At 43.7% G+C, this 288,358-nt stretch overlaps 1 protein-coding gene and 1 non-coding gene across 2 annotated transcripts; one reads left to right on the top strand and one right to left on the bottom strand.

The window, feature by feature from the left end:
• Window positions 1–47,312: 47,312 nt before the first annotated feature.
• On the bottom strand, window positions 47,313–282,549 carry Prkch (protein kinase C eta). Its single transcript, XM_042682558.1, has 14 exons — window positions 281,678–282,549; window positions 209,525–209,588; window positions 161,969–162,119; window positions 160,844–160,878; window positions 157,712–157,800; window positions 156,311–156,440; window positions 154,259–154,386; window positions 146,859–147,002; window positions 146,394–146,567; window positions 121,050–121,204; window positions 76,216–76,354; window positions 75,079–75,267; window positions 50,340–50,483; window positions 47,313–48,627 (listed from the first exon to the last, which is right to left on the bottom strand). The coding sequence occupies exons 1-14, from the start codon at window positions 282,038–282,040 to the stop codon at window positions 48,481–48,483; spliced, it is 2,052 nt and encodes a 683-aa protein (XP_042538492.1). The 5' UTR covers window positions 282,041–282,549; the 3' UTR covers window positions 47,313–48,480.
• Window positions 101,692–101,772, top strand: Trnaa-ugc. The gene has a single exon. It is a non-coding gene; the product is annotated as a tRNA-Ala (tRNA).
• Window positions 282,550–288,358: the final 5,809 nt, after the last annotated feature.

Genomic DNA, 288,358 nt, shown 5'->3' with positions numbered 1-288,358 from the left:
CACCTTCCCAGCCCCCATCTGTGAGACTCTTATCTCCAACTAATGACCAAAGGCCAGAAATAGGGATGTATCTCAAGTGGTAGAATGCCAGTCTTGAGCAAAAAAGCAAAAGGACAGAACCCATACGCTGACTACAAGCCTCAGTCCAAATAAGAAGAAAGAGGGAAAAGGAGGAGAAGGAGAAGAAGATGAAGAAGATGAGGAAGAAGGAGAAGAGGAAGAGGAAGGAGAAGCAGAAGGAGGAGGAGGAGGAGGAGGAGGAGGAGGAGGAGGAGGAGGAGGAGGAGGAGGAGGAGGAGGAGGAGGAGGAGGAGGAGGAGGAGGAGGAGGAGGAGGAGGAGGAGGATGAAGAAGAAGAAGAAGAAGAAGAAGAAGAAGAAGAAGAAGAAGAAGAAGAAGAAGAAGAAGAGGTGGAGGAGGAGAGAGGAGAGAGGAGGAGGAGGAGGAGAAGAAAAAGAGGAAGAAGAAGGAGAAGGAGAAGAAGAAAGAGAAGAGGAGGAGGAAGAGGAAGAAGAGGAGGAAGAGGAAGAAGAGAAGAGAGGCAGAAATAACTGTCTAATTGAGAGAGGCAATGAAACCTTCCTTCTAAAATTCACACATTATCCTTCAAGATAAGAGAAAATAATTTAGATGAATGATGCAAGCACCACTATCACACTGTTTTCATTCCCCTAGCAGAGTGACTACAGAAGGAACATCCAAGGCTAACCACCGTGTCTTCAAATGTCTCTCTATGATGCGCTCCCTCCATTGCAGATAGAAAACTGAATTTCCCACTGGCTGTCGACATAGCTACTATCTCTCTAGTCACTCCACAATAACATTTTCATTTAAATCTGTCAGGGAAATTGACTTCGGTTTCCATTTTCTACAGAGAAAAAATGTCTATAGTAGAGGTGTTATCAGCTGTTCTGTCCATTTCACTCTCCCTGTTACCTAAGTTTCCTTTCCTCTTCCTTCCTTCCTTCCTTCCTTCTTTCTTTCCGTCCTTCCTTCCTTTCTTCCTTCCTTCCTTCTTTCTTTCCGTCCTTCCGTCCTTCCTTTCTTTCTTTCTTTCTTTCTTTCCTTTCTTTCTTTCTTTCTTTCTTTCTTTCTTTCTTTCTTTCTTTCTTTCTTTCTTTCTTTCTTTCTTTCTTTCTTTCTTTCTTTCTTTCTTTCTTTCTTTCTTTCTTTCTTTCTTTTTCTTTCCTGGTTCTGGAGCTTGAACTCAGGGCCTGGCACTGTCCCTGAGCTTCTGTTGCTCAATGCTAGCACTCTACCACTTGAGCCACAGGTCTGCTTCCAGCAATTTTTGGGTAGATAACTGGAGATAAGAGTTATACAGACACCTTCCTGCCCAGGCTGGCTTCAAATCCCAATCCTCTGATCTCGGCCTCCTGTGAGCCACTGACACCTGGCTTTCCTTGTCTTTTTGTTCTCTCTCCTCTTATTCCTCCTACCTTTTTAGTTATTTCCCTCAGCAGACATACCCTGAGAGCCGTTGAGATGCCAAGCTCTGTGCAGGCACTGGAAGCCATGCCTGAACCCCAGTGGAGGCCTGGGAACTGGGGGAGCCCCTGGCTCCCTGTAGATGATGTCAATTTCAAGGCCAGCAGGACTGAGTCTTCATTTAATACTGAAACACTGGATGATGATTGTTATTATACTTTTAAATGCTCAGATTTCACAAAATATCAAGAAATAGCATGTACAAATACTGCTCAAGAGCATATGTCCATACAGCATACTTCACAAACCTGTTACAAGTCATGAGGTACATGTGTGTCTTTATAAAGGTAGGAAAGTTAGTTGAGCACCAGCGGCTCACACCTGGAATTCTAGCTACTCAAGAGGCTAAGATCTGACAGATGATCGCAGTTCAAATAAGAGCCTGTGAGGCTCTTATCCCCAAAGTAAACAGCAAAAAGCCAGAAGTGGAACTGGGCTCATGCTTTTTCATTCAGCCTTGAGTGAAAAAACAAAAAGCTAAGGCATAGGACCCAGCCCTCAATTCAAGCCCCAGTATTGGCACAAAGAAAAGAAAAGAAATGAACATTAAGTATACAGTTATGCTATTACAAATTAGTCAGATTAACAACATTAAAAGCCAGCCCTCATGAAATAACATTTAGTGGAAGTTGAAAAAAAAAACTACTTTTGAGATATTATACTTGTATTTAATATTCTTAAAATTCAGTTTTTAGACCCAAAGTCCACCAAATCCTATCATTTTTTAGTTCCCAACATGTTTCATTCCAATTTTTCCAACTACTGAAGTTACTTTTTCAGTTTGGGTTAGTTGGTGAATAGTAAGATGTTATAGATCACAGATTACTTCTCTGTGTGTCATTCACCTTCAAATTGTATTTCTCAATATTTGGAAGATTCTCAGGAGTTTTGTCTTTGTGCATGTGTGTGAATGAGGGGGGGCATTCTATGAACACACATCTACCTGCGTTGAGGGTAGGAAGTGAGTGTATGTGTGTGGGTGAGTGTACATGCATGCATATGTGGGGTCTGTGAACATGTGTCTGCACGTGGAGAGTGTATGATGTGTGTACATGTGTGAGCATGTGTGTGTGTGTGGTATACGTTGGGAGAACTGTGTGAATATGTATGTGTGTGAATAATGTATGTGTGAATAACCCTGTGTGACCTATGTGTACAAAGGAGGCATGTAGCACATGTGAACAGATGTGCATGACTGTGGATGCCTTGGGTAGGGAGCTGGCAGATTTAACCTTGAGGTTAAATCTGACTCTGGATTCTTCAGCTAGTGATCTCAGCTAATGGTGAGCAGGCCGGACAAACTGCTGTAAGGACAATACTGGCTCTTGAAACCCAAGGCTGCTAGGCATGAGGGTTTGTCACTAAGTCACTTCTGCTGCTGAAGAAGAGGACTAGACATGAGGCTAGCAAGAAAGAGGCCCCTGAGAGCTCTGTCCCTTGCCAAGGGAAGTAAAAACCCATGGGAAGTCCCTCAGGGAGTCTCCGACAGTGCTTCTCAATCAGAACTCTTTCCATTTTCATGGATTATAAAGTTTTGCTACATTACAAGGAGTTTTTCTGTAAGAATAGAATGGGGGTAGAATAGGATTTGAAAGAACAGAATGGAGTAGAAGAATAGGAGAGTAGAAACTAGTGTGTGCTAGTACAGATTCTTGGAATTTGTTTCAATTCTGTGGGGGTGCGGGTGGATGTTGTCTTAGGATATAAGATGCATTTGTCATCATCAGTTGTGTTTTTATTTCACAGTGAGAAAATGGAGGGCACCCGAGGTAAAGTGATCTGTCATCCAAGGTCATGGGGAATTAGTGACAGGAACAGAATATTTCCTTCACGGCCCATGTGCTAAAAGCCATTGGTGAGTCACTAGAAAGGATCAGAATAATAACTTCTCTCATTCTTTAGTGGAAAATAGCATTTCTGGTCTTTAAAAATATATTACAGCTTCTCAAAACTTTCACACTCCCTGAAGTTTCCAAATGAGAGCACAGACAAGTTGACTAGGATTTAGGATCCCTTTCCACATTGGAAATGCTGGGGTTCTCAGAGTTAAGGAGGCCGGAGAGGGACTGCAGGAGCGAGTTGTCATCTATGTGTGAAAACGCTTTTGTCGACAAAGACTCCACATCTCACCTGCTTGCCTTTGCCATGTGCTTCCTTCAGCCTGAAAAGCGGCACCTGCCCATTTCCTACCAAATCCACTTGCTCAAGCTTCAGATCTTTGCTCAGTTGTCCTTTCTCAGAGGTCAAGTTTAGACCCCTGCAAAGCACCACCTCCCTTACCTTAAAGAGTTTTACTTACAATTACAGGTCTTTGAATTGTTGGCTTGTGTTCATCTCCTTAATTAAACAATAAGCTCAATGAAGGCAGGAAGGTATTTAACTCCCATTGTATGTCCAGCACCAAGGACAGTATCTCACACATAGCGGGGTGTTGAAGAATAGAATGCAGAATAACCAAATACATCTGTAGGGCTCTAGCACATATGTAGAAGACATCCATTTCCCATTCATCTCTAACCAAGCGCTATGTACACAGTGATAGGATAGGTACTAGATCAATAAGGCAGATCTTCCGTAACTAAGTTTAAGGGCAGAGAGGTAGCTCAGTAGTAGAATATGATCATATACAGGTCTTGAGTCTCTCCTTACCCCCGGTTGGGAGGGGGGCATCTGTTCTGGCTGCTGTCAGAAGGGGGTCAGATATAGCCAGTGTCTCATAACTATAATCCCAACTACTCAGGAGGCTGAGATACGAGGATCACAATTGGAGGCCAGCCCAAGCAGGACAGTCCGTGAGACTCTTACCTTCAATAAACTGTATACAGAAAAAGTTAGAAGTGGAGCTGTGGCTCAAGTGATGCTTGAACACAAAAGCTCAGGGACAGAGCCCAGGCCCAGAGGTCAAGCCCAAGGATTGGCCAAAAAAAAAAAAAAGGAAAGAAGGAAAGAAAGACAAGAAAAGAAATAGTCTCTCTATGCTAGGTAGCCCAAGATGTTTGCTCCTACTTGTGGATTTCTGTCCACAAAACACTGATTCTAGAATATTTTTCTTTTTAAAGCTAAGTATCTTTTCTGACTATATCAGGCCTATATCACTGCAATTAGACTTCAGAGTTAATCTCAGAAGTTCTTCTCCTCTGCCACCTCAGAAAACACATGATGATTCTTGGCAGAGCAAGGTCAAAGCTACACTTTAAAAAATGATGGGGGGCTGGGTATGTGGCTTGGTGGCAGAGTGCTTGCCTAGCATGCATGAAGCCCTGGTTTTGACTCCTCAGTACCACATAAACAGAAAAAGCCAGAAGTAGCACTGTGGCTCAAGTGGTAGAGTGCTAGCCTTGAGCAAAAGAAGCTTAGGGACAGTACCCAGGCTCTGAGTTCAAGCCCCAAAACTGGCCCAAAAAAAGGGGGGTAAGGGGAGGATATTGGGATATTAAGTGTTCTACCACGTTAAATAGAGTCAGATTAATCAAAACACACAGATTTGTGAAAATTCCCAAGATAGGAAGCAGGGAAAAAGCAAAGTCCACATGAGAGTTTATGCATCATGAATTCATGTAATATGGCTGTTATAAATATGAAAAATGTATAGAGATATTTTCCGAACTGTCTATAGCAGGAGATCCAAGGACGTCTATTTTTTTTTTTGTGGGGTGGGGGGGAAGTCCGGTGGTGGGGCCTGAACTCTGGGCCTGGGCGCTGTCCCTCAGCTCTTCAGCTCAAGGCTAGCGCTCTACCACTTGAGCCACAGCACCACTTCCGGCTTTTTTCTTTTTGCTTATGTGGTGCTGAGGAATCGAACCCAGGGCCTCATGCACGCAAGGCAAGTGCTCTACCACTGAGCCACCTTCCCAGCCTAGGACGTCTATTCTTAATCTTGCTAAATTATTTCAGGTGGGCATGGTGCGTCGTTGCTACTCAGGAAGCTGAGGAAGGAGGATTGCTTTGAGCCCAGGAGTTTGAGACCAGCCTGAGTTTGACAAGTCTCATCCCAATAAAAGAGTTATTTCAATTATGTGTAAGGCTGTTGTTATAATTTTTACCATCAGTAAGAAGTATTTTCAGAGATTTGAGATAGCAACTTCTGCTTTCAGCCTATTTAAATATTTAGTGTCTCCTACAAAAATAATACAGCTTTAAGACAGGTACCAGTAGCTTGTTCCTGCAATCCTAGCCACTTAGGAGGCTGAGACCGAGAGAACTGAGGTTCAAAGCCAACCTGGACAAAAACGTTTATGAGATCACATCTACAATAACTAGGAAAATGTGGGACTAAAGGTAGGTTCAAGTGGTAGAATGCCAGCTATGAGCAAGAAAGTAGAACAAGCATGCAGGTTTTGAGTTCAAACCCCAGTACTAGGCATACACGCATGTGCATGCACGCGTGCGCGCGCGCACACACACACACACACACACACACAATTTACAACTTTGCTTGAGCATTGAAAACATACTACTTGAATAGGGCAAAGTGGTTTATGCCTGTAATCCCAGTTCTCAGGAGATTGAGGCAAGAGGATTATTAGTTGGAGGTCCACCAGGGCTACATAGCAAAACCCTTTCAAAAAGAAGATGTAAAACAAAACACACAACTCCATAACATAAATTTTTTTCTGCATCCTCTCTCTGTTTAAAGTTTTATCTGTCATTTCCAATTAATTCTATTTTGTTTCTTGTTTTTTCTTCTGGATTCCTCACCAGCTTCACACTGATGCCAGCCTGGGGAAATCTATAACACAAGAATCATTGTAACCCCTTTAGAAACAACAGTTCCTGGAGAATGGCAGAGAGGCAGCTATTCATTGTATTCAGTCAATAGCATTATGGGGTGCTCCTGACTACCAGGCTGTGTGCTTGATGCCAGAGCCAAGTAGTTCACAGTAGGGATTACCCTTCTCAGCAAACACCCTAGGGGTGTTTGCGGCCCCAGAGCCATAGGTTGGCCCAGAAGAGCAGCAGGTACGCAGATAGATTGGAGTCACATTGGCTGGTGCTTAGCTCCCCCCACCACTGCTCAGTCTCCTCAGAGGCTTATCCTGTTAGGGGTCAGGTCAGATGCTAATAACAATAGCCAGAAATAACACAGGCTTAAACAGGATCGCTTATTTTTGTTTCATTTAGACAAACAAGTCTGGAAGTCGACGGTAGAAAGCTGGAACTAAGAGTCAGTCTTCAGTGCTCCAGGCTCTTTCTGTCCTTCTGCTCTGCTGCCCTTAGCTGTAGAGCCTTAAATCTCCTGTCTATATTCCAGGCAAGAAGGAAAAAAACAACAACCACAACAAAACAGGCAAGGATAAGGAGAAAGAGCAAGACCCCCCCCCCCACCCCCACCCCATTGCAAGCAGCCCAAATCCTTTTTAAGACGATTGCAACATTCATCCATAAGATAGACAGATCTCTGTCTCTATCTTAGATGCTGAGGCTGCCTGCAAGATAGACAGGAAAGCAAACTTCTAGCTGGCCGTATCGTCTCACCAAGTCCAGTCAGGGTTCTTGTACTAAGTAGAAAGGGACATTAAGATACTAGGTAGATAACTAGCTGTCCCTGTTTCTAGGATGACAATAACAGCACCAAATACCAACAGATTAAAGTTTTTGACGTCTTCCTCAGGTTTTTTGACATCTTTTCCTCACTTAGGGATCCAGTAGCACATTACCATTCCTACATTAACAACCGGCTGGAGTTTGTTCTAGTTTTTCCATACCATCACGCTTACTAGTCCCTGGCAGCAAGACCTTAATACACTTCCAATACCAGCTCACCATTAAATTTGCAATAGCTCTCTCAAATAAATTTCCCACTCTTTTCTGTCTCTATCTTATGTCCTCAAAGAATCCCACTTCTAAATCTGGGTACCTTCTAGGGCGGTAAGGCTTTTGTCTTTGAAAAGTCACCTTCTAACCTACCTAGAGATGGAAGAGAAGACAGGGCTGGAGTTTCTCCTTTCCTCCTGTGTGACATCTAAAAGACTGCTTCCCCTCTGAGCTTCTGTTTCCTCCTCTGGGAAGTGAGGATGGCATCTGTGACCATGTATATGTGATGTAACGGTGAAGAGAACATGTTCTCTATGCACCTAGCATGATTGGCCTCAGAAGCATCAACATCCTTGCTGTTCTCTGGCCTGAGCACATGAACAATAGCTAAAACACTTTTGGATCCGAATCTCTGCCCCAGCTGTTCTGCATTTAGCCTTCACCCTGAAGGAGGAAGTGTTCTCATTATTCCCATCGTAGAGACTGTGAATACTGAGGCTCTGGGGATCATGCAGGTCCAGGTCAAAGGCATAGCCATAGTAATCTGGGCCACCAAGCCCAGGCTTCCTGTAACACCACTCTACACTTTGTGTTGCCCTTGGAAACCTTTGACCTCAGCATGTCTGCAACCATCTCTCCTACTGTTCAGTTATAGGCAATCCCTCTGCACCACGCTGGGGATAGGCCAGGAGGATTCTGGGTCACTCTACCCATGGAGATGGAACCCAGCAGCTACTCACACTCCCCAGGGAGCTCACGGAAAAGTTCCGTTTCAGAGCCTGAGAACATCTGTGACCTCAGACCGGTTGTTGTTATAAAGGGTGCCCCTACTTCATGAGAATCCAGCTAGTGAAAGATTCAGACTTATAAAAAGAACCCGTGTGGGGGATGGGGGTGGAGGGTGCAGAATGATGGGTATGACATCAAGATAATTCACTTTATAAAGTGACTCATCTCAGATTGCCTCAGTTCATCAGTCTTATGTACTTACTGTAATTTTTTTAATTCCACTCATATGAAAACTTTACACGAACTCATCTGTGAAGCCAAAGGAAACATACCCATACAGATCCATGCAAGGAACTGGCTCCAGGCTCTGCCTGAGATGACCCTTTCCTTTGTATTTTTCATTTCCAAATTTTCCTCGGGGGAGGAATTTTTTGAATCTCATGGTAGGAAGAACATCATTGAAAAAAAAAAAAGATCATTAAATTATCACAATAGAAGTTAATTTTAGCTTAGCCAGGAGCTCCCACCAACCATACCATCCCTTTTAAGCACTGGAAAAGTACAACATTTCTTTCCCTCATATTTTAAAACTCACAGAGATCTGGGAATGGGTAGTTAAGGAGCTGGCCACCTGCCAAGGGCAGAATGCTAAATGACATCCTGGAACTTAGAGGCAGTGAAGAAGGGGAGCAACTTGGAGTTGGTCTTCTAAGTCTGGCGTTGGCTGTTCCTAAGCAAGCTGTCCCAGCAAAAAGCGATTAATGATGTGCCTTCTGACCAGGCTGCCAGCAACTGGGCATAAAACTACTGGCAAGACAGGGGCAGAAAACAGAGAGGGAGGAGACAGAGTAAGAGCCTATAAAATATTGGAGAAAAAAAAAAGTGAAATACACATACTCATTCCATTTTGCAGAAATTTAAAACCATGCTTACATATGAAATAGAATCTACAGCAAGCCAGAGGCTAGAGCTACTCAAATATCACCATCTTGAATTGAAAAAGGAGAAATTCAAGCATTTTTACATATTTAGGAATAACCATCTAGTGGAAACTAGAGCCTGCCACACGTTTCAGAAAAACTGGCCTGGCAAAGCCTGCCCTGACTCATGCTCCTGGGCTAGAGTTCTTGGTCATTGCCGGGAATTGTTGACATTTCCTTCTAAAGCAATCCAATGCAGAGATGGGGCCTAGGATTGCTTAGAACTCCTTCACAAACTCTTCTATGTAACCCCTTAACTACTTTAACGGGAACTGAATGCAAGAAGAATGGACAAGTGTGCAGGATGCCAGATTTAAAGAGGGTCTGAGTACAGGGGTAGAACATGGGTGTCTGAGTTTGGCATTACAAGGTGGATGGATGTCTGAGAGTATCTTCGCCAGTCTTACATACTGTGCACTCACCTGGCCTCACCCTCCCCTCTGCCCTTCCTTCCCAATTCCACGTTCAGCCACGTTCAATAACCCCCATTTCAAGCCACCTGCTTGGGCATAGGTTGTGGGAATTTTTCAAAGCACCTCAGATGATTCATATATGTTAACAAAGGTTGGTGGCATTTAAAAGAACTTAACTGAAGGAAAAACAATAACAACAACCTTGCCTTTATCTTTTTTTAAAAGTGTGTTTGTTAAGTGAGGGAAAAACATATCCAATTCATTTTGGTTTAGGCTATAAGCGTTGTCAGATAAAATACAAAATGCTCGGTTGAATTTGAATTTCAGATAAAGAACAAATTACGTTTTAGATTTAGCGGCAGTGTAATGAGGGCACTCTGTATTTTTGCTTGCAGTCAGCCTAGTCCTGCTTGCCTTGCCAACGCATGCCTGGGTTGTACAGAGCAGTTCCCAAGTTTGTGTTATAGAACCCAAGTTGCAGTAGATATAAAAGGTATCGTACTAAAGAAAAAGATTTCACAGACAAAGAAGTTTGGCAAAGTCTGAGTGAAATCAAGTCAATGGGGTTTTTAGGATTTTTTTCTGTGGAACTTCTTTAAGTCTTCCGCCCACAAATGGGCAGTGGCACCTTGATTGGACACATGAGGACTTCTCAAACTTTTTTTGTCAGTTGTGGGGTTTGAACTCTGGCTCTTCAGCTCAAGGCTAGTGCTCTATCACTTTGAGCCACAGTGCCACTTCCAGTTTTCTGGTGGTTTATTGGAGATAAGAGTCTCATGGACTTTCCTGTCCAGGCTGGCTTTGAACTGCAATCCTCAGATCTCAGCCTCCTGGGTAGCTAGGATTATAGGCGTGAACCACCAGTGGCCAGCATTCTGAAACTTTTATAATCAGGGGGCATCATACCAAAAAAATGACATTTTAAACCATCTTACTGTGGGACCCACTAGTGGGAAGAGGGGAGCTACTGAAGGGCTTTCAACAGGCAAGGATGAAGTCAGATTCATGTCTAGGCAGATTTGAGACAGACAAGTTTGGAAACTTAGAGCCCAGAGAGGAGGTTGTAGTATTTCACTAGGAATGCTATAACCAACTACCACAGTTGAATAGCTTAAATGACCAAAAAAAAAATCCTTTCTTCTCTCTTTGTTTTCTTTTCTATTTCCTTTTCTTCTCATTTCTTTGCTTTTTCTTGATTGTCATGCTGGGGAGTGAGCCCAGAGCCTTGCGTATAAGATCCAAGCGCTCTGCCACTAAGCTATTCTCCCAGCCCATCGGCTCCACTCCATTTTCTTTTATAATTCTGGAGTCTAGAAATTTGAGATCAACATATATGCAGGGTTAGTTTCTCTCCTAGGTGTGTAGGTAGCTCTGTTCGCATGTGCTCACGATCTCCTCCGCCGCCGCCCCCCCCCCCCCCCCCCCCCCCCCCCCCCCCCCCCCCGCGCGCGTGTATCTGAATCTTAATCTCTTCTTATAAAACACCAATCATATTGGGTTAGGACTCTCCCATAAGGCCTCACTTTTTCTTAAAAGGCCCTATTTCTAAATTCTGTGTTGCATTCAGAGGCATAGGGTTGAGGGTTGAGGATTTCATCATATGTTAAGAGATACCACCCAGCCCATAACTGAGACTATTGTAATAATCCTACCAAAAATAAAAGTAGACTGTGTAGGACACAGGATGACCCATTGCAACAATGATACAAAAAACACTATGTTGGAAATGAACTTTACAACTTGGGTGGGGGGAGGTAGGGGAGGAAAGGGATAGTAGGAGAAAAACAAAGGAGGGGGTAACAATGCTCAACAAGAAATGTACTCATTACCTTACTCATGTAACTGTAACCTCTCTGTACAGCATCTTTACAATAAAATTTAAAAAATTCAAAATGTAGAATTGTGAATTAAGGTGATGGTCCATGGAAATGGATGGAAAAGAATCCTGGCAATATTAAAGAACTGGAAGATAGAGGAATTGTTTAGGCTAGAGAATGAGAAAGACAAAGCACAATTTCTATCTCAGAACCAGCTTTCTCACACACCTGTTTCTTTCTCATTATTTCCCGAGCCTAGAACATTCATGGAACACAGATTCATACTGTTAAATATTAAATATACTGTTAAATATTTCCCAAATACCCACTATTGGGTTGATTATCTAATTTCTGTATCACTTCACTCTTGGGGAGGAGGTTGAGGCATGGTGTTAATATTGTGTGGCTTGCATATACCAGATCCATTCTGCTCCAGTGGGTCGTGTTCTGTAGCTTCCAAGGAACACAAAGGCCTGGCAAGTTTTCTTTAATTTGAGAGCAATGGCTTACACAGATTTACCTTTTTTTTTGCACAGGGGGTTGAGTTATGATCTTGAGGTCCATTCAATACACATGGAAGACAAGCTCTGAACCCAACCTTTAACCTATGAGTTAATGAGAATAACCAGCAACTTACGGGAATGAAAATCAATTTTTCATAGACTCAAGCACAATGGCTGAGTGGTTTCAACATCTGAACACTTAGCTGAAGGACATTTTGAGTGTGACAGAATCTATGTGGCAGCCATCTGCACAAAAATGGACCCTGGTGATTGTCCGCAACGGGACCACAGCCACAAGGGGGACTATGGCCAAAAACCAGCAGCCTCTGGGCTTTCTTTCTGGTCTCCTTTGGTCTGGATACTAAAAACACCAAATGACTGGACAGATACACTATAAAGGGGTGTTTTGGTAGCATCTTAAAAACCTGCCAACACTACCACAAGCTAGGACCCATCTTTGCTGAAGTGTGCAGAATTCCTGTTGACACAAGAATTCTTTCAGTTTGAAACAATAAATTCCTTCTGGTTTAGTTCTTTTATTTTTTTAACAAATCAATTGGGAGAACATGAATTATTTTCCTTTCATCTCCTGGGGATTGATGTATTTCTCAGCTTTTTGAACCTCTCCATCAATTAAACAAGAATGCTGGCCGATGCGCAAGTACTGCCTGTAATTTTTGTCTCCTTTGAGTCTTTGCTCTTGTATACCTTTTTCTTATCCACATACATTTACAGTATACCTCTCTCTAAAGATTTCCCCTTGATTGTTCATCTTAATATTCTGACCCTTGGAGTAGAGCAAGTGGTTTGCCCTAAACCCTCTCTTCAAGTAGTAGTTCTTTGAAAGGCAGAAAAGAATTCCTGTGGGACTCTCTAATGGCTACCACCACATACCTGGATTATGAAAGACAGCTTCGAACTAGTCTTGATCAGATGCACAGTCTCTCTTCAACTGGACCTGGTCTTAAAAAAATAAAACAAAACAAACTACCTCTTCCTGTACATGTTAGGCTAAAAATTACTAATATGTTGTAGAACTGATATTTTTTTCTTTTTATATCTCATTAAAACTCATCTCACAAAGTCCATTTCATATTCCATTTATAGCACATTGTTTGCAAAATTTCCCAAATCATTCCTTTCTTGTATCCATGCCTCCGCAAGGTGGCTTTGCAGCTCCTTCCACAAAAAGACAATCTTTCTCCCCACTCCTGGAAGGTAAGCTGATCATGTGACCTGCTTTAATCAGTAAATGGAACAAAAGTGATACTGTGCCATTTCCAAATCTATGCCTTAGTCCTGTGAGTTTCTGCTCTGTCTTAGAACTCTGTCCAGGTACCACATGAACAAGCGTAAGCTTGACTGCTAGTTGGTGAAAGATCACATGGCCAAGTCAACCCTGTCACCCCTGCTGCCTCAGCCGGCAGCCAGAAGCAAAGCTTCTTAGCTGACCTGTAGCTGACCACGGATGCATGAAAGAACCCAAGACTAGAAGAATGTATAGTTGGTCCATTCTAAACTACCGGTTTGCAGAATTATGAGAGGTTGCCGGGGATAGATCACATCTTCATTTTCCCCAGCTCATTAAAGAAGGTTTTAAAAACAATTGCCCAGTACTTTCAATCCAACCAAGCTTCTCCTCTACTATGCTGCCCAGAAAAGATCAGCAGAAACGAAAACTCCACTCTCATTTTTATTAACCAAGATTTCATAGATGATTCTCTTATGTTTTCCTCTTTTCTGTATAATCAGTCCAAGAAAGAGGGCTGGAGACATGACTCAGAGGCAGACCACCTGCTTACAAAGGACAAGGCCCTGAGTTCAAACCCCAGTATAAAAAAAAGAGAAGGAAACAATGTCCTAAGAGGTAGCATCCAATCCAAGAATATGTGCAAATCTAACAACATAATTCTGAAAACTACAAACTGAGAGAATAAGGAGAAATGAGCACATCGACCATCACTGAGTCAATTTGGGCTCAAGTAAAATGAAAATTTATGAAGAACTGAAAAAATCAGAACAACAAATCTACTATACATAAAGAAAACAACCATTCTTATACCCAGCACTAAATTCATAACCTTACCTTCTGCTGAAACCACAGAGAAAATCCCACAAGGATGAAAGAGTATCATGGACCATGTTCTTGAACTACAGTACAATAAAAGTTGAATCAACAAGAAAAGATGTTAAAAATAATAACATCAACATTTTTTTAACCTAGCAGAACAACCTTCCCAATAACTCATGGGCTAAAGTGGAATTCACAGTGGAAATGATAAAATACTTATCATAAGAATGAAAGCACCTTAACTTATAGCCTAAAAGAACATGTCTCAAAAAAACAATTCATTTAAAGGTATTTTGGGGCTAACCAGACAATTTGAATGAGACCTATCCATTAAGTTACACTAAAATTCCTGTTATACTTAAATTCCTGACTTTGACAATTAGACTATGCAGTCAGTGAACGTCTTTGATCTTAAGAAACACACATGAAAATATTTAGAATTAAAGGAATATGATGCTTGAAATTTACTTCAAATGACAGTGATTGCAAAGATGACAAAGATATCTGGAGAGAAATAAAACAAAGATGGTGAAAATATTAGTTCAGAATCGTTGACTGGGCATGAAGGCTATAGATTTATTTTCTTCAACACTGTTCTTACATTTTTTTTGTAAATCTGAAATTTTTTCAAAATTAAAAGTTCTTTTTAAAAAAATCCCTGTGAGATCTTTTGAAAAAAGCCACCAAAGTTATTGTAAAGGTGATATACGGAGGAGTTACAGTTATATAAGAAAGGAAATCAGTACAATTCTTGTTGAACCTCGTCATCCCCTCCCTTGTTTTTCTCTCATTTTCCCTCCCTCCCAACTCCCCACTCCCCCGAGTGGTAAAGTTCATTTCCAGCATAGTGTCTTGTGAGTACTTGTAAGATCTTAAGACTTTAAAACCTAATGAGTTCTAATTTTTTTAAAAGAAGACAATGATTTGCCCAACTTCATTTTCCTTTGGACAGTTCTCTATTAGACTGGCAGGGAAAACCAACAATCTGCCATGAGGAAACAGGGTATTTTACAAAGTATGGGTGTTGACCAGGATACCTCTTGTGTAGCACATTAAACAGTATCTCACAGTTGCCAACACCATTTGTTAGGAATTGCCTTGGGGATAAACATAGGCCAGTGACCACACAATGATGTCACACAATTGTTTTTAAATAACCAAACCCCAAAAAAGCAACCTGTGATACATTCCAACTAGGTCATAAAAATCATATTCAAGAGAGCTTTGGTCATAGGATTTCTCTATGGCTGTTGATAATGCTTTGTTTTAGCTTTTCTTACCATGTGCCATAATTCAAAACAGCAAAAACCTAATCTCCTTTAAATGTTTCCTGAGAAGTCTACCACTTGACTTCAGAACTGTGCCAAAGTGTCAACACGTTACAGAGATTGCTTCCAGATGCCCAAGTGTTACGTCGCATGGTCTTATGATCATGATGGAGGATGAGAGCAAGATTACAGTGAACCAGGATCTGAGCTCCAGGGAGTGAAGGGACCAGAAAGAGGAGAGAGGAGAGAAGAGACAGGATTTGCAGGTGGTGTATATGTTCTGAAAAATCTACCAGTGCCTACCCGTCCTACCTGTCCACAGGCTTTATTGCCAGAGAAGACTTGGGGGTAGGAGGTTAGGGATAAGGATGAGGCATTAGACGGGGGTCCCAGAAGGGTTGTGTGACAGTGTGTAACTGTGGAGACAGCAGGGGAGAATGATGGGTTCTAGATGTGGGCTGTGACCACTTTTCCAATCCACAGAACACAGTGGATGGTTGGGAAGGGCAGGCGCATGTTGAGAACCTTCTCTGGCCTGTGCCCCTCCTACCTATTCTAGCCCATCAGACATACATATATTCTTGCTTTTCTGGGTTACTTGGCCAAGTCACAACCATCTTGGGTGAATGGCACTCACAGCACATTGACAGCCAGAAGGAGATGAGAAAATTATACCCCTTCTAGAAGATGGCACCATTGAGGTTTTTAATGAATTTTTCTATGACTTCAGTCTCTTAGGCCAGCCTGTCTGTTTTCATTAAAATAATTCAGGAAGACAAAACAGAACCAATCTGAAAAATTCACTGGCACATACAGAGGCTCAGGGGCTACCCATAAATTCAAGAGCTGTGCCTGTACTCATGGTGGATGGCTGAGTCATAGGGGTTCCAGCTTGGATACCTTTTCACCTAACCAAACCCTTAACATTGCCTCTTCCTCTAGAAGCACTTTCTAAAGAGAATTCTTCATCTACCAGAAACCAATGTCATTACCCTTTTTTAACTACTGTTGCCCCTCGATTATTAGCTTTGAAAGAAAATTAAAACACAAAACAAAACCCAAAAAAACAGGGGCTCAGTGCTTGCCTCTCATGCATGAGGTTCTGGGTTCAATTCCTCAGCACCACATAAGCAGAAAAAAGCCGGAAGTGGTGCTGTGGCTCAAGTGGTAGCTGAGGGACAGTGCCTATGCCTGAGTTCAGGCCCCACAACTGACAAAAAAGAAAGAAAGGAAGAAAGAAAGAAAGAAAGAAAGAAAGAAAGGAAGGAAGGAAGGAAGGAAGGAAGGAAGGAAGGAAGGAAGGAAGGAAGAAAGGAAGGAAGGAAGAAAGGAAGGAAGGAGAAAAAAATCAACAACAACAAAAAAAACCTAGAAATAGCTTGATGATGAGCACCATCAGTAAGGACTCCTGGGAATAGAAATTAGTGCTAAATGAAAGCAATGTTCAAACATTTTGTTAGATTATTTAGACTTTGCCAGAAAACCACAGAGACATCCAGGTACAGAGAACAAAGAAAGGTTTATTGCTGGCATAGGGGTGAGCAAGACCCCTTCTCACAAGGGAGAAGTGAGAAGAAGCATCGGCTATTGTCGGAGGTGACCTATATAGCCTAGGAGGTTTAGGAGGGGCTAGAAGGGGCTCGAAAGCAGAGACCCTGGTGTGGATGGGAGGGCCAGGCGCTTCATCATGGTGGACTAGGATTTATGGCTGCTGTCCAAGTAGTAGATAAGGGCCCTGCAGCTGCCCAGACCTGAAGGTCACTCTAAGGGGCTCTTGTTGCCTTATATGGTGGTAGCCGCCCCAGAGAAGTGCCATCCCAAGGTAAAGGGGGTTGGAGGCTGATTATTTACTGGTTGATTATTTACTGCCTTTACTACATGGGCCTAGTATTTGCCTAAGAAGGGAGCATGCTAAGCTGTGGAAAGGGGAAGGAGCATACTAAGCTATGGGAAGGGAGCTCTTTGGGCTAACACATTTTTGCTTAGCTCAAGGTTTATACAAGTGCCTCAAGTAATAATGTCAGCAACAGGACCCAATCTCTACTAGTCCCTTATCAAGGGATTTTACCAATACCCTTAAAAAACTTCCAATGTAGATGAGGGCAAGAAAAATGAGGAGTTACACTCCAGGTTTGCCCACCCATTGATGTCAGCCCTGGAGTAGGAAAGGACCTAGGCCCTTTCCCCTACAAAAGCATTTACTCATTAGCAGAATTCAATGCATTATGAAAAAGGACTTTCAGGGCCTGGTTCTGTCCCAAGTAATTTTCAGTGATGGAAAGACACAGAATCTGAGCACAATCATAAATGTGTTTTGTTTTTTTTTTCAGGCGAAAACTTAGCAAGACTGATGTTCATAGGCAAGAAACAATTCCTGCAGGAGTCAGTACTGACCCTTTCTGCTGCCATGTGAGGTCCAGCCTGGAGAGACTCAGCCTGAAGAAGCAAACACAGGCCACGAGGTAGAGCACATGTGGTCATCGGAACCCATGAATGGGTCCCACCACGTTGCCAGTTTCCTCCATGCTAGCTTAAATTAGCCTGTCTTCACAAATACTTAGTTTGGCATGAATTTTGTTTGTTTTTCTTTCCCCAGGGAGAATCGAGAGAAAGGTCGGAAAACATGATTCCATGTAATAACAGTTATTATAGTTTTCTGCCATTTTAAAACCTTGGACACTTCACCCAGGCACTGCGCAATAAATAAGTTTCACAATAGCCCCATTCTGTGAGAAGATGATGGGGGAATTATCCTTATTCTATAAACAAGGAAAGAGAGGACAAAGAAGTCACAAGGCCACTCCGTCAGCCGATGACAGACGGGATGGCCAACTAGAGACTGAGGGAAGAACACACCATTTTATTTCCTAGGATGCTTTAGATGAGACTGAGACTCTGCTTTGCAGTGAACACATTCTATGACCCAAACAGACACACTGTGCTAATCTGGAGGACCGTAACAGACATTTTAGTGTACCTGGATCAGAAAGGAAACTGCAGGACAAAGTATTTAACAATAGCTTACACTTCACAAAGAGTAGATTTTAAATATCCTCACCACAGAGAAATGATAAGTATGTGAAGTGATCGATATATTAATTAGCCTGATAGGCTCATTCCATGATGTAGGCATGTAAGGAAACATCATGTTGTACCCCATAAATATACATGCTTATTACCTGTCAATTCGAATGAAATTAAATTTAAAATCAGGACATCACATAATTGTTTGTGGCTCAGAGGTTCATTGAAATTATTTATACATAATAATAGATGTATCTACATATATATTTGCATTTGGTGGATATGATTTACATATTTGTTAGAGTCTATTCACTGGTGGAAACTCACCTTCCTTATGAGGGACTATTTTGTGTGTGTGTGTGCTGATCCTGGGGCTTGAACTCAGTGCCTGGGGTGAGGTCTGTTCTAAAGTTCTGCCACTTGAACCACAGCTCTACTTCCAGTTTTATTTTTTTTTGGGGGGGGGGTACTTAATTGGAAATAAGATTCTCTCCAATTCTCCTGCCCAGGCTGGCTTTGAACTGTGATCCTCAGATCTCAGCCTTCTGAGTAGCTAGGATTACAGACCTGAGCCACTAGCACCTGGCTCCTATGAGGAAGTCTAAGGCAGTTGACTTTCCCCCTCAAGCATTTCCACTGAACAGCAGGTTTGGAAATGGAAGATCTATGGAGATGCCAAAGTGAGCCCAGAAATGAGAGGGCTAATGTGGCAGCTGCCAGGACAATGAGTAGAAGGTGGGTTGAAGGGAAGGAGTTCTGTCTTCAAGGACAAAGCTGGACATGTAGGTCTCAATCACCAAGCAGCTCCTCTTCCAAGGTGTCACCCATAAACCTCCTGTGGGCCCATACATCATCCAATGAGAGGAGAGCTCTACCTCTGACACAAGACTCATTTCTAACTTCAAGTACCTTTCCAGGGCCTGACACAGCACATAGTTTCCAGTGGCTTGTCTGAGCACTCCTGGAATTCCTTTCCAATGCAGAAGGATGAGTAAGTCTGACCCTTATTGCTGCAGAGGGCTGAAGTAAGGCCCAGCCACAACCTGCCTATGCTGTATGATTTATAAAGCCAATCAAGTGAACAAACCATTGCTTTCAGAACCAAGGCTATGGAGGATTAAAGTGTCTTTCTTGTGGGTTGTGTGTGTGTGTGTGTGTGTGTGTGTGTGTGTGTGTGTGTGTGTGTGTGTGTGTGTGTGTGTGTGTGTGTAGGGTGGTAAGTCGGGTTGTTCACATACCTGTTTCTCGGTAATTTCAGGAAAAAGCAATGTCGGGAAACCCCCAAGGAAGCTACCATCATTCCCCCAGGATTCTAAATTTGGTTAGAAATGCTTTTGAAATAAGCAATCCTTTCAAATAAGCAATCCCTTTCAGAGAGTTGTTGTCTACCTCCAGAAGTTGGTCCTGGGAAATTCTGAAACTCAGAATGAACCCAAGAACCAATTCGAATGTTTGGGGGAAATATAAGAATCTTTCCTTCCTTCCTTTCCTGAGTGAGCTCTATTAGAAGAAGACCCTGACCACATTCCAGAAGAATGCATCTGATTGTGTTCCAAGAACTGGAAAGCTGTCCTTGGGGGCAGCTGACAAGCCCATTGACTTTGGGCTAATCATTTAATATGAGATGGGCAATCACCATCAAAGCTATAGTTACTGTGATCCAACTGAAACGAGGGAGCCTGCCTGGGCATGGGACACTGGAGTTGTAATTGGAAGGATTTATTCCCTGGGAGAGAAGTCAGAATGCTAATGGTAATGGAGGAGCCCAGATTTGAATGCCTGAGCTGTGAGTTTGACTAGGGCCTCCACATCTTTCACCAAGCCCTCTGGGCTTCTCAGTGGCCTGTGAGATGCACAACCTACTTTGGCTCTGTGGCACAGAAGCTGAGTTGGAAAAGACCTGAGTAATGATGTCTTTGCTCATTATTGTCTTAAGCAGGGCAATCTTCCAGAAACACATCTCATCCCCCACTTAAAATGGCTTTGCACTGTACCTAAATAAAAGCCAACGTCCTCAGCCCTGGGAATGACAATTCCTTCCCATGATATTCAGCTCCTGACATTCTCCCTAGATCTTTGCTTTCCTTGTGGTCTTCATTTAGCACAAAGACTTTCAGTTCCTCCAATGACAAAGTTCTTTGTATTTCAAGTACTCAGCCCTCTTTTTTTTTTTAAGGCTGTACTTGGAAGTTTGAACTCAGTGCCTTGTTTTTCCTTCACAAGTACTCTACTATTTGAGTCATGCCTCTAAGCCTTTTTTTTTTTTGGTTATTTTTTGATAGGGTCTCATTTTGTTTGCCTAGGCTGGCTTTGGACTGGCATCCTCCTATCTTTGTTTCCTGTGTAGCTGAGATTATAGTTATGTACCACAACTGAATGGCTTATTTGTTGAGATGAGGGTCTCAGTAAATCTTTGCCTAGGCTGGCTTCAAATCACAATTCTCCCAATCTCTGCCTCCCAAGTAACTGGGATTATAAGTGTGAGCTACCACACCAGGCTTATGTCTTAATTTTTAAATTTGAATTTCTCTTTTAATTTTTCCCTTGTGAAGCCCAGAATTCCTCTACCAACACCCATTTAGATCAGACAAAGGCTCTTGAAGTATTCTTGGAGAGTATTATTCTTTTCCTTTAGGATCTTTTAACACTTTTGAGAATTAGGTATTTACTGTTACTTATTGGATTAATTCCAGTTTTTCCCATTCGGTTATGAGTGGTGTTCTATTTCACTGGTCACTGTACATCTAACGCCTGCAATAATGCGGAGAGCAGGTACACTGGTTTCAGTTATCTCATAGGATGAAGATAATATGAAGTAGTAGAAGCCTGCATTCTAGACATCAATAACACTGCTGGCTCATTCATGACTGCGAGTATGCTTTTAGAAAAGCATTTGTGGGTTTTCACTCATTGCGGTTGAGAACACTGGGGAATGTGGGAAGAGAAGGGACTCAAGCTTCTTTTGTTGATACTATGGGTGTTGGGGGAGGCGTGTCTTTAACTCCATTTTCTGTATGGAAAGCAGGAGATGTTGCTCGGTCTTCTCTATTTCTCTCTACTGCTATACTAAAATAAGTTGTACTAAAATAAGACTTTACTAAAACTTTCAGAAAGGGAAAGAAGAAGGAAGGAAGAAAAGAAGGAAGGTAGGAAGGAAGGAAGGAAGGAAGGAAGGAAGGAAGGAAGGAAGGAAGGAAGGAAGGAAGGAAGGAAGGAAGGAAGGAAAGTGGACCACAATTTGAATACATTCTAGTGTCTGCCTCATCTCTGAGGAAACCCTGGAGAAAGGAAACAAGTCTTTGTGAGACACTGGTTTGACAATGGCATTCAACACTAGCAGATACTCAACAAATATGCTGACAGTGGAGCTGTGTCTCTTCAATGCACTGATAAAAAGAGGGAGAGACAGAGAGACAGAGAGAGGACCCATGCTTTTAAAACACAGCATTCATCCAAAATGCCCTGGAGTCAACAGTCCTAATCCTTTCTCAGTCAGCCTCAAGGTCCTGAGTCTTCTATAGATGAGCCAAGAAGCTGCCACTTAGAGACCACTGTCCAGGTCAGCCCAGCTGGCCTAGGCCAAGGGAGAACTTGAGAGATATCTGGAGATGCAGAACACAGAAGGACACTGATCTATCTGTGCAGACGGACAAGGGTAAAAGCATTAGTAAATTAGTGTCCAGGGTTATACAAAGATGTAACTGTCATGGCAGGGTGGGCTGTTCCTGAGCAACGATTTTCCTCTGAACTAAGAATGGATCCCTTTGAGCTGGGATCTTTCGGGAAATCTTCCTGATGTGGCAAATATTAGAGGGAGGTATGACCTGGGATGCCTCTACTTAAATCACTTTGGGGAAATAGGAGTCTCCAAAATCTCCTAATGTGGACTGTTCACTTTTGCTTGCGGTTATCTTTCCTGTGACTTGAATCGATCTCTATGGAAACATAAGGCCTCCTGAATTTAAGCAAGTCTGTCCATTAGCTGCTGTTCACCTAGAGATTTGAGAGCAGAAGGTACAAGGCATATACACCGCAGTAGCAATCCCTTCCCACAAGGAGCCAGGGACTAGAAGAGAAGCTAAAATTTCACCGGCTATAATAGCGTCTCTTTTAAGGCAAGCCATCTCCCCAGGGAAAATCTGCTGCGCTGAGCTGAGGCAGAATAATAAAAGATCAAGGATGTCTATCTCAGGCTGCAAGAAGAGCAGTGAATACCTTGAAGTTGGTCTGCTGTTGACCCCTTTTAAAAGCCAAGACAACAACAAAGTACCCATATTGTGTCTTCTATCAGCTAGTTAAGCATCTCCTCTTAGCCACAGAAGCTCCAGTATTTACAGAGAACAGGCAGGGAGGGACAGTCTAGGAGAACAAGTCCTTGTCTCAGCAGGTATCCCCCCCACTCTTTCCCTGAGCAGTTTTCTGCCTGTCTCTTCTTCCACCTTTCTCCTGTTCCATTCTGAAAGTCATTCCTAGCCTATGCTCTCCTCATTTCTTGTCATTTCTGCACTTCATTTCCAAAGGCAAATGAAAATAGTGCTGTGCTGTGCATGCTGACAGCTCCAACAAGTCCTTTCTGCAGGAGCAGAAGTCAAAGCCACTGACAGAGAGAAAACCAAACTGCGTTCTGATCCGAAGATGGACCTATGTCTTCCCATAAAATAAACTAATAAAGAAAACCGGGTGCTGGTGACTCACAAGTATAATCCTAGATACTCAGGAGGCTGAGATCTGAGGATTGCAGCTCAAAGCCAGCTGGGCGTGAAAGTCTGTGCAACTCTTTATCTTCAGTTAATCACCCAAAAAGCTGAAAGTGGAGTTGTTGCTTAAATGGTAAAGCAGCATCCTTGTACGTCCCCCCCCCCCCAAAAAAACCAAAATAAAAACAAACAGACCAAAACCCCCAGGAATAGTGCTCAGGCCTTGAGTTCAAACCCCAGTGCTGGTACAAAAATAAATCAATAAATGATAGGAAAGAAGTAGCTCTTTTGTTGACTGTACAGATGACTGAGACCTCTGGTTTAGTGAGGGGCTGTCAGTGGGGTGTGGGTGCCCCTTGTGGGCACAGACATGCGCTAAGCACACAGAGTCACTTGGAGATATGTGTTCCACTTGCTGTGCTCTTCCCCCAAGGGAGAAAGGAACACCTAACACTCTAGTACTGACCATTCCCAGCAGACTTTGGCTTAAGTCTCTCAGTAGGCTCAGTCATATGAGCAGACCTTCTACCAATCACGTTGAAATGTAGATTGCCTTTCTTATCTATCATGTTAACATGAGCATTGTGCTTCTTATTTGTTTATTGACAGAGATTTACTAGATGGCTCAGGCTGCCCCCCACCCCCTGCCCCGCCTCCCCCACCCCCAACTTGCTATCCTCTGAGGTCAGAGACCCAGATTTCTGTCAAGATCCTGGTGACAAGCCTTGGATTCCAGTTACCCTTTGAAAAGCAGGAGGATAGGGTTTTGCTTACTGCCTTCTCACCCCCAGCTGGATTATGTTATTTTCTCAAAACAATGTGGTAGGAATGAGGGCCAATGACAGGCTTTTGAGTCACCTATTGTGAGCCAGGTTTCTTGCAAGTCTATTTACAAACCCCTCCCTGAAAGTTTCCCATTGTATAAGAAACCCATGGGCAACAAGAGATCCCTGGCCAGCAAACCACTTCCCTGCATTAATTTTGAAGTGCCAGGAAGACCTTGCCTTCCACTTTTGCTCCCTGGGCTACAGGGCACCCCACCCCTTTTATAACTACTTATAGGATAGTTTCTCTCTTGATAATGTCCAAATGAGGGGATAGTGGGAAGGCTAGTTGAAGGAGTAAAGGTGATACTGAGTACAAGACCTGAAGGTGAGGGACCCTGCTGGCCAGCCTCTCACCAGCGGGAGGAGCTGGCTGGGGCTTAACCTCATCGCCTGTGGTTTAAAGCAATAACTGCCGGCAGGTGTAAGCAGTCTGGCAGGTGTGCTACGTTTTGTAGGGTGAGAGCTCATACATTTCAACAGATTCTCATAGATAGGGTCTGGAATAGTGTGATCAATCCAGATCATCTTCAAGTATTTCCCATCGTGGGCCTCTGGAGTTCTAGGCTTCTGGGAGCATCAAGTGCAGGCCAGGAATTAGAAGGGACAGAGAGAGCTGAGCCTCTGAGAATCAGGGGGGACCAGGAAGCACAAGGAGCTAAGCTACCAACCTCATTCTACAACAGGAAAGCTGAGCTGGAATCAAGTCAAGTGATCTTCTCCTAAACCTTCACTTAGAAACTAAGCTCAAACTAGAACCCAGGCCTCCTCCTCAACAAAGGGCAGGTCTGCACCTGAGGAAAAGCCCTCTTCAGTATAGCAATTGCCTGAGAATGGCAAGACATTTTGCAGCCACAGCGCCAGGAGCCCAGCTGGTTATTTCTGGCTTGCTGAATGTCAGAACTCCAGGCTGCTTCTCACCGCAGCCTCCACTTGTCAGAACAAATCAAGGCATTGGTGCATCTCGCAGCCGAATACATTGCCTGAAGCGCCCTCCTGCTGGGCCAGTACAGCACTCAGGGTGCACCTGACCCTGTCCACACTGTGGCTTGGAGCACTGTGCCCATGTGCCTGGGGCATGGCTCCCACCTGCCCTTTGCTGTATCATGCCTGAGCGCAATGGCAGCCTTCCCTTGCCTGTACAGCAGCCTGCGTTTACTCTGTCTGAGCCTCTGACCCCTGCAATGGATTGGATAGGACACTAAGCCTTTTCTCTGGTCTTTTCTAAATTCTTCCTCCTCCTCCTCCTCCTCTTCCTCCTCTTCCTTCTCCTCCTCCTCTCCCTCCCCTCCTCCTCTTCCTCCCCTCTTCCTCTACCCCTCCTCCCCCTCTCCTCCTCCTCCTTCTCCTCCCCTCCTCCTCCTCTACCCCTCCTCCCCCTCCCTCCTCCTCCTTCTCCTCCTCTACCCCTCCTCCTCCTCTCCTCCTCCTCCTTCTCCTCCCCTCCTCCTCTTCCTCCTCCTCCTCCCCTCTTCCTCCTCCTCCTCCTCCTCTTCTTTCTCCTCTCTCCTCCCTCCCTCCTCCTGCTTCTTCTTTGTGCTAGTTCTGGGGCTTGAACTCAGGGCCTGGGCACTATCTATCCCTGAGCTTTTTTGCTCAAAGATAGCATTATGTTTGTGTCACGGTCCCACTTATGGCTGGCAGGTGTTTGAGTGTGTGTGTGTGTGTGTGTGTGTGTGTGTGTGTGTGGTTAATTGGAGGTATGAGTCACATATTTTCCTGCCTGGGCTGGCTTTGAACCCTGATCCTCATCTCAGCCTCCCGAGTAGCTAGGATTACAGGCGTGAGCCACTCTTGCCAGGGCTACCTTCTCTTCTTAACACAGCTCTCCCCTGCTCCTACTTCAATTCTCTCTAGATACAATTCATCCAGGTTGCTTGTGCATCTCTAGAATGAATCTGGGTTTGCAGGAACCAAAACAAACACTGGTCCCAAGTGCTGCTGTAATATTGCAGGACTTGCTGGCTAGGCTTGGGACGCCCTCCTCTGACCCCCACCCTCAGAAAGCTGACAGTCAGCAGCTGGGGAAAGCAGCTGACACTCTCAGGCTGTAAGCTGGTGGGTGCGTGGGAGTTTGTAGGTGACAAGGGAAGAGCCCCTCTCCCCCAGGATAGGAATGAACCTAGCAGGCTGGGGAAACAGGTCTCCAGGGAGAACCTGGAAACTTGTTTTCCTTCCTGAGAGAAGGTAGGTGGCCATTTCAATGCAAAAATGGGGGGAAAATAGGTTGGATGAATAGTGGTGGGGTAAAAAGGAACTTGAAGGCCACAGATCAGAATGTAGACTTGATCTTGAGGCAATTCTGGGCTTTGGAAGAATTAGAGAAGTGACCTCTCAGGTCATGTAGGCCAGGCTGAAGGCAGAACTCTCTTAGGTCCCAAGAGGCTATAACTTTAGAAAGGTATCAGCAAGCTGGGGGCCAGTGGCTCACGCCTGTAATCCTAGCTACTCAGGAGGCTGAGCTCTGAGGATCTCAGTTCAAAGCCAGCCTGGGCAGGAAAGTCCATGAGACTCATATCTCCAATTAACCACCAGAAAACTGGAAGTGGAGCTGTGGCTCAAGTGGTAGAGTGTTTGCCTTGAGCTGAAGAGCTGAGGGACAGTGCCCAGACCCAGGGATCAAGCCCCATGACCAACAACAAACAAACAAACAAAAAAAAAGGTAGCAGAAGTTTTACAGGCAGGAGCCAAGTTCTCCTACTGAGGTTTCAAATTATCCAGCTCTCTTCTGCATTGATACCTTATTTCATTCCCACTGTGATTAATTTGATCTTCTGTATCCCATTGGCACTAGCCTTTAGCTAAGACACTAAGTTGACTGTACTACCAAACCATCACTCTGCTTTCAATCACTCATTTTGCTTATTGAAAATACACACACACACACACACACACACACACACACACAGTACTGGGATCTGAATTCAGGACTGGACACTTGCTAGACAGATACTCTACCACTGGAGCCACTCTATCAGTCCCTTTCTGTGTTGGTTATTTTCCAGATAGGGTCTTGCTTTATGCCTTGACCAGCCTGGACTGCGATCCTCTTATTCATGCTTCTTTTTGCTAACTGGGATGATAGGCATGTACCACTGTGCCCAGCCACTATGCTTCTCCCATAGTTTGGATGACAGGTATTGTACCACCAGGCTCAGTCATTGGTTGAGATGGAAGGTCCTCCTCCTCTCCAAGCTGGCCTTGAATTATGATCCTACCATCTCTGCCTCACAAGTAGCTAGGATTTATAGGCTTGACCCACCTCATCAGGCTCAATAGATATTTATTATGTGATTGCTCAAGTACTAGCTATTGTGCTAGACATTGCAGGGTATACAAAGAAGTGTTATGATCCCAAAGAGCTCAGCATTTGTTCAGTGTTCCCAGACTTGCTATTGTATCAGAATTACGTGTAAAGTGTTTTGTGTGTGTGTTTGTGTTGATTTCTTTTTTTGTTTTTTAGACAACTGGGTGTCACTGCAGGCTAGCTGAATCAGAATATTTGAAGGTAAACTCCAGGAAGCTCCATTATTAAAACTCTACTTCAGGTAATTTTGCCAAACAGTCAAAAACAATGATCCTTAGAGGAATGTTGAACTGGAATTTTTCTGGTGGCATTTGGTTCCTGGGCACAAGATGGTCAGAGAAATCTCCAGAGAGGAAGACAGGGATCTGTTCGCTTGCATTTGAAGAAGGCTGGGAGCGGAGGGAGAAGATAGCTGAGATGGAAGGGTGCATGGCAGAAGATGAAAAGGTAATGGATGGAAAGGTAATGGATGGAAAGGTAATGGGCTATAGTGGGTGGCTGTACCTGACTAGAGTAGAAGGGACTGTTTTCTCTACCTAAATTGTATGAATTATCCAGTTAGCAGAAGACCATATTTCTGTTCAACTGAAACTAACAGTCCCTGTGTTTCAGCAGCAGCAACTTCATTGCTCTGGTTAAATAAAGATGGAAGCCATGGGGAGTAAAAAGCAATCATCAAAGCCAGGCGATGGTGGCTCACACCTGCAGCTCTAGCTACACAGAAAGCTGAGATCAAAGCCAGCCCAGGCAAACAAACTTGAGAAACTATTATTGCCAATTAACTTCCAAAAAGTAGAGTGACACCCTTGAGTGGAGAAGCTAAGGGACAGTGCCCAGGCTCTTAGTTCAAGCCCTAGTATTCACACACACACACACACACACACACACACACACACACACACACACACACACACACACACACACACACACACACACACACACACAGTCATAAAACATGTTGTACACAAATTTGTAAATTGTCACCAACTTAGTCTGAGCACCAGGATAAGCTGAAGTTAAAAAAAGCACCTATGGAAACAACCTCCCCAACCCCCATAAATGCTGGACACCCCCTGAGGGACTCAGAAATGGCAGTCCTGTTGAATCATGCTTGTAATTTCACATACTGAGCAACAGGTCATCCTGGGGTTGGAGAGGATTACATTTCAGTTGTAGTTAACGTTCTGATAGTTGGTGAAGACTGTTCCCGGATATTGAATTGTTAAGTATTTACTATCTGCTTGGGAAGAAAGAACTCAATTGCATGTTAAATAAACACAAGACAGATATTTTAGACAACACTAGAAGACAGGAATTTAGGGTTATCCAAGGTGCTATGTCTTGAACACATATTAGAGAGCAAAGTACTCTAAGTAACATAAATCTGTTACTCTTTCCTTTAAGAAAGACAGGACATATAAGTATTAAATATAATAAAAGTATAGTTTAGGACAAGTGAATGATTCAGAGACTTTTATTATCATCAGTAAGATTTATACTGAGCGTGGCTACCAGTTGCTTAAGCCTGTAATCCTAGCTATTCAGAAAGCTGAGATCTGAGGATTGTGGTTCAAAGCTAGCCTGGGTAGGAAAGGTTGTAAAAATTGTATCTCCAGTTAACCACCATACAACCAGATGTAGAGCTGTGGCTCAAGGTGGTAGAGCACTAGCTTTGAGCAAACTGCTCAGGTACAGCACGCAGGCCTCTAAATTCAAGCCCTATGAACATGGGTGTGTGTGTTGGGGGTGGGCGGGGTGGTAAGAAGGTTAAGATCTGAGGATTGCCATTTGAAGCCAGCAGGAATGTCTGTGGCACTCTTCTCCCCAGTTAACCATTTAAAAAGATGGAAGGGGAACTGTGGTTCAAGTGGTAGAGTGCCAGCCTTAAGTGAAAAAGCTAAGGGTATGTATGTATTACATACACATACACACACACACACACACACACACACACACATGATTTACAAAGAACTATCCAATTTTTCTGGACCATCTTCAGGAAGACAACGCTGATGGCAGTTAATACGTGCAGTTAATACATGCTCATCTTAGCCGGGCGCTGGTGGCTCACGCCTGTAATCCTAGCTACTCAGGAGGCTGAGATCTGAGGATCGCGGTTCAAAGCCAGCCCCGGCAGGAGAGACCATGAGACTCCTATCTCCAATAAACCACCAGAAAACCGGAAGTGGCGCTGTAGCTCAAGTGGTAGAGCGCTCGCCTTGAGCTGAAGAGCTGAGGGACACACCCAGGCCCAGAGTTCAAGTCCCACGACCGACCAAAAAAAAAAAAAAATACATGCTCATCTTCAGACGGAGTGAAGAGAGTGCTATATAAGATTTGATAGTCTTATCTACAAATTCAACGCAATACCTATCAAAATTCCACCCTCATTCTTCAAGGAAATAGAAGAGGCAATCCAAAAATTCATATGGAACAATAAAAGACCCCGAATAGTAAAAACGCTCCTCAACGGAAAGAACACTGCTGGAGGAATATCAATACCAAATTTCAAACTCTACTATAAAGCCATAGTAATCAAAACAGCTTGGTATTGGCATAAGAACAGACCTCAGGACCAATGGAATAGAATTGAAAACCCAGAAATGAACCTACAGACCTATCGCCATCTAATCTTCGATAAGGGAGCTAAAACAATAGAATGGAAGACAGACAGCCTCTTCAGTAAATGGTGCTGGCAAAACTGGTTAACTACATGTAGAAAACTAAAGCTAGATCCTTATATATCACCCTGCACCAGAATCAACTCCAAATGGATCAAAGACCTTGAACTCAAAGCAGACACTCTGAAAACATTACAGGATGGAATAGGAGAAACCCTAGGTCTCCTTGGCTCAGGCCAAAATTTTCTGAATAGAGACCCGGAAACACAACAAATCAAAGAAAGGTTGGACAAATGGGATTGCATAAGGTTGCAGAGCTTCTGCAGGGCAAATGACATAGCTAGCAAGATCAATAGAAAGCCCACGGATTGGGAGAAGATCTTTACTAGCCATACAACGGAAAAGGGTCTCATATCTAAAATATACTTGGAACTCAAAAAATTAAACCACCCAACAACAAATCCTCAAAGAAACAACTGCCCAATAAGTAAGTGGGCGAAAGACTTAAAGAGAAGCTTCTCTGAAGAAGAAAGAAGGATGGCTAATAGACACATGAAGAAATGTTCAACATCCCTAGCCATAAAAGAAATGCAAATCAAAACAACATTGAGATATCACCTCACTCCAGTTAGAACAGCAAAAATCAAGAACTCTAACAACAACAGATGCTGGAGGGGATGTGGACAGAAAGGAACCTTACTTCATTGTTGGTGGGAATGTAAACTTGTTCAACCACTTTGGAAAGCAGTATGGAGGTTCCTCAAAAGACTTCACATAGAACTCCCCTATGACCCAGCAATCCACTTTTGGGCATTTACCCAAATGTTTACAAACAAGACCACACTAAAGCTACCAGCACAACTATGTTTATTGCAGCATTATTTACCATAGCTAAGATATGGAACCAACCCAGATGCCCCTCAATAGATGAATGGATCAAGAAAATGTGGTATATATACACAATGGAATTCTATGCCTCCATCAGAAAGAATGACATTGCCCCATTTGTTAGGAAATGGAAAGGCTTGGAAAAAATTATATTAAGTGAAGTAAGCCAGGCCCAAAGAAACATAGGTCCCATGGTTTCCCTTATTTGCAATATCTAGTATAGGTATGAGTCAAGCGGAAAAAGTCAGAGAAGGTGATGTTAGGAAAACGAACCCTCAAATATGTATTTTAATGTTTTTGTTTCTTTCATGCATGTGTTTCTAACGCATTTATAATATTATTTCTTTGTTGCTTTGTATGTCCCTCCCCCACAGTGTAACCCCCGCTTTCACTATATTTGATGTCAGTATAACATGTGGAAGAGATGGGGACAAACAAGTCGTTTAAGGATTCAGGTGGACCTGTTGCAACAATGAGAAGTACAAAATGTCATGTCAAAACCAGCTTTACAATGTCGGTGGGGGGGGGGTATGACTGGGTGGGGGGGAGGGGGGAGGCTGGGAAGGGAGGTGAAGGGTAAACAAAGGAGGAGGCTGCAATACTTGGTAAGAAATGTATGCATTATCCTGCCCATGTAATTGTAACCCCTCTGTACAGTATGTTCTCAAATAAAATAAAATAAACTTAAAAAAAAAAAAAAGATTTGATAGTCTTCTAGGTAAGGCGGACATACACTGCTCAATGAGTGTTTCTACGTAGTCCTCTCAATTATTTCCTAGAGATTCTTTGACTGAAAATGTCAGGAACTGAGAGATTCACAAGCCTGGGCATCTGAGTGAAAAGTGATCTTCCCTTTGGGAGGGAAAAAAAAAATCCCTGTGCCTGTGTGCCTAGGCCGGGGCCCTCACACTTGCCTGGTGGCTGGAGGCTCAGCAGAGGCAGGTGTGTGGAGGCCGCAGCCTCCCTGGGAAGGATGAGAAGGCCAGTTTTTGGTTAGAAACCTGTGTGTGAATTTTTCTGAAGCTTGCCCCGAGACAATCATCCCATGGGCTTTGCAGACGCATTCCTTCCCTACCTGAGATTCCATCAGCCTTGTAGTCTCTGGAAGGAGCTGAGATCAAGGTCTCAGGCCCCTCTTCACAGATTCATAAACCTTGTGTATTCATGTGAGATGCAGAGGTCTTCCTCAGGGTCCTCTGCCTGGGCCTTCTGGGGAGAGTGGGGAGAGGGAAGGGTGTGAGCCTTGCTTCTCCAACTTAGGCTCCGTGCCAGATGCTTTTCCACTCCTGACTCTCTCCCCACCCCCACTCTCATTCCCAGGGTCAGCAGTACTGCCCTCCCACAGAGCAACACCCCCACGTGTGAGTACTGGCCACCTGGCCCTAGAGCCTTGGGCTGTAGGAGGCGGCAGAGACGGAACAGGGGAGTCAGCATGCTTCCTGGCTTTGGACTCTTGTCTACACCAAGGCAGCAAATGATTAGGTTATCTCTTTCAGATTTGACTTCTTGCTACAATTGGTTACTCCTGACACCTGGCAGTTGGGCTTTCCCTATCTCCCAGCTCAGCTGACTCCTGATATAAGAGGCTCTGTTTTCCACCAGCAGCTGCAAGCAGGCACTCAGAGGCCAGACCTATTTCTGGTTGGAGTCGATAGCTTTTTCCTGCCCATGTTTCTATTTGATTTCTAAAATCACAGTTCTCTCTCTCTCTCTCTCTGTCTCTCTCTGTACATGTGTGTGTGTGAGAGAGAGACAGAGAGAGAGAGAGGGAGAGAGAGAGAGAGAGAAACAGAAAAACAGAGAAATAGAAAAACAAAAACAGTAACCAACAGAAGCTGAGAAAAGAAGAAAGCCACAGGCCTGACCAGACCCAGATGCATGCCCAGAGGACCGCCCAACCTCAGAGACCCAGTTCCTCCTGTTTCCTTTGCAGTGGAGAAACCACAGAGTCTTGAGAAGCAAGTGACTTGGCCATGGTCACTCAACCGAAAGCAGGCCCACCCTGGAGCCCAGCCTGCCTCCTTGAATCCCAGCTTTCCTAGCACAGTTCCTGACCAGGGCCATGGTACCCATTTGGTACCCAGGACTGCACTGAGGCCTGGCAAGTCTGGACTTTGTAGAGCCTGCAAGCCCAAGGGGAGGAATGACAGCAGGGTCATCAGACTCCAGTTGGCAGGAGAACCAACCTGGAGGGCTGGTTAAAGCTGACAGGCTGGCCCCCCCACAGAGTTTCAGATTCACTAGCCCTGGGGTGGGGCTTCCATGTTCATGTCTAATGGGTGTCTGCTGATGAGAGGCACTAGACTGGACTACAATCACAAAGTGCAGAGAGAGGAGGACTAGAAATTGAGGGAAGGCAGGTTGGAGGAAGGACAGGGTTGGAGTGACATTATTTATGCAGGAGCTGGTACTTGAAACCTCCTCTCTACTTTTTTCCACACTGAGCTCATACTTATCTAACCATTTCCTACTTGCATTTAACTCTTCCCCTCTACTGGGAGGCTGTGGCACTGGTCCACAGGAAAGGCACAGATGTCACTTTATAGGGGCTTCCTTGGAGCTGGCATTAGTACAGTCCAGAGAAAGGTCTTCTCTCCATACTCCACATCTCTATGTCCCTGCTCAGATCCTTACAGGGCACACAGCTACCTGCTGTATAGTCTAGGGGCTCCTGAGCTAGAGGCCTTGAGGATAGAGTGTAGAAGGATTATGTCTGTCTTACCTACCTGTCCCTTGCCTTCTCAGAGTATCCACATTACAACCAGAGATTATAAAGCCTACAGCTTATATCCATTGACTCAGCACATTGTTCAAGGCTCAGGTTTCCTGAGTCATCAGTGAATGTGAACATGCAGTCATCGGGGCTGAATGTGGGTCACCAAAGTCTAAACTGATGTTACATGCAAGAGCGTAGAGTTGAGCCAGCCTAGAGATGGGGTAAGGTGGGAGGATTTCACTTCCAGGAGCTACTCAGAAAGAACCCACTCTCTCCGCTGTTTCACAAGCTTCACTGGCCTGTGGGAAAATGGAGACACACAGGCTATGTTCTGTGCCCAAAGCGACTCCACAGGCAACAATAACCTCAGGAGGAGCCAAGAGATTGATCCATGAGAAGGCAGAAAGTAGGAACGCTGTCCCAGAGGGCCCAGGCAGAGAGGAGACAGTTGGAGCTGTGACCCTACCGCCTTTCCTCAAGACTGTTTCCCATATTGTCCAGTAAGACCTCTCTCCCTGCACCCCACCGCTTCCAGGCAGCACTGAACCTACAGTACAGATGGGCCTTGTACTCAAATAGCTGCCTGGCTATAGGACAATCCAACAGCCTTCAGTGAGCTCTTCAGGCTCTGCTGCTCTTCAGAGACCAACGTCACATCAAAACAAATTCACACCATGCTATCCAGTGTGTAGATTTTTATCTAGCTTTGTTATTATAAGAGAGAAGTTGTGAAGATTTCTATCTATCTACATATCTATTTTTTTTTTTGTTCATCACAGGGCTTGAACTTGGGGCCTGGGCACTGTCTTTGAGCTTTTTTTCACTCAAGGCTAGCACTCTACTACTTTGAGCCACAGTAATACTTCCAGTTTTCTGGTGGTTAATTGGAGATAAGAGTTGCATGGACTTTCCTGCCCAGGATGGCTCTGAACCAAGATCCTCAAATCTCAGATCTCCTGAGTAGCTAGGATTACAGGTGCAAGCACCTAGCTGCTGTGTGGTTTTCTATATCAAAAGCCTGAAAACATCCCCCACAGACCCAACTAGAACCTACAGCCTAAAGTCCTCTTATCTCAAACCTTTTTCTCTGCCCTGGGAGAGCAAATCTGAGGGATCCCCTCTCTCAGTACTTCTAGCAGAGCCTGTGCGTGTCTGGCTTGACCTGCTCTCTCCAGAGAGGAGATGGGTGAGGCCCTGGATGCACTTCCTGAAGCCACAAGGAAAGAGAACACTGCTGATTCATAACCAGCTGCTTCCTGGAATTGCAATGCCAGGCTGGCAATGAACGGTATTTTTCCAAGGTGATCCAGAACTGTTACAACATTCCTGTATTACCCCCATCAGACCTTCCAGAAAATTACCCAAACCACGCATTCCTGAGCAGTCAAGCACAAGATTCCTGATACAATCTTTCCAATATGCCTTAATAGCTCTCTTGGGACCTGGGGTCCAGTCACTCCAGAGCCTCTGTACTTCTTCATCCAGGGCCATGCGTCTGTCTGGCAGGATCTAGAGTCACGTGGACACTGATGTGTGGCTCTACGTCAGCTGGGGAGCATAGGCCTGAGCAGATTCCCCTAATGGGTTAGTCAGCTGAGAAGAAGCAGGGCTATACTGTGATGCCCCATATTTCACAATGATTCTTTCTCTGGTCCTGTCTCACTCTCCTTGGTCTGCAACAGAAAGATACCATGTCTCGTCTTGGCATTTGTGTATGTATGTGTTTATGTGTATGGAAATAAGGCACTGGTTTGGAAGTATCCCTGCTTAACCCTGGAAAATTCTTTTCTCCTTTGTATTTAGGGGACCAGGACTCTCTGCTATCTTTGAATTATACTGGCTGTCATTCAGAATGGAAATCCTATTAGCCGAGCAGAGGGGTGGGAGGGCGGGGGGGGGGGGGGGGGTGGGAGGGGGAGGGAGCAGAGAATATTATCATTACTACTGCTTGAACATCTCTAATCCCAAATAACCAAATTTGAAATATGCCAGAATTCTTGACAGTTTCCATGTCAACATGAACATAGTGGAAAATTTCACACTGACCTCATGTGACGGATAATCAAAATACAGGTGCACTAAAACCATATAATGTTACCTGTGGGCTGTGTATAAGGTTTACTTGAAAGATAAATGAATTTTGTCTTTAGACTTAAGTCCTATCTCCAAGATCTCTCATTATGTATATACAAATAGTCCCAAATCAGAACAGAACAAAACAAAACCCAAATCTGAAGCACTGCTGGCCTCTAGTAGTTTGGATATGGTAGGTAATTCATCCAATATTGCCATTCACAAAGATTAAGAGGGTATAACAACTAGCCCAGAGTGAGCGCATGATCATGTTTCATATCCACATCTCTGGGCTCTAAAGCCCATATTCTTCAGAGTCGATGGTATGTAACTGACAGTTGCCAAGTTGCACAGGCTCTGAGTCTCAAGAATAAGTTCTTGCTGGGCGACAATGGCTTATGCCTGTAATCCTAGCTACTCAGGAGGCTAAGATCTGAGGACCTGCAGTTCAGAGCCAGCCCAGGCAGGAAAGTCTGTGAGACTCTTATCAACAATTAAACACCAGAAAACCAGAAGTGGAGCTGTGGCTCAAAATTGTAGGGCACTAGCTTTGAGAGAAAATGCTCAGGGACAGAACCCAAACTCTGAGTTCAAGCCCCACAGCCAAACAAACAAACAAAAAAGAGGAAGTCCTTAGCATCCCACTCCCCACTCCCACCCCGGGGCCCTGGTACGTGCAGAAGACACAGACCCAGCAGAGGAGTTTGCTGAGCCTGTGGCTCTATCCTGGGACTGTCCAGAGTCAGCACATGGTGGTCCCCACAGGGCCTAGCCCAGTGTTATAGCAGAGCATGCAGAATGAACACAGCAGCCCTCTCCAGCAAACATCATTAGTCACTGTTTGGTCTCTCAGATAAGTGGCAAAAGCTTTCTTGATCCTCTCCCTGCTACTTTTATTATAGACTCATTTCCTCAAAACTGAATTAAAGCTTCATTTCTGTTTCCCAACAGTTATATGTATTACCTCTAAGGAAAACCCTTTCTTGACGACTGGTTTTCCAATGAGCTCTTTGAGCCTGTCCAGCCAATGCTACCAGTTGCCTAAAAACTAGCTTTCTTCCCTCCTGCACCCTCTCCTATAGTCTTGTCCTGGGGGGGCTAAATCATAACTTGACTAAGACTTACACCCACTGGTTCTATGTTCTGACTATGCATTGGAACTATGGACACTGGGGTGTTTTAAAACAAACCTAATTTCAACCAGGGCTCCAGAGCTCCTTTAACTGTGACTTGGCTCCCATTTCTCACTGAGAGATTGATCTTAGTTATGATTGTGGGATGTCAAACTGGCTGTGGGATATGAGGCTGAAAGGTGAAGACATTAGAATGGTTTTCTACATTAAAAAAAAAATTCACTGACGGGCACTGGTGGCTCATGCCAGTAATCCTAGCTCCTCAGGAGGATGAAAACTAAGGATCGTGGTTCAAAACCATTTCAAGCAGGACAGTCTGTGACACTCTTGTCTTCAATTAAGCATGTGCACACATCACACACACATGTGCACACACACACACACACACACATACACACACACACACACCTAGAAGTAGAGCTGTGGCTCAAATGTGAGAGTACCAACCTTGAGAAGAAAACCTCAGGGTTCATGCATTTCTGTCATTGAAGGTTGTTGTTGTAAGTATACCAAAGAAATAAGTTTAGCTTAATAAGTGAGCTGTGGACATTGATTTCATGTGCTCCTCTCAGGGACCACTAAAGTGCTAATATTTTGATTTGCATTATCATCCTCCTTTTATAAACACAAACACCAAAGCTTTCAGAGGTTTTAACATCCACTCTTCCTCAACCCCAGATGACCACAACTGGTAGAACAGATCTGGACTGAATGTAGTTCCATAATTTTCTTCCTACTTCACCATTCCTTGGTTTTATTAGAAACTTTTCTAAAAACGATACTACTAATAATGGAAGTTCTAGTTTGTAGCAATTGCCTGTTTGCAAGGTGTAAATATTCTTACCACAACCAATTTTAAGCCACCATTGTGAGTTCCTTGGATACTAGCTTGGGAGGAGATAGGTACAATGGGCTTCCATGAGCCAACACAGCAAACCACCCGAAAATGGGGCTAGTGCTCATCCTTAGATGAGGTCCCTCCCCCTGCCCCCTCCCCCAACAGAGCCCCAATGTATGTGTGCCTGAACGGATCTTTATATTTTACTTTGGAGTGCTGTCCTGGTAGGAAGGGAGCTTAGCTCTTGTTGCTAAAAGGCAGAATATACATGATGAGGAACAGGCCAATGGGAGTAAACCTCAAAGGCCTCAGGATGCTAATGCTGTAAACAGAAGTCCCAGAGGACTTGATCATTCCCCATGTGGTAAGCAAAGAGAGCCTTTTACCATTTGTACCATCTCCTCGCCATTGGAGCTGTGGTGACTGTGTGGTGCAGTGAAAGTGTGTGTGTGTGGGGGGGGCGGTCCTGGGCATGTGGCCAGGGCAAACATTAGGGTGAGCCAACTCCACACAGTGCAATAGCAGCAAGCCTACTAAGCCAGTTCCAGATTGTGCTAGGCCTATGCTAGGCCGTTAAGAAGAGGCCTAGTGTCCATCATTCCCACACATAGTTAGAAATGGAATATATTAGCTAATAGCGAACTCCTTTAGGAAGTCTATTACACATTTGTGTCCTTTGGAAAAACTCATTTTTATGCTAAAATAATTTTCATAAGCTCTTTTGTAGCCTGATATGGCCAGGCCTAATGCTGGAGATCACAGACTAGGCCTTCCCTGTTCCTGTGGCAGGAATAGCAGTCAGAACAGACCAGTGTACGTGGGTTTTTGTTTTTGTTTTTCCAGTCGTGGGGCTTGAACTCTGGGTCTGGGCGCTGTCCCTCAGCTCTTCAGCTCAAGGCTAGCACTCTACCACTTGAGCCACAGCATCACTTCTGGCCTTTTCTGTTTATGTGGTGCTGAGGAATCAAACCCAGGGCCTCATGCATGCAAGGCATGAGCCACCTTCCCAGCCCTAGACCAGTGTGTTTTTCAATTGCTATGCAAATACTGAGAAAAATCTAATCATAAGGAAGAAAAGTTTGCTTGGGCTCATGGTTTTGGAGGTTTTGGTCCATGGCCACTTAGCCTGTTGATTTGGACCTGTGGCCGCACAGCACCTCATGGTGGGAGCACAGGTTAGAAGTCTATTCACCTCATAGCAGCTGCAAAGCAAAGAGACAGGGAATGGCTGGGGTCTCCAGCCCCACCAGGGGCTACTTACCACTAGTGACTAACATCTTCGTAGTAGGCTCTATCCCCTAAATGTCTCACCACTTACGCTAGCACCCTGAGGACCAAGCCATTAACACACGTGGCTTGGGGGAGCTTTGAAGATCCAAACCATAAATCTGAGGTTTCTAGTCTATGCATGCAATTCAAGAACTCAGGAGGTTGAAGCAGGAGGACCAGGAGTTCAACACCAGCCCAATACTCTACTATTTTGAGCCACAGCTCCTTTTCCAGTTTTCTGGTGGTTAATTGTAAAGTGCAAAGTAAAACCTTGTCTCGGAAAAAGAAAAAAGAAAAATCCAAACCATAAAATCAAGTTTTTGTTATAGGGACACTAAATGTCCATAGTCTCTGAAGCATCAAATGAAAAGTCTGTGGAGAGAGAGAGAAAGAGAGAGAGAGAGAGCCCAGTGGCATCCAGCCTTCTCTTTCAGCAATTATTTCTTGTTCATTCAAAATGTTCATCAAGGTTGACTGGGAGCTGCGTGGTAATCACTCAGGACCCAGCCTATCAGCATTGATACCTTCTTACAAGAAGGAGGGAGCCTAACACCAGCATTGAAATATTCCAGTCTGATAACTATTGTATACCATTCTGCCCTCAGTTCTTGAGCTACAGCTAGAAATACTAGAAGTATAGCATAACAACCACTTCAACAACTTTTCACACCCAGATGGGCCTCACTTCACAATGGTTTAACTTGCTATTGTTTGACTTTAAGAAGATCAGAAAGCAATAGGCACTCAGGAGAAACTGTACTAGCAATCTATTCTCTTGAGATGCGGAAGAGTTGTAATAAACCTTGGCTGTCCATCAGCCACGTGCTCACAACAGGAAACAACCCATTTGCTTGATGGAGTGCTGTGTTGATAAGCTATGATGTTCCACAGGGGAGAGAAATTAAATACACTTTGAATTTATGATATCTTCAACTTACAGTGGGGCTATGGGAAAGTCTTATCCTTAAGTGGAGGAAGATTGTATTTGAAGATGGTTATGATATCAGCCTGCTTTTCCCTTAGTTAACTTCCTATTCACCATACGGCCTTCATCCCTCACTCTCATCTGAGCATGACCATGTATCTCTCCATAGTGTCTGGAGGAGTCCACTCTATTTTTCCAGACAGTCCACACAAGGCAAAGTCCAGTGAGGCTCACCTTTCCCCTGAGCATCATAGTTATAACTCTGGAGCCTAAGATTACATTCTAATTATTATTTTTTTGACAGTCTTGTATCCTGCTGTTGTATTTTCTTTCATTTTTCTTACATGTGAGACTAATCCTCTTATATTTTCACAAGACCTTAAGCTCCAGTTTGTTGGGGACAATCCTCACTCTTGTGTCTCTATCACTTGGAAATACATTTGATCAAACTTATTTAAATATACATATATATACAAATATATACATGTATATATTTAATTTGGGGCCAGTCCTGGGCTTAAACTCAGGGTCTGGGTGCTGTCCCTGAGCCTCTTTGTACTCAAGGCTAGTACTCTACCACTTGAGCCACAATACCACTTCCAGCTTTTTCTCAGTAGTTTATTGAAAATAAGAGTTTCATGGATTTTCCTGCCCAGGCTGGCTTCAAATCATGATCCTCAGATCTTAGCCTCTTGAGTAGCTAGGATTACAGGCATGAGCCACTGGCTAAAAATATATGTATTTTTTTGTGGGTCGTGGGGTCTGAACTCTGGGCCTGGGCGCTGTCCCTCAGCTCTTCAGCTCAAGGCAAGTTCTCTACCGCTTGAGCCACAGCACCACTTCTGGTTTTCTAGTGGTTTATTGGAGATAAGAGTCTCACGGACTTTCCTGCCGGGACTGGCTTTGAACCATGATCCTCAGATCTCAGCCTCCTGAGTAGCTAGGATTACAGGCATGAGCCACTGGTGCCCGGCTAAAAATAATTTAGAATAAATATATTGAGTGTTCTCCTTGCCTCTGGCTTTCTCTCTTTCCTTTCCTCCTCTTTCTTCCTTTCCCTCCCTCCTACCCTCCTTCCCCTCTCTCTTTCTTTCCTACTAGGGTTTGAATGTAGGACCTCCTGCTTGCTAGGCAGGGGCTCTACCCTTATGCACTTTAAGCCTCAGCATTGGCTCTTCATGAACCCCTGTGTAGTCATATTGATCCCCATCGTTTTCAGTGCTTATAAATGGTTGCTACAATAATCCTGTTCTGCAATTTTGCCCATGTAAACTCAATGCTTTGTATAACACCTGTATCTACCTTGAGCTGTAAGTCATTCTATCAGTGGGAATTGTAATTATTTTCATCTTGGAAATCATTCTGAAGAAAAGAGAGAGCTCAGTGGCATCTAGCCTTCTCTTTCAGCATGGGCTCTATTTCTGATGACTGGTAGGGTGCTTGTGTTTCTTGTGCTGATCTTCACCTTTTTCTGCTGGGCACCAGTGGTTGAAGCCTGTTATCCTAGCTGCTTAGAAGGCTGAGTTCTGAGGATTACAGTATGAAGCTAGCCTGGGCAGGAAAGTCCACGAGACTTTATCTCCCATTAACTACCAAAAACAAACAAACAAACAAACAAACCAGGAGGTAGAGCTGTGGTTTAAGTGGTAGAGCACTAGCTTTGAGCAAACAAGCTCGGGGTCAGTGCCCAGGCTCTGAGTTCAAGCCCTTAGACCAACAAAATCAATCAAACAAACAATTACACCCCACCTCCAAGCAAATTCCCACCTTTTCCTTTTCCTTGTATGAGTAAGCATGAGAAATAGGAAAGGCAATCAGATAGGACGTATTGGTGAACATGTGATGATCATATCGCTGGGCCTTGAGAAGATACACAGGGGAACTAGGGAAGGAAGGTCATCCAGACAATGACAGGGAGGAGACTGGAGGAATGGAGGGTAAAGGTTGGGCAGGAGTACCAATCTAGTGGAGGCTCATTAGACTGTCTCCCTTTGCTCACTCTTAGTCATCAGCCACAAGACTAGAAGAATTTACGAGGTCATCCAGGTTATTTCTGGCACTGTCAGGTCAAATGACTACTAGAACTTTCCCCAGGTTCTGAATTGACTCTCTGCAATGTACTCGAATATTTGACCATACTTGGTGCCTACAACAATGTATACTGTTCAGTCTACATTCTTTTTAACTATGGTCCAAGTCCTTGAAAGAATGAATCCTCTAGCCAGGTGCTCGTGGCTCATGCCTGTAATCCTAGCTACTCAGGAGGCTGAGATCTAAGGATCGCTGTTCAAAGCCAGCCAGGGCAGAAAAGTCTGTGAGACTCTTATCTCCAATTAACCACCAAAAAATCAGAAGTGGCTCTGTGGCTCAAAGGAGTAAAGCACTAGCCTTGAGCAAAAGAGCTCCATGCCTCTGAGTTCAAGCCCCATGACTGACAAAAGAAACCAGAATGAAGCTTCTGTGGGCTAATAACTGCCTTGGTGACTGCAGGGTGATCAGGCAGGCCTATTGTGTGGGGGACAGCAGTGTTAGCTGTGCGACTATCTCTAGAAGAATACAGCAGGCTGTGGGGGCTCTTATACTAGAGTCTTCTTCATGGATATCTTAATCTAGGAAGGAAAGGACCTTAGGTCTATCCCTGACTTCAAATCCTTAGTTATGCAGGACTTATTGAATACCTTGAACATGTGTCCTTTCTTCTCTGCACTGCTCCACCAGCAGGTTGAACATCCATTGTAGAGAGTGCACAGCAGAGACTGAGGAGGGGGATAGCTGGTCAGAAGGGAATTAAGGGTACCTTCCTATTACATCGAACAGGACCAAAGAATCCTTGAAAGGCTGCAGACAAAAGCCATTTAGGAAAATCATGGGTATTTCTTGGTTTCTCTTTTTGGGTGACAGTAGTTTCCACCTCACAAATGATCCTGCATGCTAATCAGGGCCAAACACAAAACACCTAGGTGTTCTATAAGCCTTCTGAGGAGGCTCTGTGGTCAGTTAGTTAGGAAGTTTAAACACCCTCAAGTTAGAGTTGGCCCAGAATCTGTATGGGCTGAGATGGGTGGTGTGAAGAATAAAGGTGTACCACTCCAGCCATTTTCTGGTGGGCAACCCAAACAATTTTCCACTATGGAAAAGCTGATAGTAGCAGCCTTGTCCTTAATTACTGTAGCAAATCCCTGCAGTGTCAGCACAAGGCAGGGTACTGCAACTCATCCTCATTTCCCAGATGAGAACACTGACTGGGAAAGGGTTGGCTTTGGTCAAGGACAGAGTAAATGTGGGGTCAGGACAAAGGTTTATACCAACCTCAGCCTGTACTCTTAGCCCACTGGCCTCTTGTCTCCCAGAGTAAGGAAGAGTGTTCTGATAGGTAGACTGTGCCAGAACCAAGCCAACACAGGCTGATGATAAAGATTTAGAAACACGGGGCTGGAAAGGTGGCTCAGTGGTAGAGCGCTTGCCTTGCATGCCTGAGGCCCTGGGTTCGATTCCTCAGCACCACATAAGCAAAAAGGAAAAAGCCGGAAGTGGCGCTGTGGCTCAAGTGGTAGAGCGCTAGCCTTGAGCTGAAGAGCTGAGGGACAGTGCCCAGGCCCAGAGTTCAGGCCCCATGACCGGACCCCCCACCTTGCCCCCCCCCAAAAAAGATTTAGAAACACTAGAGGAAGGTGGCTGCCATTTCTGAGCTCGAAAGGAGTTTATAAAATAAACATGCAAGTCAAGATGTTATGCCATGAGAGAACAGAACAGAACTGACTTTTTACTTGGGGATAGAGTGAGGAGGGAGGAGGAGGAAGGAAAGAACTGCTGAGCAGGGAGTGGAGGCAGGGTGCCGGAAGACTAGGTGAAGGCTAGAGGGAACTACCTTCAGCTTGGTTCTAATTCAACATAGGAAGAGAGGGAACCTACAAAGCTGCTTTCTGCTGCACTCTGTCCAACCTGCAACTCAGCTCAGAGGAATGTAAGACCACAGGGCTCATTTCTACCATAAAGGTCTAAGGTAGAAGCTGAGCCTTATCTTCAAATGATGTAAAATGAGAAGTTCAGTGACCCAGGGGCTTCTTTGTCAGGGGCAATCACACTGGGCTGCTTTGCTGTCACGTGAAGCAACCAGGATGACCACGTTTGCCAGTTACCTGAAAGCTTTATGGTGATTAGATGTGAAATGGCCATGGCCAAATATGTGGCTGGACTCATGTCCAATTAAGAACAATATATAGGCCAGGTGCTGGTAGCTCACACCTGTAATCCTACTCAGGAGGCTGAGATCTGAGGATCTGGGTTCAAAGCCAGCCTGGGCAGGAAACTCCGTGAGACTCTTATCTCCAATAAAAACCACCAGAAAACCAGAAGTGGCGCTGTGGCTCAAGTGGCTCTTCACCTTGAGCTGAAGAACTGAGGGATAATGCCCAGGCCCAGAGTTCAAGCCCCACGACTGACCAAAAAACAGAAAACAAAGAAAAAAGAGAACAAGATATGGATGGGGTGCTGGTGGCTCACACCTAGAATCCCAGCTACTCAGAAGGCTGAGATCTGTGAACTGAAGTTCAAAGCCAGCCTGGACAAGAAAAGGCCATGAGACTCTTTTCCCCAATTAACTAGCAAAAACCCAGAAGTGGAGGAGTGGCTCAAGTGGTAGAGCACCAGCCTTGGGTGAAAAAAGACAAGACCTTGATTTCAAGGCCCAGTACAGGCACACACACACACACACACACACACATACACACACACACACAACCCAACAACAAAAAAGAACAATACATGACCAATGCAGTGTTTTTATTTTTACTTTTCTCCACAACCAAGTCACATCAGCTCTGTAGCTGGAACCACGCAGCTGCCAAGCAGCCTCTGGGATGCACCCCTCCTTCCTATCTTTGTTGCTGCCCTAGCTAAACCAGCCAGTGGGTGGCAAGCAGTTACTGAGGCGGAAAGAGGGAAAGAGGGGTAAAGAAAGTACTAGAAGTCACCAAAGCTCAGAGGTTATTCCTGAAGTTCAGATGAGGTTTGTGGGCAACAGCATGACCCAGACTAGTTCCTCTTCCTGGGGAGGTCTTAGTCCTTTTTGCCTCAGTCTAGCCCAGTTCCAAGAAGGGGATGGTTAATCCAGACCCTTGATATGCAAACCCTGCCTTTTCATTGCTGATCTCTGGGTCTGCAGAGGGAATGACTAATGCTGTTCTGCCAACTGGCAATTCATCTTGGGTGCCCTACTCACTCCCAGAATTGCACCCTACAAATCAGAAAGAACGACACCACCCATTTCTTAGGAAATGGAAAGAATTGGAAAAAAAGTCATATTAAGTGAAGTAAGCCATTCCCAGAGAAATTTAGGTCCCATGGTTTCTCTTATTTCCAATAATTAGTATACATATAGGATAATCTTAGATGAGCTGAAAAGTTCAAATGCTATGTACATATGTCCATATAAGACGATGCGAAGTGAAATGAACTCCCAAGATATGGACACAAGAGGTCTGTCTTTCTTGTTATTGTTTTAAATGTACGATGTGATTTTTTTTTTGTTTCCTTTGCATGTTCTTCCCCCTATGGCATATCTCCTCTTGTCACTGTACTCGATTTTGATACCCTGCGTCTTGTATATACAGTTGTCTAATCTGGGGAGGGGAAGGGGAATGACAAAATGCTGAAACAAGGACACAGGATGACCCATTGCAACAAGGAATCCCACAGGACAGTATATTGGAAACCAACTTTAAAACTTCAGGCGGGGTGGTGTGGGGAGGAGTGTGGGAGGGGAGGGAGGGAAGGGATAGTGGGACTACAACAGGGGAAGGGGTAACAATGATCGGCAAGTAATGTACTCTTCGTCTTACTCATGTCAGTGTAATCCCTCTGTACAGCATCTTCACAGTAAAATAAAAATTAAAAAAAAACCTACAAAGATGGGAAAAATAGAGCTGGTACTAATCGAAAGATTTCATCAATTTGGGCTAGAAGAATTTACCAATCTGATCCCAATCCAGTCCTTCTTGTTTTACTGGTGTGATACTGGACAAGTTACTTAGTCTCTCTGAACCTCAGTTTCCCCATCTATAAAATAAAAACTAAGTACCTACTTCATGTAGGTACCAAATAAGTAAATATGCTTAAAATATTTAGAACAGGGAGCTGGGCCCAGTAGCATGGGTCTTTAATCTCAGCATTTAGGAGGCTGAAACAGGAGGAATCTGAGTCTCAGGCCATCCCGGGTTACATAGCTAGACCCTGTCTCAACAATGTGTGCCATCATTAACAGCTCTTGAAGAAAAAGTTTTACATACAACACAAGCTCAATGCAAATACTTTGCAGCGATTCACTCATTAGATGTCAAAGACCACAGGCTTAGTTTGGTTAGTGTGAGACAGCTTCCAGGACTGCAGGTGAAGACAGAGTAAGGAAGAGACGGGGATTTCTTATCCAAGATGAAAATGGTCCTGAGGGAATTCAGGTCACAGCATGACCTTGTCTAAGCTCAGGCAACTGGGTAGTCCCAGACGACTCAGCACCTGCTGACTGAATGGCTTGGTGCCAGCTCATGCCACAGAGCTCCAGGAAGTGCAGGCAAGCAGCCCTGCCATCATAAAGAAGGGGTGCAAGCTTTAGCAAAACTGGGATGAGGTGTGTGCAACAGAGCTCAGATGAGGGCTTGGTGGTGCTTTGATACTTCAGTAAATATCCGGTATGTCCTATCTGTTCATATATAATAGAAGGAAGAGGAAGAAGTAGCAGAAGCCAGGTGCTGGTGCCTCATATTTGCAATCCTAGTTACTTAGGAGGCTGAGATCTGAGGATCACAATTCAAAGCCAGTCTGGGCAGGAAAGTCCAGGAGACTTTCATCTCCAATCAATCAGCAAAAAGCTGGAAGTGGAGGTACATCTCAAGTGGTAGAGCACCAGCCTTTAACGAACAAGCCAAGTAAGAGCACAAGGCCCTGAGTTAAAGTCCCAGTACGGGTAAAACAAAAAAATTTTAAAAAAGTATTAGAAATCCTGTTATAGCAAAATAATTTGCTGTTGGGAATTGGATTACTGCTTTCAGAAGAATGGTTTTGAGAATTGATTGTGATTGGTCACACAGGTTCATCAATGACAATGTTTTAGGTCCTGTCCATGACTATAATCATGGGTTTGTAGAGAACAATGAGGCATACTTTATTTTATGATGGACTGTAGTGTTCACACTGCCAATAGTGGAAAAGAGCAGGAGCATAAACTACCTAGACAAGTCATGAGGAGTCAATGAAGCTCCATGGACCAGGCTGTCTGCGAACAGCTAAGTGCCAAACAAATCTGCAGGCTGTTTCTTAAGCTGACCTAGTCATTCAAAACGAACTTTTCACTTTTGATTACCAAAAACAAATCAAATAAATAACAACAAACCCACAACAGCACAGGCTGTCATAGCTGCTCTATAATCCCTCCATCCTATTTGCACCTGAAAGATGTAGTCTGGCCAACTAAGGTTGGTGATGTGCATCCTTCTAAGGAACATTTATTAGGCAGTAGGTATCTCCTCCATCTCTTTCTTCCCTTGCTTTGGTGACCTTCAGAGATACACTTTCTAAAAAGCCTGGTTAGAAGAAGCCAGAGGAGGGCCATGAACATGAACTCTATGTGAATGAGAAATAAACATGCAGGCCACAGACCTGCAACATAACCCAGAGGGTCACTGCCCTTATCCAGAACAGAAGCACTGGTTTGTAAGACAGGCTCTGTCTATTTCTACGTTCAAAAGAAGCTAAAGTCAAATCCTCCTCTCAGGAGTTTGCCTTTAGTCAAGAGTTTCATCCACTCTACATAAAACTATCAATGAATAAATGAATGAAGGTGGTGTTGGTGGACTGAAATTATCCTTGCTACCATTCATTCTCCCACTTGAGGCATGTCCGAATCTTCAAAGCTTTAGCATTTATTGGAAATCTACTCTCTTAGCGGAGAAGAGAACAAATCCTTCTGAATAGAAAAGGCCTTTTGTTACAAAATGCATTTATTTCCAGCCAGATAAAATTCTCCAATTGCATATATGGTTACACGTGGTAAGGTCTGTCTTTTCTCTAGCCCTGTTTACAAGAGATCTATTCCTAACTATTGAAGTGTATATCAAACAAACTTCTTTGTCTCTGAAAACATAAATAAACTATGAATGGCTAAGCTACACAACTGGTCCTGGACAGGTATGGCGTGCGCTTCTTCACCAATGAGCTGGGAACAATATAGACAGGATCAGACTCCACAGGTCAGCAGGTGGGCATGCACCATAATCTCTCCTGCTGGCTGTGCTGCTGAGGTGCTGATTCTTCTGTGAAAAGGAGAGGATGTGCAGACAAAGAAGGATGTCAAATGCAATGCGGAGAGGCATTTCACAGAATGCAAACACCATTCAGGTAAATAAATGAGTGAAACCCAGAGTAACTGAAAGCATCAGGAAGGCACCTCTAACTGCAGATGTTACTGGGTGTAATGACACATTATGGATGCTCCATGGATGCTCAATAAATACCTAGTTAATGAAAGTAAAGAAGAATATGCTGTGAGATAACGGTCTTGATGCCCCACCCTGGGCTTTAAGTTGGGAGATTGTTTTTCAGTGTCAAGGTTTTGTTGTTGTTGTTTCTTCAGTATAAACGGTTTGATTTGGAATGCCATTCATTTTCTTAGAAAGACCTTTAAATTCTTCATTAGTATCAAGAATCTTGTTGCAGACTGTGGCATGGTTCATTGGCTTAAAGAAGAGCATGGAATGGTCCACAGAAAGTCCTGATTGTCTCTTGAAGTAAAAAGCCTATTTGGCTCAGAATGTCTAGGACCAACAGCTTTGTTCTTCATATGTTCTATTCTTTTGGCTCATGTTAATAGCTCACGTCTAACACAGCCATGGAAACTCATAGGTTGTGTGGTACATGTCTTCATAAATTCTTACATCAGGATCAACTACTTCCAGTACCATGGGTTCCTTGAAACTTGAAATCGTTGATCTCTTGATATCCTATCTTTCGCAGAGTTGTGAACATTTGCTCCTGGAAGGTAAAGTTGGTATTGTTCTAAGGCGGATACTTGAGGAGTCCCCACAATGGAAATTCCTAGAATGTCTCAATTCCCTTCTGATTCTTATTCCATCTCTCCTTCCTCATAAGGCTATGGTTGCAATTCCGGAGACACATAGGAAAAGTTTCTAAACTCATCCTGGTTAATCATAGGAAGATGTCCCTCAGCAATTGGAGTTAACACTGGCTCTTCTTTTATAAAGTCAGGGTCAAAATTACTGACATCTTCCCGAGATTTCTGTGAAGAAAAGGAAACAGAGGTCAGATTCTAAGCACTTAAGGCTTACTCATCTTGACTGGGTCTCCGGCCATTCCAGCGACTTTCAGAGAACTGCTCTGTCATTTGTCTGATAGCCTTATTTACAGTGATGATCCTTATAATTAAACAGTGCTTTATGGCAATTCCATTGTATTGTGTATTATTATGACATTTGGTAACCACTGATTCACTCATCCTATAAAAATCTTGCCAAGCAGGCCCGCTTTAGACTGGGAAGCTAAAGAATTAATTTGGTCACCCAAACTGGCCGGATTGCTCGCCCTTTATTCTCCATTTCACCAAGAGGCCACTTGGCAATCACCAAGTGAGGGACATGTGAGCTTAGATTTGTCAACAGGTTAAGTTCACACTTGCTTCACCTGTGCTCTGACACAGATCTATATATGTGAAGAGCTCTTCTTGAAAGACTCCTGAACTTAGAGGAAAATTACATGTTAATCCATTCACCAGCCTGTTGCAACCAGACTGGACTGGCCTCTAATCAGGCCCATGAGTTGTAACCTCTGAAAGCCAAGTTATCTCCCATCCCAGAGGAGCCGGCAGGGGTTTGCCCATTGAAGGAAATGGCTTTATCTCTGGCTGCTTGGTGTTCAAAGTCTAGCAAAGCCTAGCAGGTTGGTACAGATTAAGGCGGCTGTTTGGAAAAGTTGTTCATTGTACATCTGAAGAGATTGTTTCCACTGGTGTTAGACTTCTCGAGTTCTCTTACCTGGTTCACCCATGCTTTTCTTCCACCTTTGGACCACTCTTCTTCCCTGAAACCCTTAGTTTATTGCTAGCCTTACTTCCTTGCCTTCCTGCTATGCTTCTCTTGACCTACAGATGAACAAGAGCTCAGCTCTCAGACCCTGAGCCAGACTGCTCTGAGCAATGCCACCTCTCTCGCCTGTATTGGCTTGGAGAGGTACCCGTTGGTGTTTTGCCAAAAAGTCTTGGCATGTTTGCGTTGGAGCTCTGCATTGTAGCATTATGAAAGACTGAGATTCTTCAAGAAGAGCAGCCAGGCTCAGTGCAGGAACATTTCCCATACTCTACTTTCATGGGACTTGTGAAAAGCACAAATGGTGTCCTCAGAATCATGAGGAAATTGGCTGGGAATAATGACATCGATTAGCCGGCTATTTGGGGGAAATTTGGAACATTCCAGGCATTCTCAGGAGATTTAAATTCAAGTAAAGGGAAGATAGAGCCAGCCAAGGGAAGAGAGGAAAACTTTGTGTAAAGTAACCTGGGAGCTAGCTGGGCACTGGTGGTTCACACTTGTAATCCTAGCTACTAAGGAGGCTAGGATCTGAGGATCACAGTTCTAAGCTGGCCTGGGCAGAATAGTCCCCATGAGACTCTTACCTCCAATTAACCACTCAAAAACCAGAAGCAGAGCTGTGGGTCAAAGTGGTAGAGTGTTAGCCTTCAGCAAAAGAGCTCAGGGACAGAGACTAGGCCCTGAGTTCAAGCTCCACAATCAACCAAAAAAAAAAAAAAAAACCAAAAAAGTAAGCTGGGCACACGGAGAGATGTTATCTCAAGGAGCAAAGAGCCCAGCCTCTTCCTGGGTAAGGCTATCCTGTATCAGATGACCTTCCAGTCACTCTACAAGGGCCATCAGCTTTCCAGTGGCCTTTGGTCATCTGATGAAAGAGAAAGTCTACTTGAATGGTCTTGACACTCACGATTCTGGGTCGGAAAGGTGGTTCTACTTGGCGATGGTTCAGTTGGGTCCAGTCGATTTCCTTAAAGAAAGGATGTCTCAAGATAGCCTGTTCACCTCCCTGAGTGAGGCTGCCCAGACGCATGGTGGGGTTCTTGGTCATGAACTGAGAGAAAGCAAGAGAGAGTGTCAATCATTCATTCATATACAATGGCAGTGGGACAAGATGGAGGGCATCAGCCCTGGCAGAAGAGCCTGCAGGAGGTGTTCTGGCGGATCTTGCTTAACTAGTTGGATTTTCCATCCAGGGTAGCTCAGCCCCTATGAATCATGCCTTACAGGTGCAATTGCTTGCGTGGATGTATTGCCTTCCCTACTTCCATTTCAGGTCACTAAAATGAAAGCTGAAGGGTCCAATTTTTTTTTTCCTGTAAACATTGTGGAGTTTTCTTTCCTCTTTAAAGAAAAGAAGCTCTTTATGAAATAGTGTGCCTTTCTCCAACACGGCAGTCGTGGACAGAGAGCTTCTTATGAATGGGGCTACTTTTAGGAACAGCTGTGCCTTTTTTTTTTTGAGAGAGAGAGACTTGTCCAGCTGGCTAGGATTCCCTCTCTCTCACAAGACCACAGAGAGAAGAGTGAGCCATTGTTTTTGAGTACCTATGTGAAGCCACAGAACGGAGGAAAAGCTGAAAAGTTCTGTGTTCTGGCTCTAGGAAAAGCAAAGCTGGTCACTTCTTTCTGCAGCAAAGATCGCACAGTTGTGCATGAAAACTTTTATTTTCTCCAAGATGCCCCTCTTCTATTTTGAAGTAGATTTACTAAATGAGAATTTGTTGCTGCCTAAAACTAAAGTAATAAGTAATACTACACATTCAAGCAATGTTGGCATATAAATGCTGTCTTCCTCTCCTTCAGGGAATTTCTTGGTGTTCAGCTCCTATGAAGATATTTTGGGCATACTCTATTTTTTCAAAATGCCCTTTTTTTTCCCCCAACCACTTTCCTACCAGAGATACAAATAGAAAAATTCACTTTTCATGGCCAGAATATAGGTTTTATTCAAAGATGCTATAATGAATTTAATTTCTCACTTCAAAAAAAATGCTGTGGATAAAAAGGTTGTTTTTTTCTTCTTTTTTTTAATTTAAATCATTATCTTTAAGCAGACTTATTGACAACTAATGATAGGCATCCTTTCCCAAATTTAATTTACAAGCACAAAATTAATGCTGTTGTTATAGAAATTTCTCTGGAGAGGAATGTACAGAGTGGATAAAATGAAAATCTTGACGGTGCAGACATAACAAGGAAGTATCTGGACCTGTTGCCAACCAGGTCCCAAGCTGTGCAGCCTCTAGAGTTGGTTAAAATGAAATTAATATATTGAGGGAGGAGGCTGAAACACTTCCTAAGCAATCATCAATCTCACAAGATAAATTTGTGAACTGCTAAAGAAGTGTCAATAAAAAAATGAAAGCTGGATAGATGCTGGTAGCTCATGTTAGTTAGGAATCCTTGGCTACACAGGAGGCTGAGTAAAGTTTGAAGCCAGTTTAGAAAGAAAAGTCCATGAGACTCTTATCTACAGTTAACCATCAAAAAGTCAAAAGCAGATGTATGGCTCCCGTGTTAAGTGACAGCGTTGAGCTTAAAAGCTACAGGATAGTATTCAGGCCCTGAGTTCAAGACCCAGTACTGATCCATCCACATGAAAGATAGATAGATAGATAGAGATAGAGACAGGAAGGAAGGAAGGAAGGAAGGAAGGAAAGAAGGAAGGAAGGAAGGAAGGAAATACTGTGAAAGAAAGAAAGAAAGACAAGAAAAAATACTGCTGGTCTTTAATGCTTGCTTCTTCTCTAAATGATAAGACTTAAAGGCTTCAGGCATTGCTGAACTAGAGATGGAACCCAAAATAAAATAAGCCTCCACATCTACACAGCAGTTTCCTTTGCACACATACTATGCTCTGAGTTGAGTGACATCTCTTATAAATCACACTGTTACTTACATTTCTACTGCTTGGGATCTCCCTGGATAAACTTTTATACAAGACAAAAGGAGAAAATGCTTACAAAACAGAAATGAGTAGATTTTTTTTCCATGGGAGAGTCAGCAGAATATAATTCTCTGATGCATGAGCAGTTGTGATTCTAATACAGATGAGAATAGTGGAAGGAAAAAAACCCCCAAACATTGCTGTATTTGTTTGCTCCCCATTACCCTCCTCCAAACAGATAAAGTTACAAATGAGACAAAAAGGTACAGAAATCCCAAAACAGCAACAAAGGAGAAAAAACCCAACCCCAAACCAAACCAAAGCAAAATAAGAAAAAAACCTGTTGTGTCAATTTGTTGGAGTTCATTTTAATACACGTCGTTTTATATGATCATATGCACATAGCTATTAAGCCTCTGTGATTCTCTCCTAAGAATATCCTCTCTGTGTGAGACCAAAGTGTCATTTTTTTTGTCATTTACCATCCATTACTCACTAGACACTATGTTGAAACTAAACTATCCAACTTATGGGAGAGGGGGGTCAGGAGGAAAAACCTGGGAGAAAACAAGGGAAAGGGTGATACTGTTCAAGAAGGAACATACTCATTCCCTGACTTATATAATTGTAACCACTCTGTACATCCCCTTTATAATATAAATAAATAAATTTATTTTTAAAAAATACAATGAATATCCTACAAAACTAAGAAGACTGAGGGAAGGGGTGAACCAAGGAGGTATGCAGGAGAATGTTGAGAGGGCTGACACTGATCAGGATATAGTGAATTCATAAACTGCTTTGTTAAACGAAAACTCCTATGTACAACTACCTAAAGATAATAATACAAAGTATAAAAAACAAACAAAAACAAAGTCTGAAGACAGGGATGAAAGAACAGTCACAGATGGCTTGTGGGAAATTCTCTGTCCTGCCAATGGTACGAGTAGAAGACATCTTGTGAATGGTTGGGTACAGCTTGTTCTTCTGGGCAAGAGGAACAGCGCAGGACTCTATATGCCAGTGTGGCAAAAGCCCTGTTGTCAGAGAGATTTTGCTTATTCTTTCCTGTCCTGGCAGTGAATCTAAGCATCCACGGGGCATGTGGCAGAGGCATTGAACAAGGACAAGCTACAATATTCTAGTGGTTCCTCCTCTGAACACCATATCCTTGGAATTGTGGGCAGAGACTAACCCTTTTACTAATCTGATATTATCTCCTGGGGGTTTTGGTCACCCTTTGGTTAACAAGGTAGTTTTGTTTTGATTTTTTAATATACTGGCATAGGCTCTTTAGATATAGTCATCATCCACATTTAAAAAAAATCCATTTGCTCCATTTATAAAGGTTTACATGGCAACTAGTGAATGCAAGACAATACGCTAGTCTTCAGGGGGAATGTACAGATGACAAATGACAATGTCCCTCCATCAAGGTGCAAATCAAGAGAAAAGGGAAAAGGCAAGTGAACATTACCCAGCTGGGTTAAATGGAGACACTTAGTGCTTTGGAAGCTTTGATGAGGTGTGAGCAAACAGTACTGGGCTGGCAGAGAGAAGGTAAGAGACAGCCTGATGGAAGAGGTGGCATTTGGCATCTGATGAAGACGCATAGAATCTGTGTGTCCGTGAAGGAAGAAGACAATTAAGCCTGAGTATACAGCCAGTGTGCACAGATGCGTCCAAGCACCCTAGGTGTTGGCACAGGTAGTCGGGCACAGGTGCACACCGGGAAGGCTGAGGACCATGGCAGGTATTTAGATCCATCAAAAGCATATGAGGAATAAATCCTGCATGGAGATGCAGGCATTGATGGTGGGTCATACAAGGACAGCAATGTGCAAGTTCAGAGACTCAAGACAACCTCTAGTTAACAGGAAGGAAGAATTGGAAGTAAGTTCTAGAAGGCTTGTACAAGTCCACCCCCCTGGGGCTGGAGTGGAGGGGGAGACTGAAGATCCCAGTGTCCTCCAGGCTGTCTGATGGAGCAGTAGTATTTGGTAACCAAAACAAGGAACAAAAGAGTAGCAACAGGTTATTATCTGCAGTGCTAGTATTAATGGCAATATCAGTAAGTCAGTATTAGTAGGATTTTTGTCAGGGAAACTGAGACCCAAACAACTAACCCTTATAACCCCTTTTTGTTTTGGGGTTCAAACTGTTACGGTCTTGTGCTCTTGTTCAGCTGGGTTGCTAGACTGGCACTGTACCATATGAGCCATAGTCTACGGCCTAGCTTTTTGTTAGTTATCTTGACAATGGAGACTTTCAGACTTTTCTGCCTGGGTTGGCCTTGAACAGCATCTCTCTGGCTCTCGGTCCTTTGAATAGCTAGGATTATGGTCATGAGCCACTAGCACTCAACTTTTATGATTTTTGAGATCGTAAAAGTTGTCATAATAAAAGTGGAGTCATTTGTGTTAAACCCTATCAACCACAAAGTCAGGAGGTTGCAAAAGAAGGTAGCTTATGCACATGTGCTTGATGATAAATACAAACAATCACGAATACTCTGCCAAAACCACATCCTTAAACAAAGACCACCTACAATTCGGCACAGAAAATACTTGTGCAAGGCTTCTGCCTAGCAATGGCCCAACTGGCCCAACTTTGGACTAAGGCCCCCTTGTTACTGATCTCACAGCTAAATGTGTGTGTGTCTGTCCGTCCACGTGTGTGCACACGTGCATGCACCAGTCCTGGTGCTTAAACTCAGGGCCTGGGTAGTATCCTTGAACTTCTGTGCTCAAAGCTAATGCTCTATCACTTTGAGCCACAGCTCCACTTCTAGCTTTTTGGTGGTTAATCTGGAGATAAGAATCTCATGGACTTTCTTGCTTGGACTGGCTCGAACCATGATCCTCACATCTTTGCCTCCTGAATAACTGTGATTGCAGACATAAGCCACCAGTTCCCAGCCCCAATGATTATTTTAACCAAATTTATACAATCCTCTTGTCTGGCCTTTAAAAACTCCCTCTTGCCTTAACCTCCTCGAATATGTCCATAGTTTACTTTGGTTCCACATTACCAGTGAAGTGTCAATTCCTAAGAGAGCTCACTAATATTTGGAGGCTCTCTGTTACTTAAAGTTGCTCAGCTCTGCCCTTGGGGTATTCAGGCACCCACAGGGAGATGGTTCACCACTTAAATGTGGGGTGCAGGTCAGGGCTGGAGAGCTGACTTTCAGAGATAATGATATTTGCAGGGAGAGGGCTGAAAGGAAGGCAAGCAAGGTCATAAGGAGGTGGTGGAGGGGATAAACAGAACTTAAACCAGTTCCAAGCCTCAGATAAATTTTATTTAGTCCACATGGAGTGTCTAAAAAATAATTTTAATTACTTATCAAATATTTAAAAGGTAGGAAATGCAAGTCAGGCTTTCCAACTTCTCTGGGAAAACAGTGTATTCTAGAACACTGGGTTGTGTTCCTCCTTCATAGGAGTAGCCTGGGTGGCTCAGGGGTGTCCATGAGCCCTGCTGTCAGTCACATCTCCTGCCACTCCATGTTGTCTCACAGCTGGCTGGCACACCTTTCTCACTTTTATGCTTCTAACCATTGGCATAGAGAGAAGAAAACCAAAGTGGCAGCAGTTGGGGCTCATAAAGAAGATAAAGGATGAATACCAAGGAGCAGGAATCATGGAGGGGTGCTAAGAGAATAGACTTTTGGGGAACGTGACTAGTTGCCACCATGAACCTCTGAGTTAAGGGAGTGGCCTGAAATGGGTCGCAGCACACCTGGGGCAGGTATGGAGAGCTGCAGGCTGAGTCAGTCACAGGACTCCCGGGTCTCCCCCACCCCGCTGCTGGAGGGGGCAGGGTAACAGCATCATGCTTTTGCAGAAAATGTTCTCAACTGCTTATGTCCATAACGGGACCCAGATGCCAGCCAAGTTCATGAGGCTGTGTAGAACAATCCTGTTCATCCTTGTCTAAGGCTGCTCACCTTCAACTGGCTTCTTCACCTCAACTGGCCTTTTCCCTGACAGTGGTCCAAACCAGAAAGTCAGCCCCAAGGAAAACATGACTACAGGAAGGATTCTGTACACGTTTACTGAAGGAAGCAGAACGTTTCCTAGGTCCACAAAAGCACTTAGGAGAGAGTGGGTAAAAGGCCCAGAGTGAAAAGTCAGACTCCACCTCAAATGGAAGTCTAATCCTGCAGGGATACACAAAGGAAACAAAAAAGTGAACCCTTGAGAACAAGTTCTCCTGTGGGGACACACATGGACCTACATGTGATTTTCAAGATACGATTAGCAGTACCATTTCTTGAGGGCTTTCTTTGTGCTGGGCATGTGACGTTAATTTTCTCATGGACTCACTATGGCCTATTAAGTACAAGAAAATCTTTATTTCATAGCTGAGGTTCTGAGGCTCAGAGAAGTTAAGAAGGTGCCCCAATGCCACATAACCCCTCAGTGTTGGAGCTGGTATACAAGCACAAGGAGTAGAATAGGGGACCCTGACCAGTTAGCCTCTGCTTTCCATATGAGGGTAGACCACCATACACTTTGGGCATTTATTCATGGTTTAGAGGAATTGTTTGAGGACAGGCTGAAACAAGCCCAGCCTACATCTGTAGTGTGTCCCCACAGGAGAACTTGTTCTCAAGGGTTCACTTTTTTGTTTCCTTTGTGCAGGTATGGGCTAGAATTCAGGGACTGGGTGCTTTTTCACTTAAGTCAGGCTTGAGCCATAGTTCTACTTCTGCTTCTTTGGTGGTTAATTGGAGATAAGAGTCTCACGGACTTTCCAGCCCAGGCTGACTTTGAACCCGATCCTCAGATCTCTGCCTCCTGAGTAGCTAGGGTTACAGGTGTGAGCTACTGGCACCCACTCTCACAGGCTCATTTTGCATTCTCCTTCCTCTACAGCCCTCATGAAAATGGAATTGAAGGTGAGGCTCCTAAAGGAAACAGAGACCCACCTGGCCCAATGAAGGGGTTGCTCAGCATCCTGGACCACAAAGAAGCTATGACCTCAGGAAAGGGCATGGAGCCAAGCTCCCTCCAGAAGGCAATTTTAAAGTGAAGAGTACAGATGTAGGCTGGGCTTGTTTCAGCCTGTCCTCAAACAATTCCTCTAAACCATGAATAAATGCCCAAAGTGTATGGTGGTCTACCCTCATATGGAAAGCAGAGGCTAACTGGTCAGGGTCCCCTATTCTACTCCTTGTGCTTGTATACCAGCTCCAACACTGAGGGGTTATGTGGCATTGGGGCACCTTCTTAACTTCTCTGAGCCTCAGAACCTCAGCTATGAAATAAAGATTTTCTTGTACTTAATAGGCCATAGTGAGTCCATGAGAAAATTAACGTCACATGCCCAGCACAAAGAAAGCCCTCAAGAAATGGTACTGCTAATCGTATCTTGAAAATCACATGTAGGTCCATCTTGTTCTACCTCAGAGCTTTGAGAGAAGAGACTAAAATCTGAGGTTAGCCTTTACCCCTGAGGCTCATCTGGCCATCCCTGTTGCTCTATCTTGTAGCCAAGAAAAGACAAAACAAGATCTCTCAGATGCTCAGACAAAACAAGATGCTCTCAGTCTCAGACTCAACTAGAGAACAGCTGGAATGACCTTTAGAAAATGATGTCCTGGGGCTGGGAATGTGGCCTAGTGTTAGAGTGCTTGCCTAGCATTCATGAAGCCCTGGGTTCAATTCCTCAGAACCACATAAACAGAAAACACCAGAAGTGGTGCTTTGGCTCAAGTGGTAGAGTACTAGCCTTGAGCAAAAAGCTCAAGGACAGTGCCCAGGCTCTGAGTTTAAGCCCCAAGACAAAACAAAACACGACTTCCAGACAGTAATCATTCCTAAAACAATCTTAAAATAAAACAAAGAACACACAGGCTCTGTCCACCTGTGCTACCAAGAGAAGGGAGACAGATCTAGGTGCTGTGGCTCACACCTGTAATCCTGGCTACTCAGGAGGCTGAGATGGGAGGATCAAGGTTCCAAGTCAGCTGGGGTAGGAAAGTCCCTGAGACTCTTATCTCTAATTAACTACCATAAAACTAGAAGTAGAGATGTGGCTCAAGTGGTAGAACACCAGCCTTGAGCAAAAATGCTAAGGATAGCACCTAGGCCTTGAGTTCAATCCCTAGGATTGGCACGGGCACAAGCACGCACACTCACACATACAAAGGGGAGACAGACACAACAGAGCTCTTCCTTGTCAATCCTGTCAGATACAGGGCTCTGCTACAACACAGGACACTTGGGTTTTGAGTTGTTAGATGTTCCAGATGATAGAATTTAAACTCACCGGGAGTAATTGTGGGTCTGGAGATAACAGGATCCAAATGTACTTTGAAACTCATTAAAATGTAAGCAGTGGTGAAAATATTTTTTTTTTCCTTTTCAGGGACTAGTTATATAAATAGAACAATTAGTCTTATAACATTTTCTTCCAGGAGTCAGAAAACACTGAAGTTTCTACCTCATAGTGAGATTTAGCTGTTGGCTACACAGAATGACCTTCTTCTTTCCTTCCTTTTCAGATGTTAGACAAAAGGCAGACAGAGTTAGCAGCTCACACTGCCAAGCCAGAAGGAAAGGAAATTAAGCCACAGGACATTCTGTCAGTATTCCAGGGAGGCCTCGCAAATGGGAAGGGGGCATTTTTACGGCTGTAAAGAGGACCCTAGGGAGGAAGGCAGAGAAATAGGTCAACTCATAGAATGGAGCCTGCGTCCCTGGAATGATGGTCAAACATCCCATGGTGCATGGCCAAGCCTGCCAAGGCTCTCAGGGGCTAACAAAATGGACCTATGTGCATGCTACAGTAGGGGTAGGTGTGTGTGTGTGTGTGTGCGTGCACATGCATACACACACACACACACACACACACACACACACACACACACACACACACGTGTAGACCTGGGGAGGGCCTGTACCAGCAGCAAGCATCCTCCAGCTGAGAGAGGTGGTCACAGACAGGAAGAGGCTGGGCTGGTAAGGTACTGGATAGGGCAGCACAGGGAAGGACAGACAGTGGGGCCTAGGCCTGGGCCTGGTGTTGATAAGCTGCTTCTCCATGGGAGAAGGTAGAACAGACTTCTATACCTGAGATGAGGCTTAAGGCAGTCTACTGGGTGGGATGGGGCTTGACAGACTGGAAGGGATGCATGAAGTACTTTGGGAACAGCTCTGGAGAAACAATCTACATTTTTCCTAAGTTCAAACTTTTTTTTCTTTCTTTTTTAAATGTGGAGAATGGTGGTTAGAACTCAGTGCTTTGAGCTTGCTAGGCTGACAGGATACCACCACGCTACATCTCCAGCACTGGTTTTTGGTTCATTTTTAAGATAAGAGTCTCACTTCCTGCCTGGGTGTATACCTGAGCTGTGATTATTAGGCTTTCTGGCATTGCTGGGATTACAGGCACATGGTATTGCATCCAGTTTCCCTTTTATGGAGACAACCTTGTGACTTTTCTGCCCAGGTTTGCCTGGTACTACAATTCTTCCAAACTCAGCCTCTCATGTAGCTTGGGATGACAGGTGTGCTCAGCTATGGGTTGAGAAGGGTCTCAAGCTTCTCTGCCCAAGCTGGTCTTGGAACAGGATCCACCTGTTTTCAACCTCCCCAACAGCTGGGATTATAGGTCCTTATCCAGAATGGTGTTGCTATGGAATGCTGGACAGTCAAGCCAAATTAGACCTGAATGGCATGTACTACAAATTTCCTATCGGTGGCACTGGATCAGTCACTCTGGCCAGGTATCTAGACTGGCTTGGGAAGGGGCAGCTGTAGGAGTGGAGAAAAGAAGGGTACAGGTTGCATTAATATTGTTGCATAAATAGTACCACTTACATTTTTATTATATATGTATTCCATCTGGCATTGACTTAAGTTAGTTTCAGATTAGGTCTATGTAATTCTCAGAGCAATTCTGATTATTCTTCTCATTTTGAAGATTAGGAAATCAAGGAAGAACCCCATCTGCCCAAGGCCATGCAGTGGTGAACCTGGGATTTGAACCCTGGTCTAGGTGACACAAGAGCCTTTACTCTCAGTCATTATGTTGTGTCGTCTCTGGAGGCCATCAAATTTCTCAATGCATTCTGGATCAAAAAAGAGATTGGAATCCTGGGTTTGGAAGAACCCTGGCCAACCATCACGCTTCACCTGGATAAGAACTTACAGCACTCAGTGGTCTGCTTAGCTTGGACTTCCTCTCCCGGCCCATGTGACCTCCCTCCCTCCTTCCCTCCATTTCTTCCTTCTTTCCCCCTTCCCTCCTGGGGGTTGAACTCAGGGACTCATGATCTTGCCCATTAGCTTTTTCATTCACGGCTGGCACTCTACCACCTCAGCCACACCTCCACTTCTGACTTTTTGCTGTTCGTTGGAGATAAGAGTTTCTAAGATTTGTCTGCTTGGGCTTTGAACCTTGATCCCCAGATCTCAGTTCCTGAGTAGCTAGGATTAGGCATGATTCGCTTGTGTCTGGGCCCATGTGACATTCTTTTCTTCCATTTCTAAGGAGGGAAATACAGCTGAAAAATGCACCCAGAACAGGTGCTAAGAGGAGTGGGAAAAAGGTGATGGCTTGGGAAGAGCCTGGAAGTCTTTCCATCTGATCATTTGATTTTATTTCCAATGACAGAGGGTCTTTCCATTGGAGATGATGGAAGGATACTGCTAATATTTACAAACGCCTGAAGAACTGTCAGATAGAAGAAGCACAAGGCAGCTATAGATGGGAGAAATAAATTTAGAAGGAAAATGAAAAAGGAGGCATATATAAGTAAGTGATCATATGGAAAAAAAAAAAGACTTTCTTTTTTGTGCTGATCCTTGGCTTGAAATCAGGGCCTGGGCACTGAGTTGAGCTTTTTTTTTTGCCCAGGGCTAGTGCTCTGCCGCTTGAGCCACAGCTCCAATTCCAGGTTTTTGGTGATTAACTAGGGATAAGAGCCTTACAAACTTTTCTGCCCCAGGGGCTGGGAAGGTGGCTCAGTGGTAGAGCGCTTGCCTTGCATGCATGAGGCCCTGGGTTCGATTCCTCAGCACCACATAAGCAAAAAGAAAAAAAGCCGGAAGTGGCGCTGTGGCTCAAGTGGTAGAGTGCTAGCCTTGAACTGAAGAGCTGAGGGACAGCGCCCAGGCCCAGAGTTCAGGCCCCACGACCAGACCCCCCCCCAAAACAAACAAACAACAAAAAAACAAACTTTTCTGCCCCAGCTAGCTTCAAACTGCAATCCTCAGATCTTAGTCTCCTAAACAGCTAGGATTATAGGCATGAGTCACTGATGCTTGATAGAAAAAAAAATCATTTAAAAATGTTTTTTAAAAAAATTACTCAATGCCTTTCCTGAATAGAACATGACTTTTTCTGGAAATGTTTGGAGCAGAAGCTAACTGGCCTGTCTGACAGCAGGTGTTTTCCACAGTCATCATGAGCCTCCTCTCAGGCTTCCTCTCTGCTCTTCTTGCTTTTGTCATTAAAACTCTGGGAGGAAACTGACACTCTGAAGATGGCAGCAGCTGCCTCAGCAACAGTTACCCCCAACATGTACTCTTGGGGGTGAGAAGCAGGCTTTTTCTGTATAAAAACAAAACGAAATACAACTTGCTCCAGCTGATCTTGCTGGACTAGGTACCAAAGAAGTAAGCAAGTGAGTATCTTTGAAAACACCCGTGGGCCAATGCCTTACCAGGCAGGTGATAATCAACCTACATATATCAAAAGAATTTAATCTCTAGAGATACACTCTGCATGGTGTCTTCAGTTTCTCCTAATAAAACCCAGCACAAAAAGTGCCCTGTGCTCTTGCTGTTCCCACAATGGGTCAGAAGAGTGGATGGTTGTTGGTATTTTCCAACCTGATGATGACTGGAACCCAGCCACTTCTGGATATAAACTCAGTTCCTTTTTGAATGCTGCCAATATGCTGTCTCTCCTGTGTTTTGTAAACGTTATTGCTTTTCCGGAATCCTGAGCCATTCCAGTACATTTGACAGTGCTGGTTAAAACAGGTAAAGGACAATGGCAGCTCAAAGATGGAAGCCCAGCCCATGTACCCAGGCCAACCTGGTCCCTTTGTTAGCCAATGTAGTGTTAGTCCTGGAACCTGGTCCAGGCAGCTTTGTTAAAGGAACAGGAAGTTCCTGCTGTTGTTATTCCTCTCCCCTTGTCCAAGCCATACAAATGACTTCTACCCACCAAGTACTGCTATTAAAAAGGATTGCAAGAGAAGGTATTTTCAGAGGTACTCTATTATTATTCCTCCTTCTTCTCCTCCTCCTCCTCCTCCTCCTCCTCCTCCTCCTCCTCCTCCTCCTCCTCCTCCTCCTCCTTCTCTTCTTCTTCTTGCCTGAGACTCAGTGCCTGACACTTTCACTTATTGGCTAGTGCTCTTCCAATTGAGGCACACCTCCAAACCCCTCTATTTCTTCTTGATGAAAAGAAAGTTAGCAGCCTTCTTTATTCTAGGTACACATCTCTGACATCCAAACGGAGCCTAATGATCAACAGCTAGGAAAAATTATGGGTCTTTGATAGTTGACAAGGAAAGAGCCAGGGCAGCGGTGGGTGGGGGAGAATGTATTATTTTGTCTACAAGAGTTTATTCTAATATATAAAAGTTCTTCTGTGGGATCAGTGCTGGTGATTCATCTCTCTAATCCTAGCTACTCAGGAGGCTGAGATCTGAGGATCAAGGTTTGAGGCCAGCCCAGGCAGGACAGTCCATGAGACTTTTATCTCCAATTAACCACCAGAAAACAGGAAGTGATGCTGTGGCTCAAGGTGGCAGAGCACTAGCCTTTAACAAAAGAGCTTAGGGACACTGACCAAGCCCTGAGTTCAAGCCCTATGACAAAACAAAACAAACAAAAAATCTTCTGGAGAGCAGAGGAAGGGATGACATTGTCCAAAAAGAAATGTACTTATTACCTGACTTATGAAACGGTAACCCCTCTGGTACATCACCTTTATAATAACCATTTAAAAATATTTAATAAAAAAGCTCTTCTAACCCATAGATATTGGTTACCAGGTGTCCACAAAAAGAAAGTTTCTGATTATTTTATAAAAACCTTTGACCTACCTATTGCTTCTACCTAGACAGCTGGAGATGACGATTAAAGAAACCTGTGGTGTGAGACTCATTAAAAAGTAAAAGAAAAAAAGAAAAGAAAAGAAACTTGTCATACTGCTGCCTGAAAGTAAAATGTCAGGACCTCTATTCTTAGGAAACTTATAATCTAGTAAAAAAGGAAGAAGAGAATGATAACTTTGATCATACAAATGTATGATTAAAATAAAACCCAAACAAGTCAAGATATCTGGAAAGGTCACTGTGCTTCTGTTCTGCCAATAGCAGTCTTGATATGAAAGTCAATGGTTCACTTGTGAAACGTGTTAAACCCACTAGAAGCTTCAACGAGATGCTGTGGATACCCCATTTCCTCCTGTGCCAATGCTAGTCCTGGCAAAGGACTGCCAGGCTGCATGTTAACCATCCCTCTTCTTATTAAAGGGTCTTCTGATAACTTTCTTTCGGACTTTCCTGTAACAGTATTTGGCAAAGCAGCTCTAATGATCTGGAGATCGGTGTTCTGCAGTACTTGGGTACCATTTTTGTCCTCCTGCTCCTCAGCCTCCTCCTGGCTATCTCCTTTCTGTCCACTCCCTTGAGCCTTCCAACCTCTATCAAGAGGGGAGTGGGAGAGAGAAAGGGGAGCACTCAGAGCTCCCCACCACCCAAGTGCATCTCACTCACAGCACAGGAGGATCCCAGAATTAACTGTGGTTTCTATCTTTGGGCACAGAGGTAAGCTGAGCTCTTGCAGACAATGCCCAGATGATGAAATCTGATGGTGTGATGACAGGTAAACCCACACGTGTACACACACACACTTTAATTTCTGTAAAGCTCAGGAACAAAAGCACTTTACAAGTCCCTGGGTCAGTGCCAAGTTTACAATTCGTCCGGAATGGAGGGAGGTGACTCAGGAGAGTGCAGCAAGCGCCTTTCAGCACTTAGCTCAGCGGCTGCCTTTGTGAGCTTCCGGACAAAGGTGTTGACTGTACCTGAGTCAGCTCACAGGCTCTGGACTCCTCACAGGTGCTGACTCAGCACAAGTGCTAGCCTCCGAGACTGCCATCACCTTCCTGAGCTCTGAGACTGGCAATGACCTCCCCAAACCTTCCTTTCTGAAGCTAAATAAATGGGCAAAACTCAGACAAACCTCAGGAGCTTGATGCAAACACATTTCATTTGTGTCACGGTTATCAACATTTTGGCATAGGTTAATGTCAGTCTAGGAAACCTGGTAACATGGGAACAATAGGAAACTTGTATTTACTTCAAGAGCAATCAAAGAAATAGTAAAACAAGACAAATCCCTTTGAGGTCAACAATCTGGAAAGCTTTTGTCTATTCTTTTTACACCAATCTGTGTACCTTTGAATATCTTTTATTGGGGTTCTCTTCTGAAGGTATTGACAGTTTTAATCATTTATTTTCTGAGAAGGGGTATTTGAAGCATGCCCCGTGAGTTTTTAGTTCATCAATTTATTGTGGTGTTAGTACTTACTGAGGCTTGAGCTTGGGGCCTGGGTGCTGCTCCTTAGCTTTTATACTCAAGGCTGGTATTCTACCACCTCCATTTCCTGCTTCTTTGATGGCTGCCTGAATATAAGAATCTCTTGAACTTTCCTGCCCAGCCTGACTCTGAACCTTGATCCTCAGATCTTATCCTCTTGAGTCATGAGACACCAGCACCCAGCTCTTTTTCTGTGAATTTTGAGATACATTCAAAGTACAGATGAGAAGAACAAATTGCAAGAAAAAAAATATAGTTTTCCCATTGGTTGTTTGTAGGGTTCATTGGTTAGTGATTTGGGGATTTATTTTCAAGTACGAAAAACTCTATGTCTTCCAACTATCTGGGCATCTGCTGGTTCGGTGTCCCATGGGACGTCCTCCCACAAGTCAGCCCTTCATCCTCTACTCATGTCTGTGTGCAACTTGTACAAAGAACTCAAATGGAGTGGCAGGGTAGAGAGGGCAGCAGGAAAACAATGCTGGATCAAGAAGTCAGAAGAGCCTCTCCTGCCTCACTGTCTCCAGGACGCTGTAAATGATACTCCCTTCCCTGCCCTCAATTCAAGAGATACATCCACCACTATCCTCAGGGCTGTGTTGAGATCTTTAATACTTATAACTCTACTGCATAGTGTATAAATGCAATATAAGGAGTTTCCATTGGTCTGAAGCATAGAATAATAACATCTTTAAGGGGAATTATAAAAGAGTTTTCCTTTCCAAGGGAAATATTAAGTCCTGCAAAAAAATCTAATAAAGAACAACTGCAAGAATGATTCTGACCATGTACTATGTGTGTGTATTAATAAAGTCGTAAGGGAATGTCTGAAAGGCAAGATGGCACAGAACTCTGAGGCGATGGGAGAGGGATTGGGAGCCCTGCTGGGCAGACAGGCATCCCACACAGTCACAAGCACAGCAGCGTGGGATGGAATGTACTCAGCAAGACTCCCTCTTCTGTTCTCTGTTCTACTTGTTAGCAATGCTCATCAGGGGAACTGAGCTACTGGCTTGGGAGCGACCAGACTTCTTGAGAATGCATGGATACTCCTGAGGGACGCTGAAGAAAAGAATGTACCAAACTCATTGGTTCATTTTATCTACAGCAGAAAAAAAAAAAAAAAGATTAGTGATATCAGCTCTTGAACCTCAGATGCTTACTTGCTGGGATCCACAGGAGAGCCTTTTGGTGCTCATTTCATTTGCTCTTGCTGCAGAAGGTAGTATAAACAATTTCTAGGTCATGAATCCAGTGCATGAAGGCTGAGCTCACTTCTTCCTCACAGGCTAGAGGTGTTTCTTTGCCCTTACACACTGAACTTGTACAAGATGCTCATTCATGTTGGTGCTTATGCTTTTCTGTTACATGAATTTGCAAGCGACCAAGTAGAAAGGACAGGAACAGGGACTCTGAACCCAGCACTTTGCCTTGATATAACTGCCATGTGGATAGACTTGGTTTGCCTGCTCTTTTCTCCAACCTGGATTGTTTAGAAAGAAATTTTAAAAAGCATTTCATCAACATGTGTTAGTCCACTCTTCCTGCCATCACAGAGTGATCTTTTAAATGTGGAAAATGATCTGATCACTCATGCTTGCTTGAAATGCTTCAAAGACTTGTCTTGGTACTTCGAGGTCCAAACTCCTTCCCACATCTGCCATGTCCTTCAGACCCTTGATGCTTCTTCATCCTTATATCTGGCATTCATCACTGGCCTACCCTTGGCTGTGACTCTTTAGCTACCCTACCACTGGGTGATTCAAAGGAGCTTCTCTCAGAACCGTTGTGTGCTTTAAGCTTGACCATATCTCATCAGCCTTATCTCACCTTAAAAGTCAACACAAAGGCCAAGCATTGGTGGCTCATGCTATCCTAGCTCCTCAGGAGGCTGAGATCTGAGACTGGTGTTTGAAGCCAACCCCAGGCAGAGAAATCTGAGAGTTTCCTATCTCCAATTAACCAGCAAAAGATGGAAGGGGAAGTGTAGCTCAAGTGGTAGGGCATCAGTTTTGAGAGAAAAAGCTAAGCAACAATATGAGATCCTGAGTTCCAGCCCCAGTACCAGTACACACACACACACACACACACACAGACACACAGACACACACAGACACACACAGACACACACACACACACAATGTCATCTCAGGATAACCTCCTCTGAGTGTAGCTCAGCTTAGCTTAGCTCTGTTATGCTTGGAAAGAACCTGAGTTTCTTCTATCTTTTTCTTCCTCTTTGTCCTCCTCCTCCTTCCTTCCTCCTTCACCTCCAACTCCTTATTCTTCCCTCTTACCTTCTCTCTCCTTTCTCCTCCCTCCCCCTTTCTCCATCTTTTCCTTCTGGCAACACTAAAGTTTGAACTCAGGGCCTTGTGCTTGCTAGTAAATACTCTGCCATTTGAGCCATACCTCTAGCAAAACTGACTCTTCTAAACTGCTTTCTCCTCTTGGCCCCAAAGAGTCTGTCAATTCCACAAGTCAGGGATCCTGTTCTGTTTTGCTCATCACCAGTGCCCAGCCCCTTGCACAGAAGCTGGATGGCTATTAAGTACATACACTGAATACACACATAGCTCAGTATTCATTAGATGAACATATAGGCCAATGCCTTTCTCTCTATTTACACCTAATATGTTGATGGTTTAGATTGAAAAAAAAACCCACCCACCCACCCCCCCAAAAAACCCCAACCAACTAACCAAATCTAAACCAAAACAAAACAATTCTCTCAGGAATAAAACTCTATCCCAGTCTTGTGTATAATTAAGCACTTAAGTATGATGGTGTTACTAGATTGTTCAGGGATAGGATGAGGATAATGATACTCCTCAGAATGTTGTGAAATTACTACTCATAATTTAACAATCCTCATAACATGCTCTTCTGCTGTACGTTCCCCTTTGACAATGCTTGCATGCATGCTGCCTAATCTGAAGTGGGACTGAAGCTGAACATCACCATTGCTTCATGGACTGGAAGCCAGCTGCTGAACACAAATGAAGCTCTCTTGAGTCAGCTAGAATGTGCATATAGCATTCTAACATGTGGAGTCCCTCTGCCTCAGTGGACCCAAATGACAGTGATTTGGACAAAGTATTTTTTTGGGGGGGGAGGGTCCGGTCATGGGGCCTGAACTCTGGGCCTGGGCACTGTCCCTCAGCTCTTCAGCTCAAGGCTAGCACTCTACCACTTGAGCCACAGTGCTACTTCCGGCTTTGTTCTTTTTGCTTATGTGGTGCTGAGGAATTGAACCCAGGGCTTCATGCATGCAAGGCAAGCGCTCTACCACTGAGCCACCTTCCCAGCCCTGGACAAAGTACTTTTTAAGGGTTCCTCACTCTGCAATCCTGTGTTTATGTCTCTAAGAGTCCTAGAGAATGAAGCACAAAAACACGTAACTACAGTCCAATCTTAACATGCAAGACTTTTCTATTGTGTGTAGGACTACGCACAATGCCATCGAAGTCACAAAATTCAAATCTATGCTGGTAAAGAAAGCAATGTCATTGTATCTGGCATGATACAACAAAATAAAAGCTGATTCAGAGTCCTCTGACCAAACCTCTCACACAAATTCATTCCCCAAGCCTTAGGGTTTTTTGGCCACGGACCATTTGTTCCCACCTTGTTGGCATGATGGTTGCTATAGGCAGCAGCTCCAGGCTGAACGGCACTGTATAACCACAGACTTCTTTTACTGGAAGCAAAACCAGCCAACATGTTTGGACGATCTGAAGTCATTCCTTCTGCTTCCCCACTCATTCTTCCTCATTACCCCAGGTGCCATCCTACCCCCTCCTCTTTTCTCTTTGCGTCCCCTCCCCAGGTCAGCATGACTCCCACGGTTTACAGTGCTCATCTCCAGCTCTCTATCCAAATTCCAGACCCATTCGATCAGCTGCCATGTTGACCCGACTTTCAAACATCTGGGTCTTTCCAAGTTCATGTGCTTTCAGTTCATGCTTCACTGGTTCCCCAACACTCCAATAGGATAGAACTAAGAGCTTCAGTTCTTGGAAATATGCATCCTGCCTCTGAAATCTTACAGTGATTTCCTCTACCTGGAATATTCTCCACACCCTTGCCCAGCCCCCTGAACCTCATCCATCCCTTAATGCCCAGCTGAAATGCCATGTCCTTTGTCTCATCCTTTTGCCACTTTCCCTGCTCTTGCCTCCAGAAAGAAAAAATAAATTCTCAAAAGATGGTTCCTCCTTGGTAGTATATAAGGTGTCCATTCACCAGTTCTCATTCTTACTTGACTCTGGGCAATAGAAACAAAGCCCTGTCTCTCCCTTTTGCATTCTTAGCACTTAGCACAAGCCTACCAAAGAGAGATGCCAGACAAGCCTTTACTGAACTGAACTAAATATGGGTTCTGACTGCCTAATAGACTGGCACAGACATTCTTTTCTCAGGTCAACAGAATGATAATTATTTCCAATATTATGACATTCTTCAAGTGTATGCTCTTATAATAATGCTGTCACTAATTATTATCATTAACATTAGGTCATACTTTACTGACCATTAAGTCGGGGAGACATTAGTGCTATATGAGTAGTAAGTACCCCTAGCTTCCTCCATGGCTAAGGTTCCTGGAACAGCAGGAAAGAATCACATTGGGGAGCATGTGGGTACTAGAAACGTGGGATTCTAGGGGGCTGAAGATACGACTTCTTCATGGGAAGAACAAAATATATGGGGGATGGACAGATGTCACCTAACTTAGAATCTCAGACTGTGAGGAAACTCTAAAATCTGATATCAGATTTTTGGGTCCCCCTTTTTACTATAGCAATGCACATATGGCAAACAGCATTTTAACTAATATCTAGTGTGCCACTCAGCAACGATGACTACAGCCACATTCACACTACGGTACAACCATCTCTCGTCCTTCCAAACTCATCTTTCCAAACGGAAACTCCCTACTCATTACACACGAGCTCTCAGAGCTAAATGTTGGTGGCTCACACCGGTAATGTTCACTTTTCAGGAGGCTGAGATCCGAGGACCATGGTTTGAAGCCAGCCCAAGAAGAGAAGTCCATGAGATTCTTATCTCCAATTAACTACTAGAAAGCCAAAATGAAAGTGAGGCTCGGGGCTGGGAAGGTGGCTCAGTGGTAGAGCGCTTGCCTTGCATGCATGAGGACCTGGGTTCGATTCCTCAGCACCACATAAGCAAAAGGAAAAAAGCCGGAAGTAGCACTGTGGCTCAGGTAGTAGAGTGCTAGCCTTGAGCTGAAGAACAGTGCCCAGGCCCCACAACTGGACCAAAAAAAAAAAGAAAGAAAGAAAGTGAGGCTCTAGTGGTTGAGTGCCAGCCTTGAGCAAAAAAAGGCTGAGTGAAACTGCCTAGGTCCTGAGTTCTAGCCCTAGGACTACCCCCTCCCCCTTCCCTCTCCCCCATACACAAAAACTCCCACAAGCTCCATCCTCATTTTCCTCCAACTCCTGACAGTCATTTCTCTTCTGTCCTGTCTGTGACTTTGACTACTTTATATGGAATCATACAGTGCTTTTCCTTTTGTCTTTGGCTTATTCTACTTTAAGTTTCATCCCTATTATATGATATATGAAAACTTACTTCATTTTGAAGGCTGACTAATATTTTACTGTTTGGATAACCTTGTCTTCGGGCATTGATCCATTGAGAGACATTTGGGTGGCTTCCGCTCTTTAATATTATGAATAATGTTGCAATGAACATGCGTGTGCAACTGTCTGTTTTAGTTTCTGCTCACAATGTTTTTGGGTATATATCCAGGAGACTTGCTGGATCATATGGTAATTTATGTTCAATTCTTTTTTTTTTTTTTTTGGGTCCGGTCATGGGGCCTGAACTCTGGGCCTGGGTGCTGTCTCTCAGCTCTTCAGCTCAAGGCTAGTGCTCTACCACTTGAGCCGCAGCGTCACTTCCGGTTTTTTTCTTATGTGGTGCTGGGGAATCGAACCCAGGGCCTCAGGCATGCAAGGCAAGTGCTTTACCTTCCCAGCCCCTTATGTTCAATTCTTTAAGGAACAACCTCTACCTTATTTTTCACAGTGGCTGTCCTATTTTACCTCCTCCTCAGCAGGGCACAGAGGTTCCACTTCACTTAAGCAATGTGCTTCCTGGCCTCTGGGGAGGCACAAGTTCTCTGTGCTTCTTACGTTCTCCATCTACAACATGAGAGAGTCAGAATAGACAATCTCTAAGGCTTCTTTCATCCATTAAAGAACAATTGTGGCTTACTTAAGGTGAGATTATAGCCAAGAATCAGTCTGGATGGTTCATGAAGCATGAGTTGGTACATGAACTCTTTTCTGATGATGGCAATGTAATCGGTTTTCCTCGAGAAAGGCAACAAGTTTAAAAAATCTTCTCATGCCCTCAGCTCTCCTAATGAATGGGAATCACTGTCTGAGCATGCGCCCTCTGATGAGAAATGTTCTCTCCTGTGAGCTTGCCTCACTCACACAATGACCCTATAGGATAAGTACCCAACAGCACAGGAGAGATGCCGAGGCATAGCAGAATTCTCCATTTATTCAGCGTCACAGAGCCAGCCAGTGGGAGCCTAGATCTGCCCTGAGGACTAGGGTTGTGTTCAGAGGCAGGTTCTTAACCACCCAGGAAGGTCCCCAGGTCTTCCATTGCTCCTTTTTTTCCATCCCATTTCCATTTCCATTTCCATGTCTTAGCCCTCTGCAAGGGCTAACTCAATGTCCTTCACCTATAGCATTTAAGCTCCTTACTTTCAGGTGTAACTGTTCCAGAATCCCCTCAGTGAACATTTTTTCATAGTAATTTTTTCAGGCAGCTTTCCAGAAAAATCATTTTGAAGGCACAGTCCTTGAAGGTGTAAGAAAGAAAGAATATATATATGTATATGTATATATGTATATGTATACACACACACACACACATACCTGAAAGGTTTACATACATTATTGCACTGAAGCTTTGACACTCTCCTTATACCCTGGATTTTAATGGCCTATGTCCTTTATAAGCAAGGTCACTGAAATTCAGAGGACAGAAATTCATTAACATTACTCAACCCAGAAGTAACAGGGCTGGGTAGCTGGCCTGGCGCACTGACTGCACCTGAACTGTGATCCTATGTGGATAGGCTTGGAGAGAATTCAAGTGCCATTTAGGAAAATCACTACCAGATCAATGATACATAATGATCTTGGGTGCTGACCTGGCATTAGAAAGGAGCTGAAATGCATGGAATTGAAGAGGTTGGGAGTTTCCCAGATGTGGCAAGCCAAGGGTCTCTCTAGATGAGGCACAGGAGGCTGTGTTGTCTCTGAACAAAGACGGTCCAGGATGCTACTTGATAACCCAATGCTAGTTACCAAACATACTCACTGTATATTTACACTGAAGATCCAGCTTCAACTAACTGAGTTTATCTGGTTAAGAAGAAACAGTCTTCTTAATTTGATGTAAATTTGATGTAAATCTTAACCTTGCACAGTACTTGCTGTTCTACAAAGCTTGGCTGAGGTATGTGTGTGCAGAGGGAGGAATATATAGTCTCAGATTTAGTTGGGGAGGACTCTCAAAATGACTCTGAAATACTAGAATGAGGTTAGGATTCTTCCAAAAATGTGTACAAAATTTAAGTAAGATGGATGTAATAGATCTTCAATCCAAATAGGGGTAAAATCTCTTCAGATTTTTACATGCAAAAGGTGTGTTATCAGATCAACACCAATCTAGCTTGCTAGTCCCTAAGGAACAGCCAGGTTTTGTGAGGTACAAGACACTTTCCTAACTTCCATGTTTCCAAAGACTGTGATTTCTATGCAGCAAGGTTAACAATGCACATTTCTTTACAGCATAGACTTAACAGTTTCACTTTACCATCAATTCTGTGGTCCCTCTTTTTTTTTCCCCCTTGGGTCCGGTGGTGGGGCCTGGGCGCTGTCCCTCAGCTCTTCAGCTCAAGGCTAGCACTCTATCACTTGAGCCACAGCACCACTTCCGGCTTTTTTCTTTTTGCTTATGTGGTGCTGAGGAATTGAACCCAGGGCCTCTGGCATGCAAGGCAATCGCTCTACCACTGAGCCACCTTCCCAGCCCCAAATCAGCTGCAGTCATAGGACAAAAACATGTACCATGTAGTATGAGGTTGTTTGATGTAGGCCAGAGGCTTACATGCCTTGGGAGTCTCACACACACACACACACACACACACACACACACACACACACAGATAGATTCTGGGTCACAGCACTGGGAAAGTAACAATGCAAATCACGCTTAATACCACTGCATGGTGAAGCTGTTACTACAGCTCATGTTATCAAGGTCAGCTTTGGCCAATCCAAGTGAGTAAGTTTCCTTTCAGGAAGTTAATAAACTGTATGCCTCAAGTCCACACAGGTAAGGCATTCTCTATAATAATGTTTTATTCATAAAACATCAACAGCCACACCTCTCAGTTTAAAGCCACCACTAAATAAACTGTTTTGGTTGTTGTTGTTTTAAAGAAAACTTGCTAGACAGGCGGCATGTGGCAGACTCTCAAAGTATTTTACTTTATTTATAGGAGATCAATGTTGTTTCTATTTCAGGAGAGTATCAGCACCCGAGAGCATGAGAATTCATGGAATAAAGTGTGATTCATCTTGGCAATATTTCCCTGAGAAGGATTTCTGTGTTACTTCTTTCTGAGTGATTCAGAGAATTCTCAGTGACCATCATGCCATTACACTGCGGCCTGCATACAAGATGTTCTCACAATGGCACTCGTCATAAGGCTGGAGCTTCCTATTAGACAAGTCTTTCCACAAGGTTGCAAATATTTTACCAGATTCAGCTTTTGTTTTTCATCACTGGAAAAGATATAACTTTAGGACAGTAATTAAAAGAAATATTAACTGAGAATGACATCTATGGGATAAAATCCCATAAAAATCACATTGAGAATAGCCAATAGAGAACAAGTTGTCCTAATGTACCCTAATAAATGGATTTTTTTAAGACTCTGACTATCATAATGACACTACATGATGTGTGTGTGTGTGTGTGTGTGTTTATATGTAATGATATTGGTGCTTGTACTCAGGGGCTGGATACTATCCTTTTAGCTTTTTCACTCAAGGCTAATGCTCCACTACTTTAAAAAGCTACTTCTTGGTTTCTTGGTGGTTAACTAGAGATACAAGTCTTTCAGACTTTCTTGCCTGGGCTGGCTTTGAAACATGATCCTCAGATCCCAGCTTCCTAAGTACCCAGGATTATAGGCATGAGCACCAGAGCCCAGTAGCTACATGGTTTTTGAACAGAAAAGTGTAAAATGGACCTAAATTAGATAGACATTTTAATTCTGAATGTAAGGGAATCAAATTCATGTTTCTTTCTCAGCAAAGAGTGATTTGAATGCATTAAAAAATGGGTCAGCTGCTGGTGGCCCACACCTGTAACCCTATCTTAGCTATTAAGGAGGCTGAGATTTGAGAATGCAATGCAAAGCTGGCCCAGGCAAGAAAGCTTATGAGATACTTATTTCCAACAAACTACCAAAAAACTGAAGTGAAGCTGTGGCTCAAGTGATAGAGCACTAGCCTTGAGCAAAAAAGATTCAAGACAGGACCCAGCCCTGAGTTCAAGCCCAAGGACAAGCAAAACAAACAAACAACACAAAACAAAGATTTCTCAGTATGACAGAGTGTACAGAATCTTGGTCACCTGTCTTCCATAAAAGAATATCATGGTGGCCAAAGAGACAGAGAGAGGTTCGGAAAAATCTCCTCTTCTGGGAGTAGTGAGGGAAAGTCCCTTTTGGTCTCATCCTTGGAAATGGTGAATAAAAGCACAAATGATATCATAACAAACTGGGAATGGCATTCACTAAATCTGTTGCCCACTGTCACCTCTGTGAAGGGGAAGCCACATAAACTCAAGCCCTAGTGCTAGAATATAGAAACAATTGAAAGCGAAGTGCTAGAAATACTTGATTGCTGGCAAACAAAACTATCAACTTATGTTGCACTTGGCCCAGAAATAAGTACTGTAGACGAGAAGGGGAAAGGCCTGAGAATTCTTTGATGCTTTAGCTTGAAAGACAAACTTTAGTTAGTGCTAGTAGCTTACAAGTAGGAGACATTCAGAAAAGACACAAGGAGCCCATGTAAAAAGTATGTTTGCAGTAGGGGGAAAGCTAGACAAGGCAAACTTACAGACTTGAGGATCCCTGTGGCTTCTTCATGCAGCCAGGTAGGGTAGACCACTTCATCATTCAGTATGGCCTCAAAGAGGTCGTCTTCATTCTCCGCCTCAAAGGGTGCATGGCCACACAGCATCTCGTAGAGCAATACGCCCATGGCCCACCAGTCAACAGCTGGCCCATACAGCATCTCCTGGAGTATCTGGGCAAATGAGGACACTGTGAGAGGGGTTGCACGCATCTGCTGAACAAAGGCATTCCTCATGACTAGAGGAGATGATGGACTACAGAAAAAAATGAAGTCTCCTGTGTTAGCATGCTTGCTTTATTCCATCTCTATAGACTGGTCTATAGCAGTTTCTTCTCTTCTGAGTGATGAAGCATTTACAATCTGCTCAGGCCATGGGAGTGGCACATGCAGACTCAAAACAGCAATGTGTTTGAAAATCTACCAATACAGCCAAGTGCTGGTGGCTCATACCTGCAATCCTAGCTACTCAGGAGGTTTAGATCCTAGCATCATGGTTCAAAGCTGGCCTGGAGCAGGAAGGTCCATGAAACTTTCATCTCCAATTAACCAACAAAATGCCAGACTTGAGGCATGGCTCAAATATTAAAGTACCTGCCCTCAGCAAAAATAACCACATCAACAACACACCCAAGATACAGCATGATGCCCTGAGTTCAAGCCCAATTACCAGCACAAAAAAAAAAAGAAAGGAAGGAGGAAGGAAGAAAAGAAGGAAGGAGAGAGAGAGAAAGAATGAAGAGAGAGAGAGAACTAACAAAACAGAGAGAAGAAGAGACTGGGTTCTTTCCTTCATATGAGACTCAAAAGCTTGTTTTTAGATCTGCTAAATGAGGCTGGCATTAAACCACTACACAGAGACAAGAAGGAAAATGAATTAGGTTGCCATGAGTGGAACATACTTCGTCCTCATTTAGGTGAAGTCTAAAGCAACTGCAAAATTTATAATTATTTTTCGCCCCAAATTTTATTTACATGAACCTCGGACATTTTCAGCCCATTCGCCCAGCGAACCATAACGTCTGGAGGCGTTCATGCCCAGCACTGCCTGCATGGCTGTGGCACACGAAAACAGCCTATGGCATTGGTTGTGGTCAGGGAGGGCTCCACAGGTACACTCACCTCTGGAGCAATGTAGTCAGGTGTGCCACAGAACGTGGCTGTGGTGACTCCATTACAAATCCCCTCCTTACACATTCCAAAGTCTGCTAGCTTACAGTGACCTTCATGATCCAACAGCACATTGTCCAGCTTCAGATCGCTGAAAGAAACCAAGATAGGCATGTGATTAGGGCAGCCAGGCTCCAAACCACCAATGAGAGGACCAGATGGTGTGATCAGACCAATTGTAGTCACCCGGCTTTCTATACACACTTCAGAAGGAAAAAAAAAAAAACACACATCTCTGGGTTATACAGTTTTTTTTCATTTTTTGAATGTTATTTATTGTAAAAAATACTGTACAGAGGGGTTACAGTTACATGAGTAAGGTAATGAGTCCAGTTCCTTTCGAGCATTGTTACTTCCTCCTTTGTTTTTCCCCTACCATCCCTTCCCTCCCTACCTCCCCAATACAGATTTTTTTTTTAAGTCTTAGAACTTACCTCAGCCCTATGAAGATAGGGCCCATACATGGGATAATTCCATATAAAAACACAGCTGTCTGTGAGTGTGTGTATATGTGTGGGTGTGTGTGTGTATGCATGCACATGTGTATGCACCATGCTGGGGCTTGAACTCATGGCCTTGGGCTATCCTTTGGCTTTTTTGCTTAAAACTGGCACTCTACCACCAGAGCCACACCTCCACTTCTCAACTTTTGGAAGTTAGATGGAGAAAAGAGTTTCATGGACTTTTCTGTCCCGGCTGGCTTTGAATTGCTATCCTCAGATCTGAGCCTTCTAAGTAGCTAAGATTACAAGCATGACCCATCAGTGCCCAGTTCCAAATGTAGCTCTCTTTTAGAAACTAAAGGGAGGAGAATATGACTGTCCAAAGCTTTCCGTGCGCATTGTATCCGTAAGAACTCCTGCCCCATATTAGAGTTCACTCAGCATTCATGGAGCAACTGGTATTGTGTGCTAGGGTCTGTGACAGACAAACAAAAACACAGATAACCTTTCTCCACAAGAACCTTAAAATAAATAAAATGAAGCCACAAATAGCAAAGCTCCATGAAGGCAGGGGTCAGGCTGATTTAGTTCACCATTATGTCTCAATTATGTATGCAAACAGAGTGAGAGAAAAAAAATCACCAACTGCTGTATACTATCAGTGGTATAACTGAATTACAAATCAAGCACTATGAGACCAATATAAAGGAGCAATTAATTGTTTCTAGTGGGAGGAGAGGGGCATAGCTTCACAGCAGAAATTGAGCTGGGTCTGAAAGCATATGTTGGAGTTTCCCACTCAGAGGAGAGAGTGAGAAGACATGGAGATGTTAGAGGCAGACACAGAGGGGCCGATGTGCAGCTGGGCTCTGAGGACCACTGCTGGAATGGGCTGGACAGTAGGGCTGACAAGAAAGCATGAAGCCATTAAAAAAAATCTCTGGGCTGGGGAGGAAGATGAAGTCATTCAAGTTGTAAAGGGCCCTAAGGGCCACGCTGAGGAACTGAACAACTCCCGGCTGGTCTCTGTCCAGCCTGGATCATGTTGCAGTCCAAGGAATGAAGAGGTTCCCAGCAGCACAGAAAAAGATTGGCTAGGGACAGCTGAAACTGTCAGGGAGATGTGGAGACATGAATTTGGCAGTGATGGATGGCCAGGAAAGTCAGGGTCAGGGTAAGGAGAGAAGAGAGCTTCTAAAAACATAAAATCAGTAATGGGCCTTCATATCCATGAGGGTAACCAGGGAGGAGGTGGCATCTCCTGGGTTCTGTCTTAAAGCAATACTTAGTAGGAATATTAATAACCAGGAGAAAGAGACGCAGGGTTTGTATGGGTACACCCAAGATCCACTGGAAGCCTGGTACATGATGAGGGTCCTGGGGGAAACAAAGGCAACTTTCTACCCCTCTCTGAACCCCTCTGAGCTAGAACACTGGAGGGAAGTGAATTTCCAGCATAACTGGTGAAAAGCCCTTTGTATAGACAAGAGCATGGCTCCACACCGACAAGACAGACTGTCTGCAGGTGAAAGGCAGCACTCTTAAAACCATCTTCCCTAGTACCAGCTTCCAGCCTCTGGCTCTGTGTGTGTGTGTGTGTGTGTGTGTGTGTGTGTGTGTGTGTGTGTGTGTGTGTGTGTGTGTGTACTCCAGGCCTCAGGCTTGAACTCAGGGCCTCTGGCTGTGTGTGTGTGTGTGTGTGTGTGTGTGTGTGTGTGTGTGTGTGTGTGTGTGTGTGTGTACTCCAGGCCTCAGGCTTGAACTCAGGGCCTCTGGCTGTGTGTGTGTGTGTGTGTGTGTGTGTGTGTGTGTGTGTGTGTGTGTGTGTGTGTGTGTGTGTGTGTGTGTGTACTCCAGGCCTCAGGCTTGAACTCAGGGCCTGGGCACTGTCTCTGAGCTTTCTTGTTCAAGGCTAGTGCTCTACCATTTAAGTCATAGCTCTACTTCTGGCTTTGGGGTGGTCTATACCTTGTTTTTTCAACAAATGTGTTTGGAGGGAAACCACATGAGTTGTCAGCAAAAAGGAGGCTACACATCAAGCAGGGGACATCAGGTGACCTGGATATTCCCCTTGCTGCCTTGGCTGTAGGCCACCTGGTGGGCAGCAATGGTGGTCCTCTCACCGTGGCTTTTCCAGCATCTGCAGCCAAGTCTCCCTGGAGTCTCCTGCACAAGTGGGCTGTGTCAGGGCTCCCGTGGGTCTAGTTCTTTGTCTTGGATCTGAGAAGAAAAGGTCATTGGCCTTCCAGGCCCCAGGGAAAGGGCTGGTTTCTGCCTAGCCCAATGAGGTAAGGACAGAACTGGTACAACCTGGCTCTTTTTTTTTTTTTTTTTTTTTTTTTTTAGATTTTTTTAAATTTAATTTAATATTTTTGTGAACATACTGTACAGAGGGGTTACAATTACATGGGCAGGATAATGCGTACATTTCTTACCAAGCATTGCAGCCTCCTCCTTTGTTTATCCTTCACATCCCTTCCCAGCCTCCCCCCTCCCCCCCTAATCCCAATCCTTCTCCTTCCTCCCTCCCCCCAGCCCCCCCCCCCACCAACATTGTAAAGTTCGTTTTGGACATGACAACTTGTACTACTCATTGTTGCAACAGGTCCACCTGTATCCTTAAACAACTGGTTTTTCCCCATCTCCTCCACAAGTTATACTGACATCAAATATAGTGAAAGCAGGGGTTATACTGTGGGGGAGGGACATACAAAGCAACAAAGAGATAATCTTATAAATGTGTTAGAAACACATGCATGAAAGAAAAAAACATTAAAATACACATCTAAGGGTTCATTTTCCTGACATCACATTATCTGACCTTTTCCGCTTGACTCATACATATACTAGATATTACAAATAAGGGAAACCATGGGACCTACGTTTCTTTGGGCCTGGCTTACTTCACTTAATATAATTTTTTCCAAGTTTTTCCATTTCCTAACAAATGGGGCAACGTCATTCTTTCTGATGGAGGCATAGAATTCCATTGTGTATATATACCACATTTTCTTGATCCATTCATCTACTGAGGGGCATCTGGGTTGGTTCCATATCTTAGCTATGGTAAATAATGCTGCAATAAACATAGTTGTGCTGGTAGCTTTAGTGTGGTCTTGTTTGTAAACATTAGGGTAAATGCCCAAAAGTGGGATTGCTGGGTCATAGGGGAGCTCTATGTGGAGTCTTTTGAGGAACCTCCATACTGCTTTCCAAAGTGGTTGAACAAGTTTACATTCCCACCAACAATGAATTAAGGTTCCTTTCTGTCCACATCCCCTCCAGCATCTGTTGTTGTTAGAGTTCTTGATTTTTGCTGTTCTCACTGGAGTGAGGTGATATCTCAATGTTGTTTTGATTTGCATTTCTTTTATGGCTAGGGATACAACCTGGCTCTTATACCATTCCCTCAAAGTGAGTTGACATGGCCTGTCCATGTAGGTCTTATGATAGTGGTCACTGGGAAACACCCGAGGTTGAAACAAAGCCTTGTTTCCAGGACAAATATTGCTGATAAATATGGCAAACGCAGTGGGACTTTCTCAGCCCAGACTGAGAAAGTCTGTTCCACAGTGCTGTCTAGGACCCACGTATGCTGAGCACCTGTGCATTCATTTCAGCAAAGCAAACCCTCTCTGGGAAGAATCCTCCTCACACAGCCCTGTTCAACCCAACCCAAAACACACACACACACACACACACACACACACACTACCACCACTACCACCACCACATCCATAGGCTGAGCCTTGTGTGGCTGGTTTTATCAACACCACATCCCAATTCAGCTGTCCAGGCCTGCTTAGGCCTGAGCCCAGAGCAACTGTCCCTCACATTTCTACACAAGGTTACTGAGTTTCTGAACTTTCCTGAAGCCATTATGCCTGCCTGCTGAGGTATCGGAAACAATCTTCTTGGGCAATGGAAACAAGTGCTAACAGAGCCCCACAAGGGGCTGCAGAGCTGACCTGTGATTGCTCAAGAGAGCTGGAGACGAACATCCCAGGGAAGAGGTTTGAGTCCTTGTTACTCAGCTGCTAGGGTGAGCGGCAGGGATTGTTCAGGGAGGGAAAAAGTGCTTGCTCATCAGTTTGTCAGTCAACCATCACAGGCCCCTATGTAGAAAGTCCTAGAACAAGCTTTCAGGAGACACACCTGAACAGCACAGGGGATGTGACTCATCTTGGTCATAAGACACCTGCAGCCATGAAGGCAGGTCAGGCAACCTTCTCAGGCTAATTTTAGAATATTCCCTGAACTGCTCATGTCCCAAAGGAAACATCAGAGTGAGCTTCCTACCAGGCACACTGGGGTCCCAAGAGGATTCAATATATCGGTTCAGCCCTGAGCCCAAATACTTCACAACCCCTGTGCAGTCTGCCCTGGACATTCCAATGCCAATTCTACCTCTAGAGCACGGGGTTGATGCCCCTATGGCAAACCCCCATCACTGGATCCCAGAAGGGTCTGCTGTGCATCTGTGTTCCTCTGAGCAGGAGCTGAGCCTTACTCTTTCCTAGCTATAATTCTGTCCTGAGGAAGGGTCTGGCCAGAGATAAAGGGAAGAACCCAAGGGCATCTAGTGGGCTTCTCTGGCTAATTTAGAACATGTCTTAATTTAAGGGGAAAGAAAGAATTCTCATAAAACTCACCAGAATCCTTGTTCAAAGTGTTTAAACTTATACAAAGGAGTATGCTTCACCCTTTGAAATCGATTCCAGAGGGAAAATAAGAAACCTGAATGGAAGTTGAAATTCTTTTTTTGGAGAAGCCAGAGAAAGGAAACTGATTCAGGAAAGGCAGCCTTAGGGCCAAAGGATTAATAAGAACCTTTACTTCTTGGCTTACATCCAAATGACAGAGCTACACATGGAAAGGGTTAATCAAACAAAAGTTATTGAACCTCATGAAGTTGTGGTCAGCTTCCACATTAAGGGTAAGCCATATCTTTATTGGAAAAAAAAAAACTAACCAAAAAACAACTAATTGTCAGTGCTGGTGGCTCAAGCTTGTAATTTAAGCTACTCAGGAGGCTGAGATCATACTTTGAGCCCAGTCTAGGCAGGAAAGTCTGTAAGATTCTTATCTCCAATTAACCACCAAAAACCTGCAAGTAGAGCTGTGGCTCAAGTAGTGGAATGCCAACGTTGAGTGAAAAAAACTAAGGACAGAGCTCAGAGTTCAAGCCGTAGTATACACACACACACACACACACACACACACACACACACACACACACACACACACACACACACACACAAACACATACAGACACACACAATGCTACCCTAAGACTCCTGACTAACTTGAAATGTGCAGAGGTCAGTTTTTGGCTTTGGAGTTCCTTAGTATTGTATGCCAACAAATAACTCAGCAACCAAACTTAACAAGGCTACACAATGAAGATTACAAGTTCATACAGGGCCGAGGCTCAGATCCTAAAATGCCAAAAACACAATTACGGGCTCACCAGTCATTAGCTCACTGAGCACTGGTATTTAATAGCTAAAGCTTTTGTCATGCCAGCAAAAGAAGGAGAGACAGAGCTATTTTATCCACTGGGTGCCTGAAAGGTGCTTTGTTAATGCTGGGTAAGCAGGGTTACTTAAAATGCCTGCAGTAGTGTCAGAGAGAATTCCCAAGTAGCTGAGGACAAAGAAGATTCTGAAATTGGATTTATTTTCTTTCCACTCTGAGCTGTCCTGAGAGTAATAAAATAGAGTGGAATGGGATCTTCTGCTTAGATTCCTGGCTTCAGCTGCCTCTCCAAAAGAAATAAAGAAAAGGTTGAGTTTGAACTGGCTACTTTGAATAAGCATGAATCTAGAAGGCTAGTCACATTCGGTGACAATTTTTAATGCCTTTTAAAGATGATTTGTGGAGGAAATTTTAAACATGAATATATAGAAGACGACAGAACTGATCACCTAGCACCAGCAAGTGTTACATCTCCTCATCTCCCATGATGACCCATTCTTTTTCCCAGATTATTTTGAAACCAATGCAAGGCATGAAGTCATCTCATCTATATTCTATTATTTAATTCTAAATGGTAACAACTCTTTAATACAATATAATGTCAATACCAGTTATCATAAAATGACACTTTCCATATAACTGGCAGTGTATTAGGTGCTTGTTTTTGTTTTTGTTTGTCAGTCGTGGGGCTTGAACTCTGGGCTTGGGCTCAGCTCTTCAGCTCAAGGCAAGTGCTCTACCGCTTGAGCCATAGCACCACTTTCGGTTTTCTGCTGGTTTATTGGAGATAAGAGTCTCAGGGACTTTCCTGCTTGGGCTAGCTTTAAACTGTGATCCTCAGATCTCAGCCTCCTGAGTAGCTAGGATTACAGGTGGGAGTCACTGGCATCCGGCTCTAGTTTTCTGTTGGTTTTTTGGGGTCTATTGCTTATTTGCTGTGTGTGTGTGTGTGTGTGTGTGTGTGTGTGTGTGTGTGTGTGTGTGTGTGTGTTCTGAGGGACAGTAGCTAACATATTCAACACTTTTCAAATGCTAAGTGGCTTATATATACTCTCTTATTTCTTAGTTTATGTTTTATGCATGTCACTGTGAACTGTATTATCAGAATTCTGCCAAACCACTCATTTTTCCCTTTGGTGTGGGGAAGAAATTTGATGGTTTTTGGTGGGATTGTAGGAGTAGGGGAGCACCTAACAACTATTTCTTTAGTGTTCAAATATTCAGAAGATGATGTCTTGTTCTCCTCTAAGGGCTAGAGGCTGGCATGTGGGTGTTAAGAGGTGGTCTTTGTCAAGAGAATGAATTTGGATTAGGATTTTTTAAAAAATTGAAACAAATCTAGTTAGACTAGCTTATGTGTGGACTGTCTATAAAATCTTAACTAACTTCACCATTTAAAGCAAAATGATTATTGGTAAAACAATTTTGAAAAGTCAATGAAACAGCAAAAGCCTAACATTTTGGCCCATCATACGTAAGTGTCACAAGAATGGCAGGGTCACCTAACATAATCTGTTCATCCACACAAAAAATCTGAGCTTTGCCTATGAGCCTGGCAATATGCAAGGGCCTCAAGACATAACAAGCAAAGGGGGCATCTTTCCTATCCTTAGGATGGTTAATGACAGATGGGTGAAGCAATCAGACTACTGCACAACTAAACTCATTATAAATTGTGAAAAGAAAATATGGGAGTATATAAAAGAGGGCCTGTCTTAAATGCTGAGGTAAGTGTACCCAGGAAAATGACACTTGAGCTGAGTTATAAAGGTTATTATACAGAGAGAGAAAGAGAAAGACAGAGGCAGAGACAGAGAGACAGATAAGGAAATAAGGGTAAGGAGGGGAGCTCTAGAAAGAGGAAATAGAGGGACAGATGCTTAGTACAGTTGAAAAATGAGGCCTAGTATGTGAGTTGGGAAGTTAACTACTGGAGTATCCCAAATATAAGTCATAGTGGAGAGAAAAACAAAGGAAGGGGTAACAATGCCCACAATAAATATACTCATTACCTTGCTGATGTAACTGTAAGCTTTATAAGAAAATAAAAAATTTAAAAAGTCATAGTGGCCTTGACAAGGGTGTGGGCAGTCAGGTACAGAGAACTGAATGGGTCCAGAACACCAGGGGTGAGAGTATGGAGATTTAGTCATGGAAATATGTACAGGATAAAGACGAGATGTCAGCAGGTCCTGGCTCATGAAATTTACTTTGGACATGCTGAGCTATTTTTTCAGACTTGCAAATGGAGATGTTTAATAGGCAGCTGAATACACATGGCTAGAAGTAGAGGAAAGGCTGAGCTGGAGATATAAATTTAAGAGTTATTACCTGGGTGTGGATGAGTTCACTTGAGGGAAAGGATCTAAAAGGCAAGGACCTAGAACTGGACATAGGGAGAAGTCTCTGACATTTTTTTTTTTAATACCAAGTCCATGAACACTCACGACAAATGAGACCCAGCATCAGGAGCAGAGCTGAGGGCTCAGGAAAGGGGGGTAACTTTGCCTACTGGGTTGTCTAGATGGAGTGGTGCTGAGGCTTAATCAGTTAACTTCGTATGTTCTTACCAGTGCCCAGCAGATTCCTCTTAAACTTTTAGTCTTGTTTTCTGGTGCAATGCTCTTGTGGGTGTAAACACACCTATTTCATTTTGTAAAGGTGCTTTTTTTTTTCTGCATCGTACATGATGATAAAATTTGGAAGCCAAGTGCACTTATATGTTAACAGAGGAATGGTTAATAAATTATAACATTTCTAAGACAGAATCCTGTGAAAGTTGCCAAAATTTAATAAAGACAAACACTATAGGAAAATGTTTATAACAGAATTTTTGTCTTTTTGAAATTTATTTCCTTGCTGATTTGCATTTTTCTAGTCTATTCTCATGTTACCCATTAAAAAACTTACATTTTAAAGGAGCTCATTATATATTAGAGAGAGTAAAAGTTTGGACATATTTGTAGCAGATATAATTTCCTAATTTGTTTTCAAATTTTTTTATGCTAACTTTTATATTTTTTGATAGTCAATTCTGAGTCTTCCATTTATAGCTTGAGTTTTATGTTTTATTTACCAGTGGGTACAATTATCAGTGAAAGAACAGGACACAAACTTGTATCCTTTTAACTATGTTGCAATGGTAGAGTGGGGGATAAATAGAAGAAAGAGACAGGAGAGAGAAGTACAGAAGATATAAAAGTCTATTTCTGAGTGATGTCTATGGGTGACTTTTCTTATATTTCCTAAACTTCTTACCAGAATCACAGACTACTTTGATATGGATGAATAAGCCATTAAAATGTATGTTTCCATACCCTAGCTTTAACCTTCTTCTTTGGTTTCTATATCATTTAAGCCATAATCTCCAAGAAAGATGTGTAGGGAAAAAGACCCATTAGTAAGAATAATAAATATTTCTCCTGGAAAGAAGGTTGGAAGGGAATGCTAAAAGAGTCACTTTACTTGCTTAGAGAAGCTGCATGTTCGGGGTTCTCAGAGTCCTGAGCCTGTTGCTTATTTGTAACCACTGACATTATCTGGTGTCTGCTACACACAGATAATCGTTGTGGGGGAGCACTTACAATCTCAATGGTCCCAAAATACACCCTGTCGCCTGATCTGTGTAAGAAAATGCAGCCCTGGTAAGGAAGCAGCACTCCTGGCTGTTAAGTGAAGTCTGCATACTATTTCTTCTCTCAAAGGTGACAAATTATGTGGTGTCTCAGGGGACCAATCTGCTGAAACATCTGCTTACGAACAAGTGTACACAGGAGACATACACATTCATCATTATGACTGGAATGTAGTTACTCATTTTCTAGGGCTTGAACTTGCACTCTACTTCTTTCCACCCAAAGCTGCACCTCTACCACTTGAGCAAACACACCTCCATTTCTGGCTCTTTTCACTGATTAATTGGAGACAAAGAACCTCATGGACTTTCCAAATGAGGCTGGCTTTGAACCTCAATCCTCAAATCTGTCTCCTCAGTAGCTAGGATTCTAGATGTGAACTGCCAGCACCTGGCAGAGTTACTCATTTTCTAATGACTGAAAATTTTTCCATCAGTAATTTCCAACCCAGCTGTGAGGCTCCCTCTCCAGCCTCCCTCATATCACCACCCAACAGTTAACAGGGGATGGGAAATTATAGACATGACCTCTGTGTGTGTGCCTAGTTGCTACATCCCCTTTTAACACCCCTTTAACAGAGCCAGAGCCAGGAGCTCACAGGCTAATTCCCACAGCTCCAATGCTGGTCCCCATGCAGTCTTGGGTGTCTGATGCCCTCAGTATTCAGGCAGCATGCCCAACCACCACTAAGTGTATACACAACGATCTAACCTAAACTTGAGCAAAAGAACTGTGAGATTTCCTCTCACTTTGTCCAGGTAGGAGAAAAAAAAAAAAAAAGAAAGGAAAAAAACATACCAAATAATCCCCAATGACTTTCTGGACAAGTACAAGAGGAAATGAGTTTTATTAACAAGTACCTTTTACAAGTCATATGGTTCCTTAGAATCATCAAATGCATGAACCATGAGGCTGACAGTTGAGACTTACAATCTTTAAAAAAATTTATTCAACATTCTCTACCACCCAATCCCCCAGGAGTGTTGAAATTCCCCGACTGAAGCAGTACAAATTTATCCAGTAGCTCCTTACAGTACTGGCATTTTGTCCTTGCCAAGAAAATCTCTTTCACTGATTCTTCCTGCCAAAAATGCTTCTTAAAGGCTACCTGTAGCATTCATCTTGTAGATTTCACCCAACGAAGAAAAGCGGTGAGGCAGCTCAGAAGATTCCAGACAAAGAAGACATTAGGAGGTGACTGGCCCTTTATCATTTCCTAACATCAGACACGGGGGGCCTCCTGACTGTTGGGCTGAGCTCTGGAAATACAGAAAGGAGACTGAGGCTAACACCACACTTGAATTTGCTAGTCCAGCAGGGATAAGTGAGTTAGCTTTATAAGCTGAACCCTCAGACTTCTCCCACAGAGAGCCAAGTAGAGCTGACCCACAGAAAACCACCTGTGCGGGTAGGCTTGGCTTCCTGGCCAAAAATAATCCAAGAAAGAAATGGAGGTTTTCTTACAGCCAGTCACTCAAGGGCAAGAACACACACAGGATCAAAGAGCCATGGGAATTCTGAGAGTCTGCAAAGGGAGCAGGGTAGGCCGGTTGCCTGCAGGGTCGGCAAGTGAAGAAGACAGGATGACTTCCATTGAGGTGGATTCTGAACTTGATTTCCTAGATCTTCATCACAGCCAAAGGTAGCTGTGCAGTGGGGAAGAGGAAGGGCCGGACAGGGAAGATGGAGTCTGCCAGGTTTATGTTGGACACCAATATGCCTCAGATTCATAGTATGAAAGTCTATTAAACATCAGAGGGCTCACAGCTCTGGGTAAATGCCCTTTACCAGCATTGTTGTTGACTGAAAAAAATTTAGGGGTTCCCTTCTCAACAAGATAACCTACACAACTGAGCTGCTAATACAGATACATGGAGTAGGTGTACAGGATGAATAAGTCTTATACAGATTACATGAGGACCGTAGTTTATAAAAGTGTACTGAACTATGAGTTTTTCCTAAGTAGACTTTAACCATTCACAAAATAAACTCTCCAATCTTAGGGCTTGAACTCAGAGCCTGGGTTCTGGCCCTGAGCTTTTTTGCTCAAGGATAGCATTCTACCAATTGAGCCATAGCTCCACTTTTTGATAGTTAACTGTGGAAAAGAGACTCATGGACTTCCCTGCCTGGGCTAGCTTCAAACTGTGGTATTCAGATCTCAGCCTCCTGAGTAGGTAGGATTAAAGGTAAGAGCCACCAATGCCCTGGCTCTGTGTGTTTGTATGTGTGTGTATCAGAAGTGGTACTTGAACTCAGGACCCTCCATTCTTGCTTGGCTTTGCTGCTCAAGATTGCTGTTCAATCATTTGAGCCAAACCTCCATTTACAGCTTTTCTCTTGTTAGCTGGCAGGAATGGTCTTTTGGATTTGTCTGCCTGGGCTAGCACTGAACCACAATCCTCAGATGTCCGTCTTCTGAGTAGCTAGGATTATAGGTATGAGCCACTGGCACCTGCTTAATAAAATTTATTTTAAAATTTATTTTAAAAAATACATAAAGTGAAGTGTAACAAGGTATCTTTGCTAGTTTTCTCTATTCTTACTAGAGGTACACAGACCCTGTCAGCACTGAAGCTGGTTCCTGGAAACTCTTCAGTCCATAGGAGATAGTAATGAACTTGCTTTGCCAGGATTAGAAATTTTCTTTTGCTTGGAAAAAGCAAGCACAATAAATTGAAGCATGTGTTCTTATATAATACAAAGAGGGATGTGAGGACTGTGGGGAAGGATGCTATGCCACCAAAGGGGGGGGTTTATAGGACCAGGTCCTGGAGAGGGTGCACAGGCTGCTTTTGGCAATCAGCTCAAATGTGAGCCTTTGTTAGCATTAGTCATGTCTTGTGCAATATTGGAAAGAAGGGAAGATGGCCTCCTGACTACAATTGCTTCAGCAGATCTCATCTGGTTACCTGTGATCCCCTTCTGCTTAAACCTGAGCCACTGAAGTCGAAGTGTCTGTAAAATGCATGAAGAAAGACCTCCATAATTCAAGACCACTTCCAAGTCCTTGGAGTTAATTGCTGGATTATAGTCAGAAAGATGTATTCCTTTAGTTGTTTGTTTTTCCTCACAAAATCAGAAGCATAGTGTAGTTTGGGACTTGTTTTTTTCCCAACATCCAAGCAATATAAAATATTATCCTAGAAAACTATCCTATCATACTGTCCTGTATGAAGTATACTATTTTCAAAGAAAATGTCTTCTTTGAAAATATTATCCTTTTATATATTCTTATTACTGATAAGACCATCCATAATTGTCTATATCCTGACTGGATGACAAGCTTCAGGGTCAGGCTTGGAATATTTCTCTGGTCATCTCTGGAGTTCTGGTCAGAGGCTGGACATAGGACAGCAATACGTGTCTGAGTTCATTTTCAGAAACCTCTACTGCTTTCTTACTAATGTTGGACTCATATCATAGCAGAATGATGAAAAACACTGAAGTTTTTAAAATTACCTTTGGGGGAACTAAATACTTTCTGAACAGTCCCATTGCCTCTACCACTTGGTTTTGCAACCAAGCTCCCAATTTTCCCCAAGCAGCCATTTAGCTCTTCATTCTTAGAATGACTAAATACTTGCATGTGGAGACGCTATCAAGGTTTCCAATTTTGTCATGGTACTCCTCTTCATAATTTATAAAATGTGTATGTCATTATTGCTTCCTAAGATCTTGGGAGTAAATAGAATGTTCTACAGTTTAGAAAGCATCACCCAGCACAAACAAAAAGGTAGCAGCAGGTGAAGAGAACTTTAGAGAAAGGGTAGGTTCATGTTTTTCCTATCTATTTGATGAAATAGTTGTGAACCAATAAACAAAGGCAATTTTAGTTTAGTAAATTTATTCCAGCACCTTAGTTTCTCTATTTTAAATAGAGAAGGTTGCAAAGAGTTGCAAGGAGTTAAGAGTTCAATCTGAATAGTCATCAATGCTACATTACAGATGAAATTAAAGACCGTTTGCAAACACAAGGTTTAATAAAACATTAATACACAAAGTATTTTAGTATTTCCTAAGGCACCAGGGTAACAAAGTGATGACTTTAACTGATAACAAATCCAGAAGGACCAATTCTAAAGTGAATCCAGATTCCTGGTCAAGAATGGAGCCTCTGACAAGTCAAGAACAAAAATCACACTCCACAGTGTAAGGTTTGGGAGAAAGGGGACCAAGACTCAGCTGGTGGAATGAAGTATGATTATTAGTTAGAATTCTAGGCTAGGGCGGGAATCGGAGCAGCACCAGTTCTGTAGAGTATACCAATATCCCGTTGAAAAGAAAAATTAAAAATTTTGCCTTAATTTCTGGATGTTAGGCAGTTTATTATACACACAGAGAGACAGAGACAGAGACAGAGAGAGAGACAGAGACAGAGAGAGAGGCTACAAAGGAATTTTCTTTCCTAAAACAATTAGAAACATTTCAAGTCACAACTCCTCTAATATTCACCATATCAGGAAGATTTCCTGAAAGATCTCAGCTCAAAGGGATCCATCCTTAGTGCAGAGGAAATTCACCACTCAGGAATGGCCCATCGTACCATCAAACTCTCTTCTTTATGTAACCGTAGACTTACTAGTGGCTTTACCCTTATCCATCTGCACAGATAGATCAGTGTCCTATGTTCTGCTTTTCCAGGTATTCCTCAAGTTCCCCCTTGGCCAACATCATCTAAGCTGACCTGGACAGTGGTCTCTAAGTGGCAGCTTCTTGGCTCATTCATAGAAGACTCAGGACCTTGAGGCTGACTGAGAAAGGATTAGGACTGTTGACTCCAGGGCATTTCTGGCTCTGTATGAATGCTGTGTTTTAAAAGCAAGATTTTTTTTTCCCCAAAGCATTGAGGAGACAAAGCCCTACTGTCAGCATATTATGATTAAGCCCTATTAGCCACAATACTTTTGTCTGCATCATCCCTCTTTACCGAGACCAATGTATAAAGCACTAAGGTAAAGGAATTAAGATCTCTGGTCTGAGCCAGGTCACTGCTGTGAGAAAAGCTGAGTTTCACTCACTCATTCTGAACTGTCCAGTGCCAGCTAGTTTACCACCAGGAGATCAGTTCTTTTAGGCAGGAGAATAAAGGAAATCACCGACTCCTTTTGCTATCCTATCCCCTCATTTCTATAGTGGAGTTTATTTCTAGTCTAGAGACATAGAATTCTCCAGAAAAGGCAAACTTTCCAGGAAGTGTATTTCTGTATACTTCCCATATTTGTAGTTAGCAATGTGATCAAATACAATTTGACTATTCAGCCTGATGTCATTTTATACTCTTTCTCTGCCTAATTATTTAGGGCCGAAACCTAATGGCTGACGCCTTTTGAACATACTCAGTGCCACAACAAATTTCATTTCCACCAAGACCACCTTTGGGAGATGTTTTCATTTCTTTACTGCTATAAGTAATGCTTCAATAAATTAAGGTATCATTTAGATACGTCCAACTCTTTATATTTTTATCATGAGTTTTTACAAATGAGCAATCAACTCCCAGTGCCATGTTTGCATTTATGAATCTTGATTGTTTGCCTTTCCTTCCCAGAAGAATCCAACAAAGGCTATGGGGAAACAAGAAGGAGAAAGGGTGAGAGTATGAATCCCAAATTTTTCTCTTGGGCTGTTACTATGTAATTTTTAGTTTCCCAAATAAAATGTGTTCACCCTGATCACAATGGGCCTCAAAAATCTACATTTCTCATTATTTTGGAGTTTGCTTTGTTGCCTATCATAGTGCTTTTTGGTTAGTAGGCTCCCAATAAATGGCTGTTAATCTGAACAGCAATTACCCCCTCTGTGTGGTGTCTGGGACCCCAGTGAAGTTGGATGAGAGAGATGCGGGACTACTGGGATGCTGAGTGAGTTCTGGCAAGTGCTGGGCCAAAGCTTCCATTGCTTATTGGGGTCCTCTGTCTTGGAAGATGGCCCCAAACCAGAGTGGCATGTTGGACAGCTCTGTAGCTTGGAACACATGTCCACCCTATGCTAACCATTGGTCCTTTAAGACCAGTCTATATAATCCAATATCAAGAGAGATTAGAAAGGAAGATTTGTATTGCTTGGTGACTTAGCTTTGGAGTTTGGCTTACAGGTGAGAGTAATCTTTGTTCCTTTAAAAGAAATGCATTAAAATTGGATTAACTGCCTAAACAGGACTGACATGAATTTAACTGCCGCCCCCAGGACACAGTGTACTCTTACAATAGCTTCTGTCATTAAGACAGAGGCTGTGAATAGAGGGTACAGAAGAGCCAGCTGATTTTGTAGGTTAAGGTAGGCATTGGGCTGGCATCAGGGAGTACCCTAAGCTTCTGGTGGACATGGATCCTTCTGCTTCATCAGCAGTGACACAAGGAGGATGTGGGATGTGTATAAACAAGCTGGAAAGCTGAGGTTATCTGGTACAATGCCCCATGAGTCAGTAAAGAGGCAAGTACCCTTGACTCTAGAGCTCAGTTTCCTCATCAGTCAAAATATGGGATGGGACCAAGAGGATATCCCCTCCCCACTTCATGTACTTGGCCAGCCACTAAGAACTGACCGTTATTCACAATTACAGACAGGATCAGACAGCCTTTCTCTGCTGACGTGCCAAGGTCTCTCTTTAGTTTCACCTATTTTGGCCCTTCCAGTTTACTGAGCCTATAAGTGGCTCTGATGGGACTCTGGTAGCCACAGTGATCCATCATCAATGTGAATTCTTCCCAAAGTCTCTCCAGACTGCTTGTGGATTCCCCAAGGAGCTTCACACCCCACCTCCTCTGCTCCCTTCGGCCTTCTCGTGTTTCCTGAGCCAAGAGCAGTGCTGATAGTGTGGCTGCTGCTGGCCCACAGTGAGAATGTTTCTAGGCACTCTCAGTGCTTAGAAAGCTGTATAACTATCTGACTGTGATTTTCTGTCTGGTGCATCTGATAATAAAGACGCAGGCTTCAATTTCCAATCCCTAACCCTTTGCCTAAACCTAGTTGGAAACCTAACCCCAATGATCCCAAAGAGTAAAAGGAGGGAAGATACTGTAGTTTTTCTAACTTTTGCATACATTTGACTTCTAGTTGTTAGTAGAAAATTCCATTTTACCCTAAAGTTTACCCTTCCTTAACCTAACCCTAGCCTGAACTAGAAAACTAGCCCTGACCTTAACCCTAATGACCCTTGAATGCTAAAAGGAACCTACATGTACCAGTTTTCTTTCATTTGGGCTTCCAATTTATATGTCTTTTTGAAATTTCATTTTTCTAGTAATTTATGTTTATTACAGTTTATAAAAAGCACGATTCCTATGTGGCTTGCTGAAGGAGAACCATTGGTTTACTACTAGAGGGCCGCAGAGGTGCTTGTGCCTGAACTCTCTTCCGTTTCTCCTCTAGACTGACCACTTCCCTCTCCACCAAAGCCTCTGTCTCTGAAGCCTTCTGCATGAAGCTTCCTAGACAAGCGTGGGATCTGTCTTCTGAACTCCAGTGGTATTTAATGCATACTTGTCATGTAGTCACTATCTTCCCAAGCTTATTCCCACTCTAATTCCTGAACTGAGTGCCTCATACAGGGCTACGTGGTCCATTACTCTTTGGACTGAGCAAATAACTTCATTTCTTATGCCAAACTTTGATTGTATTCCCTTTATGTTTCCCAAGACTATAACATCCTTTGTGACTCTGCATGGTCCTCTGCTACTTAGTGTTCCGTGCCAAGAGAAGTACTGAGGGAATGAGGAAGAAGCACTAAGAATGCCTTCCACATCTGGAGGGAAATCTTTTCAGCCATCCATCCAACTATACTGCTCCTTCTCCAGCTCTCAGTCTAGTCTTTACAGTTAATCTAAGAAAATCGGGCTTGTAGGTAAAACATCCAGTGAGTAATGTGCGTGCCCAATGAGTAACCAACCCTGCAGCAATGTGGTATTATAAACCAGACAAGACAAATCACCCCTGTGACTCCTGCATAAAATCAAAAGGTCAGTTCAGGAAAAAAAGAAACGATGAGAACCTTAAAGTCCTTCATCAACTTGAGAAGCTCATTTTGCGTGTGTGTGTGTGTGTGTGTGTGTGTGTGTGTGTGTGTGTGTGTGTGTGCGTGTGTGTGAGTGTGTGTGTATGTGTGTGTATGTGTGTGTGTGTGTGTTTTCAAGGCATCTCATGGAAAACTCCAGAATCAAAAGGATTGGAATGTTACACAGGAACCTATTTAAAAGATCAGCTAATCCCTTAAACTCAAACCGAAGAACAAGATTTTCATCAGATAGAATTAATTTCTTTTTGGAAACGCTGGGAAGACCTTTCCCCAGAAATCAACTGGTTCTCTGTATTTTCCAGGGAAGACAGTTTGGGAAGAGTTCCAGAACTCTCTTGAATTCCATTCTGTGACCCTGAAAAATTCTCTTCCCCTCTCTTTGCTTCATCTTTCATATGACTTGTCAGCCCATTTTCAGGATACGGTGTATGGAATCCAGGCCTAAGAATGACTTCCCGGAGAGCTTTGAGTCCTCAGAGCCAGGAATTTAAGGTTCACAGAGAATACTGGAGCAGGTGTGGCTCAGAATCAGGATGAGTGGTTAGAGAAGGGAACTGTTCTTAAACGTGAATTACTTTTGAAAGTAAAACATTCACACTGACTAATTTAGGAAATGTACATGCAGTCAAGTTCTACCCACTCAGATAAGCCCATTTCACTAAAAGGTTTTATGGTCATTCCAAGCAATGTTTCCTACCCTGGCCTGAAGCCTACTGACACACAAACGCATGTGGAATTTTTGATCTAGGTTAAGTGGCACATTCCTAGCCAGGAAGGTGGTACTAATCCTCTTCATGTAATTTTCCATCATTGCAAAGGACAGAACAGGACTGTATTTGCATTATGCAACCCAGGACAGGACCTCAGCCGTGACAGGTCTGTGTGGGCAGATATGATTTCTCTTCTGCAAGAAGCTTTTCTCCTATGGTAGTGGCACACCTAGGGATGGTTGGGTGGGCCTTTGCAGTTTGTCAAGCTAATGTGCAAGCTATTGTTCTGGGGGGGTGTCTGTTCTTCCTTACACGGCTCTTGAGGTAGGAAGCTTCAGCTTGGCATTCAGAGGGCAGGACTCAGCCATCGGAGAGGTTCTTCCTGCTCAGGGTTGGGATGTGTCCTAACCTGACTGATGGCTGTCCTGAGCCAGCTACAACAAAGGGTGAGCCCCAGGGCTGACCTTTCCTCAGACAGAGCGCATGGCTTTCCCTCCCAGCTGCCCATAGGGCAGGCTCTAGTACCAGCAGTTGGGATGACAGTCACCTGCCTAGTGTTGGCTCTTAGGAGCACAGTCAGGTTTGCTAACTTAACCAAATGGAGGCAGTTAATGAGTCATCGACTGATGCCAGGGCAAAGCCGGCTTGTCTGTGAAAGGGGAACGGTTGGGTGCTCTGGACAGAGGCTCCACCTTAGTCATTAAGCCAGACACAGGGAGAGAGAGTTCCCCGTGGTGACCAAGTTTTCAGGCAAGTTGGAGGCAACTCGACACAAGCCTATTTAAGTCTCTAACCACGTCAAAGTGTCTCCTCCTCCTCCTCCAACTTCCCTGGAAGGGTGGGCGGTTCCCTGAGCTTCTGTTCTTGGCCCTGGTCTAGGTTTACTTCTAGTATTCCTACCAGACCATATGGCACCATTTGTGCAAATTAGGAAAAGGCATCCCTTCTCAAAATAGAACTGCCATCTGCCAGGAGATTGAGTCATTATGCAAATCTATAAGGAATCAGGTGGTGCTCCCCAAGCTGCTCTGGGAGTGATCTGCCCAATAGTATAAGGGCACCCTACCTGGTTCTCTACCCAAGGAGCTGAATCCTATGAGTTCAAGTGTTACCCTAAACAGAGGGCTCCCCAATGTCAATCTCGAACCTGGCACTTTCGTATGAGCTACTTCTAACTGCTTTTGGGGGGGTAACTTTTAGGGATGTTTCAAACTATCAAACCCAAGAGAATGGAAGCTAATTTTACCCAGATACCATCTTTACTTGCTGAAAGCTTATGAGTCTTCAAAGGGAATCTTGGAATGATCTTAATATCTCCTCCTTGGCCTCCCAACTATTTTGTCAGATGGACCTTCATTTCAGCTTCTCCTCTATTCTGTCACCGAGGCTCCTCCCCCTTCTCCTTTCTCTTTCCATGGTTCCTGGCTTGCTTCAGGCTGTGTTGGTTTCATCTGATATGTGACATGGGTTCCTAACTGAATTCCTGACTTCTGGGTTTGTTCCTTGGTGGAAAGATACTATATTTATTTCTTTAGTCTCTCTTTCTCTCTCCTCTCTCTTTCTCCTTCCTCTCTCCTCTTTCCATTCGTTCCCAAAAATGGATTCTAATGACAGGTCAATAAAACCCAAACCTTCTAGTCCAGGTTCAAAATCTAGTCCATGTTCTGACCTCTATCTTGCTCCTTCCCAAGCTGTCGTCCTGGTCCCATGGGTCATCACAATTCCCTGGAACAAGACCTTTTCTAGTCTCTGCTCCTACTGGTCTGCCTACCTGGTCTGGAGTGTCCTGTGTCACTGTTAATAGAGAACCTATGATCCTGTGAGACAGGCTCAAAGGCTATCTCTTCTCCAGAGCCGCCTCCCTCTATCAAGATGAACAGTCGCCTTGTCTGTGCACTCATTGTATTCTTTATTTTACTTTGAGCTTTTATGGCATTATGTCTTACATTGTCTATTTTGTATGTGTTTGGAACTCCCAACAGATTAAATCTTCCAGGGCCAGAGTCCTATTGTATTTGTCTTTTGATTTTCAGAGGTTAACACAGTACAAAGCTGGTGCTCAGGACCTGTGGAGCCTGACACCTTACATGGTGAAGTCCCTTTTATTATCAAACACATGGGGCACTGGACCATGGCCTGGCCTGAGTTTGTGTAAAGCCCCAGCCAAGCAAGGGCAAATGAGTACAGTGCAGTACTCACCCGTGCCAACCACAGGGGAAGGGCCCTGTCCAAACTAGAAACATTAAACCACACACATATTTATGCCGTCACTCACAACCCGCATCAAATACAGTTCCTGGAAACTGCGCTCTGGCACCTTGGAAGAGGAGCCAGGGAATTCAAGGGCCTCTTTTCTGGATCCTCTTCTGCCTTTACACAGCTGTCTAGATCCCGCTATGGCCCAGTCCACCACCCACACTAAGAATGCATTACGGGAGGTAGGGGTAGGGATGTAGATCAGTGGTAGAATACTTATCTAGCATGTACAGTCCCAGAGTTCAATCTCTACCACACAACTGGGAGGGGGCAAGAATACCCAAACCAAGAATGCACTACAGGAATCCAGCCGTTAATCAGGATAACTCTTGTCTCTGGGAAGGGAACAGAATTGAGCAAGGACAGATGGGGCTGTTTACACAGCTAGTTCGTAACTCTTGGGAAAGCAACAATGGCCACAGAAAAAACCCTGATTCTCCGGGCAGATTCAAGATACATTTACAGAGACAAGAAGTCTGGGGGAAAAAAAAACCATTTACAATAGAGCCTCTTTTACAATACCTGTATGGGGGCTCATGAGCAAGATAAACTCAACCCTTTTATCAGCGTCTTCATCTTTACCCTCTGTAACAGTAGGACACCAAACCAAATCTTATCTAGCTTCTAGGAAAGAAATGACCCTTAGCACAAAGCTCTGGCACTGGGGGCTGGGGAGGGATGGGCCCCCTTGTCTCCTCTGAGGCAGAGGGAGATAGAGGAGTCTGCAAAGTAGAGACCTCAGCATTCCCCAGGAGAGGATCCTCACTTCACCTTAAAACAGGGAAGTGCTTTTAAACCCCACTCATCATTCACTTTTCTAACTGCCCAGGCTGTTAGGAAAATGGGGGAGAAAGGAGCAGGCTGGCCTCTCCATCTCCACAGGCTAAGGGCAACAGACCTTGGGATCTGGGGTTGTAAGGGAGGTGGGGTTGGAGTTAGGCTTTTATGGTGTCTGAACAAGCAGACAGAGGTTACAGAAAAGGCTGTTAGGGCTGGGGAAGGCGAGGACTTTTGGTTAGGCCCACAATGGAATGTTTAAGGCCAGGCTTAGGTTGGAGTGCCCTGCATGCACATCAAGCACGTCCACACATACTTGGGGTTTTGCCTGATGACCGTAGGTGCTTGGGATATGTATCTTTTAGATACATAAGAAGATTGGGCCAAGAGGCGAGAGGTAAATCCCTCACAGCATCTTCTACTTCTCTTTCCCTGTCACTATGATGGCCTTAATAATATTGGTAACCAAGCCACTCTCCATCACTGTGCCTGGACAGGAAACGTTTCCTCTATCACTACCTAGGTAGAACAAAACTTCAACCCCAGTGTTGCCTTGATTCTAAGACCTCTAATGCCTCTGAAACAAGGAAGTTCCTTAAAAATGAATGACCAAAAACAACCTTGCAGGTGCCAGTACTGTTACTGTCAATGAGTTAAAAGTTATTTTTTATCATCTATGGTTTCTTGGATTCATCCCACCCACTTATATGAGAGGGTTGTTTTGTTTTGTTTTGTCGGTCGTGGGGCTTGAACTCTGGGCCTGGGCGCTGTCCCTCAGCTCTTCAGATCAAGGTGAGCGCTCTACCACTTGAGCTACAGCACCACTTCCGGTTTTCTGGTGGTTTTATTGGAGATAGGAGTCTCACGGTCTCTCCTGCCCGGGCTGGCTTTGAACCGAGATCCTCAGATCTCAGCCTCCTGAGTAGCTAGGATTACAGGCGTGAGCCACCAGCGCGCGGCTTTGTTTTGTTTTTTTAAGATTCCACATACAAGGGAGAGCATGAAATATTTGTCCTTCTGCATCTGACTTGTTCTATTTAATATAATGTTACCCAGATCTATCTACACCATAGTAAATGATGAGACTTCCTTCTTTTTAATAGCTGAGGAACAGTGCATTACAAATGTTCTTCATCTACTTTCCGTTGATAAGACACTCAGATTATTTCCATGTTTTGAAGACAGACATGCAGATGTCTTAGTTTATCTTCTGTTGCTATAATAGAATAGCGAAGGCTGGAAGGTTTATAAAGGAAGATGTAGCTACTGTAGCTGAATGTCCAAAGTTGAACAGATGCATCTGGTAAGGGCCTTGTGCTACATCATGGCATGGCAGAAAAATGGAGGAGTAAATGGTGCTCCCAGGTAGCCTTGCTTTTATACCACATAGTCAGTCCTTTCAGAACTCTATTAGCTTCCCTTGATGTCCCAACCATCTCCCACCACCTTTCAACAATGTCATGTTGGGAACCAAATTTCAACACGAAATTCTGGGTGTGTTAACCACTAGCAAAACCACCACGGTGGGTGTCTTTGCAAGACTGTGATTTCAGCTCTTTTCCTGATGAGTGGTGATTTTTAGCACTTTTTCATATACCTGCTGGCCATCCCCATGTCTTCTTCCAAAAGATGTCTATGTAGGCCCTTTAATCATTTTAATTAGGTTATTGTTTCTTTTTCACTTGTTTTTGCTATTAAGTTCTAGGCATTCCTTATATATTTTGGATATTAAGCCCTCATCAGATACATGGCATGGAAGTATTTTCTCCCATTTTTTCATGTTGTTCATTGTTTCCTTTCTTATGCAGAAGCCTTTTGGGTTTTTGTTGTTTTGTTTTTTTGGTCCGGTTATGGGCCTGAACTCTGGGCCTGGGCGCTGTCCTTCAGCTCTTCACCTCAAGGCTAGCACGCTACCACTTGAGCCACAGCGCCACTTCCGGCTTTTTTCCTTTTTGCTTATGTGGTGCTGAGGAACTCAGGGCCTCATGCATGCAAGGCAAGTGCTCTACCACTGAGCCACCTTCCCAGCCCAATGCAGAAGCCTTTTGATGTTGCCTCCTGTGTTTAATTTTGTTTTGGATACCCGTCATAGGATAGGTATCACAGGGAGGTAATTTTCTCAGGGAAGTTTGGAGGATGTTTATTTTCACTTCCAAAAAGCATACTGTGAGATAGTTCATTTGAAGACATCTTTGTGAAAGATACACACACACACACACACACACACACACATTTTTACTATATTAAAGCTAAGCTATTTCATTAAATAACTACTCAGAAAGATCCTCTGTGTGGCCAAAGGAAAGAAGAAGCAATAAGCTTCCTCTTCCTTGGGCTTCCTTTTTTCTTTTCTTAGTCTGAGAATAAGTGGTTGATTGAAATCCTCTTCTACCATTTATGAAAATCTTGGAGGATGGTGATACCTGTATCTCTGAAAGTTTGTTGGTGCTGAAAAGAAGCTTTCTGGGACTGGTAGGGGTGAGGATTGGCTAGGGGAAAACGTAAGGTGAGCTTTCTAGAGAGGACTCACTCAAGAGACACAGGGGTTTGAACTTGGCTCAGGGGGGATGCAGGCTGGGGGGTGGGCTCACATCCAGGGATAAAGTAGATAATGACATCATTTAATCCCCCTACACATTCAATCAGGGATGGGACACCACCCACATCCCCACAAATTTAAAGCTTGGACCAGTGAGTATCATCAAAGCAGTGTGTAGAAATTCCACAAGGAAAGACAATATTCCTGAGATTTGTCCAAATATTCAGATTTTCCAGTGGCTTTCCATGAGTATAATTGGTCTGACATCCAATCTGCAGAAGGATAGCTCAGTGTTCCCAAAGTGAGATGGGAAAGCTCACTGCGGTTAGAAAAGTCTAACACTGCCCTCATTTTCTTTGAGCGATTCACAAGGGACCTAGAGAAGCATAAAACGGAACCAGGCATTGATTTGGATGGAGCTAAAAGACACGTAGGGGATTTCAAGTCACTGAGTTAATAGCCAGAGTCAAATACAGCCTCTGGACATTCTTGCTGGTCAGAACTTGGATTCTTTGCCTGCCTGCCTGCCTGCCTGCCTGCCTGCCTGCTTTCCTTCCTTCCTTCCTTCCTTCCTTCCTTCCTTCCTTCCTTCCTCCCTCCCTCCCTCCCTTCCTCCTTCTTTCCTTTCCTTCCCTCCCTTTCTTCTTCTTTCTTTCTTTCTTCCTTTCTTTCCTTTTCTTTCTTTCTTTTTCTACCTTTCCTTTTTTTCTTCCTTCTTTCTTCCTTTCCTTCCCTCCTTCCTTTCCCCTTCTTTACTTTTTTCCTTCTTTCCTCCTTCTCCTTTTCTTCCTTCCTTTCTTCCCCCTTCCCTTTCCCCCTTCCCTCCCTCTCTCCCTCTCTCCCTCTCACTCTTTTTCTTTCAACTTTCTTTCCCTTCCTTCCTTCCTTCCTTCCTTCCTTCCTTCCTTCCTTCCTTCCTTCCTTCCTTCCTTCCTTCCTTCCTCTTTCTTTCTTTCAATATGTAAGCTCTACATGATGGGTCTGTGTGACTGAAATGTCACCATGGGTCCCCACTCTAAAAGTAATAATTTGAGATTCTGGTTAACATGGGGCTATAGAATGATTTTTTTTTGGTGGGGCGAGAGGGGGGGGGGTTAGTCATGGAGCTAGAACTCTGGGCCTGGGTGCTGTCCCTCAGCTCTTCAGCTTTAAGGCTAGCACTCTACCACTTGAGCCACAGCATCACTTCCGGTTTTCTGGTGCTTAATTGGAGATAAGAGTCTCACAGACTTTCCAGCCTAGACTGGCTTTGAACTACGATCCTCAGATCTCAGCCTCCTGAGTAGCTAGGATTACAGGTGTGAGCCATGGGCACCCAGCTAGACTGAATGTTTTTATCCGCTCAAGATAACATAACTTGCTGGTGATAGTATTTGGAAGTGGGAACTTTGGGAGATGCTTAGGGAAGATGCTTTTGGGAAGACTGCCCTGTGAATGGACCTAGTACCCTTACAAAAGGGATGACAAGGCGCTCTCTGGCCTCCTGCTCCCAGACAGCAGAAGGAAGGCTCCACCAGGCAACGGATCTGTTATTGTCTTGGACTTCCCACCCTTTAGAATTACGAGAAATAGGGCTGGGAATGTGGCTCAGTGGTAGAGCGCTTGCCTTGCATGCATGAGGCCCTGGGTTCGATTCCCCAGCACCACATAAGCAAAAAGAAAAAAAAAGCCAGAAGTGGCACTGTGGCTCAGGTAGTAAAGCGCTAGCCTTGAGCTGAAGAGCTGATGGACAGCGCCCAGGCCCAGAGTTCAGGCCCCATGACCGGACCCAAAAAAAAAAAAAAGAATTACGAGAAATAGATTTCTGTTGTTTAGCAGGCAGTCTACCATATTCTGTCATAAATAATCTCAAAATACTAAGAAATAGACTTTGTCGATGAGAGAAATTCCATACAAATTGTACTTAGTTTATCTTCTTTGTATATTTATGAGAGGATTCATGTTTATTATAAGCATGGAGCTGGCCTATATTGGCCACTATTATTATATTCTCAGGCATGAAGTATTTTGGGGTGGGGGACAAACAAATGAATGCTTAACTAGATGAATCAGTAATTGATTATGGACTCATAAAGCTATAACTATAACAAATGGATACCTCATGTAAATATAGTCAAGCTTTTTAAATCATGTATTGAAAATATTTGAGGAACATAATGTGGCCTATAATGAACATGCACAATTTTCTTCTTCATCATGACTCCCTTCAAAACTACAATGTAGAGGTGATTTTCAAGTATATGGGAGAAGATATGTAGTTTATATGCAAATACTATTCCATTTCATACAAGAGCCTTGAGCATCCATAGATTTTGATGTCCCAGGAGATAGAAAATGAAGAAAAAGTAGCAAGTATATACTCAAAAGTATATACTCAAAAGTATATACTCAAAAGTAGCAAGTAAATACTCAAGTATCACATAAAAGATGTAAACTATGGGAGTTATGGAAAAGGCAGTTTCCTCTAATATGCCTTTGAAGCTAAATAACTGATGCAGGAAAAAAAATAAATTTTGAAATGGCTTAGGAACAAAAGTCCAATTCTTGGACTAGAGGACACTAATGCATAGAAGAATACTAGAGAACAGGCTCATTCCACAGGACTTCTCTCAGCTGGTAGATGTGCCCTTTCTCCTTTGTTTCCATCAGCTCACAGGAAGAGAGCCATGCAGACTTCCCTTCTTATATTGATCATGAAGTTACTGCCCCAAATGGTGTTCTGAGAGGGAGGGGGCTAGTCAGGGAAATGAGAGCATACTAGAACTTCTCTGGACAAACTACGAGATAGGTTCTAACTTCCTTGTTCATCAGGCCAGTAGCTAATGTAAGGTTATTTAACATTAGAGCCATTTCTTGAATTATTCTGCTAAATTGTGTGTGTGTGTGGAGGGGAAGTGGTGGTGGTTACTGAAGCTTGAACTCAGAGCCTGCGCACTGGCCCTTCGCTTTTTTACTCAAGGCTGGTGTTCTGCCACTTAAGCCACAAATCCATTTCCAGTTTTTTTGCTGGTTAACTTTTCTACCTGAGCTACCTTCCTTGGAATTGTGATCCTCAGATCTCAGTCTTCTGAATAGCTAGGATTATAAGTGTGAGCCATTGGCCCCCAGTATAATACCCCCCCCCCAGCAGAACATTAAAAAAAAAAAATCACACAGTTCATCTTGCACTCTGATGAGTTTTTATCTTACGGCGTACAGAATCATATGCTTCTGCTAAGTTCTGTATTGTAGAGATAACCCAAAGTTCCAAGTACAAGAGCTGGGGCATACCCCAGTGGTAGAACATGGTTGAAAGCAGGGTCGCCAGCACCCAAACCACAGAAACAAAACCACAAAGTGTATCTCCAGCCACTCTGCTTAGACGACATATTAAATGAGCTATTGTGAAAATATCTTGACTCTACCTCCTTCTTCTCATAAAAACAGAATATAAACACATAAAATAGACACAGCAAATAGAGCCAGGCATAGCAGCAGCCCCGTCTGACGTACGTTGGAAGTACAGTGCCTGTTACAGATCCCCGTGGCTGGGGAAGGCCCAGCAGCTCCATTACACTAGGCCGTCCTGCCCATAAAACACTTCAGTTTTTTCCAACTCTGCTGCCAAAGCTGCCATGCTGGGAGATGTTGGGAACCTGGCTTGAGAAGTCTCCACTTCATCTTTTACAGGAAAAAGCTGGGAGAACAGAGTTTTCCTTCTTCAATGGCAGTAGGTCACAGCCAGCTCCCAGCCTCCAAGGAGCAGCCAAGGGTGGACACAGGGGGAAACAAAGATCCACAGATTCCCCCAGACTGTGGGCACCTTCCGAGAAGGTACCAGGCCTGAGCTCACTCCCCACCCCCTCTCCCGCCACTTATTTCCATTTTTGTTATTTTTTAACCTCCTGAATTACTCAGCCAGATTCTTACAGGAAAAAAGGATCACTGGCATGCACATCAACCAGTCCCAGGGAAACCCAGTTTTAGCCTAGGATGGGTTTGAACCTGTCTGTTGGCAGATCAGAAAGCAAAACCTCAGTGCTCCTTTCGCCAGCATTGGGTCCTCTTTCTTGGGGCAATACTGGCCATCCTGACAGCATTCATTTGTCGGGTTTGCTTCTATCAACAATTTCCTAGCTTTGCAAATGAAGTTCACTGCCAGTGTATTTTTCACAAATCCATACTCTATGTAGGAGTTTAAAAGAAAAAGCCTGTCTCCCTTCCCTTTCCTCCTTCCATTCCTTCTGCCTTTCCTCCTTCCCTTCCTCCTCTCCTTTCTTTCCTGTTCCTCCCTCTTCTTTAACTTCAAAAATCAACACAGGAGCTGCCAGTCCCTCAGGAATGCTCCTGATGACAAGACTTGTTTCTCTAAAAAGTGCCTTTCATGACTCACTGTCACCTGCCTACTTTCATTGCTCAGTCCCATTTTTTTGTCAAAGGAGTGTTAAAATCCTCATTGGGTGAATCTGGGAGGGGCATATATTTCATTGCTGAATCAAACTGAGATTTCAAACCTTCTCTTGCTTCATTGCAAAATCTGGAGTAGGTGTTCCAACTCCCTGGTTTTAAATGTTTCACCTTTGGGAGTTTTGGTCAAAAGTGTTTTGTTTTTTAAATATTTTTTTATTGTAAACATAGTGTACAGAGGGGTTACAGTTACATGAGTAAGGTAATGAGTACATTTCCTATTGAGCATTGTTACCTCCTCCTTTGTTTTTCCCCTACCATCCCTTCCCTCCCTACCTCCCCAACTCCTCTCTCCCTACCCCCCACAAATTGCAAAGTTCATTTTCAACAGTGTTTTGTACATCTCATGGTTACAATGGGTTTTTGAGAGTTTTGCATAGAAAGGTATTTGAGAATTCCCCGGTGAATGAGCAAGTCATTATTGCATGACACAAGGCACTACACAACCATGGTAGAATGCCTGCTGCTACACTTTAACCCAGTTAAAAACAATGGCTGGTGCGATCACTCTACACCCAGTGTTGGGAGAAACATCTTTTGGAAGCTAGGTCACTACAATAACCTTCCATAAGCTTGTGGCATGATCTAGAAAAATTGGTACTGTTTCTTCAACAAGAGATAGTAGAATCTTACAGGCCTTGAGCTCCTACTACCAGATTCTTTGAGGAAAAACAAAAAAAGATAGCTTGCCCACTATCTAGATATAAGGCTTTAGATCTCATTCAACAAGACTATCTGTTCTCTAGTATAGAATTCTATCACTTTTTTAATAGGAACTATTCAAACACTGAGCCTATGAATACACAGACTATTTCTGGAAGGACAGACAAGGACACGGGATGAGGAAGAAGAATTGGAGGTGAGGGACGGGGTCATGAGGAGGACTTAGCTTTCACTGACATTATTTTTTCAGAAAGCCTGAAGTTTGCCCCTTTGTCATATACATGCATTGACTTGAATTTTAGCATTAAAGGAAAATGGCATGGGTCTTCCATCAATTGAATACTCAAGTCCTTCCTGCCACTTATCCCCATTGAATTCTTCTGGACAAATACTGGCTCAGTTTGCTAGAAAGAAAACAAAACAAACATTGTTACGCCCCGTGCCAATAAAAATGAATGAGAAAGGAAAAGCTGGGGATGTAGTATTAATATAGCCACAACAAATGAAAGGAAGATCATGAGCTTTTTGGGTTTTTTTTTGTTACTGTTACTACTGTTTTTTGGCAATAGTAGGTTTGCACTAAAGGTGTCATGTTTGCTAGGTTATTTTTCAGACACAATCTTCATTTTTGTCCAGGGACAGTCTTAGACAATGATCCTCTTCCCTATGCTCCTACCTGAGTTTAATGACATGAACTAGTGCCTGGCTTGTTTGTTGAGATGAGTCTTGCTAACTTTTTATCTGGGCTCACGTTGACTATGATCCCCTTGATTTTTATCTCCTGAGTAGCTGAGATTACAGATGTGGACTACTATGACTGTTGAGACTCTCCTGGGCACATCTCCTGTCTGCGTGCTTCTACATGGATATTTATATTTCTTTTTCCACCATACTTTTTTCAGGGGGTGGGGTGTTGATACTGGGGCTTGAACTTACACCTAGTGCTCTCGCCTGGCTTCTTCACTCAAGTCTGATACTCTGTTTCCAGATTTTTTGCTGGTTTATTAGTGATCAGTGTCGCAGTGATTTTTCTGTTCAAGCTGGCTTTGAACTGAGACTCTCAGATCTCAACCTCCTGAGTAGTTAAAATTGCAGGCATGGGCCATCATGCCCAGCTCTTTATGTAACCATCTCTCAACAAATCTGTCTACTTCTTAAATGGGTTTACTGTTCAAGTTTCTTCCCTGGAGATCTGTCTGTCTATCTATCTATCTATCTATCTATCTATCTATCTATCTATCTATCTATCTATCTATAACTTATGAAATAGGGTATGCAGCACTATTTGATTTTGGACACTGAGACAAGCCATACACACACAAAAATACTTTCACAATAACAATGTGTGGTATCTGAACTCTTATCCCAAGGCTGCAGATCATGGAACTGAGGCTTGAAGAAATTAGTGTTGGGGCTGGGAAGGTGGCTCAGTGGTAGAGCGCTTGCCTTGCAAGCCAGAGGCCCTGGGTTCGATTCCTCAGCACCACATAAGCAAAAAGAAAAAAGCCGGAAGTGGCGCTGTGGCTCAAGTGGTAGAGCGCTAGCCTTGAGCTGAATAGCTGAGGGACAGCGCCCAGACCCAGAGTTCAGGCCCCACGACCGGACTCCCCCCCAAAAAAAGAAATTAGTGTTTATCTAGTATCATGGTTGGATCCCAAAGTCTTCTAGTAAGTCAGTACAGCTTCAGTTCACTCTTTTCCATGAAGCAATCTACTGTCTACAGCCATTGTCTCAGACATGAGCCTAGCCTTCCCAGCTCTGAGAAGGACCTCTAAACCAACATCTTCCCAAGTGATTTCTTTGTCTCCCTTCTCTTCATACCTGTGCTCATCCTGTGCTTCATCTTTAGCAAGTCATGCTGAGCGACTTGAGTGGAAAGCCATTCACCTTTTCAAGTAGAGTGGACACAGAGAGCCCCCTAGTCTGAGAATTATGACTACTTGCTCTGATTTCACAGACACCGCAGCTGAAGCAGGACTCACAAATGTAGGTGGGAATTCAATTCTCTTAAAATTCACACAAAAGAAAACTTAGAACACACTCTTCTGCAATCATCACAGCATCAATTAACTTCCACACCATGCTTGCTATCCTAGATGCAGCATTAGCAAGATGCATTAAAGACTAAGTGCTATCTGGGTGACATAACACAAGCTATACTAAAAGCAGGACTCCTGTTGGTAACCATCTACTATTTAAGACGGATCTGATTTTATGAGAAAAATATATGCTGGGTGCCAGTATCTTAGGCCTATAATCCTATCTACTCAGGAGGCTGAGATCTGAGATCAATGTTCAAAGCCAGCCTGAGCAGAAAAGTCCATAAGACTCTCATCTCCAATTATCCAGCAAAAAGTCAGAAGTGGAGATGTGGCTCAAGTGTTAGAGCACCAGTCTTGAGTAAAAAAAGAGAGCACCCAGGCCCTGAGTTCAAGCCCAGTACTGGCATGTGTGCACATGTGTGTGCATGCACACGCACACACACACACACACACACACACACACACACACACACACACACACACACACACACTGTACACGTCACCTGAATATCAATCCAAGTATCTAGAATGCAAGCAATTGCTCAGAAATCAATGACTGTGAAAACAGCAAGATTAAGCAATACTGGGTTGACAGAACTTCCTTTCTTGACAGGTTAAACTAGTCTGAGAGACTCATATTGCCTTCAAAGATCTAAAAGTCTACTCCTCCTCTTCCCTCCTCCTCCCCCTCCCCCTCCCCCTTTTCTTCTTCCTCTTCTTCTTTCTCCTCCTCCTCCTCCTCCTTTCTCCTTTTTCTTCTTCTCCTTTCTCCTTTTTCTTCTTCCTTCTTCTCCCTCCATCCCTCCTCCTCCCCCTCCTTCCTCCTCCTCCTCATTTTCCTTCTTCTTCTTTCCCCTCCTCCTTCCTCCCTCCATCTATCTCTATGCTGTGCCTCAGATGAAAGATTTTCTTGTAAAAGATTTGCATGCTTTCAGTCTACCCTTTAAAGATGGTCTATAACCAGTCAATGTGAAAACTACATGAAGATTCTGTTTGAGTCACATAGAGGAGACATTTCCAGCAGCCACTGATGCCTCAAAGTGAAGGAAATAAGCTCCTTTCTGCTCAGAAGCTGTGTAAGCATAGGAAAACTGACGGCTCAGCAGGCTGTCAGATAACCACGCTGTGAAAGAGGAGGAGTATATAACGTTGAACTCCTTTCTAACCTTGAGTTCTGGAGGTTCATCAGTAGAAGAAAGTAAATTTTGATGAGGTGCCAAAAATGATATTGGAGGGATTATGCAGTGAAAGAGCACTTTAACATGAGCTCTCTGAAGGCTGGAGGGCAGTGTCAAGGTAGAAAACAGAGAGATGAGTGGCCACACAGCCAAACTGCCCCCTTCCTGTCATTCGTGTAACCCAATGCCTTTGGAGCCAGTCCAGGGACACTGTCCTCCATCTGCCTATCTGATTTCACTAACTTGTGGCACTATCTGGTTTCACTAACTTCGTGCCAAACAGTAACAGGGTATTTGTACCAATTTATATCTCTACTTAGGGCATTTATTGAACAGTAAGACTTGACATCTGCAGACAAAGGGGGGAAAATAACCCTGTATTTTGAAGTACAAGTTGTAGACTATTTCTCAAAAGGTAATGATGCATTCTACTCAGCAACTTCTATAGCTGAATTAATACTGGGATCCAAGAGATGGATTTGGTCTCAAAACCAATGCATGTGCTTCAGTGAGCCCAAAGAATGCCAAGGTCTTCGGCTGACCCTCAAACTGCTCTCCGGTGCCAGGCCACTCCATGCTCAGCTCCAGTAGGTGATGTCTTCAGGGCTAAAATCATTTTGGTACACATTCTGGGTAGACATTGTGCTATTAAACCAAAGCATCTTCCCTAATGTAACTGAAAACACTAAACGACTGAATGTACATATGGATGAGCCAATCTTTGTCTTACCAAAATCTGTAAGTTCAAGTCCTCATCTGTAATGTGTGGATGGAGCCTCTGTGAGATCATTAATGAGCTGAGGTCACAGGAGGGGTCACCATGATGGGACTTGTGTCATCATAAGACAGTCTGTGATCTCTCCCTTTCCTCCCCCCCTCTTTTCTCTCTCCTCTCTCTCTTCTCTCTCTCTTCTCTCCTCTCTCTCTGACCATGTAAAGTCCCAGAGAAGAGGGCTCTCTATAGACTAAGAAGACAAGCCCTTACCCAGGAACTGAATGAAACTGCACCATAGTCTTAGACTCCCAGCCTCTAGAAAGATGGAAGATAAATTTCTGTCATTCAAGGCATCCAGCCTATGTTTTGGAAGCCTGAGATGGCAATAAGTTTGGGGCTTCTATTGAACTGGGACTCACAGACAAGGAATGATACCAACCTGAAGGACGAGGCTCTATAGAACCTGGCTGGTCCAGCAAGCTACCTGTGTTTATTACCATGTTGAAAACCACAGCAGCATGTACAAGAATGAGAGAACTTTTTAAGACAGCATTCTTTTTGGGTGTTTTTTTTGTTTTTGGTTTTGGTTTGTTTTGCTTTTGTTTTGTTGGTGGTGGGGCTTGAAATCTGGGAGCTGTCCCTGTGCTCTTCAGCTCAAGATGAGCACTCTACTACTTGAGCCACAGCACCACCTCCAGTTTTCTGGTGATTAATTGGAGATGAGTCTCACATATTTTCCTGCCCAGGCTGGCTTTGAACCTCAGATCTCAGCCTTCTGAATAGCTAGGATTACAAGTGTGAGCCACCAGCGCCTGGCTAAAATAGCATTCGTAATGATCGGAAAGACAACATTCATTTCATGTTAAACTACTTGTGGTAATTTATGTAGTTCTTTCTTTCTTCATTTTTGGTGGGACTGGGGTTTGAACTCAGGACCTCGCACTTGCTAGGCAGATGCTCTATTACTTGAGCCACATCCATAGCCAGTAGAGAACCCTTTGTAAAGCAGTCAAAGGAAAGGAACACCTATCTATGAGAGTTGATGAACTGGTGTTTCATCTTTTCAAAGCAATGGTTCCTCTCCTGGCAGTGAGCCTGACTCCAATGAGGGGTTGGTTTTGAGAAGGGTTCTTCTGAGTATAGACTCACAACTCCATTGAAAAAACCCACAGAGCGGTGATTCATAGGACCATCTATAGTTTTGATATGGGTATCTACACCCCATCTCATCAGAATCACTGCATGCCTGAGGCAGGGGTGGGAGGACTTACTGAAATGGGTGCCAGGAAGCACCCTTGGGAGAGGGAAATATTTTACATATTATCTGAAGTATTGATCACACAACTGTGACTACGTGTACCAAAATGGATCAGATTGTGCTCTTAAGATCTGTGTACTATCAACATAACCCCACTACCTACCATTAAGACTAGTGCTTTGGTGTTCATTCCAATTGTGGTAGAGGACAAATGCTCAGAAAGTGTATACTTACAAGCCCTGGACCACAGGCTTTACACATGCCTCCCAATTCAATGTAGTAACTACTCTCAGAATGGCATGTCTAGAATCTTTATTTTATCTGTAAAGAAGCTGAGGTTCCGCTAAGGTACACTTGTTGAAGACCCTACAACTAGGAAGTGGCAAAGCCAAGACAAATTCAGTTCCAATAAACCCTGAAGCCCTGGCTGTTATCCAGGATACCAGCCTTAGAAGTTGTATCAACATGTATGCCTATCTCCAGGAATCTCCTCTAGGGGAAGAATCAAAGGCTGATTGAATAGATATATGCAAGGATATGCCTGCTTCAGTACTAGTATTAGTAAATCAACTTAATTAGCATAACTCAGACAGGTTCATATGCTAGACTACTCTGAATCACTTAATATTGGATTAAAAAAACAGGGATATAACTTCATGATGGGGCAAAATGGTCATGATACAGTAAGTGAAAAAATAGACTCACACCTGTAATTCTAGCTTCTCAGGAGGCTGACATCTGAGGATTGTGATTAAAAGCAGCCCATGAAGGAAAGTCTATAAGATTCTTATCTCCAGTTAACCAGAAGTAGAGCAATAGCTCAAGTTGTAGAGTGATAGCCTTGAGCACAAAAGCTCAGGGACAGTGCCTAGGCCTTGAGTTCAAGCCCCAGGACTGGCATACACACACACACACACACACACACACACACACACACACACACACACACAGACTGCTTAACAAAGGGTATATATTGCCAAAACGTGCTGCTAAGTAATTGCATCATTGTGTAAAAATCAGAGAATGAACTACTGCATAAACTTAGAAAGCTACAATGTCAGTAGGTGCTATTATTTTACAGGATTACTTCATAGATGCAACTCATTGCTGGCCAGTATTGTTCTGCTGTGCATGACTATACATAGCAATTTTTAAAGTAAACACACTAAGAGACTTTAAGAAAATATTTCTGAAGGAAAACAGTTTTAGAGTGTGTGTGTATGTGTACTAGGGCTTAGACTCAGGGTATGGGTGCAGCCACTAGCTTTTTTGCTCATGGCTGGTGCTCTATTACTTGCGCCACAGCTCCACTTCTGTATTTTTTGCTGGTTAATTAGAAATAAGAGTCTCACGGACTTTCCTGCCCAAGCTGGCTTCAAACAGCCATCTTTAGATCTCAGTCTCCAGAGTAGCTAGGCTTACAAGCCCTTACCTTTTCTTTATTAAGTTTTTTTGTTTGATAAGTTTTGTTAGAACTTAAGCTACCTGAGGATAAGGATTTTTGTCTATTTCCTGCATGTTTCTCACTTAGAGCTGTGCCTGGCATACAGTAGGTACTCAACAAATATTTATTAAAGGCACAAACAAACCTGAAGCTCTAGCACAGGTTTTGTCTCTTTTTTATTACTCAGGAGTCTGACCAAAATCTTAGTATTGAGCAGGTATTTTACAAACATTTTTTGAGCTATACACTTCAATCAATTTTTTTGAAAAGCAGTATTCATCCATCTAAGTACACAAAGATCAATTGGCTGTGTTTTTATTGCCTGGCCAATAAATCCAAGGTTATTTGTAACTAGAATGAAGAAACAGGTTGCAGGCTCAATTTAATGTGATGAAGAACAAAACTGGTGAATTGATCTCATTAGCTAGGGAAATCCATGAACACATTTCTCAATTAGCTCCACTGCTTTTATGGATGTTAAATGCCAAACCCCAAGGTGGTGTACCCAGACCATGACTTTGATTTAATATATAAAGTACAGAAAAACAAAGTGTTCCAGGCCTAAGTGTTTATCTGCCATTAATCTGGGTCCTTTGAGAAACTTTATTTCAGATAGTAAGCCCCCAAGGTACACATGCCTCAATTTCCCCTCAAGTTAACCTCAAAAACGTCAGTCTCCACAGAAGAACTCCAAGCTGAACTCCAAGTGAATTCAGCTGTTTTGCTCCAAAATCAGAAAATTACCTCCAGGGTTGATGATAAATATGTAAGTGTACCAGTCATAGATAATTTCAAAACACTGCTGAAATATAAAGAAAATAGATTTCAGAGATGGGATCTGGCTCCCCAAGGGCCTGTCCCACTGTGTGAGCACACCCTGTCACATGACCCGAATTAGCAGTCATGTCCTGGTGATGACATATGGATATTTAGTTCCAGCCATCATCTTCCTTGGGCTGGGTTCAGACTCCCTCCGACTCTCACCCACTGGTCATCTCCATGGAGTCTAGCTCACGTGCCTGAAGGCAGCATTCCTAAAACTCCTCTGCCTTGGGAGTTCTTCTTGACCTCTTAAGCTCTTTCCAGCTAATGCTACCATCCAACCTCTAGCTAGACATCTAGCACTGACTCCTGGTTTCTTCCTCACCCCAGTATCCAGCCAGCACCCACTTGTTTATTTTAGTCCTTAAGGTCTCTTGCAGTTTCTCTTTAGCCTGGCCACACTTCCTTTAGTTCACGTCTCCATTATCTTCTCACCTGGGACCCTGGAACTACCTTAAATTGACCCCACCCCTCACCCCACCCTGCTGCCACCTGCTACCCACCATGCTCAGATCCACATTTACTGCTCTACCCAAAACATGTAACATAGAAACCTACCAGATCATGTACCTGCTCAAAATCCTTCCCATGCTCCTTTACCTCCCACAGCTCAAGCTTCCTGGAAGAGAATTTTTGTACAGTACCACCAGTTTCTTAGCTTGTACCGATGATCTCTTTCCTAAATAATGGAATACTGATTTAGAGTTGGAACATGGCCACTTGTAATACTATCTAGTAAGACCTCATTGTAGCCAGATATAGCCATGTGATCACATTCTGGTGAATTTCATGGTAAATATGTGGAATCTCAGGATGGTCCACTAAGGAAGCTAACAGTTGGAAGGAGTGCCTTGGCCCTTCTTAGTATCTGGAACTGGAATGAAGAAATGATTCTCAAGTTTTATAAACATTGTAGACCATGGGGCTGGGAAGGTGGCTCAGTGGTAGAGCGCTTGCCTTGCATGCATGAGGCCCTGGGTTCGATTCCTCAGCACCACATAAGCAGAAAAAATTTTTAAAAAGCCAGAAGTGGTGCTGTGGCTCAAGTGGTAGAGTGCTAGCCTTGAGCTGAAAAGCTGAGGGACAGCGCTCAGGCCCAGAGTTCAGGCCCCACGACTGGACCCAAAACAACAACAACAAAACATTGTAGACCAGGAGGTAGCCTTGAAGGTTGAGGCACACAAGACAGAAACCTGGATCCCAGGCTACTTTGTGGGCCTTTTGTGGCAGAGCTATACTGCCTGCCCCTTGCCTTTCCTGTGTGTGTGTGTGTGTGTGTGTGTGTGTGTGTGTGTGTGTGTGTGTGTGTGTGTATTGTCTGTGTCTGTGTGTGTCTGTGTGTGTGTAACTAGGGATTGAATTTAGGAGCTGGGTGTTGTCCCTTAGCCTTTTTGCTTAAGGCTGGCATTCTACACTTGAGCCATAGCTACACTTCCAGCTTTTTGGTGGTTAATTGGAAATAAGGGTCTCAAGGACTTTTCTGCAGGTTGGCTTTGAACCATGATTCTCAGATCGCAGCCTCCTGAGTAGCTAGGGTTACAGGTGTGAGCCACCAGTGCTGAGATCCTCCTGCTTTTTGATGTTTGATGTTTTTTGATGTTTGATGTTTCTGTCTGGCTAATCCTCGGATATGTTTGCCTTTTCCACCCCACTAGTCTTATCTTCCACCATTGCTCGGGCTTTGGGCTCTCGACTGCAATTCATGTGTTTCTATTCTACCTATCCAGTCACAAGGAACACCGACATATCTGTGCTTTGTTCAGGTTTATACCTCTCCAGCCCCTAGCACTCTCCTTATCTTTGTTCATGTTCTAGCTTTCTACATTCTGCTCAGGAATCACCTCCTCCAGGAAGCTGGCCTGAATATTTTATGCTAAGTGGCCATTCACTGGGGTCCCCCTGTTTGGGAATCCCTTTGCTATTTATTACTTGTCTGTGAACCATCTCTCTCACCCCACAGAAAGAACCTGAAAGGACAGCCTCCCCACATCTACTCACTTTGTGTCTGTACCCCTAACACAACACCTGCACAAACTGCAGTGCAGCCAATATGTTCTGGTCTCAGCTGGATTTTCCTCATTGAGGAAACTGCTTGAATGCCTTCAAATGCCTAGCTAAGCGATTCGTGTCCTCCGTAAGTTGAAGATTTAGGAAGTCACAAGTTTTCAAAGGTTTAGTTGTCTGGAGATGGATATACCAGACTGCAGATGAGTCATTCTAGGAAAACATCCATGATGCATGCATTTCAGATCTGAATTTCCTCCTCTTTTACAGAACTTGGCCTTGGGTAACCTTTGAAGTCTTATCAGTCCTTGAAATTGCCAGGCTTCTTCTTGTAAATGGGCATCAGCAACTGCTGCTTGTTTTTTGGTGGGTTTTTTTTTTTCCTGTTTTCCATGTTCTTCTCTCCCTCCTTATCAGCCATCTCATCTCTGAAGCTATTCCTCGGGACAATCTTGCATCTTTCCTTAACCAGATCAATCACCCTATGGGGAGCTGCACTGCATTGGCATTGTGTTCTTTACTTCACGGGGCACAGCTGCAACTCCTGCTTGTATGATCAGTTGATTGACAGCGTTCTCCCTAGCGAGACCCATCCTCATCACTAGGGAATATTTTGGGTGTTGTTCATCATTGTATCCACGTGCTAGGCAGAGAGTTGATGATCAAGAAGCCCTTTTAAGTGGCCTCTGGGGGGCTGTGCATGGGAACAGAAAGGGCTGAGATTTTTCCTTGTGGAAAATGGAAGAATACATCTGGGCAACGTGTCAAGCTGGGAAGCTATTTAGAGAGTTCCTTGAACTCTAATTCTTGAAGATAGAGGTAGGAATCCAGGCACCATGCCTCTAATCCTAGCTAGTCAGGAGACTGAGATCTGAGCATCAAGGATGAAAATCAGAAAAGTTCAAGAGACTATTATCTCAAATTAACCAGCAAAAAGTCAGAAGTAGAGATGTGGCTCAAGTGGTAAAGCAAGAGCCTTGAGCAAAAAATGTCAAGCAAGAGCATGAAACCCTGAACTTGATCAAGCTCCAGTATCAGCACGCACACACACACACACACACACACACACACACACACACACACACACACACAAAATATAAAGGACCTGCCTGGAATGGTGATCACTTCCTAGTGACAGTGGGAGAATAGTTACTGATTGAGGCCACACTGGTAGAGCACAGAAGAGAGAAGACAGGAAGGTGACCTGTGTAAGTCTTGGGGAGGGCTCAGAGCCAAAATGTGAGGTGAAAGTTACTCATGCACTAAGTATTTCCATGGCTGGCACTTCCTGAATAAACAAGGTCTATAAAATATCAAGTGACAGTTTGTAGCTGTCTTGTTAGTAAGCAGATCAAAAAATAGTAAACCTACTTCTTCTTCTTTTTTTTTTTTTTGTCGGTCGTGGGGCTTGAACTCTGGGCTTGGGCGCTGTCCCTCGGCTCTTCAGCTCAGGGTAAGTGCTCTACCACTTGAGCCACAGCACCACTTCCGGTTTCTAGTGGTTTATTGGAGATAAGAGTCTCACAGACTTTCCTGCCGGGGCTGGCTTTGAACCGTGATCCTCAGATCTCAGCCTCCTGAGTAGCTAGGAGTACAGGCGTGAGCCACCGGTGCCCGGCGTAAACCTACTTCTTAGAGCAGCAAGGACGATGAAGAAAAAAAAAGCCACTCAATTTGAGTATCATGTTTATCTAAAAGGAAGGATTTTCTTACTACAGTGAATAGGAAAAAAATCACATGAATATGGAATTGAATTCTAATATAGGTGGGGTCATGGTAACATTTCAAAATTCTGGCATCAAATGAGAGATATTTTGGAAGTATGTAAGTCTACTGATAAGAATTTTGAGGGCTAGTGAGGCACGGTGGTCTTAACTATTAGGGAGGCAGAGATGGGGGGATCATGTTTTGAGGCCAGCCATTTCCTAAGACTCCATCTCAATCAAAGGCTAGGCACAGAAATATATAACGGACTTCCTCAGTGATATGGGGAGCAAAGATAGTAGGATCACAGCCCAGGCCAGCCATAAAGTGAGACCCTACCTCCAAAATAACCAACACAAAAAGAGAAAGCATGTAACACTGAGGGAGACGCTGTTTGCAACTTGAGTACTACCAAAACAGAAAAACCAAGCAAACACTAAACGCATGAGAAGTAGAGAAGGGAGGTCTTGGGAGATGGGAATCAGATGTTGCTCCAATTTTTCCAGATGGGAGAGAGCTGGGAAGAGCCATGACTTCAGCATGTTACATCTACCACAGACTCAGCCATCACACAACTGGGAATCCTCAGCCAAGGAAGCAAGACTTCCTTGCTAGCACCTGGTAGAGGCGACTTTGCAATGGACACACTGATCAAAGCTATCCCCAGCTAAGCTCAGATGACGTGGGAATCTGGATACCTCCCACCTCACGTGGAACACTTGCAAAAAGCAGTAGACAATACAAGACAGTGGCAGTCACATAGCCACTGTGAACGTATCACCTAAATCTAAAGGCAAGAATCAAATGAAACGGAGATTATTCTGTCGATATGAGGAGCAATCAAAGGTGATTTTGGGGAAAAGTTAACCTGCTCTGGTATTGGTAGCATAAGGGTGGCATGTAGGTGTGGAGTCTGGTTGCTAACCTTCGTGTAGTATCTTGGTTCCACATCTGGACCTTGGGCAGAGAAACAGAGAAACAGGAGGCACTTGCAGCTGGATAATCAAGCATGCAGCCTGCCAAAGACTTGCATAGGGCACCAAGAGGTCAGACTCATGGGCTAGTAAATGCATGTTGTGATGAGGTGTGTGTTCAAGTCTAACTTTTTTTTTTTGTCAGTCTTGGAGCTTGAACTCGGAGCTTGGACACTGTCTCTGAGTTCTTTTGCTTAAGGCTTATGCTTTACCACTTTCAGCCACAGCGCCACTTCTAGATTTCTGGTGGTTAATGGGAGATTAAGAGTCTCCTAGACTTTCCTGCCCTGGCTGGCATTGAACCCTGATCCTTAGATCTCAGCCTCCTAAGTAGCTAGGATTATAGGTGTGAGCCACCAGTATCTGGCTGTCATGTGAAACAATTAATCCACGTCCTTTATAAACCCTTCAAAATATTGCCAATGCCTTCCACACTTTGTCAGAAATGGCAAAACAAATAGGGGCTGATTCGCTTGGAAGCTGAAATGTCAGTGATGACTCTGAATGTTCCTCTACCGCTGTTCATGAGAGGCTGTCTACAATGCTGACAGTGGGATGCATCCCCTTTGTGTCCCTAACTTTTCTGTAGGGCTTGGTTCTGGGAAACTGTCCAAGCTACCATGTGCTGATAGCTCATACCTATAATCCTAGCTACTCAGGAAGCTAAGATCTGAGAGTGGACGTTCAAAGCTAGCCCAGACAGGAAAATTTGTTCAACTGTTATCTCCATTTAATCAGCAAAAGGCAGAAGTGGAGATATAGTTCAGTAAGGTGGCCGCCTTAAGCAGAAAAGGCCGAGTAAGAGTGCAAGACCCCGAGTTTAAGCTCCGGTACCAGCACACACAAATAAAAACATAAAATAAAAATAAAAACAAACTCTCAAACAAGCAACAGTTCTGCTTAGATTGGCAGTGTCCTCTGGAGATCATGTGAGCTCTGCTGAGTGCTGTCTTGGGACATGCGTGATAAATGAGGCTATCTAATGCACTCAGGTTTCTCACTGGATTCCTGTATCAAATTCACACCCCCATGACCCACATGTGCCCTTGACAGTATGTGAATTACAAGGATTGGCATCCGGGGCCTTACCCCTAACACTGGAATCCCAGCTAACAGCCTGGACAGAATTGACTTACCCTGTGAAATAAATCCACTCCACAAAAATAGCATTTGAGTTTATCCCAAGGAAACAATCTCCCTTCAGTGTCAGCTCCATCAGTCAGAATCTGAACACGAGATTCATGACCAAAAGGAAATAAAAAAAATCACTACCCAGAATGGAGCCACAGATACCAGACGAAAACTTGAACATGTTGGACTGACACAGCTTAGGACATGAGTTAGTGCCCATGCTCTGCATTTTAAGCCAAATGGCACAAGAGAAACAGAGAAAGCAATAGACACCCCATGAAAGCTAGCTTCCATTATCTTGTGTTAATGCAGTGTGCTGGTTACATCAAACTCCAGAGGAATCAAGAAACTGGAGTTTAAGCCACACTGCTTACCTGCCCCATCCCCTTATTTTGCCTATTTTCATGATTTAATACTGTCCTCTAATGGGGCTATCAATTTTCCAGACATCCCTGAGAATATAGTGATGACACACTTGGCTTGTGCCAGGTGTCAATGGCTCACACCTATAATCCTACTCAGGAGGCTAAGATCTGAGGGTTGTGATTCAAAGCCAGCAGGGGCAGGAAAGTTGGTGAGACTCTTATCTCCAATTAACAACACTAAAAAAGCCAGAAGTGGAGCTATAGCTCAAGTGGTAATGTGCCAGCCTTGAGCACAAATTCTCAGGGACAGAGCCTAGGCTGAGCTCAAGCCCCAGGACTGGCAAAAAAAACAAACAAATAAGCATGGCTTGAACTCTGTCTTTACTACCAGCTAGTAGCCTGGTTGTTAAGTCTTTCTAAAACTCACCTGTTCATCTAAACAATGTTAATATTACCGTTACATAATGATAATTAAAGGGGATTGGGATATAAGCACAGGTGAGGTCTTGGTTCTGGAACAAATCTAGCACAGTTTAGCTCTTATTGTCAGTACTATTTTGATTTACAATAGACACTTATCAAGTTGAGAAATCATTCTTTTGGGAGGCTATCCCTGAGCTCTTCAGTTCAAGGCAAGCGCTCTACCACTTGAGCCACAGTACCACATCAGGTTTTCAGAGTGGTTTACTGGAGATAAGAGTCTTATGGAGTTTCCTGCCCAGGCTGGTTTTGAACCACGATCATCAGACCTCAGCCTCCTGAGTAGCTAAGATTACCAGCATGAGCCATCAACGCCCTGCTAGAGAAGTCATTCTTAAATGTGGAAGTCTCTTTATTTGTGTGGTAAGCAGAGCCAAGATGGTGGCTTATAAATAGCAAGTTTCAGTCAAGAAATTATGATTCTTATTTTTTGGTATTAGGACTTGAACCCAGGCTCTTGCACTGGGTTTTAAACTCAGGGCCTTGCACTTGCTTCACAAGCACACTACCACTTCAACAACTCCACCAATACCTTCTTGTGTTGGTCATTTTCAAGATACAATTTTTCTTTATGCCTGGGCTGGCCTGGACTGTAATCCTCCTATTTATGTTATATTGCTGAGAGGACCACTGTGTATCCAACCAGTGTGCTGGGTAGACAGTGTGCTGGCTGACAAGAGAGGGACCACTGTACCCATCACTGGTTGAAGTGGAGTCTTACCAACTTTTATGCCTAGACTGGCTTCAAACTGATCCCTAATCTCAATCTCCCAAGTAGCTAGGGTTAGAGCCTTCAGCCACTATACCTGGCTCAGGAAATTCTTTACTTCAGTATGCATGCTCCTAACACAAAGGGAGATGTTTTCTCAAAGGAAAAACAATTCTACCTCTAGAGGAGAAAAGAAAACAAGAGGTACATATGGCAATGAAGTTGTTTTCTTTTTTACATTATAAGAGTACATATGGCAATGAAGTTATAATGTAATTGACAGAATAGAGGGGTTCTGACCATGGGAAAAAGAGAGGAAACGAATAATAAAAGTTATCTAACATGCACTATTGGATCCCCACCCCTCACATTCTCTCTGGCTGAACTTTTTACTTGGTGTCCATGGAGTTCTAACGACGTAAGCTGGATTTTGAGCCCATTCAAATTAGACTATATTGTCATCAAAAGACTGTGTCAGGAAATGGAATCAAATAGTATTTGGAATGGCGCTACAAGTAACAAAAACCATCCAGCAGGACGCTGCTCATCAGCAGGTCACTCTAAGCTCCTGACTAGCCAAGCCACTTCATCGGTCCTGATTGTCACCACAGCAACTCAGTGCACAAAGTTCAGAGTGGCTATGGATCCTTAAAACAGAAAGAATTCATGTTCTCCAATTTGCCCCAGTGGTTAAAGGGTAAAAGGAGAAGCACGTGTTCAGAAATACGCAGGTCTTGGCTATGGAAGGCCCACGGGTAGGCTCTGCCGATCCACCAATCCTCTCTCCTGAGCCTCGGGCCTAGTCTGTGACTATCAAATGAGGCGAACGCACGTTGGTGTTTTGAGTTTTTACACTTATTCTAGTGGACACTGAAAACCTTCTGTGAATTGAATTCCAAAAGACTTTCACTGATTAGCACGAGGTGTGGAAGGCTGCATCATCCAGGAGAGATGCAGAGAGGGACGAGGATGGGGGAAGCGACAAACTCAACTCACCGGTAGATGATGCCCTTCTCATGCAGGAACATAAGCGCCGAAATGATCTCTGCCGCGTAGAAGCGAGCGCGGGCCTCATCGAAGCGACGGGACTTCTGAATGTGGAACATCAGGTCACCTCCATTCACAAACTCCATCACAAAAAACAGGCGATCCTGGATGCAAGCATGCGGTGCGGCAGTTAGTCTACAGGGTGTCAGCGCTGGGCTGCCTTGGGGTTTTGCAAGGGAGGGTTGTTTTTTATTGTTATCATAAAGTTGATATACAGAGGGGTTACCGTTACGTAAGTCAGTTAAAGAATACTTCTTTTTTTTGGACAATGTCATCTCTTCTCTCATTTTCTCCTAGTTTTTCCATCTCATAGAGTTTCTTTTATCAGTAGCTAGTCTGATACATAGTGATATATATTATAAAATGCAAACTCTTTTAGTTTTTTTAAAAATTAATTTGTTATTATAGAGGTGATGTAGAGTGGGATTACAATGACATGAGTCAGGTAATGAGTACATTTCCTTTCGTACAGTGTCTTCCCTTCCTTCTCTCTCTCTTAGTCTCTCCCTCCTGTCTCTACCCGTAAGTTGTATAGTTCACTTTCACCAGTGTCCAGTGAGCTCCACGGGGGCAAGTTTTCACCCTTTCTCCTTCAATTTCTTTGCCCTTCCCCCAACCCTTCTGAAGATGTACACTTGAATACACCATATATAAGGTAAAGAAGACAGAGTAATCAAAAATTAAAAACTAAAAGAAAAAAAGGGAAAAAAGAAGTTTATTGTTTCCATAGTTTGAAGTTTCAATATATATTATTTCATATAAATATGAAGAGGCACTTAGGCACCTTTGTGTTTTTCTCCTAAGAAAATCCTCTTTTGGTCTCACATGTGTGAATAGTAGATCTAATTTCTGCATATCAGACAGAACAGGGAGGAGAGACTGTAATGGAAGTTTTAATGAAACATCCTGACAGCTGGGCGCTGGTGGCTCACGCCTGTCATCCTAGCTACTCAGGAGGCTGAGACCCGAGGATCATGGTTCAAAGCCAGCCCAGGCAGGAAAGTCCATGAGACCCTTATCTCCAATAAGCTACTCAGGAAAAGCCAGAAGCAGCTCTGTGGTAGAGTGCTAGCCTTAAGTAAAAGAAGCAGGCCAGGGAGCAGAGGGGTGGTCTGGTAGGATCAGATTTCTCAGGGGAAGAGTGACATTGGATCCCTGTTCAGTAATTCTACATGTAGAGAAACGCCAGTGGTTCACATCTGTAATCCTAGCTACGCAGAATGCTGAGATCTGAAAATCATGATTCAAAACCAGTCCTGGTAAAAAAAAAAAAAAAGTCCATGAAACTCTTATCTCCAATTAGCCAGCTAGAAATGGAGCTGTGGTTCAAGTGGTAGAGCAAAAAAATCCAATGCTCTAAGTTCAAGCCCTAGTACCAGGATCTAAAAAAAAACAGTAAAAAGTACAGAAGACATCAGAAGCCTTTAGTTCTAGGTCCAGCTAGTTGCAGGCAATGTAAGGGACCAGAGTAGCCTCATTCATACTGAGCATGCATTTCAGAAATAAAGGAAGCTGGACATGTGCTTTTGCAAAAAGCAAAACACACACACACACACACACACAAAACAAAGAAAAGGTAAAACCTTTTAGGCAAACTAGCCAAACACTGGTCCACCTGTAGGCTATAAGGATCCACCAGGGTAGAAATGTTCTTGAGTCCATCAGATACTGGGAGTCAGCATGGGAATGCAAATGATCAAGAGGTCATCCCTGCCTGCAGAGACTCTGCCCTTGCAGGAGAAATGAACTCCTAAAACAGGGCCTGTGCAGCCACTTTGGAGGCAGAGACCAAAAGAATATCAAAGCAAGCTGGGGCAAAAAGTCAGTAAGGGCCCATCTCGACTAACAAGCAAGGCAGGACAGTACACACATGTAATTTTAGCCAGGCAGAACGCACAAGTAGGAAGAATGTAGTCTGACACTGACCAGGGCACAAGCATGAGGCTTTATTTAAAAAAATACTAAAGGAAAAACAAGGAAAGGGGCCTAAGGTCATGGCTCAAATGGTAGAACTCAGGGTGCGAGACCCTGAGTTCAAACCCTTGTATCCCCTCACCCCCACACAGTGACCTATGTGATGTAACAGGGGCTGTGCACAGTAAGACTGTCTAATGACAGGAATGCAATTAAAATCAATTAAAAAGTGATGTCTCATGGGGCTGGGAAGGTGGCTCAGTGGTAGAGTGCTTGCCTTGCATACATGAGACCCTGGGTTCGATTCTTCAGCACCACATAAGCAGAAAAAGCCGTAAGTGGTGCTGTGGCTCAAGTGGTAGCGTGCTAGCCTGGAGCTGAAGAACTGAGGGACAGCGCCCAGGCCCAAAGTTCAGGCCCCACGAACGGCAAAAACAAAAAAAGCGATGACTCAGATGGACGCCGCTGCCTCATGGTTACCGAAGAGGCTGAGATCTCTGAATCTCAGTTCAAAGCCAACCCAAGCAGGAATGTCTGTAAGACTCATCTCCAATTAACCAGCACAAAAAAACCAGAAGCAGAGCTGTCGCTCAAGTGGCAGAGTTCCAGCCATAAGAAAAAAAGTTAAGGGACAGTATTCAGGCCTTGAGTTCAAGCTTTAGTACCAGTACCCAAAAAAACCCAAAAAACAAAAAACAACAACAACACAACAACAAAAAACAAAAACTGCGATGACTCTTAGGATGAAGGAGTAAAAGGTTTTGATTCAAGAATGTCTAAGAACCACTTGTTCCCTCCTTCCTTTCCTGCCTCCCACTAATGCTGGAAAGTCTCTGGTTAGCAGGTGTTCAGGGAGGGGCTAGGGCCCAACCAAGAAAACCACAGTCACAAAGCAGGAGCAGATCTACCACAGAGAGCCTGGTGCATAAAACACACCATGTTGAAAAACCTAAAACGTCACCTATGCAGGCAAATCTACAGAGGCAGGGGCCTCTGCTCGCCTGAATTGGGGTTGTGGAGGTGACGAGCCAGTGACCTGTGAACCAAGGCCTCAGGTTTAGTTACTGCTGTCCACTTAGGACTGGTGAATTTCTGGAGGCAAGCGTGGGGGCCATTCTGTGTTAGCCCAGGACGTGTGTAATGCAGAGCCTGGCTTCATTTTGCCAGACTTTGCGAGGGGAGAGTTGCAGTCACCGCTCACCTGCCATTTCATCTCTGGGTGATCATGCAGATCCCTATCAGAAGCAGTGTGATCTGTAACCTCCTAATTCTGGTTTTAAGTAATACTCTAATTAGAAGAGAGAGAAAAAAATCACTGCCCCTGTATTGATCAAGTATCACTCCCACCCCCCCACCCCCCAATAACAGTCATGAAAAGGAATAGCAAGATCCCTAAGCATATAAAACAACACAACTCCTCAGGGTGGCCAATGGACGCCAAATAAAATTACATACACATAGTGAGCTGCATGACTCAGCTTACTCCTTTGAGTGTGACTGACAGAGGCGTGGCAGAGCCGGGACTGACTCTGATGAGCAATGACAGTCCCCCAGTATTCTCCAAGTTAGCAGATGGGTGGGGCTTTGGGTCAACTGGGCAGGAGACACCTTCCAAAGCACAGGAAGCCAGAGTGACAACACGTGGGAAGGCAGGAAGGGCTGAGGACGTCTAAGGTGCTAAAGGCACCCCTGCAGCGTCCCTCAGCAAGCATTTCAGCCTGTTCACTTCCTCACCGATGTGACTGCCAACAGCTCACAACATCTGGATGACAGAAACTGGGTCAATAGATCAGTGGGCATGCCTAGGCCGGGGTAAATTAACATCCTTGAGGGAGTTTGGGAGGCAGTGGGCATGAAAAGATAAGGAATTCCAAAGGAAATCTCACTGTTACTTGCACACATGCGCAAACACACACACACACACACACACACACACACACACACACACATACACACACACACACACTTTCATATCTGAAGTCTAAAAAAAACCCAGACCGGACTAACCTCCAGATCCAGGATTGACAAAGCTACTCTCTAGTCTTGCTCTCCCCTCCATCTTTTTTTTTCTTTTCATCAGTGGTGGGGCTTGAACTCTGGGCCTGGGTGCTGTCCCTGCGCTCTTCAGCTCAAGATGAGCGCTCTACCACTTGAGCCACCCTGCCACTTCCAGTAGCCCTGAATAGCTAGAATTATAGGCGTGTGCCACTGGAGCCCAGCTTCCCCCCTCTATCTTTGCTCCATCCATAGCCTCAGAGGCAGAGAGCAAGATAACAAACAGGGTCTGGAACCTTCTCCTCGAAGACAGCAAGGGGAGAGAATGTTAGGGTTTAGAACTGAGAAAATAGTCTCATCTTCTTATTTCTAACTTCCTGCTGTCACAGGCCCAGGACTACAATCAACTCTGTGTGTGTGTGTGTGTGTGTGTGTGTGTGTGTACGTGCGCGCGTGTGCGCGACAGTACAGGGGTTTGAACTCAGGACCTTGTGCTGTCACTTGGCTTTTCTGCTCAAGGCTGGAGCTCTACCACTTGAACCATATCTCCACTCCTGACTTTTGGTAGTTAACTGAAGGTAAGAGTCTCAGACTTTCCTGCCCAGGCTGGCTTTGAACCATGATCTTCAGATGGCAGCCTCCTAGAGGTACAGCCGTGGCCAGCAGCACTCAGCTACAATCAAATCTTAAAGCAGGCAGAAAGAGAAAACAAGCTAGTAGGAATGAAAAAATGTTTTAAGTTTTAAAAGTCCATCCTATCAGATACCTCAAGTAACATTACAAGGTACAAAAAACTCATGTTTATTATATAGCAAAAAGTGTGTGTATGTGCACACACGCACACATGCACACACATGTTTACATAAGTAGGCACGCACTGGTCCTAGGATTTAATCTCAGGGCTGAGACTGTTTCCAAGCTTTTTATGCTTATCAAGGTTAACTAGTGGTCCATCACTTGAGCCACAGCTCCACTTGTAGCTTTTTGGTGATTAATTAGAGCCAAGAGTCACATAGACTTTACTGACCAGGGTGGCTCTGAACCTTGATCCTGAGATCTCAGCTTCCTGAGTAGTTAGGATTACAGGTCTGAACCTTGTCTTGGATATATTTATATGTTTACTATGTTAATGTTTATTTAAGGCCCTTATGTAAAGTTAGTCTTATTTTTGGCTGCAAAGAAAGGAAACCCTCTATTTAACTTGCATTTCTGTTCTCCCTATTTTAAAATGCCCAATGCAGAGCAGGGTTAGGGGAAAGATGGACAAGAATGTCTCCAAGATTTTTCTTGCAGAGAGGGATATAAATGACAAAAAGCTCCAGTGTTTAGAGAAGAAGATCCGTCTAGAGGATGGCTCAGTGGTAGAGCACCTTCCTGAACAAGTCTGAGTCTCTGAGTTCAAACTCCAGTATGACAATGTCCATAATAGAAATGTACTTGAGCTGGGTGCTGGTGGCTCCTGCTTGTAATCCTAGCTACTCGGGAGGCTGAGATCTGGGGATCGGAGTTCAAAACCACCTTGGTCAGGAAAGTCTGTGAGACTTATGTCCAATTAACCACCTGACTTATAAATGGTAACCCCTCTGTACAGCATCTTAATAAAAACAAAAAAATACATAAAAACAAGAAAGAAAAGAGGATCCACTGGTCATGAAGTGGTCGGGGAGCAAAGAGATGGGGGTGAGAGAGGAGGCATCATCAGAAATTAGATTTTACTAAGCAGTCATTGGGTCCCTTGTCAAGCGTGCCATAAACAGCAACTGTGGGACTACTGCTCTGACAAAGGTATTTTGGGGTTAAAAAAGAATGATGGTAAATGAATGGTTTCAGTTAGAGCCAGAGAGCGAAAGGACACACACACACACACACACACACACACACACACACACACAAACACACCCAACAACCCACAAGTTCCCTCCACAGGGGCAGAAGTCAGTGTGGGTCTTGGATGACTCATTTCTTTATGTTTTTCAGTAGCTCTCAAGATTTCCAAGAGTGCCTATTACTCTTATCGTTAGATGCAAAACAAAGTCACCTTTCTGGCCTGGAAGACGGAAGGTAAGCTATTGGAGAAATGTAGTTTTAAAGCTGTCTTTCAGGGTTGTGACTCACACAGACGTTACAGAAGACAGCTCTCTGCATCCTGATGTCCAGTATGAAGGGCCATTCGAGACCACCTTGCTCCTTCAGGGCTTTCCTGCTGCCTGCAGTAACCAGGCCGTCTGGCTGGTTGGACAGGTAGGTTGGAGTGGCGTTAGAATGGCGTTCTGGTGGATGTTCCTATGGTGCTAAGCCTTTTGTGTCTCTTCTAAGGTTCTCAACAAGGACACTCACTGGTCACACTGTGTGCCAGGCCCTGGTCTCAACCCCAGCATCCTGAACCAGATGAGACCCTACGCTTCTCACAGATACACAGACCCTCCCCCCACTCCCAAGTGCCATGATAGGGTCCCTCCAGAGGGGGCCCCTCCCTGCGCAGCCTGGTGGCTGGGATGGGATTTGGCAGCAATTGTGAGGACTCATGAGTCAGGACAGAGGGGACAGAAGGAAGAAGAGGGGGACAAGCAGTTGCTAATGTGGAAGGGGCAGAACTCAGAGGCTCTATAAAGAAGGCAGGTTGCCAAATGCTGAGATTTGCAGTGTGAGGTCTCACGGTACGTGCTAATGTCATAAGCAAGCATTTGGAGAGAAAACCCAAAGTTAGGTCACTTGCCACTGGGAACAGTGGGGTCTCAGCTTTGGTCTGTGAATGGGATCACTGACCTTCAGCTTTTGTAGCCCAGTGCCTGGGCACTTCCCGGTGGCAGCTATGGGGTTCAGGAAGCTTTGGGACATGCCATGTATAATAAAACAATAGCAGCTATAAATCACTACTTCTTCTGGAATTAAGCCCATCAAGCTCCAGGAGAGTGTCCGCCTTGGATTGATGTCTTTTGCAAAGCAGAGACCACATGTGAAGTTCTGAGAGGGGACCATTACCTCTCAGCCCCCAACTCCACTCACCGCCTGAGCTACTGAAGACCTAGCACCGCTCATTCCTGGCCACTCACTAAACCCTGCCTCACAAGCTCTGAACAACTGGAGGAAGTATTTTGGAGGGGAATCCGGCACTTAGGGAGGTACAGTGTGATGGATTAAGTTTGCTGTGAGTCACTTCTAGGGTGGGGAGCACTTCCCAAATCCCACCATAGGCAAAGATGGCAAAGGGGAATTTTTTCTGTAGGTAAAACCTGCACACATAAGCATTTTGGTTCTTTCTACAAATCTGAAGTTCGGGAAATCTGAGCCTGAACATCCTTACAGCTTCCCCTGACTCCTGGAAGGTCCAGGAGCCAGGCTGAAGCCAAGCACCAGGCCCTTTGTCTCCCTTGGCCTCTCTCTGGTCTATGATTCAACTAACCACAAAGGCAAGTCATGGGGAGCATGGGGAATAAAAGCCAGGCAGAAATCCCTTTGTCCTCACGCTGCTGCCTGGTATAAGTTACACACCCAGAGGTCAACAGAGATAGTACTGGTAAGAATAGACTATCTGTCATTACCTGCCCAGCTTCCATGAGCCTGCGGTAGCTTGGGCCAACCATCTGCCCTGGCTCTCAGTCCAAAGGGGATTAACAAACAAACAAACAAACAATCAGCAAACTTCCCTAAATGAATGGTAGTGCTCAGTTAACAGGAACCCCTCAAAGCTGTTCTTGAGAGCTAAAACTTGACCAGCAGCTCCAAGAGGCAAAGTTAGAGATCGCATCCTGGGTACTTGGCAGTATCATGCCAATCTGGTACAAATGACAAGATGATACTCTAAGGAGGCGGATGCAGGGTGACCCGGCAAGCTCTTTGGTAGGTATGGGTTCCTCAGAGAACTCCCCCCAAGTGGTCACATGGGCAAAAGCTGAGGCTTTTGGACCAAGCTAGGCTTCTCAGAGTCTCTTACCCAAGCTCAGACAACCAGGTTTATAATTTAGTTGGTGCCCTGTGCAAAAACTGAGAAGAGAGAAATTGTCAAGGTGAGAAATGCCTTGCTGTAAGAGATGGGTGACCGCCTGGTAGGTGGGAGGGGTGGCTTGGAGAACTGGGTGGGTGAGCTAAGGAGGAAACCAGCAGATCCCGTGTCTTCCAGTGTTAGATCCCAGCTTCTGAGAGGCCTAGCCAATTTCTCTCCTCAGGTTTCATGGGCTGCCTTATATACATTGATTTACCATATATACATACATACATTGGCAGGGTGTGTACATATATGTATACATATATATATATATATATATATACATATATATATATATATATATATAATATGTATATATATATACACTCTCCTCTCCCCTCTTCTCTATTCTCTTATCTCTCCTCTCTCTTCTCTCCTTCCCCCTTTTCCCATTTCAAATCTGAGAGACTCTCACCTCTAATGAACAAAAAGCCAGAAATGTAGGTGTGGCTCAAGTGTGTGCTCAAGGCACCAGCCTTGAGCAAAAAGTTAAGTGAGAACCGGAGGCCTAGAATGCAATCTCTACTATTGACCCCCAAACAACACAAGAATATCAACAAGCAAACAAACAAGAGCTGCAGAGCCAGCAGCTGGCTACCACAGCTCACAACCCCTGGTATAGGACAAGGACCGGGAGAGTCCAAGGAAATGGAAGCCCCTCGGCCCAGCATCAAGGGAATTTCCTGATGACAATGACCTTGACCAGGAAAGCCTTGACCTTCAGTTTCTGGAAATACTTGTTAGGCCAGGGTTTACAAAACTAGGTTGATAATCAAAACCAAGCTCTCAGTTCCCTGAAGTTTTCTCTCATACTCTCAATTTTATAAGGGCTTTATAATGTTATTTTATAACATTACACATTCTCTTGTGGACTACAAAATCTTATTGTGACTTTATATAGTGACAATATATATCTGCCCTTCTACAGATGTGTATTATTCATAGAACTAAATTGAGAAAGCTTTGTCTCTGTTTTAAAAAATACTGCAGCCAGACACCAATGGCTGCAGACACCTGTAATCCTAGCTACTTAGGCTGAGATCTGAGGATCACAGCTCAAAGCTAGCTTGGGCAGCAAAGTCCACAGAGTCTTATCTCCAGCAAAAAGCCAGAAGTAATGCTGTGGTTTAAGAGGTAGAGTATTAGCCTTGAGCAAAAAATAGCTGAGACAGCGTCCAGGCCCTGGGTTCAAGCCCTAGGACTAGCACCAAAAAAAAAAAAAAAAAAGTTTGCAGTGTGCTACTAACAGGGAGGAGGCCATCTCTGGGAAAGACAGTATTGTATTGAATTTCTCCGAAGTGCCTTTGCTGTATAACGTTTCTCGGACGAGAAGCCAACGGCGTGGTGAAGGAACGGGGAAACTCACATCAACAGGAAACAGTTACTGACGTCAAAGAGGTCAGGGTGGAAAAGCACCCTGGTGAGGAAATCAGATTGCACCACATCTAAACTGGTAACCACTTAAACTTAACCGCACTAAGTACAATCACAAAGCCAGCGCACTAAGTACAATCACAAAGCCAGCGAGGCTTTTAACTTCCCTTTCAGCACAGCCCAGACATTAGAAGCCAACTTCAGTCACCTGGCAGCCCTGGGTCCAGCCCAGGGGCAGGATCCATCCTGTCTGAGCACAGAGGTGTTCTCCAGGAATTTCAAGCCTGGAGGGATTGCTAGGCTCATTTCAAAGATGAAGTTTCTTCCTGGTAAACTACTTTTTTTCTTGAGGCTTGAACTCTGGTCTTCTTGCTCTCACTTGGCTTTTTATGTTCAAAACTGGTGTTCTACCATTTGAGCAACCTCTCTATTTCCGGCTATTTGGGTGAGTCTCACAGCCTTTTCTGACTAAGATGACTTTGATCCTCAGATCAAGATCCTCTTGAGCAGCGAGGATTACAGGCATGAGCCACCAGCACCGGGCTTAAACTGGATAACTCTACAGCACCTCTCCTAACACAATTCAGCAAGACTTTATTGTATGTACCAAAGCAGGGAAACAAAGCAAGCCGTTTAACACCCTGGCAAGCATCCAGGCCAGGCTGTTCTTCAAGTTCTTTATGATTAGGGCTGAGTAAAGTTCCAGCGCAGCCCTCTCTTCCTTCAGGAGCCTCTTTTGGAGTCGCTGGTCCACAAACCCTGTCCAATACAACTGGTCTAGGCTGGCTTTATGCCATCTATCTTATTTCCTATGGAAGATCTGAAGCCTTCCAAGGCAGGGCTCTGATGCTAGGTGATATCTAGCTAAGCACACCAAACACAGGGCCTAGGCGGTACTGGGGGGTTAATGAATGGCTTGGGATCTAACAGAAAGAGACCATTTGTGTTTCCTTTAGCAAATTTTAGCTACTGCTTCAGAGAAACTGGAGGAAACTTGACCATTTTATGTTAATCAAGGGCAAAAAGGCAAATTCCCTTGGCCATAGTTAAAAGCAGTTTGTGAGGCTGGACAGGATGGAAAGCTAAGGCCAGAGGATCACAAGTTGAAGGCCAGCCTGAGTTACAGAGCAAGACCCTGTCTCAAAAAAATGAAAAGAGAAGCCAGATTCTGGTAGTTCATACCTATAGTCCTATCTAATCAGCAGGATGACATCTGAGGATCATGGTTTGAAGCCAGTAGGGAAGTAAAGTCTGTGAGACTCTTATCTCCAATTAACTACCAAAGAGATAGAAGTGGAACTGTTGCTCAAGTGGTAGAGCCCTATCCTTGAGTGAAAAAACCCAGGGATAGCACTCAGGCCTTGAGTTCAAAGCCCAGGCCCAACACACACACACACACACACACACACACACACACACACACACATGCGCGAGCACAGAAAAAGAAAACAGCTCAGATGCTGGTGGCTCACACCTGTAATCCTTGCTATTCAAAAGGCTAAGATCTGAGGAGCATGGTTCAAAGCCAGTCCGGAAAGTCTGTGAGACTCTTACCTCCAAATAACCAGCAGAAAGCCAGAAGTAGAGCTGTGGCTCAAGTGGCAGAGTGCTAGACCTAACAACCAAATCCTAACAACCAGAGAAAGAATCCTAAATGGCCTTTAGCTTTCAAGAGCTGGAAAGATGAAGGCAAGAAAGAAACCTGCAAAGTAAATTTTAACTACATTTAATTTCCCCCTTAGGTCCTCCTATTTATACTTAACATTTCACTGCCTGTTAAAAGAAAGAGAAAGGTAAAGATGAAACACATATCTTCCTCTTTACTTATACTACACTATATTTCTTGAAATAATTAGTCATCTAGACTATGATTTTTAACAGTTGCATAATATTCCTATTGCCATTTCTATGAAGTCTAATTAAGTTAATGGAAGCTAATTAACTTTCCATGACTTCTAATTAAGTTAATGGAAATTAAAAGCATGTGGTATTAGTAGCACAGTCTCTATACGTGATAACAATCACTTTTATTAGCCTGGAAAAGCAGCCACCTCTGTGGGCAGATGATTGCTCACTAGGCTGTGGTGTTCTAATTTTGATTGGCTAATTAATCCTTTATAGACACCACTAATCTTTGAAGTGCCCTCTGGTGGTGAAGGAGGACACTTGGGCTTCTGATGAAAGATTTTTTTCATGACAGGTATGCTTAAACTTTGTGAAGTCTCTAAAAGGTTAAGATTTCACCTCTTCCTCTAACTCTGGGCTAGAGCTGTCTGATTAGCCATTTTGCCCAGTTAGAAATGTAGAAAATCTGACGGTGTCTATTCCATATCTGCCTTGAGAAGGGGACCCTGGGTTCTTCTCTGCTCCATGTATTTGTTTTATTTTGTTTTTTTGCTGGTCGTGGTGCCTGAACTCTGGGCCTGGGCGCTGTCCCTCAGCTCTTCAGCTCAAAGCTAGCACTCTACCACTTGAGCCACAGCACCACTTTCAGCTTTTTCTGTTTATATGGTGCTGAGGAATTGAACCCAGGACTTCACGCATGCAAAGCAAGCACTCTACCACTCTACCTTTCCAGCCCCTGCTCCATGTATTTGGAAAGTTCATTCCACAAGGTATTTACAGCTTGCTTTTTCCTGTGGAGCCACAACAAACTCTTCCCTGGCTCTCTGGCTGGGAACAAGATCTGATCGTGCATATGACTCACCCCCAGTTTCTTCCGAAGTTATTGTGCAATCTGGACTAGAAATTGCTCTTCACCGTTCACAGAGGAAGAAAGATACAGATCTTCCTATCAAAGCAGGCCACTATAGTAAAAGAGGTTTGGCTCTATAGGATGAGGAGTAGGGCAAGCAGCTGAGAAGCTGTACTGGGGGGTGGGGCGGAGTGAGGTGGGGTGGGAGCAGGGAGATGTGTGTTAATTCTGCAGGGAAGCTGCATTTGGTTGTATGGGAATTTGGATGAACCCTACAAACCCCAAGGTGAGAATGGGTACTAGGAAGGTGACATCAAGTTGGGCCTGGTGGTACATACTTATAATCCCAGCACTCAGAAGGCAAAACAAGAGGATCCTAAAATCCAGACCCGTCTAGCTATACAATGAGACCCTAGTTTCCAAAAGAGGGAAAACAAAACCAAACAAGGTGGTGACACGAACGCTCCCTGGCCAGGCCTAACAGACATAAAAGTCAGTAAGCTGATTTCTTGGCACTGCATTTCTCCTTTTGAAACCACCTCCTTCTGATCCTTCTCACCGAATTTCCCCACCATCCTCTGTAGAATCCCTTCTCCAGCACTGAGCCCGTCCCCTCTACAAACCCTGATCCAAGGATTTTATATTCATCTCTTCTAGAGAGGAGAGTGCTGAGAGGGATATTGCCATCAGAGGGGTGTTTCTGACAAGCATCTTGCCCCTGGTCTCCCCAACATGGAACGTGTTCCATTCCACACTTCCCAGGCCCTTGCTGTAGCCTCTGCCCAGGGCCTGTCCTCGGCCTGTCTCCATGGCTCCCTCCCAGGATCTGATGGCTGCCTTGGAGCAGGAGGTTGGCCAGAAAGCCATAGCTGCTGCTTCCTCCCCAGATCTGCCTCCTCGCTTTCCTCCCTTTTGCAAAGAGAGGCCTTGGGGTGCAAGTCTTAGGCTGCTCACTGGCTGGAACTCTTAAGCTGAATCCTTTTGCTTCCATCCTGGACTGAATCTATGCTCCTTAGCAAGGGACATTAATCCTGCTGTCTCTGGTCCTTTGAGGTTTCCTGAGCCTATCACATAAGCCAGTGACTTTGTACTGCTGTTCCTTCAGGCTGGGTGGGGTGGGGGAGAAAGAGGGCTGTGATCAGGTCCCCCTATTCATCCTCAACACAGAGCTCAGATAGCCAGCCCTCTGGGAAGCCCTCCAACCTCCCCAGGGACCAATTACAGCTTTCCCCTATCACATGGGGTAATAATCACAACCTTTGACTATGCAATTAAAGGGCAGGCCTGCTTTTTGTTCTCTTGTATATTTTCAACCCCTGGCACATTATTTGTGTCCTACAAACATCTTTCATAAAAAAAAAAAATAGAACATACATTCAATATTAATTACCATTCAGCATAGAAACAGTGTCTGTGATGTCTAAATATTTAAAGGCCACTCAGTTTTAAAGGTATCTCTATTTGAAGCTAAAATGATCTTTCCAGATTTAAAAAAAAAAAAACAAAAAACAAAAAAAAAAAGGGAGCAAAGCAGAAAGTTTGTTTTTTCCCCAAAGCACACTTACACTACTACTAGCACGTATTTCCATGCTGGTTGGGAAAGGTATGTTAAAGCTTTGATTATCTGTTTGTAAAATCCAGCCATTTGCACCACACACAAGAGAAGCATCTGAGTCACACACAGGTCACCCTGTGAGCGCCCCCTGCTGACCACAGTATTTATAACACACCACAGATTCACTGCTTTGTGGGCAGAGTGAAAAGAGTAAAGATTAAATATGCCAAACAAAGCCTTGCATTTCCATGGCTGTTGTTGTTGTTGTTGTTGTTTGTTGTTCTGGTCCCGGAGGTTGAACTCTGGGCCTGAGTACTAAGGGCTAGTGCTTTATCACTTGAGCCACAGTTCTTCTTCCAGATTTTTTTTTTTTAAGTTTAGTGGAGGTAAAAGTCCCATAAACTTTTCCTGCCTGGGCTGGCTTCAAACTGTGATCCTCAGATCACCAGATCTCAGCCTTCTTAGTATCTAGGATTATAGACCCAGTGCCTGGCTAGTTAGTGCTCTACCAACTAAGCCTAGACTCTAACTCATTGCTTGTTTGTTTTTTTTAGCATAACCCATTTTAAATACATGCTCAGAAAACTCATCTTTGGCTTCCTGATGCCCCAGGCTTTGTCAGCTCTGCTTTACCATTGAACAGGCTTCAGTGCTGTGTCCTAGGATCAGTACCCCCGGAACACTTGTATTCAACACACCCTGTCTGCTTCCGCTGTCTCCCTGGGCTCAGTACCCCCGCCCCGGTGCCGCCCCCACTCCCCCTCCCAGCCCTTTGTTGTGTGGGAATCACAAAAAGGAGGATCTCAGTCCAGGCTAGCCCAGAAATAAACATAAGACCCTATCCCTAAAATACCCAAAGTCAAAAGGACAGAGGGCAAGCCTCAAGTGGAGGAGTACTCGCCTAGCAAGGGCCGGCCCCTGAGTTCAAACCCAGTGCCATCAAAGAAAGACAGAGTTTCTTAGAAGCAGGGAAATGCTGTACAAAATGGAACTTTCTGCCACCAGGCCATGGTGCAGCTGTAAGGAGACCTCAATAAAAAGGGCTGAGGCTGATGCTGTACTTTAATAAAGGTTTAACCCTTTTTACTTCAGCCCTGTAACACGGAAAATAACTGTCTAGTCCACCCAAATGCTCATATTGAAGACCAATCACACCTATCAGTCACGTAGGACTATGGATTTTTTTTTAAATGTTTAACCCAGGTACTGTGAAACCCTTCTCCCTAATTAACCAGAAAGCTAGAAGTGGTGTTGTGATTCAAAGTGATAGAGCTCTAATCTTGAGCGAAAATGCTCAGGGACAGCATCCAGGCCCTGAGTTCAAGCCCCATTACTGACCAAAAAACACTTTTTTTTTACACCAAGGGAGATTCTTCCCCCTAGTGAACATGTGGCAATACTAGAGAATATTTTTTTTTTTGGGTCTGATAGTGGGGCCTGAACTCTGGGCCTGGGCGCTGTCCCTCAGCTCTTCAGTTCAAGGCTAGCACTCTACCACTTGAGCCACAGCGCCACTTCTGGCTTTTTTCTTTTTGCTTATGTGGTGCTGAGGAATCATGCAAGGCAAGCACTCTACCACTGAGCCACCTTCCCAGCCCCAGAAAACATTTCTTGATGGTCTTGAGACCTAACTCACATCCACTGAGCTGCTGAACATTTTACTCTGCACAGGACAGCCCTCCCTCTGAAAGAAAAGATTGTCCAAGCCTAGTATAGAGGCACCTGCCTGTAAGCCCAGCTATTCAGAAGGCAGAAGCAATAAGATGGAAAGTTCAAGGACAGCCTGGGAAAAGTTAGTGAGACTCTATCCCAAAAACAAAATACAAGGGCAGGCACAGTGACTCACATCTGTAACCCCAGCAACCCAAAACCAGAAATAAGGAAAATCACAGTTCAAAGCTAACCCGGGGGGGCGAAGGGGGGGGGGAATTTAGCCAGACCTTTGTCTCAACAAACAAGCTGAGATGGTGGTACACACCTGTCATTCTACATACTCAGGAGGCATAGGCAGGATTAAGTCTAAAGATGTCCCTAGGCACAAGTGAGACCCTGAAAAATAACTAAAACAACCATAACAACAACAACAAAGAGCTAAGGGCCTAGTGGAAGTGGTGGAGCACCTGCCTATCTTGTGCAAGGTACTAAGTTCAATCCCCAGTACTCCTTCACACACAGTAAGGATTGTCCAACGGTGTTAGAAGTGACCGCTATACATTCTTCTACACAATCTGGGTTTTCTTTTGTCTTAGTTTTCTTTGGCTGCTTTACTGCCAACATGAAAACTCATCAGCCTTGAGGTTACAGCAAGGACCTGCTGCACTGGTCAGTCTTGAGGCAGTGGGGGTGACGTTCTAGGGAACGTCAGTGAGGGAGCCCTGCAAGCGAGCCTCATATCCTACAGGAGCAGGAAGAGAACCATGAACCAGCCCCTGGGTCCCCTCTGCCTTCTCTGCTCCTTATTTTTCCCTGGCTGTGTCTAATGCATTAGGAGCCGCCTCCCGCCATGAGAACACAGGCTGCGAGCAGGAGGTCTGGGTTTGAGGCGGGCTTGTGCTCACTTCCCATTCTCCCTCCTTCCGCAGATCTGCTGGGTGCTCCTGGGACGTGGCGCTTCTGCTCTCCCTGTGGGAGTGTGGGTTCCTTGAGGAGTTACCAGAGTAGGCAAGCAGCCAGCTGGAGCCACTCCCCATGGCAAACTGCCCGGAAATGGAGGAGCCAAAGCCGGGCAAGGTGGCTTTTCCTCCTCTGTTTAGATAGGGGATTGTATGGGACATGGCTGGACTATGTAAAGTGTCATATGGGACACTAAGCAACACTCTTCCTAAATCACAACAGATGGGAGTGGGCAGGAGGAACCTCAAGAGACTCCCCCTCCCCCTCCCCCTTTGCCTCTCACTGGAGAGAAAAAGGATCCCGAGGGGTGGCCCTGGGGGGGGGGGGGAGGGGGAGGGACCAGCCACTGCAGTCGTCCTATGGGGAGGGGAAGGTCAGTCAGGGGAACCAGGCTCTGGGAGCTGTAGCAGAAGGGATCCTGGAAGGGAGAAGTAGAGTTGGTCCCCATGGACCATCTGGTAAGGTGGGGGTGGGAGGGAGTCCTTGCAGCCTGGCCCAGGGGTTGGGAGTGAGTGAACAAATCAGTAGCAGGGGTGGGAGGAGGGGAGGGGGGGAAAGGGCGGGGGGGGGGAGGGTGCAGCTAGTCTTTCAAGTCAGCCTCCTGCACTGAGCCTCTAGACCCTGTGGGTCACACCCGCTGTTACAACAGGGTGTATGTGGCATGGCGTGCAAGCACAGCTTCCAGCCTGGTCCCCTGGACTCCCTTCCAAGTGGATGGCCACCCTGAATGGAAGTCCAGGCACTGTCCCCAAGGATGGTCCCAAGCCGAGTCTCTGAACTCCCCTGGGATCAGCTGTGTCAGAGCAAGGCCTCCTCTCTGCCCTCACTGTCCTCTGAATGGGGGTGAAGAGTTTAACCTACACTCCTAGGGCGCTCGTGCACTTGCTTTGGCCTCAAGGCACAAGCCCTTTCCCACCCCAGCTCTGCACAGTTCTCTCCAGATTTTCAGTTTTGCTCACTTGGTGCTGACAGGGCTGTTTCTATACATAAGAGGCCCTGGGTAGGTCTGGGGCTGGGGAGAGAGGGACATCACTAAGTAGGTACATGCCAATGGTGAAGTCATTGCGGACAAGTCAGTTCTTGTGAAACTAGAACATAGGACAGCCTAGGATTTCCATTGGAGGAGGTCAGGTGTTTGATGTTTCTGCCTTTAGGATAGAGTGCACCCTCCCTCAGCCCCCAGCCAATCCCAGTTGCAGGTTCTGGTCCTGCCAGGACATCATGGCCCATTAAGGCAGAAGGCAGAACAGCATACGGCTACTTCATCTGTGTTCATTGTCTCTCTTCTACCACTGAAGGTGGAAAGAGCAGCTTCTTGGCTCAGTCTGTGCTCCTGGATAAATGGACGTTTCCCCAGATGGTGTGGCAGACAGCCCACGTCTGTCCCCGCTGGAGCCAGTCTGGCACCGAGGGTTCCCCCAAAGGATGCTGTGGGAGGGGGAGAGGGTTCTATAACTTGATGGGTTGTACTCAGAGAAAACCACAGCCAACCAAGACTCTACTGGGGCAATAACTGACCCTGGCCAAGGTTCAGTTACATCAAAGGAAATCACACAACTCCACCACCTCTCCTAGCAAATGCAGAAGTGTGACAGGCTGTTTGACTTCTGGATTCTCAGTGGCAACAACAGCCAACAACAACAAGGTCAGTTACAACAGAACAACCTCAAGGTCAGCTGTCCCCCCTTGACATACCAAGGGTCTTGGTCATCCTACTCAAAGAAATGGCTTGAACTTAAGGCTCTTTCTCCCCATTTTTTGTTGTTGGTGGTGGTGGTTGTGGGGCTTGAACTCACGGCCTGGGTACTATCCCTGAGCTCTTCTTTTCTCAAGGTGCTCTGTCACTTTGAACCACAGCTCCACTCTCCACTCATTTTTAAGGCCCTGTTTAAAAACAGAAAGTTCCAGGTCTGATAGCCTATGGGGACAGAAGCAGATTCCCCTCGAATGTGAAATCTGGAGACGGCCACAGGACGCTGTCTCTGGGACCTTCAGCTGCAAAGGATGTGGGACAAACATCTGCCTGACCTCAGAGCCAAGGCCGGTCTGGCAGTGGGTACACACCCACAGCTAATAAGCTAAAGGAAGATGGAGCACCAGTAATAGGCCGGGAACATGCAGAGACAGGAAACACTATGTTCTGGCTCTTTGCTATTTCCATCTAAGCCAAAGGCAAACTATAACAAATGACCCATAAGTAAACCAAATGCTATTTGTAATATTCATTGACCAGGGAAAGGAGAAAACCCAGTTCTAAACAAATAAAAGGACACATCCTTAGATACCTCATAAAGAGCCCCAAACTAACTTTTATTCCTAACTACCATCACTATTCTTCTCAGATGTACATACTGCTGAAGGAAGAAATATCTTGTGATAGTATATGTAATATATTGTATGTAGCATATTATATGTGATGTATATATGCATACGCATATGTGTATACATACACACATATATACATGCATTCACATATATACATAGATTTACATACATAGACTTAAGTAAGCTGAGAAACGCGGTCATGAATCCACATGTGTCTTTAGTTTGCTGTTAATCTAGGGTAAGTTGTTTCATCTCTCTGAACCTCGGTTTCCAAATCTTTGCTATGAGGATACAAATATCTACAGGTTCCTGAACAGTTTTAGTACTAAAAGATACCATTCACCGAATACATACGGGATGCCTCAGTGCTGTGTGGAGATGTTTTGAGTAGCAGCACCCAGAATGGAAGGCAGGGTGTCAGTGAGTGCTCTTTCATCCTTCACCCATACCTTCTAGATCCAGGCTCTCAGACTCAGGCACCTGCCCATCTCTGCACGGAAACCTCTTCCAGCTTTTGGCTGAGGCTCCATCCCCTAGTCACGGGATGTCACAGCAATTCAGAGCACAGAGAGGTAATGCCACCACAGCGGGCCAGTGTGCACCCTCCCCCTCTTCCCTCTGCTGTCCCCAGAGGGCCGCAGGCAACAGCCCGGGACACATGGTCTGGCTGGGCTGCCAGATGCTAGTAGTCACACAGACAGGAAAAGCCAGTGGGAGGGCTGGAGCAAGGTCCCTGATGCTGCTCTGGCTGTGGGGGAGGCTGAGGCATGATTGCAGAGGAGAGAAGAGAAGGCGGGTTGAGGTGGAGGTGCTTATCTGGAAAGCAGAATGCAGGCAGCTTCTTAAAGACAAAGTAGGCTATCTGATAAGCTAGATTCTGAACCCAGCTCATTGTACTACTGACTACAGGGTTATTGCCTGCTTGAAGAAATGCTGAGTGGTGAAATCTGGGGGTCCCAAGACCACTGTCTGACCCACATCCCTTCCCCCAAACACAATTCGTTGCTAAAACGTAGGCAAGTCCTCTACGGCTGAGAAAACCACGCAGAGGAGAGGTCCCTCATACTCACCATCGTTGCACTGATGGCATTTCAGTCACAAGACTGCTGTATACTCTACAACTCAGACATAGGGCTCCAGAGCAGGGTGGCTTGCATTTGTAATCCTAGATACTCAAGAGGCTAAGATCCGGGAATAGAGGTTGCAAGCCAGCCTGAGCCAGAAAGTCTATGAGACTCTTATCTCCAGTTAACCATCAGAAAACCGAAAGTGGAGCTGTGAGCCAGGTGCCTGTGGCTCACGCTTGTCACCCTAGCTACTCAGGAGGCTAAGATCTGCGGATCTCAAAGCCAGCCCAGGCAGGAAAGTCTGTGAGACTCTTATCTCCAATAAACCACTAGAAAACCGGAGGTGGTGCTATGGCTCAAGTGGTAGAGCGCTCGCCTTGAGCTGAAGAGCGCAGGGACAGCACCCAAGCCCAGAGTTCAAGCTCCACCACCAACAACAAAAAAGTGGAGCTATGGCTCAAGTTGTAGAGCACCAGCCTTAAAAACTAAACAAAAACAGAAACCAGCAAAGACTCGAGGCCCTCAGTTCAGGGCCCAGGTCCTTTACAAAACATAAACCAGAGTCTCAGTGGTGTGGTGCCAAGTTTGAGGAATGGCCGCTGGGTCCTGCAGGCCCACCAGTATCCTCAGTATCCTCCAGCCTCACCTGGGAACCCGCAGCGAGGAGCAGGCCTAGCACTGGGCCTCCCGCCCTGCACAGCAGAGGCACACAGAACTCCAGTAAGTCCCAGAGGAGCAAGCAGCTCCCAGGGCGCAGGCTCAGACCCCAGCCTGAGGCCTGCAGTTGACAGTTCTTGGGCACTGGGCAGTGTCTTGTGGCTTCCTAGTGGGACCTTTGCGCTCATAAAGTGGTCTCTGAATAAACACAAAAATCTAAAAGTAAACACACTGGATGCTATAAAAATAAATAAAATACACTGGGACATGACAGGTTGTACAGGTCTCTAGACAATGACACAGCAAGACCAGAGGAGGACATTCATAGGAGCAGATCACAAAAGCTCAATAGCTAGGTGAGTATGAGCATATAAACTAATACGTTATGAAAGAAACTCCAAGGCGTGGAAACAAGAGATTCTGTTGTTGTTGCTGCTGCTGCTGCTGTTTTTGCTGTTTTTTCCTTTTGCCTTGTGGTAGCTTATTTGTCTTTGGGAGGGCGAGGGAAGGCGCTGAAATGGAGGGGCAAAAGGGTGAACAAGTACAGCAGTGGTACACATTAGACACTACATGGAAAATGAACTATACAGCTGTGGGTGGGAACGGAAGGGAAAAACTGGGAGTGAATGAGGGAAGTGGTGTCATGTTTTGAAAAGAAATGTACTCATCACCTGACCCATGTAACTGTAACCCCTACAGTATGTATGCACCTCTACAATAACAGTAAAAAATATTCTTTAAAACTGTGACCCGTGTTTACCTGCTCCTTTCCCTTCTGGACCCCTCTCCTCGCCCTACACCTTCCCCTCTGCTTTATCTCACACTCTCCTTCTCCTTCTCCCCTTCCCTCTCCTCCCTCCCCTCTTTTTCCCCTTGGAGACCAGATACCAAGCCATACATGCCAGAAGTATCAGAAGGGGAGGAAGGGCGGGGGGGAGGTATGGATAGGCCGTGATTAAGAGATTAAGAAGAGATGAAGTGATTAACTTGAAAAGAATGAGGAAGGCTCCTCTTTCTCGACTTGGGGCCTGAGAGACCAAGTGCCCTCCTGCTTTAGCTTCAAAATAGCTTATTCTGTCCTGTCATTTGTGAGAACATGATCGACTTGGTACAGAAAGACAAATGCCACACGATCTCTCTGACCTGTGGAATGCTCAAACATCAGATACAGAGAAGCAGGGGAGAGGGAAATGGTAATGAAGTGGCTGGAAATGAAGTAACTCTACGCATATGCATTTCCCTCTTAATATTATTCCTGCAAGCTAGACTATCATAAAATCAATAGACTCAAGAATACAAACATTTTTTTCTGAATCTTGATAGAGATTATTAAAATATTGGGAGTTACAACGCAAACTCAGAAGTGTACAAGCATGCCAATTTAAGGCTACACTTGCAAGCAATGTATATTAGCATGAAGAAGTCAGAGGCAGAATCTATGAGTTCGTAAACCTGTACAGAAAACTTGGTACACTATCTGATATTTAAAATGTACTTATCATTTTCACGGAGCTGTGAAATTCCTACCTTGGGTATGTTTATTGTTGCCTTCGCCTGGAGGTCTGTGCTGGCCTGTAGGAAGGCCCAGAACACATCCCTGGTGTGTGTGCTGGTGGGGAGGATTGAAGGGGGGTATCAGTAGCTACCAAGTGAACTGACCCACTTTTGAGAGCTCTTCACAGTATGCAAAGTCTTTCTGCCCCCCTCTCATGGGCCCTGCTCACAGATTCTGCCTTTGTTACCCTGAGGAGAACTTTAAAAACTTCAAGAACTTCAAGGTTGGAGGGAATTTTAGGACTGAGTCAAGCCATGGGGTAGAAGGAAACAAACTAGAACAGAATTCAGGTCTTCCGGTCCCCAGGGCCATGCTGCCTTCTGACCTATAGGTCAGGTCACAGCACCAATGATCCCAGGGACTCCCCAAGCAGGTTGTACTAGGCTGGACGTGTGGGGAGTGGCATTGCTGCAAGAGCTTCCCCATGAAAAAATACTTTGCAGACAGCTGGGGAGTGACTCCACACCCCACCTGGACTCAGTTCTAGAACCTTCTGGAAAACGATTAAGGTTAGCCCCACAGGACCTACAGCACCTGCAGGACCTCATATCTCACAACAGCTCACATTTTCGTGTGTGTGTGTGTGTGTGTGTGTGTGTGTGTGTGTGTTTGTGTGTGTGTACCTGCGTGAGCACATGCATGCGCATGCTTGTACACTTCCAGCTCATTGCTTGATGATTAAAGTCCCACCAACGTTCCTACCCAGGCTGGCTTTGAACCCTGATCCTCTGATCTCAGCCTGCTGAGTAACTAGGATTGCAGACTTGAGCCTCCAGCACCTCACTCTACATTTCCTATCCTTTATCATTCACTTTACAACAGTGAACAGGGTTGGTGGCTGAGAATTTCTCATAGATGAATGAACAGTCAACAAATGCCATGTTTGCTGTAGCATCTGATACTGGAAGAAGGTAACACAGAAATTCCTTAGTATGAGAAAAGCTCACTTCATTTTTTCCTTGTTGGCTCCCAGCACTTTTCTTATCTAAAATTATAGGACCAGTGAATTCCCTTTACCCTTTGTTTTAGAGACAGTACCTCAATGGTACTTTCCTGGGTTTATTTCACTGATGGCAAACTAAAAAGTCACTTGGCAGTAATGACTGCCACCTTGTGGACAAACACCAAACTTCCACTAGAAAACAAACACCACAATGTTAATACAGACTTCAGCTGGTACACACCAGAGATCCCTGGTGACCACTAAAACTTTGGTATATTGTATAACTTATGCACGTTCCTGGAAATTTACGTATGGAAGACAGCACAGCCATTAATCTCCTATTGTTCCAGGCCATAATACCATCTAGTTGTGACTCTTGGCATGGAATCACAAAGATTTCCTTTTGTAGGTACAACACCCTGGAGTTGGGTGGTCATTCTTGATTTGCTTCATCAGCAGTGAGTTGGAAAAAAGTTCCCGCACAATTAGGCTCACTTAATACCAGCTGGACAGCACTACTGGCCAGTGGACTAAAGGCCACAGGAAACCATTTGACCTTTGACTCTGGTGCTAGGTAGGGAGGTGATCTGAATGGTAACAGGGCTCTGCCATTTGATTCACAGCACTCCCAGGGGCGTTCAGAAGGCTGGAGCTTGAAGCCAGCCCGCAGTGGAATCCTCTCCCAGTTACCCCTCTCAAGCTCTATGCTACAACTCACCCACCCCCTACAAGAAAGGAGGACGGGGGTTGAACACTAGAAAAGTGCGGCACACAGCAAGTAGTGTGCAGGATGCAGGAAGTCACAGTGGAGGACGTGGAATGGAATGGAGGACTTCAGAAAGGAGAAGCAGAAACACAAGGGCGAGGAGCAGGAATGGCACAGGATCCAGGCCTCAGGAATCAGAGGACTGCTGAGTAGGAAGGAGACACTGAAGCAGCCTGGACCAGGAGGGGAGGAGGATGGAGAGGCCAGGATGATGAGCTACCTCCTCCTCTTCCCACGCCCCCCCTCCGTTGCTAGGCAGCGGAAGAGTCCACATCACTCATCCCCTGCAGAGCCTTTGTTCCAAGCTTTCCTGCTCCACCCACCTCCAGGCTGCACACACGCCCTGCCCAGCACTGATTTGAACACAGTGCTCATAGTATAGGCATGCATGTTAGACCTTCAAAGATACTAGGTTTTTATTTGTTTGTTTTTTGTTTTTTAATCCTCTCGTGTCTTCAGAAATGACTGACAGCCCCTGTCTAATGATGGGCAGGTAGGGGCAAGGCCTTCCCCATGGGTACTTCGGCAGTCACAACGCTTTACAGTCCACTTTACTACTTTGGAGCCAAATTTCTTTGTGCCTCAATTTTCTCATCTACATAACAGCACTGATTTCATGGGGGTGGCTGCAATGGTTAAATGAGATCACGAACATAAATCACTCTCAACGAAGACTGGAAGACAGGCAAGAAATGTTAGCTCTCTTTAGCCAAGATGGAGGAGAGTGTCAATTGGTCTCAATCCAAATGTTACACGCATCTATGCGCCGTGGAGTATTATTCAGCCATAAAGAAAAGCCGAATTTCTGCCGTTGGCAGGAAAATGGACAGGACCCCGAATGATTATGACAAGCAAAGTAACTCAGGCTGAAAAAGTCAAATAGCTAAGGTACTCCCTTGTAAGTGAAAGCTAGCCTTTTAAAATGAGGGATAGGAATGTAAGATTGGGTTCTTTTGGGGGCTTGGGAAAGGACAGGATGTGGGGGTGAGAACATGAGCTCATTCTTTATACCAGTATGTCAAAATAGAACAATGAGCCCGTTGAAGTTGTGTTGAGAGGCGTGTAGGGAGGATGAGGAGGAGTAATGGAGGGGGTAAATTTGATCTGGGTACATTGTATGCATATAGGAGATATCACAATGAACCCCCTTGGTCCAATAAACACATGCTAGTAAATGGAAAAGGAAAACAATGCAAATGTACAAACCCTCTGACCAAGCGATACTGCTTCTAATTATACACCTTACAGAAAGCCTGCAAAATACGTGGAAAAAACAGAAGGACAAGAAGACTTACTGTAAAACAGATTGAAATAAAACACCAGGTACCCTACAGACAGCCACCGAGAACAGGTGCACACAAATCAATCTCCAGGATGCACTACTCCATTTTTAAAAAAATGAAAGAATGAACCCTGGTCAAAATTTACTCATGTTTATGTTTCTCTTCTCTTTTTTCTTTTTCTTTCCTTGCTTCTTTTTTTTATTTTTTAGTTGGCTCAGGGAGGGGGCTTGAACTCAGGACCTGTGTGCTGTCTCTGAGCTCTTTTGCTCAAGGGGATGGAAAGAAAAAACTGGGAGAGAGCGAATGAAGGGGAGACATAGTTCAAAAATAATTGTACTCATTACCTGGTCCATGTGACTCCTTTCTATATCACCTCTACAATAACAATAACAATAAGAGTCTCACAGACTTGCTTTTGCTTGGGCTGGCTTTGAACCATGCTCCTCAGACCTCAGCCTCCTGAGTAGCTAGGATTTCAGACATGAGCCACCATTGTCTGGCTCTTATCTGAACTTTAGGCAGACAGGAGGCTTTGGAGACAGGAAAAGGTGGGGAATCATACTCACGGGGGTCTGGAAGCAGCAGAACAACTGGGTGAGGAAGGGGTGGTTGCGGGCCAGGGACAGGATCCTCTTCTCCGTCATGGTGCACTCCACATCATCATCCTGCAGGATCACGTCCTTCTTCAACACCTTCACAGCATAGAGCTCTCCCGTGTCCTTTATCCTAGCGAGCATCACCTAGGATAGAGCAAGAGGGAGCATGAGGGATGTGCTCAGTGGTGGGTACAAGTAAGAAATACAGGCACACACACACACACACACACACACACACACACACACACACACACACACACACACACACACACACACACACACACACACACACACACACACACACACACACACACACACACACACACACACACACACACACACACACACACACACACACACACACACACACACACACACACACACACCCTATACAGAATGAGCAGTTCAATTCAGGTAGTCGAAGCCAAGACTCACCTTCCCAAAACTCCCCTTCCCTAACACCCGGATGAAGTCAAAGTTGTGGATGCCGAGCCGGCTGGAAGAATTCACTCCGACCCCATTTCCTTCTTTGGTACCCTCCTTCCCCTGCCGCCTTAGGGTTGATCTGGAAACGAGTTTCTGAAAAGGAGAGGAAGAATCAACTGAGTCAGAAACTGCAATGTAAACAGAAAGTATGGGTGCACGGAGACAAGACCCTAGCTATGATCCCGTCTAGCCTCTGTCTAGCAGGGACCTGGAGATCAGCTCAGTGCAGTGGATGAGCAAGGTTCCATAGTACCAAATGACTTCAATGCCAGTTGTGGTGGCACACACCTGCAATCCTAGCATTCAAGCGGTGAAGGCAGCAGGAGGAATCTTGAGTTCAAGGTCACCATGGGCTACATAGCCATTTCCAGGACAGCCTAGGCTACAGAGTGAAACTTTGTCTCATAAAACTCAGCTCAATGACCTAGCACCCCTGCCTAGCATGTGCACAGAGCCCTAGGTTTGATGCCTAGCATTACAAGGAAACATTTTTTTATTACATTATTGCTGTTTTAGAGGTGATACACAGTGGGGTTACCTTTCCATACATCAGGTAATAAGTACATTTCCTTCCTTTTGCTTAGTGTCATCTGTTCCCTCATCTCTCCCATTCCCTCCCTCCCATCTCCACCCATGAGTCGCATAGTTCATGTTCATCAATGTCTAGTGCGGCCAGTGCACTCCACTGTTGTACTTTTTCCCTCTGACTCTGTGCCTGCCCCCACCTTCCTTCAGGTGTGCACGGGTGTGCACCATCTATGAGGTAAAGATTACAGAGTCATCAGAAAATGAAAAAACAAATTAAGGTCCTTTGCGTCTTATCTTTGGAGTTCACTTCAGTATGTATATTATTTTATATACATAGGAAGAGGTGCTTGGGTATTACAAGTTGGTGATTTTTCTCCTATCCTCTTTGGGCTCAGTGTGAGTGTCTAGAATCCTGTGTAATTTGCCATGTTCCATTGCATTTTAAATCTAACTTCCACATATCAGGAAGAACATGCACCATTTGTCTCTCTGATCTTGGCTTACCTCAGCATGATTTTTTTCTAATTCTATCCACTTCCCTGTGAATGACATTATTTTGTCCTTTCTAATGGCTGTGTAAAATTCCACTGTACACAGGAATCACATTTTTTGGATCCATTCATCTGTTAGGCATCTGGGCTGTTTCCATATCTTGTCTACTGTGAATAGTGCAGCAGTGAACATAGATGTGCAGGTGTCCTTATCATATCCTGGCTTGTGATATTCAGGATAGATGCCCAGGAGTGGTATGGCTGGGTTATAGGGAAGGCCTATGTTTAGTTTTTTTAGGAACCTCCAGACTGCTTTCCAGAGTGGTTGTATTAGTTTACACTCCCACAGCAATGCTGTAGGATTCCTTTTTCTCCACATCCCTGCCAGCAGTTGTTTCTGTCAAATTCAAAATATTGGCCAGTCTAATTGGGGGTAAGATGGTACCTCAGGTTTGTTTTGATTTGCCTTTCCTTTATGGCTAGGGATGACAAACATTTCCTCGTGTGTTTCTTTGCCATTCTTACCTCTTCTTCTGAGAAGTCTCTCCTTAGCTCCCTTAATGATTGTTTTATTAGGTTTGGGAGAGGTTAGTTTCTTGAGCTCATTGTATATATTGGATATTAGATGCATTGCTGGTAAGATCTTCTCCCAACTGGTTGGCTGTCTTTCTAGTTTAGTAACTATGTCCTTAGCTGTGCAGAAACTTTTTATTTTAATATAGTCCCTCTCTTGTCAAGTCTCTCTCCTATCTGTTGTGCCCCTGGATTCTATTCAGGAAGTTCCTGCCTGTACCTATTAGTTCTAATGTCTCTCCTAGTCTCTCTTGCAGTAGTTTCACAGTTTCAGGTCTGATATTGAGGTCTGTAATCTGCTTTGACTTGAAGTCAGTGCATGGTGACAGGCTAGGATCCACTTTTAGTTTTCTGCATGTGGCTGCCCAGTTTTCCCACAGCACCAATAGTTGAAGAGGCTATGTTTTTTCCACTGTATGTCTTTGGCTCCTTTGTTGAATATCAGATAACTGTAAGTATGTGGGTTTATTTCTGGGTCTTCTAACCTGTTCCACTGATCTTTAGGTGTATTTTTGTGCCAATACTAAGCTGTTTTTGTTATTATGGCTCTGTAGTAGAGTTTGAAATCTGGTATTATGATACTTCTTGCATTGTTTCTTTTGTCTAGAATTGCTTTGGCTATTCTAGGTCTTTTGTTGTTCCATATGAATTCTTGGATTGTTTTCTCTATTGTAGTAAAGAAAGTCTTTGGAATTTTGTTGGGGAGTGCACTGAATTTACATGTCATTTTGGCAGTATGGCCATTTTCACAATATTGATTCTACCTATCCCTGAACATGGAAAGTCTTTCCATTTCCTGGTGTCGTCTTTGTTTTCTTTCTTTAGATTTCTTAAAATAGTTCTCACTATATAGATCTTTGACATTTGGGGGTAGGTTAATTCCTAGGTATTTTATTTTTTTCTGAGGCTATTGGGGTTGTTTTCATGATTTCCCTATCAGCTTGTACATGGTAGACATACAGAAAGGCTATTGATTTTTGTAGGTTAATTTTGTATCCTGCTACTTTGCCAAAGTGGTCAATTAGCTCTAGGAGTTTGAGAGCAGAGTTTTGGGGATCATTTAGGTACAAGATCATGTCATCTGCAAATAGGGATAATGTAATTTCTTCTTTCCCTATGTGAACCCCTTAAATGTCCTTTTCTTGCCTTATTGCTCTGGCTAAGAATTTCAGAACTATACTGAAGAGGAGTGGAGAGAGTGGGAATCTTTGCCTTGTTCCTGATTTTAGGGGAAATGGTTTTAGTTTTTCCCCAGTTAGCATATTGGCTATTGGTCTGTTGTATATAGCTTTTACTGTTTCAAGGAATGCTCCTTCTAGTCCTAGAAAAACTTTTTTTTTAAATTATGACCTCAGTATCAGCTTCTGGTCTGTCCTTACTATTGTAAAATACATCTACACCAGGCAGGTGCAGGTTACATACAAACGTAAGCTTGGAAACACAAATGCCTTAGGCCAGTTCCCTTTTCCAGCTTCCCATGAGGTGGCCAAATTCTCAAGAGTGCCACCTAGTGTCCGCATCATGTAGCACATGTCTACGTGAGAACCAAGTGCCACTACATATAGGAATGAAGCAACATTTTTTTAAAGACAAAATTTTACATTATAGAGAGAAATAAAAACTCAGTATAAAAATAGAAACAGGGGCTGGGAAGGTGGCTCAGTGGTAGAGTACTTGACTTGCATGCAGGAGGCCCTCAGTTCGATTCCTCAGCACCACATAAGCAGAAAAAGCCAGAAGTGGGGCTGAGGCTCAAGTGGTGAAGCACTAGTCTACAGCTGAAGAGCTGAGGGACAGCGCCCAGGCCCAGAGTTCAAGCCCCAGAACTGACAATAAATAAATAAATAAATAAATAAATAAATAAATAAATAAATAAATAAAAAAGAAAAGAAAGATACATCCAAGATTGTGAAGGATAATGTTTTTAAATATTTGCAATAAAAAAATAAATGTTTGCAATAATACAAACATGACTGCATACTTGGCTCATTTTTAAAAAGCTAATTATTGTTTTATTTCACACATTTTTATTTAAAAATTAATCATGTGTACTCCCCATATTTCTAATTACCCCCTTTGAGAACATGAGGGTATTGTTGTTGGTTGGTTGCTTTTTGGTACTGGAAATGGTACCCTGGGACAAGTGTTTATTGAGCTACTCACTCCACTAGCCAGAGAACATGCATTTTAATGGATGCTCAGTAGTCTATTTTATGGATATATCACATGTGTGCTAATCTACTTGCTATCGGAAATGTGGGTCATCTACTTTTCACTGCAATAACACCCCAGAGAATATACTTGCACACCAATCTTCAAACCAATAATTATAATATTATGTCATTTGCAGGGAAATGGATGGACCTAGAACAAATCATGTTAATTGAGGTAAGCCAAGCTCAGACAGACAAAGAGTGCATGTTTTCTCTCATATGCAGAAACTAGATTTAAAATACACCAGGGCATGATACATTATATACAACTCCGGGCATCACACACAGCGAAACAAAAGGAGGGTATTTTTAAGGGAGACACACAAAGGCATAATGCTTCTGTGCCTCTGATCACATAAAATAGTATTTATCAAAATGAACTCGAGAAAATGGAAAGAAAAGTAATTGAGTTTGGGTTCTAAAAGCAGCTGCCTGGGTTCAAAGAACTGCTGTGTTCCCAATCCTGTGACTATGAGCAAATTATTTCCCCAACCTTCTGACAGAGAGGCTATAGAATCTGCCATGGGACTTACGGTGAGGAATTAAAAAAAAAACAAAACAAAAAAACCCCAAAGCATTTAGATAGATACCAGGCACAGTGTTGTCTTATTTATTGTCTATTTTCTGTTCTTTTCTTTCTTTCCTTCCTTCCTTCCTTTCTTTTTTTTCCTTCCTTTTCTTTTCAGAACCCAGGACCTTGCTCTCTAGCTTGTTGTTTTCCACTCAAAGCTGGTGCTCTATCATTTGAGCCTTGCCTCTACTGCTGGCTTTTTTGTTTGTTAATTGGAGATAAAGATTCTCTCAGATTTATCTGCCCAGACTGGCTTCAACCTAGGATCCTTAGATCTCAGCCTTCTGAGTAACTAGAGTACAGGCATAGCCAATTAAGATAGCTTTTGGAAAATAGAGTTGCTTAGGCCCAAGTGTTAACTTAGAAGACTTTGACACATACCAATGAACCCTCTATAAAGGGCTCCCACAGCATAACGAACGCTTCGGTATCGTGGTTTTGATCAGGAAGTAAATGTGGCTGCTCTGGTTGGTTCTCAGGTCCTACGTGTTCCCTCACAGGGAGGACTCAACCCAAAAGTAGGGCGACTTTTGCAGACACTCACTTTAGAACATTTCCCACACTACCACTAGAATGGAGCTTCTGATCTATTTAGCTTAAAAAGAAAAGCTCACCTGGGGCAACTTCTAAGCAATGCAGGCAAGAGACCCACTGTGCAACAGCCTGAAACTTCAAGGCTTTTCCCTATTGAACCCATGAAACTGGGATCGCAGTGCATAAAATGGATCATCATGAAGATGTGCTGGCTTTCATTGTTTCTCCTCTAAATCTTCCTTCATGAAATTTCCAAGATAGAAAAGGGATATCAGCTTAAATTTCAGTTCTTTCACTTACACATGTTTCCTGATTGGGCTTAAAAAAGAAACCAAGGCCATGTTTCTTAGTCTTTCTCAACCAGTTCTTTTGTTTTTGTTAGATGGTTCTCTCTTTCTAATGCTGTATTGTGAAATAATGGGTAAAATTGGGTTTCTCAGTATGAAATATCATAACATTAAAGATACCTGGTTCAAGCTGGGTGATGGTGGCTCATGCCTATAATTCTAGCTACTCAGCAGGCTGAGACCTGAGGATCATGGGTCAAAGGCTGCTTGAGATCTGAGGATCATGGTTTAAAGCCAGCTGGGTTAGAAAAGCCTATGAGACTCTTACCTCAAATTAAACATCAAAAAAGCCAGAAGGAGAGGTATGGCTCAAGAGGTAGAGCACCTGTCTCATTCTGTTGCATCGTTGAAACCCTGGCACAAGCTGAAATCCTTCATCTCTTTTCACAGGGACAGCAGTCCTACAGATAAGAACCCCTCCCTCACCATTTTACATCCTGCCTGCCTCTCTAAAGTAGACAGACCGGGACTTTTCTAGTTCCTTCCTGAAATCAAGAAATATATTGTCTATAAAGATTCCTCAGTCAGTAGGCAGAAGCCTTTCAGGAAAAAGGAAATGAGGTGCTAAGTGCCAATATTCCCTAAGTTATCGAGAATCAGCGTGATTATACTTCCTTCTCTAAGCACCTAGGGATGATTTAACTGTTAAGTCTAGAGTTTCCCTGGACATGATTATCTTTTTTTTTTTTTTTGGATCTGGTTGTGGGGCCTGAACTCTGGGCCAGGGTGCTGTCCCTCAGCTCTTCAGCTCAAGGCTAACGCTCTACCACTTGAGCCACAGCGCCACTTCCGGCTTTTTTTCTTTTTGCTTATGTGGTGCTGAGGAATTGAACCCAGGGCCTCATGTATGCAAGGCAAGCGCTCTACCACTGAGCCACCTTCCTAGCCCCCCTGGACATGATTATCAAGCTACATCTTATAGTGCTCACAGTTACACAGTTATTGCTATTTCCCAGCTCTCTACAGATGCCAGAAAGGCAGGAAGACAAATTGCCCTGGGAGGGAGCCGAGGTTCTCAAGGACAGCCCCAAGTGGCAATCGTTCATGGAGGCTGTTAACCAAACACATCCAAGGCAACTGACCCAATTCTACCCACTCCTGAGAGCCTAGAGCAAGGAATTCCCACCAGGTGCTAACATAAACAAAAATGGCACTGAGGCTTGAACTCGGGGTGGTCTGGACACTGTCCCTGAGCTTTTTGGCTCAAGGCTAGTGCAAGTGGTTAAGTAGTAATAAGAGTCTCAAGGACTTGTCTGCCTGGGTTGGCTTTGAACCACGATTCTCAGATCTCAGCCTCTGAGTAGCTTGGAGTCAGGCATGAGCCACTGATGCCCAGCTAAGTTCAACCTCTTTTGAGATAAGAAAGCTGAAGCCCATGTTTTACTGGTACCTGTTCTACTCAGTTAGACTGTTCATCACACAGGATTCTGGGTTCTAAGTTTTTCACCAAACTAGAATGATAGAAAGCTGATTTTTTAAAAAAGAAAGAAAAAAAAATCACTTGTGGTGGTGGATTTGCATGCTCATTATTTCTTGTCATACAGATTCTTGTTTGTGGGATAATGTTTTCCCCCCTCTGGTCCTGGGGCTTGAACTCAGGCCCAGGGCACTGTCTTTGAGCTTCTTTTGTTCAAGGTGAGTGCTCTACCACTTGAGCCATAGAGCCACTTCCGGTTTTCTGGTGGTTAGTTGGAGATAAGAGTCTCCTGGACTTTCTTGCCCAGGTTCACTTTGAACTATGATCCTTAGATTTCAACCTGCTGAGAAGCTAGGATTACAGGCATGAGCCACTGGAACCCGGCTTACTTCCAGCTTTTTCTGAGTAGTTTATTGGAGATAAGTCTCATGGACCTTTCTGCCCAGGCTGACTTAGAACCCTGATCCTCATACCTTAGCCTCCTGAGTAGCTAGGCTTATAGGTGTGAGCCACCACTACGGGGTTACATTTTTTTTTTTTTTAAACTACCACAAGGCTATGTATATGCTAGAGATTAGAAACTTTGAGGATATCTTATGCTCTTATTTGGGGTCACCATATCTGAATAGATTTTTTTAAATTACAGTAGGTTAAAAAAAAAAAGCCAAATCTCACCGAAGTTGGGGAAATATTTCCAGGTTGGAGACCCATTCCTGCCAGGGTCTTGGCAAGCTCCACCGCATTTACACCACAGTTAGGGGCCACGTTGGCTTGACATCGAATATGTACATTCATTTTACATACTAGAAGAAGAGGAAAATAGAATCCACAGTCAGAAGTTGACCAGACATTACACACTGCAAGACAAAACTACCAACCTCAGTCAGCTCATAAAAATGAAACTCACATTTAAAACGATTCCTGACATTTTCTCTATTTCTCTTTTGTGCAGAAGCAGACATCCTGGTACTCAAAAAATATCCTATTATATAGATTTTTTCCATGACTTGATGAACCACGTTTCTGGAAACTACATGTAACAGTCATTGCTGACCTAACAATCCCATCTAAAGATGAAAGAAGCTTTCATCACTAGAATCATGTGGGTAACAAGGCACCAGCGTGTGTGCTGCAGAGAGATCTGTTGAAACAGGAGGAGGATGGTGTTTCTGGGAGCTGAGACTCTGTGAATGTCTCCCTTTCTGAGAATTGCAGCGGCTGGGCTGCCTGCCTAGTACAGAGACAGGAGGCATGTGCTCTGGGGGCTTGCGGTTTTGGGTGTTTGCAGCCTGTGGTTCTAGCTATGCTTTGGGGGAAGAAGAAGATAACCTTTAATGTACTTGAGGTCTGGGTATACAGCAGGTAGAAGAAGCAAGCAAAGCAAGCTAAGGTTCTTATGTTCAGGAAGGGGCTACCTGACAATGCTGGCTCCCAGGTTTAATCAGCAGAAATTTTAATTCAGGTCCCTTCAATGGGAGGACGCAGCAGCAGGGCATAGCACATCTCTGTGGCACAGAACCACATGTTCTTGGGAAATACAAGGGCTTTGTGAGTCCTGAATGTATGTCATTTAGGAATGCTTCTCCAAGAGAGCTTATGAAAAAGACTGTGACATCCAGTAGAAAGGAACCCCGAAACTGAAGCTTCATTAGCTTCGTGGGAAATTGATCCTTTACAAGAGACACAAGCCTACCGTGCCTCTCAAAGCCAGCACGCTGTCAGTAAGAACAAAAGTTATAGGAGCTGCATCATGGATGGTGTGCTCCTCTCAGGTAAGAGGGATGGAGGAGAGGCCCCGGAATGGCTTCGCACCAGCAAGAGCTAAACAAAAGCAGAAAGTGACTTCCACACTGGACATTCAGATTCAGTTGAAATCATCAGGTTGAAATCAAAGGAACTATACCACAGGAACCACAGGAACTATACAGACCTACTGGTTTGGTACTGTAGTAAAAATTAAAAAAAAAAACAAGTGAGCAGGTTCAAGTGGCTCACGTCTGTTTGATCCTAGCTACTCAGGAAGCTGAGATATAGGATTACTATTCAAAGCCAGCCTGGACAGGAAAGACCTTGAGACTCTTATCTCCAGTTAGCCACCAAAAAGCAGGAAGTAGAGTTGTGGCTCAGAGAGTGCATTGTCAGCCCTGAGCAAAAAAAAAAAGCTAAGGTAGAGTAGCACCTATGCCCTGAGTTCAAGCCCTAGTACTGGTACACAGGCATGTGCGCATGCTAGTGTGCATGCACGTGTGGTTGCGGGTGCGCACCCCCCCCCCCACACACAAGTACATGCATACTAGCTAGCTAGATTGCTGGAATTAACATTTGACTTCATGGTGTACGATTGCTGTGGGGATGAGACGCATTTCTCCTTCCATGCCTGACAAGGGATGTATAAAACTACGAAAAGATTGATATATCATATATCTAAGAATATCAGGCCCAAGTGCAATCTTAAACCTACACAATTCAGACACTGAGGCATGGTAGGACCCCAGAATGTCGGCATCTTACTTTTTTTGGGGAGGGGGGGCAGTCCTGGGGCTTGAACCCAGGGCCTGGGCACTATCTCTGAGCTTCTTTTGCTAAAGGCTAACACTCTACCACCTGAGCGACAGTGCTACTTCCAGCTTTTCCTGTTTATGTGGTTTCAAGAAATGGAACCCAGGGCTTCATGCACGCTAAGCAATCACTCTACCACTAAGCCACATTCCCAGCCCAGGGTCTCACTTTTACACTGAAGTCCTTGTCTCATTATTCCCCAGAGCAGGGAGCCGCAGTGATCGCAGAATGTCGGCACTTTGTAGTTGTGGATGTTGAACTTGTGTGGAATGTTGATTCCAAATCTCTGTTCAGCAATCTGGGGGGAGAACACAAGATGGCAAGAGCCAATATTTCATACCAATACCTGCTATAAAACCCATCATCCGAGCCCACCAAGCACAGTGTTTCTCTGACACCTGAGTTGGCTGTTAATTTATGGCTGTTACTTTATCGTTCTGGCTAATTACTTAGAACACTTGCTTTCCTTTTTCCTTTCCTTTTTTATTTTTTAACATTTTTCTGTGAGTTTCATCATACCATTGTCACACATGTCTATTTTCATGCATGTAATTTGTTTGGATTCATCCCCTATTACTTTTTTTTTTTCCAATTCTGGGGTCTGAATTCAAGGCCTGGGCACTGTTCTTGAGCTTCTTTTGCTCAAGGCTACTGTTCTACCACTTTGAGCCATAGCTCCACTTCCAGTTTTCATGTAGTTAATTGGAGATAAGTGTCTCACAGACTTTCTAACCCAGACTGGCTCTGAACCATGATTCTCACATCTCAGACTTACAGACATGAGTCACTGTTACCTTACTCCTCAGAGCTCTCTTCTCATTAGTAGAATTGATCCAAAGTGCTAATTTCCAGATGACATGGAAGGGACTCTCACAATGCAGTGTACTCATGATACCAAAAACCCCACAGAAATGGGGGCTGGGAAGGTGGCTCAGTGGTAGAGCGCTTGCCTTGCATGCCTGAGGCCCTGCGTTCGATTCCTCAGCACCACATAAGCAAAAAGAAAAAAGCCGGAAGTGGCGCTGTGGCTCAAGTGGTAGAGCACTAGCCTTGAGCTGAAGAGCTGAGGGACAGCGCCCAGACCCAGAGTTCAGGTGCCATGACTGGACCCCCCCACCAAAAAACCCCACAGAAATGAAATGCTATAATGCAAGTTTTTAAAAGGGAGCAATGGGGCAATGGTGGCGCACGCCACAATCCCAGCTTACTCATGAAAGCTGAGATGTAAGATTCACAGTTCAAAGCCAGCCTGGCCAGGAAAGTCTGTAAGATTTTTTTTTTCTTCAATCAACCAGCAAAAAAGTCAGAAATGGAACTGTGGCTCAAGTAGTAGAGTGCGAACAACAAAGCTAAGAAACAGTGTCAAGACTCAGTACCAACTATACCAACCAGGAAAAAAAAAAAAAGAAGAGAGGTGGGAGGAAGAGAGTGAAAAAGATGAAGAAAGAAAATGTGTGTGTGTGTGTGTGTGTGTGTGTGTGAGAGAGAGAGAGAGAGAGAGAGAGAGAGAGAGAGAGGGCCAGAGCGCCACAGAGCAGGTGCTTAATCAGCAAATGAGCATCCTCTTACCTTTGAATCCACTTTGTTAATGTTGTTTTGGCAAGTGCAGGCTGTAACAATTAGATGATGGCAGCGTTTATGGACGACGCAGGTGCACACTAGGAAATTAAATCCAGCAATTACACATTTATCAGAGGCACAGCGTCCAGCCAGTTAGCGGCAGAGTCAACGAAGGCTGTGTCGTGTCAACGTGGCTGGACTCGGATGTGCTGGCGGCCAGCACTGCTGTGCTTCCTACTTCCTTTGTCTCCACCCTAACAAAGACCTTTCCTTGTTCAAATCACAAGTCATCCAGTCCCCAGCTGATTGCCTTTCTCCCTAACTTTATTCTATCCTGCAGAGAATTTGTTCCACGGTGGAAATCTGGACACTTCTGTCTAAATAGGTTCACTGGCATCGTCTTGCCTATGAAGAACATTTAATTTCTCAGCTTTCAGGCCCTCCAGAGACTATCCCAAGCTTCCCGTCATCTTTCTTCCATGAGACCTATCTGCACCAACAAAAGTAAACAAATTTATCTTCCTAAAACGCTATGCGTGCTTTCCCTAGATCTAAGATATCCTTGCCTAGTGACTATATCTTAATGACAAGATACAGGTAAAAAATACCTCTCCCTTCTGGAAAGACTGATACTCTCCCTTCCTCCACTGATCCCCACAGCCCTGATCCTGCCCTCCTCCCTTCAAACCTTCCACACGAAGTACATGATGTCTTGTGCAGAACAGACACACAATAAATGTTTGCTGGATGGCTCAATCGATTGTCTGAATACTGACAACTTTTTTTTTGGAACAGTTTTTTTTCTCTCATTTTATAGACCGAGTCAATCTTATCCTTTAAGGAAGAACCCAAGCAATGAAGCAGTATGAAAATGTTCATTGTTAAAAGATCTTTTAAGACAGGTGGGAGGTTTTAGGATTAAGCACATAAAGACAAGTTGACATATCAGGCAATGTCTCTGCACCCTAAAACAAATCTTGTTTTCATCACATTGAGCTCTTAGAATAATCACATTGAATAAGCCCAGGGAACAAGGCTTTTTGAATCCACTGTTCACAAAGAAAGATCTTATTTTTTCCTGCTTAGCTTGGCTAATGTATTAATTTTATTGATCTTTTTGAAGAACTTACAGTTGGTTTTATGGGTTTTCTCTATTTTTTTTCTGGTTTCAATCATACTTTTTCTTTTGTTTATCTGAAACTTAAATTCTTCTTTCTCTAGTTTCCTACGGTAGGCATTTAGATGACTAATTGTAATATTTCTTCTCTTGTAACACATGCATTTAATGCTATACATTTGAGTACTATTTCTGTGTATTGCATGCATTCTGATAAGTTAGATTTCATTAACATTTGGTTCAAGGTATCTTTTTCCCAAGATTTTTTTTATGTTCTCTCAAGTTTTGTTTGACTTGTGTGTTAATTACAATATGCTGGTTAGTCTCAGATACTAAAAGATTTTCCAACTATCTTTCTGTCATTGGTTTCAAATTTAATTCCACTGCAGCCTAAGAATACGCTTATTATGTTTTTTTTTAATTCCTTAGTTAAGGTGGTTTCATGGCTCAGCATGAAGGCCCTGTTGGGAAACGTTCCTTGTAAGCTTAAGATGAGCATGTATCAGCTGTTGTTGCATAGTGTATTCTGTGTCAGTTGATCAACTACAGTAAGGTGGTTTAGGACAATCATATCCCTACCAATTTTCTGCCAGCAAATATCTAATAACATATTAAAGTTTTCAACTCTGTAGTTGTGAACTTGTTTATTTCTACCAGTGTTTGTCTTATGTATTTTGATGCCTATTGTTAGGTATATACTTGTTAAGCATTGATGTATGTGTGTGTGTGTGTGTGTGTGTGAGATTTTTTTTTGTGCTATTGGGCACTTAGTTTCCTTGCATAAAGGAGGCACTCTTACCATGAGCCATACATTCAACTAAAGTTTGAACTCAAGACTAGTGCTCTACCACTTGAGCCACAGCTCTACTCCTGACATTTTCGTAGTTCATTGGAAATAAGAGTCTCATGTCCATCCTGCCCAGGCTGGTTTTGAACAGTGATCCTCAGATCTTAGCCTCCTAAGTAGACTGGTGGCATGAGCCACCAGTGCCCAGTGTGTTGTTATATCTTTTGGGAGAACTGGCTCTGTTACTACATAAGACCTCTCTTTTTCCCTGATAAATTTCCTGATAATTATCTGATGCCATCTTTGTCTAAAATGTCTACCCATCTGTTTTTACAACAGAAAAGCAATTTGGAAATTGGCTTGTATACCGTATGCAGGCAACCTGAAGGCAGTGTTGTATTTCCCACATGTCCTGATAGTTCAATGTGATAAACAAAATTTTATCTTCTTTATTTCCTTAAGTGCTTTTCATGTTTTTGCAGAGACCAACTTTAAACAATAAAACTTTTCAGGGGGTGGGGAGGGGCTGGAAAGATGGCTCAGTAGTAGAGTGCTTGCCTCGCATGCATGAGTCCCTGGGTTCATTCCTCAGTACCACATAAACAGAAAAGGCCGGAAGTGGCCCTGTGGCTCAAGTGGTAGAGTGCTAGCCTTGAGCTGAAGAACTGAGGGATAGCACCCAGGCCCAGAGTTCAAGCCCCATGACTTACCAAAAAAGATAGAAAGAAAGAAAAAAACTTTTCTGGGTATTTTGACTTTAGAAATAATCATTCATTCTACACTATCTAAAATATAGCTAAGACCTAACCAAAACCTGAGTTATAACGAGATGGATGTCTCCTCTGAATTACAGAGATGTATGTATTACCATATTAACAAAAGGCATCCTGTTTTCTTTTGGTTTATTATTGTTATTATTACTATTTTGTCAGTTATAGGGCTTGAACTCAGGGCTCAGGCCCTGTTCTTGAGCTCTTTTGCTCAAGACTCGAGCGCTACCACTTTGAACCACTGCTCCACTTCTAGTTTTGGAGCAGTTAATTGGAGATAAGAGTCTCACCAGGACTTTTCTGCCGGGTCTGGCTTTAGACCATGGTCCTCAGCCTTATGAGTAGCTAGGATTACAGGCATGAGGCACCAGTGCCCAGCTTGGTATAAGCCACCAGTGTCCAGCTTGGCATTAATTATTGTTAACATAAGAACCAGATTAAACAGAGATGTGAACATATTTTCTTACCTTGGCATTGATAGCCTTGCTTTCCAAATACTCCCCTGTTCAAGGCAATAGAGAAAAAAAAACACTATCAGTCAAATATTTCAGTAATCACCTCCTATAATTACGATCCTTAAAAAATAAGTTTTGCTCTCTGGTCACTTGTGAAAAACAGAACTGTGATATGGGTGTGCGTGGCACTGTGTGAAAGAGCATGATTATTCTTTCCACAAATAGTAAATGTGCCTAATGCTGGCATTAATTAAAGATAACTGTTGATTAAGCTTATTTTATGCTATAGAGTTACCACTAGTTGATTTGTTCATTTTTATATATTTTTTTCTCCTAGGATCCCTAAAATTTCTCAGTCAGGTATACAGCATATTGGATTACAGTATAGGATTACATAAAGGCTATTTTCACCTTGCACTGTACATTATACAGTAGAAGACTACTGGGCACTTAGTTTTCTTGCAGAAAGCAGGCAATTTTACCATGAGCCATGCCTTCATCCATGATTTCTGCTCATTATATTTGAGATACGGTCTTGATTTCTGCCCAGGAAAGCACCTGGGCATGACCTATGGGAGGCTTCCAGGGAGTTAGGACAAAAAGTGTATGCCACTGTATCCAGCTTTTCATTGAGAAGGAGTCTCTTGAATTTTTTCTACCAAAACTGGCCTCAAACCCTAGCCTTAACAATGTTAACCTCTCAGGTAACTAGGATTACAGGCATGAGCCACCGGTGCCTGACAGAGTCTCACATTTTTGCCCAGACTCAGTTTTTATACTGTCTTCTCTCTACCAATACCTCTCACTCAGCTGGGATCACAGATATGAGCCGGCGTACCTGGTCTGATTTATTATTTCTTTCTTGATTGACTATAGCTTCTACGATTTATGGTTTAACTAGCCCATGACTCATTAATACTTTACCAAAATGATCAGAAAAAGAAATAATCTAAAACTTGGATCTGTATATTATTTCCATGTCTTTGCTGGCTCACCATGTTAGAAGAGGAAGCAAAAAAAATCAGATGCTAAAATATGTTTTTAACCACGTTTTATTCTGAAACCCTACATCGCCATGGGAAGCCTCTAGTAGAAAGAGGCTGGGGTGGGGAGTCAGGGGGAAGGGGGATCTCTTACCAGATAAACTCTCTGCAGTGAGAGCAGTAGGTGGGCTGCCTCAAGTAGGTGGCCATAAACTTGTGTCCGTTGATCTGGTGGACTCTCCTTCGCATAGCCCTTTGGCGCTTCCTGGTAAAATGTTTGAAGATCCGGTCTCTCTGGAGAGTGGCTGGATATTAAAAGGAAGGAAAAGAAGTAAAATCTAGTCACACTATTGAGAAAGTCTGACAGCTCAAATACTCAATTCAACATGTCTTGGGGAACCATTGTGCTTGCTCACTGAATGACTGAAATGGCTTCCTTTTTCTTTTTGTGCCAGTACTGGGGTTGAAACTCAGGCACTCACATTCTTGCTTGGCTCTTTCCAGTCCACTCGGCTGGTGCGCTATCACTTGAGCTACAGGTCTACTTCCAGCTTTTGGCTGGTTAATTGAGAGGTAGGAGTTTTACAGACTTTGGTCTAGGGTGGTTACTAGCCTCTATCCTCAGATCTGTCTCTTGAGTAGCTGGGATTACAGGCATGAGCTACCAGCACCCAGCTTGACTCTTACTTTTCAAGGGTAGACCTATTTGAATCTCTAAGATGCTATTCATTACCAGGTTACAATTGGCCACCTTGGGCTAATGTTACACAGACCACAAGTTTCCCCAGTAGTCCCATGAACATGACATCAACATGGCCTCTGTCTAAATGTCTGGGACATCAGGCCCAGCTCTGGGTTGCAATTACTGCTGGTGAGTCAGTTTCTTGTCATCTTACCCCTTCACGTCTAATGCCTTCTTTTTAAGTTCAGGGAAGGAACTGAGCCCAGCAGAAGCAATCAGCACAGAACCACCTTGGTTAGCCGGGACTAGTGGAAAGTACCCTAGGATGACTGCCAAGTTCTCTAACAACATCTTTTTTCAAAGTACTAGATCCCAGTCTGAAGAATCTGAAAGCTGTGCACTATCTAAAGATGGTAAATTATTATCTTCCATCTCATTATATGACTTTCCTCAATGTATGCAGAAACTTGAGATAAATCAAAGAAAGCTTACTTCTTCACTAACGTTTTCAAATAAATCAGTGGGGCACAGGAAATTCAAGGAATCCCGCAAGAAGGATTTGCTAATAAATTTAGAAGGTTGATGAAATAGAAGATTGCTTCTCCCTTAATTTTTGACAGATGATAACAGTACAACTTTATGGGGTACACTGTACTGTATGAACTCATTGATTTAGGATATTTAGGTTATCCATCATTTGAAACATTTATCATTTGTGATGAGACCATTCAGAATCCTCTCTTCTAGCTATTTTGAATCATATGATACAATATTATGAACGATAATCATCCTCTGTGTAAAAGAATGCCAGAAATTATTTCTCTGTCTGTGAATTTGCATTCAGTGTCTAAAATAAGACAGGCACCAGTGGTTCATGCCTGTAACCCTAGCTATTCAAGGGGCTGAGATCTGGAGATTGAGGTTCAAAGCCATCCCAGGCAGACAAATCCCCAAGACTCCATTCTAATTAACCAGCAATAATCCCGGAGTAGAGCTGTGGTTCAAGTGGTACAGTGCCAGCCTTGAGCAAAAAGAGCTAAAGCAAGAAGAAGAGATAGTGAGTTTAAGCCCCAGTATGGGCACAAAAGAAATCTAAAACAGCTGGGTGCTGGTGGCTCATGCCTGTAATCCTAGCTACTCAGGAGGTCTAGAGGAGGTTGAGATCTGAGGATTGAGGTTCAAAGCCAGCCCAGGCAGGAAAGTCTAGGAGACTCTTATCTTCAATTAACCACCAGAAAACTGGAAGTGGCACTGTGGCTCAAGTGGTAGAGCGCTGGTGTTGAGCTGACATGCTCAGGGACAGAGCCCAGGCCCAGAGTTCAAGCCCCAGGACTGACAAAAAAGAAAAAAAAAAAAACACCAAAACAACCTCAAATATATGTTAAGAAATAAAATATAGCAAAAGATATTACAGAAATATATTATATGTATTGTACACCGAGGATGGAAAGAGAACAAAAATCTAGGCCATAAAAAGATTCACAGACATGAAACTTAAGGAAGTTAAAGCTCTCTGGCAAATGGCACAAAACAGAAGGTTACTAGAAATACGTTAAAGTAAATGAAGACCTTCAGTACAAGGAAGAGGGCTACTATTTGGACTAAAATGTCCCAACTCTATCCAGAGTGGACATTTGAGATCCAGCAGCGGAATCATATTCTACATCTCAAATGAACAAATACTAAAATAACAATATCCATTTGGACAATGGCTGAAAAGAGGATAACCTGGCCCGGGGGCTGAGTTGTCCTAGCTTGTTCCCATCTACAGGTGGCGCTGTCCTCCTAGGGTTTTCCGGATACCATCAATGAGGTAACACATTCCAGGGGCTCAGCACAAAACAAGCCTCACTGCAGCAAACACTGCCACTTTTTCAAGAACAGTTCTCTTAGAAAGCAATTTGACAATGTCTGTCCAAGTTTTAAGTGTGCATTTCCTTGCATTCAGCAATCAGCCTGAAGAGTGTAAGCAGGAATGTACATGCTGCCTAGATATCAATTGCTATGTTCTTTTTTTTTTTTTTTTTGGTCTGTCATGGGGCCTGAACTCTGGGCCTGGGTGCTGTCCCTCAGCTCTTCAGCTCAAGGCTAGCGCTCTACTACTTGAGCCACAGCACCACTTCCGGCTTTTTCTGCTTATGTGGTGCTGAGGAATTGAACCCAGGGCCTCATGCATGCATGGCAAGCACTCTACCACTGAGCCACCTTCTCAGCCCTGCTAAGTTCTTTTACAAGTAAAAAGGAGAGGTAGCTAGGCACAGTAGCACATCCATGAGAAAAGAGGATTCCTTGAGCACAGAAGTTGAAGGCTAGCCTGGGCAACTAAAATGAAGAGGGAGAGGGAGGACTTGGGGTAGGTGTGGGCAGAAGGGGAGGGGAAAGAAAAGAAAACAGAGGAAAAGGAAGAGAGAAGAAGAGACCCTTAATATATATATAATATATATAATATTAATATATAATATATATTATATATCATTATATTATATATAATATATTGTTATATATTATATTTAATTATATATAATATGTTTATTATATAATAATAAATTATATTATATTTAATTATATATAATATGTTTATTATATAATAATAAATTATATTATATTTAATTATATAATATATTATATATTATATTATATTATTATATATTATATTATATATAGTATATAAGCTGGGCACCAGCAGCTCATGCCTGTAATCCTAGCTACTCAAGAGGCTGAGATCTGGGGATCACAGTTCAAAGCCAGCCCAGGCAGGAAAGTCCATGAAACCCTCATCTCCAAAATCTCCAAAAACAAACAAAACAAAACTGGAACTGGAGCTGCGGCTCAAGTGGTAGAATGTTAGCTGTGAGCAAAAGGAAACTCAAGAAACAGTGCCCAGGCCCTGAGTTCAAGCCCCAGGAATGGCAGAGGAAAAGAGAGAAAGACAGAGACAAAGGGGATTAACAATGAAAAGGAGCAAAAATAAAAGGGACTAGTAGAGAATGGGAAGAGAGGTGGCAGGAGGGATGAGTGTGGAAAGTGAGGGATAAATATGATCAAAGCACCTTGTATGAAAACATCAGAATAAAACTCACTACTTTGTATAATTAATGCATACCAAAATATTAAAAAAGTAACATCCCAAAGAACAAAATGCAGAAATAACCAAAAACTAATGTGGCTAAGGAACCAACAGTTTAAATTGTGCCTGTCTCACTTCACACCATCTTTGGCAAACCACCTAATCATTTTTAGTCTCAGGTTTCCCATCTGTCTCAAGAAGATAACACATATCCATCCTCAGCCCTATGAGCATAGCAGCATGATCAATATTCCTGAGAGGTTCCTACTATTTGGGGTCAAGGTCCCAGAAGAACAGAAGTCACCTTCTGCATTGCCTTCCTCCACCACACTTGATTTAGTATCCCCAGAGTGAGCAGGGTTTCATATTCCTTGGCTGGTAGATGACAGCAGTAGACTATCACACCATATCTAGTCTATGTGATCACTGGGCTAACACCACGGTGCTCACAGAGTACTGGCTGAAACAAGACCTGCACTGAATTACTCAACACTTATCACACGTACATGCAAATGACCTTCTCCCTAGGGGTCTAATTATGAAGCACTTACTTATTTAATCCTCTAAATCCATAAAGAGTAGTTAAAAGGTCAACTTTTGAGGATTGTTAATATTTCATAACAGTGAATCTTAACCCCCCCCCCCCCCCCATAGCTATTGCAAGAGCAGTAGCAAGACCTAAACATTTTCAGCTGGTTCCTTCTAACCAGGGAGACTTAGGAAGGGCTACTGGTCGAATCACTTCCAGGCTGTTTCTCTTATACCTCAGCTCCTGCCTCTTACCCTTGGAATATTATTTGTCCCTCTCCCCCACCCCCAATTAGACTTATCTTTCAAACCCTGTGACACCCTACACACATACCCCCTCCTCTCCCACCTCAGCCTATGTTCTCCCCAACCCTCAGCTAGGTGAAATGTGCTCTCTTGTTCCCAATATGCACCCTAACCTTTTCCCTTACTCTACAACCCCAGAGGCCTTGTCTCTTTGACCCGTGTCCCAGGCACTGGCCTCACAGGGGCATGGACTCCAACTGAACCTCACTCTTCCCTGCATTCTTTTTAGCAGGGGCCTCTGTTTGAAAAGCAAATATACCTGGTGGGACTCGTGTGCCCCTCCCCCCACCCCCACCCCCACCCCCAATCCCAACACTTGGAGGCTGAGGTAAAGAGGACTGGTTGAGTTCAAGGCCAACCTGAACACACTACATAGCACAGGGAGGGACAAAGGGTGAACACAAGCAGCAGTGGTACTCACTGAACACTACGATGAAAATGAACGATATAATTTGTGGATGGGGACAGGAAGAAAAAACTAGGAGTGAGGGAAGAGGTGACACTGTCCAAAATGAAATGTACTCATTACCTGTACATCACCTTTATAATGACAATAAAACTTAAAAATAAGTGTACTCATCCATGACCATATTTACACAAACCTGAGAATTTACAAGTTTTGAACACATATCCCCCTCCCAACCCACACACACATTTATGCACAAAAGCCATGGGATCTTCATGGCTTCCAATAGCTTTCTCTGCCACCACTCTTTTGACTAATGCCGGAACAAGAAGAAAACCCTCTCCCGTTGCACTGTCTTCACTCCACTGTGGACTGAACCCCATTTTACAACTTCTTTGTTGCATAGGGCTATTTACTCGGGCCTGACTTAAAAGGAACTAGGGGTCTGGGTGCTGGTGGTTCACACCTGCAATCCTAGCTACTCAGGAGGCTGAGATCTGAGGATCATAGTTGAAAACCAGCTTGGGTAGAAAAGTCACCTTGAGACTTTTTTTTTTTTTTTTTTGGTCGGTCGTGGGGCTTGAACTCTGGGCCTGGGCGCTGTCCCTCAGCTCTTCAGCTCAAGGCTAGCGCTCTACCACTTGAATACAGTACCATTTCTGGTTTTCTGGTGGTTTATTGGACTTTCCTGCCTGGGCTGGCTTTGAACCAAGATTCTCAGATCTCAGCCTCCTGAGCAGCTAGGATTACAGGCGTGAGCCACCAGCACCTGGCAACCTTGAGACCATTATCTCCAATTAACCACTAGAAAACCATAAGCAGTTCTGTGGCTCAAAGTAGTATGCTAGCCTTGGGCAAAAAAGCTCAGGGATGATGCCCAGTCCCCCTGGGTTCAAGCACCACAAAAAACCCTAAAATAATAGTAATAATAATAATAATATGGAACCAGGAGTCAATGACTCACACCTAGCAGGCTGAGATTTGAGGATTGTGGTTAGAAGCCTGCCCAGACAGATAAGTCCAGGAGACTCATTTTCAGTTAACCACTAAAAAGCTGGAAGTGGAGCTGTTGTAGAGTGCTAACCTTGAGCAAAAGAGCTCAAGGACAGTGCCCAGGCCCTGAGTTTAAGTACTGGCACGCGCACACACACACACACACACTGCCCCCCACCCCACTAATACCAGACTGCTTAATTCTATTGTGCCTTATACCATACTAGCTTTGCGAAATCTTTGAGCTCTCATTTCAGCTGGGCACGTTAGGCAACCCTAACATGCTCTGCAGCCAACACTTGTATCACAACTGCTGCTGCTGAGCTTGTGAGGTGCCCAGCCCCTCACCCTCCTCCCCTAAGTAAATAGGAAGCTGGCTTGGTGCCCAATGGGGAAATTCACATTCCACTCTCCAGTGCTCCAAAGCCGGCTGGGTCTCTCTGAGCTGGGTCTCTCTGGCTGGGTCTCTCTGGGCTGGGTCTCTCTGGGCTGGGTCTCTCTGGGCGTGGTCTGACAAGGCGCCCCACCAACAGGGTGCAGGGTAGTTAAGTCAAATGTAGGAACAATTGTCCTTAAGTCAAGTTCTACTTCACAAAACCTGACTGTCATCACACACTTGTTTTGACAACTTTAGAATGTGCATGTGACCAGGATCTATCAAACCACCACAGGGTAAGATTTCAGTTGCCAAAGGTGGTGCTGGACTGAAATTCTGGCTGGTCACGCGAGGCTTTGTGGGAAGGAATGCCACTCTGCCATCTCTAAGCGAGGACTGTGCTAGCCTTCCCTCCCAAGTGACACACAAGCGTCACCCTCCAGCCTTTGGTTCCACCTACCTGAATTTAAGGTTTCCTATTCCAGTGGTAGAAATATGTATTTGCAAGTACTTTTTCACACATGCTGAAGTGGAAGCATTGCATGGATCCCAGTTCTTAATTTTTAAATGTGTAAGCAAATTAAATCAGAGAGAGAGAGAGAATGAATGTAAGGCACAGTACGTTTTAGTGTTCAGAAATACTGACTTCAACTGAAGGAAGGAAATTGCTTGTATGTAAATGGCATTTAGCTCTGTTAAACTGACCCTGCCGGACAGCAAAGGCACTGCAGCAGCAGGGCACAGTGTGGATGATCTTCCAGGCTGCACAGAGTAGCTGACAGCCTTTCTGCACAACCAGCAGTGGGTATGGGGTAGCTGAAGCTTTGGGAGCTGAAGTTGGAGATGAGTTCTGCTTCTCTTTGTCTTATAAGCTGGAGAACGGGGGAAGAGGAGGGGAGCAAGTTGTTTTGCCTTTTGTGCCTGTCTCTCAGAGATGTGTCACCATTGGAAAAGTTCCCCATCATAATTGCTATTAAAACCCTCTCAGAGGTGGCTCACACCTGTAATACTAGCTACTCAAGAGGCTGAAATCTGAAGATTATGCTTCAAAGCCAGACCTGGGCAGGAAAGTCTGTGAGACTCTGATCTCCAATTAACTACCAAAAAGCTGGAAGCAGAAGTATGATTCAAGTGGTAGAGCCCCAACTTTGAGGAAAAAAGCTAGAAGACAGCATCTAGTCCTTGAGTGTAAGTACCAGGAACAGAGCACGTGTGCACGCACTCACGCACGCACACACACACACACAATCTTACTTCACCTTACCACAGGACTGTAGAAATTCAAAGAATGTTTAATTAAGTTGTCTGTGTGAGAGAGAGGAAATAACACCCAGGAAATCAATACCTAAGCAAGTGAAATGACATGCACATGTAGCCAGCTGGTGCCAGAACCCCAAACTCTTCTGTTCATGCTTTTATCCTAAAGCAACATGATATGCCAAAAGGCACTGACCGTGTCCCCGATTAACTTTAGGTCTCCTATAATCCCTGGAAAGTGATTTTAAAAAATCCTGGAAACTAACAGGAAAGGCAAGTGAGGCCAAACAGCCCCTGATAGAAGAGGACGCCAGGCCCTGTTTACGACAGCTGAACTACTGAGAAACTCTATCAAATATCTCATTTTCTTCTTCCTGAGATAGTTGCTTTGTTATTTGATGCACATGGTAAAGTAAGGCTGTGGGGGAAAAAAAATCAGGAAAACTTTAGAGTTAACCAAAAGTTACTAGTCAAGAAAAAGCCAGAAAATACCATATTTATTTATGCTTACAAAATAAGTCTCTGGAAGAAAATGAACTAATATAGCAAGAAGGTTCTGCTTAACATCATCAACCATTCTGATGAAGCCACCATCTGATCCCAGAGCCTTGGCATGAAGAATGACGCAGAAAAGTATCAGGATAGGCAATCCCTGTGTGAGTCAATAATGATCTGCACAGAAAGACTAAGGACGTACATCAAATCAACACAAAACTTCAACAAGCAAGTCCATGCCAGCTGTGTGTGGGAGCAGTTAGTGGGTGCTGAGTGAACAGGGCATCACAGGAGATGCCTATCTGACCCTCTGATCAATTAGGGAAGACTTCAGAAAGGGGAGGAAACTAGCAGGAGTTGGGAGAGAGGAAGGATAATGTAGTGAAAGCAGGTTCTGGGGACTACTGTTAGTGCCAGGGGCCAAAGTATATGGTAGCTAAGAATCTCTGCAAAAGCCTCCGAGTGGCACCGGTGTAGCCACCTGCTTTCCTTTTTCTTTAGTAAAAGAGGTTAACTACATGACTCACAGCGATTTCCAAATTCAGATGGAGTGATCAGACTCAGTGTTAGGAGTCCTGGCTCTACAGGAGCTGTTCCCAGGTGTTTCTCGGGGATCTGGCTCCTTCCAGGGAAGCTCACCTGATACCCACCATCTTGTGCATAGATGGAGACTCTCAGCAAAAGAAAAATGGGAGAAGATATTTATTGCTAGACTGATTTTGTTGAATAGGACTCAACTTCCCAACACATACTTTCTTCCCCATCAGTCCAGCCTCCTGTGCTAGCAGCGGTGACTAGAAAGAATTGTGTGAAATGGCACTGAAGTTCCATCGAGAGCCGTGGGAAAACCTCTCATCACGCTGGTAGAAGAGCATCCTAGAATCCTACCTTCTGCACCTCTTCTCAGTACACAAAAGGGGGATGAGCTGTGGTTCAAGTACTAGCCTTTGGCCAAAAAAAAATATCTAATGGACAGCAACCAGGCCCTGAGTTCAACCCCCCCCCTCACACACACACACACACACACACACACACACACACACACTCACACACACACACACACACACAGATTCCTTGATGAATCAACACCAGTAGTTTTCAGGGAGAAGAGAACGATGCTCCCTCAGATTTGGGTGAGTCATTTTGGGGGTACAAAATCATCATTACTCTCTCTGTCCTCCAATCTAAAAAGTACTGTCACCCCCAAGTTTAAGTTAAATTATGTATCTTGGGGCTTATATGCTTAAAAATGTAAGTACTTTTTGATCTAGAAAAATTTTCTTTCTTGGAGATAGAATTTATTACTAATTTAAATAATAACCGTTCTGTGCATGTACTAGGTATCTAGAAACTTTTCTCTTTTTTTGAGATGGAATTTCTTATTACTAATGTAGATGACAATCCTTTTGTGTGTATACTAATTATCTTATTTTTCCTTCTGAGAATTGTTTGTATCTCTTGCCTAGATCTTCTACTGAGTTATCTGTCTTATTTTATCTTTTTTAAAGGAGGTACACGTATATTTTGTAATTTTTTTCCAATTAGACATATTTTTAAAAATCTAAGAAAGTTTTTCTTGTATCCTTTATTATGAAATTCGGGTAGAAAATGGCCCATTCATGAGTTCCAATCCCCACAACAAGTTTTTAAATGTGACATAAGGGAACAATACAGTTGTTAAAAGTAACAAAAAGATCTCTTTTGCTCTTTTGACACTCTCTCTCTCTCTCTCATGTATATGTACACACACACACACACACACACACACACACACACACACACACACACACACACACACACACACACACACACCGGAAAACACCATGATGGGAAAATACAAAAAAACACAGAAAATTATAATGGAATTTGAAAAAAGACTCTTGACAGTATTTGGGGTGAGGAAGGGTGTTGAACTCAAGGCCTTGTTCTTACTAGGCCAGTGCTCTACCACTAAGCCATGCCACCAGCCCATTTGGGGGGCTTTTATTTTTGAGATATGGTCGAGGCTCCTGCCTGGGCTGCAATTCACCAATTTAGGCTTTCCTAAAAGGATAAAAGGCAAGTGCTACTATACCCAGCTCTTAGCTGAGAAGAAGTCTCACGAAGTTTTCTGTCTGGACTGACCTCAAACTGATCTTCTCCTAAATAGCTAAGATAATAGGTGTGAAACACCAGCTCCTTGCTAAGAAAGTTTCTTGTTAAAATCATCTTAAACCTGATTGTACAAATAATCATGGAACAATGTCAAATACATGCACTATATAGACATTTAGTCTCGTATTATTAATACTGTACATGCTGGTTTGACAACTATTTTTACCCAAAATATATTTTTTAAGTGACTGTTTCTGTTCCAAGTCACCAGATACCAGGAGCAGATCCTCCTATGCAAGTAGGGCCTTTTGGCTGGAAATCTGTTTTTCTCTTTCACTTGCTTGCTCTACATCCTCTACCCCTTACTCCAGCTTCCAAACCCAGGTTGGTCTTCCTTCCTCACAAAGGAAAAAAAAAAGATCCTTATACAAACAACCTGTCCAACCAAAATCTTTTCCAGATAAACATGTGTTTCCTGCTGAGAACTAAAAGAATCCTGCCCTTTAGTTTGGTTTATTCCACACACACCCTCCCCTTTTTTTTCCTTTCTCTACTCTGGATTTCTAAGTTCTTGTCTAAGATTTCATGTGCTGGGTTGATGAATTTACAAAAACCTTACAGGGAATGAGTGAAGGCGAATGGGAGGTCATTGCCTACTTTCCAACTCTGCCCCATCGCTGGAATGAAATCTATGCTGCCTCCTTCGTGATTGCGGATGGATGATTGGAGACAGACTCACTCAAAACCTGACACAGGTCAGGTGTGGATGGCTCTGAATATTCAGGCTTTAATAATCTGGTACATAATCTAAAAATACAAAAGCTCAACAAATTATAAATATTCCCACTGAAAAAAATGAGAAGTAACAAACCTCTAGACTCTAGATTGTCATTCAATTCACAACTCACTTCTGAGGCCAGGAGTTACATTGATCAAGAGACACTGTATTCCTAAACTGCTTTGTTGGATGACAACCTTCGTACAACCACTTAAAGATAATAAAAATACAAGCTACTGAACCAGTTTGGATCATGATGTAGTGAGGGGAGGTTCTTTTCTGGTCTGGTCTGTTAGGTGTTCTAAAAGTGATCGATCATTCACCACAAACACACCTTCACTAAATAAACTTCAAGAGCGTGCTTCGAGAAGGAGGGTAGTGATCCAGAAAGGTCTGAGACACACAAGAAAATGGTGAGTTTAAAAACTATAACCATGTAGGGAAACATAAACAGCGATACCATGTTAGAATTATTATGTCTAGAGAGGTTTCAAAATAAAACACTTGTTAAAAATCTAAAATACCACCAGGCACGGACTCACACAATCCTAGCTACTCAGGAGGCTGAGATCTGAGGATTGCAGTTCAAAGCCAGCCTAGGCAGCAAAGTCTATGAGACTCTTATCTTCCATTAACCAACAGAAAAGTTGGATATGGAGCTGTGGCTCATGTGGTAGAGCACTAGTCTTGAGCAAACGAAGCTCAAGACCAGTGCCAAGTCCTAAGTTCAAGCTCCAGGACTGGCACAAAAAAAGGAAAAAAGAAAAAAGAAAAAGCTAAAATATCCAACAATTGTACCTAAGACAGGAGGAAGCCAAATGTGTTTAGAAGCATTCTAAGATTCTTCCTTTGCTCTCTAGAAAGGGAGAGAGGTTTACATTCCAAGCAGAACCATTTTATAAAGTTGATGTTTTCCAAACAAAAAGAAGTAGCAACAACTTTTAAATAAGGAACTCTAACTCCTTGATGAGACACAAACCTCTAACACAGGTAGAAAAAGTAAAAGATGAAAGAAGATGCCTTGCAGCCAAATTCATGTCAAATGACATGTATTTCTGCCACTGAACAGATGTGACCACATGACAGTACAAGGTCTGTTTCAATAGGAACACAATATATTGTAATTCTACATATTGAATTGCATGGCTTTAAAATAAACTAACAAACAATATTTCATCACTGTGTAAGTATCGTTCAGGGCAGAACTGAAAGGTAGGACAGGATCCCATGTTCACTTCTGAGCATCCACTCTGGACCACTCTACAGAAAATTCTCCTGGGGTCAGAAGTGTGGTTCAGTTGGTAGAGTGCTAGTCCATCAGGTACCGAATTCTAATCCCGGCCTCAGACCAAAATATAAAAAATACTCTGTCAAGCTCAAAGACACTCTCTATTCTCTTAGTTCATTAGCTGGTGTCTTCCTATCCAAGGTCTACTTTCATTTCTCTTGATTTCAGGGTCATAGAGTAGAGGTGTGTTCACTGCTATAAGAAACTGCTAGACCATGTTCCCCACAGTGGTTATATAATTTTTCACTCTTTCAAATGGTATGAAGAATTCAAGTGCTCCACTATCTGAAAATGTTTCCTGGTTAGTCTTTTAGCCACTATGGGGTATTTTATTGTGATCTTAATTTGCATTATCCTAGTGCTTATTGGCCATTTATATTTCTTCTTTTAAGAAACATGTCTGTTTGAATATTTTGCTCTTGATTTTTTTTCTAAATTGAGTTATCTTTCATTTGAATTTTGACTTTCTTATATGACTTTTGGGGGGAGGACTTAGCAACTGTTTTTCCTAAAAGAAGCAGTACCTCTACTGCTGATTTCATAACATTTACCTGTGAACTCTCTGTGCAAGACCGAGTCCAGATTAAAGATAACAAAGAAAGTTGCAGACAGATTAGGGGTTATGTCAACTCTCCAGCCGTATTTCAGAGGAAAGGCATAAAAGCTATGCTTGTGGCTTTTGTAACTTTTTATAAAATTTATTTATTTATTTTTTTATTGTGAGAATACCGTATAGAGTAGTTGCACAAATGGTTTTAAATTCCAGAAGTCAGGTGATGAGTGCAATGCATCATGATTGGTGCCACCCACTCCATTATTCTACTTGTGTTTCTAAAATCACAATTATATAGCAACATAGAATCTCATGCCTGGGCCAAGTTTTTCTACCATTTCTAGCTAAGTAATATAATAAAGCTAAATGTTAACAGTCCCAAGTTTTAAACAATCCCTCTTACATGGATTCTTCTTCCTTCCTCTTCACAATTCCCAGCATCAGTGCATAGGTTTATCTTTCCATTCCATCTTAGCATCTGCCACTGCCTGTAGTCCATGGCACAGTCCATAGGACACACAATCTGGATTCCCTGAGGGTCTGCGAGCCTTGGCCATGGGTTGATTGGCATCTCTTGGTTTGGAAGTGAGTATTTGGAAATAGCTATTATATAGACTCTAGGTTTAAAAGAAAAAAAACACCTTAAATCCATCTTTGATCTCAAAGGTCAAAAAAATAAGAGAATGGGCACATGCCATCTAAGTGAAATGCACTTATCATGGTTCAAGGGCCATCTGCCCTTCAGAACAAGACTTGAGCCAGTTCTCTAGGATTCTACCTGAGCTGTTGCTCATAGCTGACACACTGGATCCTTACTGAGGACACAGTTGTTCTGGGAAAACAGGCCTCAAGCTCCCTGTGCTCCTTCTGGTCTTCATGTCATTCTTTTTTTAAACAAGTGTAAGAGTCTGTTTCATATGACTTATGAGGGGTTTGGTGTTTCCTTCTCTTCCCCACTGGATCTGGAACTTCATACAAAGTACAATCAGTCTCTAAACAATTAAAGAGGTAATTCTTCTAGCCATAATTTGGTTTGCTTTAAAGTTATTTTTTTAACATTTGGCCTTGAATATGAAATACATAATAATGGGATATAAACAATAGCCTTCAGATTTCCTTAAACATCTCACCAAACATTAAAAAAAAAAAACAAACACAACACTGGTGGCATGGCTGAAGTAACAGCCTAAAAAAAAAAAAAGGAAAAAAAACTATAATTATTGAAAGTTTTCTCCACTTTCTCTTCTAAAAAGACATTTTAAAATCATAGAAAAAAAAACCTAACTGTAAAAGAAAAAAATTAACAAACTTTATAGATTGGGCACAGTGGCTCGGGCCTGTAACCCTAGTTATACTGGAAATGAACATCAGAATTGTAGCCGAAGGTCAACCTAGGACAAAAGTTAAAAGTTTCCGTCTCAACCAACAGCTGGATATGGTGGCATATGTCTATCATCCCTACTAAACAGGAAGTATAAAATAGTAGGCTCACTGTCCAGGCAAGCCCAGAGAAAAATGATTCTATCCCTCAAACAACTAATGCCAAAAGGGTGGGGGTATGGTTCAACTGGTAGAGCTTCTGCCCAGCAAAAAGGAAGTTCAAATTTAAATATCACAAAAACAATAATAACAAAAATTATATATTTATGGGCAATCGAGAAATCTCAGAGGCAGACTAGAAGGCAATATTTTCTGTGATTGACAGACACAGTGATTTTTCATTTTTTCCAAATTAAGTGGTTCTGACACTTACGAAGGCATAGCTGGTGTTTCAGCGTGAAATCACAGCTCCACTTAGTGAAATAAATGGACCTGATATTAAACAACTTGTTTTGGTGGACAGCAGCAGCACTGGCTGCTCAAGTCAGAAGAAAAAAGCAGGTTCTGCTCTTCTGAGCATCTGAAAAGACTGGTATGGTAATAAAAGCTTAGGGAACTAACTCCTGGAAGGACTCTGTGGCTTGCTTCCCCAATGCAAATGTCAGTCAGCTCATTCCTGAAACCCTCACTCAGGAGAGAAGAAAGAGGCCCATTTCCTCACTCAAAACTCTGCTTTTGTTGCTGGGTGAGAAAATGGCTCGGCAAACACGGAGATAACACAGTTGGCTCCACACTGCTATTATAACTTAAGTGATTTTGAACAGAGACTAGTATTTTAAAAATAAGCTATCATCTTTCACTTAAACGTACAGAAATAACAGCCAGGCCCCAGTGGCTCCTGGTTGACCATAGTTCCAGCTACTTGCGAAGCTGAGATTTGTCTGGAGAATCAAGGTTCAAAGCCAGCCCCAGCAGAAAAGTGGATGAGACTCCATCACCAACAAACCAGCAAAATGCTTGACTAGAGGTATGGTTCAAGTGGTACTGTTCCAGCTATGAATGAGAAAGCTGGGCAAGCATGAAATTCTGAGTTCAAACCCCAGTTTCATCAAAACACACAAACGAAAACCTACTTGAATAACAGACAACCATCTTCTTGCAGTATTTGTGGCACACACCTCTTAGACTTCCTTGGGACAAAACTCTCATGCTAGATGCAAACAAGGTTCCCTGGATCGAAGAAGTGACATCTCATTGGAACAGACAAACTTGAGCAGTGACAGGAGCGGTGTGGACTGAGAGCTTTACTGTAGAGCATGTGTCTGGTGGTTTGACTTATTTGAGTAACGAAGGAAAGCATAGTCTGTGGTGTGGACAGAGTTGGCAAACACATTGCACAATAAGCACCGCGACAGCTCCATGGTTCGTATGCACCTAGCAGGCAGGAACATGTAAACATTCCTCCTCCGAATGACAGAGCCAAGTGAAACTGTCCCAGGCTGCCCCTCGGCTGCTTTCCATGGACTGAGGAATCAAGCATGGCCGGCGCTCTCCAGAAAGAAGAGCACTAGGTTCAGAGGAGCAGATGGTGAGTGCCTTAGATTTAAAAGCTTACCAGCCTTGAATAGATCCTGGCTGGAGAATAACAGACTTCTCAGGCCATCTATGTCTATCCTTTCATTTAAAGCTGCCCAAACCAGTCCCAGTATCGTCTTCTATACAAATACCATTGTCCCCTAAACGAATTTGTATTCTGGTCCAACTAATGTCCTCACCTCTCACGCTGGTTCCTGCTGAGCCTCTGCACACTTCACTCTCTCAGTTGGAATGGCTTCTCACTTTCCCAAAGCCAAACTCACACACAAAAAAAGCCCTTCCTTTTCCAGAGAAACCTGCAGGCCTCCCGGGGAACAGCATAAGCTCTAGCTGTCTTCCTCCATCACACAATCTCACACACTTTCAATGGCCTGTGTGTCTCTGCCTTCAGGTGGATCAAAAATTTCTTGAGGGTCAGAATTACATTTTACAGTTTTGCATCCTCCCGGGATCTATCATAATGACTGTCTGACCCCACTGGTAGTGTATGGTTGTTGATTATGCTTAAGTGCTATTGAGAATGATAACATGAAAGCTCAAGACACCTTGTTCCCATTGCTGGTGCTCTAGGATGCTGCGGCTCAATGGGATGGCCTGCTTCTCAAATAGCCTCACCTTGGAATCACCTGTGAGTTTTAATTTAGATTCCTACCCTCACATATGCATTTACACACACATGGGTAGCACAACAAGTTTCTACCAAGGCACTCTCTTAAGAAACAATATAAAGGTGTGTGGGTATCTGTGTATGTGTGTGTGTAAACATGTGTGTGTGTGTGTACATAAAGATATATAAACCAAGGCTATTTGCTTGTTAAAAAGTCAAAGATTCCCGGGCTTGACCCCCAACTGAGCCAGAGTAACTGAGGTAGGCACTGGGAATCTGCTTTGAAACCCTGAGAAACAGTAGTGAAGGAAAGACACACACATAAACAAAAGCAATTGTCGTCTTATCTCTAGTACACAAGACCAAGGCCTGGATACTAGGAAAGGAGTCTGATAACCCAGAATCTAGAGCTTTTGCTGCAGGGGGAGGCCTGCACTCAATCTAAAACCTGAGCAGTAGTAGGATGTGAGGACGAACAGGAAGTACCCCAGAGAGGCCTTTTCCTGCAGTCCATACCCTGTCCAGCTTCTACTTAAAAACCATTAACTGGCTGTCTGTCTTTAGGCTTTACATCAAGTCTTCAAAACTGTACACCAACAACAGGATCTACAAACCACCATTAGTTAATCACTCACCCTCCCAGCCAGGTCTAGAGTTCACATCTGCTCTTATCTATGCCTTGATCTCCTTTCTTCACAGCCAACAAAGTTTTATGGATCTCCAATGCCTTCAAGCCAGGGTGGGACTGCCATCCTTTTTGGTCCTGAAGGACTAAGATCAAGGCTCTGAACTGGTAGCATTGTTTGCATGCTTAGGAGGCCAGGAACATACATCCTCTAGAGCATACAGGGAGGAGTAAATGAATGGATGGATGAATAGATGGATGGGTTCATACTAGCACAACTGAGCACAAACCTTTAAGTCTTCTACTATTGCTGGACCATAGCACATATAAAAGACTATTAGGAATGAGATTTTTATTTTATGTATTTATTTTTTGCCCATCCTGGAGTTTGAATACTGAACTGAGCACTGTCCCTGAGCTTCTTTTGCTCAGGGCTAATGCTCTCTACCAATTGAGCCACAGTGCCACTTCCAGCTTTTTCTAAATAGTTTATTAGAGAGAGATAAGAGTCTCACAGACTTCCCCCTGTCTTTGAATTATGATCCTCAGATCTCAGCCTCCTGTGTAGCTAGGATCACAGGCTAGGGTTACTGGCTAAGGAATGAGATTTTAAAAGAAGGCAATTCCAAACTAGGACAGGAAGGAGGATCATGAGCCTTCTAAGATCATAAGAAAACACTGAAAACTGTAGTATACAGGCCTGAAGTTTTATCAGATTCCCTAAGTTCTGTCAAAATAAAGCCAAGAGAAAGCCAAGTCATAAGACTGATTTGTGAGAATTAGGCAAAAGAACACATGTTAAAGGCTAGGACGTCATCATCTATACTTAATAAGGTTAAGGATACAGGTAAGATTATGTTCTACCATTCCAAACCATTAAACTGAATCAATCTTACAGTTTTCATACCTCTATCATATTGCATGTTTTGATGATAAAAACGACCAATATACAGAGCTCAGGAAACAGTCACTTTTTAGGGACTTGTAGAGCAAAGAAGAACCCTGGGAACTCCATTTCCAAACAAACTAATTATACACCAGAGTCACTCACTAACTATCCACAGATAATATCTACTATAAACTACCATCACCCCTTGGCCACCTTTATTGACCCTCATTTTCAGTGCCATGGTTTGTGTATTTATCTGATGGCAATAATCCATCCTAGAGATTTAAGCAAATCAACTGATTTCATATCTCAAGCAAGGTTTTTATCTTTACATGGTCTTCTTCTATCATAGAACAGAGGGGGCTGGGGACCTCCAGATCCTTCACTCACGTTTCAGTCCAGGCTATCTGAGTGTGCTCCTCTTTGCAAGCCATGGTAGTGGCCATAGGAGAAGGGCAGGAGGTGATGCGGGGTGGGGGGGGGGGCCTTCTGAGAGGAAAAAGCAAACCTCAGGGAGACTCCCGAAGCAGTCCTGCCCATGGGCTTCTCCACAGGAATGAAGTTCCCCAGACCATCACAGATCCAAGAGCCAGCTCAGTCCTTTGTTCCCAAGGCTGGCCATGATGGTCATGTAATCTTTTTGGAAACTAAGACATTGCCTAAAGGGGCCACGGGCCCTTTACCTGTAGCCAAACAAGTCACTAGAATGACAGGCACATCCTTAAGTGAGGCCCAGGCTATCCATTGATTCACATGCATTCTCACTGCCAAATGGGGTTAGAAAGCATTGGCTGGGAGACAAGCTAAGCAGAGAAGCCCTCCAAGGCAGCCAATTCCCTACTTCCTCCTTCCCCTCTTAGCTTCTCCCCCCCCTCCCCCCACCTTCCTGAGCCTATGCATTACCTCACAGGTGAGAGGGACTCACTCAATGGTACTGGTTTTGGGTTTTGTGAGGTCACACAAACTATGCACAAAGACCCATTTAAACTTTGGAACAACCCTCGTCTAAACAGGTGCAGCACGCATCTCATTGGGTAACAGGTAAGTGGGTGGGCCCAGTGAACAAAGTCAGTTCTGCCAAGACTCATGAGAAGTGAAGGTGAGAGCCACAGGCTTGTAGCTGGGATCTCTGGCAAAAGAGGGCAAACAGTGGCAGACAAACTATAATGCCTATAGTGTAAGGCAATCACCACCCAGACTCTCTTTTTCCCTTACTGTCCATATCCAAGTACACGTACAGCTATGTGGACATCCCTCCACAGAAGTGCTTAGTATACATATGAGTTAGAAATAAGGACAGTGCTGGGTTTGTAGCTCAGTAGTCAAGTGCTGGCCTATCATGCAAAGGCCCTGGATTCCATCTCCAGCAGAGGGAAAAAAAGGATGGATCTAATTTTAGCTTGTTGCTTTTTTATAAGCAGGTCCCAGGTCTCAAAATTTACAATGTGAAGCCAGGTACTGGTGGCCCATGCCTGTAATCCAAGCTACTCAGGAGGCTGAGACCTGAGGATGGTGGTTCAAAGTCAGCTGGGGCAGGAAAGTCTGTGAGACTCTTATTTCCAGTAAATCACCAGAAACCAGAAGTGGAGCTGTGGCTCAAAGTGGTAGGGCACTAGCCTAGAGCACAAAAACTCAGAGACAGCACCCAGGCCTTGAGTTCAAGCCCCATGACTGACAAAACAAAACAAAATGAAACACAAACCAACAACAACAAAAAACCCAAAACTTAACAGCATGTCCCTCTCTGCTGCAATGCATCTGTGTAGCGCGGAGCTCCACACACCACTGGCAGATCTCTTAAGGTGGAGAGCTACTGCACTACTAGCATATGACTTCCTTTTTTTTTAATATTTAATTTTTGGAGCCAATACTGGGGCTTGAACTCAGGACCTTGCATTTTTGCTTAGCTTTTGTGTCAAGGCTGGCACTCTACCAGTTGAGCTACACTTTACTTCTGGCTTTTTGCTGGGTAATTGAAGACAAAGATCTCTCAGATTTGTCAGCCCTGGCTGGCCTCAGATCCTCCTCCTAAGTAGCTAGGATTACAGGCATGAGCCACCAGTTCTTTAAAAAAAAAAAAATCAACTTCCAAGATGGCACTGCATTATTCTTAACCAGAGTTGGGTTTTTTTATTTGTTTGTCTGTTTGTTTTAACAGATACTTTCTAATGTCTGGAGACATTTGTGACTGTCACAATTGGGGGGTGGGGCAGGGAGGCAGACTACCAGCACTTTGGGAACGGGTAGAGACCAGGGAGGCTGCTAAGCTTCCCTCAGCACACAGCATGGCCCTTCCCAAAATGAGTCCTCTGGTCCCAAATGCCAAACAGGGTGAGACTAAGAAACCCTGTGGTGTCTGGGTTCTGTAGGAGATTTTATGTGGGAAAAAGAAACAAAACAAAAAAAAAAAGCATTTAGTTGCTTAAAAATAAGTGAAAACTTCTGTTCTAGGACACCTGCATGGACACAAACTATTCAAGAAAGCAAATCTTTTTTGGTGTGCTGTGCTTCAAAGTTCTAAAATAGCACAGGGTCTCACACCAGACATTTGCTTTTAAATTTGAATCAAAGGCCTCTTGGGGCACTGTTAGCTGGTTTAAAAAAAAATAAAGGAGCAAAGTTTGCCTTTATTTTATTTATTTATTTTCCTACTTAACCCAGGTTGGGAATCAAGGGCCCTATAGCTCACTGCTTAGTAGGACACAGCAGCAGGTCTCCTACTGAGTCAGGAGAGAATCTAAACCATCTCAACCAAGCAGGAAAAGTCAAACAGGGGCAGAGTGTTTGTCCTGATGGAAAGCCACAGGGGTTGGCTTCATAGAGATCAACTCTCCATCAGTCAGGCAAAGAGCCAGAGGTTAAATATATTGCTTCTTGTAGGAAGGAAAACGAACAATGGATTCTTCATTTGAAACTACAATGGGAATTTAGGAAGGAGCAAAGCCTAATTCCCAAGATGGAAAATGGCCCTGACTTCAGCAGTGATGTCCTTGTTCTCTTAGGACAGTCTCCAGGAGATTTTTCAATCATTGCCCATGAACTCTGTTTACTAATTCCAGTGTAAAACCCAGGGACCAATAGCATTGTTTGGTGCCAAAAAGAAGAATTCCAATGGGGAGGAGAGTGTCAAAGGAATGAGTATGGCTAGAGAACCTATCACAAAGACTTCCTGCTGGTCTAAGATTCTAAGCTATCTCTCATCAAAGGGCACCAATACCCCCATGCATAAGCTAATCCTTGCATATGTACACAGATCCATAGCATATCTCTGTAATTCTGCTTCATCTTCCACTGGAAGTCCCCCTTCCCCAAGATCCTGGCACATCTACAACATGCTGAAATGTGTCTGGATGAGGTTCTCTCAAGACTGTGATATTTTCAACAAATGAGTTGTGTCACATTTGCCTTTTTTGTTGTTGTTGGTTGTGGAGCTTGAACTCTGGGCCTGGGTGCTGTCCCTGAGCTCTTTCACTCAAGGGGAGCGCTCTACCACTTGAGCCACAATGGTTTTCTGGTGGTTAGTTGGAGAGGAGTCTCACAGGCTTTCCTGCCTGGCCTGGCTTCGAACCATAATCCTTAGATCTCAGCCTCCTGAGTAACTAGGATTACAGGTGTGAGCCTCTGGCACCAGGCTGCCTTTTTTTTTTTTTTTTTTTTTAAAATCACCAGGATGCAGGCTAGTGCCTAGCCCATAGGAAACGTAATACTAAATAAATGAACTTGACCTGGCAGTCACAAAACGTATTTCAAAACATAGTCCACCAGCAGTCTGCATGGCAGGCCCAATCTGCCTCACAAGGTACGTGCCAGCTGCAGTGTATGAACACAAGCCCAGAGCACATTTCAGTAAACATAGCCCAAGAACAGGATAGACCTGTGCAGATGTTAGCTCTTTCTCCAGGAACCATTCCATATGTAAAACAATCACAGGGTAAGAAATTCAATAAACAGCTGGCCTTGAGGTGGCAAAAGACACACTCTCCCTTTTCAAGTTTAATCAGAAGGTCCGATGACCTTGACTTTGCCCTCTCAGTAGAGAGGTAAGTCTGGTGTGGTTTCCTCCTCAGCCCTGAAAAGCATCTACAAGAAACATGCACAAACAAACTGAGAACACAGCACATTTCCCGCCCAGATGCTCTTACTGAGACACTCATATCCTAGAAGAGAGAGTCTACCATTCTATAGGCTCCTTCCTCTCCCGTCCCCTCCTGCCCCATTTCCTTTCCTCTCCTCTCCTTTTCCTTTCTTCTGTAAAGAAAACAAGTTTCTGGGACCATTCCTAAGGTATGGGTCTTGGACTTCAGAGGTCCATGAAGCCAGAGTATATCAAGCAGAACGTTGGCTGAAGAGTCAGTCTATCACCTAACACATCTAATGTCTATATTATTTTATAATTTTTAATGTTAAATGTTTTGCTGAGTTTTTTTTTTAATTATTAGTTTAATTATTCCACTAGTCAACAGGGATGCCAAGCAAACACTGAGGACAGGCTCTGGGAAATTGAGTAATGGCCCTCTTTCTCAAAGGATTCAAAACCCCACATCAACCCATGGGGTCCATTACCTCCTCCCCTCCCCCCACCCCCTCGTGCTGCACCAACAGCCCTAGAGATGATGCCATTTTGGCTCACTGATCAGGAAAGGCTGCCAAGCAGGGGAAAGCAAGGTTCTAGTCAGTAAAGCAATGTGGGGTTCACACAACCAGAAGAGAGCTTTCTCTAGAGTAGTGAAACACTGAGGGGTCTGGTATTTATAGAAAATGAAGTCACAATCAGAGATTTATAAAGGACTTTTTAAAACCCTTATATAGGAATCCCGAACCTCTCCTTTCTGAGTATGAAGAACATTGAAAAGGACAGGAGCAGGGCAGAATTTCAGGGCTCTTAGGTGCAGCCCTTATAAATGTCATAGAGGAAGAGATTTCCTTGAATTTTTAAAGTATAACAGGATGTTGGGTGGGAATTTTCCTGTTGTCCCAGAACTTCAGCTGGAGACAAAAGGCACTAAGTACCCTACAATCTAAGTTCTTAGAACTCTTTCCTGTTGGGCCTGCCTGGAGACAAGACCCCTAATCCCTGCTACCACTTCTTCAGTCAGAACGAGCCTGCAGAAGGTGCAATGCTTCAAGAGAGACAGTCCTCCTTATTCAACCTGAAGCCAAGGGAGGGAAACTCCAACAAGATCCTTCTTGGAAAAAAAGGGGAGGGAGGGAGTGGGAGAGAGAGAGACAGAGACAGAGAGACAGAGATAAAGAGGAGAAGTGGAGAGTTATAAATTTGGAGTCACAATGATAGACATGAAAATAAACAATTGTCTCAGCAAGGTGAAATTTCCTTCTATAAGAAGGGTGCGCCATCAGCCAAAACTCTGACAAGCAAGCACACAGAACAGGCAGTCCACTCTCCTATTTATCCCCAATGCAGCAAGCCCTGCCTCTCTGCTCAGATGGGTTGAGCTCAGATTCACAATCTGCCTGTGATTGGCTAGCTTGAATAGAGAAAAATGTATTTATCTGAGGTGACTTTGAAATAAGATTAACAATACACAAGTAATCTCCTCTCTGTTATTTCTTGAACAGTCTGGGGCCTGTTATAATTCCATTCAGAAAAGAAGCCAGTTTAAGACAAAACCTTACATTTCAAAAACTCTTTTTTAAAAAATTATTAATTTACTTTATTGAGACACAATTTGAATCCACAAATCTTAACAGCTCTTTGGATTTCAGAACTATCTTCTTTACATATTGAGTAACATTTTCCTTTACCAGCCCAAGTATTTTGAACCTAATTATAGTTAGATTTTTATTCTGTGTGAGTATTAATTATTTGATATATTCTATGTATATAACATTTCCTAAGTTTTAGTCACTCAGCAGTGTTTTAAATTACTGGATTTTTACTGAACTTGGAAATGGGGATGTATCTATCTTCTGTGTAACATAGTATAAAAAATAGTATTTTTTAAGTCATTGAGATTCAACCCTTAGTATTTTCCGAGACCTCATTGGGACTTTTAGCATGCTCTGAGTGACAGTCTGTCATAAATATGATGTATTATCAAATGTGAATCCTAAAAAAAACTCATCTAAGTATTTATTCCAGCAGTGTTCAGAAAATTAAATGGTAACCCTTAAATTGATTTGAGGCAGTTTTTTTAAGAATCCAGACTTAATCAAATACCTATGCTATCAGTGTTTAAGAATATTTTAATATATTTTCAAAAATTCTTTATTATCCCAAAGCAGTTCCTTTTTCCCTCAACAACTGCCAAGCCACCAGGCCAAAGCAGGAACTTTTAAGCAATACACTTTGATAGAAAAGACAAAGGAATGGGAAGGGGAAACAAAGGAGGAAGCTACATGCTTGATAAGAAATGTGCTCATTATCTTGCCCATGTAATTGTAATCCCTCTGTACAGTATTTTATTTTCTCACAGAGAGGAGGAAAGAGAGTAGGCAGAGGTGGGAAGGAGGGATGAAGAAGCTGAGTAGCAGGAAACCGCCTCACAGGCTTCTTTATGCAGCTGGGCCAAGGTATGAAGGGGAGCTAGGGAAATCTCCATGGAGCTCAAGATTACAGGTTTCCAAGTGGATAAGATTCAATCTTAAATTCTCATGTGAGAATATCCTAAAGAGCTGAAATTTTAACCCAAGTATCTGTTGACAAAAGAATGGATAAACAGATTTAAGTAAATACAGACAATGGAATATTATCCACTCTTCTAAAAGAATGAAATTCAAACATATATAACAATCCTGCTGATTCTGAAGGACATTATTTTTTGTTTGTTTGTTTGTCGTGGGGCTTGAACTCTGGGCCTGGACGCTGTCCCTCAGCTCTTCAGCTAGCACTCTACCATTTGAGCCACAGAGCCACTTCCGGCTTTTTCTGCTTCAGGGCCTCATGCATGCAAGGCAAGCACTCTACCACTGAGCCACATTCTCAGCCCAGGACATTGTTTCTTTTAATAGAGAAATAAGCAAGACACGAAAGAATAAATACTATAGGATTCCACCTACATGAAGTACTTGCATAGACAAATTCCTTCATAGAGATCAGAAATAGAATGGTATTTACTGGCTGCTGGAGGGAGTGAGAATGAAGAGGTAGTGTTAAATGGGTACAGAGATCCAGTTTTGCAACATAAATTCAGGAGACAGGTGATGTAACAGTTGCACAACAGAATGTGTTTAATAGCACTTTACCACTTTTATATATTTATAAAAAGTGAGGATGGTAATTTTAATTTATATGCAACTTATCACAATTAAAAACAATTTTTAAAAGGTGAAAGTGACAGAAAAGTCATGGAACTAGACCAGTATGAGGTGAGGGAGTCCTTTGACTCCAAAGAAAGGAAGATTCTACATGAAGTCAATGCTGATAAGATTCCTCTAGCCTGGTGCTAGTGGCTCACGCCTATACTCCTAGCTACTCAGGAGACTAAGATCTGAGGATTGTGGTTGAAAGCCAGCCTGGTCAGGAAAGTGCACGAGACTCTTATCTCCAATGACCCACTCAAAACCAGAAGAGGAGCTGAGGCTCAAAGTGGTAGCACACTAGCTTTAAGCAAAAAGAGCTCAGAGACAGTGCCCAGGCCCTGAGTTTAAGCACCATGACCCAAAAATAAAAATGAAAGAAGAATCCTCTAAACATCCCAATGAATAGTCCTCATGAAACAGATAACATATGCTCATCTTTTAATGGCTAACCCTTTCCCCCAGTTCTCCTGGAAGTCTTTGAAAGCAGCACCTCTGCAATGATAATATGCTGTCAAAATGGGGGAAGGGTGCTATAGCTACTTGTTAAAATGGGAAATGAAGGGATCACTTCTCATTTCACCTCCTCTTTGCCTCATTTATACCCTCACACGTCCTCATGCTGGAGTAAGGAGTACAGGGGTGCATACAACAGTACGTCAGCCTCAAACTTCTACTGATTTAGTTGCAAAGACAAAACATGTAGGTTGGGAAATATGTGGGTTCAAGCTTGGGTGTCTCAGAAAGAAGAGAAGGCAGAAATGGAAGGGGGAAAAAATGATGAGTAAGGAAAGATAATCATGGCACCAGGAAGTAAAGAACTGAGATTGAAAGCAATAATAACTTGAGTTTCTCCCTGAAGAGAAAAAGCCCTTGAGAATGAGGTCCCATGTTTAAAACACAGAAAGAGGAATACAAGCCCATGAAGGTAACAGAGGATCAAAAGAGAGCAGGATTAGAATAGTATATTGCCTAGCAATGTAGGGGTAGGGGAGCGCGTTCATCCATCACCTTCTACATGTATATTCAACTGAATGTGGAGAGATGCACGTTTGCTAATTAAAAGAATGAAGATGGCTGGGAATGTGGCTTCGTGGTAGAGTGCTTGCCTAGCATACATGAAGCCCTGGGTTCGATTACTCAGTAAAATAGAAAACAGAAAAAGCCTGAAGTGGTGTTGTGGTTCAAGGGTTAGAGTGCTAACCTTGAGCAAAAGAAGCTCAAGGATAGTGCCCCAGCCCTGAGTTCAAGGCCCAGGACTGGCAAAAAAAGAAAGACAAAAAAAAGAATAAAGAAATGCCAGGTGGGATCACCCTGCATTGATGGGACACAGGAAGCTGGAACTCAGGAGAGCAGGTTTGAAGACAGCAGGGTGAAATCCCAGGCCAAAACCCTTCCCTGGATTCTAAGTAACAGCAGGGTGAAATCCCAGGCCAAAACCCTTCACTGGATTCTAAGTAACAGCAGCACAGAAAACTAGGCCTCGGAGAACAAGAACTGAATTAACTGGAAGGTAGAGAAGCACTAGGATGCAAAGGTTCAAGGAGGTAAATGGTGGTCAGCAGATTTCAGAGCATTTCAGAGCATGGGAGTCAAACAGTGCAGGGAGCCGGACAGATGCCAATGTCTCACACTTATAATCTTAGCTGCTCAGAAGGGTGAGATACGAAGATCTCCATTCAAAGCTATTCCAGGCAGGAAAAGTTCGTAAGACTCTTATCTCCAACTAACCAACTAAAAGACAAAAGTGGAACTGTGGCTTAAGTGGTAGTGAGCCAGCACTAAGGCACAGTGCCCAGGCCCCAAGTTCAAGCTCCAGTACCAGCACAAAGGAAGAAAAAAGAAACAGGCACAAGAAAAATACATGAACTTTTGATCGGCATCTGTGTAAATACTGAGAATTTCTACACCACTGAGTCCAGCAGCACTCTCTCTGGCTGGAGCAGCACTGCGGGAAGACTGCTCACACCAGACACTGGCATGCAGATGTGCAGGGATGTCAGAAAGTCAGTGAGCCCTGGGCATCACGGAGTTGGCTTTGCAGTCGGTGCCCCCACAGTCTTGGCTAGAGAGTAGTAGGTAGACCAGAAAGAGCTGAAAAGTCAAGTGATTTAGAAGAGGCTAAACAGTTTTGGTGGAAGCAAATTAAGCATTGGCTCGTTCCATATTTGAGTTCCAAATTGGGACATTTTTTTAAAAAAATCATCCCTCATTTCTAAAACTTATCTCTACACAGCTCTTCCCGGCATGCTTCATGACCCTAAGTGACCCATCAGTTCATTGGGTATGGGATTAGCCAGGGATATTTGCCAGCCTAACAAGTGCAAGAGGATCAAAACAATATAGGAAGAGCTACCACCCCAGAGAGATGGCCCGGATCTATATTTATCTGTAGAAGAAAAGGTCAATCACATGGAATACAGGTAAGTCTTGTCTTTGAAATAGCCGAGGGAAACACTAGGACAAAGGAAAATAAAGCATCCAAGAATACAATGGGACCTGCAGGAGTAATTCAGCCAAAATAATCCCCTCACCACACTCCACAGGCCAGAAATGGTGTCGGAAGCAGAAAGCCAATACCTAATGCTCGACTCCATTCATCTTCACAAAACCCCTACATGAAAGAGCCTTACACATACTTTGATGAGACCTGTCAGCTTGCTCGGTAGCAGCTGAAACTCAATCAACCTATAGAACTTAAAATACTTTATGTCCTGGCAGCACACAGCAGATTAAAAAGATTAACTCAAATCTACTCAAAAGTTAATCAACTATGTCTCTCAGTGCATCTTCCCTTTCTTATGTAGTAAAATTTTAAGTATACCTCCAAAATGCACAAGATGTATGTTACTGAATCACCTGGTACTGGATTTTTAAATAGATTTTTCACTTGAACACAGCCCTATGTTTTAACTTAAGAAGGGCCTGGGTGGTGATAAAGCCCTAAACAAAACAAGCCAGCAAGCAAACAAAACCAGCTTGTGGACTCAAGCAAGAGATGCTATCTGGTAATTCAAAGACAACCAAGCCTGTAAAGTTAAACCCACACAAGTCAATGCATACTTAAACTTAGAAATGAGGACCAACAATAAATGAAGACAAAATATTGGGAGGGGGGGAAACAAAGGCCATAAAAGTATTTACATGGAGTGAACCAACTCTATTTATTTGTGAATAAGTAACAAAGTAGATGGCCACTCTGAGTTGATGAGCAGCACTTGGTCAGGTCAACATACCACGACCAAACATCTCTCCTTGGTGTAGGGAAGAAAGGTAGAGGCAAGTACCAGTACTAGTGCTGTCTGATGGCATATAATGTTGGCCCAGTACCAAATGCTCAGTCCTTGAGAGATTAGCTACCGATAGCAAGAAGCACATGCGATCTATACTTTTTTTGTATTATTATTCTCTTGAAAATTCTCATTAAGTACTTGTAGAAAGGGATTTCAACATATCATTTTGTAAGTACAATGCATGTTGGTTAATGTCAGCCCTTCCATCATTCGCCCCCATGTCTCCCAACCCCACCCAGGATCGCAAGCTAGCTACATAGGTAGTCCTATTTCACATACGTACAGTGAATAGTTTGACTGTATTCTCCCACCTTTTCTCTCTCCACTCATATGCCCACCACTCTCCCCTTAACTTTCCCCAGGACCTAGAAATGTGTTGTCAACATAAACCTATACATCTTAACAGAGCTATGGGAAGAAGACACACATTGATGTCTTCATGCCAAACACACAAAAAAGAAATGCCATTATAGGGCTGGTTTTCAAAGACCCAAAGAGCCACTCTCTGGGTCTACGGCTCTCTGAATCCCTAACACTTGTGCTATTGTCTTACCAACACTGCCATGAGGTACCCAAGTCAATGGGCATCCCTACAAATAGGGTGGTCTCCACCACCAGCAGCAGCGGCACCCATGGCACCCATGGCACCAGGGAGTAGCACCAGCAGCATGAAATCCAGGTGTTAGCTGGATCTTTGAGGAGGACCTTGGGCAAAGGTGTAGCATTGCATCTGGTGGGGGTAGATGTAGAAATACAAGTGCCATGAGTAGAAACTGCCAAATCAGAGCATGGTCTTCTCACAGAAGTGTCTGTCCTTCCCAAACCTTCCGCACCCACTGTGACATATATCCTGTGATATTCAGTTGCTGCCTAGAATTTGAAACAATAGCTGAGACACAGGGCTTATGTAATCATATTATTTTCCAGTGCCTTTGAGATGATTCACCACCAAGTACCTAGAAATAAATGGGGTATGGATTTCCTGAACAGTGGGTGGGTGCATAAGCTACATGAGGCCCTAATACACCCCTGTGGGTGTGTGCTTCTGTGCATCATCTCATATAACCTTCATTGCAAACGTGGGATAGACACTGGGAGCCCTGCGTTTTACACATAAACCTATGTTCAAGGTTACTCGGCTAGTAATTACAAATGGCAGAACCATGCATCTATTTTAAAGCTGATCTTCCCCACCCCACTCACATTGCCAGTGCAGCAAGAGACTACCAAGAACCACTGCCAGGATTCTATTAACAAAGGCTTAGTACTGACACCAGAAATTAAGTCGGGGGCATCCATGAGTTGTAAGCATCATTAAAAGCAGACCTATGACCTGGAAACCTGGCTTATTTCCTGGAGAAAAACAAAGAAATGAAGACATTTCTCTCTCAACTGTTTCCGCCCAAAAGTGCCAAGAACAGTAAAACAGTGAATACATTCTCACCCTGGAAATGGGAAGGGGGCACTGCCGAGTAAGATGGGTGCAGGGTAGTGCAGGAAAGGAACTTTCATGAGATTCCAGGGTGAGAATGTGTTCTCTGGGGTCTGGCAAAGAGTGATCCTCACCACTGAATACTTCAAAGTCCCGCTGTGGGAATTGCACATCACCCAGGAAATACCTGGGACAAACACTCCGAGGTGGGAATGGCAAACCGAGGCTGAAGATGAAGCATGAAATCAGAGGGCAGTCAGACAAAAAAGACGCCAGTAACTCAAGCCTATAATCCTAGATACTCAGGAGGCTGAGATTTGAGGATTGGTGGTTTGAAGCCAGCCCAGCAAGGAAAAGTCTATGAAACACTAATCTCCAATTAACTACCAAAAAGGCTGGAAGTGGAGGTGTTGCTCAAGTGGTAAGAGTACCAGCCTTGAGCAATAAGGCTAAGGGACAGAGCCCAGGCACTGGATTCAAACCTTACTACAGGCACATGCACATACGCAAAGACAGAGGATGTGGTACCCTACAGAACATTGTTCTGTCTGAAGAGTACAAGTTGGGGAACTTTGAAAGCATTGTGCTACACTGCAGATAAAACAAAATGGATCTTCAAGTTGATTTGGTAATCCCTGATAGACACAGGGCCAAACCTGGTTAACAGGCAGTCAATATTATGTACATTAGACAGAAGACTCCATAAGAACAATACTCAAGATGGCCTTAGCACATCCACAGAAGCAAAGACCAAGATTGTAGATAACCAAAGTTCCAAAGAACACCCAAGGCAGGAAGTGGCTGGGGAAAGATGAGACAAGTCTTAGGCACTTTTGAGCAGGACCTTTTCCAATCCTTATGGAGTATTCTTGCCAGTCTTCCCTAAGGAAGGAGTCAGGGTAGGATAGCAGAGTTCTACTGAACTGTCATTTGTGAAAAAGGTTTAACAAAAGCGGTCTGGTTCTCTCCTCAGTGTTAAACTTCAGTCTTGGAGGGTGCTTCCTTCTTTAATTCCTTAAGAGCAATCCTCCACGTATATTTAGTAACACCTCTGTTCCTTTTAATGAATGGATCCTAAGTAACCAAGGGATTAGATGACAGTGCCCAGATACGAACACCCTCCCTCAGAACAGTACTGGACACTGAATTTAGGACTACCTAAGAGTCTGTTTACCTTTTATAGCAAAGAAATTATTCATTTTAGAGTACCTAAACTCATCATTACCCAAACTCCTTCAGTAGAGACTTACATAGGCAAACTACATGATGAACACGTTGACCACTCTGTGTGTGTGTGTGTGTGTGTGTGTGTGTGTGTGTGTGTGTGTGTGTGTGTGTGTGTGTGTGTATGTGCTGGTACTGGGACTTAAATTCATGGCCTTATGTTCTCTCTCAGTCTTTTCCCTCATAGCTGACACTCTATCACTTGAGCCAAGCCTCTAGTCCAGCATTTTGCTAGTTAACTAGAGAAAAATTTTCAGAGATTTGTCAGCCTAGGGTGGCCTGGAACTGTGTGATCCTCACATCTCAGCCTATTATATAACTACAATTAAAGGTGTTGAGCCACACTGATGACTTTTAAATTATTCCCATCTCTGATATCCTTCCCTAGTTAAAACCGTCCTGTCTCTGCCTACTATGAAAATAGCTGCTATTCTGAGTATCAGACATATCCCATAATATCACTGACAGTAAAAATCAACTCCAGATCAAAAAGTAAAGTCTTGTAGTTGATGCTGGAGGCCATGAAATGGACTGATCAATGCTCCAATCATAGCAAGCCTGGACAAAGCAAATCCCGGACATTGGGTTCTATCCACCAATGGAGAGGAAGACATCCACACAGATGGAGTCATGCCTGCCTGCCTACTAAAAACACCAGTGATGTCTCCAAAAGATTTTGCGAACATAACTGGCCTTGGGACAGTGTGGAAAAAGTCATCATGAAATGGAAGCTGCTCTCATGTTTTCAAATCAGTCAGAGAAGCATAACTGAATTAACACTCTTGTTTCTAAGAATCAGAACCAAGATGCCATTATAACCTTGACACTAATAAATGTAGGATAAAAGAAATGGACTTTCATTATGTCTGTTGTTTTTAAAGACAGGGTCCAAATCAAACCTTCCTTATGATGTATACTATTTAAAATTCGGGGGTCTCATTTCAACTGGGATCACTTCAAATCGTCTCTTCCTGGTCCCTATTATCTCAAGGACCAGTAAGTGCCTGTAACTTGTCTGCAGTGACAGCAGCCACAGAGCCCACACTCCTTCTGATTGTATTGTATTCAAGGCAGGTCTGAGTCCCCACATTAGCACTGAGTGTTTGCAGATATTAACAAGACCGTTAGCCTCTTACTTTTGTTACTTTCCCCTCCTAATAATGTTAAAATTGTAACCTGACTTTTGTCATGGCATTTTTTTTTTTGGGTCCGGTCGTGGGGCCTGAACTCTGGGCCTGGGCGCTGTCCCTCAGCTCTTCATCTCAAGGCTAGCACTCTACCACTTGAGCCACAGCGCCACTTCCGGCTTTTTTCTTTTTGCTTATGTGGTGCTGAGGAATCGAACCCAGGGCCTCAGGCATGCAAGGCAAGCGTTCTACCACTGAGCCACCTTCCCAGCCCCTGTCATGGCATTTTTAAAGGCTCTTAAAAGAATAGATTTGGATTTTCGTCAACTCTTTCAGAACAAAACCAAATAATATGCTCCCCTCAATTTTTTTTCTATGTGTTCCTTTTCCCCTTAGCATACCTACTAATCACAAAAACTTGTCCTTAATCAAATCAGAGATGATCTGGCATACAATCAGTATGTCCCAATTTGTCCAACCACCAGAATCAGCCAAGATGGGTATCAGGAATCTATTGTCTTGGCCTCTTCCTCTGAGATTCTGGTTTGATCTGGGGGGCTGAAGGTCTGTGATTTTCAAATATCTCTCAAGTGCTTCAGCTGGTCCAGAAACCAAGCAGCTTCTTGTCATTTCAGATGTTTATGAAGCTCTTGTTCCGAGTACTCGATGAATTGCAAATCTAAGCACTCTGATAATGGAAGCATATGTATTTACATAAAGCCCGAAGCTTCACTGAAAGTAAGAATGAAACTCTGCACAGTAGGAGAGACAAAGGCAGGAAAATTGTAGTCAAAGGCTGGCCTGAGAAGAGTTATCAGGGCCATCTACTCAGGAGGTAGGCGATCACAGTGTGAAGCTTGCTTGCTTAGGCAAAGTAATGAACTTCTATCTGAAAAACTAAAAGCAGAATAGCTAGTGGCATGGTTGTAGAATCCCATCAAATGTGAGGCCCTCAGTTCAACCCTCAATTCCACCCTCCCTCAAAAATAATTCACCTTCCCAAACCCAAGTCTACGTACAATGAGCTCCAATCTATCACCCCAGATTTTCAGTAGAAAATGCATCATGGATGTCTATTAAAACAGCCACAAAGAGGGCTGAGAAGGTGGCTCAGTGGTAGAGTGCTTGCCTTGCATGCATGAGGCCCTGGGTTTGATTCCTCAGTACCACATAAGCAGAAAAAGCCAGAAGTGGCGCTATGGCTCAAGTGCTAGAGCACTAGCATTGAGCTGAAGAGCTGAGGGACAGCGCCCAGGCCCAGAGTTCAGGCCCCACAAATGGCAAAAAAAAGAAAAGAAAAGAAAAGAAAAAAACAGCCACAAAGACTAACTTGTTTGCAGTAAATTGTGTGCAGGAAACTAGAGATCATCATGTCGTTAAGCACAAGAAAACAGAAAGGGAAAGACAAGTATCACATGTTGTCTCTGATGCTAAATGAATGACAGGAATGTGAAACAGGTTCTGTTGAGGGCAGGTCTCAGGAGGAGGAGGGACGTGAAAGGAGAGGGTGGTGGAGGGGCGATTATGGTGGATGTACGTTGTACACAGCTATGAAAATAGAACAAAGACTGCTGAAATTGTTTTAAGAAGAGGGGTGGGAAACAAGGGAATGTGACAGAGAGGGTGAATTGGAACAGGGTACCTTATATGCATATATAGAAATATCACAATGAAACCTCTTTGATCAATTAATGTATGCTATATATATATATATACACACACACACCACACACACACATACACAACAACAACAAATGATGGTTCATATAAAATTCAAGAACAAGACTCCAGTCTAACCTTCCTTTTTTTAATTTTAATTTTTATTTTTTTATTGTGAAAATACTGTACAGAGGGGTTACAATTACACGGGCAAGATAAAGAGTACATTTCTTATCAAGCATCGTAGCCTTCTCCTTTGTTTCCCCTTCCCATCCCTTCCCATCCTCCCCTCGCCCCCTACAGTCTAACCTTTCCGATTCTGTTTTACAAAGGTGAACTACACTAACAAGAGTAGCTTTTCTCCCTCCCTCCCTCTATCCCTCCCTTCGTCTCTGAATCTGTCTGTCTGTCTTTCTCTCTTTCTCTCTCTCTCTCTGCCAGTATGAGGCTTGAACTCAGGCTTTTTCCCTCAAGACTGGCATTCTATCACTTGAACCACAACTTTACTTCTAGCTTTTTGGTAGTTAATTGGAAATTAAGAGTCTCACAAACTTTCCTGCCCATGATTGAACCATGATCCTCAGATCTCAGCCTCTTGAGTAGCTAGGATTACAGGTGTCAGTTGCCAGTGTCCTGCTAAGAGTAGTTCTTTTAATTAGTCCTAACCAGAATTAAATCACAGCTAATTAGACTTAGCAGTGCAAGGACTTGTTACCTACCTGTAGACAGTCAATTTGAACTTCAAGTGCTTATTAAGCTATGTAATGGCCTAACACAGTTTAGAATAAGGAACCATGAAGGAATTCATAGAATTTTGGAAAGCCTTCATGATTAACTTGAAATTGTTTTTGCTTTAGCAATGTACATTAAGTCATTATAAATGACTGCAATATTATTTGTGCTCTTCAGGCTGGGAGCCAAGGAGTTTCAAAAAGACACATTCAATCAAATCAGCCAAGTAGCACCAAACAGAAGTGAACTTTGCTTAAGTGACACAGGTACACTCTTGAAAGAAGAAGTAACGTTAACAGGGTATTGAGCTGGTGCCAATAACCATAACAGCAACCCCCCCCCCCCCCCCCCCCCGGCTCCAGCTCTTACAGCTCAGCTACATTCCTCTCCCTAATGTAGTTCTAACTCAGGACCAAGCATGCTCTTTCCTCTAGTCTTTCTACTTCCTGTTCCCTGGTTCTGCAGACAGCCTTGAGATCTAATTCCCTCCCTCTCTTCCTTCAGACATAGCTCAAATGGCATCTCCTTGAAGAAGTCCTCCTGAACAACAGCACACACACACACAACTCCCCTCTCCATTCCTTCCCTTGGCCCGACTTTTGCCATACTACTAACACCCCGGTAGATTATGTTAATTTGTCTGATTGCTGTGTTTCCACCCACAAGCTAATTTCTCAGTTCTGTAAGAATAAACCAATGTCATGGTAAGTATGTGCACACACATGAGTGAATACATAATCGTATACATAAATACTCTGTGTATGGGTGGGTGGAAGGAAGGAAGGATAAACTGTTCTCTTGACCTACCAGATTGAAGTAATAATAGTCATGTATCAATACTGCTCAATCTAGCCTATTTTGTAGCCATGTCAACTCATAAGGCAGCAGATGATTCTCTTCAAAGTAAAGTGAGACTTAAATCCCTAGCATTGTCTCATGCACACCAAGAATGTGTCTACATCTCTAGGCCACTATTCCCAGCACCCCTCTACTTTTCAACTTCAAGCAGGGAACCCAGAATAGAAATCTGAAACACCAGAGAGAGGAAAGGAGGAGGAGAAGGGAAGAAATGCATTTTTTTATCTCCTACCTGCCACTGGCATAGGGTGTGTTATGGAGAGAACTTAGGAAAGAGGACATCAGTACAAGTGCGCTGCAAAATGGACATGCGGCTGTCTTTGTTCATTTGAAGAGAAAAAGTAAGAGATAAGGACCTGCTGGAAATAACACTGGAGAATAATTAAAAGAAATGCTGGAGCATTTAATTTTCTATCAAAAAATTAAATCATTTCTGTTTTATTCAAATCTCCTTTCCACTGAGAGAATACCACATCAGTATAATTTCAATAGTAATATAAAAAAGAATGAAGTTGGTGTGAGGAGGGAACCTTAAAAAATATTAAGCTAGACTTGGTGTTTTGCAAGAACTTGGATTTCAAAGGAGCATGCTGGTTAATAAGTGGGTGCCCTGTAAGGTAGGTCTTCTGATCTTTGAGTTGTTTTTGAGGTTCAGCTTTTAGTACTTACAACTCTTGGTTCTGCCAAGTTTAAATGAGGTTTAGCATGCAGCTACCCCTAATAGGCAACTCAAAAACCACTAGAGGCTTCAGGGTTGTTCAGTATTGCTTCCTGACTTTATGTGGATGGAATGGGTTTATAAATACAACTGGCTGAAAAAACCATGCCACAGTAAAAATACTAAAAAATTAGTTTCAAAAAATGATTTAATTATTTCTGCTATGTGTATCACCCAAATGTCATCAATATAACCAATATAAATTGTACAAATATGTATTATGTTCCTTTTCCCTATGTTAACTAAATGGCAGACATTTTGGAGAGAGGGAGGAAAAATTAATAAAGAATTTCCCAAACTTTCAGTCCTAGACCTAGTTATAGTCTTTAACACCATTGAGGATGAGCCTGAGTTTTGGTGGCTCATGTCTGTTATCCTAGCTGCTTAGGAGGCTGAGATCTGAGGATGGAGGAGGGAAGCCAGCCTGAGTAGATAAATCCAATTAGCCAGCAAAAAACTGGAAGTAGAGGCATGATTCAAGTGCTACAATGCCAAACTTGAGTAGAAAAAGTCAAGCAAATGTGAGAGGGACTGAGTACTAGCAATGAAAACTATACTGCTCACTGTGCAGTTTCAGGTCAGAGTCTTGTTAGGGTGCCTCAAGTTTTACCTGCTATTGTTTTGCATCACTGGGGAAAAAGTCCATATAGTTAGAGGCCAACAGCATCGAAGTGTTTATTACAAGGGAAATGGATTTGAACTGCTGACCTCCTCAAAACTATCTTTAGGGCTACTCTCAGAAGGTGCAGGCTCACAAGTAGAAAACCAGTTTAAAAAATTCTCAACCAGAGGGCTGGGAAGGTGGCCCAATGGTAGAGTGCTTGTCTTGCATGTATGAAGCCCACATAAGCAAAGAAAGCCGAAAGTGGCACTGTGGCTCAAGTGGTAGAGCGCTAGCCTTGAACTGAAGAGCTGAGGGATAGCACCCAGGCCCAGAGTTCAGGCCCCACGACCGGACCAAAAAACAAAAAATTCTCAACCAACAGCTTTTCAGTGTTCATCAATAGTGAAGTAAGAGGTAGGTAGAGTGACAAATGCCTTAATAGAGCTAACGTACCAGCTTAAGCTAGAGTCACTTATTTTTACTTTCTTCTGAGTTCTAGCTTCAGATCCATATGAAGAGAGCCCACTGACAGCAGTAACACTTGCACAACCCTTCCTGGAATTGCCCAGCACTCTTGCACAAAGCCTGATATCTAAAAAGACAACTTCTTTTCCAGGTCAAGACCAATCTCAGGCTTAAGGAAAAAGAACAGAAGGTAATTCTTGTAAAAAGACATTAGTCTAAAAGAAGGTAAGATTCAACTTGTATAGCAGTGGCTCACACCTGTAATCCTTAGCTACTTAGGAGACCAAGATCTGATGATTATGGCTCAAAGCCAGTCCAGAAAGACAAATCCATGAGGCTCTTATCTCCAATAACCAGCAAAAAGGCTGAAGTGAAGCTGTGGCTTAAGTGGCAGAGTGCTAGCCTTGAGGTAGTGGGTGGGGGAAGGACAAGACTCTGGGGAGGGTAGGTGCACCACCACTAAGGACAGCTCTTCCAAAGTGAAATAAAGAGAAAATACTTACAGTGCCTCCTTTGGAGGGGTTGATGTGTAGCCCCAAAGTTCATGTATTGGAAACATATCCCAGTACCACAGTGGTGGGAGAACTCTTAACTTACGAAGAGACTGTTAATCACCACAGTAGGCTTGTTATAAAAGTAAACTCGGGCTGGGAAGGTGGCTCAGTGGTAGAGCGCTTGCCTTGCAATGCATGAGGCCCTGGGTTCGATTCCTCAGCACCACATAAGCAAAAAGAAAAAAGCCGGAAGTGGCGCTGTGGCTCAAGTGGTAGAGCACTAGCCTTCAGCTGAAGAGCTGAGGGACAGCGCCCAGGCCCAGAGTTCAGGCCCCACAACCGGATCCAAAAAAAAAAAAAAGTAAACTCAACCCCCTCTCCCCATCTCTCACTCTCCTGTCCAGGTTAGAATGCAGAATGGAGGCCCCCACCACACAAGATCTCAGACTTCCCAGCCTTCCAGGACTGAAAGCTAAATACATCTACGCTCATGATCAATTGCTAGGACTATGTTATTCTGCTAATGGAACAAAATATGGCCTGAAACACTTCTCCAAGTTATGGCTGGCCTGGGAAGAGCTTGAACCTCACACTACAATCTGAGCTTATGTCTGGGCCCTGGCACTTGCTCTTCAGAGTACCACAGCAAATCATTGTCTTTCAGCCTGACTCACAATTTGCATACTGGGAACTACAACAGCCTCAGGAGTTTGTTGTGGGAAGTGAGTGAAAATAACGTTTCACATTGCAGGCACACAAAAAGGCACACGATTCCTAGGGCAAGAGGCCATCTGCTTTGAGAAGAAAATAAAATGAGGACTGCTATTGCTACTGGCTAAGCAGAGTCTGTTCCTACAACAATGAACTAACATTATAAGAAAAAAGAGTAAAGGATGACAAGGGAAAAATTCTCTAAAAATAATACTTTCCACTTCCTTTTCCAATCCATCACTTTCTCTTTCTTTCTTTCTTACTTTCTTTCTTTCTTCCTTTTTCTTTCTTTCTTTCTTTCCTTCTTTCCTTCTTCCTCTTTCTTTCTCTCTCTCTCTCTCTCTCTCTTTCTTACCTTCCTTTTTTTTTTTTGTCAGTTGTGGGGCTTGAACTCAGGGCCTAGACACTGTCCCTGGGCTTCTTTGTGCTCAAGTCTAGAACTCTACCACTTGGGCCACAGTACCACTTCTGGATTTTTGAGTGTTTAAATTGGCGATAGGAGTCTCATGGGGACTTTTTTCTGCCCAGGCTGGCTTGAATCACAATCCTCAGATCTTAGCCTCCTCAGCAGCTAGGATTACAGGTGTGAGCCCCCAGCGCCCACTTCTGTTTGTCTTTATTTGACACTGTCTTCAACCTGCAGGCCTTTTTCCGTGGCAGGCAGAAGGCAGTACTGGGACCTGCAGAAACATCATAGTGGCCACTCACTGCTCAGGCTAATATATCAAAGGAACAAATATGACATTCAAATTATTACAAAATAAGCCACCAATTTGTCACAGGGCTTGAAACATGAAGGAGGAAAACTAAAAATGAACTATCAGCCAAGACAGCTATTCTCCCTTTAAAATGACAGGCATTAAATGTTTTAGATATATTGTTGCAGCTTTTAATCAGTAACATATACTTTATTCTAAGTCCTCATGGCTCTAATGATTTAACAGAGAATATCATTCTTGCAAAGAGTGTGACACAGGAAACGTAAGCTACAGACAGAGGCAAGGGTACAGAATTTTATTCCACACAACAGTACACTGTCTACTAGCCAAAGTAAGTAGCCACCAAAGTTCAGTTACCTTTTAATGTCATTCTCCTGAGAAATACACATCAGTTTCAAATAAAGTATTAAGAATCCAAGAGAGGCTAGGTGTCGATGGCTCACATCAGTAATCCTAGCTACTCAGGAGGCTGAGATTTGAGGATCACAGTTCAAAGCTAGCCAGGAAAGTGAAACTTTATCACCAATAAACCACCAAAAAGCTCAAAGTGGAGGTGTGGCTCAAGTGGTAGAGTCAAGTGGTAGAGTATCAGCCTTGACCCAAAAAATGCTAATGTCAGTGGCCAGGTTCTGAGTTCAAGCTCAGTACCAGCATTTAAAAAAAAAAAAAAAAAGGTCAAGAGAAGGGTGATTTGAAGTTTTAGCAAAAGCAAAAGGCGTCTTTCTCTATAAGCCTTAAATCCACAAAGAACCAGTGCATTATGAGTTTTGCTTTTGCTTGAATTATAAGAAGTATTATCCAAGGGAAAAACTGTGAGAGCACAAGGAAGGGGTGACACTGTCCAAAAAGAAATGTATTCATAGTCTGGCACCAGTGGTTCATGCCCATAATCCTAGCTACTCAGGAGGCTGAGATCTGAGGAGCACGGTTTGAAGCCAGCCTGGGCAGGAAAGTCTGTGAGACTCTTATCTCCAATACACTACTCAAAAAAGTCAGACTTGGAACTGCAGCTCAAGTGGTAGAGTAGTACCCTTGAACAAAAGAAGCTCAAGGATAGCTCCTAGGTCCCGAGTTCAAGCCCCAGAACTGGCACACACAAAAAATTACTTATTACTTGACTTATGAAATGGTAATCCCTCTATATATCATCTTTATAATAAGAATATAAGCATGTAATAATAAAAGAAGTCTTTCCCCCAAATATAAAACAGAATAGCTTCCCATTTGCTTTGTTGGTATCAGGAAAGAAACATGCTTTTAGGACCCTTGTTTTACTATCTGTATAAAGGTACTTCTATTTTTCATTCTCTAGATTTACTTGATCAGCTTAGAAAACTATCTTAATATGAAGCTCTGCAAATGTAAAATATTATGTAACTGTCAGTAGGAGAAAATCTACTTGTCATTTATTATGCATGAGATCTTTGTGATGGAAAGACAGAATTATCTTATTCATCCCTTCCTACCTGCAGTTTTTGACTCATAGCTTAGTATTTATTTAGCATTTAAAAAAACTTTCTGAACTACTTTAGATTTAAAAAATTTTTTAACTTACCTTTTCATGATATATAAAAACTGAGAATCCAGGGTAAAATTGCTCTTTCGGTGCATCCTGCCCAACATGTATTGAAAAATTACAGCATCATTTTGTGTGGTGTGTGTGTGCATACATTCACTTGTGCATGTGTGCCAGTTCACACTCTCAGCCTTTTACCTCATGGCTTGTACACTATCACTTCAGCCACACCTATAGTCAGGCCTTTTTATGGCTAATTGGAGATGGAATCTCACAGATGGGCTGGCTTTGAATCTTGATCTTCAGATCGCAGCCTCCTGAGCAGCTAGGATTATAGGCATGAGCTACCCGCTCCCTACTTACAGCACCATTTTTATGTCACACCGGTACCCCAGATTGTGGTCTGTGTTTAAGACAGAGGTATTTGCAAAATTAGTCACCCTATTTGATTTTTAGCTTTCTTATAAAGTAAAAATTGGAAAAAATATAGCTGGCACTGGTGGTTCACACCTGAAATCCTAGCTACTCAGGAGGCTGAGATCTGAGGATTGAGGTTCAAAACCAAACTAAGAAGAAAAGTCTGTGAGACTTATTGCCAATGAACCAACAAAAAGCTGGAAGTGGAAGTGTGATTCAAGTGGTAGAGTGCTAGCTTTGAACAAAAAAGCTCAGAGACAGCACCCAGGCCCTGAGTTAAGCCCTAGGACTCTCTCTCTCTCTCTCTCTCTCTCTCTCTCTCACACACACACACAAATAAAAAAATATGTAAAATCAGAATGGTACAATGAATCCACATGCAACATGTAATTATTACATAGCTTCAATGATCAATTCACAGATAATCTGATTTCCTCTCTATCCCATCCCTGCCACCTCTGCCTCTGGGTAATTCTAAAGTAAAGCCCAGATGTTGCATCACTTCATTATAAATATTTCAGAAGGCACTTCTTGTTTTAAGCAGCCACACCACTACAATCATACTTAAGCAATATTAACAATTCCTTAAAATTCCCACATACATATCCAATCATTACTTCCATGTTTCAACCCCTGGAAGTTAGTGATCTTGAATTGTGTTTGAATTGAGATAAATCATGCTCCACACATTAAAAATATCGAAATGATGGGGGTTCAGTTCTGTGATAGAGCACCTGCCTAGCACATGCACGGTCCTGAGTTCAAATCCTAGTATGAAGAAGAAAGAAGATGAAGATGATGAAGATGGAGAGGGGGAGGGGGAGGAAGAGGAGGCGGCAGTGGTGGCCAGATGCTAGTAGCTCACATCTGTAGTCCCAGCTACTAAGGAGACTAAGATCCGAGGATCTTGTTTTGAAACCAGCCTAGGCATCAAAGTCCATGAGACTTCATCTTCAAAATAGTAGTAAGCTAGTCTAGAGGCATGACTCAAATGGTAGAACTCTAGCAGAGCAAGTATAAGGCCCTGAGTTCAAGTCCAAGAACCAGACCAAACAAAAAGGAAAAAAAGAAGAAAGAAAAGAAAAATGGTTAAATTGTCTCTTTTTTGTTAATTTGTCTCTTTCTCTTCTCTTCTTCCAATCTGTGGTCAAAGAAACCAAGTCCTTCTTCCTGTAAATGTTCTCAGTATCTGGATTTTACTGATTACATCCCATGGTATCCCTTAACATGTCTCTCTGTCCCTTGTATTTCCTTCTAGCTAGTGACTGGATCTGAAAGCCAGACCAGACTCAAACTTGATTCTTTTTGGCCTGATGCTGTGGTATGGTTCCATTAAGAGGCACATCAAATCTCATTTCTGACCTGTGACAATTATTCATGTTTGAGGCACCCCAAGTACTGACACATTTCACTTAAACTATTCTCTCCACACCTTAAAATCATATGCTATATTTTTTCTTTGTTTTTTTGTTTTTTTTTTTTGGTCCAGTCGTGGGGCCTAAACTCTGGGCCTGAGCACTGTCCCTCAGCTCTTCAGGTCAAGGCTAGCACTCTACCATTTGAGCCACAGTGCCACTTCCAGCTTTTTTTTTTTCTTTTTGCTTATGTGGTACTGAGGAATCGAACCCAGGGCCTCATGCATGCAAGGCAAGCGCTCTACCACTGAGCCACCTTCCCAGCCCCTACTTTTTCTTTTTTCTTTTCTTTACTTTCTTCCCTTCTTTTTCTTTTATGATGCCAGTCCTAAGACTTGAACTCTGGGCCTAGGTTCTGTCCCTGAGCTGTTTTGCTCAAGGTTGTCACTCTACCACTTGAGCTACAGCTCCATTTTGTCTTTTTTGGTGGTTAATTGGAGAAAAGAGTCTCACAGACTTCCCTGACCTGACTGGCTTTAAACTGTGATCCTCAGATCTCGGCCTCCTGAATAGCCAAACTTACAGGCATGAGCCACAAGCACCTAGCTTTAAGCTGCATTTCTTTATAGTACAACCCAGCGACATGTTCCTGACCATTCTCAAATGAAGGAGTATCATACTTTATTTCTCTTCTATTTTAGTTTCTCTTCCAATTACTGTAATTAGGCTTAATGCATTTCCATCAATTCCTTTATTTTAATTTTTTTTTGCCACTCTGTTCTTCCAAGTAAAAACTAGTCCAACACAGTGACAATCACAATGACAGAATCTACAGGCTGCACTAAAAATCTAGGTCTGTTTCACTGCTATCATAAATCTCAGCTTGATTAGACTGCAGATCCTGGTGTTCGCTGCAGAAAGGCTCAGTCAGAAAGGAATAAAGATTGACAACAGATAGCTTCTTCAAAATTACACGTCATTCAACTGGGTGCCCATAGGGGAATTCTGAACCTGATCAAGAGTGTTAACCTATTTCTCAAGATAAACCATCATCGGGGGCTTCAGCTCTGCATGAAATGTCCACAAAGTAATAATGGACAGTTGGTTGTATGTATATGTGTGTGTGTGTTTGTGTGTGTATGTGTGTGTGTGTGTGTGTGTGTGTGTGTGTGTGTGTGTGTGTGTGTATGTGTGTGTGTGTCTGTCTGTCTCCGGGATTCTGAGGTGCTAAACTCGGGGCCTCATGCTGGCTAGCCAAGTTCTCAACCACTTGAGTCATGCCCCATGTCTTTTTTAATTCTTTTTTTTATTTATTTATTTATTTAGGGTCCGGTCGTGGGCCTTGAACTCTGGGCCTGGGCGCTGTCCTTCAGCTCTTCAGCTCAAGGCCAGCGCTCTACCACTTGAGCCACAGTGCCACTTCCGGCTTTTTTCTTTTTGCTTATGTGGTGCTGAGGAATCGAACTCAGGACCTCAGGCATGCAAGGCAAGCACTCTACCTTCCCAGCCCCCCCCTTTTTTTTTAATTCTTAAGTTTGTTTTACAGATGGAGTCTTATACTTTTGCCTGAACTAGCCTTGGACCATGGTCCTGCTACCTCTGCCTCCTGAGTAGCTGGGATTACAGGCATGCGCTACCTACAGCATTTGGGTCTACCTACTTTAGTGAAGAGTCTTCACTCTAGATTTCTCTTCTGTTCTCTGACTTCAGCATTAAACATAAACCTGGTCTCATGAAACTTGGAAGAAATTGCTGTTATCAAAAATGAAATTCTTGCTTTCCAATGTCTTTATGATCTATTCACTTTTCAATCTTCATTATCCAAGTATTTTGTGCCAATTTGGATGCTGTTATCATGATCTGGGAAACAATCCCTGGCCCACAGTAAGCATTCAAGTATTACTGCTTGGGCAATAAATACATTAGCAAAACAAGTGCTCAGTAAATAAATCTTCAATAGAGTTTGAGATGGCTGGACCCAATATAAACTATGAGCCAAAGACCTTGAATGGTGCTATCTCACAAAGCAAGGCTGCTGGTCGAGCCTGCTGCTCTAACTCTTCTCACTTCATCTATGTGCCTAGACCCAAGCTCCAAACGTGTTGTTTCCACTTTCTCCTAGTCATCACACTTGGATTTCCCACAACGTTCTTCCAATCTACTTTTTCACAGCTATGGAAGTGAGGATCTTCCATTCCCGCCTCTACTCTTCTGATCTGAGCCTCAGCTGAGACCCGTCAGGACATCTGATGAGACGTCCATTTCTGTAGATTTTCTTCCTACTCTTCTCAGGCCCTCACAGCCCAACTCAGCCTGGGCCCTAGTCCTATTTCTGTGACAAGCTCACCATCTCCTGATGGCTCTCCACACTCCCATCTTCTCTCATGATCTAACTCCCCTCCCCCATCCTTGAACCTACAGATCTCCTTTGTATCTGGGTAAAACCCTTCCCTGGCACCCCATCACTTCTACTCACTCAGAAGTAGTGTGACCATGAAATGTACTGTCCCGCCTGGCACCCCCTGGGCATGAAGGATGGCACTGTGAGTAGATGTGCTGGTAGAACTGGGGAACAGACTGTCCCATGCAAGCCTACACGTCAGGTCCCTTGGTGCATTTTCCATCACAGTCCTCTGATGTCTGGCTATGGCTGGGAATAATCTAAAGTGGCTGCCAAGAGCTAGGCCAAGTAAGGGGCCATGCTCATGGAGCCAGGCTCCTACCACAGCTGCAGAAGGCATGCTGAGGGTGGGCTTCAATTTCTGTATGTATCTGTGTGTATGGGGGGGTATGTATGTATGTATGTATGTATGTATGTATGTATGTATGTATCTGTGTGGGTGTGTGTATGTATGTATGTATCTGTGGGTGTGTGTGTATGTATTTATGTATCTGTGGGGGGTGTATGTATGTATGTATGTATCTGTGTGTGTGGGTGTATGTATGTATGTATCTGTGGGTGTGTGTGTATGTATTTATGTATCTGTGGGGTGTGTATGTATGTATGTATCTGTGTGTGGGAGGGGGGAAGAATTATTCCATCCTGGGCATTTCATGGGGAGGCTGTACTCTGAGGCAAAAGCCACATGTAGGCTCAAGCTGAGTCCTAGTCTAGGAACCAAATGGAAAAGAAACAGTGCTCCCACAGAGACAGAGAAAATAGATTTGGGGTTCCTAATACATGCCCAGCACATAGATGCCACCTTCCCTGAAGTCTTAGTACTAAGGTACTTCTCATGAATAAAACAGTTCTGGCATCTCTTAAAATATGTGAACCCACCTAGGAAGGGTGGAGAACTAAGACAGCAATCCTAATTACTGTAGTATGAATTAGTTCATGAATTCATTGTCTTTCTTATCAGCAACTATTACTAGACAAGGAGATTACTGGGCATTTATACCTAAGTTAGAGAGCATGAAGGATTGGCTAAAGGAAAGGTGGAATTACTAAGGATCAACTCAGCCTACTACATGCACAAGGTCAGCTCCGAAAGAAATACAACTGGAGTGACCTAGTAAGGACTCACTCTCCAATGACTTGGTGATTTCTTCTTATCACTAAAACAAAGAAATAAAAACAATGGGCTGGGAATGTGGCTTAGTGGTAGAGTGCTCGCCTAGCATGCATAAAGCCCTGGGTTCAATTCCTCAGTGCAACATAAACAGAAAAGGCTGGAAGTGGCACTGTGGCTCAAGTGGTAGAGTGCTAGCCTTGAGCAAAAGAAGCTCAAGGACAGTGCCCAGGCCCTGAGTTCAAGCCCCAGGACTGGCAAAAAAAAAAAGCTGGGTACTGGTGGCACCTGCCTGTAATCTTAGCTTCTCAGGAGGCTGAGACATGAAGATAACAGTTTGAAGCTAGCTCAAGTAGAAAAGACCATGAGATTCCTAGCTCCAATTAACTAGCAAAAAGCCAAACTGAAGGTAGAACACGAGCTGAGTAAAAAGGCCACGTGAGAGCATGGAGCTCTTAGTTAAGCCTTAGAACCAGCACAAAAAGATAGAGAAAAAGTAAGAATATTCCAGTGTATTCCAATGTCCAATTACAGAAGATACAACTTCATTAACATTTAGTTACAGAAGTGACTCTCACAAACCCTGCAATCTGGCTTCCTTTCTCATTGCCATATTTCTTTCTTCTACAGCTGGCCCAGGCTTCAGGGCCCTTGGGAGAAAGTTCTATTAGTGACTTAATCTAATATTACACTAATTTTATTTGACTGAGCCAGGGCCAAATTATTCACTTGATCTTTCCTTTTACCACAAATAAAATTTACCTCAACTAAAAAGAATGGCATTGTATGTGATAAGGGGTAGACTTTGGTAGCTATGAATGAGGTACAGATTTCCTTAAGAGAGAAGAATAATATGGAGATTAGAAAGAAGAGAAGATACGATTCCCAATTTTCTTCCATGGACATTCAGAGATAATCAAAAAGACTGGTACAAAAGCAAAAACCTAAAGTAGAACTTTATTGTCAAGATTCAAAAGAAGCAAAACCATAATGAAAGAAAACAGCCACATACAGGTGGCTCATGCCTGTAATATAGCAACTCAGGAGGCTGAGACCTGAGGATAGCTGTTCAAAGCCAGCCTGAGCAGAAAAGTCCCCATGAGACTCTTACCTCCAATTAATCAATCAGAGACTAGAAGTGCTGCTATGGCTCAAGTGGTAGAGTGCTAGCCTTGTGCACAAAGAGGCAAAGGGACAGCGCCCAGGCCCTGAGTTCAAGCCCCACCACCGACAAAAAAAAATTCAGCTTAAGATATTTAACCTACTCAATGAGTAGATTAAATAAAGCACAAAGCCAGGTACTGGTGGCTCACATCTGTAATCCTAACTACTCAGCAGTTTGAGATGTGAGGATTACAGCTCAAAGCTAGCCCAGGCTGGAAAGTCTATGGGATAAAAGTATCTCTAATTAACCAGCAAAAAGATGAAGCCTTGAACAAAAAAGCTAAGGGATAGCAGCCAGGTATGTGCACATGCATAAATAACTAAATACATGCATGTACAAACATACATACAATACTGTACATATTGTACAATATTGTACGTATGTACAAACATATATACAATACTGTCCAATATCTCAAATGCACTCTGGACCAATGAACCATTGGCAATAAAAAGCCAGTCCACCCAAACTAAGCCAGTCATTTTTAAACATCTTTTGCAAAATGCCCTTTTGATAATTTCCATCATGGAAACTCCTCTGAAGATATGAATTGAGATTATTTAATCCAGAACCCCCTCAAATTCATTCTTACCTTCAGTGAAACTCCCAGTCAGAGTTATTACCACAAACACTTTCCCTTCTGGTTCCAGATCCACCTAGAAAAAGAAGGAAAATACATGATATATTTTAATATTAAAATATCCATTACAGAGAAGCCTAAATGTATCAACTGTAGCAATCATGAATCAATAAATATCTTCCATTAAACAAGAGAGGGGCAAGGGTACAAGTAAAGGTTGAAGATGTTATAAAGGTCGAAAAGCACATCTAGAAACTGTTCTCAGGCTGCTTTCCTGATGAATTTTATTCTCTTTCTTTGTTGGCTCTTGAAGCACTTACATACTTGTTGATTTCTTTTGAGAAATCCATGACTGATGCACACTTCTCAAATGAATGGCCTTTTATTAAACCACACATGTCATAAGAATGGCCTTTTTAGTAAACCACATGGCAAGTATGTAGAATAGAAACAATAGCCATATCCAAGGTAATAAACAAAAATGTGGCTCAGTATATCTTTAGTTTTATGGACTAAAAAGTACAGGGTCTCAACTAGGTGCCAGTAGCTCACGTCTATAATCCTAACTACTCAGGAGGTCAAAATCTAAGGATCACAATTCAAAGCCAGTCCAGGGAGGAAAGTCCATGAGACATTTTTTTTTTTGGGGGGGGGGTCCGGTCGTGGGGCCTGAACTCTGGGCCTGGGCACTGTCCCTCAGTTCTTCAACTCAAGGCTAGCGCTCTACCACTTGAGCCACAGCGCCACTTCCAGCTTTTTTCTTTTTGCTTATGTGGTGCTGAGGAATCAAACCCAGGGCCTCATGCATGCAAGGCAAGTGCTCTACCACTGAGCCACCTTCCCAGCCTCTCCATGAGACTCTTATCTCCAATAAACTACCAAAAAAAGAAACAAACAACAAAACCTGGAAGTGGAGCTGTGGCTCAAGTGGTAGAATGCTAGCCTGGAGAAAAGAAGCTCAGGGACAGGGCCCAGACCCTGAATTTGAGCCCCATGACTAGCACACACACAAAAAAAGGGTCTCTACGTTCCCACCCATGACTGACCAGTCTTAAGAAGCAGAAAGGAAAGAAGCTTACAAGTTTAGCCTTCACCTTTCTTCTTTACTGTTATTTTGTTTTGTTTGTTCTGAAACCTCACTATAACTGAGGTTCCCTTAGAATTATGTAACCCAGGCTGGACTTAAACCCATGATCTTCCTGTCTCAGCCCCCCAAATGCTGGGATTGTAGGCATGCATCACCACTCCATCACATTCTCTTCTTGACTGTTATGGATCAGCTGACATAAAAAGATACGTAAGGAGTCTGAGAAAGTGGCTCATGAGGCCCTGGGTTCGATTCCTCAGCACCACATAAGCAGAAAAAGCCGGAAGTGGGACTGAGGCTCAAGTGGTAGAGCACTAGCCTTGAGCTGAAGAGCTGAGAGACAGTGCCCAGACCCAGAGTTCAGGCCCCACGACCAGAAAAAAAAAAAGATACGTAAGGGCTGGGAATGTGGCTTAGTGGTAGAGTGCTTGCCTAGCATTCATGAAGTCCTGGGTTCAATTCCTCAGTACCACAAAACAAAAGCAGGAAGTGGCACTGTGGCTCAAGTGGTAGAGTGCTAGCCTTGAGCAAAAGAAGCTCAGGGACAGTGCCCAAGCCCTATGTTCAAGCCCCAAGACCGACCAAAAAAATAAAATAAAGGGCTGGAAGGGTAGCTCAGTGGTAGAGTGCTTGCCTTGCATGCCTGAGACCTTAGGTTCGATTCCGCAGCACCACATAAGCAGAAAAAGCTGGAAGTGGTGCTGTAGCTCAAGTGGTGGAGCACTAGCCTTGAGCTGAAGAGCTGAGAGACAGCCCCTAGGCCCAGAGTTCAGGCCCATAACTGGCAAAAACATAAATAAATAAACAAACAAATAAACAAAATAAAATAAAAAGATAAAGATGGCTGTTTCGTATAGGCTCCAAAAGCTTTGCCCATCCATCCCGGCAACCTATCCCTACCTTCCTCTTCATGAAATCTACTCCCAGCGAAGTCACCACACTGTCAATCACCCCCATATTCACATCAACTACTTGCATCACAGTGGAATGCCAACTGACAATATCCTCTTCATTGCCTTGACACCGCTTTCGAACCTCTATAGAACAGCTCTGAAAATAGAGCTCTCAGGAGAGATGACTAAACAGGATGTCAGTCTCTAATTGTCTCTACTCTCTGCCTTGACTTGCTTCGAGTCAAAAACATGTTATTTTTAAAAGCCACTCCCTCATCTTCAATATAAAGGCCTGGCAGAGAACACATACTCAACCTTAACATAAACTGTTGCTGGCGTAGGAGCTGCTGCTACCAGCCTGCGGACAGACAATCAGGCCGCCTCTGCCATCCTGTCCCTACCAACTCCCTCCAACAATGCCCAGAGGGGCCACAAACATGACCTTCCTATACTCACAGGCCACGAGCTGCTCTAGCAGAGGGCAGGAAGAGTCCACCACCCAGAATCACAGATGCTTATACAGGTGTGTTCCTTCCTTACTGACCTGGTGGGCCTGCCAGACTCAAGCATCATCTTTTAGCTTTAACTCAGAATGATTCAAGATTGATGTGTGAGAGATAACACTGTAAAACTCTTAGAAGAAAACTTGAAGTTAAATTTTCCTGACCTTGGATAAGGTTATCATTTTAGTATCATTTAGTATCAAAAACACAAGTGATTAAAAAAAACAATAAATTAAACTACAACAAAATTGAAATGCTTGCCAGGCACCAGTGGTTCATGCCTGTAATCCTAGCTATTCCGGAGGCTGAGATCTGAGGATCATGATACAAAGTCAGAACACAGAAGGAAAGTCCATGAGACTCTTATCTCCAATTAATCACCAAAAAGCCAGAATAAGAGCTGTGGCTCAAGCAATAGAGTGCTAGTGTTGAGGGGAAAAACAAAACAAAACAAAACTAAGGGACAGCTCCCAGGCTCTGAGTTCAAGCCCCAGGACTGGCACAAAAAGAAAATTTTAAACTCTTGTGCTGCCCCCAGTAATGTTAAAGTGAAAAACACCTCATAGAATGGGAGAAAACATTAATAAGGTATGGATCTGATAAAGGGTTTGTACCTACAACATATAAACAACTCTTATAACTCAATAATGTAAAGACAATCCCATTTTTTTAATGGGCAAAGGATTTGAATAGACATTTTCCCAAAGAAGATACATAAGTGACCAACATACTCATGTAAAATGCTCATCCTTATTAGCCAGGAAAGAAATACGAGACACATGGTAAGATAACACTTCACACCCAGGGGGGTGGTGACACAAACAATGATGGGGCTGGCAATTCCACCAGCACTTGTTGGGATTTTGTTGTTATTGTTGTTGATTGTAGCTTGAACTGAGGATCGAGGCGCTGTCCTTGAGTGGCTTTTGCTCAAGATTAGCCCTCTACCACTCTGAGCACAGCTCCACTTCTGGTTTCTAGGTGGTTAACTGCCTGGACTGGGTTTGAACCTCAATCCTCAGATCTCGGCCTCTTGAGGTAGTATTTGTTAAGACAGCTATATTTTTGAAAGAGCTGTTCTGACTGAAGTGAGACAGTGTTTCAGTATGGTTTGGATTTATATTTCCCTGATGATCAGTGAGTGATACTGAACATTTTTTAATGTGTATGTCATCTTCTAGGAAATATCTGTTGCTGGGCATTCGTGGCTCACGCTTATAATCCTAGTTACTCAGGAGGCTGATATCTGAGGATTTCAGGCTCCCTAGCCCTTTGTCCATCATGCAGCCCTCTCAGAAGTGTCCCCTCTCATCTACTTTGCCCATCAAAGCCTTGAGGACTTCGCCTTTTGGGGTGCCTCCCCTCAAATCCACCCAAACCTCCCATTCCAAATTCCATTCTGTGAACCTGCTCTTCTAGCCAGGCCTGACACCTCTCTCCTCTGCCTGGCCACACCCTTACTAGTGTGTACACTGTCTGGGAAAGCCTCTGTCTCTTCACCTCACCCATCAATCCATTCCCTCACACCTCCCCTAAATGTCTCCCAGGGTCAGAGTCATGGTCTAGGTGATCAAGATTTCCCAGAGCAGTTCTCTGGGGCTCTCGCCAAAGGGTCTATCTAGCAGAAGTCCTTGAACCAAGGATCTCAACAATTTTGGTCTCATGATCAAAACAGGAAGGTCATTCCACCACCTGTAAAATAGGACATATCTATATCTATAAATACATGTGATTTGTTACAGAGTGAAACACTATGTGACACTGTTGTCATTCCACGATCATTATGGGGAATAGCAGTGGAATATGGCCGCCAATGGCTCAGTGCTTAGAAATTACAGTCAGCTTGATGCACCCACTGGGATCTATCCTCACATTTCCTTCCCTCCCCCTTTCTCCCCCCCCACTCAGAGCCAGCATTTGCTTGGCCTTGAGAGCACTTTGCAGAAATTGGGCAGGTCACTTACATCACTGGTTCATCCCCTACACAAAAATGAGGGTGTTTTCTAGCTCTGATGCTCCATGCATCATTCTAAGCAGACTTGGACAGAAGCCTGTACACAGGACTCCAGGGAAACACTCACTTAATTAACTGGAAATAATTTACGACCATTTCCCTTCACAAAAAGCATTAGGATTGATCATAGACAGGAAACTGGAGCTACTCAATATTCATTTTAGCTTAGACTAAGCAGAGGGATTTAACATGGTAAAAGAAAAGAAAATTCCTTGATTTGGGCAAAGGGAGAAGGTTTGCTTAATCTCCATGGCTAGGTGTCCCTTTTCCTTTGCTTTTCTAAGTATTACAGTAGAGATGAATAACAAAGGAACAGAAAATTTTGATAAGGCACGTCATGATTCTCTTCAGCTGAAACTCTTGGCTAAAACTGACAGTTCTAGATTCTGTCTCTCTGTCTCTGTGCCTGTGTCTGTCTGTCTGCCTCTCTGTTTCTGTCTGTGTCTCTCTGCCCTTCTCTCTCTGAACTCGAACTCAGAACCTGTCACTCTCACCAGCTTTTTTATTCACAGCTGGCACTCTTCCACTTGAGCACTTCCACTTTTGGATTTTTGCTGATTAGCTGGAGACAAGAATCTCTCAGATTTGTCTGCCTAGACTGATTTCAAATTGCTATCCTCAAATCTCAGTAGCTATCCTCAAATCTAAGATTCTATGCATGGGCCACAGCCCCTGGTGCACAGCACATTCTTTCATAAGAAAACACCAGCAGGGTCTTGAGCTATGACAACATATTGCCAAATGCTTGATCAACATCTCTATCAGCAACTGCAAAGGTGAGTGTTACTACCTCCATTTTACAGATGAAGGAAAAGAGGCTAGGCGAAGGTATAGAACTGGCCACAGTTGCACAAGGAGTGGAGGCCAAGGCATGAATGCTAGAACTATCCCTTGCCCGCCTCTCTCAGGGCTGTCAGAACTGTACATACATATTGCCAGCTGCTTGGCTTCAGGCACAAGGTCAACAAATCATCATCTCCCTGGGAGCCTGCGCAGGCTCATGCCATAGTACCTGAGGGTGCTCACCATGCCCACAGGACCTAGTGTTCCAGCCTTGTCTGCTCACTGCCAACACCTATGATGAGGACACTTATGGTATCACTCAGAGGCTCCTGCTAGGGCGCATGAGGTAGTTGTGGTGATCAAGGAGAGTTTGTCCAGGGGCTGGTGAGATGTGGCAGACAGTTCAGTCGGTTAGTCAGCAGCCTGAAGAGCAAGTCAACAGCACACGCTGTAGCACAAGGTGTCCCACAAGTGGGAGGAGTTTCAGGGGAAAAGGAGGAAGATCAAACACAGAACATGACCCTGCTAACTTTCTGTGCTCAGCTCTGTAACGGGCACAGTTTTATGTGTCAAAAGCACTTAATTCATTTGATTTATTTTTATTTTATTTTTTTGCTGGTACTGGGGCTTGATCTTAGAGCCTTTCTCACTCTTGCTTAGCTTTCTATTCAAGGCTGGGGGTTTATCACTTGAGCCACATTTCTACTTTCTTTGCTTTTTGCTAAAAAAGAACAGATCTGTCTGCCTGGATTGGCTTCAGATCTCAGTCACCTGAGTAGCTAGGATTATGGGCATGAGCTACCAGAATCCAACCTATGTGTTGAAAGCACCCTTAAGAAGTATCACAGATTAAAAACTACAAGAAAAATGATAGCAAGAAACTGAAGAAAAGCAAGCCTTATTCATTCTGACTGGCTTCACATGAAAGAAAACACTAACAGCATTTTAGTGACTAATCCCTTGTCCCGCTAAATCTGAACCTGGGGAAGTAGGGAGAGCCTCAAGCTATGGTCACAATGTTGTCAGTGCCTGCTTGTCATTTGGACAGTCAGCTGGCCTTTGTACTAAAAAATGAGTTGAAGCTTTCAAGCCTTTCCCATACATAATGTTCTATGATTCTCAGGCAGTAAGTTTCTGAGCTCCCCAAAGCCACCTGAACACCATCAATGAACTGCTTTGAAAATACTTACCTTGGGCTCATAATAAGTCTTCTGCACCAGCAGCTAAAGATATCCATGCTTATCGTGTTTAAATAGAGATCATTACATCTCAGAACCTGTTTTCCCCTAAGTTCTAGCACAAAAGGTGTTATACTCTACAAGAAATAAAACTCTTTTACTACAACATTAATTGTTTAAAGTTCTTCTGCTCAACATAAAAAAAATCAGGACTGGGAAGTGGCGCTGTAGCTCAAGTGGTAGAGCACTCGCCTTGAGCTGAAGAGCTCAGGGACAGCGCCCAGGCCCATAGTTCAAGCCCCACAACCAACAAAAAAAAAAAAAAAGAAAAAAAAAAAATCAGGACTGGTACAAACTGGATACTTCCAAGGATGAAAAAAATGTTTTACTTTGCCTAAAAGAAGACTAAAGATAGGTGTGTGTGTGTGTGTGTGTGTGTGTGTGTGTGTGTGTGTGTGTGTGTGTGTGTCTATATTTGAGTGACTGAAAACACAAATTAAGTGAAGGGCCTTAGGCTTTTCTACTTAACATTCTACTATAATTCCTCTCCCTAAATCTCACAGGTTTAGAAAAGCCTTCAAGAAAAGTAAAAACCTTTCAATAAAATAATTATTCCTTCTTGCCTTGTGCCATCCTAACATATTTAAATTAAAGATGTCAATTTTTAATGGATATAAATAATACTAGAATTATTCAACACTACTGATTCTCCTTATCCATTTGTAACAGAGGCAGAAAGAAGAAACCTCCACAAAACCAAAACAAAAAAGGAGTGGAAAGTCCGTATTGGGCACACACAAAACATTCTAAGATGCTTCCCAGACTTGCCTAATGGATCCTCTGGGTCCCCTCAAAAACACTCGGATTCTGATGGCTCATTAGAAAATATGGCAAGGCCGAGCAATTTTCCCAATAGGTATTTTGTCACATCTCCACTTCTTTTGGTCTTCTGGAGAAAAGAAGAGATGGAAACTCAAAACAAAACAAAACAAAAAGACTTATGTTGTCATGCCTATAAATTGAAGTGGTAGCTTTCTAGGTAGACTGGGGAAGAGCAGGTACTCATAAATTATGCAGGACCTGGCAGAGGGTTACATATGTTAAAAGCAGATATGCAATGAGTCGGGTCAGAAATGGGACCAGAGATGAAAGTGCATCTAATTGGTGTGGCTGGCACTAAACCTGGGCTTCTACCAGCTAAGTTCCATCATCCTACTACATGTCAGACCGTACAGATGGGCTGTAGAATTCAGCAGCAGAGAGGCTGGAGAGAAGGAGGGTAGACGCACAGGAAGGAGCAGCGGCCTTCATCACTGACACAAGTGAGGTACAGGAAGAGAAGGAGTCTATACCATGAAGGACCACTGAGACAGGGGCTCATAGAGAATGAGCAGATCTGAAGGAAAGATAGAGCTCAATGGCTCATTACCCATGTCAACTGAGTGGGCTGGAAATTCAGGCAGAGAGGGAGGGAGAGTATCAAGATACAAATTATAACCCAGTGCCATCCCAGCTGAACAGGTAAGCAGCAACATCAAAAGCACAGCTTAGATCAAGAGAAGGAACACTCACTGGGCCAGAGAGAGCAAAGCTCTTCCTGGGAAGCAGCACCTGCCTTGAGGCGCAAAAGCAAACTTCCATGAGTAGAAGGCAAAGCCATTCTGAGTCAAGACCTCATTGGGAGAAGCTAGAGCTGGCATGGGAGTACGCGCTAAAGGAGGACAGGAGGAATGTCCACACAGAGAGGAGAAAAGGTGGGAGGAACAGTAGGAAGGGCTGTGCCCAGATCATCTTTACCTCATGGCCAAGGATGAGGGGACTCCCTCAGGGGTTCTCCTCATATGAAATGATGGAGGTTAATACGTAAAAGGAGATAGAGGTCAACATGTAAAAGGGGATTTCTGCTACCAGACCAGTGCACAGGGAGGCAGCCACGGTCTAGAAACACAAAAGGTTTCAGAAGAATGCAATCAGTGGAAATTTAACAAGAGCCATAGGAAGGGGGGATTGGGCCAGGGGTCCTTGGCTCACGCCTGTCATCCTAACTACTCAAGGGGCTGAGATCTGAGGATTATAATTCACAACTAGCCCAGGCAGGAAAGTCCATGAGACTCTTATCTCCAATTAACCACCAAAAAGCTAAAAGTGGAGCACCAGCTTTGAGCAGAAAAAAATAAAGGACAATGCCCAGGTTATGAGTTCAAGCACTAGTACCAGCACAAAAAAAGAAAGGAAAGAAAGAAGGGGAGGAAGAAGGATGGGAAAGATGGAGGAAGGGAAGAAGAAAGGAGGGAGGGATGAAAGGAAGGAGGAAGAGACAGAGGGGACTGGGCTGTAGCTTAGTGCTGGAGTGCATGCTTAGCATATTCAATCAGATATTTACATCATACGGTATGTACTATATGGTGACATTCATCAACAGACAACAGATATGACATCGGTCCTATCAGATTATAATGAAGCTCAAAAATGCCTCTCATGTAGGAACATCTTAATGGGGACAATGTCATAAAACAACACATATATTTGTGGGGATGCTGGGGTAAACAAGCTTACAGTATTGACAGTCATCTATAATTATAGCACATGCAATTATGCACTGTAATATGTAATAACTAACAACTATATTACTGGCTTATGCATTTACTATAGTACATTTTAAAATCATTATTTTAGAGAATACTCTTACTTAAATATAAGCTTATCATAAAATAGTATGAGTGCTACCTAGAAGATATCTCATATATCTGATTTCTGGGTCTCTGGAGGGCATGAGGCTACATTCAGGCCTTATACCACCTAGGTTTGTGTTCTGTGGCAAAAAAAATTGCCTAACAACACATTTCTCAGAATTTATTCCCATCATTAAGCAGCATCCAGTTGTAGTTGTGACAGAGACCTTATGGCCCACAAACCCCAAAATATTTACTGTCTGCCCTTCACAGAATAAAACTGCCAATCTTGATTGCCATTAATCAGCCAGGGAGCTCAGAAGGAAAGAACATGTTTGAGAAGGAAGGAAATGTGGTTAAATTTGGACACAAAGGCACCCAAATAGAAACATCTGGCAAGAAGTTGGAAATAAAGACAGATTGTGAAGATAAGGCCTGAGTGATTACTTGAGACTCTTTCTCAAAAGTGTGATCTAAAAGAGTCAGCAAACTTCTTCAAGAAAGAGCCCTGGTAAGGAAAAACAAGTCCATTGAGGAGACAGAAGAAAAGAGCCAGAGAAGAGGGAAGCTGAGAGATGGGAGGGCTCACCCAAATTTAGAGTTATGGGTAATGGAGGAAGTAGCTTCAACAAAGGGAAGAAGCCCTGTGCTGAAGACATTTGCTGGAGGGAGAGGAAGACTTGGAGGCCCAAGCAGAGAAACTGGGAAATAAAAGGTAGACCTCTCTAATACCCACTGCACCCTAGCAGCTCTGTGGGGAAGTTGCCCTTATACTACTAGTGCCCAGCACTCCTCACTGAAAGTTTAATTCTATGGAAAAAGAGCTGTCGCTCAATTGGTAGAACACTACCCTTGAGCAAAAACAGCTCAGGTGCTGATTCAAGCCCTGGACCAGCACAAAAATAAAGAAAGTTTAATTCTACCTCTAGAAGTTACCTGCCAACCTAGACACTGGTGGCTCACACCTCTAATCCTGGCTGCTCGGGAGGCTGAATAGCTAAGATCGTGGTTTGAAGCTAGCCTGGGCAGAAAAGGCTGAGACTTCTATCTCCAATTAATCATCAAGAAGCCAGAAGTGGAGCTGCAGCTCAAGTGATAGAGTGCTAGCTTTGAGCAGAAAATATCAGGGACAGTGTCCAGGCTCTAAGTTTAAGCCCCAGGACCCCGCCCCGCCCCCCCACACACACATGCATGCGCGCACACACACATGCACACATTCAAGGGGGAGACATTCAAGGAAAAGTATTGGACAAGAAGAGAGATGATGAGACTTGAAAGTTAAAATTAAGCCAAGCTGAAGACAAAGTTGTTAGAGTCATCCGCAGAAGAACAACTAAACTTAGTACAGCTGACCCTAAGGAGAGATTGCAGAATTCAAAGAGCAAAGTGTCAGGGACCAAAGCCATGTCACAAGAATGGGGGGAAGCGAGAGAAAGGGGGTGTCCAGAAAGGTGTCTGTCCCTTGTGAGGCATTTGGGTCCCCGAGAAACTTCAGACAATTTTTCCCTTTATCTTCACCTATTTGCCTTTATCTTCTTCTGGGTAAAGAAAAGTGTAGCACATTATCCCATCATATGGCACTGTCATCTGGAGGTAAGTGACTTCATGAGTAAGGACTTGCAGGCAGGGCTAGGATTGATTTTATGAGTGCAAGCCCCATTATTCACCACCCAGCAACTAGACCCTTCATGCATGACTTACCTTTTAATAAACCTGGTTAATTGATATTTACAATACAAGAAGTTTCATAAAGGTCACCTGCCTCATTCTCTCACTTCTTAAGAAGTCAACTTTGGCCTGGTCTTAGGAACTAGTTTCATGACCACAGCCATAACTCAACTAGTTTTTCAACCAGGTGATCCACTGACAACAGACAAATTTCTGAACATTGATTGGAAATAGAACTAGACTGGCATCAGATGCAGCTGGTTGGGAAAACTTTCAACAGGACTCAATCCAAATGATGAATGGAGGCTATTAGGGAATTTTTTTAGGGAAGTAGAATTATTCTGCATGGTTCTGTGATGACAGAACACTCTGGTCTATCAAAATACATAAAATCTCACAGCACAATGAACCGAATAATGCAATTAAAATAAAACTCAAGGCACCAACAGGTCGTAGAATGGAATATGTAAGGAAGACCACAAATGAGAATCAACTGTATGAAAATGTATGAAATAACGCCACTGAAAAGCAGGGTGGGGGAGTTTGGCTGAAGAAATTTTTGAAATGAATGGAGTCTCAGATTCAAGCCTAAAGGAACTTCACATAAGCACTAATTATAACTGATAAGGCTATTTCTCAGTGGGGTGGGGGATGGTTAATGATCCATGCAGTCCTATATTACAGTTGGAGGTATCAGTATGCACTCATCACATTTAACACAATATAGATGGATCCATATAGAAATATTTATCACTATGTGTATAGACAGGGTTAATAGACACACATCTATTTTCTTCTTCTGTCACCTGAGAGAAAAGCAATGGTATTACAATAACACTTGGAAACTTAGTGCCTCAATCTTGGTTCCTAATACAATTCTTCAATAAAAGAAACTGGGGTTCCCTGGAAAAATGGTTGTTTCCAGGGACGGCGCATAGGAAGGAAGGGATATGAACTAAGTATGAAGTTCTTGTCATGCTAGAACCATTAGGTGCTACATTATAACCTAAGGTGTAAAATAAATAGTCATAAATGCCTACTGATATAAATGGATGAATAGCTAAGTAAGTGAAAGGAAAAAAAATCTCCCCAATGTATGAATTCAACATAATTCATAAATACACTTCCATCTCAAAAAAATGAAGCAGAATTTCCCACAGCATATATGTAGGCTGCGCATAGCGACTCTCTCCAAAAAGTACAGTATGGACTGGGAAAAAAGTAACTGTAGAAGACACCTGACAAACAGTTGCACCTGAGCCAGACAACTATAGTTCATACCAACAGTGATAAGTCATGTGGATTGGATGTATGCATGTTTATGCAGGATAACTGATTGCTAAGGTTAAATGAGATGTTCTGTGATTTAATGAAATATAGTACTTTATATCTGTGGTCTTCCTTTCCCAAACCCTATCCTTAGAAGAAACATCACAAAAACCCAAATAAAGACCCTCTATAAAATATCCCTCAAGCTGTCAAACTCACCAAAACCAAAGAAACTGTCACAGACTAGAGGGGCCTAAAGAGACACATAATATAAATATCACATGGTTTTCTAGAGAAAACCCTGACAGGAAAAGGGAATAGCAAGTAAAAAATCAAGTACATATAATAGACTATGGGTTGAATTAGTAACAATGTTTCATTATTGTCTCATATATTGTGACAAATGTACTATACCAAGATAACAAGAGGAAACAGTGTAGAGGATATGGAAATTGTTTTGCCTGTTTTTCTGTAATTCAAAACTATTCCAAGAATGTGTGTTTAGCCAGATGCTAGTGGTGTACACCTGAATCCTAGCTAATCAGGAGGCCAAGATCTAAGGATCGTGGTTTAAAGTCATCCCAAGCAGGAAAGTATGACAGATTCATATCTCTAATTAGCCACCAAAAGGCTCTGGCCTTTTGGTAACCTGTGGTTCAAGTGATAGAGCACTAGCCTTGAGCAAAAAAGCTCAGGAGCAGCACCTAGACCCTAAGCTCAAGCCCCACGCCTGGCACAAAAGATTTAAAAAAAGTGTATTTATTTAAGAAACATGCCTTTTAAATGCAAACCACCTCCACTGAACGCTCAATCTAGGTAACTCTTAGAAATATTAAAATCCAAATTAGTAGTTGCCTACTACAAATGAAAACTGATTCTTTCCTCTATAGGTAAAAGAAGGCCAGAGGCAACCATGCAAAAGAAACCTGGCCTTTTCAGATTGTAGATGTTACACTATCATGTCAACACTAAGCTGTCCCAACTGTCCCCAGCGGTCTGTCAGTCCATCCCAGGTGGAGCCAGTTTTCACACTGTAATGTTTAGTTACTCCATATTCCTCAAGAAGACCTAGCAGAAGAGGCCAAGACTTTGGGTTTTGGGGGAGTTTGTTTGGGTTTTTTGTTGTTGTTTGTTTTTTTTTTAAAGAAGTATTCCTTTCTTGAGCTGAGAATGAAAGGCTCATGTCTGTAATCCTAGCTACTCAAGAGGCTGAAATTTAAGAATTATGGTTCAAAGCCAGCTCAAGCTGGTCAGTCTGTGAGACTTTTCTTTCCAATAAAAAGTCAGAAGTAGAACTGTGGCTCAAGTGGTAGAGTCCCAGCCTTGAGCAGAAAAAGCTAAGGGATGGTGCCCAGGATCTGAATTCAAGACCTAGAACTAGTACTAGCACTCCCCCTCCCCCAAAGTGCTTCTTTTCCTAGAAAATGTTTTCAGATAAGCTGTTGAAACGACTTCCCATGAGGTAAAAGTCAAAGAAACAGACAGAGAGGAGACAAGAAAAAGGAGAAAAAAAATGAGATGAAGGAAAAGAGAGGAAAAAGCAGCTCCAAACTACATCACGCATACTTTCTGCAACTAAGGCTGAGTAATATTAATGATCTCATGTCTGATACTATTCAATTTCAGGGAAAGTTGTAGAAACTCTGAACAGGAACTTCTTATCCAGATATGGATAGCCTTGGAGCCAGTTTTCCAGGCAGCCTAACCTTTCATTTTTCTGCCCAATGCTTACAGAGTAAGAATAGCCAGAATTCCTCCCTGTACTGATGAAGACACAGATACAGGCCCCATCCCAGGCCCTGCAAACCAGCACCCGGAAAGATCCATAATGTTGAGTCTCTACCCACTGATGCTTAGCAACCCTGGGGTTACCCTGGTCCGTAACGCTTCTCACATTCTCTCCAGCCCTGCTCTTTTCCTTCCATAGCCCGAAGGGTGGGTATAGTTCCCTTTTCTCCATTAGTATATCAAGGTCCTCTGTTTAGGACTTGGGAGCAGTTTCACATACTTAATGAGGTGGGACCCAAGGCCAAATATGAAATTTATTCATGTTTCATATATACCTCGAACACAGCCTGAAGGTAACTTTATATAAGATGTTGACTGTACCTCGGTTTTTACTTTTGATCCATCAATAAAGTCCAGCACAGAATTTTCCACCTGTGGCATCATGTTGGCACCCAAAAGAAGTTTCAACTTTTTAAAGAATTTCAGAATCTACATCAGGGATGTGTACACACGTGTGCATGCGTGTGGGGGGGGGCGTGTATACCTATTTCCATTTGGAGATTATTATCTATGGATTGGACATTCAAAAATAAATTCTGCAATGGAAGGGATGACATTGACCAAGATGGACTGTACTCGTAAAATGATATATTGAGCTAAAAAAGAAAAAAGAGTTCTGTTTTTTACTGAGAGCCTTATCTTTCATATTCTTCCTAATTGTGTTTCAGTTCCTTGGCTAGATGCTATTAATAAATCCAAAACTTCTAGAGAACTACTCCCATAGCTAATGCCTTTAATAGTGCAAACAATATAATATCTTGGAGTTGATTTAAAAGAAAAGAACACTGAAATCCTATTTATCATTATGCATTATATTCTATAAAACAGGGTCTGCTTACAGAAATGTATGGGTAAAATTATGATAAACATAAAAATCAAAATGAGGAAAATGAAATGGGAGGTCAAGCTGGGGGAACAATTAAGATTTTGTGTGTGTGTACTGATCCTGGGCTTGAACTTAAGGCCTGGGCACTGTCCCTGAGCTTGTCTGTTTTGCTCAAGGCTAGTGTTTTACCACTTGTTCTATAACTCTACTTCTTGCTTTTTGGTACTTTATTGGATATATGAATCTCACAGACTTCCCTATTTGGGCTGGTTTTGAACCACAATCCCCACATCTCAGCCTGCTAAGTAGCTAAAATTCCAGGAATGAGCCACCAGTACCCAGCCACAATTAGGATTTAACCAGTTGAAAGTCAATTAAATGTGAGCTACAAATTTGAATCTTAATTTCTGAAGGAAACCAAAAAGGGAACCAGTATCACCAACATAATAGTTTCCAAAAGCCCTAAGGTGTTAAAAAAAAAAAAAAAAAAAAGGTAAGGTATGGAGTAAACACCTATAATTTCAGCTACTTCAGGGCCAGAAGTAGGATGACCTAGATCCAAAGCTGGCCCCAGGCAAAAAACTTAAGGATCTATCTGAAAAACACTAAAGCAAAAAAGGGCTGGGGGTACAGCTCAAGTGATAAAGGCCCTGAGTTCAAACCTCAGTATTAAAAAAAAGAAAGAAAGAAAGTATTTCTGATGTGGAGGTTCTTAAAATCCAAGCCCTAGGCCAACAGTATGAGAATTACCTGGAAATTTGGTGGGCGTGGACACAGGCCCTGAGTCAGGAACTGTGGGTGGGGTCCAGCCATAGGTTTGAATAAACCCTTTGGCAGGTGATTTTCATGAAGACTGAACTTTGCAAATCACCTCTTTACTGCATCTTCATGTAGTTTACCTCAAGTTGTCACAACCCTGCTTAAAGACAACCCAATGCTCAGCTAATACAGCATCTCCCTCAGTATATCCTCATGAATTCTTCAAGGTAAAGCGAACAAGGTCTGCAGCACACTGTGGAACTCTGTAGACAGCTTAGGTGTATATAGGAAGAAAGGCTACCAACCTTTGTCTCCCAGGGGCTAGCATGGATTAGGTGGCTTGTGGGACATTTTCTGAAAAATGAATAATACATACATACATGAGTGACAACACTGCCACCAATTTCCAATAAATACCCAGCTTTATTAGCTGTGTTTTTGAGTGCCTATAAATCAAATATATATAAATCAAATACAGTGTGTCATTTTCTTTTCTTTGCACTTTCTTTTCTTTTGCCTGTAATGTGGTTTGAACTGAGGGTCTAGGCACTGTCCCTGAGCATTTTGTACTCAAGGCTAACACTACCACTTTTGAACCACAGCACCAGTTCCAGTTTGTGAGATGGTATTAGACTTAAGAGTCTTATGGAGACTTTTCTTTCTGCCCAGGCTGGCTTCGAACTGTGATCCTCAGATCTCAGCCTCCTGGATAGCTAGGATTATAAGCATGAGCCACTGGCAACCAGCACGTGTGTCAAATGTGTCATTTTTCAAAGGCTAAAAAAAATAAAATATTTAATGAATTTACTTGATAAGGAAAAATCTGCATTTATAATTTTAAAATAAACTTTGCTTTAAATTTCTTTTTTGTTGTTGTTTTTTTGTTGGTAGTGGGGCTTGAACTCTGGGCCAGGGCAGTCTCTCAGCTCTTCAGCTCAAGGCAAGCGCTCTACCACTTGAGCCACAGTACCACTTCCAGTTTTCTGGTGGTTAACCGGGCTGGCTTTGAACCACAATCCTCAGATTTCAGCCTCCAGAGTAGCTAGGATTACAGGTGTGAGACACCAGCACCTGGCTAAATTTCTTAAAAATAAAATTTACATACTAAATCAAACTTCCAATCAGGTGTTTTAGTCTATAGTCCTAACTACTCAGGAGACTGAGATCTGAGGATTGTGGTTCAAAGCCAGTCTAAGCATATTAGTCCATGAAACTCTTATTTCTAATTAACCAGCAAAAATTCAGAAGTAAAGGTATGGCTCAAGTGGTAAAACATTAGACTTGAATGCTAACAGCTAAACAAAAGCATGAGGCCCTGAGTTCAAACCTCAGGTATTGGTGCACACACACACACAAAAAGGTCAAACTTCCATAGCACTCAGTCTATGAAGTCCATCAGCTCTTCTGGCTCCAGTCAGGTAAGAAAGTAGAAGTCATTAGTACTGGCCCAGTGTTTACAGATGAGGAATACTAACACCAGTCACCAGGAGTTGCCAAAGGGCACTTCATCCACACGTCCACCATCAAGCTTCCATTCCTCCTCTGTCTTCTTGTAAACACACTGCAGAGCAGCAGTGTGGAAACAGTCCTGCCTCGGAAGTTCATAGCTATGTCAGAAATGTGCGGAAGTCCCCATAAGAAGCAGCTAGACAGCAGGTGAGCGTGGTACCTTCTCCCCACCAGGAAACACATGGCTCCCAGGCAAGATCATCTTGGGTGACTGTTTCTCTTTTGGGCACTATTACAGGTAATATGGGGATGTGCTGGCAATAGGCAGGGTGGGGCTGGGAATCCACAGCAGGTGTTGGGACAAGAGGCTGCTGGGGCTACCCGGCAGCCCACAGGCATCATGGGAGGAGAACACAATGGCTCTCAGCCTCTCCCGGTCAAAGGCTCCTTGGATTTTTCTCCCTAGAAAGTCCCAATTTTGCATACTATTTTCCAGAGGCTCCTCCAATGACTCCCAGGTTAGGAGTCTATTGTCTACTTCTATATTACAAGAAAGTCACAAGCAGGACACAAATGCTCTTTAGACCATCATGTTCCTTCTATAATAATGATTCTAAATCACAGAAAAACTAACAAGGCCAGATTAAGGAGCTGATTCCAACATTCATTCACCAAGTAAACAGTTATCAGGCACCTACTGTGTGGCCAGACACTACTCTGGGTGAGACATTTTGGGGGGACAGTAGCACCAACAGGCAGCTGGGCCTGGTCCCAAGCAGTGACCTCGCCCATGATGACTTCACCTTCAGTTATATCAGGCCTGACCTCTCTCCTGTCTTTCTGTCTCTGCTTCTCTCTCTCTCTCTCTCTCTCTCTCTCTCTCTCTCTCTCTGTCTCTCTCTCTCTCTCTCTCACACACACACACACACACACACACACACACAACCAAAGTAGCAGCATCTCATTTATTAAAATTGGGATAAGTGTGGATAAAGGTCCCTTTGAGAACTCTTGCTTCTCCATGAATGTAATTCAAGTCCGTCCTTCCTTCCTTCCTTCCTTCCTTCCTTCCTTCCTTCCTTCCTTCCTTCCTTCCTTCCTTCCTTCCTTCCTTCCTTCCTTCCTTCCTTTCTTCCTTCACCCTCCTCTCTTACACTAGAATGTACCTTCTGCTTTCTCTAAGCTTTAGATAGCTAGTCCATCAAAGTAAGAAAAAAAGCCTGCCAGTGGAATGCATAGGAATGTGGAAACACTCAGGAAAAGATTACTCTCTTTCTGAATTCAAATGTTGAGTGCATCTTACTGCTACACTAGAGAGGGAAGCAATCAGCAGGAAAAGACCAGACAGAGAGCCACTCTCTGTACATTCTGGGGAGACCACAGGTTCTCTGATATAGTTTTCATCATTACAGTAACAGCCCAGGAGCTTAGAGATGCTAGACAGCCATTGACTGTACAAGAAGCATTCACATTACTTACAGAATCTGAGTAAAGCTTCAGTGCATAATGAATACCATTCATATTCCCCCAAAGCAATTAACAGTAAGGTTAAAATCATCAACACCCATTTGCTTATACTCAGGAAACTCGTGAACTCTGAAGCCCTTGCTTCCAAAGTGTTGAGTGCCAGGCTGGATTTACCCAAAATAGGCATCAGCCAACCTGCAATTTAATTTCCACTGAACTTGCACAAGGAGGCCAGGCTAACAGAACACATAAAGTTATGACATATTTTCCTCCTAAGTTTGGATCCTGCTCCTCTCCTGTTTTGCATCTTTATTAACCATGCTATTTTCTCAAGGAAATAAAGAAATAAAAAAAGATGCACAGCCATAGAGACAATTTTCCCAAAGAAGTAATTTGTATAATACTTGCTTAAAATTTCTTTAGAATCTTCCAAATATCTGCTTATTGGGAAATAGGACTACAAGAATGGGGGGAAATGTATGGCAACAGGTAATTTTCTGAATCCTACTTGGTAAAAACTTGAACAATAGAATGGATATCCTAATAACCTAAAAGTTTAAAAAAAAAAAAAAAAAGGATGTGCTGGTGGCTCATGCTTGTAATCTTAGCTAGTCAGGAGGCTGAGATTTGAGGATCAAGGTTTAAAGCTGGCAGGAGCAGATAAGTCCATGGGACTCTTATCTCTAATGAAATGCCAAAAAGTGGAGGTATAGCTCAAGCTATAGAATGCCAGCCTTGAGCAAAAAAAAAAAAGAGCCAAGCGAGAGAGCACCAGGCCTTCAGTTCAAGCCCCAGTACCAGCACTAAATTAATTAAATAATTATATGTGCAATGCCTACCTCTTGTACATAGTGGAAGGACTGGGCCTAAGTTGCAAAAAAGAGTTTTGCCATCAGGGTCTCTCTTGTAGTAGCCTGGAAGAGGCACATATCCCTCCCTTTTGCAGATTGGGAAATTGAGGTAAAAGGTGAGACAGAACAAGGCTTCAGTCCTGGAATTCCCAGGATTCCATACCTCTGCATCTTGTCCTTTGATACCTTTGTCATTCATTACCTCTTTACTGCCCAGTCTAAAGAGACTCCTGTCTGAAGAAGTCCTACAGGAACTATTGCCTTCATCTGGGCCTACCCTGCTACTTAAACACTGCCTTCCATTCCGGCTTGAAGCTCTCTGGGAGGCAAGGATCAAAAGCTCTTTCTCCCATGTCCTCATCACCTGACTCACAGTAGAAGACCACAAAATGCATGTGAAAGGGACATGTTTGGATCTTCTTCCCTGAGCATCATAAAATCAACTACATAAATATAAAAAAAAAGTTGCAAGTGAAACTTTAGATGAGAATACATCTAAATTCATTACCATATATAATTCAAGTGCATACAGTGCAGCTTCTATCTTTTGTTTTGTTGTTGTTGTTGCTGTTTTGTCAGTCATGGGGCCTGAACTCTGGGCCTGGGTGCTGTCCCTCAACTCTTCAGCTCAAGGCTAGTGCTCTACCACTTGAGCCACAGAGCCACTTCCGGTTTTTTCTGCTTATGTAGCGCTGAGGAATCGAACCCAAGGCAAGCACTCTTATCACTGGGCCACCTTCCCAGCCCCTATCTTTTGTTTTTCTTAAATACCAAATGGACTTTATACTTTTCAGTGCTTTCGTGTGTGCGGGTTGGGGGGAGGGCTTGAACTCAGAGCCTGGGTACTATCCCTAAGCTTAAGGCTGGTACTCTACCACTGAGCCACACTTCTGGCTTGTTGCAGGTTAACTGAAGATGAGTCTCTTAGATTTGTCTGCCCAGGCTGGCCTCACACCACAATCCTCAGATCTGTCTCCCAAGTAGCTAGGATTACAGGTGCAAGCTGCCAGCACACAGCTTCCGTGCTTCTTGTTACAAATCCACTTAGTTACCCAGAGAAACATGTGGAATAGATAGTCCTTCCTACCTCTCCTCCAGAAACTAACAAACTAAAAACTAATTCTAAATAGGTCGCTCAGAATGCCGAACTGGCTTTGAGAAGTACAAATACACAAAGTATTGTCATATATCATATTCATTGTCAAAGCTTTCCCTTAGTTCCTACTGAAAAAGACAGAATTCAAACCTTCCTCCACACCTAACCAAAGGGCAAAAGTCTCACCACAGACATCCTCAGAGATTCTGGGCTACGCCTGCCCTACCCCTTGAGACCACCCCAAACTCCTGGGACCTATTCAAATATGCCTATCTAAAATACCCAAATAAAACTTACCATCGCACACATTCAGTCTAGTGATTGAATGCCAGTGCCAGTAGAACAAAGGCTCATTTCTACAATCCTCCCTCTTATCCTTTTCTGATTACATTTCGTTCTTTGTCCTAAAGTTAGAGCCCTCCAAGTCCATGAGCTTCTTCCTTTTAGCCTCTTAGATCTCAGAGATCTTTGATCTCTTCTGGCCCTATTTCCTTCTCTACTCTTACCACCTCTGCACACAAGTTGACATGCACCCTTACACCTTGCCTTCCTGCTGCATCTAACTTGCCAAACTCTCCCCTGGCCCAATCTGCTACCTCTGCTCCTACAAACAGGTGTGGGTCTACAGCCATCCCACCCTAAATATGCTTGATCTCATCTGATCTCAGAAGCTAAGCAGGGTTGGGCCTGGTTAGTCCTTGGATGGGGACAACTATAAATCAATGGTTTTTCATCTCAACCTTCACATTGACTTTGCCCCAGTCATCTCATCCCTCATGTCCCTCAGGGACTAGACTATTCCAAATAGTCTCCACTCTCCTCCAGATCCTGACCCAGACTCCCTCACTGCCTACTTCAGCAAACACTAAGGGTGACCTAAGGTTAGCTATCTTGACCACAACTTCTTAGAATTCTTTGCTCCCCACTTCTAAAACATGACAGGTGCTACCTTCAGACCCATTCTCTGTTATGTGTGTGTGTGTGTGTGTGCACGCGCGCACACACACACGCACACGCCAGTACTGCAGCTTGAACTCAGGGCCTGACATTGTCTCCTAGCTTTTTCCCTCAAGGGTAGTGCTCTACCACTTGAGCAACACCTCCACTTCCAGTTTTGGGTGTTAAGTGGACATAAGACGTTTTTGTCTGGGCTGGCTTTGAACAGCTATCCTCAGATCTCAGCCTCCTGGATGGCTAGGATGAGAGGCATGAGCCACCAGAGCCCAGCTCAGACTCATTTTTCGGAGTCTTTTCTGGAAACATCTTCTCTCATCCAGTCACCCCACTAATATCCATGGGCACCATCTTCTGTCCGCCCCCTTCTCCCGCCTATGTCCTTTGGCATTAAGATACTCCACGCTTCTAACCACTGCCTCTGTGCAGATGATTCTCAAGTTCCCATCCCAGTCACCCTTCTCCCCAGAGCACCTGAATCACTGACATCAGAACATCGGGGGTCATTTTGACCTCTTCTATCTTACTCATTCCTTATAGCCCATTGATCAAAGTCACATTGCCTTCTCCTGGGCACTTCTCAAACCTATCTTCTTACCTCCAGCCCTCTCCTTCACTTCTTTTTTTAATATATGAATTCTGTCACATCTGGCCTAGTATGATAGCTTCTTGCTATCTAGCCTCACATCTATGACCCACTGTGCTGCTGTCGTAACCCATCCCAAAGGCAAACTGGACCACTGACACCCATGGCTAACACTCTTCCATGGCTCTTCAACACCAGCATATACTCTGAGCCCTTAGAGCGTACACCTGGTTCTTCATGGCCCCATCCCAATTATACCACTCTCCTATAGAGTCCTTGATTCTTTTTTTTTTTTTAAGTTTTTTTTTTTTTTTTTTGCCAGTCCTGGGGCCTGAACTCTGGGCCTGGGCACTGTCCCTCAGCTCTTCAGCTGAAGGCGAGTGCTCTACCGCTTGAGCCACAGCATCACTTCCGGCTTTTTCTGTTTATGTGGTGCTGAGGAATCAAACCCAGGGCCTCATGCATGCAAGGCAAGCACTCTACCACTGAGCCACCTTCCCAGCCCCGAGTCCTTGATTCTTATAGGACTATATGATTTACACTCTAGTGAGACTGAAAAGCCTATGATGGCAAGCACACAGACTGTTGAACCACATTAACATCAGTCATACTATTCGCTTTGCTTAGATTTCCTCTTCCTTCTCTCACACTCATTCATCATCTGATACATCCTAATCATCATCTGAAACTCAGGCCAGCTGATCTCTCCAGAAAGCCTTACTCTGGCCACCTTCCTTCCTTCCTTCCTTCCTTCCTTCCTTCCTTCCTTCCTTCCTTCCTTCCTTCCTTCCTTCCTTCCCTCCCTCTCTCTCTTTCTCTCTCTCTTTCTTTCTTTTGTAGTTGTGGGGCTTGAACTCTGGGCCTGGGTGCTGTCTCTCAGCTCTTCAGCTCAAGGTAAGCTCTCTCTACCACTTGAGCCACAGTGCCACTTTTTTTGGTGGTTTATTGGAGATAAGAGTCTCACCGACTTTCCTGCCTGGGCTGGCTTTGAACTATGATCCTCAGATCTCAGCCTCCTGAGTAGCTAGGATTACAGGCGTGAGCCACCAGTGCCCGGCTCTGGCCGCCTTTCTTGCATGGAGCAAGAGACCATGCTCTACCATCTCCAAGCCCCAGTTGTGATGTATATCACACTGTGGTGTGCTGATTATCACCTGCGCCCCCATCTCTCCCTTTCTAGAGATCTGCTTCTCCAAGGCTGATGTAACTCCTTACTTGTCCATGAACCTCTCGGATTAGATCATAAAGGGTTATCAACATACTATGTAGCTTCACACATCTCCTGTAACACTGGCCAAGGCAACACAGATATGAAAAAAAGGAACTTGATCATTTGCTGTTATGACCAGAGCAGAACAATTGATTATGCCTTCCCCTCCTCTACGGCAGAGCCACACAAAACCTGACTCTTACAAATCTGTAATGGCGCATGGGAATAACTGAGCACGCTATCCTCAAATACTCTGAGGGTCAATCTACTATTTCTTGTAGGCTAGATTGCAATCAGTAAGTGATATTACTAAAAACAGCAAAGACATTCAAATCAGCAAGGATTTATGAATACTCTTTTTTTTTATTGTTTTTGGGTCCGGTCGTGGGGCCTGAACTCTGGGCCTGGGCGCTGTCCCTCAGCTCTTCAGCTGAAGGCTAGCGCTCTACCACTTGAGCCACAGCGCCACTTCCGGCTTTTTTCTTTTTGCTTATGTGGTGCTGAGGAATCGAACCCAGGGCCTCATGCATACAAGGCAAGCACTCTACCGCTGAGCCACCTTCCCAGCCCCATGAATACTCTTTTAAACTTCATAGTTTCCTCACTTCCCTTTTACTTCTTCATTTTCTATATAGCAAATCATCTTAAAAAGGATTTTGCTATTAAAATAGGTTCTTTGATAACATTCCACTTTATTTTTTTGATTAACTGCCTAATGACATAAATTCTGAGTTTGTCTCACTGACTGCACAAACGCCTTTCTTCCTTACAGTTTTATAACATGGAGAGCTATGCTGGGCAAAACTTAAATAAATGGCTAAATACAATCACAAATATAATGAACACAATGGAGGGCTTATTTGTTTTTAAACGTCTTTCTGAACATGAGTCAGAACATGGTTGGTGAGGAAAACATTGTTATTCCCATTTTATAAGCTATAAAATTAAAGTTCAGAAATTTAAAGAACTTGTCCAAGGACTTAGGATGGGTTGCCATTTCTGGTATATGGCTTCAAACTCCGATTACATAACCCCCGAGTCTCCTGTGTTTTCTCAAAAGAAGATGTGAAAGGTATACGCCTTTAATTGTGATTTAGGAACACAGCTGAAAGCATTAGAAAACTGCACAAATAATTAACTCTCTGAAATTCTAATGTTTCACTGGTAAATGAAAGGTCTCCTCAGCTAAAGAAATACATAATGGTGGTGAGACTGTTATCTAGGATAAACATCCTTTGTTCTTCATTAACAAACTTGTCCCCACTACACCCCAACTCACAGGTCCTCCATCTCCAATAATCCCACAAAGAGAAATGTGGAGGTAAAAGTAGGAATTCAGTCCCTTCTATCCTCAAGCACTCTCTCTCTCTCTCTCTCTCTCTCTCTCTCTCACACACACACACACACACACACACAAAGGCACGCATGTAAACACATACACCAGAGAGAGATAGACAAAGGGAGAAAGACCTCGATTAAGGTAAAAATCTAAGAATTTACTCAGACACTTCTGAACAGACTGAACAGACTGCTAGGTGTTAGAAATACATTCTCCAAGAACCACTGGAGTCACAATGATAGACAATAAAGAATTGTCTCAGCAAGGAGAAATTTACTTCTACCTAGAAGTGTGCGCTGTCAGCCAAAAATCCACCAAGCAAGCACACAGAGCGGGCAGTCGACTCTCCTGTTTATCCTATGGCAGCAGGCCCCGCCCTTCTGCTCAGATTGGTTGAGCTCAGGTTCACAATCTGCTCCTGATTGGCTAGTTTGAATAGGGTAAAATGTATTTACATGAGGTGATTTTGAAATAAGATTAACAGTATACAAGTAATCTCAAAATATACCACACTCTCTGCTGTTTATTATAGTCTGGGCCATGTCATAATTTCATCCAGAAAAGAAAGCAGTTTAAAGACAAAAATCCTATATTTCAAAAACACTTTCTTATCTCAAAGTAATTCCTCTTTTCCTTACCAAGAGACAAGTCACCAGGCCAGGAACTTTTGAGCAATACACTTTGATAGAAAGGACAGTTTTCCTCAGATAGGGAACCAAAGAATTACTCATAATCTAAAAAAGATCCCAGCCAAGCACTGGTGGCTCTCATAATTCTAGCTACTCAAGGGGATGAGGTATGAGAATCATGGTTCTAAGCTAGCCCAAGCAGGAAAGTTCCTGAGACTCCTATCTACAATTAACCAGCAGAAAGCCAGGAGTTGTGGATCAGGTGGTAGAGTGTCAGTCTTGGGCAAAAAAGCCAGGCATAAGCATGAAGCCCATGTACGGACACTTACATACACACACATATATAACATGCAAAGATAAAATTAAACTAACTTCAATTTAAAGGATTCCACCTGCAGTATCTGAAACAGGCTTCAGAAGCCATCTAGTGAGAGTCTCACCTATGGTGTCTGAGCTGGGTAATCATAAAACACTTATACCATTTTTCCCACGCATGGCAACCATAGGTAAATCTACCTGTGTGTGTGAGGACAAACTGAACTAAGTCCATTCTTTTTGATATTCCAATCCTTTCTATTCTTTTTTTTTTTTTTGGTCCGGTCGTGGGGCCTGAACTCTGGGCCTGGGCACTGTCCTTCAGCTCTTCAGCTCAAGGCTAGTGCTCTACCACTTGAGCCACAGTGCCACTTCCAGCTTTTTCTTTTTGGTTATGTAGTGCTGAGGAATCGAACCCAGGGCCTCATGCATGCAAGGCAAGCGCTCTACCACTGAGCCACCTTCCCAGCCCTCCTTTCTATTCTTGTAAGGTAGTCTTACCCAAGGTACTCACTACAAAAACTAGCTACTCCACAGTGAAATACTCCCTGGTGTTATAAGACAGCTGAATTTCTCAACATGGTTCCAATCTGTGCCTTACCGCAGGCCTCTAGAAGCCTAGTGGGCAGGAAAATAAAAGAAAATGGAAGACCTTTCCTTTCTTTTGAATTTAATTTCAATGTGTTTTTATATGATGCAACAACACAAATGAGTTGCCTGTGCACCAACGAAAACGCATGTGGCTTTAAGAAATGTAAATATTGAGTTCTAGGATACATTTCAGCCTTTTTCAGTTTTTATAATAATCCGAAGCAGAGAAAAACAGCTCAATTGCTCAACTCACATTCTTCTCTTTCCCCTTTGAATTGTAGAAGAAAACATTTCCCAACAGGCAACATTATGTGGTGAATGTCTGTTTCTTATTTTCTGGATGTTGTTGTCCCTAAAGATGCTCAAATGATAAGATGACATAATACCATATTCACTATGTAAAATGATACAGTAATTACATGATGTTCCCAGTAAAAATTCTTATTTCACAGCTCTGTAAAACATCCTCAGTGTTGAAGGTTTACTATTATTCGTCAAGACATTCACATTGCTTTCCAACTAATATACATTCTGCAATGATGGAAATACATTCTGCAATGATGGAAATGTCCAAACCTAACACATTCAAGTTGTCAGTCACAAGCCACAGGTGACTACTGAAGAGGACTTGTGATGGAGGAGATAAGTTTTCCTTCCTTCCTTCTTCCTTCCTTCCTTCTCTTTCCTTCCTTCCTTCCTTCCTTCTTCCCTCCCTCCCTTGTTTGTTTCCTTCCTTCCTTCCTTCCTCCCTCCCTCCCTTGTTTCCTTTCGTTCTTTCCTTCTTCCTTCTTTCTTTCATTCCTTCTTCCTTTCGAGTTCTACACTATGTAGTCCAGATTGGCCTCAGGTGCACAATCTCCTGCCTCAGCCTCATGAGTGCTGGGATTACAGGTATGTACCATCATGTCTATCTGTCCTATTTTATTTCACTTTAATTCAGTTCAAACTTCACTAGACACACATGGTCAATGGCCATTGAATTGGGCAGCACAATTTCAGAAATGTGCCAAGAATTTTTAGTGTTCAACCTTTCAAATAGAAAGCTAGGATTCAGGTGCTGGGAAGGTGGCTCAGTGGTAGAGTGCTTGCCTTGCATGCATGAGGCCCTGGGTTCGATTCCTCAGCACCACATAAGCAAAAAGAAAAAAGCCGGAAGTGGCACTGTGGCTCAAGTGGTAGAGCACTAGCTTTGAGCTGAAGAGCTGAGGGACAGCGCCCAGGCCTAGAGTTCAGGCCCCACGACTGGACCCCAAAAAAAAAAAAAAAAAAGCTAGGATTCAGAATAGCCTCTCAAGTAGTCTACTTCACATCTCAAAGCAGCTCTGTCTCAGAGAACACATTCTCCATCTCCATGTAAAGTGGTTTCACCACAGTGTAACACTCCTCAGGAAAACCTATGCCTGAGTATTTCCCACCAGGGAAGTTTGTATGCAAAGAGAACATATTAAAATTGCTATAGGTTCTAAAGTGGTAAAATGTTATGATGGGGGACTATAAGAATTAAGCCTATACTATGAAGTATTGTATTGTGACACTTTTGGATTGACATTCTCCTGCCAGGCACTAGGACTGGAGATTTAAGGGCTGGGAGGATGTCTACTTCACCTGTAGCTTAACTGCTTGAACTTGAATGACTTGAACTGCTGATACCTAGCCCTGCCCCAGAACTACACACAAACAGGAAACTAAGGTCATCCCCAGGTTTTCCCATTCTTAAATTCAACCATTCACTTGCAAAGTATTTGGGGAGCACCTACTATGTGTCAAGCACAAAAGCTGGGCTTATGAAAATCATAAAGTTGAAGGACAGTTCCCACCCATGGGCATTCAGGTTGGAAGCCAAGTCACATAAATGAACAAGGATCCAATATAGCAAATGCCTGATGAGCCCAGAGAATTACAGAACTCTACCAAAGGTTATCTAACCAATCCTGAGAGGTGAGGAAGGAAGGGAAGAGCTGAGTCTTCAGAATGAAAAGGAATCAGTGAGGCAAAAGCAGGAAGGGAGGATGCTAAGCAGCATGGCTAACAAAGGTGGGAAGCAGCCTAAGGAGCCTGATGTGCACAGGACCATGGCATGAAGTGTTGCTCAAGTAGAAAGTCAGTCAGGGAGTGACTCTGGTGAGAAGAGAGGCTAAAATGCCAGCTAGTACCAGGAGAGCTCTGGATGCCATGGCTAAGAAGCCTGATGTTTGCAGTGCATTTAGTGAGACAGCATCACAGCTTCCACAAGACAGAAATATGGAGAGGCTGCCTGGTAGCACACAGGAGGAGAGATTTCCAGGAACTAAAAGAGGGCAGGTGACTGTGGCTTCATCTCAGAGAGCCATGATGAGGGCCCGCACACAAGCGATCATACATAGAATCAAGAGAAGAAAAAACTCAGTAATTTCCAGAACTAGGAAATAAACCATAATTAGACATCAGTCACACTGGATGACTCGATGGATATAATAGCTAAAGGAAAGAGGCCACCAGGATGACTCCCCAGTTTCCAGCTCAGATGACTCAATGAAAGGAGAATACCACCAGAGGCCACTAATCATTATTACAGGGCCTATACCAATGTATTAAGGCCTAACTCAGACGAACCTTCTGAGATTCAGGTTATTTTGTCTCCATTGTAAAATGGAACACACTGAGGCTTGAGAATTAAAAGACTGGTTCAAGGTCAAGCACCCAGGAAGGATCAGGGTCACAATTCAAACCCACTTCGCTCTGATTCCAACACCCAAATCTGAACCACTAGGTGTTATAGTCTCTAAACAGAAAAGGAAGGAGAGGTCTGGGAAGGAATAATGGTATATTCAGCTCCTGGAGAGCTTAAGGTTGCTTTCACCATAGCCTGAGAATGGGGTCATCCCCACACTGATGATGACCAAGAACCATTAGGCAGATGAAGTTCTGAAGCTAGAGGAAAAGAGCTATTCTCCTTGAACAAATCTCCAAAAGTAAGTGGTATTATGTGGAAATGTAACAGTGACAGCTCCCCTTGCACAATTAATTTCATCTAAAACCAAAGAAAGAGTCTGGGCCTTAGGGTCCACACCTGTAATCCTCATAACTCAGGAGGCTGAGATCTGAGGATCATGATTCAAAGCCAGCCTGAGCAAAAAAGTCCATAAGACTCTTAAATCTAATTAGCTAGTCAGAAGTGGAGCTGTGGCTCAAGTGGTAGAACACCAGCTTTGAGCACAAAAGCAAAAAGACAGCACCCAGGCCTAGAGTTCAAGTCCCAGTAGTACAGGTACAAATAAGAGAGAGAGAGAGTGAGTGAGTGAGAGAGAGAGAGAAGGGGGGCGGAGGGAGGGAGGGAGGGAGGGAGGGAGGGAGGGAGGGAGGGAGGGAGGAAGGAAGGAAGGAAGGAAGGAAGGAAGGAAGGAAGGAAGGAAGGAAGGAAGGAAGGGCTGGGCACCGGTGGCTCACGCCTGTAATCCTAGCTACTCAGGAGGCTGAGATCTGAGGATCACGGTTCAAAGCCAGCCCAGGCAGGAAAGTCTGTGAGACTCTTATCTCCAATAAAACCACTAGAAAACTGGAGGTGGCCCTGTGGCTCAAGCGGTAGAGCGCTCGCCTTGAGCTGATGAGCACAAGGACAATGCCCAAGCCCAGTGTTCAAGCCCCATGACCGACCAAAAAAAAAAAAGAAGGAAGGAAGGGAGATTGAAAGAGAAATAGAGAGAAAGAGAAAGAAAGGAAGGAAGGAAGGAAGGAAGGAAGGAAGGAAGGAAGGAAGGAAGGAAGGAAGGAAGGAAGGAAGGAAGGAAGGAAGGAAGGAAGGGAGGGAGAGAAAAAAGAAAGAAGGAAGAAAGGAAGGAATAGAGAGAGAAAGAAAGGAAGGAAGGAAGGAAGGAAGGAAGAAGGAAGGAAGGAAAGAGAGGAAAGGAGCTGGGAAGGTGGCTAACTGGTAGAGCGCTTGCCTTGCATGCATGAGGCCCTGGGTTCAATTCCTCAGCACCACATAAGCAAAAAGAAAAAAGCCGGAAATGGTGCTGTAGCTCAAGTGGTAGAGTGCTAGCCTTGAGCTGAAGAGCTGAGGGACAGTGCCCAGGCCCAGAATTTAGGCCCCACGACTGGACAAAAGAAAGAGAGAAAGAGAGAAAGAAAGAAAGAAAGAAAGAAAGAAAGAAAGAAAGAAAGAAAGAAAGAAAGAAAGAAAGAAAGAAAGAAAGAAAGAAAGAAAGAAAGAGAAAGAGAGAGAGAAAGGGGAGGGAGAGAGGGAGGGAGAGAGGGAGGGAGAGAGGGAGGGAGAGAGGGAGGGAAGGAAGGAAGGAAGGAAGGAAGGTGGGAGGGAAGAGAAGAAAGGTGGGAGGGAAGAGAAGAAAGGTGGAAGGGAAGAGAAGAAAGGTGGGGCAAAGGAGGGAGAGAGAAAGAGAAACGAAGTGATGCTCACTAAGGAGATAAAAGGCAAAGAGACCGAAAGAATACAGAAACACAGTCATAGCATAATCCATAGACAACAGCTTCTATGAATACAAGAAGGAGCAATAGAAAGATGAGGACTACTGTGCATTCAATGGGGCTGACCATGGGTTATGAGTAGGTATGAGAAACATAAAAATGGGAACTAGTGAGAGCATTAAGTAGCCAAGGCCAGAGACAATGACACAAAAGTGGAAAATCAGCAAGTGAACAAGGAAGGGACACTGGTAGACCAAAGTCTAGGAGAAGGGTAATACAAGTGGGAAAGGATGAACCTGGAATCCCAGGTGACAATGATGTGATGATTCAGGCATCAGACAGGAAGCTGCTACAATGCTATTGATGATCTCAAGCTGTTTTTTTTTTTTTTTTTAATTTTGGGACTTGAGCCCAGTCCCTGAGTTCTTTTGGTCAAAGCTACCACTGAGCCACAGCTCCACTTCCAGCTTTTTGGTGATTAATTGGAGATAAGTCTCACAGACTTTTCCTGCCCAGACTGTCTTTGAGCCACAATCCTTAGATCTCAGCCTCCTGAGTAGCTAGGAGTACAGGCATGAGCCACTGGCAGCTGGCTCATTCTCAAGTTTCTTAACAAAGTCAGTTACAAAGTCATCTGAAGACTGAAAGAATGGAAAGACCCTAAGAAGAACAGTAACTGGAGTATCTGCTCCATAGAACACAAGAGAAAGGACTAACATTCTTGTGCCCGGTATAGCGTAGAAGACCAGGGAAGGAGGATAGTCTTGACTTCAGTGTGAGTCTAGGAGGCTGTTGGGCAGAGGTAGAGGTATGTCTCACAACTGGAGTACTTGCCAACATTCAGGTGACTCTGAATTCTCTACAAAGTCTACTCCCTACTGCTTGTTCACTGTTATCTCCATTCTATGCTTGGGAAGGTCCTAGCCATAATCATAAAGAATTAAGGAAGATAAGTCCCCACCCCTACCTCCACCCCCACCAAAGATCTTCCCAAATAACACAATAAATTATTAAAATAGCACTGTTGCAGTAGTTAAATGATTTGACACTCTCTTAAGCCTATAAACTGAGACAAAAACCAACTGGCCCTCAAAATATGCCAGCAACCAAGCCATAAGTAGCTTGTAAAATGCCTCCAGTCTATTAGCCTGCAGATTCCACAGAAATTTGTTATAGAAGAATCCTGGTTCTTGCCAGGCACCAGTAACTCACATCTCCCTACTCAGGAGATAGAGATGTGAGGATTACACTTTGAAGCCAGACTGGGCAGGAAAGTCTAAGGCTCTTATCTCCAATTAACCAGTAAAAAGCCAGAAGTGCCTTGGTGGCTCAATGGTAGAGTTTCAGACTTGAGCAGAAAAAGACTAAGGGGCAATGCTCAGGCCCTGAGTTCAAATTTCAGTACTAGCGCATACATGTGTGTGTGTGTGTGTGTGTGTGTGTGTGTGTGTGTGTGCACGCGTGTGTGCACGCACGTGTACACACACACACACACAGATCCTTGTTCTTTAAATTCATTGAGGTTTCATTGGGCATTGGTGGGCTCAAGGTAACTCAAGAGGCTGAAACCTGGAGGATCACATTTCAAGGCTGGGCCTGCCTAAATCACAGGAGACTCCATCTCTAACTAGTGAAAAGCTGGACTGGAGGTGTGACCAACATGGTCACACTGAACTGATCTGTAAGTAAGTTGAGTGAGTGCAGGCCCCTGATCTCTAGCCCCAGTACTGGCCAGAAAAAAAAGAGAGAAAGAAAGAAAGAAAGAAAGAAAGAAAGAAAGAAAGAAAGAAAGAAAGAAAGAAAGAAAGAAAGAAAGAAAGAAAGAAAGAAAGAAAGAAAGAAAGGAAGGAAGGAAGGAAGGAAGGAAGGAAGGAAGGAAGGAAGAAAGGAAGGAAGGAAGGAAGGAGGAACGAAGGAACGAAGGGAGGAAGGGAGGGAGGGATGGAGGGAGGGAGGGAGGGAGGGAGGGAGGGAGGAAAGAGAAAAAGAAAAAGAAAAAGAAAAATCAACCAGGCTCTTAATCTGTTTATTGAATGCAGAACGAAGTATAAGGGGAATGTCAGGGATCACAACTAATCTGGAAGAAGTGATGTAAATGTAATGGGTACCCATACTCTCCCCTTGATGAATTCCAGAAGACATCCATTTGGGCCAGCAACAAGGGATTCCAATCCTCTCAGCCCCTGAAATAACCCACCTTAGCAGACCAGACAGCCTGTACACAATGGTACCATAAGATCCCTCTCCAGCTCCAGCCCCACCCCCAAGCTGCCCTCCCACTTCCTCTTTCACCCAGTGTGAGCTGTCATCTTTCCATGAAGGTATGCCAAGCGCTCAGTCAGTCTGACTGGCAGTTCCTGCTCTTCAGGTTCTCGGGATGCTTTAAGAGGGTGGCAGCATGGTACAGAAAGACAAGCTCCTCCCAGGGTGTCTGCCGGCCTTCCAACCGGGTGAGTCATGTGCTGGTTTCTATCATGTATGAGAAGATCTATGATTAAAGGAGACTTGATTTGAGTCTCATGGACCTGAGGGTACCTCTCTTGAAAGTGATCCTTTCCGACTCAGACTGGATCCCACAGATGTCTCATCAGAGATCTCTCCTAGGTTTCAGGTTGGTGACAATGTGGAAGTGGTAAAAAAAATAAAATAAAATCACAATGCGGCAGTACTAACAAATTTGGCCCTAAATAGCATCCTTCCAAGAACTAAATTCACAAGTCACTCAGGAAGAAAGCCGTAAGTCAAGCAATAATTGTCCAAAGCTTTCCATCTTGACCATGAGACTATAAAGTCTTCCTTTAAAAGTATTCAGAATATGCTTTGCCAGGCACTGGTGGCTTATGCCTATAATCCTAGCTACTCAGGAGGTTGAGATCTGAGGATTGTGGTTCAAATTCAGCCTGGGCAGAGAAGTCCCCCACGAAACTCTTATCTCCAATTAACCACTCAAAAATCGGAATTGGCACTGTGGCTCAAGTGGTAGAGTGCTAGTCTTGAGCACAAAGAGGCTCAGGGACAGCGCCCAGGCCCCAAATGCAAGCACTCCAATCAACAACAACAACAACAAAAAATTATCCAGAATATATTTTTAGAAAAATAGGAAGGTCAGTTTGGGTTGAATTAAGTATTAAATGGTTATCCTCTTTTGCACAAAGTTCATCTTCAATCCAACACTGCATTAAAATGTACCTAACAAAAATGGATCTTCTAAAGTTGTTTACCAAGTTTTGTTACAAGCCTTCTTCCTTCCTTGTGAATTGGTATTAAAACCTGTTAGAGATCACACCTCGCCTGCCTTCAAAGCTAAAAGTTTTCAAAAGGTCATAAAGACCAGAGAAGGTCCAGCTATCAGATAAGCTCAGCAAAAAGAGTGGCAGAAAAATCAGGCTTGCCAAATAATTAAGAAAAACAAGAGAACTTAGATTTCAAAAACAAGTACAAGTGGTGACAATTCCTGGCTCCGTAGGATCTACACAGAAAAGTAATAGATGTGTCAGAAGATGTTAACTGACAAAAGGCAAACAAATGCAGCAATGGTACCCACTGGACACAATATTGAAAATGAGCTGTACAATGGGTAGGTGGGATGGGAGGGAAAAGGTGTCATTGTTCAAAAAGAAATATACTCATCACCTGGCTTATGTGACTGCAGCCTCTCTGTACATCATCTTTATAATAACACAAAAAATTAATAAAAAAGAAAAAGATAAGGCCCTTCCTTACTGCAGAGCATAGACACAGGTCTAGTTGGAGGTATTATATGACATGTTAGAATTGAATCGGCTGGGGCTGGGAAGGTGGCTCAGTGGTAGAGTGTTTGCCTTGCATGCATGAGGCCCTGGGTTCGATTCCCCAGCACCATATAAGCAAAAAGAAAAAAAGCCTGAAGTGGCACTGTGGCTCAAGTGGTAGAGCGCTAGCCTTGAGCTGAAGAGCTGAGGGACAGCACCCAGGCCCAGAGTTCAGGCCCCACGACCGGACCCAAAAAAAAAAAAATAAGAATTGAATCTGCTTCCAAGAGGTTCCGTTGTAGAATAGAAATGGGAATAGCCAGGAAAAAAAAAACAAAACTTGAATTTTTCTTTTTCTTTTTTTTCCTTTGTTCCAGTACTGGGGGTTGAACTCAGGGCCTACATACTATCCCTTAGCTTTTTCACTCAAGGATGATGCCCTTACTACTTGAGCCACATCTCTACTTCTGGCCTTTTGCTGTTTAATTGGAGATAAAAGTATGACTTTTCTGTCTAGACTGGATTTGAACCATGATCCTCAGATCTCAGCCTACTAGGACGCTAAGATTACAGGTATGAGCCACTGCCATTTGGCAGATTTTCTATCTTTTCTATAAAGCACTTACATATCATTGAAAGTATCAGTCTAGTCTATTGTTGGCGTCTAGTTTTCAAAGTTTCTCAAAGCCAGGATCATAGTTAAACATTGGCTCATTTCATTCATCTATGCAAGTATTCGTGTATTACAGATCTGTTTAAGTTCCTACTATATTTCAGGTACAATGTGTTAGGGATTGAGTGTATTAAGAAGAACAAACCAGAGCTATGGCCTATTCTGAGTATATAGTTCAATGAGAAAGGCAGAAATGAGGCAAATAATGCCAGATAACTAGTGTTTACAACTGTGATCAAATGTGTAAGTAAAGTACACTTAATGTAACTATAATTCCCCTGTATATCGCCTTTATGATAACAATAAAAATTAAAAATTGAAATTAAAAAGAAGCGCAAAGTACAGCAAGCCTGTAACACCTTCAAAGACAGACACTTCTCAGTGGAGAGGAACAGAAGTGGAGAATTAGCAGGATGAATGGAGAAAAAGGGAAAGAGTTCCAGAATAGGCAACCAGCTTGTGCACGGGTTTTGAACTTCATCTTTGCAGCCCTAGATCCTTGAACATAGTAAGAAATCAATAAATGCTTTTGGAAACAACTTCTCAAGTTCTTAATGTATTTAGGAAAAAATATTTCCTTGGGAAAACAATTCCCAAATGTTGAACAAAAAGAAAAAGAACTAGAGATACCTAGAAATGTTCTTTGTAACAAGAACAAAATGCAATAGTAATAGAAATACAGCACATTGTGAAAACGAAGACTAAAGTATTATATAGCTATTAGGTAAAAAGACATAATAAGAGTTCATTATATATTTAACTGGAAAAAGTAACCAGCCGGGCACCAATGGCTCATACCTGTAATCCTAGCTAGTCAGGAGGCTGAGATCTGAGGATCATGGTTCAAAGGCAGTTTGGGCAGGAAAGTCCATGAGACTCATCTCCAATTAACCACCCAAAAACTGGAAGTGGCACTGTGTCTCTAGTAGTAGAGCACTCACCTTGAGCTGAAGAGCTTAGGGACAGCACCCAGGCTCAAAATTCAAGCCCCACAACTGACAAAAATAAAAATAAAAAAGGTAACCACTGAGTATATCTCAATTAAAACTATGGAAAATGAAAAAAATGAAGAGTAATGCAGGACTTTATATAATAGCTGACAAAATTAAACAATCAGCTAGTACTGGTGGCTCACACCCGCTACTCAGGAGGCTGAGATCTAAGGATCACAGTTGGAAGCCACCCTGGTTAGACAAATTTTAGAGACTCTTATCTGTAATTAAACACACACACACACACACACACACACACACACACACACACCATAAGTGGAGCCCTGGTTAGACAAATTTTAGAGACTCTTATCTGTAATTAAACACACACACACACACACACACACACACACACACACACACACACACACACACACACACACACACACACACACACACACACACACACACACACACACACACACACACACACACACACACACCATAAGTGGAGCTGTGGCTCAAGTAGTAAAGAGCTAGCCTTGAGCAAAACAGCTCAAGGACAGTGCTCAGGTCCTGATTCAAGCTCAGGACCAGCAAATACACACACACACACATACACACATTTCTCAACCACTCCTATATACATTACATCTGATACATAAAGCCCATTCTGACCAACTCTGTCTATTCCAGTTCTATGAAGAAGCTCACCATTAACCTCAAGAGCACCTTACACTGCTAGATAGCCTTACAGTTTAGTAAAGTGATCTCTCATTCATCGTTTCTTCTGTGTAATCTTATTATCACAGATTAGCATATCGTACTATATGGAACTTCAAGGAAGAGGTGGCTCCTAATTTCCTACATGGTATTTAAGGAACATACTTTTCTCCACTGATGTTTTAATTCTGTTGCATATTCTTTTTTTTCCTAATAACATCATCCTGGAAAAAAGTGGTGTGTCTGTCTGTCTGTATATATGTACAGATGTATGTATTACAGAAGTTTGACACACTGGGTGGAAGGAGTCTCAATGCTCTACTAGAAACACCGCTAGAGATTTCTTAAATGCGTTTCCAGCTATTTTATAAACATATCCTTAGTTATTCATTTTTGGGTTATAAAATAATACATGCTTACTAGAAAAATATATATACAGGGCTGGGAAGGTGGCTCAGTGGTAGAGCGCTTGCCTTTCATGCATGAGGCCCTGGGTTCGATTCCTCAGCACCACCTAAGCAAAAAGAAAAAAGCCAGAAGTGGCGCTGTGGCTCAAGTGGTAGAGCTCTTGCCTTAAGCTGAAGAGCTAAGGGACAACGCCCAGGCCCAGAGTTCAGATCCCACGACTGGACCCAAAAAAAAAAAAAAGGAAAGAAAGAAAGAAAAAAGAAAAATATATATACATTTTATATATAGAGAGATAGATATATAGGTATCTATCTATCTATATCTTAGAAAGTGATCATTTCACCCTGTCTCTACCCTCAAAACCATTGCTATAAGTTAATGCAACCCCTTCCACAGTTTTTCTCTTTAGTGATATCCAGCAAGGCACCATTGGCTCACTCTGCAATCCTAGCTAAGGAGACTTAAGTCTGAGAATCACAGTTCAAAGCCAACCCAGGCAGACATGTTGTGAAGCTCTTTTCTCCAATTAACTAAATTCTGATGTTCAAAAGGATACAAAATACAATGCATTTTAGATCTGTTCACTGTAAAGATCTGCCCTGCACTGACATGAGGGAACTCATCACACATATCTCACATGCTTCTCTGCTTACCTGCAGAGGCATTCCTGTGTCTGATGACAGGGGCAACTTCAGGACCCTGTTATTATTGAATAGTAAATGTAATTAATACAAAGCTCCATGTGAAACCAAATATTTGGGATTCAGAAACAAACCTGAAAATGACAGTTGCAAAGAAAAGATGACGATTTGCACTAATATTACTTTCATTTTCATTTTCAGTCCGACCACGCACACTTTTCTGCAAGTAGATTTTTTTTATTCAAAAATTTGTCTAGGACATCAACTAGCTGTGTTCTTTTTTTTTTTTTAATTATTTTTCTTGGTCGGTCATGGGGCTTGAACTCTGGGCTTGGGCACTGTCCCTATGCTCTTCAGCTCAAGGCGAGTGCTCTACTGCTTGAGCCACAGTGCCACTTCCACTTTTCTAATGGTTTATTGGAGATAAGAGTCTCCTGTACTTTCCTTCCCAGGCTGGCTTTGAACCATGATCCTCAGATCTCAGCCTCCTGATAGCTAGGATTACAGGTGTGAGCCACCGGCGCCTGGCTTAGCTGTGTTCTTTAACAATCATGTGAGCCTGCAAAAAGGGCACAAAGAGCAGAAGATGAGAAGAATCCCAACCCAAGGGGAAAGAATACAAAACTCAAACTCTCAAAGACAATTAGGGGACGAGTACAAGTGTAGACACCATAGAGTTCAGAGGTTAAAAGGGGACTTACAGATGGATGAATGCCCTGGGTCTTTTGTCAGAAACGACCTAGGCAGGGGGAAGAAGGAACCTTTTATGTACTGTGGGTAGGAATACAACTTAGTGCAATCACTATGAAAATCAATAAGGAAGTTCCTCAAAACATTGAAAAAAACACTATCATGATTCTGCTAGACACCTCCTGGGTATATACCCAATAGCATTAAAGTCTGCATACAGTAGGAATACCTGCACACCGTGTTCATTGCAACACTTCACAACAGCCAAGTTATGAACTCAGCCTTAGTGTGTCCGTTGGGGGAGGAACACAGGCGCAATGGGCCTCTGATCATATAAAATAATATTTATCAAAATGAGCTCTAGGAAATGGAAACAAAAAAAATAGCTGGGCATCGATGGCTCACACCTGTAACCCTAGCTACTCAGGAGACTGAGATATGAGGATCATGGTTCAAAGCCAGCCCAGGCAGGAAAGTCTGTGAGACTCTTATCTCCAATAAACCACTAGAGGGGCTAGGAAGGTGGCTCAGTGGTAGAGCGCTTGCCTTGCATGCCTGAGGCCCTGGGTTCGATTCCTTAGCACCACATAAGCAAAAAAGAAAAAAGCCAGAAGTGGCGCTATGGCTCAAGTGGTAGAGTGCTAGCCTTGAGCTGAAGAGCTGAGGGACAGCGCCCAGGCCCAGAGTTCAGGCCCCATGACCGGACCAAAAAAAAAAAAAAAAAAAAAACGACACTAGAAAACCAGAAGTGGCTCAAGTGGTAGAGTGCTTGCTTTGATCAGAAGAGCTGAGGGACGGGGCCCAGGCCCAGAGTTCAAGCCCTGTGACCAACAACAACAATGAAGATAGATAGATAGATAGATAGATAGATAGATAGATAGATAGATAGATAGATAGATAGATAGATAGATAGATAGATAGATAGACAGCGCATGCCTGTAAACCTAGCTACTCAGGAGGCTGAGATCTGAGGATCACCGTTCAAAGCCAGCCCGGGTAGGAAAGTCCAGGAGACTCTTATCTCCAATTAACACCAGAAAACTGGAAGTGGTGCTGTGGCTCAAGTGGTAGAGATCTCAGGGACAGTGCCCAAGCCCAGAGTTCAAGCTCCATAACTGACAAAAAAGAAAAAAAAAAACTATAAAGAAAATGTGGTGCATATATCCAATGGAATATCATTCAGGCATGAAAAAGAATGAAATGGTGACATCAGCAGGAAAATAGGTAGAACCCAAAAAAGATAATCATGTTAAGTAAAACAAGACAGACTCAGAAAGACAAGTAAAATACTGTGTTTTTTCTAATATGCAGAATGTAGATCCACAAAGAAATTTTTAAAGGACATGAACACAATGGGGAACTACTGGGAGGGAAAAACAGTGGGAGAGGTGAAGAAGAGGAGAGGGAGGGGGAAGCACAATTGAAATATATATATTTATTTATTTATTTAAGAGGTCATAATGAAAGCCACTTCAAGCCAGGCATCAATAGCTCACATCTGTAATCCTAACTACTCAAGAGGCTGAGACCTGAGGATTGCGATTTGAAGCCTGTACAGGCAGGAAAGTGTGTGAGAGTCCTATCTCCAATTAGCCAGTAAAAAATCAGAGGTAGAGCTGTAGCTCAAATGGTAGAGTTTCAATCTTAAGTGGAGAAAGGTTAAGGGACAACACCCAGGTCCTGAGTTCAAACCCCCATGCTGGCACAAAAAAAGAAAAAAGAAAGCCACAGTAAACATTTATATTTTCAAAAGGGGAACAGGCTACAGGGGAATACAAAGTAACAGAGGCGTGAATGTGGCCAGAGACTGTATGCCTGGATGGAAGTATCACAGTGAAACCCCTTACACTGTATAACCAATTTTTAAAAACTGTCATGTTGTAGACTGGGAACTGTACCCAGAACTGCTACCTCCCAGTCTGCCTCCCAAACCCTGTGCAGCGGGTCGTAAAACACTGTGTCCTGATGGTGAGGTCCATGACGGTGGCTGTGAAAAATGAGAGAAGCCGCTGTCTCCGTGAGGCAGCGTGAGCTGTTCCTAGACTTCACCCGAGCTTCGATGCAAAAGTCTGTGCATGGAGCATAGAGCACTGTGCAGAGCAGCCTTCAAAGTTCACAGCAAGCACTTCCTACTTCCACAGCCCAGCCGCAAGGGCAGTGAGACACCATCACCAGGACTTCAGGACTATTTGGGTGTTCAGATTTGGCTCCTTTTTTCCCCCTCAATACATGCCACATGCATACCATTCCCTTTATTAATCTTGTCTTTTGGGGTCCCAAAGAGCTCACTTTGTATGGGAGAATGACGACACTCTCTGATAAGTCATCAACACCCAATGGATCTCCTCCAGGACCTCCCCCACCCCTCCCCGTGCCTCCCCAGGCCTCTTAGTTCACACAACTATGTCCTTCAAACAAGGAAGTGTGTTTCTGCGTATGTGTGATGAATCCCAATGGCCTCAGCATCCAAATCCCCAAAGAAAATGGAAACATACGGAGAAAAAAAAGACAAATGCTACCAGTGGTCAGTCCCTGCCCTCCTTCCGGCCATAACCCCATCTGCCACGCCCACCGTGCCCCCTTTCCCTGAGCTTTTCTCCTAGGAATAGGGGGAGTGGCAGAATGCAGCTCTACAGGTCCTTAGCCAGAAATGCCATCTGAGAGAATGAAGATTTATAGACAGTCTCTCAGCATCTCATGTCCTTTGCCCTTTCCCCCAAGACCAAGGAAATAAATCAGTGTGAAGTGGTTCTCTCATAGCGCACCTAGTGCTAAAGCCCAACCCATTCCTTAGGGAAAATCAATAGTTATCATAAGCTTCTTAGAGGAATCTCACTGTAACATCTCTGTGGCTTCCTAAATGGGCACCACGGTAGCTGTGCAAAGCAACTGATAAGACTCAAACCAGTATCCTGGGATCCCACCACACACAAAGCAAAGCCGTGCTTCATCAAAGAGACGGGAAGAGGAAGCAGTGGGGCCGACTCATATCCTTGGCTGAGGCCACATGAGACAGACTGACTCAAAAATAACCTACAATCCCTTCACAGAGAAGTGTGCCAGCCATGATCCCAAAGGCCAGATCCCAACACACTTTGAGAACCAAGTCAGCAAGGTTATTAAGGAATTTATAACACCAGTCTGGCTCAAATGAGAGTTGAAGCTAGGCCTTTGACACTTTATTGTATTGGTGGCTGGTATTGTTTTTTGTCTAGGGTTTATTTTTTAGTGGGATTTGAACTGAGAACCCTGCGCTTGCTAGGCAGGTGCTCCACCACTTGAGCCAGGAGTCCAGCCTAAGAGAAGGCCTTATAAAAGGCTGAAAAGAAAGCTAACAATGCTTCCTTTTCCTTTCCAGGTATTGGGTCGAACACTGCAAAGTACGCTGAGTTCCTTGGCGTGGACAGGGAACTGATCTGTAAGCCCTCCAAGGAGACAGGGACATGTTTCCTATCTCCAAGGGGCTGCAGGAGTGAGGGGTAAGGACTTCTCCATTCCACACACAGTTGTGAGAGGCAATAAGATACTTCTCAGTGTCTAGAGCAGTGAGGAGTGGGTAGACAGGCAGAATCACCAATCTTAGATAAGAAAATAAGGTCTTATTTTCTATTTAAAAAAACTCCATAGAACAAAATATCTGTATGTTCGTTTCTGCATCACTGGTGGCTGGGGGAGGGGACAGGCTTGGGAAATGCAGGTGATCTGCCCAGTGGCATCTCACTGGCAGCTTAGCCTCAGCCCAGTGAGGACTGGAGGAACAAGGAAATGGAGGGAACACGCAGATCGCAGTGACTGCAAGACAGGACACATAAAGCAAGACACAAACTCTGGAGACTGGACAGTCCTTCACCCTTACAGCAGCTCACACAGATCTCCAGGACACACAGGTGGTTGTCACCCAGAGTCACTTCTTGCCTTGCTGGGTTTCACAGAGCTGTTTCTGGAGCTAACACAGAGCATTTGTCGTTTATCCCTAAAATCCCAGTTTTATGGAGGTTTGCGTTGTGGCTCAGATTCAGTGACTCCCACGTAGTGGTCAATACCTTAGAGGATAGGAGTTAAGGCATGTGATGTGGACTCTGAGGGTAGCTGAGAAACTGTGGCCCTTCCTTCATGAAGCTTCTTGTCTGGGGGCTGGGTCTCTAGTTGTAAATAATTCCCTGCAAGTACTACCAGTCAGAAGTGCCTATTGCCACGGAAACATAAAATAGAGGAGTGGGGAGATGAACTGGTGACTCTAAGTGAACCTGCAGGACCCAGGGGAAAGGCGACTGAAAGTGGCCTTTGGTGACTGTGACAGGTGAGCAGGAGGGAAAAGGTCAACCACCAAAGTTACATACTGCAGCTCAGCTTGGCTAGCTAACATTAAGGGCATGCTAATAAATTCGCTGCCCTTTTATGGGCGCCAATAAAGTACTAAGGAAGCTTCTCCCCATCATAACACACAGTCTGCCCAGAAACATGGCTGACTACATCCAAGCCCCAACATCAGAGGACGAGGAAAAGCTTTTGTCTCTCTCCCTTGCCAAGCAACCCCAGTATCATGTGTGTCCGAATGGCTCCTGTTTGCCAGCCAGTCCTTTCCTTCTGTTCATTCAAAACCCTCCTGTAAGACCACATCCCCTTGGAGCATTTGAAACCAGTGTGAACCACTGCCCACACACCTAGACCATATGGGCAATTGGTCCCTCTATGGCACCATGCTCTGGCTGTGACCCTCCACAGGCAGATACACTCTCCTCCAGAAAACAGCCACAGCCAGCTGCCAATCATGACCAGGGTGGAGGTGAGGAGGTGGGGAGGTGGGGGGAGAACAAGGTTGATTTGGACAAAGCTGGCAGGCAAGCCAGTAAGTGAACTGAACCAAGACTAAATATAGAGTCATGGAAGAATCCAGGGCTTCCCTGTGGGTTCCTCAGCTCTCTTGGTCCCCAAATGTTCTTCTGCTTCGGGAAGTCTGTGGGCGCCTCTCCTCCCCAGGCCTGCTCGCTCCTGCCCCACTGTCTCTGCCATTGGGTGCTATAACATTGCTTTGTCTGAAAACTCCATGCCCTCGCTTGAACACAGGGCCTCATGCTCTGGCTTGACTTTTTGTTGTTGTTGTTGACTCTGGGGTCTGAACTCTGGGTCTGGATGCTGTCCCTCAGCAATTCAGCTCAAGACTAGCGCTCTACCACATGAGCCACAGTGCCACTTCCAGCTTTTTTTGCTTATGTGCTGCTAAGGAATTGAAGCCAGGGCCTCAGGCATGCAAGGCAGCACTCTACCACGGAGCCATCTTCCCAGCCCTCTTGCTTGACTTTTTAACCAAGGCTGCTACTCTACCCATTGAGCCACACCTCTACTTTTGGCTTTTTGGTTGGTTAATTGGAGAGAAGAGCTTCTCGGATTTGTCTGCCCTGGCTGGCTTCAAACCTTGATCCTCAGATCTCAGCTTCCCTGAGGCGTTAGAATTACAGGTGTGAGCCATCAGCACCCAGCCTCCTCTTTTCTATTTTGTTAAACATCAGTTCATCCTCTCTCATTGACTGGATGAAGGTAATACTCATGGTGTCAAAAAGTTTTAATATCCAACACCTCAAGGCTTGCCAATTGAAAGTACTAATGAGGTGCACTGCTCATACCATTAGGCTTCTAATATGAAAATCAGAGCGAGGCACAAAGAGCTAAGTCCTGAGGACAGGAGCCCACCACCTACCCTCAGAGTCGACATCACATGCCTTAACTCCTATCCTCTAAGGTATTGACCACTACGTGGGAGTCATTGAATCTGAGCCACAACGCAAACCTCCATAAAACTGGGATTTAGGGATAAACGACAAATGCTCTGTGTTAGCTCCAGAAACAGCTCTGCGAAACCCAGCAAGGCAAGAGTGACTCTGGATGACAACCACCTGTGTCTTGGAGGGGGGGGGGCATCGTGGGGGAGGAGGAATGCAGGTAAAGACAATGTGAATGTTGACATCATTCGCTCATATTGGAATTGAAAGCTGAATGAAGAAAACTATACTGCATGAACTGACCTATGGTGACACTCTCCACTGAGTCTTAGAGAGAATCAGATTATATTACCAGCACAACACACTTGTATTAAACCCCAACACCTCACCTCTATAGCCCCAAGAAAACTATTAAATAAAAAAGTAATCACAAAGCCAGACACTGGTAGCTCCTGCATGCAATCCTAGCTAATTAGAAGGCTGAGATTTGAAGATCACTGTTGCAAACCAGCCTGAGCAAGAAAATCTGTAAGACTTTTATCTCCAAATAACCACCAAAAAGCCAGACGAGGATGTGTGGTTCAAGTATCAGAATAGCAGCCTTGAGCAGAAAAAAATGTAAGGGACAATGCTCAGGTCCTGAGTTCAAGCCCCAGGTCCAGCACAAAATAAAAAATAATCACAAGTCAATGAGTATTCCCTCCTTATCTTGGCACAAACCAGGCCCCTTTAGATAAACAGCAAGATGGCATTTCTTTTCCTGAATTCTCAGGGTTTCTCTCTCTACTAGTTCCCATTTCTCACCATCACCACCCCAACTTCAAAGAGACACAAGCAATGACCAGCCAACCGATGGTAAGGCAAAGGGCAGCCAAAGTAAATAGGTAGCCAAATTCCTCAGCCACTCCTAAACAATGCTTTCAAAAGCACTTATGAGAACATTGACATCATTAGCCAATGTTGGACTGAAAAGATGCATGAGGAAAACTGTAACACTCAGGAAAATAAGTCCTTTACATCTTTCTCCTCAGAGTGGCTGTTTGGTCGCAGGGCCACGGTAGACTTGACATCCATCCCACATTACAGAATGTGTTCAAAAAAAGAAAAAAAAGACAGAATGATGGAAAACATTTGCTCCCGTTTGCTTTGGTCCTGACAGCTCTATAAAGTATAGTTCTGCATAGATACGGTGGTATATACACAAATTAAAATTGCCATGAAAGTGCTCATGTACCTGCTTCCCTTAGAAGAGGGCTGAGAACTTGTCCTTTTATTTCTGCATGTCACAAGTCTAGCATAAGAACCCTAGACACATAATAATAATTATTCCTATAAAGCATTGAACTTGGATCAGTGTTATGATGAGTCCTGAGTATGTTCCTAGCGTGCATGCGTGTGTGTGTGTGCGCACACACACACACACACACACACACACACACAAACTGTTGAAACTCTTGGCAAAGTGTCAGTAAATTTTGAGTTATCTTAACTGGGAGGGAGGAGGTGTCTGGGTGGAAGGTGGCCTTCAGCCTGGGGAAATTCCACGCTACCCCAAGTGACTGTTTAGCATTCACCCCACCCTCCACATGGTAGCTTGTGCTCATAATTCAATCGCAACTTTCTGTAGTAATTCACTGTTCAAGTAGTGGGAATCACATCGAAGTTAAGAAAGTAGCTGGCTCAATTCTGAGAGGTCAACTGCTGAGAAAGCTAATAGAATTTATTATTATATGGTCATTGATGCTCCACTCCTTAAATTGGTAAGAAATATGCCAGGTGCAGGTGGCTCATGTCTGCAATCCTGTCTACTTGGGGATCATGGTTCAAAACTAGCCCAAGCAGGGAAGTTTGTGAGACTATTATCTCCAATTAACCACACACACACACACACACACACACACACACACACACACACACACGTGTGTGTGCATGTGCCCCAAGTAGGGGTGTGGTAGAGCACCAGCCTTGACCAAAAAAAAAGCTAAGGGATAACACCAAGGCCCTGCACACACACACACACACACACACACACACACACACACACAAGAAAAAAACCTGCTAAGAAATACTAAGTGCCTTTTTTGAACAGGACAGACCTGTCAGCCACCCACCATCTGCTGCAGAAGCACAGGTAGCAAATGTAAGGTGTTCTTTCTATCCAGAGCCCTGTGAATTCACACCCTTGAATATTTCCCATGATACTATATCAAAATGAAAAGGCACAGAATCCAAAAAAGGCAAACACCCAGGTTATTTATTTTGCCTTGTCCACCACCTGGGACAAGTACAGCAACCTAGTAGCTCTGTGCAGGTTCAAAGTCCAGCTCCACACCTTCCCTGGGCTGAGTATTCTATCCTTTCTGGGTCTCAGCTGCCTCAAAAAGAGGGAGATAATAAAATAGTCTATATATCACACAGGAATTCCAAGGATTAGCTGAGTTAATGCATGTGGAGCACTTAGCCTGACACCTAATTAATCCTTCCAGAAAACCTACTACAATCATGTAGTGTTCCCACCCCCACTCTGCTCCATTCATCACTTCTTTACACCCCTATGACCCTGCCACAGAACTGCTAAAGGAGGGGTGCGGGGGGGTGGGGGGGAGCTGGGTCTCAGGATGCAGGACTGTTCCTTCCTCCTCTTCAGAATGCTCAGTTCACACTCATTTCCAAAACCTGGTGGTCCTCAGCCTGGCCTCCTTATGCAAATACTGAAAGATGTTTTTTCCAGATAGGAATTGGATATAAACTAGGCTCCTCTCCTTTTAATTGCAGTCTTTAAAAAAAAAAAAAAACTTACATACACTGGGTGCCAGTGTCTCATGCCTATAATCCTGGCTACTCAGGAGATGCTGAAGACTGTGAATAGAAACCAGCCTAGGCAGGAAAGGTCATGAGACTCTTATTTCCAATTAAAAAGCTGGAAGTGAAACTGTGGCTCAAGTGGTAGAATGCCAGCCTTTAGCAGAAAACTAAGGGACAGCACCCAGGACCTGCATTCAAGCCCCAGTACCCAAGTACAGGCGTGAACACACACACACACACACACACACACACACAAAACTTTACAGTATGGAAAAATAAAACATGCTTGAGTTTGGATATGACTACAGAAGGCTTGGGAATGCCTGCCCTCTGCTAGGCTCAAAGGGATGACAATGACAGGGACATCAGCACATTGAAACAGGCTTACTAGAAAGGGTTTGAGAAGGGTGATCACCTTTGAATACCTCAGGTCCTGCTACCCCCTAGAAATAGTGGAAAGAGGAAAATGAAAAGTTAGGAGATTTACCAGAAAAGGGAAGTGAGGGGCAAATGAGCACATGGCATCTTGTCAGGTACTCTTTTCTTTTCTTTCTTTTTGCTGGAGCTTGAATGCAGGGCCTAAGCCCTGTCCCTGAGCTTCTTTGTGCTCCAGCCTAGTGCTCTACGGCTTGAGCTACAGCACCACTTCTGGCATACTGTTAGGGACAGAAAGAAGCCCTCACAGTAGGTCCCCTGGTAAGGCCACCCTCTCAAAATGAAGACTGAAAAACTAGCATGTGATGTTTGGCACTCTGAGTCTGGCCTCGCTCACTCAACTGGGAGCCCAGAGCCGCTGCTGATTTTTAACAAATAAACAATTCCTTTGTCTCAGATGACCTCTTAAGAGTTCCTTCACTTTAGGGAGCTGGCAATCTAGATCTGCTGAAAACAGGAACTTCTAGACAAAGTAGGATTCCCTCAAGCAAAGCTGAGCAGATCCAGGGTAACGTGAAGAAGGGACCACTGGGCCTACTTCATTCACAGGCAAACCTGTGGACTACAGTCCCAAGTGTTGCTACAGTTGTGCCTACAGCTGTTGGCTCGACAGACCTGGAAAGATCAGGTCTGGTCACGAGGCAACCCACCCAGCACTGACTCCAGGAAACTTCTCTGTAACTACTTATCTACTAGGTTAGTTGTTTATAAACATGAAATACTTCAATACTTCAAGAGGTAAAAATGGGAAGGAAAGGGGGAAGAAAGAGAACAAAACTCCCCACTAAAATCTGCCAGTGCTGTGCCACGCCTTATTTCTTAAGAACACAAAGGCACTCTAAGCCTGCCCCATCACAGGACCTGCCTGTGTGAACTGGCTAAGAAACACCACAACTTATCTTTGAACCATGGTTCCCATGGGCTCAGGGGCACTAGGTCTCTCTTGCTTATTTCCCTTTCTGGTTACATGAAGCAGCAACTCTGGTGGTGAAAGTGGATGACATCAGAATTCTCAGAGCCAAGGGAACTTTCAGAGATCACCAGGTTCACTGCCACAGCAAAACCAAGCTATAACTCTTTCTTCACAAACACATGAGTAAGGAATGCCCTGAAAGGGACATGCTCCGTGGTGTTCTGTTGGTACGCTGGTACCACCTGGAAATGAGGAACAGGGGCATTACTGACAGTGTCACCATTGAGAAAAACACCATCTAAAGGAGCCGCCAGGGCTAGGAATGTGGCTTAGTGGTGGAATGTTTGCCTAGCATGCATGAAGCCCTGGGTTCAATTCCTCAGTCCTACATGCACAGAAAAAGCCACAAGTGGCACTGTAGGCTCAAGTGGTAGAGTGTTATCCTTGGGCAAAAAAAAGCTCAAGGACAGTGCCTGGGCCCTGAGTTCAAGCCCCAGGACTGGCTAAAGAGGGGGGTGGGTGGTACCAAAGGAGCCGCCATTACAAAATACAGGTCCTGGACAGCAAACAGATTCTGGGACTAGGAATCAATTTAAGAACTGACTTTGGAGGTCTAGTACCCCAGTAAAAGCCAACATGCTACATGTACTTCTACCTGGAGTGTGCCTGTTCTTAATAACTCACATCAATGTCCTTCTGCCAAATGCAATTCCACTCATTTTTGCTTAACAAAGTCACAAAATAACCAAGTCACAGAACAAAGACTCTTGAAATATCTTTGTAATCCTCCCTATTTTTCAGATAATTTCTACTTTGTGTATCATGGACTGTTAATAAAATATTACTCAAAACATTGCTTAATTATGAAAAGACTAGATTTCACTTCTTATGTAAGATATAAAAAAAAATCTCAACAAGAGCCAGGTACTGGTGGCTCTCGCCTGTAATCCTAACTACTCTGGAGGTTGAGATCTGAGGATCACTGTTCAAAGGCAGCCCAGGCAGGAAAAGTGTGTGAGACTCTGATTTCCAATTAACTACCCAAAAAGGTGGAGTGGAGCTGTGGCTCAAGTGGTACAACACTAGTCTTGAGCAAAACAGCTTAGGCTTTGAGTTCAAACCCCAGGACCTGTACAAAAAATCAACAACTACAAATTTTAATTATAACAACAGAAATTAAGACCCTCTTAAGAGTCTCAACTGAAAAGTCTTCTCTATCCAGGGTAGGCTCTCTTTTCAGAATTGGTCACTGTTGCATTGAAGGGTCTTTCCTCTGTAAGACCTCTCACTTGGGCTGTCATAGTTTGAGACTCATTCATTTCTTGCTCAAAGTTCCATTAAGCCCTTTCTCCTGACAGTATGCCAGCCTCCAAACCAGCCCCTTAAGTGACTGGTCCAAACAAACTCACTCTGGCAACTATGTCACTGTCAACCCTACAAACCAGTGGTAAGTATGAAGTCCAGTTAAAAGTCAAAGGCAGTACTAAAAAGTAGAGGCCAGAAGTCTTTTCCAGAGAAGTCAACAAAACTTCCTCTGGAACAGTATCTGTTGGAGAAACAGAGGAACAGACCCTCCCTCTGCAGAGCTGAAACTCTGGGTTGCTTTAAGAATAACACTACACTGTTCTCAGATTTTTTACAGGCAACATCAGTCCCTGGGTGATGCTGCTCTAGAGAGAAACACCTTTCTGGATGCTAGTCTTCAGCAGCCCGTTAAGACCCCTCCTTATCAGCTCTCGGGTGGTACTCTGGTTAGTCTGGTTTGGTAAACCTAGTGTTAAAATACCACAGCGGACCAGAACCCGTTGGAAATTTTTCAGCGAGGGATGGAAAGATCTGTTATATTTTTTGACGAGGACTGAGACACCTCCGCCCTGTGGCTTGTGAACACAGCCACAACACCGACAATGACAAAGGGCACAGTTCCTGTGGAAACACTTACGGTGTGGTTCTTCTGGTGGAAACAGGCCTTGAAAAAACACAAAGGCTTTCGCCCCAAGAGTACCGAGCAATGGAGCCCAGTGGAAAGGCAGGTCTGAAGCCAATGATTTGGTGTCCCAACCAAGTGAAGCCTTCACTTCCCGTGGATGTAGATAACCATCTGCAATTAGGATAAAGCCTGCCTATTCAAACTGTTCTGGCACCTTCAAATACGCAGGCAGGTGTCCATTAACTAACTCATATCATAGGTAGCTCTTCAGACCTCTTATGCAGGTAGGAAAAAAAAATAATCTCCATTTTGATAAGTGTGATCCTATTATATGCTAATAGGTGATTCGCTCCAGCTTCTCCATACAGCTTGCGTGTAATTGCTAGTTGAGGCCTTCACAGGATACCCCCTGAAAATAAGTTTGGCATTGCCCGTCAACACACAGTTGGACACGGAGACCTCACTCTGCCCCTCTCAGATAACAGCTCAGTTACACCAGAAGCAGGTCACCAGTTTACTGCCGCCCAGACCCCACCTCTGCGGTCAGGGACTTTGGTCATCTTCAGAGGAAAGACCACCCTTTCCCACTCCTCACCGGAAGACATCCAACTCAACCTTTATTGAGTACCTTCTAGGGCCAAAAGATTCTTAGCAATGGCATAGTCTAGATGTATTTACTTTAATAATGGATTTTTTAAGGTATATTTACTTCAAGAAGCACTTAACTATCTGGCTGCCAGTGGCTCATGTCTGTAATCCTAGCTAGTCAGGAGGCTAAGATCTAAGGATCTCATCAGCTGGGGCAGCAAAGTCCATGAGACTCTTTATCGCTAGTTAACCACCAAAAAATTGGAGCTGTGACTCAAATGGTAGAGCGCTAGTTGAGCAAAAAAGTTTGGGGATAGTGCCCAGTCCCTGAGTACACACACAGGAAGAGGAGGAGGGGAAGGAGGAGGAGGAGGAGCGATAGGAGGAGAAGAGGATGAAGAATAAGATGAAGAGGAGGAGGAGGAGGAGAAGGAGGAGGAGGAGGAGGAGGAGGAGGAGGAGGAGGAGGAGGAGGAGGAGGAGGAGGAGGAGGAGGAGGAGGAGGAGGAGGAGGAGGAGGAGGAGGAGGAGGAGAAGAAGAAGAAGAAGAAGAAGAAGAAGAAGAAGGAGACTGTCTGATGAAGAAATGACCATACATGTAAAATTCTTATGGAAAAATGCAAATTCCCAAAATGAAAAGGAGGAAAGATACCACCTTAAACCTGGTGAGCATTGCCTCCTTCAGGAAGTCCTCCCAGAATGCCTAGCTCACAATCCCTCAAACACTCTACATATATGTCTTTCCTGAACCTGTCTGGGATGAAGTGGGTGCTGTCCCTTCACCACAGGACTAGCTCTTTGAACTTTCCAATCCCCACCCCACTGCTGATGTACTTTCTGATCCTAGTAGGTGCTGGAGGAGCACAGAAGTGTGCGTGTGTGCTGACGTGTGTTTGTGCACACTCAGGCCTGTGGCTGTGTTTGTACTTACACAGAGCATGAGACCTACAGGCCCTCCTGTACCCCATCTCTTCTAACATCATAAAACAAATCTTTCCTAACATTTTACAGCAGATGGTTGGAGGCTGTGTTTGGCCGAGAAGGTGAAGGCTAAATGCTCAGGGGCATTTGGGGGTGTCTCTAAAGGAGGGAGTCAGGAGGACAGGAAAGGATGAAGGCATGGAAATGGAATGCCTATCCACAGAACAGAGGCGACCCTGGTCTGAAGAGAATGTCGGCCCATCGCAATACAGCCAGCCACTGGAAGCAAAGGGGGTCCTCACCCAATGCGGGGCTGATCACAGGGCTCTACCCTGTGAGCTTCTTGGATTCTTACTCTTCTTCCCTCAAGAAAAGAACTTGACAATGAGGAAAGAAACAACTTCTTGTAAGGACTCTCTCCGACTCCTTTCATCAGAGGCTTTCCAAAACAAAAGCCCAAGTAGAAACAAGGTAAGGAAGGAATGTGTCCTGTGGGAAAATAAGGTGTCACAATGAGTGAGCGGCCTGTGGGTGAGAACCATCATTGTCTTCAATCTCCCAGGTGATTTCTTCCTTTTGAATGAAGAACAGCGGTCCCTGTATAATTTGCCTTCGAAATGATCATGGAAAGAACACTGATAGAAAGGCTCATTTAAGATCTCTAGAGGAATTCATTTTTTTTTTCAGAATCATAATTATTCTTGCTTTAATGCAAAATTCTAACCAGGCACTGGTAGCTCATGCCTGTAATCCTAGCTACTCAAGAAGCTAAAATCAGAGAATCATGGTTTGAAGTCAGCTGGGAACAGGAAAAACCCATGAGATTTTTATCTCAAATTAACCATCAAAGAGCCAAAAGTAGAGCTGTGGGTTAAGTGGTAGAGTGCCAGCCTTGAGCCAAAAAGCTAAGGGACAGCATCTATACCCTCATTTCAAGCCAAAGAAAGAAAAGGAAGGAAGGAAGGAAGGAAGGAAGGAAGGAAGGAAGGAAGGAAGGAAGGAAGGAAGGAAGGAAGGAAGGAAGGAAGGAAGGAAGGAAGGAAGGAAGGAAAGTAGAAGGAAAGGAGGGAGAGAGGGAGGGAGGGAGGGAGGGAAAGAGAAGGAGGGAGAGAAAGAGAAAAAGAAAGAAAAGAAAAATTTACAGGAATAAATTCTATTTGGATTTAACTAATAGCAGTAGAATCAACAGTTACCCAACAGAAAATCAATTTATAGGGAAAATGTACACTGAAGTCTATGAAGGCAACTTTAGGAATCATTTATTTTGTCAGAACAGGATATTGTAAGGAAAATCAGTTTCAATGACAACAATCATTTCAAGGTCACAATTGTACCTTGAGCTAGTTTGCTGGTGTCCTGTTCTTAGGAAGGGCAGGCTGTCATTAATACATCCTGGACATCTGGTGTACAAGCTAATGTTTTAATCTCTCGGTTTTTCCTGTTTTGAAATTCAGGTCATAAGGCCCAAACTATAGGTGTATTTGGGGAACCAAGGTGTTGGCTAGACCTCTCACGTGCCAATTTATACTTACTGAAATAATCAACTGAGGAAATCCATTCTGGCCTATTCATTCTCTCTCTCTGGAATGCCTCAGGCTGATCTGGAACGAACACACACACACACACACACACACACACACACACACACACACACACACACACACACAAAACCAATGTAGTCATGTCTGTATCTGAACTAGATAATTTCTAAAGGAAAACCTTTCAGCTACAGGAATATCAGCGACCGTGTATGAATTCTGATTCAGGGTGCAGATAGGAGAACAATGAGGAATTCCTTCCTTCCATGAATGTTTCCTGAATCCCTATCATGTGTAGGGTACAATGCTGGCTGGAGGCAGAGAGGCCCTAGTGTGTACACAGTGATCAGATCAGCAGCCAAAGTAAGGGCAGACACCCACAAACACATTCTCATTCACCCCCAGATAGCTGCACCAGCAGCACCCCAGCCAATCAATACAACCACAATCTAGATACAGGATGTGCATGATAAGAAGGCAGGAGGCCCAGCAGGGTGTCTCAAAACAATACATTCTCTGCACAGAGAGCTAGCAAAGGCTTCTAAACAAGGCTGTGCACCACATCAAATGCAAACCTCGCGGTGCCTTACTCTAGAGCAAATCAGACTTCTGTTCTGAAATTTTAAGTATGTATAGCTCAGGAACATCTAGCTTAAAATCAACTGGAAAACACTGAGGACCCCAAGCAAGTGTTCAGTCAGCGGGTAAGAGTACAAACAATCATCTTCCAAATGAGTCCCTATAGGACAAGTGGGACATTGGATTTTCTACAAACCAGGTCACAATTGCTAGTGTCTTTGATTTCATCTATAATCCACATTCAAATGGTGCACTTTTAACGTACAGTATGGCAGATTCCATCTCAAAGCGTTCCATCAATTAATTTTGGCCAGCACTGTAGCTCTAGATTCATTCCGAATTAATAGTCCTCACTAATCTCAGAGTGGACACATGCAGAATTTACCTAGTCCTCATGATGCCCTGATAAGGAAACCATCTTCTCTTCTACCAGTAGCTACAAGTATGCAATTGATTTCTATCCCAGAATCTTAAGGAGAAAACAAAAATTCTAACTCTACAATTCTCTAAGAATTTGTATGTGTGTACATGCCAGTACTGGGGCTTGAACTCAGGACCTGAGAGCTGTCTCTTGAGTTTTTTCATCTAAAGCTGGTGTTCTAACACTTGCACAACTCTACTTGGAGCTTTTTGTTGATTAATCAGGCATAAGAGTTTCATAGACTTTTCTGCCCCAGCTGGCTTTGAACCTTTATCCTCAGATCTCAGCCTCCTATGTAGCTTGGATGAGAGGTGTGAGCTACAAGCACCCTTTTAAAGTCAATTTAAGAAAAGGGCTGGGCCTCATTTGAGGGATGAAGGTAGAGTGGCAATGGTGATGGTGATATTGCTAATAAATAATTTTGCTGAGCCAGGGTGAGTCACACCTATGCTAACTAGCTTTCCCTGAGTCCCTACTGTGTTCTCACACAACCCCATGGGGTATACACTGCTGGGGATAAGAAAACTGAGTCTTGTAGGGGTAAATGTCGCTTGTGAAGACAGGATTGGATAGCTGACTGAAATCCAATCATCACACTGTGATGCACTGGTAATTACAATAGTTGTCCAATAAATATTCCTCAAAGCCAATATTTGTATATTATTAGTCCATAATTATACATTCATCACCCTAATTTATGTGACTTAAGTAAATGTTAATGTGTCTTTTTATATTTAATATAGACTAAATGGCCATTGAAGGGAAGGTCAGAAATACTCAAAGAAGCCAGGCAATAGTGGAGCTCACGCCTTTAATCCTACCTATTCAGGAGGCTAAGATCTAAGGATCATGATTCAAAACCAGGCTGGGTAGAAAAATCCATAAGACTCTTTTCTCCAATTAACCAGAAAAGAATTGGTTCACTGAAGCTGTGGCTCAAGTGGTAGAGTACCAGAGTGGAGCAAAAAAAAAGTCAAGCAACAGCATGATACCCTAAGTATCAAGAACAAAGGAAAAAAGTTTTGAAAGCAATTGCTCACAACTGTAATCCTAGTTATTCAAGAGACTGAGACCTTCGGACTGTAGTTCAAAGCCAGCCCAGGCAGAAAAATCTGTGGGACTCTCATCACCAATTAACTAATCAAAAAAGCTGGAAGTGGTGCTGTGGCTCAAGTGGTAGAGCACTAGCCTTGAATACAAAGAGGCTCAGGGACCGTGTCCAGGCCTGAGTTCAAGTCTTAGGACTGACAAAAAAAAAAAAAGCAATACTCAGGGAAGCATTATCCAAAATTATTAATGTGAAATATCACGATTTAGTTCCTAAAGTCATAGTCAACAGAGTCAACAAACTTTCAGAGGTAAGCAAAAATCAACTGTATCAATTTATCCTCCATGAGGGCCTCAAATTCCTTGGATTGATTGGATTAAATTCCTTGAATTGACACCATGTTTATGAATTTTCATTTACCATTTTGTAAAACAATGAAACAACAACAACAAAACACTGAGAACACTATCAACTGTGCAACAGAAATAATCCTGTCCCACTAAATTATTGAAACTTTATTTTTGTGTGTGTGTGTTTTGTTTTTTTTGGGGGGCCAGTCGTGGGGCCTGAACTCTGGGCCTAGGCACTGTCCCTCAGCTCTTCAGCTCAAGGCTAACGCTCTACCACTTGAGCCACAGTGCCACTTCCAGTTTTTTTCTTTTTGCTTATGTGGTGCTGAGGAATCGAACCCAGGGCCTCATGCAAGCAAGGCAAGGGCTCTACCCCTGAGCCACCTTCCCAGCCCTAAATTATTAAAACTTTCTATTAATACTTATGAGTCCACAGAAAACAAATATTTCAGAAATTCAAAAATCTGACATAGGCTTCAGCCTGTTTCTTTCCCCAATTCTGGCTTTAGGAATCACAGTATGGAAGTGGGAGGAGATAAACAGATGCCTTTGTGATACCATGTAAGGATACCCCAAGATTACACCCTCCCCGATTCTGGGAAGTCCCACCCCCGCCCCACCACCCTAAAGTGGTAATGTCTGAAAAGTGACCTTGGGAGTAACTTTCCTTAGCCAGTGTGATTCTTTTTCAGAAGAACACTGTCAATGTACTCATTTCCTCAGGAAATTACAACCAACATGGTTATAGCCAAGCATGGTGGTACAGCCCTGTAATCCCAGATTTTCAGGAGGCAGAAACAAAAGGATCGTGACTTGAGTAGATCAGACAAAAAGTTAAGTGAGACCCTATCTCAAAAAACAAGCTATGACAGTTCACACGTATCATCCCAGCTACTCAAGATTCCGTGGAGGGAAGAGGCCCGTGATCCTAGGCTGACCTGAGAAAAAGCATAAGAAATGCTGAAAAATGAACTAAAAGCAAACAGGCTAAGAAATGGCACAAGGGGTAGACTGAATTTAAAGGGAAAAAAAAAAAAAAGAAAGAAAAAAGAAAAAAAAAAGTCTGCCATTTCTTGAGGACCTATTTTGTGATGCTCATGGTTAATATAGTGGGATAGGTTTATTCCTGTTGCACAGTGATAGTGTTCTCAGTGTGTTGTTGTTGTTTTGTTTTGTTTTACAAAATGATCAACGTATGGCATCTCAGATTGACATCAAGCCTAAAGATAGATCATGTTAAGCACTATTTTCTGGGAGGGGGGGGGCGGGGATAAACCTTAGAGAGATGAAGATGTTCACTGGTCACACATCCATGAAGCAGCAGAGCTGGGACACAGGCCTACCATCTTTGCACCACCCTGTGTTTGTTCTCCATATGCCAAGCTCTTCTACACTCCCAGCACCTTCTGCCTGCACCCCTTTCTCTAATTCTCTCAACTGTTTGCTTCTTATCACTGAGTTATGGCCTGTCTGGGCCTTTTTTGTGCAGCCATACTGCCTTCCTGACACATCCCCGAGGGTTTTTTTTAATTCTTTTGTTTTTGTGTGTGTCCTGAGGTTTGAACTCAAGGCCTGGGCACTGCCCCTGAGCTTTTTTATTCTCGAGGCTAAAGCTCTGCCACTTAGAGCCACAGCTCCACTTCTGGTTTTCTGGTGGTTAATTGGAGATAAGAGCCTCATGGACTTTCCTGCCCAGACTGGCTTCAATCCACATGCTCAGATCTCAGCCTCCTGAGTAGCTAGGAATACAGGAGTGAGCCCCCAGCACCCAATTTTAATTCCTCACTTAGCACCTACGCAGTAGTTGTCATTTTCTTAACCATTTGCTTTCTTGCCTGTTACTGACCTTTCTCCACAGGGGTGGCTGCTCCGCGAGGGCCACAATGTTAAGTCCTGTGTTCTCTGCCTTATGTAAACCCTTAAAACAGCCTGACATACAGGAGGGGTTCAGTGAACTTCCATGAATGGAACCGTGGGACAGCTCTTCACACAGCCTCCAGTACATCCAGAGACCTGGCTCCAGCTTTAACCTCTGCTGAATTGGGGGCTGCTCTACTCCATTTCCACCATCAACAGGAGCTGGCCCATGGGTCATGGAGATGAATCAGAATTCAATAGACAACCAGGAAAATTGCTGAGAGAAAAGTGACCCATGCCACACAGGGACCAGATTCAAATGGTAAGAGGAACCCAGAATCAGATCCTGCTACCCTTTTGTCCTGGACTCACAGAGCCCCATTCCATGATGACCCTTAAAGCTTAAAAAGAGGGCAGATGGTCAGGTGCCAGTAGCTCATGCCTGTAATCTTAGCTACTCAGGAGGCTCAGAGCTGAGGATCACAGTTCAAAGCCAGCCCAAGCAGAAAAGTCCTTGAGATTCTTATCTCCCATAAACTATAAACAAAAACAACAACCAAAAAAAAAAAAAACCCCACAAAAAACTGGAAGTGCAGCTGTAGCTCAAGAGGTAGAACTCAAGCCTTGAACAAAAAGGCTCAGGGACAGCACTTAGGCCCTGAATTCAAGCCCCAGGACAGACATAAAAAAGAAGGGGGAGGGGGCAAATATTTTAATAAAAAGTTTATGAAACAGACAAACCTGATCTCATTTTACAGGGGAAAAGTTTATACTTTCAGAAGATATTGAACCATGGTCACACTCAAACTCTGCCAGTTCACTTTTTTCTTTTTTTAACTTTTCATCTATTGCAAACCTCAAAGAACCCTCACAAAACAAAAAAAAAAAAAAAAAAACAGGCTTTTGGGAATACCCAAATAACACAACCAAATAGACCTGAAAATGGGTCATCATCTAGTGGATTTCACCTGAAGCCAGAACTGAGAACACTTAAAAAAAAAAAAAAATACAATTTTGTCCTTCAAGTTCATACCTCCTCTCCCCACCCCCAATCTCTGTTTTATACCAGTCCCAGGGCTTGAACTCAGGGCCTGGATACTGTCTCTGAGCTTTTGTGCGCAAGGCTAGTACTCTACCACTTGAGACACAGCTCAGACTTCCGGATTTTTGGTGGTTAATTAGTGGGTGATAAGCATCATACAGACTTTCGTGCCTCAGCTGGCTTTGAACCACAATCACAATCCTCAGATCTTAGCCTCCTGAGTTGTTAGGATTACAGGTAAGAGCCACTGGCACCCTGCCATTACCATTTTTGAAGGCTACAAGAGAAATGCAGAGACAAGAAAAAAAAAAAACAATTTACAAATCAAAGAGCAGCTTTGGTTTAGACACTGGAAAAACAAAGCCTAGGGGTGGAATCAGGGATTCAGGACTGGATATATGGCAGGCTCACACACACCTCAAAGGACTTGTTTTACCAATGCAATTATGAGGGGCTCATGTTAACCACGAGTCTACTCTCAGTTAATCTTCACTTCTTACCATGAGCACAACCAAAACACCATTGGTAACCTCTAAGCATTTCCCACCCTGTGAGCTCAAAGTTGTGCAATGGTTACTAAAGAAATTTTTGAGAAGGAAGCATGTGAAATTGGCGCTGATGGTGAGTCTTAGATTAGATGGTCTTTCTACTGCAAAAGCCCTATGTGCTTTACCAACCACTGTGTAACTTACTGACACTACAGAAACACACTGACATACAAATCTTAATAAAGCTCTCCACATACACCATGATTTGAAACAAGAACTTCCTGCCTACAATAAGCCCTACAATAGCCAATAGCCCTGGGCTCATTCCTCCATCTTATTAAAACATCTGTCCTCCAAGTGATTTCCTGCATTTGTCATCACCCAGGGTGGATATATAGACCGGTGGCCATAGACACTTGGGGACTACAGAGCTTTAATTACCACCCTAGTGAGAATGGCTTCTAGCAAAAGCTTCAACTCTGGGAATCTCAGCCTTTCTCTGACACCAGGGAAGAGAGACATAACTTACCATGATCCCACACAACAGGGAGTGCATTAGTGTAAATTAAGAAATAAAATGGCATTGCTTGCCATGAAGACTCATTATATTTTGCTTTCTAAGCCAAGGAATCAATGCCAAAATCACTGTCAACGCTGGACAAGTCACTTCAACATGAGCTAAATCTTTTCCAAGCCCAAGCAATTTAAATTTGGACCAATTTAATTCTCAGGAGTTACTAGCTTTGATAAGGCATAATTCATTTTGACTGCTTAAAGACAAACCAGTTATTCCAAAAGAGCAGGAATGATGTAATGCCTAAAACATGGAGGCTGAGGCTTTGGTGATGGCAGGGGCCTCAGAGATCCCCCTCCTAAAATAAGCCAGGAAACTTAGAGTGTCCTAAGAGAAGGCTTGCCTAAGATCCCAGACAAAGCTACACAACTGAGCCCAACTGCCTGACTCTCATTGGAGCACAGCGGTCACACAGTGCTAACAATTTTACATACAGAAACACAAAAAAGGTACTTGCCAAGCATGCTGGGGTCCTGGGCTTGATCCCCAACACCCTCCACTCCGGCCCATCAGAAGATAAAATGCAATAGGAAATTGAGTGCCCAAAATTGAGTGCCAGGGGCTCATGCCTATAATCCTAGCTACTCAGGAGGCTGAGATCTGAGGGTCTGGGTTCCAAGTCAGCCCGGGGCAGGAAGGTCCAAGATATTCTTATCTTCAATTAGCCTCTATATAAAAGAAAGAAGCGGAGCTGTGGCTCAAGTAATAGAGTACTAACCTTGAGCAAAAAAGCTAAGAGAAAGCACCCAGGCACACTAAATTAATTAATTAAAATTGTAGTGAGAGCCTTTTGAATAGGGAAGTTAATCCTGTTAATACCATACTAATTTAGGATATTAGTAGATTTTATTAATATCATATCAATAGTTAATCACATTAATCTTCAGTAAAAGTTAACTCACCATTTAGATACCAAAAAGCCATCTTTCTCAGAAATTCTAAGACACCATATATGTAAAAAACTAAATAAATGTACATTGAAACTACTGTGTTTATAAATGAACGCATTTTTAGATAAATCTAAAGTGGCTCTGGCTGAGTGCCCATGGCTCAAGCCTGTAATCCTAGCTACTGGAGAGGCTGAGATCGGAAGATTGTGGTTCCAAGCCAGCCCAAAAAGGAAAGTCTGTCAGACTCTTATCTCCACTTAGTCACCAAAAAGCCAGAAGTAGAATTGTAGCTCAAGTGGTAGAACTCTAGAGTTGAGTGAAAATACTCACAAACAGTGTCCAGGCCCTGAGTTCAAGCCCCAAGACCAACACAACTAAATAAACCATATCTACATTTTTATAGTCATAATATTCTATATTCAATATGAGGGGCTGTGTGTCACACACACACACACACACACACACACACACACACACACACTTCCTGTGGGCCAGAGCCGCAGCAATACTTGGGCTGGGGCTTTGGTTCCCATATTCTGAAATCAAAAGCTGGGGCTATGGTGTTACAAAGTCAAAAAACATCCAGGCTGAAGAAGGTGATGAGTCAAAGGGTTGCTTTCCTAATAGGGAGTGGTGGGGTCTGTGGCAAACTGGAACACCACAACACTGTGGCAATGTTAAACCCATTTGTGACAAATGAATATACCCGCAGGTAGTCCTCGGACTCAGTGCTGCCAGTCTTTTGCTGGCGACAGTTGTGAGCTAGATGATCCCTCTGCTCAACATCTCTTCTTTTATGATCTATACAAAATTAAGGTCCCTGATGATTCAAATATGGCGTTAATTGCTTTCTTCAAAGTACTTGTCGGTTATCTGTTTACAGGCATCAAAAGAAAACTTACCTCCCTCCCAATCTCCAAAGATGGAAATGCCTCTGTGGGTCAAGCATCTACCTTTTGAAGGGCACCTGTGTGTTGTGTCTCTCTGGAGAATACCATCAGGTCAGAAGTTCCAGTCCTTCTTTTATGAAAACATTTTTCAATCATTCAAGTGAAGCAGGCAGTGGTTATCTATGGTAAAACCTTAAAAAACCAGCTGTCTTGCTGGTAGCTTACAACTGTAATCCTAGCTACTCAGGAAGTTGAGATCTGAACATTGTAATTTAAAGCTAGCCTAGACAGACAAATCTGAGACTATTAATTTCAATTAACCAGAAGTGGAGACATAGCTCAAGTGGTAGAACTCCATCCTTGAGCAAAAAGCTAAGGCCCTGAGTTCCAGCCTTCTGAAAACAAAAAAACAAAAACAAAAACAAAAACAAAAAAACAGCTGTCTTCCTTCTCTCTAAGAAGATGGTGCTGCTCTCCCAAACCAGTGGTTTCCCAGCTCTCCCAAGCCAATGGCTTACCAGCATCTTCTGTAATTTCCAGACTACATTTTTTTCATTTCTGTCCCTAAACTATGTCCCCCTAGGACGTAGGAAAACAATAGGCCTGTCTGTGTTATCCACTTAGTTCCCCAGGTCCACAATACAAGTTCAATGGACAAAGAATGCTGACTAGCATTTCAGATAAAAAGGTAGAACAGCCCTGGGCATGGTAGCACAGGCCTGTAAGGAAGCTGACATCAAGACAAACTGTGATTCAAGGCCAAGCAAAATGGTCACAAGTCCCCAATCAATAATAAGCTGAGCATGATGGTTCACATCTGTCATGACAGATACATGAAGTACAAAACAGGAGGCTCTCCATCCAGGTTACCTGGGCATGAATGTGAGACTTCACTTGAAAAATAATGAAAGCCAAAAAGCACCGACTTAGCAAGTGTTCTGGGTAACTGATACTACAATGAAGCACAGATGGGGATTCCCAAAGAGAAGGGCAGCCTTCAGGAAACTGAAAGACACTCACGGTAACCCCAACATGGAGTCTAGAACAGGCAGAGAGAAGAAACTGACACAAGAGCATGGAAATCTTTCCACACCAAATGAAAAGCCTTGGGCTTCATTTAGAGTTGCTAGAGGACAGGAAGGGATTTTAGGTAGCGGAGTTCCAGTTCTGACGATAGAGTAATGATAAGATACAGTAATGATCAAGAGTGGAAAGCCAGGGACAGGGGCTGTTTCCATTCAGGCCTCATTTTGACCACATGCTAATCAAGTGGAGTTAAGCAGTCATCATTTGGGGGACATGAGGTACACGCACAAATACACACACCAGTACTGAGGCTTACACTTTGGGCCTCGAGCAAGACCTGTCCTTCCAGCTTTTTGATGGTTAACAGGAGATAGAGTCTCTCCCATTTGCCTGCTTAGGCTGGCTTTGAACTATGATGGGGTGCTAGAGAACTGGCCTATTCAATTGTTTTATAAAACAGAAAAAGAGGCTGGGAAAGTCAAGGTACCAGCCTTACTCTATGTAAACACTAGCCACATCGTAAAAATGCCCTGCACGCTTACCACACCACTAATCACATTCCAGACACTCTCTAGATACCCACCCCTACTAAGAGGTGCATAAGATAAGAAGATTCCTACCCCACCCACCAACCTCACCGCTCTCCACACGACCTTTAATGCACACTGGTTCCTTCTGTCTCAAACTTAGTATTAGTTCAAAAATTACAACAGAAAGAATTTAGCATGCATTATAGATTTAAAATAATAATAATTTGCTTTTTAATAAGCAGCGAATTTTCCATCCATGGAGCTTTCAATTTATTACTATAATAAAAGGGCAGAAAAACCCAAAGTCTTTCAACACATATTGGTATGTCATTGACTGATTTAAAAGGGAAATTCTGCTGGACGCTGGTAGCTCCAGACTGTAATCCTAGCTATTCAGAAAGCAGAGATCTGAGGATCTCGGTTCAAAGTCAGCTCAGGCAAAGAAAGCCCCAGGAAACTCTAATCTCCAATTAAGTTCTCAAAAACAGGAAGTGGAGCTGTGGCTCAAGTGGTAGAGTTCTCGACTTAAGCTAAAGAGCTGAAGGATTTAAGCTAAAGAGCTGAAGGACGGCGCTCAGGCCCAGAATTCAAGCCCCATGACTGAAAAAAAATTTTTTTTGCCGAGCTCCCGGTGGCTCACACCTGTAATCCTAGCTACTCAGGAGGCTGAGATCTGAGGATCGCGGTTCAAAGCCAGCCGGGCAGGAAAGTTCGTGAGACTCTTATCTCCAATAAACCACTAGAAAACCGGAAGTGGTGCTGTGGCTCAAGTGGTAGAGCGCTCGCCTTGAGCTGAAGAGCACAAGGACAGCGCCCAAGCCCAGAGTTCAAGCCCCACGACCAACAACAACAACAAAAAAAATTATTTAAAAAAAGGGAAATTCTGGGTCACCAGCCCTGGCCCCTGTCTGTTTCTATGGGCTGCTTCATCTTTCTGTTTGCAATAAACTTCTCTTCTGTTTAAAAATTAAATTAGTTGGGCACCGGTGGCTCATGTCTGTAATCCTAGCTACTCAGAAGGCTGACATGTGAGGATAGCAGTTCAAAGCCAGCCCAGCAAGGAAAGTCCTTGAGACTCTTATCTCCAATAAATCACCAGAAAACCAGAAGTGGTGCTGTGGCTCAAACAAAATTAATTAATTAATCAATTAAAAATAAGAGAAATTCTGTGAATATGGTTGCTTCCAATTATTTCATTTTGGGGACAGGGGGAAGATAGTACTAGGATTTAAACTCAAGACCTCACACTTGGTGAGTGAATACCACTGAATCATACATTCAGCCCTGGTTTTTTTTTGTTTTGTTTTGCTGGGGGGAGGAGGAGTGTTATGGTGGTGATTGCTGGTTACATTTGACATAGGGTCTCACTTCCTGCCCATATGCTGCACCTGGATCATGATCTACCTGTTTCAGGCTTCTCACCTCTGAGATCACAGGCATGTGCCACTGACTCCAGCTTCCCACTGTTGAGGTAGAGTCTCAAGAAACGTTCTGGCCCCTCGGGCCTAGCACTCTGATCCTCCCAGTCTTAGTCTCCTGTGCAGCTGAAGATGGCAGGTGAGCAAAGAGTTGAAAGGGGATCTAGAGAACTTTTTTGCCTGGGTTGGCCTCAAACTACCATCTTCCCAGTCTCAGACCTGAGAATAGCTAGGATTATAACCTGAGACACCGGCACCCAGCTCCTTTATTTCTTTCAGGAAGATTAATAAAATATTTAAGCAAGGATGTTCCAAAAGTTACCAATACCCTTACTTGCACCCTAAATCATATAAAATTTAATTCTGTTGAAAATATTTAGTGCCATGTACGAGACATTGCTCACAGTACTGAGATTAGTGACTGGGGGGCTGGGGGGGGGGGGGGGGGTTGTCCCTGAGTTTCAGATGAGTATACTTCATTCCCAGTCCATTTTCTTTTTTGTTTTCTTTTTTTTTTTTTTTGGGGGGGGGGGGCGGGAGGGTGGTGGTTCAGACATGGTGCCTGAACTCTGGGCCTGGGCACTGTCCTTCAGCTCTTCAGCTCAAGGCTAACGCGCCACCACTTGAGCCACAGCACCACTTCCGGCTTTTTTCTTCTTGCTTATGTGGTGCTGAGGAATTGAACCCAGAGCCCCACGCATGCAAGGCAAGCACTCTGCCACTGAGCCACCTTCCCAGCCCCTCAGATGTGTATACTTCAAAGGACAAAAGCACACTTAGCAAATCGATTCACAAAGTGATCTTAGATCTTGGTGACAACAATGAAAGACAACAAGATAATAACACAACCAGTAAGGGGGGGGGGGGGGCGGTACTGGGGCTTAAACTCAGGACCTAGACATTGTCATTTTGCTTTTTCTGCTCAAGGCTGCTCCTCTACCAGTTGAGCCACGGCTACACTTCTGGTTTTTTGAGTGGTTAACTGGAGATTGGAATCTTACAGACTTTCCTTTCCTGGGCTGGCTTTGAACTGGAACCTCAGATCTCAACTTCCTGAGTAGCTATGGTTATAGATGTGAGCTACCAGCACCCAACGAGGAAAATGATTTGATGAGGAAAACATATGAGCCACAGTCTGCGCCATATGAAACCAAAGATACTACATAACAATACACAGTTCACGTACACTGGAGAGATGCTAAAATATGTTTTCCCCCTAAAATCCCATAAGTTAATCAGTCACTGTTAAACACTCCTTACCAAGTGGCTTAGAAAAAGAAGAAAAAAATCAATTCTGCATCACAAAGTACAAAAAAGAATGAGCCACTACATAAAGAATCTGGATGAATTCTGATGCCATAAATTCAGGCACTTGGATCCAGGAATCAAGGAAAAAAAGAGAATCAACAATGGCCAAGAGGTGACCTGCCTGCTTTACCTGACCGGACTACAAAACAGGTATCTTGCTAAGAAACTGAAAGAAAGCAGCCCTCCAGGGCTGCACAGAACAGAATGTCTTGGAGGACTGAACAGGAAAATAGCCTGGGATCCCGCCAAGCAGGTCCTTCCTTCCTGAGGGGGCGCCAAGGTCTTTCCATGACGCAGCCTCTAGTCCCTCCTGTCCCCTCTCCCCCACCACCATGTCCCCAAGGCTCAGCAGTATGAGGCAACAGTCCTATTTGGAAAGTCAGTGAATCTGAAGCAAATACATGAAAGAAGTCAAGTTTGAACTTAGGCAAACTTCAGTCTTCAAAGTCCAAGAAATTATGCACAACAAACAAGTTCTACAAGAAGCAGAAAGAAAGAAATCATTTAAAAAATTGAATGGTGTTCAGACTCAGAAGTTAATTTAATAAATATGTTTCATTTGGGTTTTTGTTTTTTTGTGTGATAAATATTTGCTGCATGAAAGAGGCAACACAGCCAGGTGCCATGGACTCACACTTATAATCCTAGCTACTCAGGAGGTTGAGATCTGAGGACTGTGGTTCAAAGCCAGCCCAGGCAGGAAAAGTCCATAAGCTGCTTATCTCCAATTAATCACCAAAAAAGCTGAAAGTGGAGGTGTGGCTCAAGCTGGTGCCTTGAAGAGAAAAACTCAGGGATAGCTCCCTGAGTTCAAAGCCCTAAGATTGGCACAAAGGAAAAAAAAAATGCAATATTCAAGAGTCAGACTTGGCTCCAATTCTAATTAATTCTGTAATTACTAGCATCTTCTTTATCATTTTTTAGTAAAATAAGATAAATCCTTATCCTTTTTTCTCTATAGCTTTCTTGAGGTATAATTGTCATATGATAACATGCACATACCTAAAGTGAACTACTGGATAATTTGACATATTTATATATGTCCGAAGTCATCATTATAATCAAAATAGGAATATCATCCCAACCCCCTTATTTTGTTATGCCTCCTTTGCAATCCATCCCTCCTTCTTCCAAGACAACCATTAAAGTGCTTCCTATCTCTATAGGCTCATCCCTACTTCCTGAAATTTTGCATGAGCAGAATCACAGAATATATACTCCTTTTCTTGGGGTAGAAAGTGGTGTCTGGCTTTTTCACTCATTGTAATTACTTAGCAATTCATCCATGTCTTCTCCTGTTTTTGTGGATGAGTGTTCCACATTATGAATACACGATGATTCATTTAAGTATTCCTACTGTTGGTTGACATTTGAGTTTCTAACTCAGAAGCTATATCAAAAGTAATGATCATAGTTGATCATTCAACAAGTCTTAGCTTCATCTCTCTGGGTAAGTACTTCCAGGTAGACAAGTCGTATAAAAAGAATACATTTGAGGGCTGGGAAGATGGCTCAGTGGTAGAGTGCTTGCCTTGCATGCATGAGGCCCTGGGTTCGATTCCTCCACACCATGTAAGCAGAAAAGACCAGAAGTGGCACTGTGGCTCAAGTGGTAGAGAAGTAACCTTGAGCTGAAGAGCTGAGGGACAGTGCCTAGGTCCAGAATCGAGGCCCCATAACCGGCCCTCTCCCCAAAAAAGAATACATTTGAATTGTTGTTGCTGGTGGTGGTGGTGGTGGTTGTGTGCCTAAACTCTGGGCCTAGGCGCTGTCCCTCAGCTCTTCAGCTCAACGTTACCGCTCTACCTACCACTTGAGCCACAGGGCCACACTTCCGGCCTTTTCTGCTTATGTGGTACCAAGGAATCAAACCCAGGGTCTCATGCATGCAAGGCAAGCACTCTACCACTGAGCCACCTTCCCAGCCCCTACATTTGAATTTTTAAGAAACTTGTCTGACTGATTTCCAACATGACTTTAGCATTGGACATTTTGATATTCCTAAATTGTGTATGAGAGTTCCATGGCTCCTCTTCCTCATCAAGACTTGTGGTTAGTTTTCTTAATTTTAGCATCTGTAGCAGGAGCATGGCTGACACTGTTTTTTAACTTTCATTTGACCATGAGGTATCTATTCAAATATTTGCTCCATATTTAAATGGGGTATTTTTCTCATTACTAGAGAGAGAGAGAGAGAGAGAGAGAGAAAGAGAGAGAGAGAGAGAGAGAGAGAGAGAGAGAGTGAGTGTGTGTGTGTGTGTGTGTGTGTGTGTGTGTGTGTGTGTGTGTGTGTGTGTGTGTGTGTGTGTTTGTATGTATGCTGGAACAGAGGCTTGAACTATGGGTTTCTCATTCTGGCTCAGCCTTTTTGCTCAAGGCTAGCACCTTATCACTTAAGCCACACCTCCACTTCAGGCTTTTTGGCGGTAAACTGAAGATAAGGGTCTCACAAACTTTCCTGGCCTGGCTAGCTTCAAATACAGATCTCAGCCTCTAGAGTAGCTAGGATTACAGGTGTGAGCCACAGGCGCCTGGCAACGTTTTTAACTAAAAATTCAATTACTTTAATAGATACTCAAGTTATTGAGGGAATTTTGGTAGTACCTTTCAAGGCATTTGTTAATTTGATCTAAATTGTGCAGTTTACTGACATAAAATCTGTTTATAATACACTCTGACTACCCCTTTTGAATGTCTGCATCCTCTCTCATTCCTAATATTGGGAATTTGTGACCTGACTTTCCCCTCCCCTTCTCCCCTTGGCCATTCTGTCTTGAAGTTTATAGATTTTATTGTACTTTTCTTTCCTTCAAAAATCCAGCTTTCTGCTTTGTTGATTTTCTTCTATTATTTTTGTTTTCTACTTCACTGCTTTTTTTTTTTTTGCCAGCCCTGAGTCTTGAAATCAGGGCCTGAGCTCTATCCCTGCGCCTGTGTCCTCAAGGCTAGCACTCTACCACTTAAGCCACAACGGCAATTCCAGCTTTTCCCGTTTATGTGGTACTGAGGAATATAACCAGGGGCTTCATGCATGCTAGGCAAGCACTCTACCACTGAGCCCCATTCCCAGCTTTCACTGATTTCTTTATATAATTTTCTTCTCTCTGCTTTCTTTGGTTCAATTTAATCTTCAAGTTTAAGGTGGAAATTCGGGACTTTTGTTTGCAGTTTTCCTTTCTAATTTAAGTATTTAATAGGATGAGTTTTCATTTAAGAAAATTCTTGGGAAGTGTTGCTGTGGCTCAACTGGTAGAGTGCTCGCCTTGAGCTGAAGAACTGAGGGATGGCGTGCACCCAGGTTCAGAGTTCAAGCTCCACAACCGACAAAAAAAAAAAAAGAGCGAGAATCTTGGGCTGGGAAGGTGGTTCAGTGCTTGCCTTGCATGCCTGAGGCCCTGGGTTCGATTCCTCAGCACCACATAAGCAAGAAGAAAAAAGCCGGAAATGGCGCTGTGGCTCAAGTGAGAGTGCTAACCTTGAGCTGAAGAGCTGAGGGACAGCGCCCAGGCCCAGAGTTCAGGCCCCACAACCAGATTCCCCCCCCCCCCCCCAAAAAAATTATTCAGTTGTATTTAACCACCTTCTTGTGTTTATGTATGTTACATAAAGTAGTATTTACACAGTCAGTAAAGAAATATTTGAATGTCTATGCCACATCAAGCACTGTACTTGTGAAGTAAGGAGACTGGGTCTCTGTTTCCCTGAGATAATTAGCCCTTGATTTCTCCTGATTGTCTCCCTAGATGTTTTGCTTTTCTATTAGGTTTAACTGTCCTCATCTGGTTTGCTTTGCTCATGTATAACACTTTTTGGAGTTTGATTCCACATACCTTGTGTGGTTTTGGCCTATATAAGCTTTGTGCTAGTTGTATTTGCATTTGCGGCTGCTGGTCTTTAAGACATGGGTCTACCAGCAGTCTTCCAGCTCTCCAATAAAGACTCATAATTTGGCCTCTTAAGTGGTGGATTATCTGCTTCTTGCAACTGAGTTTCCTTACAATACTTGTTGGTAAGTATATATTGTATAAATATACCTTCTCCCATCAAGCTTAGCTAAAAATACCAATAAACCTACTCTAAAGCCAGTGTTGGTGATTACCTAGTTAAGACTTGGGGGGTTGGGGAGAAACCTTCAGCAAGGAAGCATAACAAGTTATTGCTTTATCCTAATGATTTTTTAAAATAAATCTTCTGATTTACAATAAACCTAAAGATAGATCTTCTTGTGACCTAGCAAAAAGTAAGTTGCTACATTTGAGAAAGTCAGCAATTGTAGTTCCACTGGCAAGACACAAATTCATTGTGGAATAAATCCAATTTCTCCATGTGTAACTGTCTGAATAAACTAGACATCTCAATGTAATACTGCAAAGATAAGTATTTCTATAATCCTTCAAATGTACCTTTTGATCTGTAAAGAATAATTTAAAAAATAAGCATTTCATCTATTTCCAAGCATTAAGATTATTTTCTCTTGTGATATGCATAGCTCAACCTGCTGTAATCCTAACTATTCAGGAGGTTAAGATCTGAGGATCATGATTCAAATCCAGCCTAGGCAGGAGACTTTTTAATCTCCAATTAATCTCCAAAAAGCCAGAACCGAAGTTGTGGCTGAAGTGGTAGAATGCCAGCCTTGAGCAACAAAAGCTAAGAGTGCCCAGGCCTGGTTCAAGCCCCAGTACTGGGGTGCATGCACACCTACACATGCAAAAGATTCTTATCAAAAAGAAATTACACTTGCTCATTCTATCTTCCAACACATCTCCAGTTTCAAAATACTCAAGACCTACTAATTAATACATAAATGAATTACCCTATCCTACTAAACAACCTTATTTTCCAAAACGCCATCAGTGGGTTATATTAAACACCTAAGTATAATCTGAACAATTGTGGATTTAGAAATGTTAAGTCACATATAAATCTTTATTAACTTAGTAAATATCAATACAGCAGATCACTACACAGCTCTGTTCATCCTACCTGCTCAGGTCACCTGCCACTGGCCTACACTTAAGCTTCTTCAGTCCTCACGGCTTGGCTTTCATTAAGGCCCCAAACTGAACATACAAATTCACCTGAGTGAAGTCTTTATGCCGGGGTCCCACAGCCAGAGCCCTGCCTGAAGTCCTTAAGAGTGGGGATCTTTAAGTGTTCCTAGGTGATTCAATTGTTCACACTAGGGGTAAGAAGGGCCAATCTAGACTCTCTCCAGCCAAACATGCTGATCATGATGATTGGCTAATCAATCCCACCTTACTTAGAATCTAGGATCTCCAGAACTTTGCCCACTCTAATCCTTAATCAGACACTAATTCAATAAATCCATTTACATTCCTACATTCACTTCTTGTTCATATAGGATTATAATTTATCTAGGATAAATCGTAGTGATATTTTAGCCATTCCTTTCTAGTTCACTTCTAAATTCCACAAATAAGCTAGGATGACAAGAAATTGATTCCATATAATTGGATGATAAGGTTAAACTGCCTTGGCAGTCTTTCTCCTCGATTTCAAAGAAAGGCTTAGCTTCACAAGCTGTCTGCAATTTTTCATAATACAGGGGAAAATGATCCATTTCCCCCAAGTATGAAATACCTAAATCATTCTTTGTCATTATCCATCTGACTCCATCACTTTAAGTTAATCTCACAGATTTCTAATACTGAGATTCACATGCTGGGTTCAAAACTGGCTTCTTCCAAAACTGAAATCATTATGAAATTCTTCAGAGCCTTCAAAGCCTGTGCTCCATTTTGCCAAACCAGACTAGGTCATTAAAATTATCATTTCATCTCCAAGATAGACAGATAACTCCCGCAGCACAAAGTGGTAGCACACAGAAACAAAAGCACTTGGTCCCTGTGTAGAGGGTGCTCGGGATTTCATTTACAGCAGGAATTTTATCTCACGGAAACTATGGGAAAAGCAGAGGCCGGAGAGAAGTTTCTCGCCGTGACACGTCCATAGCTCGGGAAGGCATCAGCAGGTGTGTAGGGGGAGGGGGACTCCAACAACCTAGCCGCCTCTTCTCAGACCAACAGCGGCCTGAAAGCAGATGCAAGTCTCACAGGCTCCCATGGCCTGGAGTCAGCTGCAAGACTCAGATAACCACCCCACTCCCAAAACAGCTACACAACATCCTCCCCCAACGTGCCAACCCAGACACTCTGGTCCCTGCCAGTGAAAGTTTCTATACCTCTGGTGTGCATGCTCTAACACGTGTGCACGCCTGCACGCGGCCCAACCAACCTGGATCCATAAACACTATGAATAATACTCGCGAGAATGTATGTAAGAGCTTTCTCCAAAGAAGTGCTTGGAGCACTTTTCTCAAATCATGTCACTTTCCCACCACCATCCTTGCCTTTCCTGAGCGTTAACCTGGGTGGCCAGAGTTGGGATGCCCAGTCCAACCTCTGGTGCGAGGTCGGAGGTGGGGGGGGGGGGGGGGGGAGGAGAGGGGACGCGACACCCCGCGGCCCCAGCTCAGCTTCCCGGCAAGGCAAAGCCTTAGATCAAGAAAGGGGACCCCATCCAGGCTGGCATCTTGGAGCCACACCTGCGCGCGCCTGCCCGCACACACCCACCTCCGCGCGTCACCGGGCCTGCGGCCACCTGGGTCGGGACAAAGTCTGGAGGGAATTCCCTCCGCTGCGGAGGGAGGGGAACGCGGGAAGCCGGGCAAGTTTTGAGGCGACTGGGAGGAGAAAGAAGAGATCGACCGGACCCAGAGTGGAGAGGGAGCTCGCCGCGACTCACCCAGCCCTCGAAGGTGTCCGAGGTGCCGGCCGTGCGTAACAGCTCCTGGAACTGAAGGGTGCAGTTGGCCACGAAGTGGTCGTAGCCCAGGGGCGTCTCGTGGAAGACGGCCAGCTCCAGGGAGCCGCCGTCGGTGACGTTGGCGCAGAACTCCTCGTTGTACGTGGGTTTGTTGGTCTTCTGCTTGGTGCTCGTCTGGCCCACGCGCACCTGGTCCACGCTGACCGTCAGGTAGGGGTCCAGCAGCTGGTGTCCCTTCTTGAAGAGCGAGTGGCGCAAGGACCAGCGGGTGGGCTGCAACCCCACGGCCTCGCCGATGCGGACCCTCAAATAGCCATTGAACTTCATGGTGCCGGACGACATGCCGGCGCTGGCGCTGCCGCCGCCGCCCGGGCCCCGGGGGCGCCGCGCGGGCTCGCACTGGAGAGCAGGTGGCCCGCGCTCAGGGCAGCCCTCGTGGCAGGCGTGGCCGCAGCTCCCGGGGGAAGCAGCGCCCGAGTCCCCCCGCACCGGCCATTCTGCCGTCTCTGCGGGACCTTCCCCTCCCCTCCTTCCCTCCCACCCTTCCTCCCGAGGTGGAAAGGAGGGGAGCCGGGCTCCGAGCGCCCCCGAGGGCGGAGGAAGCCCGTACGGCCCTGTCGACCTCGGCGCGGAGCTCCCCGGGGGCTCGCGTGGGGCTCGCCCCTTCTCCAGGGCCGGGAAGCTCGTCTCTCCCCGGACAGAGCCGGAGCGACCCGTCCGGTGAGCCTCAGCCCCGAGCGTCTCCTCCCCGCCTCCTCCGGCTGCTCCTCCTGCCTCCGCCTCCGCGGGCTCTCGCTCTCCCCCACCCGGCGAGCTGCAAACCAGGAAGCCGCCGCCACCGCCGCCTCCCGGGCTGGATCCTTCGCTCCCACCCGGGCTCCAAGTTCACCGCAGCCGGGTGCGGGATCCCCGGCCTGGAAGAGCCCGGGGGCGTGGCACGAGCGCAGCCCGCCCTCGCTCTGCGCGGGTGGGAGTCCCCGGGGCGCGCGCTCCAACCCCGGCGCGCCGCAGGCTGCCGGCTCCGGGCCGGGACCACCCAGGCTCAAGCCAAAAAGAAAAAAACAAAAGCCAGGATTTGTGGCCCACTCGGAGCACACACCTGAGGCCCCGGAGACAGGGCTGGAAGGCAAGGAGGATGCATCAGTCCCCAGGCCCTGATAGAGACAGAACCCTGGCCAGAGGCGGATGGCGGGGAGGTTCCTTTTTTTTCCCTAAGCTTTACAGGGATGGCTCATCCCTGGTTCAGCCTGGGCCCAGCCTGTTTGTGGGCCTTTCCTGCGGAAGATAATTACATAGTTGTTTTGTTTGGGTAGTAATAGGGCCCGAGTAATGATGGAAATCCTGCCCTCCTCCTTCCTCAGAAAGGTGTGTCTCCTTCCCGAAAGAGCTCGAAAGGTCGGTTCTTCTGGAGACCCGTAGAGGTAGTAAGTCTTCCTCTGAAGGAGAGGTTCCTGGCCCACTCAATCCTACATGGGCCAGTAGAAAACCACTCGGTATTGCTGTCAACGTGGGCAGCCATCTGGTCCTTCCCACCCGTGGTTCCTGTAGTTTTTGACTTTGGGAGGATCTTTTGGTCTTCTCCAAACGACCTCATCCTACTTTTTTTTTTTTTTTTTTCAGTCGTGGGGCTTGAACTCTGGGCCTGGGCACTGTCCCTGAGCTCTTCAGCTCAAGGCTAGTGTTCTACCACTTGAGCCACAGCGCCACTTCCAGTTTTCTGGTGGTTAATTGGGGATAAGAGTTTCACAGACTTTCCTGCTGGTGCTGGCTTTGAACGGAGATCCTCAGATTTCAGCCTCCTGAGTAGCTACGATTACAGGTGTGAGCCACGCTAGCGCCCAGCCTTATCCTATCTTTCTGACAGCCAGCCATTTTCAATTTGTCTTCTACAAAGTCCAGGGCATTCTCAAGACACTATGTCTTGCCATTATGGTTCTCTTGGAGCAACTCCTATATCTAAGCTCCTGCTCCTAGTATCCTAATAGGGGCCCTGAAATTTTCCTCAACAATTTCACACTAGTGAATAGAGGTCTTCTCGATAATTAAATGAACGAAAAACAAATGAGAACCAGGAGGACAGTAGGAGAAGGCAAATCCTAAGAGTAGGGCAGGGATTCAGCCTGTCATGCTAAAAACACCATAGCTTTAGGCCTGGCTTGTATATTATGCTAGCAAATATCCAGAGAACATCTGTCTAGCCCGAATGTTCTGGGAAAGTGGTCAAGTCCATCATTAGTGCCAACTCCACTACCACCTTCTCCCAAGTACTGGATTCTTGCTTTATGAACCCCTGGAAGATGCGCTATTATTGCGCTTTGGCACTAAAAGAAGACTGTCAAAATGATGAACAGCTACACAGAGCTGCCCTGGGGTTGGTTGGAGTAAGAAGGACAGCAGTATTGGATGAAGAACAGTGGGCAGGACAGCCAGGGTGCCTGTCCTCCTGGGAATTACAGTTCTACAGGAAGGAGAAACTACAAATACAAGATGATACATTGTGGCAGGTACAGCAAAGGAAAAGTAGGAGAAGCCATGGGTCAATGGGAATATGGACAGATGGTCAGGGTGGTCTTCTGAAGAAGCCAAGTGGAGGAACCAGATCAGAGTACCTCAGAGAAGGAATGGCTTGACCTGATTAGAGCAAAGAGAATTCTCCAGCTGGAGACAAGGAAGGTGAGGGTGGAGCCAGGCAGTGGTGGGTGGGGCCAGGTAGTAGTGGGTGGGGCCAGGCAGTGGTGGGTGGAGCCAGGTAGTGGTGGGTGGGGCCAGGCAGTGGTGGGTGGGGCCAGGCAGTGGTGGGTGGGGCCAGGCAGTGGTGGGTGGGGCCAGGCAGTGGTGGCTCAGGCCTGTCATCCTAGCCCCTGGGGAGGCTGAAATCTGAGGATCACAGTTCAAAGCCAGCCTAGGCAAGAAAGTGCTGAGACTCTTATCTCCAATTAACACCCAAAGCCTTGCCAAAGCTATGGCTCAAGTGGTAAGATGCTTGTCTTGAGTGATAAAACTAAGGAACAGTGCCCGAGCCCTGAGTTCAAGTCCCAGTACTGTCAACAACAACGACAAAGCAAGGTGAGTGGGTAGAATCAGCCTAAAAGATGGATACAGCTACCTCACTAAGAAGTCATGGGAATTGTTTGGGGCATTATTATGGACAGCTAGAAGAGCCACAAGGAAGTTAAACTGAGCCAGGACAAGAGGAGATGTATGTTTTAAGATCTCTCTGGGGTGGTGCAGTGAATGGATAGAAAGGAAATAATCATGGGTGTGGGGAGACCAGTTAGGAGCTGTTACCAAAGATGAAAGGTAAGAAGAGAAGATGGTGATTGGGACTTAGGTGATGGTGGTGGAGGTGAAGATAAATAGATGAATTTGAGAACTGTTTAGTGTAAGGTCTGCTCCTGTATGGCCAGCAGACGCCACCCTCCTCTCAGCAAAGTCTCCATCCAGTACCTGTGTCACCGAGGCAACTGGGACACCTGGAAGAGGTCACATCTGCATCTGCTGAAGTCACATCTGAATTCAATGTGGCCACACCTTTCTCTGCCCATACCCTATATAAGGCCTAGCCCAGGCCCAGAAGCCCTCTTTCCCAGTCCTTTCCCAGGTCATTCCCAGCTGCATGGAGGGCCAACATGGCCTGGTGCCAGCCAGAATGATGAATAAACCTACCCCTTACCTGAATACCATGTGTGTGATGCTGTTCTTACTCGGCCTCTTTTAAAAACCTAACATTTGGGAGGTGAAATGGACAGATCTTGAGGCTGGATTGAAGGACAGGAAAATCAGAAGGTGAAAGGAACTATCAAGAATGACTTGCAGAATGTGGCTTGAGTAGCTATGTACATTGGGGAGCCATTAGGAAGTTAAGAAACACTGCAGGAGAAAAAGATTTGTGGGAGGAGATGAAGAGTTCAATTTGAAACTTGTCAGGTTTTATGTATGTTTGCTACCTTTAAGCAGAAATTTGAACAGGGAAATTGGCTAAGGTGGTTGTGACGCTCAGAGGGGGTAGTCTGGGCTAGAGACATAAATGTAGGAGTCAAAATACATAGGTAAATAGACAGACAGGCAGGGCAGCAGACAGGGACAGAAAAGACAGACAGACATAGAAACTATGGATGAAATTCTGTTGGAAGGAAAGATAGGAAGAGACTGTAGCATGAGAAAAATGAGCCAGGACGGAACCTTCCAGAAGTGCCAACATTTATCAGTGCAGGAGAAGCAGGCAAGAGGGTTGAGAAACAGCATCTAGGAAGGAAGAAGGAAAATCAAGAGGATGTGGTGTTTAGGCATTGACAAAACACGTTTTAGCAGGAAATACTCCCCATTTGTTGATGGGCATGAGATTAAGTCAATTATGGATGAAAACCCAGTCAGGTATATTGGTAATGAACCAGCCCTTGGTAATCTTTAAGCCATTTCTTTGTTTGTTTGTTTTATTGTTGTTGTTGGTCGTGGGGCCTGAACTCTGGGCCTGGGCGCTGTCCCTCAGCAATTCAGCTCAAGGCTAGTGCTCTACCACTTGAGCCATAGTGCCACTTCTGGCTTTTTCTGCTTATGTAGTGCTGAGGAATCGAACCCAGGGCCTCATGTATGCAAGGCAAGCGCTCTACCACTGAGCCATCTTCCCAGCCCATCTTTGAGCCATTTCTATAAAGGGTTGTAGGTGAAGACCATTAAGAGTAGGTTGAGGTGAAAAATACAGGAGTGGAGAGAGGGAGAGCATACACTGTTTGGAGAGGTTTGGTCAGAATGGGGGAAAGGGGTGAGGGGAGAGAATGCTAAAGAACAGGAAACACGTGGAGGAGGACCCTTTTATACTGGGTAGCAAAACAAGAGATGAGCGTGCTCACCTATTCTGAGAAAACAGGGCACAGATGAAGGATTGGGCCTTGATTCAAAAAGTAGTATCTAGGGGGCATGGTGGTACACTTGTTTCCCAGCTACTTGGGAGCGTCAGAAGAATCATTTGAGCATGTGAGTTGGAGACATAGGTAGCCAGACTCATCTCAAAAAGAGAAGGAAGAAACTAGGCACTGGTAGCACACACCTATAATCCTAGTTACTCTGGAGGCTGAGATCTGAGTATCCCCATTCAAAGCCAGCCAGGGCAGGGAAAGGCCTTATCTCCAAGCCACCACCAGAAAACCTTATCTTACCTCCAACCAACCACCAGATCCACCTGTTGTGACTCAAAGTGTTAGAGGACTAGCCTTGAGCTAAAGAGCTCAGGGATAGAGCCCAGGGCCTGATTTCAACCCTACTGGCAAAAAAAAAAAAAAAAATGGAGAGAGGGGAGGAAAAAGCAGAAGAAGGAGGATGAGGAAAAAAAGAAGGAAAAGGAGAAGGAAAGGAGAAGAAGGGAGGAGGAAGGAAGAGGAAGGGGGAAGGAGGAGAAAGGAGAAGAAATAAATAATCCTATAATCATAGTAATAATCATTTTTATTATAATGAGCAGATAGAGGAGGAGGAGGAGGAAGAAGAAAAAGAGGAGGAGGAACTGTAATTTATGTGTATAGCACTAAGCACAATATCCCAAATTGCCTATCTGAAATCACACGTTGAAGTGAGAAATTGAATCCCCAAAGGCCACAGGCAAAAGCTGTCAAGCTATTTTCTAGCTTGTTCAGTCTCACATTTTTTTCTCCTCTTTCCCCTCCCATGGCCTGCAGGTTTTTGTTTTGCTTCTGTGCCTTCATCCTCATTTTCTCTTCCCACAACTGGCTCTCGCCGGGCAGCCAAGAAAGTTACTCAGCAGAGCATGCCAGCTTCAGAGCACCAGCAGAGAGAAGACGTACTAGGCCAGCATCTTTCATTCAATCTCGGGGGTACACAAGTGGCGCCTGGGGACACTCAACAGGCACACAGGTCCCTGTAGGAAAGGTTTGTCTGTCACTACCTACTTCACCTGTGTAGTAACTTGTATCCAGAGCTGACCATGACACTGAAGGCAGGCAAGAGAAGAAGCTGTCCCTTCTTTCTTCACATCCCAAAAGATTGACCAATAGCTTGTGGGTAATATACTACAGCAACAATTGTAATGGTGCTACGTCTACACTGAACTGCTTTAACATCTATATTAGAGACTCTTTCATTGAATGTAGGGATTTTTAAATGGCACATTACTGCTTTTTGATCTAGTCACAATATAATGTTGGACTCTCTACATACAATTCTTGGTACCTTATCTAAATGCTTTTGGATTGATAGGTTGCTTGGCTGAATGAATCACTGCCATTGTTCTGATTTCTTAAGGTACATTTCACCCAATATTCCACATTAAAATAGCTTTAGAATGATGGAGGAGTGACATTGATCAAAATGTGGTATACTTAAAAACTGACATTGAATTAAAACCCCTTTGTACAATTACTTAAAGGTAATAATAATAAAAAATTTAGCCAGGTGTCATTGGCTCATGCCTATAATTCTGGATAGTCAGGAGGCTGAGATCTGAGGATTGTGGTTCAAAGCTAGCCCACGCATCAAAGTCCATAAGACTCTTATCCCCATCAAAAAGCCAGAAGTAGAGCTATTACTCAAGTGGTAGAGCACTAGTATTGAGCACAAAAGCTCAGGGATAGTGCCTAGGTCCTGAGTTCAGTCCCCGGGACAGACAAGAGTAAAAAGACTATGTATAATTTTTTAACAGCCAAAAAAAAA

Source organism: Dipodomys spectabilis, unplaced genomic scaffold (genome assembly GCF_019054845.1).
Source record: "Dipodomys spectabilis isolate Male_0828 unplaced genomic scaffold, ASM1905484v1 ptg000073l, whole genome shotgun sequence".
In the NCBI taxonomy this organism is placed as follows: domain Eukaryota; kingdom Metazoa; phylum Chordata; class Mammalia; order Rodentia; family Heteromyidae; genus Dipodomys; species Dipodomys spectabilis.
The sequence above is the reverse complement of the archived record's forward strand: the minus strand, read 5'-3'. Positions and strand labels throughout refer to the sequence as shown.

Bases quoted from the DNA above. Each gene is read 5' to 3' on its own strand.
- Prkch (XM_042682558.1), bottom strand. From the start codon at position 282,040: ATGTCGTCCGGCACCATGAAGTTCAATGGCTATTTGAGGGTCCGCATC. The intron at 156,441-157,711 runs GTAAGAGGATGC...TTCTCCCCCCAG, and splicing joins TTAACAAAGTGGATTCAAAG to ATTGCTGAACAGAGATTTGG. The intron at 121,205-146,393 runs GTGAGTATGATT...GCTTGCATCCAG, and splicing joins TCTGCTGCTTCCAGACCCCC to GATCGCCTGTTTTTTGTGAT.